Genomic DNA, 288,358 nt, shown 5'->3' with positions numbered 1-288,358 from the left:
CATTCCAAGTCTTGGTATCAATTAAAAGACTTTCAACACCACCTTTGAGAACAAAGATCTGTAAGAGGAATCTGAAAAATGTCGGCGCCAACCTACTAGCATCCTCTAATCCAAACATATGAAGTACCCCGGAAGACCTAGTTGATGTTCAAGGTCTGACCAACCACTACTTCCACTCCATGAACAGCCTACTAGACAAAATAGCCCCTCTACAATGGAAAAGAACCCCCTTAAAAGTCTCAAAACCCTGGTACGATGGTAGACTAAATGAAGACAGACGCTCACTTAGAGTAATTGAACAACGTTGGAGATCTGCACCCTCAGTTGACCACTTCAAGCTATTAAGAACTACCAGAAACTCCTACTTCCGAAAGATCAGAAGATCTAAAACCAACTTCTTCAGGAATCAACTAGACCAAGCCAAGAACCGTCCCAAAAAACTATTCGATCTGATCAAAGCCCAAACCAAGAGTGCACCCAACCACTCCAAGACTATACCTGACAATCTACCCAATTGTGAGGTTTTTGCCTTCTTTTTCACTACAATATCAGAATCCATCAAGACTGACTTGCACAATGACCTTTTGTCCCTTACGGACATGCAGAATAATGCCACACTGCCCATGACAGGTATCCCATATAAATGTTCCACAAAATTCAACCTTAAAAACAAGGCAGCCTGGTCATACTTCAGCATTTACAGTGAAGATACTGTACTAAAAATGCTAACCACCCTGAACCCCTCCAGCCACTTCACAGACCCGCTCCCTGCTAATTACTTAAAAGACTTCATTCCACTGATACTACCTCTCTGGACGAAGATTATAAATAGCTCCCTCCTTTAAGGAACCATCCCAGAAATCTTGAAAACAGGGCAGGTGTCCCCGATCCTAAAGAAACCTACAGTTGACCCAGCGGCTTAAACAACTATCCCCCGATATCCAACATCCCCACTCTAGCCAAGCTCTTAGAAAAATGTGTTCACACCTTGCTTAGCAACCACATAGATCAATTCAACCTGCTTAACCAATACCAATCAGGCTTCCGTGCTGGTCACAGTACTGAATCAGCTATGCCACACATAATTGATGATGCTCTAAAATTCCTAGACCAAAACGAAGCCTGTTTATTAATCTTACTTGATCTGTCAGCATTTGACACCGTTAAACACGACAACTTGCTAGAACTGCTGAAACACAGAATGGGAATATCTGGATCTGTGCTTACCTGGTTTACCTCTTTCCTCCAAAATAGATCTCAAAGATTCAAGGTCAATCAATCTCTATCCAAGCCCGAACCAGTCACATTAGGAGTACCGCAAGGCTCTTCTCTTTCGCCCACTATTTTCAACCTTTGCATGGAACCACTCACCGAACTTCTCAGTCTCTCCGGGATACACTTCCATATGTATGCTGACGACACTCAACTCTACATCAAGATCCATTCACTTGAGGACATCAAGTCTCTCAACACAACGCTACAAAAAACTCAAACATGGCTGGCTGAAAACCATTTGAAACTAAATGCCCTCAAAATGGAGTTCCTCCTAATCGCCCCCCCCCCCCAATAAATCATCCACCATCCTTGATTGGATCAAGCACCTAACTGCACTCAAAGGGCAACCTCTCATTGTGGAATCAGCAAAATCATTAGGTGTAACACTGGACAGAATCCTAAAGATGCAGAAGCATATCAGCGCCTCCACAAAAGGAGCACATTTCGACATGAACACTCTGCGAAAACTGAAACCCTTCCTGCCAGCTAATGACTTCAAACAAGCAGTTCAAGCCCTAGTAATCCCAAGAGTGGAATATGGGCGGTAGTCCTAGTCGACCTCCCCAGGGCGACAACTGCTCCGCTGAGAGCAGCAATCTACTCAACTGCGAGACACATCACTGGTTCAAAAAGAAGATCGCACATCTCTCCTGACCTTAGAGCACTCAACTGGCTCCCGTTTGAAGCTAGAATTCAGCTGAAGATTGCATGTATGACCACAAGGCACTACACTACAATTCCCCAAGCTATCTAGCTCAGACATTGGTACTGTCTGCTGGTAATAGAGCCTCCAGAAGTTCCAAGAATCTTCTACTGAAACCACAACGTTTTGCCAAGAAAAAAATAAACAACCGGTCCTTCTCTGGAACGGCTCCCAGGATCTGGAATGCTTTGCCTACAGAAACAAGACTGAACCCTTCCACTGCTTCCTTCAAAAAAGAAGTGAAAGCGATTCTCATGGCGAAATGCATGTGAATTTTTTACCTACAACTGGACGTTAATCACTAGTAGATATTAGTGAGCACTGTATTTAATTACTAGTTTGTATTATGGAGCACCCTATTTCTGAATCACCTACAATTGTATTTTTTCAATGCTTATACTTGTTGTCCAACATATGACATGTAAAGCGCTCTGATACCCACAAGGGTCTTGTTCGCGCTACATAAAACCTACAAATAAATAAATAAATAAATAAACAAATGCATTCCACACATGATGCAAACTTAAAAAGTGGTGATGTATTTCTCTGAGGCACAGAACTACCTGCGAACTACTACATTGCCCGGAGGCACTGAATTACCTGTGTGCTACTACATTGCCCGACTGATTCGCTTGTGACTTACTTGCAGGTGAACGTGTCCTCTTCTACTCTACCGTTCGACACGGTCAATCACTCCCAACTTCTAGACCGCCTAACAGCCCTGGGTCTTCAAGGTTCGGCCCATCAGTGGCTGAGTTCCTTCCTCACTGGAAGATCCCAAAAGATTCAGCTGTGGGAACACGTATCGAATAGGGGAGCCCTTACCTGTGGTGTCCCACAGGGATCCGCCCTATCCCCACTTCTGTTTAATATCTACCTACAACTCCTGGTAACAGCCCTGGCCCACATGGACTGCCTTGTCTTCAACTATGCTGATGACACCCAGCTCATTCTTCGGATTGACAACACCGCCCGCACCCAAGAAACGGCGCAAAACATTCTCAGATTCACCATAAACTGGATGACCAAAAATTCCCTGAAAATCAACCCGGAGAAAACTGAAGTCCTTGTGATTCCCACAAAAAACAATCTATGGAATGACTGCTTTTGGCCCCAGGAGTTGGGCACCACTCCCTCCCCCGCCGCTGCCGTAAAAAGCCTAGGCATTAAACTAGACCAAGAGCTTTCCATGACCAACCAAATAACCACTGTGGTAGGAACCTGCACAGGACTCCTAAGACAACTACGAAAACTGGCCCCCCTGCTCTCCTCTTCCTCCCTACAAATGATGTCCAAGCCACAATTCTTTCCAGGCTGGACTACGGAAAAGCGCTATACCTGGGCCTGGCTCAAAAACTCATTAACAAATTTCAGGTGGTGCAAAATGATGCAGTCAGGCTGATCTTTAGGCTGCCCAGACGAGCACATGCCTCCCCTCTGCTCAACAAACTTCACTGGCTTCCTATCAGGCAAAGAGTAAAGTTTAAAGGCCTTTGCATTGCCCACAAAGCGATCTACGGCAAAGCCCCAGCATACATAAAGGAACACCTTAAGACTTACGTACCAGGGCGCTCGCTTCGGTCAGCTAAGGCATGCAACCTGGCGACCCACAGATGCACCCTGGCATCAAAAGGGGGGAGAACATTCTCTGTCATACTCCCTAAACTCTGGAATCAGCTGCCAGACCACCTACGCAAATAACCTGTGCTCATCATATTCAGGAAACCACTAAAACACTGCTGTTCAGGGAAGCACTGACCACCGTCTAAAACTCATATCTTGTTTAGACTCCCTGATCTGTCCACTTCGTTTTAACCCTCGCCTCCAAAAGAGCTTAGAGACCTGTTAGTGATTAGCGCTACACAAATGTGTGTGTTAGTGGCTTGCATATGTTGGTGGTTCAATACACTGGGGTTGTCAAAAAATAAATTTTAAGTAAATTATTTGATCCATAGAGATTTTTTTCTCCTTGTAAAAATATAAAATGTATAACATTTTTGTAAATGAAAATACAACCAAGGAATGAAAACTTTTAATATAATGTATGTTTTTAACCTTTTTTGATAAAGAAATGAAATGATCAAATGAAAAATAAAAAATTAAAATAATGGTCTAATAAAAAAATATTATAATGCTGTTAATTTTGTCTTTCATGTAAATGGCCAAATTGAGCTGATTTAGCATTAGCCAAAGTAATATAGGTCAAGTGGGAGGTGTTGAGCTTACAAAGAAGTGGACTTCGGATTATAAGGCTGACCGCTTTTAAAGCTACAAGAAAACAACAACCTCCAAGAGGCCTTTTTCTTCAACTGACCAACTCACCAGTGTCAAATGGATGTGGACTGGACCCTGCTGTTTGCCTTCTGCCTGCCACCTTGAGGTCCAGGGAGCTTGAGAAATCCTGTTGTGGATTGGTACGTAAATAACTAAAAACAGAAGGTAACATCTTTGACCTGTATGAACCTGGTTAGTGTATCCGACCCGTGCTCCATGGTGGTTGGTGTCAAACTGCATCTAGGTTCTGGCCCACCGTGACCATTGACTGTCATTTGCACTTTATGCTTCTTGGCGCTATTCTTATTAAACTCTAAAAAATCATATCCCCGGTTCCCCTTATTGTATTTTTGTCATTTTGGTGGCATTTTGTTTATTATTTTTTACTCTATGTCAAATTTGTTTTGTAATTTTTTTTGTTTTGCATTTCAACTTTATTACATATTACATAAAATCTTTCACATTGACCTAAGTTAATCTTGTCTGCTCTGTGCCATAGTTACTAGGGGATTGAGCTCCGGCTTATTTAGTACTTGTGGTGGTTAGTCACCCACCAAAAACAGTAATCCAATTTCCTACAATGTGTATTTGACAAATGTGATTTGTTGAACACGGTACTAAGTTAGCTATTTAGAAATAACTAAATATAAAGTATTGTTAATTTGAGTAAAATTGGAGAGAAGAGGAGAAATATCCAGTTGGATGAATTGCATGCAGAATGTGGACATAGAAGCTGGGCTCACATTCTAGATTCACCTCTTGATCAAACTGTGTGATCCTTGGCAAATTACATTGCTTGGCTTTGCCTTATTTTCCTTGACTACTACATCTCTGAGCTCCTAGACGTAATCCACTCGAGAGGGTGAACTACACAAAAACCTAATGCTCGCTGCTATATGGTCTAAAATAATGTGCCTCCTTATTTGATAATTGCCCTTCATAGTGTTCATCACAACTAATTCCTTCTTGGCTCACTCGTGGGATGCCACTAGGGAAATCGGCTGGGGGAGGGAGCCGGAGATCTCCCTTCATGCCAGTTTTCACTGGAAATCTTGCACTTAACACGTCAGTCACCATTTAATTTTATAATCTAGTGTAGTAACATGAACTAATTGTAAACCAACAATTATGTTATTTACAAGTCTGTTTTTTTTATCAGCTCCTTGCTCATAATTCGTTATTAACGCGAAGCCAGACTTTGCTTTGGGCTGTGAATTTGTTGGCTTGTCCATCTCTAAAACACATTTGCGTATGGTCAACCAGCAAATTTCACCAGGGCAGCAGGCTCGCCTCAATCTATTGATCGCTCTGTCTTTTCTATTTTCTCTGCTATTTTCTTCCTCATTTTCCTTCGCTGCCTGCACTCTCTCTGGCCTCCTTGCTGTCCACTTCTGTCCTACTCCCTGCTCTGTGGCTATCTGGGTGTGTCTGGTCTCTCGCCCTCGCTGTCTGTCTCGTTCTCAGAAAGCAGCAGGCTCTGTTGTGGGTGGGGCATCCTTTGGGGACGCTGCGGTGCTGCTGGGTTTAGACAAATGTGAATCTAATTCATTCCACTCCTCTTGGACACGCCATTACATCAGAAGTACTGGGTAATTGACTTACCAGCAGCTTTAAGGCACTTAGCAGGGATGAGAGAGCGTCAGTCCTATATATTGCAGCGGCAGGTCTCCCCCCCCACCCTTCACACCTCCCCCTGGATGGCCAAAGAGGTCTACACTACACCAGGCCTCTTAGATGACACCACAGAAAGCACATCTGCTTAGCCACAACTACACTCCCAGGGCATCAATTTTGAAACATAGGGTGTGGATATTGTATGTGTATTGTTGCCTTCTTATCCACGCCCACTACACCTCACTGTTGAGTGTGGTGAGTGCACTGACAGAGAGATTTGACTTCCTTACAGTGTCTTTCTGGGGTCTTAATAAAGTAAAGGAGAAACCGCAACCTGGAAATTGCACTGTAGTTGGTGAGGGAATGTTATTGTCTGTTTTGCTTGTGTGCAGCTTTCAACGCCCCAAGGCTTCACAGCGCTTTTAACAGACCATTAGTAAGCCTCTGAATAGGAAAAGTAAACCCGGAGCCAGCCTGGGGGGCTCCTAGACATTAGAGAAATGCCGTCTGCTGAGTGCTCAGAGGGAATCCCTCCCTACCGACGATGAGTTTCAATATGTGTAGCTCGCCTGATCGCTAGGGCTAGAGAGCTGCCTGGCCAACTGAGTCCACCCAGTTGATCACCATTCTTGACTCAGCCGCCCATCAGTAGTTACCCGAGTGGTTAGTACGGGTACACCCATGGCTTTAAGTGGGCCGGGTCACACCGGGTCTGAGCACCGGCAGTTTTTTTAAAGGGGGACTCGAAACAGGTCTCTATCGGACTCTGTTTTGTGCCCTGGCACAGGCGGTCCGCTGTTTTCCGGACTGCAGTGACAGCAGGCACATCGATGTGCTCTGCTCACACTGCTCACTTCTCACTAGTGGCGAAGTTACCGCATGAGGTCAAGCCAGGTGAGCGTTGTGGGGGAAGGCAAATCCTTAAAATAAAGTCATTTTATGTCTGGATTTCCCTTCTCTTTTTAAAACTAAGGAGCAGCAACATTGTCCTGGTGTCACCAGGGATGTAAGTGGAATCTTTTTCAATATTATATTCAAGCCATAGTTGCTGTTTGCTTATTTTTTATCTTATGCAACTAAAAACCATTGACAAAACCAATAGTCCTGACTTGTTGCAGGTATGATGTTACTTCTTGTATCATATATCTGGATGCAATGACAGAAACAGCAAAATACAAGTCAGGCCGCACACTATGCTAAGCACAGATTTTTAGCTTACCTGTTTTAAGCCACACCATTTTTTTCATCACATTTAAAGCCCTGGGTACACCTTACCGTGTGTGCTGATCCCTGTTTCAGAAGCTGTGCTTAGGCTACTGTGTAGCTGTAGCACAACTTCCGGGGTCATCTTATTGACAGTGATGCAGCGAGGGCACCATGGGCCGTAGTGCAAACTGGGAAAAGCACCTCCTTCCCCCCCAAGTGCTGGTTGGGTAGCAACATGCATTTTCTAACTAGGATTCTATGGGCCCTAAAGCCACTATGCCGGCTGCACCAATGATAGCTACGCTCCTGTTCTTCCTGGCCTTCTCTCTCATTTCTTTTCTCTTGTCAATCCCACTCCCTCCTCTGCCCCGTAAATATTTACTTCCCCACTTTTCTCCTTTCTTCTGATATGTCTGCATCCATCCTCCAGTCTCAATTCTTCTGACTTCCTGTTTATCACTACTTTCCACCTTTCATCCTTCCTCAGCTCCACCCTGTACCTCCCCCTCTTCTTTCCCTCCGGCTCCTAGTACTCTTTCCTCTGTCTTTGTATTCTGTTCTTTATCTCCATTCTTATCTATGCATTTTACCCAACACTTTTCTACTCTGCCACTGCTTTCTCCCCCTTTCTATCTCTCCCCTGTACTTTTATATTCTTCCTTTATCTCTCTACCCTATATTTTCCTTACTCCGTATACATCTTCATCCTTCTATTTGGTTTCCCCTGTATGTGACCAAACACTGCTCCCCTCCCCCTGTCTATGCTCCACTATATCTCTTTGTCTCCGGTATCTCTCCGCTTTCTTTTATTCTCTCCCCACTCTCCAATGTATTTCTGCATTCTGCCCTGTATCCCTCTTTTCTGTGTCTCTATATTTTCACCAATCTACCTCATATATCTCTTTTTGTTACACCTGCACCCGGCTTCTCCTTCATTATCTGTCAACTGCCCAGTATGTCACCGTTCACTCCATTATCTCAAGAAAGGCAGAGGACAAAGAGAGAAAGAGAAGTGAGTACAGAGAGAAGAACACTCATGGAGGAACTCCGCAGAGGCGCCGATTCCAACATTAGCCAAGCCTTGATTCTCCTGGATCTGTCGGCGGCCTTTGACACGGTCGACCATACCATCTTGGTCGACCGTGTCAAAGAGGCGGGCATCAGTGGGACGGCCCTTAACTGGGTCCGCTCCTTCCTGAAGGACCGCCACCAATCTGTCCGACTCTCCCAGTTTTCGGCTGACAGGATGAAGATCACCTGCGGCGTCCCGCAGGGTTCGTCCTTGTCACCACTCCTTTTTAACCTGTACCTCACCCCCCTGATTCGCTCCCTCCGGGGAAGGAATGTCACTGCATTTAACTATGCAGATGACATTCAGCTTGTCTTCAATCTCGACTCCTCGGATGAAGCGGCCCAAGACTTTCAGTCCACTCTTTGCCATATCAGTAATTGGATGGGCGCTCACCATTTCAAACTTAATCCCGACAAGACGGAGTTTGTTCTTGTCGGAGGCCCATCCAACCCCTGGAATTCCACCTTTTGGCCCCTTTCCCTCGGCCCCTCTCCTCGCCCTGCCGACAAAGTGAAAAGCCTGGGGGTTTACATCTCCCATGACCTCTCAATGAAGCACCAGGTCAGTGCTACCGTGTCCTCCTGCTTTTTCCAGCTTAGGAAGATCCGCAAAATAGCCCATTTCCTGACCACTGAAGCCCTCACCTTGGCACTGCTGGCATTAGTCATCTCTCGGATCGACTATGCCAACGCCCTGTATGCAGGCATCCCACAATACCAAATCAAAAGATTACAGTTGATACAGAATCAGGCAGCTCGCCTGATCTACCATCAACCTAAACATCACCACGTCCGCCCTCTGCTCAAAGCCCTTCATTGGCTTCCTGTATCGGAGCGTTGCAAATTCAAACTAGGCTGCTTGACCCACAAATCTTTGGCCGGCATCGGTCCCTCCTTCATCTCCTCCCTTCTGCACCCTTACGCTCCCTCCAGGCACCTCCGATCTTCTCACCATGCGCTCCTCCAGACGCCTTGTCAGGTGCAAAAAACACGGAGGTCTCAGATTCTCTTTCCTGGCCCCCTCATTCTGGAACTCCCTCCCGCTGGAACTTAGACTCTCTCCTTCCTACCTCACTTTAGGCCTCTCCTCAAAACTCACCTCTTCCGCAGCATCTACACATAAGCTTTTCTCACCTCCCCCTTATGCCTCTTACCGAATAAGTGAACAGCGCCAAGAAACCGTCCGGTGTATGCCGCGCTTTATAAGTAATTTTTACATTACATTACATTACATTACAACAGAGCTACGAAGAGGGTCAGAAACAGAGGGAGAGAAAAAGAGAACTGGGGAATAATAGAGAGAGTGGTAGAGAAGGGCAAAAATAGTGACAGAGGTCCTGAGAGAGGTGGCAAGAGATACCGAGACAGATAGGTAGATTGATAGCTGTTATCTTGCTTGTGGCGTGTGCCGGTGACCAACTTATCACCGTCAGTGCTTGATAGTGGCATGTCCGCCTTCATGCCTCATTTATCATCATCATGTCAACAGAGACTTAGGGGTTCATTGGGATCTCGGGCGGATCGTCACCGCCCGCATAGCGGTGGGGATCGCCCGAGATCCGTCCCGCCCGACATCCATTTCCCTCCTCCATATTACTATGGCTGGGGGGGCGGTCTTTCCGTCCGCCGCTTCTCCGCCCGGTCAACAAGTTGACCGGGTGGAAAAGAGTTTAATATGGTGGCGGTGTCTGTCAGACACCGCCAGCCATATTATCATGGGGGTGGAAACATGCCTTTCCGTGGCAGCATTGCCGCCACGGAAAGGCATGCGGTAAATGATCAGGGACTCTGGGGGGTGGGCGGTGCACATGGTCATGTAATCAGAATGACCAGCCTTAGATTCACTTTCACTATGTGATAGTACATTGAGATGGGGGCAGGGTCTTTTAGAGGGTGGGGGCCCATGAATGATGGTGCTTTGGACCCCCTTGCACTGCCTGAACATGTGCACTTGGCCACAGCTATAGCAAGAACAAAACAAGCATTTGCAATGCAATAGGTCTCGCATTTACGCAAGTTTAAGCTATTGGCATTGTAAATGACAATGCCTTTTAGCTAAGTTTTAAAAACAAAAAAAAAATGCATTGCTATTTGTAATGTGAATAGCTCAAACTTGCGTAAATGCGAGACCTATTGCATTGCAAATTCTTGTTAATACATATAGGTCGCCCCCATGGTAGGCCCTAAACCGCCCAAAGGACAGGGTGCATTGTATTTAAAAAGTAGGACATGTGTTTTTATATTTTATGTGTTTTAGGCCTACCCCTGCCATAGGATAACATTGTCCTAACCCTTGATTGGAAAATATAAAAATTTAATTGTTGGTCTCAACGTAATTGAAATTTAAAAACCACTTGAATGGTAAAGTTGGATTTTAAGTCACAATTCGGAAAATGCCACTTTTAGAAAGTTGAAAAACAAAATATCAGCTGGGTTGCACTCCAAGTCAACAAAATTGTATAATGTAGTATAAACCAGAGAAACAGAATAGTATTCTGAAGTGTGCACCCTGTGGGGAGGCTCTGCCCGGCCACCAAATTCAAAGTTAAAGAAAAAAACAGTACTATTAATCACTAAAATAGTGTAAACCATTTACATTCAATACCTGAACCAACTTAAATGCTGTATTTGCAGAAAAGTAGAATCCAAAGGTAACATTCACAATGTGCAATAGTCCATCATCAAATCATCACTGGAACGCAGAATGTTGCTTATTCAATTTTTATTGTGCAAACACAGGTACAGCGCAGGGAAAGGTTGTTCCACATGTGTTAGATGGTGATAAAACAGTTCCCACATAGATTAAACAAGTCCCAATGCATTTCGGGTATATATAGTTGCCCTTCAGCAGGGGAATCTACAAACAAATAATTTTCACAATTTTACAGTTGACTTTTTGTTCCCATACCGCGCGGTTTGGAGGTATCGGTCATGTTTGCGTTCAGGGTTTTTGCACGACACGTTTTGTTGCATGTTGGTCTAGGCATGATCGCAGTTTGGAGGTGCCTTGGTCTCACATTTTAAGTCCTTTTATGCACACGCTTTAATCTGGTGATGGTTCTTTTCTATTTTTTTCTTTTGTGTGTTCTCTTAGAGGGCTGATATGCTGGTAATTTCCTATATTTTCTGCAGAGAGTTATTTGCCTTTATCTAATTCTTTGATGTTTGTCTCATGTAATTCATTGGCCGTTTTTTTAAGCTCTTGTTTTGTCGAGTTTAGTATCATGAATTGTCATTGTGAAAATTATTTGTTTGTTGATTCCTGTTCGCTACCCCACTTACATTTCAAAGGGCTGCCTCCAGCACACTCACAAAGGAACTAGACTCCAGCCTTTTGTTCCCCTAGACCACTTGGAGACTGGGCAGGGTAAGAGAGGAAATTTCCAGAGCCAGATGGGAGGGATAGCCTAGACGATTCTCCCACTTCAAAGGATGGCAGCAGGTATACATATTGGGCCCTCAGACCAACTCTACAATACACTCCTGGGCCTGTGGAGGACCCCCAAAAGGATTGCCCTGTACTTCAGAGGTCTTCTCTGCTACTTGAGGCCTGATTTGTACCTCCAAGAACTGACCTACCACTACCTTGCTGCTTGAAGCTTGCCTTGTACCCACAGAGGACTGCCTTGCTGATTTCTCTCAAAACTACCACAGTGACTCTGACTCCAATGGTTAGTTGGCTGGCCTCTTCTGTGATCTACATGCTCATAACAGCCCCACAAACTTTGAACTATCAACCCAACTGTTAACATCATCCCAACGTGGTTACCTTCCAATGACCACGCCACACATGGAGCTTGGTAATACACGTATTTATTCATCTGTGTGTAACTGAGAACTCAACATTCTAAATCAGCCTTTGTAGCATTTCTCTCTAACACTTACATCACAGCTCTACAGAGTCCATCAGGAGCCAAAAGGGTTCTGTCATTGCTAACTTGCAAGACACTACATTTCCCTCTCTGTTAAATGAAAATTAAAAATGTTCACTAATATATCTATACATGCATATACAGGTTCACTGGACATTGCACCTGTTTTCGGTACTCCTGGGCACTGTTGTATTATGGAAGGGGCCATCAATTCTTGTGAGGCACGTTTGGTAATACTAAAAGCACCGGCGCACATCTAGCACTGGTACTATTTTAAGAGGGTGTTCTGTCAAATGCGTCATATGAACAAAATATGAAGAAAATATTAAAGATCGAAAGGGTATAGAATTCAGAAGGAACAAACTTGATTATCAAAGACGACAGGTCATTACGTTTTCAAAACAGTTTGATAATATACGCGGTCAAAAGTTATCATGCAAAAGAGTAATGCTGCCCAGAGGCATGCTGAAACGACCTCAGAGATTGACACGGATAATGAGGACAATCGTCAGTTGACAACAATACCGTCTGTGGAGGATGCGCTACGTTTTTGCGTTGGGACCGAAACACAAACCTCAGACTATTGGGAGGTCAGGACAGAAATTTCCAGGGAGGCGGTAGAGGCAGAGGAAGAGCAGGCGCTTTGGGAGAAAGATGCGAAACCAAATCTGCTCAGAAAAAGAAATACAAGATGGAAAATATAGTGAATTTATCAGATTCTGGTCTGAATTAAGAGAACAATACGATTCTGTCCCTTGGACTTTCATACTGTGCCCCAAAAATTATTGACTACGTCCAGACCAGAATTGATTGTTTTAAATTTGTGAGAAATTTAGGATTGACCAAATTCTTTGATAATAAGAATGTAGTTGGACAGAAATAGCCCCATGATCTGGAAGAAATAGGCAATCTAGATGTAAGTCTCCTTACGGATCTGGACAGTCTCTCTAGAGGGGATTCTCATCATGCAACTGACGATAGTCTAATTTACAATCAGGAACTGAATATGTTTGATAGACTAGTGACACCTTTCAAACCTAAATCAATACAGACGTTTAGTGACCAGGCTATGCTCAAGATCAGATATAGCAGTGAGACAAGCCGATGCAGAGGTAATATTGTCCTTTGGCCTATTGATATGTATCATGAAGAGGCTATGAATCAAATGAGTGACAGCGACGGCTATTTAACAATAGATAAGAGATGTCAGATGTAACCACTGGGTACCATTCAGATTTGTCCAAATGGAGATCTTTGGGGCTTATTACACACACTGAATTTTTGTTCCTTAAAATAGATCTACCAATCACACCCATTCTGTACCTAATACTGAAAATAGATACAAATGTGAGTAATCATTTCAGCTATAGGTAGTCTGTTTGAAAATACATCTAAATATTTAGTCTACTTTCTTCAGGACCTAGTTAGGAATTTGTCTTTTTATATTCAGGACACTGGGAACTTTTTAAATAAAGTTTACGACATAAATTGGGAGGAAGATTGGATCATGATGATGTTGGATGTATCTTCTCTCTAAACAAGCATCACTCACTCTTATGGAATCAGAGCGATAGAGTATTTTTTGAGCTCGAGACCATTAACATACAGAGCTGCTTTTGAGTATGTTGCATTGGTGTCTGTACAATAATATCTTTCTTTATGGCCCAGACTTGTATTGTCAACTGAGAGGGACAGCCATTGGCACCTGCTTTGTTCCCAGTTATGTGAATCTGCATATGGGTTGGTGGGAGGAGCAGGTGCTGGCTTATGACTATGCTGTAGAAATTATGAAGAATGTGGTATTATGGTCATGCTATATAGATGATCTATTTATCATATGGCGAGGTACTATGATTTCAGCTGAAAACTTTGTAGACAGACTCAATAAATTAAATTTGCACTTTACATCACACATTAGTGATGTAATTAGATTTAGACCTAACGGTGTATGTAGAGAATGGACGCTTACCTACTAAGACGTGCCATAAAAGTACAGTGGGAAACAAAGTGTTGCATGCCCGTAGTTTCCACCTAAATAAACTTAAACAGCAATCCTTTTTTTTTATTGACAAATTGATGAGGAAAACATACCAAACAGTACAAAAAAACAAAATTTTACAAAATAAAATTCTATGATTTCCATAACAAATTTTTTCCATATTCCACTTAGTACACAGGTAAAGAAAAAGATTATTCAAGTAAAAGTAAAAACAAAACAGACCATCAGGTATGTTGTGAGTTATTGTTATTAATCGGTGACCCATTGCGAAAATAAAGTTCATTGAATAAAGTTACCCCAAATGTTTCTAAATTTTCTTACTGACCGAACCCCTCTGAGTTTAGCTAGAGCGAACTCCATGGAGTGAATTTCGTTTACTAATGACCACCAGTCTCCGATGTTAGGGGGCTTAGGCGAAATCCAGGCTCTAGCTAAAGTTAGTTTTGCACAGGAAAGGAGAATCGTGACTAGTGCAGGTCAGGACACAAAAACAGGATGTATATCCAGTAATGCTGTTAAAGCAGTAATAGATGGTAAGGAAATCGCCTTAATTTCTAAAACTTTCTGTATTTCCACCCAAAATTCCTTTAGAGCAGGGCAAGAGAACAACATGTGAACCAGATCTGCTGCAACAGCTTGGCATTTAGGGCATTTAATACGTTCACAAGAGATGTTGCTAAGGGACCATTTGGAGATTCTTTCTGGTGTATAGTACAACATAAAGGTAGTTCTAAACTGTTGTAGCCTTAAATTTGAAGATCGGACAACGTTATTAATCTTGGAGAAAGAATTGGCTATCTGACTAGATGTTATATTTAAACCCAATTTATTACTCCATTTCTCTGCTAGTTTTAAACAGTCGTCCGTTTTGAAGGTGCAAAGACATCTGTAAGCTTCACTTATAGTCGACTTGTTGTTAGATGCATATAAACAGTTTCAAATATCACAGTCAGAAATTTTAAAGATTTTGTTTTTACGTATCAGAAAATCATATAGTTGTAGATACTTGAATTTCATTGTTTCTGGCAAGTCGTACAGTACTTTTAATGTGTGGAAATCCAAGAACCCTAATGCACCGTATAGATCCCCCAACACATTGATGCCCTTAGCAGACCATCTACGGGCCATATCGTCATTAAAGATCCCAGGTAGACCCGGATTTCCCCAAAGTTGTAATTTCGGGTGGTAAAAAGTGGTCTTACAGAATGCTAATATATTGAAGCCTGTTTTGATTGTGTCTCTGGCAGTCTTGAATTTCACCCTCTTGAAATAATTGGGGTCAGTAGCTCATAGGAAAAACATATTTGAATCAGATTTTAACATAAATAAAGGGAAAAAAATGGGTCATCGCTATTAAGTAGAGACCGGAGGCGTTTAACAAACGAGGCCCAGAAATATAATTTATCGTCTGGGAATTTAAGGCCGCCCTTGTCCAAGTTATTTTTTAATAGTGCAAGAGATCTGTGGGCTTTTCGAAATCCCCATATAAAACTGTTAAAGATTCCATCTAAATGCTTGAAAAAAGAATTGTTCAGGGCTAAAGGAATTGAGCGAAACAGGTAGAGAAATTTGGGCATAACCTTCATTTTAATTAGATTAATTCTGCCAATTAGATTCAGGGGGAGTCTATGCCATTTTTTTAAGAACAAAGTAGTGATTTAATTAGCCATTTATAGTTGATATGATTAATTTCTCGTATTTTAGAAGTAATGTTTACCCCAGGATAGGTGGCGGTTTTGCAGATCTCTGGAACTGCCATTGTAGGTACATAATTGGCTACAATTTGCGTTTTATTTATATTAAGTTTGTAGCCAGAAACTTTTCCGAACTTACAAGCCTCCTGAGTAATCCCTTGTAGTGCCTCTATAACATCAGAAGAAAAAATGACAATATCATCGGCATACGCTGTAATTTTTAGTGCCTGTGAGCCGGATCTAAAAGGTGCAATTCGGGGTTGTACCTTCCGAGCCTGTAAAAATGGTTCCAGAGAAAGGGCAAATAATAAAGGCGATAAGGGGCAACCTTGGCGAGTGCCGCGTGAGATGTTAAAATCTGAGGAGGTCAACCCCCCATAGCTAATACAAGCAGATGGGTTATCATAAAGCGCACGTATCCCCTTTACAAATTAACCCCGAATCCCCATCTTTGTCATGACGCACCAGAGATAGTCCCACCCCACTCGGTCAAAAGCCTTCTCGGCATCAAGCAAAATCATACTGAGTGGGGTGGTTTCCGTCTCAGCCACGTCAAATACCGTTATGGCCATATTAACGTGAGTGGTAGTGTCCCTCTCAATCACGAACCCGTGTTGTTGCGGATTAACTATTTTAGGCATAAGAGGGGCCAATCTGGTTGCTAAGATTTTCGCAAATATTTTTGCGTCGGTGTTAATCAGAGAGATGGGTCTATATGACCCCCTATCCTCCTTTGGTTTGCCCTTTTTAAGAAAAAAAAATATTTTAGCCCTGTTCCATGAATTGGGAGCTTTTCCAGTTACCCCAATTGATTGCATAACTTGTAGTAATAGAGGTGATAGTTCCTCTGAACAAGTTTTATAGACCTCAACAGGGATAGTATCTTCCCTGCGGCCTTCCCAGCAGGTAGAGAAGCAATGGCTTGGCTAAGCTCTAATCCAGTAATGTCTTCCGAAAGTCGATCCATTTCAGATAGGTTACAAATATTTATCTCATTCTCATCCAAATAATCGCGTATTGAGTCGGTACTTGGAGAAGACTCCGCATTCTACAGAGAACTGTAAAAGTCCACAAATTGTTCTAATATTAATACATCCTTCGGCTGGTCATATAGTATATTATCGGACCCTCGGATATTAGCAATCAGTGTACTTGCCCTGTCCTCCGCAACCTTATAGGCGAGGATTTTGCCGATTTTATCCCCTCCCTCATATTGCGCTAATCTAAATTTATGTAAGTTAGCACAATTTTTTTGAAAAAGTTTGGCCTTCGTTTGTACTCTCATTTGTCCTAGTTTTAGGCTTATATCAGTTACTGTCGGTAAGTTTTGCCGTAAAGCTGTAGCAAGCAATATTTCTTGTGCAGCAATATGGGAGATTAGCAATTCATTCAGTTTTACGGCGCTCTATATGTTGTCTAAAGACATATCCTTGCGTAAAGCCCCAAATACTTGGGGCCTTATTTATGAAGGTCTTGCGCCACTTTTGCGTCACTTTTAAAATGGGAAAAAGTGACGCACCGGTGGCGCAAGGCCTTCATAAATGAGGCCCCTGCTTTTCAGGCATCCCAAACCATATTACATGTGGTGGAATTCTGGTTAAGTTCAATAAAATCTATTAAATGGATTTTGAGTTTAGCTATAAAGTCGGGATCTGTTATTAAATATCTAGGAAAGGAAAATGACCTGAGGCAGGGTCGAGTAGATGGGCTGGAAAATGTTAGCATTATAGGATTATGGTCCGAGGAGATACGTGGACATACCTCCATAGAGCTGGAGTTCAATAAATTATCATTAGCTAAAGCCATATCCAAGCGAGAACAAGATTTATGGGGTGCAGAATAATATGTATACCCAGGAGTGTTCGAGTGAATAGAATGCCATGCATCTTTAATATTATGAATGCGGCACATATCTAGGATGGAAGCCCTGGTTTTACGCATCCTCTGAAAGTTCCCGGGTCTGGTAGTATCAATATACACTGTCAACTGGGGGGTGGGGTCTGCACCAGACGCATCACTCCAGGTGCTGCCTCTATATCGGCAGCAGACGTTGAAGGGGGGTCTCTCCCCCTGCTGGGTGGGAGACAGGGGGGTGGGGGTGGGGGGTTTTCAGTTCTCCGCAGGGCGTTTGGGGGATAAAACCTTAAGAAAATACATTTTCAATATGATGGGGAAACATGCAATAAAAGGGAACGATAATACAAACAAATCCATACATCTTTATGCTGTTCAGGAGCTGATATATTCCACTTGGTTAATTACGTTCTTTCTGTCTTGTTTTTTGAATGTATAAAATAAAATGCTTGGCTTGGAATGTTGCGTGGTTAAACAGTAAGAGTAAGAGACGCTTAGTGACGGAAGAACTAAGATTGCACAACCCGCATATCGCTTTATTGTCTGAAACACATATTGCTCACAAGGATAAAAAACTGTTAATACAATTAGGATATGATATTATAATCTGCTCAGCCTTTGGGGCATCTATTAGAGGTGTTGCCATCCTTAAAGATAAACGGTTCAGGGCGGAAACTCTGAAAACTGCTTTCGATAAGGATGGCAGATGGGCTATTGCCCAGTTAAGTATTGAAAATCATAAATATGTTTTTTGTGTGGTTTACGGTTCAAATAGGGATGAACCCAAGATTTTCGATCATATGAATGTAGAACTTTTGAACTGGGAGGGGGAGCTCATCATAATGGGCGATTTTAATTGCACTATGGATCAACATCAAGAACAGCATTCTTGAAAATTTACACATGCAGAGAAATTGTAGCAATGGAGATCAGCTCCACAAAGCACAAGAAGAACTTACCGATAGATTTATGGCACGTGGCTACGGCCAACAAGTCTTGGAAGATGCAAAGATTAGACCTAAGAAAAACCTAGAGAACAGTTGTTATTCTTAGACAAGGCAAAAAATTCAGAGTCACAGCTTGAGTAGAGATCCCGCTTTATTACATGCTGCAATACTCAGCAACAAAAAATAAGAGCAATTTTTCAAAAACATTGACATCTATTGCTAAGTGATCCAGTGATTGGTTCAAAAATACTAAGTAGACCAGTCATTGCATTTTGAAAAAGCAAGGTCAATGAGGCAGGATCTTGTAATTAATAGTCCAGAAATACAACAACAAGGGATTTGGCTGAGTGAAAGTGGCGGGTTCAGGAAATGCCATAAATGCAAAACCTGCAACTATGGAATAAATATCACTGAAATGTCTTTAACATTTTCTGACAAAATTTGGAAAATCAAGAAACCACTCAACTGTAGGGGTGACTTTGCCATTTATGCTTTGAGGTGCACCTATATGAAGCTATATATTGGCAGAACTATTTTGAGAGTGCATCAATACATTTTACAGAATATTAGAGCCATAAAGAATGAAGATCAAACGTATCCAGTGGCTAGGCACTATGAAGCAATCCGTGCAAACCGATTGGAGGATATTGACTACTTTGTAATAGATCAGGGGCCAAAGAGATTGTGGGGCGGAAACAGGGAGAAATGTTTGAGACAACTTGAATCTAGATATATCTTGAGGTTAAATTCTAAGATGCCTAATGGCCCAAACACAGAAGAAGATCTTCATGTCCATCTGTGATTTATGCCATTTATTGTTTATATAACAACATGAATTCAGCCAGCCAGTTTATGTACTATAGATTTTTTATTATTGGGGTGTTTTAGTCACTAATATTAAGGTAGTACTTTAAAGTTGAGAAGCAACTATTAAATTAGTATTTACAGGAGTACATTAAGCAAGATTGTGCAAGTAGATATTCATATATTGACGTTTATATAGATTGTTTTTTTGGATTAGCAAGATATGATGGACATTAAGGATAATCATCAGTTAGTAGAGCACTTGCCCATAATTCTTAAGTAGTACATCTCTGTTTGTTGTTTCTGAACATACAAGATAACAATTCATTGCAATTCACTGAAGATAGGGAAAATATCAAGAATGTATATAATTTTATATTCAATATTTTTTATTTAGGAGTGTTCTAACCTCTTCAAATGAAATAATATTTTTTCTTTATAAGATTTTATGTCTAAATTTGCACATCTATGCCTATGAAGTGGAAAAGAGAAAGAATAGACAGTACGGCACTTTCTTGCACTATTCACTTTATGATTGGGTATTGTTACCTAATTTTAAACTGATAATAAAAATGGGTAGTTTATACTGTGATAGCAATCATGCTACTTAAAAGTTTATGTTAGGTGGGAAATAAGGCACCATGTCACTTTAAATTTTTTTTGAAACACTGTCACTGTAATGTTTTTCGTAAAGCCTCTCTGTTGGTATAAAAAGAAAGCAATATGGCAACTTACTTGGTTTTGAGAAAGACCACGGAGGTAGTTAAAAAGCGTCACCAGTAGCCACAATAAATCCTTTTGATAAGTGAGCCCGAGCATGCTGGAGCCGTTTTTTATCGACAGACAGGCAAGCTGAATAATATATATATATATATATATATATATATATATATATATATATATATATATATTACCTACTGGCTATCGCCAGTAGGTATATATAGTTAGGATTAATTCCCTATGGGATTTCTGAAAATTCTATGTCTAATAACTTTGGCGTTTGTGGACGGAATCGGCTGAAATTTTCAGGAAAATGGCACATTTTGTTTCTGAGCAGCCCCTGAAAATTTAGTGGGGTTTCGTCAAGGGGGGGCCGAGAAAAAAGGGGGGTCCCAAAACGCGTTTTTCCCATTCATTTTTCCATAGGGCCTTTGGCCTCACTTTTAGCTCGAACGGCTGAATGGATTTGCACGAAACTTGGCAAAATTGTAGGGACTGTTAGCCCGATGTGCCTTTGCTAGGTCTCAATATATGTGCTTCAGTGGATTTTGAGAAATTAACGTTTAAATCAAGATATATATCTGTAACAGCGCTCCGGGCAGCGATCCGGTCCGCTTACTTTTCGCTTATCGGAACTTTGCGCGCAGAAAGCTGATTGGCTCTCCGGTGTCTGTCAACATTCTAAACAGTCCGGAGCGGCCGCCATCTTGTCTCTCGGTAGGATCGAGAGAGAAGAAGAGGTGAAAAACGAAAGGGGAATTTAATGAAAGGGGGCAAGGTATCCCCCTCTTGACCCCCTAGGAATGTTGTTGGGGTTATTAAAGGGTCCCGTGGGGAAAATAAAAAAAAAATGATTTTTCACGGTAGAAGCGCTTCACGGGCCGCGAACTGGTAGCGAAACGGGAATTCGCCATTTTGTGCTTCGTTAATTAAATTACTAGGTATAAGTGGGTGCGGGAGACGTATCCTAATCCCCTATGTTTCCTGAGGGTGGCTGAGGAGGCTGATATATGTTGATACATCTCTTCCAGCGGCTGTGCGTGAGCTTTTTTTTTTTTTTGCTGCGTGACAGTCCGGAGCGGCCGCCATCTTGTCTCTCGGTAGGATCGAGAGAGAAGAAAAGGTGAAAAACTAAGGGGGAATTTAATGAAAGGGGGCAAGGTATCCCCCTCTTGACCCCCTAGGAATGTTGTTGGGGTTATTAAAGGGTCCCGTGGGGAAAATAAAAAAAAAATGATTTTTCACGGTAGAAGCGCTTCACGGGCCGCGAACTGGGCCGCAAACTGGTAGCGAAACGGGAATTCGCCATTTTGTGCTTCGTTAATTAAAGTACTAGGTATAAGGGGGTGCGGGAGACGTATCCTAATCCCCTATGTTTCCTGAGGGTAGCTGAGGAGGCTGATATATGTTGATACATCTCTTCCAGCGGCTGCGCCATCTTGCCTTTTTTCGAATGCCACAATTTTGTCGTGCACGGCAGCCATTTTAGATGCCAGGCTGGTCCCAGGCTATCACCTAACCCTGCGGATGTAGTTTATGGCCCCAGCTGTAGAGAATTCAGACATGCCAATCCTCCTGATTCAGGCGTGTGACTACTGTTTCAGTGCTAGTCTCCCGCCTCCCGATTTCTGCAAGCAAAAACCCGGGGGCATATTACGAACAACTAGCGATAATTTTTGTCTCTAACTTGTTTAGAGACAAAAATTATCGCCGCACATCGGCGATTTTTATCGCAGATAAACCTTGCTATTATCGCAGAAAAGTCAGCGATATTCATGTATTATCGACCTAATGCTCTTAGCCATGTTATCCACCTCCCATTGGATAACATGGCTAAGAACTGCTCAGGGCAGGTGTTAGATTTTGGAGATATTCGCGCTTAGCGCGAATATCTCCAAAAGTTGGTAATAGAAGGTAGCGATGTTAGGGACAGTTTCTAGTCGCTAACATCTTGGCACGCCACTTTGCATGTCATTAGTGATAAGTATCACTGACATGCAAAGCGGGGCCCAAGATGGTCGCAATCTCCTTTTAGCTGTCACTAACTGGTGTTAGCGACAGCTTGGTAATAGGGAGATAATTTTCTTGTCTCTCGGTAGGATCGAGAGAGAAGAAAAGGTGAAAAACTAAGGGGGAATTTAATGAAAGGGGGCAAGGTATCCCCCTCTTGACCCCCTAGGAATGTTGTTGGGGTTATTAAAGGGTCCCGTGGGGAAAATAAAAAAAAAATGATTTTTCACGGTAGAAGCGCTTCACGGGCCGCGAACTGGGCCGCAAACTGGTAGCGAAACGGGAATTCGCCATTTTGTGCTTCGTTAATTAAAGTACTAGGTATAAGGGGGTGCGGGAGACGTATCCTAATCCCCTATGTTTCCTGAGGGTGGCTGAGGAGGCTGATATATGTTGATACATCTCTTCCAGCGGCTGCGCCATCTTGCCTTTTTTCGAATGCCACAATTTTGTCGTGCACGGCAGCCATTTTAGATGCCAGGCTGGTCCCAGGCTATCACCTAACCCTGCGGATGTAGTTTATGGCCCCAGCTGTAGAGAATTCAGACATGCCAATCCTCCTGATTCAGGCGTGTGACTACTGTTTCAGTGCTAGTCTCCCGCCTCCCGATTTCTGCAAGCAAAAACCCGGGGGCATATTACGAACAACTAGCGATAATTTTTGTCTCTAACTTGTTTAGAGACAAAAATTATCGCCGCACATCGGCGATTTTTATCGCAGATAAACCTTGCTATTATCGCAGAAAAGTCAGCGATATTCATGTATTATCGACCTAATGCTCTTAGCCATGTTATCCACCTCCCATTGGATAACATGGCTAAGAACTGCTCAGGGCAGGTGTTAGATTTTGGAGATATTCGCGCTTAGCGCGAATATCTCCAAAAGTTGGTAATAGAAGGTAGCGATGTTAGGGACTGTTTCTAGTCGCTAACATCTTGGCACGCCACTTTGCATGTCATTAGTGATAAGTATCACTGACATGCAAAGCGGGGCCCAAGATGGTCGCAATCTCCTTTTAGCTGTCACTAACTGGTGTTAGCGACAGCTTGGTAATAGGGAGATAATTTTATCTCCGCTTTCAAGGCTTTTAAAGCCAAAAAAGCGGAGATAAACCCCCTTGATAATATGCCCCACGATTCCTTGGGGGTTTCAGCTGACAGGGCTTGGTATTGGGTTACATGGTAATTTTTCCAGGAAACGTCAGAGGGTCGATGTAGGGGTTCTAGAAGAGGTGATAAACCATTTAAGCCTCATGAACAAGCGCATGGTCTTTTAAAGATTTGTGAAGTACTCGGAGCGGCGGTGTGTGTGTGTGCCCTCTTTGAGGAGCGGGCGGGGGGGCACTGCCAGCAACTTGCCAGGTCAGGTAGTGTTCAACACGTGCATCACCCTTTCTCTGCTTGCTATTGCGCTCCATGCTTCGGAAAGGTAAGAAAAAGAACGTGCATTTGAGTTTGAAATGTCCGATCCTGCAGCAGCACACTTCCAAAGCCCACACATGACAATAACCCGATTCAAGGCCCCATTCACCCGTTTTTAAAAAAATAGATAACACTCCAACAAAGTAAGGTTATAAAACTTTATTAACTACTAACTTTAACGAACGGAACAAAAACTAAAAACATTTAAACATTTCTCAACACAAAAAGCAACAATGGTTAGAAGCTGTCTTTTGTGCGAATAGTCCCAAGGCAGCACAACGTGCAGAGTTCTGGACGGCACCCAGGTGATGTCGCCTGGGTGCCGCACTGGTTTAGGGATCCTACAATGCAGCACAGAAAAACAGCGTGGGGCGTCCCGGGTGGTGCGGGGGGAGGCCTCGTCAGTAGCGGTCTGTGTCCAGTGTCACATGGCTGACACAACATGTACGACAGGCACCCAGGTGATGTCCAGTAAACTGCCGCACTGGTTTTGGTATCCTACAATGCTGCTCCGAAAATTGGCGTGCGGCGGCCCGGGGGGGGGGGCGTGGGGGAGCCGGCGTGAACGGGCCTCCCCAGGTGGCGGCCATCTAGCTGAGTTGCGCCCGCTCTTGCGGCTACAGCGTCTCGCTCACCATGTTGTTGAGTTGCTCCCACTCTTGCAGTGCAGCGATAGGCGGCTGCCACATGGCTCTTAAAATGGCGGACGGCTCCTCGGTTTTAGGCCTGGTCCACTGAAATGGCCCTGGGACACTTTGGAACTCGGACGCTTGCCTGCTAGGGCTTGGGCTCCATTCTCGAAAAGCGTTCCCTCAGCCGTGAAGATTGTATAAAAGTCTTGGGGGCCCCCGACTCCCGCAGGCTTCCGGTGGGGAGCGGCTGCCATGATTGTTCGCGGAATGACCACGACGGAGCCACGAGATGGTGGTGCTCTCATGCTGACGCCAGCTTCAGTCTGAATGATCCAGAAACAAGGTGGGGCTTTCATCGTTTGGGAAAAAAAAATGTTCTAAACCAATGAAAAGTGTTATTTTTAGGTCATATGACCAAGCCTTCCATCTTTAGGAAACCAAAAGTAAAATGAACCAATGAAAAGTTTTATAAACAAGTCACATGACCTGTTATGCGGCATAGGGCTACAAAAAGCGTAGAAAATCCGTTGGCACGTGAGGCGGCGTCAGTAGCGGACCGATGTGCGAATAGGCCGAAGGCAGCACAACGGGCCGAGATCCGGATGGTACCGAGGTGGTGTCCAGCAAATTGCCGCACTGGTGTGGCCATCCTACAATGCTGCGCCGAAAGACGGCGTGTCCAGCTGAGTTGCGGTCACTGTTGCGGTACAGTGACTCGAACGCGCCGAGATCCGGATGGCACCGAGGTGGTGTCCAGCAAATTGCCGCACTGGTGTGGCCATCCTACAATGCTGCGCCGAAAGACGGCGTGTCCAGCTGAATTGCGGTCACTGTTGCGGTACAGTGACTCGAACGCGCCGAGATCCGGATGGCACCGAGGTGGTGTCCAGGAAATTGCCGCACTGGTGTGGCCATCCTACAATGCTGCGCCGAAAGACGGCGTGTCCAGCTGAGTTGCGGTCACTGTTGCGGTACAGTGAGTCGAACGCGCCGAGATCTGGATGGCCCCGATGTTGTGTCCAGCAAGTTGCCGCACTGGTGTGGCCATCCTACAATGCTGCGCCGAAAGTCGGCGTGGGGTGCCCCGTTGGCTTATGAGGTGATGTCAGTAGTGGACCGATGTGTGAATAGGTCGGAACCAGCACAAGGCACCAAGATCCGAATGGCAAGTCCTGGATGTTGAGTGCCTCAGTTGAGAGTTCTGAGCAGTGCTTGTAAGACTGTCTGAAGCTTATTTGCACCTGCTGCAGCTTCACTAGGTCCGGCGGAACTTTTTGCCTTTTCCTTTCTGCTTCTTTTCCTACAATGCGTTTCATCTGAAGACACGACCAGGTCCCTGAATGTGTGCAGGGGGACGCTATTGATTGAATGAAAATGGCGGCTTGACACAAAGTTGACTCAAGCGTTACTGTTGGTGCTATACAGAAAAAAATTGGTTTTCAGTTTGTGCATTCTTCAGGTTTTTTTTTTCCATCCAAGTCTGATTGAGAGTTTGTAGAAAAATGGCTTCAGATTTTCCACATACTACTCTTCAACATTCTTCCTAAATGTAACAATGTGAAACTCACTAGGAGAACGGCTGTTTCTGTTTCCTTTCAAAATGCTGCCAACAATATTTTCTGAATGGAAGACACCATCTTGTAGCATAAAGGGCCGAAAGGGGTTCTGGTCTGGCCGATGGTTGGTGGAGACATTTTGACTATATCTTGGACCTGCCCGGCCTCGCCCAAAATGGCGCCGGTATAAATGGGACTCGTAACTCCTTGCCCGCAAATGTATATCTAGAAAATGTTATTGTAAGTGGCCCTGTTCTATTTTAATTACAAAATGTATGTCCACCGATTCCGCAACTGTTAGACACCTTAGTTCTTGCAACCTAATGGCCCGCTCGTTACGTTCCTCTACAGTGTAAATGTCTCCTCATCATATACGATTTCAGTTTGCTCCGTGGCCGGCCCACGTGGTTATAGGCCCGTATTTGTATACTGACATTTTCACAATAAAGGTTTTTAAAACAAAACACGGTAGTAGTATTTACATTGGTAAAGTTTTTACTTTTAGTGACTGTTTTCGAATCAGTAAAAGGCAAGTGAAATAAAGCAGTCCAATTACATGACGGATAAAAGGTATAATATGTAGGAACGCAGTAAAGATAAATGGTCAAGGGCAGTTGTGTTTTTCATGTCTGCAACATAAAGTGATCGATAAGAATCTGATAATCAGGCGTATCGGCGACTAAGACAGCAGGCCGAATCTCTTTTACTCAACGGCTCCGTCATGGAAGGAAGAAACGCCCTTTTTCTCGAAAAAGGAATATATTTTACTTGCAAGACAGTTGTAAATTTTCCGGGAAAGTACATTAGCCTGGAATATTATAACATATGTTTGAAAAAAAAATATTGTTCGAAAATAATAAAAAGCGTAATTTTTAGGTCATATGACCAAGCTTTTCATCATTAAATTAACAAAAGTAAAATGAACCAATGAAAAGTTTTATTAACAAGTCACATGACCTGTTATGCTTACGTTACGCGCTGCGCGCCGCGCCTCGGATCACTTCCGGGTGCGCTAACGCGGCGTGTCATAAAACGCATTACGCGACAACGTAGGTCAAGAATATAGTCTAAATGTCTCCACCAACCAGCGTTCAGAACACAACCCCTTTCAGCAGTCCAAAAAGTTCTGTTAAATGACAACAGAGGGGACAGGCAACAAGAACCATCAGTCAAAGAGGGGAGGGCAAGTTCTTCTCTTCCGGGTCATGTTGGGGCGCTACCGGAACTGATCGAATTGGTAGTCTATAGTGTTTCTGGATGTTTCAGACTAAAGCTGGCGTCAGCATGAGACCACTACCATCTCGTAGCTCCGTCGTGGCCATTCCACGAGCAATCATGGCAGCCGCTCCCCACCAGAAGCCTGCGGGAGTCGGAGGCCCCCAAGACTTTTGTAGAATCTTCACGGCTGAGGGGACGCTTTTCGAGAATGGGACCCAAGCCCTAGCAGACAAGCGTCCGAGTTCCAAGGTGTCCCAGGGCCATTTTAGTGGACCAGGCCCAAAACCGAAGAGCCGGCCGCCATTTTGAGAGTCCTGTGGCAGCCGCCTATCGCTGCACCGCAAGAGCGGGCGCATCTCAACTACATGGTGAGCGAGACGCTGTAGTCGCAAGAGCGGGCGGTAAACAGCTGAATGGCGGAAGAGGCACAGTGTAGCAAAAGCGGGCGGAATGGCAACTAAAACGATAAAGGGGCGCCCCACTACAGCTTGTCTTCAGGTCAAACGGATTGTGGGACAAGGTCCAGAATTGAAGAGTCATCAAAAGGCAAAAAGTTCCGCCGGCCGCCTATGTCGGGGGCGATCTCAGGCTACACCAGTGCTATAAGACTTGGGGAGGGTGTCGGAGCCAAGCGTCTTCTCCGAGTCCATGGCCATCACACCGCCCCTCAGGGGCCTCCGTCAAGCTGTTTAGGAAGGTAACATATCACATTGTTTTCTAATGCAGTCAGGTCCACAAACGACACTCACTTACTTTGAGAATAGTGAAGCTGCAGTAGGTGGAAATAAGCTTCAGACAGTGTTACAAGCACTGCTCAGAACTCTTAACTATGGCACCCAATATCCAGAACTTATGCTATTTGAGAATGGCAGTGACATCGAAGCATCTCAGGGACCAAAACCATTAACGTACTTTCACGTATGAAAATCTTACTTGGGGAGGGGGCAGGAGCGAAGCGCCCCCTCCCAGTCAGCGCCACCACACCGTATGTTGAAAATCTGAAGCCATCGTTCTACAAAGTCAACCAAACTTGGATTGAAAAATCTAGAAAAATGTACAAACTGAAAACCAGTTTTGGTCTGCATAGCATCAGTAGCAACGCTTGAGTCAGCTTTGTGTCAAGCCGCCATTTTGATTCAACAAAGCACAGGCATTGAAAAAGGCTGAAATTCAGAACTCTAAACTATGGCACCCAACATCCAGGAGCTTGCCATCCGGATCTTGGAGCCTTGTGCTGTTTTCGATCTATTCACACATCGGTCCACTACTGACATCATCTTATAAACCAACATTATGTAAATAGTTTTTTAATAAAATGTTTTACCCTGTTTCTTTGCTGGTGTGTTGTCTATATTTTTAATATTTGCATAGGGTTTGTCGTTATTTTGTGCGGGATGGGTGATGGAGCCGAGCTGTCTTGCAGCCCTCATGGTGTGGAGCTCAGTTCATCTCACTATTTTCGTATTTCTCATGAAGGGTTGTTCCTAATATTTCTATTTTAGCGAGGTCAAAAAGAGATCCAATTAGTGGCCTACTGATTTTGCTCGATTACTTTTATTTTTTTACACGATTTTTCACTATCTGCAAAGACTAAACAGAGTATTGCGACTTTGTGCTTGTTTGTAAATAGAGAATGATCCAAAGAGAACCAATTCTAAAACAGTAAATGCTTGGACAACAATCAATCAAATGGAGAGACAAGGAGGCACGACGGATTACAACGGGGGTAAAGGCCTGCGTTAACTACCCTTCAGTATCTGCAAAGAGAGAGTACTACTAAGACAAAAGAGGGGAGGGGGGGGGGGTGCAGCGTTCAAAGGACATCAGCGTGCATAAATACGAAAATGTTTTTATCTATCACGTACTTGACATTTTAAAGCTTTTCATATTTGCTATTAAAAAACCAATGAAATTCACAGAAAAAAACATAGGTTATAGTGGATATATAGTTAGGAATTTGCATTTACAAAACCTTGAAAATTCAATGAAAAAACCATTGGTTTTAGGCCATATATAGTTAGGAATTAGCATTTACAAAACCTTATTTTACTCGCATAAAACCATTGAAATTCCATATATAGTTAGAAGCGCTAACTATATATCGCGCACCCGCAATCCACTGCTGATGATGTCACATATTACATCATTCATGACATGGTCAGTGACATCACTGATGACATCACTGATGACATCTCAAATGACATCACTGATGACATCACTGATCACAACATCCAGTGATTGTATGTGTCTGTAAAGTTTAAATATGTTTTACATATTGAAGAATGAGTGGATGTATAAGTGTCTGGATGAAGAATTTAGTAGGTGCATCACTGACTGTATGAAAGAGTGATTAAATGTGTCTCACTGAGTGCATGGGTTAGTGACTAAACTGTCTTAATTTGTGCATCAGTATGTTTGTTGTTGTGTAAGCTGCTGCATGTGTTGATCATTGAATTTTCAAGGTTTTGTAAATGCAAATTCCTAACTATATATCCACTATAACCTATGGTTTTTTCTGTGAATATATATATATATATATATATATATATATATATATATATATATATATATATATATATATGCGCAACTTCAAAAGGGAACCTCCATCTGTTCACCAACGCTGTGCACGCTGTAACGAACATCAAAGGAACCACGAACCACCATATATATATATATATATATATTGTTGTATATATATATCCTTGAAGAATGGAGCGCAGACCACAATTAAGGTGCTGCAATGTTTTTCATTCAATCTATCAGCAAGTCGGCCGTTACGCGTTTCGGCTCCATGAAGCCTTGATCACATGACCATATATAGATATATATATGTACGGCTTCAGGGGTTCCCTTGATTCCGCACTTGCGAGCAGGTGCGTGGTCTGTGTAGGAACAGCGTGGTATGACATTTTGCAGCTTCTTAAAATTCCATCACTCACGAGGCGTAGAGGGCAAAACGTTATTGCCCCTGCAGTACGCTCAGACGTGTTATGGCACTAACTGCCTTTATATATATATATATATTTACACATATACAGGTTCACTGGGCATTGAACCTGTTTTCTGTAATCCTGGGCACTGTTTTATTACGGAAGGGGGCACCTATGCTTGTGAGATATGTTCAGTAAGTAATACTAATAGCACCGGTGCACATCTAGCACTGGTACTATCTTGAAAGGCTGTTCCCTCATTTGCATGGGGGCCTCGTCCCATGAAAATGAAAGAAACACTTTGCCTCTGTGCATGTGTCGTTTTATGGAACCAAGTGCAGAAACAAAGAGGCCATCAGGAGGTGCAGTGATTGTGCACCACAAAAAGTTCAAATTCAGTGCAACCCTAGAAGGCAGCTTTATGTGGGGGAGAAAGAAGGTCTCAAAGGTGGGGGCGTGGCCAAGATGGCGGGCTGAGAGGACGCACTTGCCGAGAGCTCCCGAGCCCCTGGAAACCCTGCACCGCTCACCGCCGCTGATCTCCCCCAGATCGAGCGGCTAACGCACCCGATGATCCCCGTGGTGGTGTAGAACAGTCGGTGAGCCCCAGTTGTCCTGCCGCGGCGGCGGTTCTGCTCAAGTACCGGCCGAAGCGGTGACCGCCGAGAGACCTGCGGGAGGCCCGAGAGCCGCAAGACTTCAAGGCTTGGTGTTCTGGCGTGGTGTTCCTGTGACTGCAGGCGGGCTGCCGGCGTGCCCGCGAACCGGCGCCTAGGTGGGTGCCGAAACAGCTTTCGACGGCGGAGCGGAGCTGAGTAGACGGTGGCCGCGGAGAGACGTAGCCGACCTACGGCAACTACGCAAGTCCGGGGATCGAGAAGGCCTGCTCCACGTGGCCGCCCTGGTCCCCTCCTGGCCGCATCGGAGTGAAGCCGTGCTTCCAGCGTATTTGCATGTCTAGGCGGACTGGCCCCGGTTGCCTCGCTTTCTACGAGCCTACCCCTTGACTGTACGCCCTGCATGTGGACCCGCGAAGGGGGTCAGCCTCGATTCCCAGGCGTTGGCTCCATAGCCTGAAACGGGCGGCCATTTTGAAGAACGCGGAGCAGCCGCCCGGCCTCGAGCGGGGCCTCTAGCCTGCAGTGCTCCCTTTCCAGTGAGTGTGGGGCCGGCCAGCTTCTGCTGCTCTACTGCCCTGACCTGTGGCGCCCACTCGCCGAAGCTGTGGACATCGGCTATTCCCACCTCTCCGAGATGTCGAATGCCAGGGGGCAGAGGAGAGGCGATCGGACTTTGCCGGACATGTTGGGACGCGGCGCCCCGAGACAGGATAGGACCCAACCCGCCCGAGCCCCCCGGCCAGCTCAAGGGGCGCCGACGGCGGAGAGCCCCCAGTGACCCGATCGTTCCTGGAGTCCCTGTTTAGCTCCTTGAGGGAGGATTTTCAGACTTTGAAGCAGTAGGTGGCTGGAGAGGTTCGGGAAGTCCGAAGAGAAGTGGACTCCCTGGGGGAGCGAGTTAACACCGTGGAGGCGGCTGGTCACTCCAGGGACGAGGAGATCACCCACTTGCAACAAGAGGTCCTGCGGCTGCGGGAACAACAGATCGAGTTACAGGCCCACGCCGAGGACCTTGAAAACCGGTTCAGGCGGAACAACATCAGGGTCCGGGGTGTTCCGTCCAACGAAGAGGGCGAGGACGTGGCCGCCTACTTGGGTGCCCTGTTCCGCGAAATTCTGGGAGAGTCCGAGGACTTCCAAATACGAATCGACAGGGCGCACAGGGTTGGCCGACCTCGCAGGGCCTCAGCGCCCCCCCGGACATATTGGCCTTCTTGCCGGACTTCCCCTTGAAGGAACGGATTCTCCGCGAGGCGCGGCGGCAGCAGCCTTTCCGCTTCAGAGATCACCCGGTGGCTCTTTATCAGGACTTATCCACGATCACGTTACAGAAGAGGAAAACCTTCAAGATCGCCACGGACTTCCCAAGGGAGCACGAAACGCAGTATTCATGGGGGCACCCCTTCCGTTTGATTTTCCGATGGAATGGAACATTGCATCAGCTCCGGTCCCTCCAGGATGTCTGCGGAGTATTGGGGATCACAGCCTCGGACACGGACACCCCGGCGCCTCGCCGCAGGCGAAACACTCGAGATGGCTGGCAACAGGTCGGGGAGAGGCGATCCCCGCCGCCTGCGAGGCCTGACTCGCCCACAATTCGAGCAGACATGTCGAGCGCCATCCAGGAGGCCTCCAGGGCGACGACGAACGGCGATGTGGCCTTGACGGCCTGAACTTACTCCGGGGGGAGTCTACATTAGCCCTTCATCATTGCAGGTGCGGGGGTTCTAGGGGTAGAGGGAGGCGGGAGTGCTGGTGGCTGGACATCCACTTGATCGACTTTCCACGTCCTTGTCCGCTAAGGACCGGACTGGGACAATGACACTTTTTGAATGGTTTGGGGCGCGGGGGTGGGAAGGGGAGTTGGCGGGGGAAGTTCCGGGTTTGGGGGTTTGCTGGAGGGGGGGGGGGGTTGGGGGGAGTGTGGAGCTGGGAGTGCGGGGTCCTGGGGGGGGGCTCACACGGTTGGGGAGTTTTGGGGTTCGGGGACTGTACTGTGCCATTGGGGGGTTTGCTTTCTCTGTGCGATGGTGCCGCTTGCTGTGGCCTTTGAGTTTTACCCAGTGGGCCTTGCCCGCCTTCATGTGCGTTCCTGGTGTTCCCCTCCATGATGGCCCTTAAAGTTGTTACTCTGAATGTGAAGGGGCTGAATAATCCGGTCAAACGGCGGGCTGTCCTGTCCCTGTTAGAGAACTCCCAGGCCGACATCTGCCTACTGCAGGAGACCCACCTGCTGGCCAGGGACTGTCCCAGGATGCGCACCCCTAAGTTCCCCACGCAACTCTTTTCTTCCAGTGCCTCTAAAACAGCGGGGGTGGCGCTTCTGTTATCAAGAAGGTTCAGAGGGGAGGTTTTACAGAAAGTAGCGGAACAGAAGGGGAGACTCCTGGCATATAGGATCAAGGTGGGGGGATTGGTGTTTACTGTAGGCTCCATATACAGCCCCAATGACCATCAGGACCAGTTTCTGCACAGGGCACTGGAAGATGTGGCATCCACTCCTGACAGGCACATTATACTTGGGGGGGACTTGAATGTGGTCTTTGATGCATCTCTGGACAGGTCGGTGCAGCGGCGCCACCAGTCGGGGGAGCTTTCGGGCTCGGTTCGTACCCGACTGGAGGAGCTTGATATGCACGACATGTGGCCCCGCCTCCACCCCGCGACTCGCGCATACTCCTATTTCTCCCACGCCCACAAGTCCTACGCGAGGCTGGATCATCTTCTAGTGACGGGCCCGATGTTCGAACTGGCCTCGAGCGCCGATATGGGGGTCCTCTCTCTCTCCGACCACGCACCGGTAGAGGGCACCTTCCTTCTACCTCCAGTGGCTCGTTCGAGGGGGGTCTGGCATCTCAGGGACACGTTGCTGCACAGGCAATCGACGGTGAAACAGATCCGTGCGTCCATAGCGGATTTTCAGCGCGTAAACGACAACGACGACACCACACGCGCGACGCAATGGGCTGCCCTGAAAGCTGTGCTCCGTGGCGAATTTATCGCTATCTCCTCTGCGGAGAACAAAGATCGCCAGCTCAAAAGGGACGAGCTTACCCTACAGGTGCGGGAGCTGGAACAGGTGCATCACAGGACAGGTGCCCCCCGGGTCTGGAGGCAATTGAAGGCCGCCAGGAAACTCCTGTCCGCTCTTGACACAGACAGAGCGGAGTACGCAGTGCTTCGCCTGAAGCACAAGTATTACACCGGCGGGGACAGGTGCGGCCGGCTCCTGGCGCACAAGCTCAGGGTGCAGCATCAACAGCACTGGGTGAAGGAGTTAGTTGCCCCCGCTGGGGGGTTGGTCACTGAGGGCGGGCAGATCGCGGAGGTTTTCCGCAACTACTACGCCGACCTCTACACTGGCGTGGCCCCCTCCGCACGAGCTGAAACAGACTATTTAGACTCGGTGTCGCTCCCGTCGCTGACGCCGGATCAGGCCCAATATCTGGAGCTGGAGATCCGGATTGAGGAGGTGGTTACGGCGATCTCCCGGCTTAAGAACGGTAAGGCCCCGGGACCCGATGGTTTTATCCCTCTCTTCTACAAGACCTTCTGCCAGGAGCTCGCGCCTCTTTTGACGCGTCTTTTCAATACGTTCTCGGAGCCGGGTGCTATCCCCCCTGAATTCCTTCAGGCTACGGTCTCTGTGATTCCGAAACCGGGCAAGGACCGGACTGCTTGCGGGTCCTACCGCCCAATCTCACTTTTAAACACAGACCTGAAGATTTTCACTAGTATTCTGGCGGCACGTCTGGCGCTCCATCTCCCGGGCATGGTCGACTCGGATCAGGCCGGATTTGTACCAGGCAGGCAGACTGTAGACAATACAAAGAGGGTGACCCATATCCTGGAGAAGGCCTCGAGGATTCCCGGGGAACGCATGCTCCTCTCCATTGACGCGGAAAAGGCGTTTGACAGGGTGCACTGGCCTTATTTGGAGAAGGTCCTGGGCAAGTTTGGGGTCGGCGAGAAGTTCAGGCACCTGGTTTTCAATTGCTACCGTTTCCCATCTGCGGTAGTCCGGGTGAACGGGTGCAGCTCTCGGCACTTCCCAATAGAGCGTGGTACCAGACAAGGGTGCCCACTGTCCCCTCTGCTTTTCGCTCTTTATATGGAGCCATTCGCGCAGAGAGTTCGCCAGAACCCCGACGTCATAGGAATCCGGATGGGAGAGTTCCATCATGCTCTCAGTCTCTATGCGGACGATGTAATCCTGACACTCGACGACCCGCGGAGGTCCCTGCCTGCATGTATCGCAGAACTGGACCTCTTTGCGACGGTGGCGGGCTTCAAGGTGAACCTTGGAAAGTCTGCGGCCCTTGACATCTCGCTGACTAGCGCCACCAGAACTGACCTTCAGAGGCTATTCCCCTTGAGCTGGTCTGGGGACCGGATTCCGTACTTGGGGATTCTTTTGGCACCCTCTCTCCCCGCGATGGTCACGGCCAACTACTCTGCTTTAAGTGCAAAGATCAAGGAGGAATTGGCCCGTTGGGATAGGGGCACGTTGTCGCTGCTGGGCAGGGTGGCCGCAGTGAAGATGACCCTCCTGCCACAGGTCCTGTACCTGTTCAGGGCGCTCCCGCTACAGCCCCCCCAAAGGATGGCTTGCGGAGACTCAGTCGGCCATCACACGTTTTGTGTGGCAGGGCCGTAGGCCTAGGATCAAACGGACCATTGCCACACTGGCGCCGGAGTCTGGTGGACTTGGGATACCGGACCTACAGAAGTACTTTCAGGCCGCTCAATCGCGTTACTTGGTGGAGTGGAGCCGGTGGGAATCGGACAAACACTGGCTGTTTCAGGACCAGGCGGTAGCGGGCAGAACGCTACAAGAGGTGCCTTTCCTGAAGAGGGCCCACCGGCCCCCTAACCTTTATGCCTCCTTCGTGACGCGGGTCCCGCTTCGTGTGTGGGACTCTGTGGCCACCAAGCACGACCTCACTACTTTTCCCTCTCCCTTCAAGCCTCTAATTGGTAACCCGGACTTCGGCCCGGGTATGGAGCCTGGAGCCTATGACCACTGGCGGGCGGCCCAATGCTTCACTTTATTTCATCTATATGGCCCGGAGGGTGTCGTTCCCTTCCAGGACCTGCGTCGGGATTATGGCCTCCCCGAAACAGAACGCATGCGGTATATGCAGGCACGTCACTGGGCGCTACAGCCTCAGGTGCGCGCGACTGCAGACCGGACGATCACGGCGTATGAGCGCTGGCTTGTGACTCGCTCGTCAGACGCCAAGCTCATCTCTGACTTGTATAGGATGTTGCAACCCCCCCCCCCTTTCACATCTACAACCCGGGTAGGGAGCGGTGGGAACGGGAGCTTTGTCGAGTGCTGAGCCATACTGAATGGGACCACATCTCCTACCGAGCGCGTCATTCCGCCTATCACACCGGACTCACAGAGACCTTCACCAAAATCACAACTTACTGGTATCGCACTCCTGAGAAATTACACGACATGGACCGCTCGATACCTGGGACATGCTGGCGCAACTGCTGTCAGACTGGCACACTCACTCATATATTGTGGGACTGTCCCCTTCTGGCTCCTTACTGGGAAGAGGTCCTTAATGAGGTTGATAAGTGCTTTGGGATAGAACTACCCCGCCTCCCGGCCTATATCCTACTGGGCTTGCCGAATGGATTAATGTACCCTCTAAGGTCCAAGAGGGGTAGACAGACAGCGATAGCTTTGGGGTCAGCAGTACAGAACATACTCATACACTGGCGCACTACCACGCTTCCCACTGTTGTCGGCTGGCTACACAGACTGTGGCATGTCCTGGGCATGGAGAAGCTGTCTCTGGTGGTGGCGGGGGACGTGGACACTTTTGAGGAGCTGTGGGCACCCTTCCATAATTTGTTAAGTTCAGAATTCAAAGAAATCACTTGCCCTAGGTATCTTAGACTGCTGCGGCTGACACCGCCGCCAGATCCGCCTGACTAACCGGCCCAAGCCGGCAACTGGTGGCGGGGGGAGACAATAGGCTGCCACAGGGAAAGAGCGAGTGGTTGACGGCACAGTACAGGGGGTGGGGGAGGAGATTTGGGGGTTGGGGAGGTAGTTGGCTGGGAGGGGGGTGGGGAAGGGTTGTTCCCCCCTTTTTTCCTTTTTCCCCTTTCGTTTTCACCCACAGGTGCACTGGCTGTGAGATCCTGGCACGACTGTGCCCGCCGTACTGAAAGGACTGCCTTTATGCATCTATTGTACCATACGCACTGACTCTGAGGGGCACCTGTGGTTGTATGTTTGTTTTGTTGTTTCCTTCCTTACCCTGCTTCAATAAAATACTTTAAACCTGGGTAGAAAAGGTGACATTCACCCCTGGATGTGGTCACCTCAGGGGCCGATTAGCTGCAGGGGCTAGTAGCCCAGTTGCACTGGCGTAACAAAAGGTGAGGGGGCCTCCCTGCACGGTACTTAGGGGGGCCCCCTCTGGGCTCATTCAGGAGCTCTCCTGGCCAGAGTTCAGTGCCGAGGGGGCCCCTTGGAGCTAGGGGCCCCCCGCACCGCATGGGCTGCGGGGGCCTGTGTTACGCCCCTGCCCAGTTGTGACTTGCACCCACACCCCTAATGCCTCTAAATCTATGATTTAAGGGCTACCCCTGACACCAGAGCCTCTTTTTGTTCTGATTTGCAACAAAGGGCATAGAAGAGGCCAGAGTCTGCTACAACTGGGACTGCACAAACCAAAGGTTTATGCTCTGCACCTGTGGCAACCTTCCTGGAACTGCAAGACTGTGACTCATCCTGGACCAAAGACTGGCTCACCCAGACACAGTGACCCCTTTGAGAGCCGAAGACGCCTCCAGACTCCCCTGTACTAGTAGCTCTAGTCCCCTGCACACCACGGGTGAAAACAGCATACTGGAACAAAAGAATCACTGTTCATCTGGCTCTATAAGGCATTGTCCAAAAGTAGATATTCCAGTGCATTGTGGGAAATGTAGTCCTTACCTCCAGCAAGTTTTAAGCAGCTGCCGTTTTCCCCCAGACATCAAAATAACTTTCTGCTGATCTAACCACTGCCAACACTTGTTGGTGGCAGTCCGGCAAACACCACCTTTATTTAACGCTGCACCTTGAAGAAACACTGCAAAACCTTCATCCAAAATCAGCAGTGGCTTTGTTGTCGACTTTTTGCACCTGTTTACTCACCAGCACTGTTTACGCGAAAATAAAAAACAGCTCCCCCACTGCTACCGCTTCAGCACCAAGGACAGCTAGGACAACTCTGCATCAGGGCTTCTCGAGCCAGGTAAAATCGAACTAACTGTTGTTTCTTGGCACTGGACCTAGATCACCATTTCCCTCCTTGGGTTCCATGCAACTCGACCTGCAAGTGATGGATTGTCACTAGTGCTTTTCCCATTGACTGCAATTATAACTTTTGCATTATCTTTTCGCAGTGATTTAGTTTTGCTTCCAAAATCCATAACTCCGGTTATACTTATCCGATTGCCTTTGTTTTGGTGTCTGCATTTATATAAAAATCTGCTTTATTTTTATAAATTGGTGTCTGATTTCCTTTGAGACGTAAATTACTTATCATCCATGTTGGTATTTTGAAATGCTTAACACATGTTCATCTCGTAAAGCCTGACTGCTCTTTGCCACACTACCAGGACTGAGCTAAGGATTTATTATTGTGAATCCAAGGACCATCTTTGGGGTATTGTGAGAGTATAGCATAGAGAAGCCTAACCAGCATCACTGCACAATACTCCACCTTCCTACACCAGTTTTCTACCAGCACCACTTGTAGTTTAATGTACCAACTGGTTCAAAAATAGGCAATATCACTCAAAGCTGGTATTTTTAGCCCTTTTCTGCACATACATCAAACAGCAAATATAAACAGAAAGCACTTTTAAGTGCTCTAATAATCCTGGGATAATTAATAATTAAAGTAAACTAAGGTAGAAAAGCCATACTACAAATTAATATATGCAATTTTATTTAAAGTCTTATTTAGTATCAAGACCAGGACTTTGCTGATTCTTAAAACAACAACACATGGTTGGTATTTTTTTCTTGGAAAGATGGCAACCGTACTGTGTAAAGGGGTACTCCCACAACAGGAAGCGCTCTAATGCACTGGGCCCGGAACTGCTATCAGAAAGGCCTGCGTACGAGGGGAACTATCGCAAGAGGGAGCTCTCTAATGCACTGGGCCAGGAACCACTCTCGGACGGGCCTATATACAGCGGTCAGTCTTACAGGATGGATGCGCCGGGTCCAAAACTCTGACCCGCCCATTAGCCTCGCTGCAGTCATTTCAATGATAACTCGTTTATGTGAAGCCCTTCCTGGTAGCCTCGTTTATGAGCTGCTTGCGGTTTGTGTGGGCCTGTGGGACAGGAGGTCAAAGCTCTGCAGGAGCTCCTAATGTTTCATCTCAACAATAAACACACATGAGGCTCTGAAGTGAGTAGGAGCCACAAGCTGGGCATTTCAAACCACAACATCACATTTAGAGTAATTGTTTCCAGTATAGAGCGTGCAACTCGTGGGATATGCAATGATTTGCTGAGAAAGGCAGTGAGTTGACACGACTCCTAAAATAATCTCAAGACTGTGGGAATGAGCCTCCTCTTCTTTCTAAAGGACCATCAGGTCTCTCTGGCAATTGCATGAAAGAGTACCGCGCATGGTATTACCAATACTCAGGGTATTTGTAACGCCGCTTGAAGTATGACAGCTAACCTCCTCTAGAAATTCATTTTCAATCGTTTATTCAGTTTATACACACTAACGAACATGTTGCATAAACCAAACACTTGTATCCACTTTATATAGTTTTTGTTTTATTCTCTAAAACAGTGTGGCAACGTGTATACGTTACCCTACACATTTTACCTTCAGTACATAGTAACAATTAAAGCATTTCATCATGTTTAGAGTTCAATGATCCGTTAATCAGCTCTAAAACAAATTCAGTCTTATCTTCCTTGATCTTCGTACATCGAAAAAATACAATCCACCGGTTTTCTCCTCTTACATAACCTAGTCAGAAGTAACAGACTTCTTTATTATGGGGTTCAAAGGAGTGACCTGGATTGAGCAATTTAATTTATCCCACAAGCCCAATGTTTTGGTCTAGTTTATTGCAGTATCTCATGACACAATTTTAGGTAAAACTCTCCCAAGATGTAACATATTATTTGGTGCAGGGATTTTGTAATCGCATATAGGCAGTTGCTCGTAACCCTTTTACTTTGTCGGACCCCAGAGAATCACAACTGGAAGCCAGGTAGCCCCAAGCCGTTTGTATGATTTTTACCTCCACATTAATTCACACACATAAGTAGACACTGTATGATAAACTCAGCACTTACTTTCTTCTGCAACTGCATATTTAAATATGAGCGTGACTACGCACCGATATAAACCAGGCCGTATTAAAAAATCAATAGATAAACATGAAATCAGAGCGCTCAGCAGAAGTGATGGGACCAAGGTAGTAACTGACACTGGCCCCTGATAGACACAGGGCAGCAATCGAGCTTGGTACAGACAGAGCTTGAGACCGTGCCTGCTCTTTGTTTCTGAAGTTGACAAAGAAAGTGGACGCATCAAATCTACAGGCTCAAATTGGTGTGCTGGTCACAAACTAAGAAATGTGCCTTATTACATAATGCAATGCCCCTGGGAAAGACTCGAACTAGCGGCTGCCTTGGAGCCAGTGCATTACTGAAATACGAAGCAGCTGACTGACGCAGCCACTTCGTCTTTCAATGTGCAGGTGGCACGTGCCTACACTTCAAAGGGGGGATAGAAATCCCCCTGCAGGCAGGTGCAATGACCGACTGCAGCTGCTTGCGGAGGTAGGGGTCCATGGAACCTCCTTTCTCCCCTCCAGAGGGTTGCCCTTAGGGGGCGTACTGACTGTGCACTACCTTTTTGTGACACACAATCTGTATGCCTCTTAAAAGCCTCTTCGCCTCTGCACCCGTGTCCATAATATGGCGCACGGGGAAAATGTTTCCCTTATTTGCAAGGGACGACAACCCCATGCAAATAAGGGAACATCTTTTTAAGATAGGGCCAGCAGTGTATATGGACTAGTAGTCTTTACAACATGAGCATTACCACACATTACACTTACTGCGCAACAGTTAACATGCAGGCAAGTACCATTCCTTTTTTTGGCACTGTACAGCATGGGACTTTGCCATGCATTTAAGTGATTTTAATCCATTTTAATTACAGAGGGAAGGAAATTAGGGGGTGTAAGGGTTTTTTGTGGTCAAAGGAAGAGTAAGGGTACAAGAATGTAAAGAGTTTTAGGGTTGACGGATGGGTAAGAAGAAATATATTTATTTGTATATATATATATATATATATCAAACACCAATCCCGCCTTTGCTTGAAAAACGGGTCCGACACATGCTTGGAATTTCTTCAGGAAAATTTATTTTGCCACCATCCAGAGGAAAGAAAGACACCTGGCAGACGCGTTTCGGCGTGTGCCTTAATCATTGCCAGCTTCGTGTTCAGTCTTTGGGGTTTTGCACGGGGCTTTGAAGTGCTGCTAGTTGTGTTCCCATTGGAGATTGAAATGTCCAATCAGAGGCGCGATGTTGGGCCTCTGTGTGCAGCTCACGCTTGGAATGCTGGTAGTTGTGGTCCCCAATTGCGTTTGCAGTCTGGAAAAGTTCACTCTTACAGGGCATGTAGGTGGTTTCACGTTGCGAACTTCAGTACAGTGACCAGTTCGTGCATTATGTAATGCCCTGACCAAATCAGCTTGTGAGTCCGCCCACTCCTTGTTGAATGTGCTTCTGGCAGCAATCGTCTCCCGAAGTCGTTCCAATCAGCAGTAATCTGCTGCTCTCTCCCCGATACCAAACACTGTATTGGGCGGGGGGGCGCCGCTGTGTGCATTCAGCACGGTACACCAGAAGAGTTTGTCGGTTTTCAGCGGAGCACCAGACCGAGAGGCGCATCGGATAGGCAGCACCGACTGCCACCTTAACATCAAACACCAATCCCGCCTTTGCTTGAAAAACGGGTCCGACACATGCTTGGAATTTCTTCAGGAAAATTTATTTTGCCACCATCCAGAGGAAAGAAAGACACCTGGCAGACGCGTTTCGGCGTGTGCCTTAATCATTGCCAGCTTCGTGTTCAGTCTTTGGGGTTTTGCACGGGGCTTTGAAGTGCTGCTAGTTGTGTTCCCATTGGAGATTGAAATGTCCAATCAGAGGCGCGATGTTGGGCCTCTGTGTGCAGCTCACGCTTGGAATGCTGGTAGTTGTGGTCCCCAATTGCGTTTGCAGTCTGGAAAAGTTCACTCTTACAGGGCATGTAGGTGGTTTCACGTTGCGAACTTCAGTACAGTGACCAGTTCGTGCATTATGTAATGCCCTGACCAAATCAGCTTGTGAGTCCGCCCACTCCTTGTTGAATGTGCTTCTGGCTGCAATCGTCTCCCGAAGTCGTTCCAATCAGCAGTAATCTGCTGCTCTCTCCCCGATACCAAACACTGTATTGGGCGGGGGGGCGCCGCTGTGTGCATTCAGCACGGTACACCAGAAGAGTTTGTCGGTTTTCAGCGGAGCACCAGACCGAGAGGCGCATCGGATAGGCAGCACCGACTGCCACCTTAACATCAAACACCAATCCCGCCTTTGCTTGAAAAACGGGTCCGACACATGCTTGGAATTTCTTCAGGAAAATTTATTTTGCCACCATCCAGAGGAAAGAAAGACACCTGGCAGACGCGTTTCGGCGTGTGCCTTAATCATTGCCAGCTTCGTGTTCAGTCTTTGGGGTTTTGCACGGGGCTTTGAAGTGCTGCTAGTTGTGTTCCCATTGGAGATTGAAATGTCCAATCAGAGGCGCGATGTTGGGCCTCTGTGTGCAGCTCACGCTTGGAATGCTGGTAGTTGTGGTCCCCAATTGCGTTTGCAGTCTGGAAAAGTTCACTCTTACAGGGCATGTAGGTGGTTTCACGTTGCGAACTTCAGTACAGTGACCAGTTCGTGCATTATGTAATGCCCTGACCAAATCAGCTTGTGAGTCCGCCCACTCCTTGTTGAATGTGCTTCTGGCAGCAATCGTGTCCCGAAGTCGTTCCAATCAGCAGTAATCTGCTGCTCTCTCCCCGATACCAAACACTGTATTGGGCGGGGGGGCGCCGCTGTGTGCATTCAGCACGGTACACCAGAAGAGTTTGTCGGTTTTCAGCGGAGCACCAGACCGAGAGGCGCATCGGATAGGCAGCACCGACTGCCACCTTAACATCAAACACCAATCCCGCCTTTGCTTGAAAAACGGGTCCGACACATGCTTGGAATTTCTTCAGGAAAATTTATTTTGCCACCATCCAGAGGAAAGAAAGACACCTGGCAGACGCGTTTCGGCGTGTGCCTTAATCATTGCCAGCTTCGTGTTCAGTCTTTGGGGTTTTGCACGGGGCTTTGAAGTGCTGCTAGTTGTGTTCCCATTGGAGATTGAAATGTCCAATCAGAGGCGCGATGTTGGGCCTCTGTGTGCAGCTCACGCTTGGAATGCTGGTAGTTGTGGTCCCCAATTGCGTTTGCAGTCTGGAAAAGTTCACTCTTACAGGGCATGTAGGTGGTTTCACGTTGCGAACTTCAGTACAGTGACCAGTTCGTGCATTATGTAATGCCCTGACCAAATCAGCTTGTGAGTCCGCCCACTCCTTGTTGAATGTGCTTCTGGCAGCAATCGCTATATATATATATTCACTTAAAAAACCATAGGTTTCAGGCCTTATATAGTTACGAATTAGCATTTAAAAAACCATTGAAATTGCTCCTATATAGTTCGTTGTACTAACTATATTTTGCGCACCCGCAATCCACTGCTGATGATGTCACATAATACATCATTCATGACATGGTCAGTGACATCACTGATGACATCACTGATGACATCTCAAATGACCTTACTGATGACATCACTGATGACATCTCATTTGACATCACTGATGACATCACTGATGACATCATCCAGTGACTGTGTGTTTCTGTAAAGTTTAAATATGTTTTACATATTCAAGAATGAGTGGATGTATAAGTGTCTGGATGAAGGATTTAGTAGGTGCGTGACTGACTGTATGAGTGAGTGATTAAATGTGTCTTACTAAATGCATGGGTTAGTGACTAAACTGTCTGAATGAGTGCATCAGTATGTCTGTTGTTGTGTAAGCTGCTGCATATGTTGATCAGTAGCTATATGAGTGGCTATATGGGTTATTGATTGGTTGCCCAAGTATTTGAATGGGAGACTGAGTGTGTGTGTGGTTGGCTGGGAGGTGACTGACTCTGTGCATAGATGTGTGAGCAGTTGATTCACTAGGTGTATGAGTTCAAGAGTGCATGTGGAAACAGCTATATGGGCGGTTGACTGTGTGCATGGGTGTGTTGGTGAGTGAATGGATATCTCAGTGCTACATGTCCAAGTAAGTACATATGTAAAACACAGTGCATGTGAGAGTTGGCATATATAAATGACTATACATGATAGCCAGTGAATGTGCGAGTGGCTGTATGGATCATTGTGTACTTGTATCAGTGATTGTATAAGAGAGTAAGTATGTGTTAGTATATGTTTGAATAAGTAAGGTGTTGTGTGTATAACTGTATAGTTGAGGAAATGGAAGTGTGATTGATTGTTTGCATGACTGACTAGGTGTGTGAGTAACTCCATAGATGAGTGGCAGTGTGTGAGTGTCTGTATAGGTGTATGAGTGCATATGATAGTGTTGGATTGATGAGTGACTGTATGTATGAGTGATTCTATGGGTGAATGAGTGAATGTGTGTGTAGACCTAGGAATCAGTGAGTGCGTATGTAGTAACTGGTATTGGTGTGTCAATGGTTTCAAGAATGGTAGTCTGTATTTAACACTGGGTGTATCAAAGGTTATATTAGAGTGTGAGGAGGTGCATCGTATTATCACATGAATGATATCATCAATGATGTGATCAGTGATGTCAAATGAGATGTCATCAGTGATGTCATTTGAGATGTCATCAGTGATGTCACTGACCATGTCATGCATGATGTAATATGTGACATCATCAGCAGTGGATTGCGGGTGCGGGAAATATTGTTAGTACAACTAACTGTATAGGAGCAATTTCAATGGTTTTTTAAATGCTAATTCCTAACTATATAAGGACTGAAACCTATGGTTTTTTAAGTGAATTTGCAAGGTTTTTAAAATGCTAATTCCTAACTATATAAGGCCTGAAACCTATGGTTTTTAAGTGAATTTGCAAGGTTTTTTAAATGCTAATTCCTAACAATAATACTATATAAGGCCTGAAACCTATGGTTTTTTAAGTGAATTTGCAAGGTTTTTTAAATGCTAATTCCTAACTATATAAGGCCTGAAACCTATGATTTTTCAGTGAATTTGCAAGGTTTTTTACATGCTAATTCCTAACTATATCAGGTATGAAACCTATCTTTTTTTTCAATACATTTCAAAGGTTTTGTAAATGCTAAGTCTATTAGCGGATAATGTTTATATATGTTATTATCCTTCTGGGACCACCTGAGCAGCCATCTTGTTTCTCAGGAGAAGTGAGGCACAAGAGAGCACAAAACAAGAGTGGAAAACGCGAAAAGGGGGCAGGGTAGAGACCCCCTGGCCCCCTAGCCCTTCTCAGGGGGTCCCAGAAGGACCACCAAGTGCAAAAAAATATATATTTTTTTTAAATCACGGGTTACGCGCACGGTACACGTACCGTACGCGTACGGTGTGCGTACCCCTCGATTTTTTCGATTTTTTTTTTTTTTTTTGCCCTTGGGGGTCCTTCTGGGACCCCCTGAGAAGGGCTAGAGGGTTGGGGGGGGTCTCTACCCTGCTCCCTTTTCCTGTTTTCCACTCTTGTTTTGGGCTCTCTTGTGCCTCAGTTCTCCTGAAAAACAAGATGGTGGCCAACACTTCCTGGTTTGGACAGTTTGGAATGTTGACAGTCGTCTGCCAGCCAATCAGAAACTCGCTTGCGTACGTAAGGGTACGCGCACGTACACGTACACGTACGGTACGCGTACCGTATTCATACGGTGCGCGTACGGTGAGCGCATATAGATATATAATTTGCTCAAATTCAATTTTCTCAACAACTACTGGAGGGGTTTTCACCAAATGTAGAAAAGGCACTACTGCATACCTGTCCCTACCATTTTGCCAAGTTTGGTGTAATTCCATTCAGCCGTTTGGGCTGTAGCCGCGTCTAAAGGTCCCATAGAAAATGCCATTTGAAAAATGTCAAATTCAATTTTATCAAGAACTACTGGAGGTATTTTCACCAAACATAGCAAAGGCACATGTGCATACCAGGCCCTACCATTTTACCAAGTTTGGTGTAATTCCATTCAGCCGTTCGGGCTGTAGCCGTGTCTAAAGGTCCCTATGGAAATTAACATGGGAAAAACACGATTTGGGACCCCCTTTTCGGCCTTCACTTGACGAATCCCCCCGAAACTTTCAGGGAAGGAGCAGAGCGGAGCTGGCCAAAATTCTGGAAAATTACACGCAGATTCCTCAATTGGCGCCAAAGTTATTCCCAATAGAATGTTGAGCGCATATAGATATATATAAGTTGCTCAAATTCAATTTTCTCAACAACTACTGGAGGGATTTTCACCAAATAAAGAAAAGGCACTACTGTATACCTGTCCCTACCATTTTGCCAAGTTTGCTTTAATTCCATTCAGCCGTTCGGGCTGTAGCCGTGTCTAAAGGTCCCATAGAAAATGCCATTTGAAAAATGTCAAATTCAATTTTCTCAAGAACTACTGGAGGGATGTTTACCAAACATAGCAAAGGCACATCTGCATACCAGGCCCTACCATTTTGCCAAGTTTGGTGTAATTCCATTCAGCCGTTCGGGCTGTAGCCGTGTCTAAAGGTCCCTATGGAAATTAACATGGGGAAAACACGTTTTGGGACCCCCCTTTTCTCTCGGCCCCCGCTTGATGAATCCCCCCGAAACTTTCAGGGAAGGAGCGGAGCATAGATGAGCAAATATGAGGAACATTACACGCAGATTCCTCAATCGGCGCCAAAGTTATTCCCAATAGAATGTTGGGGATTTCCTATGGTAACTAGGTCCTAACTATATATACCTACTGGCGACCACCAGTAGGTAATATATATATATATATATATATATATATATATATATATATATATATATATATATATATACTGAAGACTCGTTGACACAAACGGGCACGGACTCCAATATGTTGCGGCGCAGTATTATTCTTTTATTGAATTGTAAGTGCTGCCCATGACGTGTTTCGGCCATGCCCAGTGGCATTGATCACATGATCGCGCTACATGAAATGCTTGTTTATATATGCATCATCACCATGTGACATATTGCTCTGTGGTAGACACTGACAAAAGTCATATATATAATCTTACAATGCCGAGCCAGTTTACAGGTGCAGTCCCCGCAAAGTATCCAATTTATATGTCGCTCCAGTCAGCACACAAAACCCTGCACTGCAGGATTCAGCGTTTTATTTCAAGTGGTGATGAGTTTCGGTGTTAGCCTTTGTCAAACAGAGAGGCATGAGCAAGGACAGAATACACCTTTGTTGAAAATGGCCCTTTCTGTTGGGTCACTCCCAAACATTTTTCCTTCCTCCTCCCCTTTTTGCTGAATTTGTTTTTGTTGGCTTTAGGACTGTGCACTTTATTGCTCTTAACCAGTGCAAGTGCTTGTGCACTTTCCCTAAAAATTAGTAACATTGGTTTATCCACAATTGGCATATTTAATTTACTTGTAAGTCCCTAGTAATGTGCACTACCTGTGCCCAGGGGAAGCATATTAAATGCTCATAGTCGGCCCACAGCACTGATTGTGCCAGCCTCTTAAGTCAAGCCTGCCATTGCAGAGCCTGTTTTTTCAGTTTTAAACTGCCATGTCGACTTGGCAAGATGAACCTCTTGCCAGGCCCAAAACTTCCTTTTTAATTCATATAATTCACCCCTAGGCTAGGCCCTGGACAGCCAAGAGGGCAGAGTGCAATGTACTTAAAAAGCACAGCACAGACCTATATCTCGTATAGGCTAATATTGAGATTACCTTATCAATCAAGGATTTATAAAGCCCAGCAAATCCCCTGCTTCCTGGTGATCTGTTTATTCGAATAGCCAGTTCTTAAGTCCATTCCTGAAAATGCCGGAGTAATGAGTCGGTCCTGAGGTGCAGGGGAAGGTCGTTCCAAGCTTTGGCCGCCAGGCGTGAGAAAGAGCGCAAGGAGGTGCCTGGTCGGTTGGTGGAAGGTCATGCTTTTGTTAATGTATGCTGGTCCTTCATTGTGCTGGGCTTTGTAAGTGTGGGTCAGCATCTTCTTGAACTGGCATCTCTGGATTGGGAGTCAGTGTATCTTCTTGAGGTGGGGTGTGATGTGGATCCGTCTATGGAGGTCGATGATGAGTCATACTGCTGAGTTTTGTGTTGTCTGTAGTTTCTTCAGGAGGTGTTCGGTGATTCCTACGTAGAGTGTGTTTCCGCAGTCCAGCCTGCTGGTGACAAGGGACTGTGTTACGGTGTTTCTGGTGTTGACTGGGAGGCACCTGAAGATCTTGCAGAGCATGCGTAGAGTGTGGAAGCTGGCAGATGAGACTGCGTTTACCTGTTTCTTAATAGATAGCTTGCTGTCCAAGATGATGCGGAGGTTGCAGGCATGGTCTGTCAGGGTAGGGGATGGGCCGAGTTCAGTAGGCTGCTATGCCTACTAGAAAGTGAGCTTTTTCTTACCATAGCCATGTGATGTCTTCAGCCTATCCCTGATCACACGTCTCAGGTGGGTGGCAGCTTGGCTTTGTGTATTCCACTTAAACAGCCATGAACAATGGGAGCCTTGGTGTGAACTGATGGGCAGTTCTGACAGCATGGGAGGGAGGAGCTGGACACAGCCCCACTTACAAAAGAATAGCCTGTGCCCTGTCCACACACAAAGGGATGCATACCCTCCTGTAGTGAGTCTAGAGCAGGGCAGGAGAAGAGGGTATCTGTGCACTTCAAAGGCATTTCTTTGACGTCCCCCCACTTATAATGCACCACTGTGTATAAGAACTTGACTTCAGACATCACCACTTGAGTACACTTCTGGAGCTGTGAATACAGTGCCAGGAAGAAGGTCTGCTGTGGTGCTGCCACTTTGTTGAACTGGTACTCTGCTGGACTTCTACTTTACTGTGCTGACCAGCTGCCCTCTTTCCTGGGTGAGAAGGATTGGGCCTGCATCACCTAAACTCAGAACCCACAGTGATTCCAAGGGCTAGTTAGCTGACCTCCTGATCTGAAGCCCCAGGGACATAACAGGCTTTCAACAACCTTGCATCTGCACCTGGACTCTGTCATCTGTGAGTCTACCCTGCCAAGTGATGCCCTCCCAATGCTGAACCCTTGAAAGTGGGCCTAAGAACTGATGCATCTCTGCTGACCAGCACATCCTCTAGCTGAACCGACGTATTTCCTCGGCTGAGCATTGCATCCTTGAGCAGAACCGATGCATCACTTCTGTTGTGTGGATTGGGCCAGGCGCAGAAGGTCCGCATCTTCCTCGCATCTTCTGAACCTCTGCATGACCGCCAGCATGGTGCATCTCTGACCCGAGTCCTTATATTCCTCAACAACGGCAGCTTGATGAGGTCGACAACCTCTGCATCGCAGCCTTGTAGCCCTTCGGAACTGATGCATTGCCTCAGCTGTGCACTGCACCCTGATTCCCGGACTTTACATCTCAAAGCCCCATCAACGAGATCCTTCATGATGATACAAAGGACCTAGCCCTGCAGCTCTGCCGCATCTCAGAACTGACACATCGCTTCGACTGTTTAATGCTACTTGCCTCGGATCCACGCAATGCTCCGCAATCAGGATTTATATTACTTTGGTTAGGCAGGTCCAACTGCGTCCCTGTAGCTGGCCCATGCTCCATCGCAGTTGACCTGAATTTTTGATTTTGTCCCAGTCTGGCGCAAACACATCTCCCAAAAAGCACATTTTGCTCTTAGGCGCTATTCTTAACAAAAAGAAACATTGAAATACAATATCTCCAGTTCTACTTATTGGATTTTTGTCATTTTGGTCTTGTTTTATCAATTAAACAATACTCTAATTTCCTAAACCTGGTGGGGAATCTTTTTGTGTGGTGTTTTCATTGTTTTTACATTTAAAAGTGTTGCACAAATATTTTACGCATTGCCTTCAAGTTAAGCCTGACTGCTCTGTGCCAAGCTACCAAAGGGTGAACAAAGGTTAATTTCAGGTTTGCTTGTGCCTTACCCTGACTAGGATTGTGGTTGCTGTTGACCAATGCTCACACCCCGGTCTACCAAAAACCCAGTTTCTAACAACCTTCAATAGAGCTTTGAAAAGATGGATGAGTAGAGCAGAGTATATCTCCAACAGCGCCTAGTAAGAGCCAAGATTGTACCCTAAACAGACTTTTCATAAGACATTTGGGTAGGACAGAGTAAATGTCTGGAAGAATGCTAGCAGTTCGCATGGGCAGAACAGAGTACATCTCTAACAGAGCTTTAACAAGACATATGAGTAGGAAGGAGCAAACCTCAAACTGAGGTTAATATTACCAAGGGCTAGTATCGCTGCTTTCTCGGCGAATTGTGCCGAGAAAGCGGCGATATTGCTAGAGCCCTGTCAACAAGGGCACTTTAAAGCCTGGCCCAAGCCCACTTTGCAGGTCGGCGATAAACATCGCTAATGACATGCAAAGTGGGCGTTCCCACGTCCAACCACATGAAAATGTGGTTGGAGGTGGGAACACCCTATTACCAAGGAAGGCGATGGGAAGAAAAGACCTGCGATAAACTCATTTATCGCAGGTCTCCCAACGCCTGCTCTGACCAGGCGTTAGGCATTGTTAACATGGGGGTGTGGATCATAAAGTTGAATCCACCCCCCCATATTATCAAAGCCCACATTAGCGCATGAAAACAACGTTTGTTTTCATGCGCTAATGTGCCTTATCGCCGACTATCGCCGGATTTCTATTCGCCTGCCTGATGCGCATTGATGATTGCGCGCTAAAAGGGCGATGAAAGCCGGCGATAGCCGGCGATACGGCAATGTGCGTTGTGCGTTTTCCAACGCACGCCTCGGTAATATGCCCCTGAGTTTTAAAAAGACAGTGGAGTATAACAGAGTAAAACCTCAGAACAATGTTAACAATATGCATGGGCGGAAGAGAGTACACCTCGTACAGAGTTTTCACAAGACAAATGATTAACCCCTTCGAAGCTAATGACGAGCTGGGCTCGTCATGGCGCTTACCTGCCGTGCGCGGATGACAAGGCCAGCTCGTCATGAAACACTGGCATCCTGCATATCTCAGCACAGGACGGGAAAACGCCTAGCAGCCATGTGGTTAAGGAAGAGTACACTCAAACATAAGTTATATGAGTATGACTGAGTAAAACCTCAGAAGAATGTTAACCGTACTCATAGGTTGAACAGAGTCTACCGCCAACTGAGTTTTACCCAGACTTAGGAGTAGGAAAGAGTACATCTCATCACACAACATAAAAGGGAAAGAGGTATCACTCCTAAACCTTCCTTCAAACCAAACATCGGATTACAGAAAAGGGTGCAGGAGGTTAGAGAAGTCCGCTGCAAAAGGTGAATGTGGTGCAGACGCTGTTTGTTAAAAAATGACCTCAACCACAAATAGTGGCATGCTTCATCATTGGGCTTCCTAACGACATCCCTGCGCAGACCAATGCCTGAGATGGAGCATAAGTGTGGGGAAGACAATACAAACAAATAACATCAGGGATCAAAACAAATATGCAGAAATCTAATTTAAAATTGGCTCAGTAATATCCTCTTTAAATTTTATTCCTTGATTTCCTGGTTCAGGATTAAAATTCATGATATATAGGATAGTGGAGTTGGGCGAATTATTAGCCCTACACCCCTCCTATCTGCATTATTCAGTACACCTCAAACAGAGTTTGACATATGAGTAGGACAGAATAAACCTTGGGAAGGAATTACACAGAGAAACAGAGTACGCCTTGAAAAGCTCTTTGAGAAGACTTACAAGTAGGGAAGAAAGAGCACACCTCAAACAGTTTTAACAAGAGATACGAGTGGGATGGATTAAACTTTGGAAGAATGTTAACAATGCACACGGTTGGAAGAGAGTACACCTCCAAAAGAGCTTTAAAAAGACTAATGCGTAAGAAAGAATACAACTGAAACAGTTTCAACGAACCAAAAGACAAGGACTAATTTGGCAGAAAGCACCCTGGTGGAAGAGATTACACCTCTAACAGTTCTCTAACTAGACACATGAGGAGGAATGAGTTCACTTCCGACAGAGTGATTATAAGAAATATGAGTGCATATTCCAAGATCTAACAAGATACCTACAAAAGAATACTAGCAATACATAAGTAGGACTGAGTTCACCTCTAACAGAGCGTTAACAAGACGTGAGAAGGACAGAGTAAGCCACCCTCAGAGCTGCAGCAAGGCACATGAGTAGGGCAGTGTGCACCTTCAACAAACCCTTTTCCACCAGGGCCTATGAGCAGGACACAGCATACGTCCAATAGAGCCTTTTGTATAACATATGGCTAAAACAAAGCAACTGTTCATCAGAATTTTACCAGGACATTTGAGTAGGACAGAGGACATCTCTAAGAGCGTTGACTAGACATAAGTAGGCAAGAGTATATCTCAAACACAGTGTTAACCAGGCAGATGTGAAGCACACAGAACACCTCCAACAGAACAGCGTCCAGACGTGAGTAAGACACAGTACACTGCACCAGAGCATTAATGAGATAAACAAGCAGACTGAAGTGCCCCGAACTCAGCTGTAAAAACACATAAATAGAACCGAGAAGGAAAACTCTTGAAAAGAAAAGTGTTTTTATGCCACAAATATATGTATTCCTCGGACAGCGCTTCCTCTGGATGTGTTTGGATCTGAGGGTATGTGTGTGACAGAAGCTACACTGACTTGGTGAATCCATCCTATAATGTCACATGAATAATGTTCAGTGGTTGATTCTGTGTGAGTGGAATATATGGTACTTGGAAAGTGCCTGATGGAACAGGAGACGGGGGTGGGGGTTGCCGAGCGCTGTTCCTGTATCTTGAGGAGGCCCTCACCAGTATGAAGACTCTAAGCCTGGGTTTGTTTAAAGCCATGCTTACATACTGTCCATTATGCAGCCTCTGCATCTTGGCCAACACTTGGTTATAGTCCCCCTTTCTAGGTCCGGTGTTAACCAAGACCTTTTGATTGTATAATATACTTACCTAAAGGGGCTTTCAGCTACCTCTATTCATCCATTGGTCTGTGTTTATGTCATTCACATTTTGCTTCCGCCCACTACAGCCTATAGCATGGAGCAGTGTGGCAGTCTATTTAATCCACTGGTTAATTTCAATTTGAGTGACTGCATTTTGCTCTCTCACGAGGAACACATCCACACACAAGCTAGTTCCCTTCAATGCTAGTTTTTTTGTTTTTTGTTTATAATTGATTTAGTGTTGCCTTTGTGTTTAGAGCCTGATATGATAGCAGGATGCTTCTGATGCACATTCCATCTTTAGCAGATTCCATCGCCTGCCAATGCTGTTGTAAATTCCATTGAAGTGTTTTGCTTTTCTGACTGCTACTATTTCACAGCAGAGCAGATCGGATTTTGTCCATTTGAAACTATTTTTCATCAAGTTTCACTCTTTTATACTTTTTCTTGCGCTCCTCCTTCCCTAATTTTTCTCTCCTAACCTAATTCATTCCTTACTTCATCCCTCCCTCCCTCCCTCCCTTCTGCCTCCCCTCCCTCCTTTCCTCCCTCCCTCCCTTTAAGATTAAGAGCTGAGATCAATCCCTTTGCTTGTTAGAATCGGACTGTACTCCTGGCTCTGCCCTATATGTTGAGTCCCTCGCAACTTTTGTTTCTTGCTTTTGGATTGGACTATTTAATGCCAGGACACCCTAGTGTAGCAGTGCACTTTATAAATCCCATAACATACCTGACCCCCCTTCTCTTCATGCATTTTATGAGCATGGCTCAAGCCCCCACATTTGTGCCCCCAAGTAGTGCATTGTGGTTTTCTTACTTAAGAGAGACTGGATAAGAGGTAAACTCAAGCACAAAACCTTCTGGAAACCTTTAGGCGGTAGCGTGAAATTGATGTTATATGTTCAGATAAGATTAGACAGGTAGGAACTAAAATGCACGGAGTAAATGAAGTATATGTATAGGCCCATGGGAAAGCAGAGTCCCCGTGCAGGTCTCACACATTCACAAATGTCATAGTCGAAGATGTAAATTTAAGCTCAGGTAAGACCAAACACATATACTTTTCAAGATTCATAAGGGTTTCACTATAGATACACCAACATTCGTTCAGTAAATCTCTGTCCCCTGCTTGGAGCGTGTGACAGTAGAAACACACATATTTGTTGAGTCACCTCCTAAAAGGAGTGTTCACATTTTTTCTTCCTGGAGTAAGAGCCTGCAGTATGTCACTGAGGCAAAAAGTTTACTCTTACAAAGTTGAAATTGTGGTTCATAAGGATATATCATTCACTCGGTGATCTCTGGTACCTCAAAGACGTGATCCGGCAAAATTATTACTTTTGCATCTTCACTCTAAAAATCAAAACCTTAGTGACACGGAGACAATCCACAGCAAGGAACAATTTGCAGGAGATTTGATCTCCATCCCACAGTAAACTCAGAAGATATTAAATCTGTGAAACCATCTTCTTACCGCACCTCATCCTGGTTGGCGTCTCGCAGCTTCAGAGCCATCTGTTAGGTGAAACAGGCCATGATTGGAAGGCAGTGATATCATGTGGCTCACTGCGCTCTGCATCATCGGCACAATGAGATTCATTACACCATGTTAATTATTCTGCACTTCGACATTTGATGGATACAAGAGCATTTCAGCACACCTCAAGGACTCCGTGTCATATTCCTTAATGCTTGTGATTGAATATACACAACTTTTTCAGGAGAAAAAAATGAGAGTGAAACGATTTTGAATCTGTGTAGAACTACATTTCCTTAGGAACAATAAGGAACAAAGGCAATGTTGGTAAAAAAAACATTTATTAAGTTGGAGGGGATATCATCACTTGTGAAATAAAGATGATTGATTCCATATACATTCTGAGGTGACTGAGTGATGATTCAAAACTACTTCTTGGCCCACATTTTGGAACTCATCCCTGACTCTGTCCAAAGAGACAAGTACTTAGAAGGAGTTTTTTGAGAAGCTAGTAGTAAAGAGAAAACATCTTAGATGGCAGTGACAAGCTCTTGAGAGAAGAGGATACGTTGGCGACCTGTGAAAATTGGAATAATCACTGTCCCAGCATTAGTCTCTAAAGGTGCATTAAGTGCAAGTGAGATTTCAGTAAACTGATGGAACACTGGGTATTTGAAAGTTTGTTTCTAGCAGGCAGGACCATTGCAGCGATAATAAGGGTCTCTGGAAAATAACTGGCAATTGAGAAGAAATCCTCTCTATGCATGGCAGTGACACTGTAGGGTCAGAGAATCAGAGATGGCTAATATAGAGAGTGGAGGCAAAGAGTAGGGAAGTCTGGGAGGGTCTATACAGAAGGAAGAAACTGAGCCATTGACTTAAGAGAGGTGAAACACAGGTGGAAGGTGTAGAAGAAAATGCAAGTTAAGGAAAAGTTAGGATAATTGGGGAACTAAGAGTCATAGGAGCTTATTATGAGTTTCTACGGTCCTGGTGTGGGTGGCATGCAGCCGCCCAGCTTTGGACTGCTGATACTCATCATCTCCTGCCTGCCAGATTACAAGTAATTTTGTGGTCTGGTAGGCGGGCGGCGTGGTGGTTCCATGGCAGTGCTGTTTAAAGGCTCAATGTCGTGCATTCCTTCCCGTGCAGGACCTGGGGGTGCATAACAACACTGGGGCACAGCAGGTGTCCCCCTGCATGCACCCCTGTGCACAGAGGCACAAGGGAGCCTTGCCTCACCGCCACTCTTTTCATGGCGGTGCGACTGCCATGAAAAGGGTGGTGGTGAGGCAACTCAAAGTATGCTCGGCAGAGCTGATGTGGCACCGCCGAGCATATTTTGGCCTCGAACCGCTGCCAGACCACCTCAGGTTCCTTGATCCACGGCAGTAGCAGCGGTTTAGTAGCGGTCCGACTGCCACACTTATAATACTGCAGGCAGTCCCACATTGTGGCGGTGGTCGGACCGCCACCATGACTACGGCAGTCCATGGGACCGCCGTAGTCTTTATAAGGGCCATAGAAAGCTGAAAGAGTTTATTGATTGTGTTTTGGCAGGAGAGAAGGTGTACGAGAGAGGGAATTATGAGGGCCCCAAGAAAGCAAATGCAGTGAGGCATTATTATGGACCATTGCAAAAGGCTGAACAACAAGGAATTTAAAGGTTGCTGTCTGAGGAGGGATGCTAAGAATCTTTATGATGTATGGGTATAGAGATGAGCCTGTAGGAGTCAGGGTACTGAGGCTACTCCAGAGGGTAGAACTGAGGGGACAGTTGGTTCATTTGGAGCAAACTAGGCCCTCATCTCCAGGAACTCTTTATTCAGACTGCCCGTGAGTGGAAACATGGTGTTCTGACGACATGGAGTGAGTTTCCAACCATAGGGCACAGAAGATGTCTGGTTGTAGGTGCCTACAGGAGGCATTTGTTTCCTTGATTTGCACAGAGAGCTGCTGGGATAGGAAAGTTACTGACAATTTCTTGCTGTGATGCATAAGGAGACAGAAGAAGCCCACGGGTGAGACATACCAGCGTGGGCACAGCAAGGATGTCTGGAGATGGAGAGCATCAATGTAGGAGTCTACAGGGAGGAGTAAATGGAAGAGGCACTAATGAGACATGCAACATTCGCACTCCCGGACATTCCCATCACATCCAGCTGGGGTTGCCACATTATATTTGCAAAACTACATTGACCTTTTTAGGCACCACAGTTTATGCCCTCATGGAACAGCCGAAGTATCCAGACCCAAACACAATAAGAGCCGGTATAGGGAAGATTTATCTCCATCTCAAACTGATCAACCCAAACTGTTTTAGTCAAACCCTAAAAAAGTGGCAGCACTACTTTTGGCATTGTTGATTGAACCAAGTGACATGTTGATAAATTCGGGTTATACAGGGGTGAGGGAGGAGTTGGGATCACGTGGCCCAAATTTTGAGTTACAAAAAATATCGAACTCACAGTATTGACTACAGCATCAAGATAAAGGGCCCGATTCACAGAACTAACTTGACAAAATCCTAAACTTACTACTTTTGGTATTCACAGAAGTTTGGATTTTGTCTTAAGTTTGTCTTAAGACAGACTTAAGACAGACTTAAGTTAGGATTTTGTCTTAAGTCTGTCTTAAGACAAAATCCTAACTTCTGTGAATACCAAAAGTAGTAAGTTTAGGATTTTGTCTTAAGTTAGTTCTGTGAATCAGCCCCAAAGAGAAGTGGGGTTACGAACAGAAAATCTGTATTTCCCTTTGGATTGACAATATAGCCGTAGTCAAAATTGTGGCTGCAATAATTTTCCTTTTTTTTGTAAGTCTTAATTTCTTTTTTCCTGATTAACACATTTGTGTACATTTCTGAACAATATAGTGATATACTTCTTGTACAGAACACCACTTTGTACTCAGCTAAATGAGTGACGTTGTTAGAAAGCATTGGGATCCTATTATTTGAGAAACAGGTTGCTGTGGTGGCTGCTTTATCCCTTGCAGTGAAGTTGCATTGTAGGATGTATCAGTAGCTCCCAGTTGGTTTGCATCACATGGTGTGCAGATCTAACCGACTGTGCGTCCCATCCCAGTGATACTCTGTTCCCCATCTCAGTGAAAGTCTCAGCCCACTACCACCATTAACCTAATGCCAAGGTCTGTGCAAGTCTGGCCACAGTACCTGTGAGTTTGATTCAAGCACCACAGTCCCACTGGGGGTCTAATCCTTGGAACTAATGTATCAGTGAGTGTCTGATGCCAGTACCACACTACCAACTTGAGCAACCCCCCCCCCCCCCCAAAAGTTAGGTTCTGATCACAGTACCAGTGAGAGTCTGAGCTCAAAGATAGGATGCCAGTGGTACCCATCTGTGGGGGTGGATGTCATCTCAAAAGCTGTTTGCGTATTGTGCCAGTCTATGGGTGAGTCTAGTTTGAATCTGTATGAGAGTCTGGGTTACTGTCCTAGTTCTTCTCTAGACCTGTACCCATGTGAGTCCGGTCTAGGCTTCTGTAGGTCCTTGCATGTATCTAGTCTTAGAACCTTTGTGAGTCTCGTCCTGGCCTCCGAGACGTCTGGCCCCATTCCCAGTGTCTGTGTGGCCCCTGTTTCTATATGTGTCCGGCTCCAGTGTCAGTATGTCCCAGTGTGTGTCTGGCCCCGGTCCCAGGGTCAGTGTGATCCCTATGTGTATCTGGCACCCGTCTCAGAGTCTCTGTGGGTATCTGGTCCCAATCCCAATGTTAGCGTTGCCCCTGTTCCTGTGTGTGTCTGGCTCCAGTGTCAATGTGTTCCAGTGTATGTCTGGTCCAGTGTGGCCTCTGTTCCTGTGTGTCTCTGGTCTCAGTCACTCTTAGTCTGTTTCCCACCCTGTTGTGAGTGTTGTCCCTGTTCTTGTGTAAGTCCGGCCACGGTCACTGACTTGGAATTGTCCCAGCCTCTGTGAAAGTTTTTCCTTTACTAGTCTGGTCCTGGTCCCAGTCCCGGTGTCAGTGTGGTCCCTGTGTGTGTCTGGCCCCAGTCCTTGCGTCACTGAGGTCTGTGTGTATCTGGTCCCACTCCCAGTGTCAGCGTGGCCCCTGTTCCTGTGTGTTTCTGGCTCCAGTGTCAGTGTGTTCCAGTGTGTGTCTGGCCTTGGCCCCAGTCCCAGTGTCAGCATGGCCCATGTTGCTGTGTGTCTCTGGCCCCAGTCCCTCTAGGTCTGGATCCCACCCTGGTGTGAGTGCTGTCTGTGTCCTTGTGTAAGTCCGGCCACAGTCACTGTCTTGGAATTGTCCCAGTCTCTGTGAAAGTATTTCCCTTACTAGTCGAGCCCAGGTCCCAGACGAGTGTGGTCACTGTTCCTGGACATGTCTAGCCCCGATTCCTGTACGAGTCTGATCCCAGCCCCAGGTTAATCTGGCAGCAGTGAACACCCAGGGCTTTATTCTCCTTATTTTTCACCCTATTCACAATGGTCTATGGTTTGGGTTATCTGGCGCTTCCATCAGATCCCACCCCATTATCCAGTCCATTTTTGGTTTGTGAACCAGAGTTAGGGGATATTATCTGGCCTTGAAAAGCACTCCTGGATAGATGTTAAATTCCCTTTCTCCGTCCTTCCTGTTGCTGACATTGCAGTGGAAGGTGGTTGTCAGGGCTGGAGGCTGCGTTTGATTTCCACTGGAGGAGATTCCATCATGGAGATATCATTGCAGCTTGTGACAGTAGTCTCCGGCTCCTCTAAAGTTTTCCAGATCTACAGAAGAGAGAAGATACAAAAGCAAATGAATGTTCACATGGAGCTCCAGGTGCAAGGTAAATATTCAAAGTACTTTTTTTGCCCTTGGAACTCTTACCCAAATAAACGTGGCACTTCTTTCAAGGATCCAAAATCTATTTAATCAAAGAATTTGCCTTCACAAAATTCATCACCTAAATCAATCAAGAAATTGGGTTATTGATTGAGGGGTATGAAAACCCTACTCAAGCAACTGCCTCAATCCCTGTCAGGGTGAACCACAAAAGTCACTAAATTAACCTGTGCTTATCCCTCTGCTAGCTTGGCACAAAAGGAGTCATGCTTAACTTAGAGACACTGTGTTAAGTACTTATGAGACACACAAATAGTAATAAAGTGAAAATGCAACACAAGAAAAACTCCAAACCATTTAAGAAAATAAAGTACATTTTAATAAATAACGCAACACGACAATAAATTAAATCCAGTTAGTAGAACCGGAGTTATGAAATTTTAAGGTTTTCAGTGAAACCTAGCACCTAACCGATCAAATCACCAACCGCGGTATCTGGTCACGCAAGACCGTGGCAAAGTCAAAAGTTAAGGTCGACGGTGATGGAGCGCGGTTCGGATACACAAAGTGGATTGGGCCCAATCTCAGCTTACCTTGGGACTTAGAAGAAATGTTGAAGAAAAGTCCAGGAGAATGTAAACTTGAGCAGGGCATGGCAGCAGGCTGTGTCCGCGGAGGTGTCGTTGTCATCAGGGAGTGCTGAGTAATTTCCCAGTGAAGCTGTCGATGATGGTAGGAAAAAGCTCAGAGCGGGCAAAACCGAATTTCCAGGCTGAGGAAATCTGTGGGGAGCCTGTCGTCGAATTCAGTAAAGATGTTTACCTTTGCACTAAGACAACGTTTTGGAAGTTAAAAACCTCCTGCAGGACAAAGCTGCACATCGTAGATGAAGAAGGCTCTATGAGGCCGGATATCATCCCTCGGAGGTCCTGCTGAACAGGATTTGCTGCTACAGAGTAGAACATGGTGGGAACTATTGCAAAGTCAGGCCCTCTGGCGTTGTATCTCGGGCCGAACGGCTGGCAGGTTGGTTCTTCTGGCTCTTTTTGGTGACAATTTTTCCAAGATCCAAGTTTTAGAGTTAGACAGAATTTTGTAGGGTCCAGAACCTAGGGGGCACCACTTGGACTGTTAGGACTTGCTCCAGCAGAGACCAAGTGTAGGGTTCAAGGTCTCTGGACCTTGCCATGTCCCTGTAGCTAACACAGGAGGCCAGCAAACTAGCCCTTGAAGTCACTCTGGTAGTCCTTGGATCAAGGAGATGGTCCACCTCTCTTTCAAAGCAGCAAGGCAGGCCTCAAGCAGCACATCAGTCCTCTGGGGAGCAAGGCATGCCTCAAGGAGCAGGGCAGTCCTCTGGGGTACAAGACAGTCCTTCTGAAGTCTTACAGAGGTCCAGGAGTGTGTTGAAGAATAAGATGTGTTCTAGGCGTCCTTTGAAGAGGGGGAATTTCCTATGCTACACCCCATATTTGGTTCTGGAAAGTTCTTCTTTTCCCCTGCCAAGACTCCAAGAGGTCTGGAGTAACAAACGACTGGTGTCAGGCTCCCCTGTGTTTGTTTTTGGAGGCAGCTCTTTGAAGTGTAAGTGGGTCAGGGAACAGCTCCGCCCCTAGCTATCCTGGCAGAATGGCTTATCCTACCAACAGCTAGTAGCCTTTGTCTCACTGGGGGGAGTACACAAAGAACAATAGCTAAGCTGTTCACAGTCATGTGATCTAGGACACTGGCGGCAGGCACCAAACAGTTAGGACAAGAGCATGCCAACTTCCTAAAAGTGGCATTTTCAGAATTGTGATTTAAAATATGAGTTTACCATAAAAGAGGATTTTAAATTATAATTTGTTTGAGTCCAAATTTGATATCTCTATATGCCCCAATCAAAGGTTAGCACTTCTTAAATATAATAAAGTAACCCAATGTTAACCTATTGGAGAGGTAGGCCTCACAATAGTGAAACATACATTTAGGAATTTTTCACTACCCGGACATGTAAACCTCACAAACGCATGTCCTACTTTTTACGTACAGTGTACACTGCCCTATGGGCTTCTTTGGCCTACCCTAGGGGTTATTTATATGTATTGAAAAGAAAGGTTTAGGTTACGAAAAGGTGTATTTTGCCAGATCGAAATAGAAGTTTAAAACTGCACCACAGAATGTAAATGCAGGCCTGAGCCAGGCTTTAAAGGGCTACTTTAGTGGGTTGCACAATGAGGTCTGCAGGCCAACTAGTTGCATTTAATTTGAAGGCCCTGGGTCCATGTGGTACAACATTCTAGGGAATTGCACATAAACTAAATCTGCCAATCAGTTGTAGTCCAATTTTACCATGTTTTAGGGAGATAGCACAAGCACTTTAGTACTGGTTAGCAGTGGTTAAAGGGCACAGAATGCTAATGCCAACAAAAAGGAATTCAAGAACTCAGAAAGGGCCAAGCCAAAGCATTTGGGGGAAAACCAAACCAAGAATATCAGGTCTAACAATTTATAAATAATTTAAATCTCTATGATTTTTGGGATATACACTTATTGCTTCATCAGATGTACTCATGTATCAAATATATTACAATTTAAATACTGAAACTCATATTTTACATCTTACTTTTTTCCAAATCAATGTTAAAGAAAACACGTTCATAACTCATTTAGCAACGCGCCCCATAAAATTTAACATTGGGTTATGAGAATTGCCATTCGTATTTTACTTTCAACAATGCCCCATAATGCAGCATTAACTGACCATTTTCCCAATGGCGGTCACCATTAGTATCTTGGTCTCTGCATGTTTTCCTTTAGCTGTAGCTGCTCTTAAGCCTTATCTTTCCTAAAAGACTCCCCCACTTTCATTCCTTTTCTAATATATTCCCAGAGTATAGTCTAAGGAAAATCATCTAATCTTTAATTTAATTCATGCTATTGGACAGACTCTAGTAAAAGTCTTCAAACATTCTCCCTGTAAAGTATTATGCATATGTCCCCACTCCTTCCCGAGACATTGAGCATCTGAAAAATATGAAACCTCATTTGAGCACTATTATGCAAACTCTCCAAAATGCCTCGCTAGTGTTGACATCATATCCTTATTCCAAATGTTAGATTTCATGCATCTTGACATTTGTCCTACATTTGCATTCCACGTGGGTGTTTCCATATATAAGTTATATATGTTATATCACACATAGCATTTAATGTCCTTGCTACTTTTAGATGTTTAAAAATTGGTCTTTAATCACCCTTCAATAATTTGAACATCTCTTTTTTTCCTACTGCCTGTCTCCATATTACAAATATGTAATACCTGGTTGTGCCTGTTCTTGACTCTGAAAGGCTACACATTATACACTTATAGCCCGCCATAGGGGGCTATACCGAACCGAAAGCGAGGGCCTTTAACAAGGTAGCAGGACTTTAATAGCCGGTATAGCCCAGCTACGAAGGGCTATAAGGCTATTAGAACATTCTGCCACTAGCGGTAAGAATGTTCTAACAAACAAAACAAAGGCCTCTCGAAGCCCGAGGGAGTTTAAATCACCTCTGGCTCTGTGAGGCCTTTGTGAAAACAATATTGGAATTTTGCTCTTCGGGCCTTTACCGGTCCGTAGAAGCATAGAGCACTCCGTTGTATTCAATGGAGTGCTCCACATTCTAGTGTTCTAATATAGCCTTATAGCCCGCCATGGAGGGCTATACCGGCTATTAAAGGCCCTCTCCAGCGTTAAAGGCCTGAGCCGAAGGGGAGGGCCTTTAACAAGGGAGAGGGACTTTAATAGCGGTATAGCCCATCTACGAAGGGCTATAAGGCTATTAGAATATTCTGTCACTGAGGACAGAATGTTCTAACAAAAACAACAAAGCCTTTTGGGAGCGTGAGGGGATTGGAATCCCCTCAGGTTCCCTGAAACCTTTGTTTACAGCCAGAGCTGTAAACAAAGAAACATTGGAATGTTGGAGCTCCAGGCTTATACCAGCCATTATAAGCCCAGAGCACTCCATTGCTTTCAATGGAGCTCCCAACATTCCAATGTTCTAATACCAATTACAGCATGCAAGAAATATTTTGAACCTTTCGACTATGTGGTTTTCAGCATACTCCTCTCGCTAAACAGAGAAGGGTGGGATGCTTTCTTCCCACCAGACCCCCTGTAAAATTCCAAACCAGTTACAGCCCTTCCAAAGAGAACCATGGAAAACCCCTCTTTGTACAAACTACATCTCTACCAGTGGGAGGATCATGTGGTGTACTTTCCCATGTGTAATCAACAGCTCTGTCCTCAAGCTGAGTCCATGATACATTCCGACTTCATAGCAACAGCATGCTCTGTGGTAGGGAAAGAGTCTGCTTCATTCAGCCTGCAACATTCTGTTAGCCACATGGTGGTCATTTAGGTGCAGATGCAGAACATTTGCCAAAAATGGTAGGTGGCCCATCTGCCAACCTTGCGCTCCCCTGGCCCCATTTAGGGGTTGAGGAACTATTAGATATTTTACTTGCGGTGCCTCAGCCTACTTCATTAACAGAAATCATTGATTAGCACATTAGTTGCATCACATTAGTTCAGAGTTCAAAACAGATGATGTACAACTGGTTTGCAACCTTAGCTGCCCAGTGCCATCTATGAATCTCTTCATAGTGCTGATACCCTTCCATCTGCCAGGAAAGGATGGCTGCGTTGACCCACTTCTACCAGTCTCTCCTTAGTTTGCCTACCACACTTCTATGAGTCTCTCTCTGGAGTTAAAGGCCTCTCTGACACCTTTCTCCTAATTTCTCCTTGGTGCTGGACAATTACTCTATCCCACCAGGCTCTCTTTTTATTGCTGGAATGCTTCTGTGTGGCATTTATGCCTTGACTGTTTTATGACCGAATATTATGTCAAGAAAGATTGTCTGACATAAACACTGTGTCCTTAATAATGTTTACAAAAATATTGTTCAATTGGGTGTAGACTTTTTAGTATTACCCCTAACAGGGTGATATTTTGCAGGAGATATTTGGGACACAATATTTATGTCAGACAATATTCTAACACTGATATTCTGATACCACACCGCCTTGACACACTTCAGCTCTCGCTTTATACAGCCTTAAAGGACTTCTCTGCTGCCTTCCTAGCACTCTACATTCGTGCTGAAAGGTTTGTCTAGTGCTGTTCTATTGTGCTCTCGTTAGTGCTGGAAGGCTTTTCTGAATTGATGTATGTATGTATGTATGTATGTATGTATTTATGCAGAGCCATTTGCAGACTGCAAACACACCTGGGAAGCAACAGAGTACTAAACCATGCATGAGAGTTCAAGAGTCCAATTCAGTATCATTTACACAGAGGCAGGTACCAAATAAGGGGGGGAGTTGAGGTGAGGGTTGTAATTCTACTTGAAGAAAATCTGTCTTCAAGTTCTTTATGAATTGCAGGAGTGTCAGACCTCTTTTGATGTCGACTCAGACATTGGTACAGATCCTGAGTGTGTAAACGGAAAAGGCCTGTCGTCTCCATTTTTAATCCTTGACGTTCTTCATCTCTAGTCTGGTATGTAAGTATGTATGTATGCATGCACGTGTGTGGTATTTCTAAAGCATGAATCTAAAAGGCAGTGGAGTGTTGTTTATGGTCAAAGTTTAGCATACATTCGATGAGTGTTAGGACAGGTTGCTGGGTGGCTGATTGCTAAAGTATTTTCATATAGTGTTCTGCCTTCAACGCTTTCTTAAACTGAAGTGGCATTGGGGCGGTCCTAAGGGATTTGGGGGTATTGTTCCAGAACCTGGGCGCACAGATGGAAAAGACCTGCTGCCATGTTTTTCTTTATTACATTTCTTAGACTGCAGTCATATGGTGTCCTGCCTGTGGGTGTGCAAAGAACCACCCGAGATGGAGAGCTAGTCTGAAAGATTAATGGGGGTGGTGTTCATAACGGTTTTGTAATTGATGTAGCTTTGTTTGAAGATAGTGAGCCACCAAGGGGAGACAGTGGAGCTCTATCAGGATGGTGGTGATGTGATCCTATTTCTTCAGGCCCTAGATGAGACTTTCTGTGGAAGGTATGATGCCCTTACTGGGTGCCAGTGTGTAGTAGTGTGTTACCAACCCAGATGCAAGAATAGAGGGGCTTGAACAGCAATTTCTTTTTGGAAGAAACAGCTTCACTTTCTTCAGAAGAGAGCAGGGACATCTTAAGGATTTTGTTGTCCCTGTGCCAAATGTATTTTTTTTTGGGGGGGGGAAGGTGGGGGGATCTGTGTTCAGATCAGCTTTGAATTTATGATCTAGTTTTAGCTCTTTCTTGCTGTCTTTGGCCAGGTCAAATTTGGCAGGCTCAAATTCTATAAGTGTTTACATCTAATATTCAGTGATAGTGATGTGTGTTTTCCATATTGTAACACAGCAGCAGGTCACTAATATTACTGCAAATAATCTCTGTCACACCCTCCCATTTCTCATATGTAAAATCCTGCTTGGATCACACTTTTTTTATGGATTTTGCATTTAACATAACATAACAATTGTCTGCACAATGTCTTTAATAGACTCTCCCATATCACCCACATTAAACATAAATTAAAGGAAAACCTTATTTGCAACAATCTGTTTCAGAATTATTCAAGGACATCAGGGCAAATACTCTCTGCGGAACAGAGCTGAGTCTGTCGGGGGGCCCCCTGAGAGGCTGGGGCCCTGGGCCAGAGCCCACTTTGTCCATGTCTAAAACGTCTCTGGAAGAGAGAGCTAGTACCAGGCCATCTTTACTTTTTATCCAAGGGTTCCTTGGGGTGAGGTTGGTGTCCAGAGTAAATCCATGTGACTTGGCATTGAGTGGTGATATCTTGTCTTTGTGTGTGTAGCTGACCACACGAAGTGGTAAGATTTTGGGCCAGGTATGCTGAGGTACCATGTCTGATGACCTTGTGGGTGATGCAGCAGGACTTTAAAATAACAAACACAGGCCTAGAGGGGAGGCCACTCTAGCTCCATCAGCAAGAGCATGTTCGGACTTCTAATCTTTGAAAAGCCATGCTGCTGCTGCATGTAGAATATCCCTGAAGAGTTCCAAAGTGGAGTTAGGGAAACTGTTGTGCAGAGTGTTGCCTCCATTCAGGTGTAAGAGAACCATTTCGTGCACTGTTGTTGGTTTCTGAAAGAAAGTGTTTCACTATATTCAGGAGGGAGAGTTTGTACCATGCTGCCTTTGTTTTCTTTCCAATGTATTCTTAATGTGACGTCTATGGCTATGGCTAGGGTGAATCCACGTGATTTTTCAGGCTGAATCTGGGTTTGGTTGAAGCTCGTGGTGAACAAGAGAGTTCAGTCTTCATTGTGTTGAGCTTATTTAGATGCTAGACATCCTCGATTAGCTTAAGGTATGTTTTGAGTCACTGAATGTTATTCATTGAGAAAATGTTGAGGTTGAGTTGAATATAACTGGTGTACTACTGGATCTTGATGCTGTTGGCGGGTAGTATGGATCTGAGTGGTTCCATGTGGAAGATGAAGACAAAAGGGAAGAGTATAGAGCCCCGAGGTACCCTGCAGGAGGGTAGTTGTGTAAGTGATCTTGTGGTTTTGTACGAGCTGGTATTGAATGGTGACTTAGGAGGTAAATTAGTGCAGGACTTTGTCAGGTAAGGCCAAATGTGTTTCCAGGGTGTGGATCGGTGTTTGATGGTTGATTGAATTGTAGGATGTAGAGTGGTCCAGCAGCAGCATCAGATGGGATAATTTTTCTCATTGATGAGGAGTGTGCTGTAGACTACTTGGAGTAGTTGTCTCCAGCCTGCAGGGTGGTCTGAAGCCGGGTTGATAGTTCCATTGAAGATTGTTCTTGCTGATCTGCTTCTGTAACTAGATGGGGATTGCTTTTTTAATGATATTTCCTATAGAGAGTAAGTGGGTGATGGAACAACACTTATAGATAAACCTAGTTACTAGTTATAGACACTGAAGACACACTTTCTTACCTCCAGCACATTTTCAGCATATACCTCAGCTTTACATATTTTACACTTTTCTAAAGTAGAAACACTTAGATGTGCCTTACATTGCAACAACTGTGGAGACGCATTATGCACACAATTATATCAGAGCATTGTCTTAAATTATTACTAGACGGTATGCTATGCAATCGACCGGTGACCATGTAGGCAGCAATTATTGCAATTAGTTTAAAGGGTTCTGAAAAGAGTCTTTGAGGGGGATAAGAACAGGTGAGGGGGATCGGTATTAAGGCTAGCCATTGAAGCAGCGCTTTACAACCTTCTCCTCTTCCCTCCTTACCTCCTCCTCCCTCCTCCTTCCTCCTCCGTCTTTGTTCTTCTTTTTTCTACTTCTTCTTCTTCCTCCTCTTCTTCCTCCTCCTCTTCCTCCTCCTCTTCCTCTTCCTCTAATTAGTCTTACCGGGCACATCATCCCTCAACACCATCTCTTTAGTGCGGGGAGCCTACCTGCTTATGTTTCTCTACTCTCTCCTTTTTGCTGGGAGGGTTTTTGCTGCATCACTACGCATCTACAACTCAGTTCTGGATAGCGGGACTCTGCGTCCCTTGTTTCCTCAGTCACTGTGCCAATGAGGATCTCCCAATCGCATTCTTCCACATTCTCCATGGAGAGCAGGCCAACAAGAAAGGACAGAGACACTCACCTGGTCAAATTTACGCCCGCTGTACATCTCGTCTTTGTTCATGAAGGTGAGTAGGATCCAGTCACAAAGGAACGAGCCCTAGAAGGGGGAGCAAAGACAGTGCATTCACTCCTGTTTGTCTTGAGCGAACATGATGCATCTCTTCAGACAATCAGTGACACTACACATCTTTACACTACTTTACTCCTAAGAAAATAGGTGTCAGATTCTGGCCACCTACTGCCACTATGCTGGCCCCACTGGAACACAAGCATTTTGGCAGTAGAGGGGGCACAGTGAGGACGAGAAAAACAGACAAGTGGTTTTTAGAAACTGTCAGCAGGTTTCAGCACATAAAGCACTTAAGAATTGTTCTATTTCACAACACACAATTTCCAAACTACTCATTATTGTTTTGAACTCAAATCAAATTGTTATACATTAAATATACAGCCATAACAGCCTCTACTTACTGCATTTAGAGTTTGTCAGAAGCTCTTTACCATTTGAAAGGGATTATCAACTAACTGACAGTGTGGACAGTTCAGTGGATGTTATTCAGCACTACAGTTTTTCTCTTCCTTGTAGTGTTGTAGCATTTGCATTTTTTTTTAACAAGTGGCTTTTGTTCTGCCATTGTGAATGAAATGACGTGAAGGAAGAACTACCTGGTTTGACAGCAGTGGAAGCTACTGTATGACCACTGCTTGGGGAAAGAAACACCAACTCCCCACAGACCCACGCCCAGCTTCAGAGGCTTCCCCCACACTGCCTTCCAACTGTGTAGAACATAGATGCATGTTCATGTTTAATGTATCCCATCCATTATGAAAGCAGCACCCTTATTTCTAAGAGACTTCCAGTTTGTGCAGAAAAGAGAAATGAGATACAAGGGACTACTGTGCTAAGCCCAGAATCGCATTCTGAGACAAAGTGGTGAAGCTGGGACCAGTGTTCAGGAACTCTGGCAGTTCTAGATTAATCTCTGTGTTTTAAATAGGTTTTCTCCTATAAAAATGCATTTTATTAATCAATTAATGCATTCATGTAATAGTATAGACCTGATCTAGTTCAGTAACAGAATATTTTAAAAACCAGCAAATTCTCGGTTTACACCTACTCTGATATGCCTACTTGCCGCAGGAGGAGACTTCTCCACTCTGGCAAGGTCCTGAATTATCTTTGCAAGAATATGGTGGAGTATCCGCTCTTCAATCTAGGATGGCGGATCAACTATCATGTTGTTTTGAGTTATCCCAGCGGAGGACCGTCCTGGAAACGGTGGTGGACTTTCATGCATGCTACGAGGCCAATCCATCCAGCATGTTAGGTGGCCACAGTTGTTTCGGGAAATTCTGCCAGCAGTGGAGGGCCTTGGTGGATTTTCCATCAGAAGCTTTTATTACACAAAGTGACTCTTCCCATGCCAGATGCAGCCTTTTTGGTCAGGAAATCTCTACCGATCTGGTGTGTGGTAAATTTAAATTACCTATACTTAATTTATGCGGTAAAGTTCAATAAGAATAACTCAGTTAGAAATAAGAGGCAGAATCCGTGGTATTTGAGGTTTTAAAAGGGGTTTTATTCCTTAAAAAGGAATTGGGTATATGGTTCGAACCATGGCAAATCGCATTCCGTCACCACGAAGGTTCGGGAAGGGACAGACAATACTTTATTGACAGGTTATCATATATATAGTCAATGCATTACAGTAAAGACAGATGCAGGAGGCGTAACAGCTGAGAGGAGAGATAAGAATACACATACGTAATGAAAGAGGCGTTACAATAGGCGTGCATGAGGGCATGTACTAGAAACGTCATTATGAGATGTCACAGGTGGGTGTATCCACAAGAGAATCCTGCAGTGTCAGCAGAAATATATGGCAGAGATGCGCGCGCAGCAGTATGACGTGTAATTGACGTGTAACTGGAGGGTGAAGGGGACTTGACATTTAGCCTTACATGAGGAGACAGAAGTCTGGAGTGTCAGAACAACCTAATCCTAAATCGTATCTAATATCTTGTGTTTAAGGAACTGTATTATCTAGAAGGAAAGGTCTCTCGGGCAAAAGGCTATTCTATACTGACTGCTAGTGCGTGCATATGCGTCTACGTGTCTACATGAGGTGCGAGGGGTTATGGGCCTACCATGGTAACAGGAGCTATGAATTACTTGCATGGAGACAGTGAGGCCGGGCCCTTTGCTCTGCAGCTGGAAGGATGTTTTCCTAAACTACTAGACAGGAATGTATTTTCGAGGAGCAGAGCAGATAATTTGAAGGCAAAATACCGTTTTGGCAGGCAACAGGCTGAGCCAGGCACCGTTAGCCGCGCAGGGAGTAAGACAAAGGTCATGGATACAGATGCTCATCCAAGCTGGAGCATTCAGAGGCAGAAAGCAGGAAAGGACTCGATGACAGAAATCAGGGCCTAACTCGCCTGAGCCAGGGAAAACGTGAAAAGTGTACCATGAAAAGACGTTGGCAAGGCACACTTAGGAACGGAATATCCGACCCATTCATGGCGGATCTGAAAGAGGACATGTTAACGTTGGACGCAAATGTATTTGCGTCTTCATAGCTGGCACAGAAGGGAAGCTACATGCACTTTAAGCTCGTACATGGAGACGGTGGGGTACACGTTAGGGAACATTTCTGACCATAAAAATTTATATTTCCTCAGGTGGAGAACTCAAAATTAGGCAGATATTTACCAACACTAAAGTAGAGGAAGGATATAGTTCCGTCCGGTCAATATGATTTAATCTGTTCTTAAAAAAATATAATAGAATGGCAGATCTTTGCAAAAATGTGAAGAAAAACACAATCAAGAATGTGTCTGACTCAGTGGCCACAGGTTCAAATCCCAGCAGCTTCACCCACCCGGATAGCCTTCAGAGGTAATAAAACTAGTACCCTTGAGTTGGATACCAAAAGAAATCTCTTAAATGTCACCCTACGGGAAACCGTACACTTTATAAATGATCATGTGAGCTGCACTGCATTAATGTGCCATTTTGGAGCAAAGATTCTACTAGCCATTCAGAGGATTTTTTTTTTTAGAGTTTTATATAGCGCGAACTAGACCCAAAACATCAAGTATCAGAGCCCTTTACATGAGCACCAGTTTCATTATAGCGGGGTGCCGCTCAGTTACTGACTTTGCCTGTTACAGAGGATTGTTCGTGGACGTCTCGCTCCCTGTGTGCTCCCTTCGGATGTGTCAGCTGGTGTGAGCGGTTCCGCAGTCGGCGGAAATCCAACTCGCTCCCAGCCTGATATCGCCCAGGTAGAGGACTTTTGCGTACACACAGCGCAAGGAGCCTACCGGGGGACTGCGAGACCCAGCATTCTTCATTCCTTACAGCTGGTGCCTCTTCCCCCGGCGGCCACGCCCCTTGACTCCAGCCGTTATCACCTTTCGCGACACCCGCTTCGCGGGTGCCGCTCAGTTACTGACTTTGCCTGTTACAGAGGATTGTTCATGGACGTCTCGCTCCCTGTGTGCTCCCTGCGGACGTGTCAGCTGATGTGAGCGGTTCCGCAGTCGGCGGAAATCCAACTCGCTCCCAGCCTGATATCGCCCAGGTAGAGGAGTTTTGCGTACACACAGCACAAGGAGCCTACCGGGGGACTGCGAGGCCCAGAATTCTTCATTCCTTACAGCTGGTGCCTCTTCCCCCGGCGGCCACGCCCCTTGACTCCAGCCGTTATCACCTTTCGCGACACCCGCTTCGCGGGTGCTGCTCAGTTACTGACTTTGCCTGTTATTGAGGATTGTTCGTGGAAGTCTCGCTCCCTGTGTGCTCCCTGCGGACGTGTCAGCTGGTGTGAGCGGTTCCGCAGTCGGCGGAAATCCAACTCGCTCCCAGCCTGATATCGCCCAGGTAGAGGACTTTTGCGTACACACAGCGCAAGGAGCCTACCGGGGGACTGCGAGGCCCAGCATTCTTCATTCCTTACAGCTGGTGCCTCTTCCCCCGGCGGCCACGCCCCCTGACCCCACGTACTTAATTGGTATAAACACCACCGTGTCGCGGGACGCAGCTCGGGGCGAAGACCGGGCAAAGAGCGGGCCGTTTGAGGCCGTTTGAGACCGTGAGATACCGGACCGGCCCACTACCCTAAGCCCTGCTCATATGGACTAGAACTGTATGTACTCACTTTATTCACTGACACTGAAACTGTTTTGTTACTGACTTCCTACAAAGTCCCCGCAAACCAAATCTATTAAAAATGAATACGAGGGGTAGCAAACAAAAAAAATTTAAAAAACTAGGGGTTGGCGAGCAGCTGTTAGGGCCCATGGACGACTTTATCACTAAGGCAAACTCGTTCATAGATCAAAGTATCAGTTAGATTGAGGATAGAGTATCTATCGACCTTGCCATTGCAAGGCGATCATCTATGGGGCCATTGGCTGTAGCAAGAACCTCGAGACAGGTGGCAATTTAACGCAACAATCACAAAGTAATAACAGACTTAGCCTTTCAAATGTTGTAGATCTTTCAGCCTCCCAACTCTCCTTATTGACCTCAGATTCAGACTTAGAAAAAACACCTGAAATCTTACCCGACTATACCCCAGAGGAAGTAAGACAAGCAAGAGGGAGGAGGGAGGGGGCAATTAAGAAAAGAAAGGAAAAGGAAAAGGGGGAAAAAATAATAGTCAAGGACACTGTTGAACTAATTAAAAGTTCAAACACGGCAGGGCCAACTCTGCAAACAGTTGACGATACCGACCGCCACGTGTTGGTACACCATTCTCCACACAATATACCAGACATTACCACCTTAGATTCCCCTGTTCTTCCATCCCCCAGTAAAGAACTCAATACCTCAGAGCTGGTAAACAAAATAGCTGCCTTACTAAACTCGTTTTTTCTTCCCCTAGAAAGTAGATTATTAAATATTGAGAACCAACTATCTAAGCTCACAAATTCTCCAAAATTAAAGCCGATGGAAGGGCCGCAAAAAATGGGGATTAATAAGTTGGCCGCTCCCACTTTACAAAAGAAAACTACAACTTTAGTGTTCCCATCCTCTAAACAACAAACAGTGGCCAAGGCCCCCACAGTGGAGAAACCTCCTCCGAAAGTCACAACGCCTATACCTCAGAAAATTGTGGTCCCAAAAACACCAGCCCTAAAACCACCAGCCCCAAAAAAAACCAGCTCCAAAAACATCTGCCCCAAAAACATCAAATCAACCAGTAAAAAAAGGAGGAACCAGAGGAACACACAAGGGTAGATCCCCCGTTAACATGCCACCCGAGGCATGTCCATTCGTGATTGTGATGACTGGTGTACCAGAATTGGCAGGGCAGGGCGTAGAACCTAATTGGTCCTTAAAAAATAAGGCGCAACACTGGTTAACTACAAACCGTCCAATTCCTCCTAACTGGTCAAGTAGGATACTAACGGTATGTAGGACCCCATGGGTAGGCCACGGCAAAAAAATAATACAGGGAGATTGCATTGTGATAACCTTTGAGGACCCCAGAGTAGTTGATTACATTTGCTCTTGGGAACATCACAGCTCAGGCGGCGGGATAGATACAAAGCGTCTTTCCTTTTTCTATCCCTCAAGACACCATAACAGCTACCTCCAGGAATTTGATAGCTCCTGGCGTAAAGCAGTCCCCCAGCCTTGGGAATTTGACATCCCCAGACCTAAAATGGCCCCGCGCTATAATAATCATGATAGTTCCTGGCGGGCAGTGGACCCAAACCATCAAAACTATGAGGGCCCATGGCAGATTGCGGGATCACGGCACAGGGGCAGAGAATGGGAGCAGTGGGGCGGGCCTCCACAGCGACCATACAGACCCATCTATAGGGAAACACCATATTGGGACAATTGGGCGGGTATACCGACCATGAACCGGTTCAGTGGCCTAGAAATGGTCGACTGACCATTAGTAGAAAATCCAAACACCGAGCAAACCATCTTATCCTCTGACCCCATAGGGACGATGAATTTAGAGCCAGAGAATAGAATACAATTCCTGCCGGTTATTTTCTGGAACATTGCAGGCCTCCGACCCAAAATCGAGGATGGCTCTGCTGCTCACTTCCTAGAGGAAGAAAAAATTATTTGCCTACAAGAGACATGGGCCATGAAGGTGTTACATCGCCTGGGCTACAAAACATATTTCTCCCCAGCCCTTCCAAGTAATGCGGGTAGGCCTAAGGGGGGTCTGGTTACCTATGTAGCAAACACCATAAAAAACCTGAAGGTATTAAAAACAGAATCTGCCCCGAATTTCCAATTACTTTGTCTTTCGGTAGGGAAAAAAGTAACTATTATTCTAATAAACTTTTATAATAATTTAGAGGATGACCACTTCTGTATCACTCTTTTAACAATTCAGGAAAAAGTTGCCCAGTTTAGACAACTGTATGAAAAAAAAGGGACAGTACATTTACTATGGGGAGGGGACTTTAATCTACACCCCTGCCCGCGTTCGGGCAAACGGAGCTGTGGGATAGTGGACGAGTATGACAATCCTCTCATGCACTTCCCCCACGTAAGAACGGGGACAGCTATGAATAACCTCCTTTTAGACTTAGAACTGTCAATAGCAAATAAAACAGGCTCTATTCGGAATCTCCTTGACCCAACATACTTAGGGAGGGGGCATGAGACCACCGTCGATTACATTCTTTTGACGGATGGACTAAGACACCTAACCAGGGATTTTACACTTATGAAAAACATCCTAAGTGATCACTCCGCCCTTAGGTTGGATGTTTACCTGAATGATCTAAAAACTCAAACAGCAACCATAGCAAACACCCTATCCCAAAACAAGATAGAACTGGGCAAGAAAAACGGATATACTCTGAAATGGGAAAAGATTGAACCCATTCAATTAACTGATAAATTGATAAAGACAACATACCCTAACATAATAAAATGCTTAGATCTCTCAGTAGATGATGGGGTGGTTCTTGAAAACTTAAAAATAATATTAGAAAAAATAAAAGGATTGCTGACTAGAAATTTTAAACCAACTAATTCAACTCTAACAGGATGGTTTAACCACGACTGCACTGTGGCGCTAACCAAGTTAAAAATGGCCCTTAAACAACCACATAGAGTCCAGCAACAGATACAGCATCTCAGGCTCCAATATAATAAGGCAAGGAAGCTGAGAAAGCAAGAGCTAAAACAAGCACTATGGGACGATCTTCATAAAAGTGCAGTTATGAAAAACAGTGAGTCCTTTTGGCGGATAGTTAAGACCCCCTTTCTATCTGATTCTAACAGCCCCAAGATCGAAGTGGCCATAGAAGAGAAAATCTGGGTAAACCACTTCTCAAAAATATTTAAACTAACATCTCTGACCGAAGGGCTAGACCACTCTTTTCCCCCAGTTGAATTTCCAATTCCTTTGCAATTCAACATATTCGATGTAATACAGGCATTAAAATCAAGCAAAGGTGGTAAAGCACCTGGACCTGATGGGGTGCCAGTAGATCTTTTCAAACACCTCCCGGACCTCTGGGCCCCTATACTCACAAGAGTATGTACTGCAGCAGCGAAACTGGGATTGATGGAGTCCTGGTCCAACTCCATCATGGTGCCAATTTTTAAAAAGGGGGACCGCCAGGACGTCACATGTTACCGTCCCATTTCATTGTTGGACTCCCTGGGCAAAGTAGTTGGCAGAGTAGTACTCGAGCAGCTCCAGCAATGGGCAGATGATAGGAATATTTTATCTGACCTACAATTTGGATTTAGGGAAGGTTTCGGAACTGTAGAACAGGCCCTTAATCTAAGCATGATTGTGTCCAAATACATCCACGCAAAGCAGGGGACAATGTACATGGTATACGTTGACTTGTCCGCTGCGTTTGATTGCGTATCTCATGCGAAGCTATGGTCTCTCTTGAGAATCATGGGGGTGGACCCCCCCCCTCCTGGATTTCTTGAGAGAATTATATTCTGAGGCTTCTGCAAGAGTGCGCTATGGCACAAAAGGGGAGCTCACCGCGTCTTTCAGAGTGGAGCGGGGAGTCAGGCAGGGGTGTGTTCTGGCCCCCTTCCTCTTCTCGCTGTATACAACCGGATTGGAGGAGGAGATGCTGAGAGGGGGGGCAGGACCTCCCCAGATTAAACAAACGCTTGATCACCGCTCTACTCTATGCGGATGACGCGGTCATCCTGGCCCGCACACCAACTGAACTCCAGAAGTCCCTGACTAAGTACGCTGATTTCATGAGCGCTTTAGATCTACATGTAAACGTCAAAAAAAACCTTTGTTATGGTGGCTGGTGGAGGACGAAAACGAACAAAGAACATTTACTTAAACGAACAAAAACTTGAGAGGACTCCCCAGTACCCCTATCTGGGTATAATGATTGATGAAAGACTAAACTGGAAGGCAGCCATTGAGGCTAGGAGACATCTTTTTAAGAGAGCAATTGTAGCACTGATGAACTTCTCCCAACGAATTGGAAGGAGACCACCAGTCGAACTGTTAAGAATCTATGCTGCGAAATGCCAAGCAATTGCACTGTATGGGGCCGGGGTATGGGGACATGCAGATGTTGGCTCTCTTCAGATAGCAGAGAACTCTTTTATGAGATTTCTCCTGTCTGTTCCAAAATGCTCCTCTATCTCCGCTTGCCATCTGGAATTAGGAATCCCATATATAGAAGACCTGATAAAGGTTAAACCATTGTTACTTTGGAGGGGCATTTGGGTCTCGGACAAAAATGTGCTGACCAAACATATCTTAGCGGATTCCATGGCGCTGGACTGTGCGCACAAAATAGCATGGCTCACTTATGTCAGGCACTTTTTCTTAGACTTGGGTCTAGAAAAGTACTACTTTACACCTGACAAACTAACTGAAATAACCAAGAAAGAGTTGAAGCAAATAGCCCTGAACCATTTAGAGACCCTTAGGATCACTCTGGTATCAACCAAACAATCTGTATTATGTGCAAATATGGTACAGCTTACCCCACAAATCCAGCCTTATCTTACATTAGAGATCAGTACTTATGATAAGATGCTTCTGACAAGGTTTAGACTTAATCTTTTTCACAGACTCGTAGCCTTCCCAGTAAAGAATACATGGGAATTAACTTTGGCTCATTGCCCATGTGATGACATGTCGCCACAGTCCTGTATACATACAGTATTATTCTGTAAATATTTTCATACCCACAGAAAAATTTGGCTACTTCCCCTGCTAAAGCGCTGGGTCTTTAGACAATGCCGTCCCGCCATGCTATCCTTACAGATGCTAGATTCTGAATGCACTTGCTACCATGTACTAATTTTTTTTTCATGTATTACCAGGCACAGGAACAACCTTTAAAAGCTGGAACTATTTCAATGAATTTATTCTCTTAACATTCTAGAATCTTGTTAAAATATTTTTTTATGACAGATTTGACATTATTAAATAGGTAAATGTGTAACTTATGTTGTTGCTTTTATGGTTTTGCCATGTCTAAAACCGAATAAAGAACGATTTATTATTATTATAGATGGACAGATTAATTTTTGTTAGGCATAGGGAGATTAAGTGATTTGCCCATAATCACCGGATGTTGAGTGTCATTGTCGAGACTCATACCCGGCTACCTAGCTTCGAGGTTGAACGTGCAAGCCGTAAAGCTACATCCTCTCCTTGTGGCCCAGATTTACTATTGTTACTGTAATGGGGCACAGCGTGAACACTTTCAGCACTATGATGTGAGAATGAAGACATATTGTGGAGTGCCAAATCTACAAGGAGTTGTGTGCCAATGATGTAATCGTCAGTGCTCGCTCACAAATACCAGTTCAGCGCATATCTAAGGACTCCGTTACAGCGCAATGATCATGGCCGGACTGGTCGTAGCGGGCATTGGGCATTATCCACGGGAAGTTGGAAGGATGGGGGCCGATTTTGCAGCAGAGGGGGCCATTTTTGTTCCTAGGGATTGGCTTTGCAGCAGGGCTACTATATCAGCCCTCATTTAAAAAAAAGTAGCAGGGGGGCTGGTCTGGGAAATTTGCCAGGGCTGCTTCGGGTGCCCAGTCTGGCCCTGGCAATGGTAAGGCAATAGCTTCTGGCATAGAGTCTCTATGCGATGATTTTTAAAAAAAATATATTTTTATTGCAGAGTTATAAACAAAACATCGGGATAGGACAACCGTTATATCCATAACGTTTCAAGGCACTTTGCGTTAATAAAGTTGTACACAGCCATTCAGCCCACATCCCGGAGGCCGGGCGGCACACCAACAGGTTTCAATAACAGGTCGCCAGGTGCACCTCAGATGGATATCAGGTCAACAACACAATGTAGTATCTGCTTTTTACACCCACCAAACTCCCCCCTCCCCTCTCAGTCACCACCAGATACAAGCATCCACCCCGTGTGGGCGACGTCAGAGCCATCAGTGCCCGCATTATTAGGTCTATGCTAGTGGACTCCCATGTCGCCGTCTATTAGTGCTTTGCATCATCCACACAGCGGGAACCCATGTGTGCCGCCCAGTACCTTCTCCCGTGAGTACCGGCCATAGATCATTATGAAGGGCACTCCTTCTGTCACTACCGCGGTACCCTGAGAACGCCCCTTCAACCCTCCCTCCCCCCAACTGCTGCATATGTGGGTTATAATTGCGGGTTCTGACAGATGAGCTCGCCGTCAATCGACGTCATGCATTCGTTCTTCCAAGCCTCATGGAACCTCAGCCTCCTAATGTCCCTCCTCCTCGTCCTCTATCAAGTAGTCGCTCAAAGCCTGCACAATCATCTCCCAAGTCCTTGCCGTCTCCAAGCTCTTCTCATTACCCGTTCTGGTAGCCTGTCGCATTCTAATCACACTCTCACACCTGGACCATTTCAATAACTCATTCGTCCATCTCTTAACTGACGGGCCCTCCTTGGATTTCCAATGCCAAGTAATTTCCCTCTGGGCTAGCATAAGGCTCGTGATTTTTGTCTTTGCCGTGTGTGGGAACCAAAGCAGTAGGCATGCCGCCATGTCGAACTCCACCTCCCTATCAGTAACTGCGTTCAGAAGCTCGCCCACCTCAGGCCAATATGTCCCCAACCTCGGGCAGCCCCACAGCAGATGATCCAGCTCAGCCTCGAGTGCTAAGCATCTTGGGCATGCCGCATCCTGTACCCGAAAGTGTCGTCGAAGTTTCCCCGGGGTCAGATAGGCTCTATGCAGAATGAAGAAATGCACCTGTTGGAAACGGGCGTTCCTGCTACCCTTCCACGTTCGTTTCAAAATATGGCCCCAAACCGTGTCTGGAATGGGTTTACCTATGCTTTCCTCCCATCTCTCCTTCAGCGCAGTTAGCGGCTCTAGCCCCTCATTCAACATTCTTGAGTGGAGGCAAGTCACTGCTTTGAACGTGCCCGCAGCCATCACTACATACTGACAAGCCATAGTCGTGTCCGGTTCCACCAGTCCTCCCTTCCAGTGTTTTTGTATCGCCGCTATTACCGCAGCATGCAAGAGGTAGCTCCCATCCGGGAGGCCAAACTGGTCCTGTAGCACCCTAAAGGTGGCCAACTTCCCATCAATGTATAAATCCCCCACCATCTGCAAACCCAACTCCTCCCACTCCGACAGCGGAGACCAATCGCCTCCATGTGGCAGCGCCGTCAACATCCCAAGAGGGATCTCCGGCGCATACGGTTGTGTGGTCCTTGCCCTCTTCAAGCACCTGTGCCAGCACAACCGAAGGGTTTTCTCTTCAATGGTGAGGTCTCTCAATTCCAATTTCTGTTGCATAACTATATAGGATAAGACGTGCCTCTGAATACCTCCCCCTTGCTCCTGGTCTGGGCCTCTAAAGTCTCTCGCAATGCTTTGTGTTAAAACCTGTAATTGAGCCGCTAAGTAATACAATTCAAAATCAGGAACCGCCATCCCTCCTTCAAGTTTGGGTGTGAGCAGAGTGCGCAACGCTACTCTACGTCTTCCGTGTCCCCAGAGGAAGGAAATAATCATCGATCTGAAGTCTTTAAAGATCTGTTGAGGGATCCATATTGGTAGGGTACGGAAATAATAGAGCAACCTTGGTAGAGCCACGATCTTCAGCAATGCAACTCGGCCCTGCACCGATAGAGGAAGGGAGGCCCAGAAGGATATGCATCCCCGCAGCGCCCTCACACAGCGACCTATATTGCCTTCCAGCAGATTGGCTGCACCGTGGTAAACACGGACTCCTAGATAGGTGAAGCATGTGTCTTCCCAAACCACATCCACCGTAAGAGGGGGATAGGGCTCGCCAGACCGCAGCGGAAAAACACAAGTTTTATTCCAGTTTACTTTAAGGCCCGACAACCTACCAAAGCTCGATAGCATCTCCACAGCCCCCCTAAGAGCCCCTTCCGTATCCTCCAGGTATAGCAACAGGTCATCCGCATATAGTGAGATATGATGTGTTACCTCACCACGTCTAACCCCATTATATAATTCTCCTGTTCTCGCCTGTGCCGCCAGTGGTTCCATCGCTAGCGCGGACAGGAGAGGGGATAGCGAGCAACCCTGCCTCGTCCCTCTGCGTACCGGATAATAGGATGATATAACAGGCCCCAATCGCACTCTGGCAGTAGCGGAAGAGTAGAGAACCCTCGTCCATCACCCGAAGCCGCCTCCCAGGCCGTACCTCTCGAGCACCCCATCCAGGTACTGCCACTCCAGGCTATCGAAGGCCTTCTCAATGTCCACCAATAGTACTGCTGATTTGCGATCTGACTCAGAGGCGCTATCTAGTATACGGATCAGACGGCGGATGTTACTGGATGTGTTCCTAGTAGGAATGAACCCTGCCTGGTCCCCATGTATCAGCGTAGTCATATGTGGTAGTAGTCTAGTAGCCAGAATACGACTCCAGATTTTATAGTCCACCGTCAGCACAGACAAGGGTCTATACGACGTCACATCCAAGGCCTCCTTACCCAGTTTCAGCAGCGGCACTACTAGCGCTTCCCTCATCGACTGTGGCAGGTGCCCTAAGGTCATGGCTTCTGAGTACACCCCTAAGAGCCTTGGTGCCAAAACATCTATATATTTCACATAAAATTCAATCGGCAGGCCATCCACCCCTGGCGTCTTGTTTCTAGCCATCTGCTTAATGGCCACCCGAATCTCCGATAGCGTTATGGGGTCGCCCTGTTCCTTCGCAGTCTCATCATCTAGCACCGGGAGACAAACAGTGTCCAGGTATTCGCCTATCACAGAAAATTCCACTTCCAACTGACTCTCATATAGACTCGTATAATATGACTGGAAGCGCGTCAACACCGCTGTCTGTGAGTAAACCACCTCCCCTGATCCCGTTCTAATGCTCATAATCGGGCAACCTCTAGGCTCCGGGTCAGCGAGTTTAGCAAGTAGTGTGCCCACCTTATCCCTTTCCGCATGCACCTTGGTGAGATATAGCTTATAATCATAACACCGCAGCCTCTCTGTCGCTGTTGCCACTAATTCCTTCGCCTCTAGTAGCCGGTCCTGTAGGTCCGGTCTCTCAGGCCTACGTTGCTCCAGATCCCTCAGCACACATTCTGCCCTCCCCAGATCAGCCAAAACCGTTGTCCTTGCATTCGAGAAACTGCCCATACAGATACCTCTCACCACCACTTTCATCGCATCCCATTCGATCGACCTCGTGGCGGCTGAACCCTCGTTCTCATCAGAGTAATGCTCAATGCCCTGTTGGACCGTGTCACTGAACACCAGGTCCTCCAACGTATCAGGGCTCAGCCTCCAAGTTGGGACCGCAGACCTCGTCCGCTGCCATTGCACTGTCATCAGTAAGGGATTGTGGTCCGAGATGGTTCTGGCAAGGTACTCCGTGTGCGTGACCATGGCAGCCAGGGGGGCGCTACACAGGATGGAATCTATCCTAACATGTAATGCATGTAATGCCAAGAAGAAAGAATAGTCCTTAACATCAGGATGTTGCTCCCTCCATACATCTATAAGGCCCCACCTCTCTTGCCAATCTTTCCTGTGCGTGGCTAGCCTACGCACTGGGGAGTCGGCCAACGGCGGATGTGATCTATCCAGTGACACGTCAGTAATCGAATTATAGTCCCCGCCCAAGATGATGGGGCCCGCCAGGAAGTGTGCCAGTGAACCTGTGAGAGTATCAAAAAAATGGGCTTGGTCAGCATTGGGGGCATATATACTACACAGGACCACCTCACGGCCATACAACCTCCCCCCCACCGCCACAAACCTACCCTCAGGGTCCACTAGCTGGTTCGTGGCCTGGAATGGGATCCCGGCTCTCACCCATATCAACACCCCCCTGGCAAACGCTGAATACATGGTACCAAACACCTGGCCATGCCATCTCTTCTGCAATGCAGTGCATTCCTGCTTGGTCAGATGGGTTTCTTGCAACAGTGCAATCTGTACACCTCGTCGCACCAGATATGCGTGCACCTTGTAGCGCCTTGACATAGTTCGCAGGCCACGGACATTCCATGTGAGGCATTTCAAATTAGGTAACGTCCCCATTGCAGCCATCACCCCACCATTTCAACAGCGTCACTTGGACACCCACATCAGTGCAGTAAACCCCCCATTCACAACATCCCAAACAACTCCCTCAACCCCACTCCCCAGAACAGGACCTAATAACACAACATCAGCCCCCATCCAAACCTGTAACACAACACACATTCCACTACTCTGTGGTCGTCACCACAGAAAGCCTTAAGGGCAACGAGGGGGTAAGTCAGGGCCGACCCGGGGCAAGCCAAGCCCTCGCCCCAAGCCCATGATCCCATATGGTAGTTGCAACAGAGTACCTGCTTGTACGCCAAACACCAGGGGCAGGCTGCCCCAACAGGAGCCGCAAGTATGTCTCTGACTCCAAGTCTCATCCATTAAATAGGCCATCCGCTGTCTGTGGGGTGACCATCGGCCCCGCAGAGCTATCTGCTTCCGAAAGTTCTTCTCCAGACTTCCTTCCCTCTCCTTCAGAGTCCGAGTCCATCGATAACTTCTCTTGCTGTGAACCTGTAATGATCGCCGTTGCAGCCAATGCTCCCTTTCTTTCCGCCGCCATCTGGTCGACCCGCATCGCTCTCTTGAGTTTGTTTTGCTTGCGGATGCGTTGTGACTTTCGGACCTGGAACGGTTTTTGTCTCTCTTTTTCACCTTTACCCTGGCGATCCGTACCAGCCCGGTACAACTCGAGCCACGACCACACCTCGTCAGGGGTCTGAAAGAATTGGGTCGTTCCATCCAGGATCACTCGTAATTTGGCTGGAAAGAGTAGGGAGTACTGTATACCTTCATCCCTCAGTTCTTTTTTTACGGCCAGAGAAGATGTTCTGCTCTTTTGGACTTCCTGCGTGTAGTCAGGGAAAACCGTGACCGAGCTATTGTCCACCTGGAAGGGGCCCACCGAGCGTGCCCTTTGGATTAGTAGGTCCCAGTCTTTGAAATGCAAGAGCCTGACCACCATTGGCCTGGGAGGGCAGCCCTGCATGGGTGGGCGGGCCGGGACCCTGTGCGCTCTCTCCAGGGAGAAGAATGGAGATAGACCCTCTGGAGCCACAACCGTTTTAAACCAGTTCTCCATGTAGGCCACAGCATCCTCCCCCTCAACTTTTTCCGGCAGGCCTACCGCCCTTACGTTGTTTCTCCGATTGCGGCTTTCGGAATCCTCTGCACGTTTCTCCAGCGTCGCCAATCGGCCGAGGATATCAGATAGTTTGTGTTCTGTGGTGACCATCGCCGGTTTTAGCTCCTGGAGCAGCACTTCGTTTTCCTTCACTCTGTCGGACAGCTTGGCGTGATCTGCCCTCAAGAGGCCCAGTCCCGTGGCCACCTGGGCTATATCCTGGTGTAAGGACTCCTTGGTCGCAGTGATCGCCTCCAGTATGCCATCCAGCCGTGCATTCAGTCTTTGTTCTTGTGCCGATGCATCTGGGACCACGTGGGGACCACCAACCATGTCCGGCATGTTCGTCTGGTCGTGCTCCTGCTTCACACTCAAGGCAGTGCCAGTAGCGGCCATCTTGGTCACCGCGTGTGCTGTGGTAGGATTGACTCCAGGAGACGGTCCCGCCCCAACTTCCATCAACCGAGTGGTAATGCCTGCGTTCCCTCTCACCACTCAGTGGCCTCAGCGACCTCTCCTAACAATGACCTCCTCCTCCAGGGACCGTGTCCTCCACCATTCAGGTATCTCACTTTCACGCCAAAAATGGCCGTTCACTGTTCAACCCCACTGACAGCGCCCCAACAAGCTCTTGGCGGCCTAGAGGCCCCTCCTTCTGTAGTCACTTGCTGTCCCCTGCCTGGATACCCCACTCCTCCCCGGCCGATTCAAGCGCTGCCCAGTTCCAGAGAATGCCCAGTGCACAGACGAGGGGGAGCTAAGTGTTTGTCCCCGATCAAGCAGGCAGGCAGTGGCCAGAGCTGGATGGGTGATCTGCGTGGGGGTGCCTCTTTCTATCAGGCCGGTGCAGCATCCTCCTGTGCCTCCCGGATCCCGCACCTCCACCTCCTATCTGGTCCGAGGTCAGCTGCGTGCAGCCAGTAGGCACCGATCACTGTCCGCCCCAGCATGCCCACGGGGCCCGGCCTGGTATGCTCCTCTCTGCCTCTACCTCTCCATACAGGAAACCAGGTCACCGGCTCCGGGCGGCTGCCCAATCCAGAATCCAGGCACCGGGTCCGCCAGTCGGCTCACCCACTCCCTCCGCAGCAGCCGCCTCTGCCCCGCCTGTCGGTGTTACGGCGCTGTTAGGCTCTCAATCGCCGCGGGGTTCCCCAGCGCAGCCGAGGGACAACACCCTCCGTAGATGGTGGCCAGGTCCGGCGGTGGGGGATGGGCGCCCCGACCACGGGCCTCCAAAGCGGCAGTAAACGCTCCGCACCGCTCCTGCAGCTATCGTTCCCCGCTCGGCAAGGGCTTCAATCCTCCAAGCTCTCCAGGCAGTAGTCTCCGCTATTCCCCAGCCTCGGTCCGCCGCGCCCCGCAGGTCAGCCTCCGCAGTTCGGGGCGGCTGCCATCTTGATTTTGCATATGCGGCACTTCCAAGTTCCGATATCGGGTCTCAGCACAGCTGCTGACTACCCGTTGGCCCTCAATCGTAGTCGAATGTCTCTCTGGTGCATCAGGCAGGATTTCCGAGCCTCAGTCGGCTCGGGAGCGAGGTTTCGCAGGAGAATTGCGGGATCTGGCACGGAGCTGCAGGCTCACGCCGCCATCCCGATCGGCGTCCAAACCACGCCCTGGAGTCTCTATGCGATGATAACCCGCAAAAGGGTAAGACCGGTAAAATGTTTAAATTTGCTTAAAATACATGTTGAGCCAGTGAGCACTATGCCATACTCTGCTTGCACGTTGCTTGAACGTGGTTTCATTTGTTATTAGGATTTCATGCAATGCCAGGTCATGCTCTTTTAGTTGATTGGATTTGCATCAAATCCCAGGACTATTTGCATGAGCTGCATCTCGTTATCCCCCTTTCCATACATTAGTGGGGGGTTGGCCATGTGCAACTCAGTGTTTATTCGCACTAGAGCTACGTCTACGTTTGGCACAGTATAGCTTTTTTAAAACAGAATCCATTGAAACTGCAATTTGTACTGCTTTTCTTTGAGCGCCTTCGTTTAGCTTTGCACGAGCACCACCCAGCACACAAATGTTAGTCTGCATTTAGTGAAGAGAGTACTTTTGTCAATGGGAGTCTAGATATAGTACATGCAATGACCCTATGGTAGAGAAAGAACATGCAGGAGACCTGGAGGACACAAACAGTAAAGACATGACAACCTGGCCTTGGTGAAACAAACATGGAGGAGTCCTGGAGAACATATACAGGCAAGACATGGACTAGGGACAGCGCCAGGATGGGGGGCCCCAAAGAAGGGTGCGGGCTGGATTGGACCGGCTGAGGGCTGTGGCCAACGGTGGCCGCCATGTGTTTGAATTTTTGCAGGCATACCCCAACGCAAGTCATTTGGCTGGCAGCAGGGTGATGGGAACACCTGGGTGGGTGGCGGGAGCAACCAGGTGGGTTAAAAGGAGAAGCACCTTCAAACTCTTCACTACCTGGTTTTGGCCTGGCTACCTCTGATGACCGCCAACGCTCCTGCACCTGGAACCCCTTGTTATCTTCCTTCGCACGATCAAGAAGACTTTTTTGCGAGAATATTCTTTTGTTGGAAACTTTGACCAGCATTGACTATGGCTGTTGTCTCTGTGCAAACCGCCTATACCTTGTTTTTGATCCTCCAACCTCTCTCTGAGCTTCTGGCAGTGGTGGTTGAGAGAAGCCTCAAGTAGCCCTCGGGAGGAGGTTTGTTGACCTCATGCCGGCCCTGCTGACTGCTGCCATTCGGGACCTTGGACTAGAGTTCTTTTTATTTTACAAGGTAAGGTGGGGTAGTGTTCTGCCAAGGAAGAGTGTGTTTTCTGTGACAGGGTGAGTTAGGACCAAAACCTGGGCCCCCTTTTATCTTCCTTAGGACCAGCAAGAAGACTCTTTTTCCCATCTCCCCCATCTCTGTAGATAAACTCTTGTTGGGAGGGGATTTCTGGCAGGAAAGGAGTCATGTTTGGACACAACGCAGGTGGACAATCTTGGCATCAGGAATAGAAGTACAGGTGAATTCAGGATGGAATTGAAAGCCTTTGGATCAAACCGGGGCTGGGGTTCTGCAGTATATAGAGAACAGCTCGGGATTCCTACTACAGCAATTGTCCAAAGCCTCCCACTGTACTCCTTTGTATTGCCATGGGGATGTCAGGAGATGGTGACTGCGCTGGGGGACCAAGTTATGGCCCAAGCTCATCTCCCATTGGGTGCCAAGGGGAATCCCTTCTTTGGGTTGGCTATGCAAGGTTGTTTTTGGGGTGCAGATTTCATGCTGGACCACACTGCCTTTATCTTGTAGGAGCAGGTGAGTTTGCCTTGTGATGTGCAACCTGTTGGGGGGAGCACGGCCCCTGAGACCATTAGAATAGTCAATGCTATTGGTGCCTGGGGGAGATTCCATGTATTAGTTATTCCCAATTAAGTGATGTATATATTGGGCCATATGCATCAACACATTTTCCCATAGACACAGAATGAGCAAAACCCTTTGATGCAACTGGCCCATTGTAAATAATATGCAAGAATGCTGAAAAATGTTTTTCATGTCGTGTTTATGGATGGTAATAAATATGGCCAGAGAACTGTTATGCTTTCTAACACAAGAGGGTTGTTAGCTTGTCTCTGTCATTTCGGAGATTTTCACTTCACATGGGGCGGTGGAGTGAGGTCTTGATACAGTCTCCCACCTGTGCCCTTGTTTTAGAGAAACGAAAATGCAGCAGACCCGCAGGTCACACACAGAAAACACATTGCAGAGACAGTCTCACACACAGCTGACTTCACAAGAATGCACAATACTTACAATCCCAACGGATGTGAGAGCTGTGGCCAGGTTTATGATTGTGGGAATCAGACTGAACTTCCCAGCCTGGGGAGAAGAGACAGAAGTAGATCACTGAGTGCTTGTGGCGGGAGGGGGGGGGCTGTAACATACAAGAGAAGAGGAGATGATGAAAGGAGGACAGTGGAGGAAGAGGGAAGTATCGCAAATACAAGAGAAGGGCAGAAGTAAGGCCATATTAACAGATGCACATTAAAGACAGAGTGACCCCAGGGGCAGGACACATCACAAAACGTGAAGGGAGAAGTAGAGACATCTGAGACAGTCCTATATCAAGAAAGACCCAGGTGGTCTGTATCCGTCCCATCAGCAGGTATGAACATGGTGGTAAGAGATGAGGAGCGTGTGTGTGCAGAGAAGCTGTAGTGTTTGGAGGAGTGACGGTGACTGTGCGTCTATTTCAGAGATAGTGCCAGTATTTTCATGTAAAAAAGGGTTCTAGTGTGCACACATCAGTGCCTTCATCTGTGCATGGGAAGGAGTACAAAAATTTAAGAGAAGTCAGAAGAGATATGACCAGTTCTCTTAATAAACTCCTACCCCAAGCATCAGGGTCACATAAGCAAATTGTAAACATTAAACCTAGAAATTGCGGGTGCGACAGATAAAGTGACAAAGGCTGTTTTCATTGAGAGGTGCCTATACAAGAGGTATGTCTAGAGACATTTGGCAGGCCTGTGCAATGAATAAAGTGCAATATGCTTAACTAGATTAAGAAAAAGCTTACGCTGTTAACACTAATCAAATAAAGTGCAATGTGCTTAAAATAAAATGGTCTGAAAGTTTAAGCTATTATCACTAAAACAAGAATAAGTGCAGGGTCTAGACATATGGGGCTGAGCCAAGCTGTACCTACACGCACCTGATAAAATATTAGGTGCAAGGCTTTAAGAAAGCGATCCAAGTGATAAGCATTAAGGCTACCAGGGCCAAAACGATTATTGTCTAATCATGCCCCTTCCCTTCAGATGCTGGAGCCATGGCATCCAATGTTTTTTCCAAAACGATGAAAAAAGTTCACCAGTGTACGATGTAGTCCAATGTCTGATGACTCAAAGCAGGACAACACTACCGTAATGCACGGTAATGGTGGGGTCGGTGAGTGCATGGTGGTGTCATTGTGTTCATGGTAGTTGTGGTTTCCGTGTGTGCATGACAGTGATGGTGTCAGTGTGCATAGGCCACAGATGGGGTCAGTGTGTACATCCAAGGGTCTGTCCTAGTGTGCATAAGTCTATGAAATGATTCGTGTTTGCACTGCTATCAGTGCAAGCATGTCAGTAACAGGGCCAGAGTGTGCAAGGCTGGAATGGTGTCAGCATGGACAAGAGAGCAAATACCAATGTGTGTGGTGATGGTGTGTGTATGTGGCTTTTTAAAACGTGAACCCAGCTAACAAGCAATGGGTGGGGTACGGAAGAGGGGGTCCGTAGAGAGGAGCCTGGGTGAACAGGGGAAGGTATTAATAGGGACGGGGACGGGGGTGTAATACCTCACGACGGTAGGGGACATAGAGGGGTTCGATGGAGCACACTCTTGTAATAATCCCGGTATTCTCACTTTCCACCACAATGAGATTCTGCGTGAAGAGCAGGGGCCTTATTTATGAAGGCCTTGCGCCGCCGGTGCGTCACTTTTAACATGGGAAAAAGTGACGCACCGGTGGCGCAAGGCCTTCATAAATAAGGCCCCAGGTATTCAGCCCTTTGCTGCAGCGGTGGTGGGTGGCGGTTTGGACCCTGGGGCCCCGTTACATTTTGGGGGTGTAAATGGAGTGTGGCTGTAGCCCTATCTTCTCGTTACCGCACTCCCTGCTCTCTTGCCGTCCGCTGCTGTGTGTTTAGCATGATGGAGTTGGTATTTTCACTGTAGTGATGGGATGGATGTGTTAATGAGTGTTAGTGCAGGTGCGCGCTTCTGCGTGATGGCTTTAGTGGGTGCTCGTGAGTGTGCGCACGGAAGTGGTTGTGTGAGCCTGCAGAGGTGCGATAGTGCCCATGTGTGAGCAGGCTTCCCGGTGCTTGCTGCACCACGTGCACTTTAGTGCTAATGTGTGCGTACATAGGAGCGATGAGTGAACTAAATATACAACGTCGGCGGTGTGAGCTTGCCCACTGGAGCGATGGGGAGAGTGAAGCACGGGTGCGCGTGTGCCTGTGCTTATGAGGGATATGACGTGTGAGTGTATACATGAGGGCAGATTTACAAGCCCCTTGTTGCACCACTTTTGCGTCAATTTTCCCATTAAAAGTGACGCAAAAGTGGCGCAAGGGGCTTGTAAATCTGCCCCAGGGTGTGAAGAGTGCGTAGCAGATCATTAAGATGACGGAACCGCTTAGGTGTATTCACTGAACCGCTGAGATAAGTGCTGTATGTCAGCGCGTGCTTGTGTCTGGTGATGAGGCAAATGCCGGCTGTTCTAGCGCCAACTCTGTGAATGGTGGAACGAGATAGGCTGAGTGCTAGTGAGGTGAAGAGTGCAACCGAGCCATTACAGTAAGTAACCCATGTGCCCCAGGGGGTTGCGGTCTACGCAGCAGCTACGAGCGGGGGGAGGGGCGTGCACCGCACCCCCTGCCCTGCACAGAGATCGGAAGGGATGAGGGAAGAACCTGTCCGTGCACGATCACGTCAATCCGGATGCCGTAAACCTTGATCAGCGTCCGAGACTCCGACTCATTGCGCCCGTAGTACTTGGCGAACCTGCAAGACAAACCACAAGCAACAGGCATGAAAAGAGAGAAAACCATGTCCTAACCAAAACCGTGGCGCGGGCACAATTTTCAGAGTGAGGGCGCAGCAGTGCTTAATTTGTAAAATATTAAGTGCAGGTGCTCAATTTTTTGGGGGAGGCCACACCCACTTTACCAGCTCCACCCACGCCTACCACAGGCTCCACCCACTTACTCTTTTGGCTCTACCCACATCCTCAACTGGCACTTCTGAAAGACAGATATAATACCCCGTGATTCCATGATATATATAGTGGGTCATGTCCATCAAATATCCAGGTGCATTAGGCTTGCACAGTCATAATATGCACTGTAACGTCTTCAAATTCACCACCCACGCACTGCCCCTAGTGTCCAAGCATAGCCCAAATGTCGACAAACAACCACCATGTATAATCCAATTGCAGCCACATGAGCTCTGACACTATCTTAAATTTCCAACACAGCTCTATAAAGCACAAGCCTGCGCAAAAATCCATTTTGCAACCCTAGGTAGTGTACAGTGGTAGGAGGTGTTCCCCTCAGAGCTGAAGGTGAGATAGTGGTGCGTGTGCGCCACTGCTTTTATAATAGGGTTTCTCTTAAGTGGTTGTGATAGGCACCCTCAAGGGATAGAGGGACTCCTGCTTTGACTGAGGCGCAGTGTGCTGTGAGGGAGGGAGGGCTGACTGAGTGGATTTCAGGGCTGAAAAGGCAGACCCTTCCTGAAAGCAACCTCCCAGCCACCATTGGAACGGGTTAACTAACCCCTTCCAATCTACCGGCTCAGCCCCTCGAAGATTCTTATTCTGCAAAGAGCATACAGTTAGTCGATTCAATCAAAGCAAATAGATTTTTTTTGTACAGCAGGATGCTGAACTCACAAATTTGAATGTGCTCTCGTATGTGATAAATAAGAAAACAGTGGATTTGAATAATGTAATATTTCCATAGGATGACGTAATGAGACCAGTTTATGGGTCATGTATATAACATTTAGGTCAAATGGATTCTTCAAGTTACCATACCTGGTACCTGGAAGTTATGATTTTTTTTTAGGTCTGCAGAGGTATTAATATGTGGATGGAGCCTAAATCCCTGTTTCAGTAGGACTCTGAAAGCTCTTTGATGTTGATGACATAAGGTTCAAGCACCCTTTAAACTGTGAAGGCAGACAAAAAGTCCATGTGGACTAGTGTATCCATGGACTCATTAACTTAAGACTTCAGAGTGCAGTTTTGTGTTTAAGATTGCCTCCCTCCCAACTGTGGTGCTGCCAGAGTAAAAAATAAAAACCTGTATATTATCATGTATCTAAGACCAGCTCAATGTAGAAACACAATGATCAGAGCTGCTTGGAGGGCAAGCATTCTTTGTGAATATACTTACACAAATTCTGCAGAGTCAAAACATGTATGCCGGCTACCAACATATGGGCTGAGCCAAATCCCCTCACCTGGTACTGACACTTAAAGCCATTTTCTTAACTGATCACATTATGTCTGGTGAAAGTTCTGCTGTCAAGCCAGGCCTAAAAATGGGTTAAGTTGTCTGAGACTACAGCAGGAACAGTGCAATCTTAAAAAGTGCTCAGTTGTAATAACCTGATGCTATCTCCGATGTATGGGCAAAATGTGTGAGTGCTTCAAATAGGATGCAGTGAGTCATTGTCTTCACCTCAATCATAGATAACATGTTTTACTATGACCCCCTCACCACCGATGGAAATTGCTCATTTAGTACATTTCCTCAACATGTAACCTCAAACACTGCATGTGTGCTACAGGTGCCAATTTGCACTTTCAGCTGCTGGTTGCTCTTACTTCCTGTTCTGCGAACAATGCCAGCCTCTGCAGAACGTTGCTGGCGGGCTCCGGCTGGCAGGTGGCACTCTCATTTACCGGGAGCTGGTAAAGCTGTTGTAGCCAGTGTAATGAGTAGGTGCATATGCTGTGGCCCCGGTACATGCAATTGAAGAGGTGGCAGCTCAGGGCGTGAGCTTGCTGGTGTTTTGACGCGATGGACAGCTCCAGTACTGCCACACAGCAACGTGGCTCTTCAAAGCAAGCCCCCATCAACTGATTGCAGGTCAACACACTGTCTGGGGCGGCCAGAAACATGGCTCCAACAGCTAGCAAGTTTTTGGGATATGGTCCTGTAGGGTGGTAAAGAGACCCTCAGAGCCATCGTCACGCAGCTGCTGTTGTCCCTTCCCCTGGATATGTTACATACAGATGGTGCAGGCACCGCAGGCCCTGCTTGGCCAAAGGCATTTTCAGGTTGTTTTTAGTAGCCATGGTGGACCCACCCCTCTGTTGTGCATTGACTGGCCTATGTGCTTCCCCTTGCACAAGATGGACTGACCTTGCCTGATCATTGGGGTCTGTGACTCATACTGCATGTGGTGCACCTGCACCCCTTGTGCCTCGCCTATCCCCAAAGGTTTTTCCTGCAGGTGGTGCAAATCCGGAGCCTCCTCCAGGCTCCTCATTTCTCCTCCACACCGGACACCTGCGCCTGGACCTCAAAGATCATATACAAAAGCAGCACGGGCCAGTAACAGGCCAGGCTGGCTGCTGGCCCCTGCTTGCTGCATTCTTCGCTGTCAGACAAACCTGCTATTATGAGCCCATACCCAAAAAACGGAACACTGTCTAGCTGTCTAGCTGTGCCACACATGGTCCTTCTAGTATTCGTGACCCGTTTATTTCTCTCTGCTTTTCATTTCCATCCTCAGGCAGAGAAACCGTTCACAGCCTTGGCTGCATCTCTCTCTCTCTTTACTGTCAGATCCCCGACGATCAGTAAGCACTCTGGACACAATGGGGTAGGTATACAGATTCTTCTTTATTGCAATTGCTTCTTAGTCTGCCATCACACATCTGCCCTCGTCCTCATCCTGCAGCATAATGCCCCTATCCTGTCCACCCACAGGAAGTGGTGTCCGGTGACCTGGTCACAGCCCTGTGACCCACAGGGTCCTAATGTCCGGCATCTCTGCCCTGGTCATCACATCTCCCCCTTTGTTACAACAAATGCTTTTCCCCATGTACAAATCCTTACCCACACTGCAACTGACTGTGCTGCGGTTAGGGAGAGATATAGATATAGCGGGAGAAAGAGAGAAAGAGAGAAAGAGAGAGAGAGAGAGAGAGAGAGAGAGAGAGAGAGAGAGAGAGAGAGAGAGAGAGCGAGAGAGATAGAGATAGAGATAGAGATAGATAGAGAGACTCTCTACATTTCTTCTAATAGTCTCTTTGTCTTTTTGCATTCTCTTCTTGGTCTTTGTTCTCCGCTCTGCTCTGGTCCTCCACCTTCTTCTTTGTGTGTTGTCACTTCTCCGTTTGTTCCTTGTTCTCTTTCCTCCACTTCCGCCGTTGTTATTGCTCTTTCTTCTTTTTCCATTTTTAGCTCCTTGAAATGCGAGCTGTTTCTTGTTACAATCCGATTGTCTGATGCTGCGGTCACCATTGACCCTTTTACTCCAGTTATTACCAGCGGCTCTTTTGAAAAAGGGCTGTCTGATTTTCTGTGCTGGGTTTGTTTCACTATTACTATGTCCCCTTCTTTTAGTTGGTTTTCCGCTGCATGTTTCTTTTTGTCAGCGTATTCTTTCATTTTTTTCTTCTCTTTGCTGTCTCTTTCTGCGATTTCTTGTCTGTTGGTGTCTGCTGTTGTTTCTCTCTGTGGTAGCCTCGTCTTGCTTGTTCTTCCTAGCACCAGTTCTGCTGGGCATTTGCCCGTGGTGCTGTGGGGGGTGTTCCTATAGTCTCGTAGCACCTGACACAGCGCTTGTCCAATGGAGATCTGTGTCACTTTTGCTCTTTGGATGGCCCTTTTGATGGTCCCCATGAATCTTTCTGCCATTCCGTTGGCTTGGGGCCACAGTGGCGTTATTTTCCTGTGTTTGATCCCCAGGTATTCCATGAACCTGCGGAATTCTTCTCCTGAAAATGGAGGGCCATTGTCTGTTTTCAGTGTTTGTGGTGAGCCCCAGGCAGCGAATATGTCGTCCAGCACTGGTAAGGTGGCATTTGCTGATGTCGATGCCACTTCCCTTACTACTGGGAATCTTGAAAACTCGTCAATGACTACCAGCAGGTATCTTCCAGTCTCTAGTGGCCCATAGAAGTCTGCCGCTAATTCAGTCCATACTGCCAATGGTAATTCCGACATCCTCAGCGGTGTAGGCTTGCTGGATTGTCCCGTTATTTGACAGGTGTAGCACTGTGCCACTTCTTCCTCTACCATGCTGTCTAGTCCTGGGAACCACACTCTTTCTCTCAGCATCTTCTTTGTCGCTACTATTCCTCTGTGTGACTCGTGTGCTATTTTGACTGTTCTTTTTCTTAGGCGAGGTGGTATTACAACCCTTGAACCTCTCATCAGAACTCCTTTTTCTGTCTCCGACAATTCTTCGCCTATCTTTTTGAACGCCAATAGTTCTTCTTTGTCAACTCCTTCTTCTGTGATAGTGTTGTTATTAATGTGTCTCCATCTTTGTAGCCTCACTATTGTTCCTATTGTCTTCATTGTCGGATCTCTTTTTGTCTCCAGTTCCAGTTCTTCACTTGTTATTGGTGCTGGGGTGCTTTGTTTCACTATGAAGTTGAGGTATTCTTCTGCCATTGTGGTGCTATTACTCCGGTGCGGGAGCGGGTGTCGCGACATATAGTCTGCTGGATTTTGATCTTTGCCTGGCTTGTGTATTATCTTAAAGTTGTAGTCCATCAACCTTATTCCCCACCTTTCTATTCTCGGCGGTATTTTCGCTTTCGGGTTGCCATAGATGGTCACTAGCGCTTGGTGGTCTGTCACTATTGTGAACGGTTTTCCATATATGAACATGTGGTAGTGCTCACATGCCCATACCACCGCCAGGCTCTCTTTCTCTGGTTGAGAGTAGGCTCTCTCAACATCTGACAAGCTTTTGCTTCCGTATGCTACTACTTGTCGAGGTGAGTCTTTTCCTGGTTTGTGTTGTGCTAGTATTGCACCCAAACCTACTGGGCTGGCGTCTACTGTTAGTTCTGTGCATAAGTTCGGGTCAAATATGCTAAGTGGTCAACTGCTGTCACTGACGCCCTTATCTCTTCAAACGCTTTTGTGCACTCTGTGGTCCATTCAAATGGCTGCCCTTGTTTTGTCAGTTCTCTCAAGGGTGCGCTCACCGTCGCAAAGTCCTTTATGTACCTCGCGCAGTAGCTGGCAAGGCCAAGGAACGAGCGCACGTCAGCAACATCTTTAGGCTCACTCGCTTTTTCGAGCGTGTCTATTTTACTCTTGTCAGGTCTCATTCCTTTTTGTGAGAATATGTGTCCAAAGAACACCAGTTCTTCTCTCCCCAGCTCGCATTTCTTCTCGTTTACTGTCAGGCCCACCTCTACCAGCCGTGAACATACTGCCCTCAGTGCCGTGTCATGCTCCCCGTCCGACTTCCCAAAAACCAGGATGTCGTCGCTGTAATTTAGACTGTTCGTTATCGGTCTTATTATCTGCCTGATCGTTTCTTGGAATATTTCTGCTGCTGACGATATTCCAAAACTCAGTCTTTTGTAACGAAACAGTCCAAGGTGCGTTGAGAAGGTCGTTATGTATCTTGATTGCTCGTCTAGTTCCAGTTGGTGGTATCCCTTGCACAGGTCTAGTTTTGAAAATTTTCTCATCCCTGTCAGGCAGCTTATCATGTCATCCAGATGTGGCCCTGGGTGCCTTTCTCTCTCGATGGCTGTATTCGGTATTCTCATGTCCACACAGATCCTTATCTGTGTAGTGTCTTTCTTTGGTACAGCCACTATTGGGGACACCCATGGCGTTGGTCCTTCTGCCGGCTCGATGATGTCTTGGGCCAGTAGCGCCTTTATTTCCTCCTCTACTTGGGGTTGTAAATGTATTGGCACCCTTCGGTGGTGCTGTGCAACTGGCCTGACAGCCTCGTTTATGTGTAGTGTTATTTGCTTTCCTTCAAGTTTCCCTAGGCCGTCTGTCAGCTTCGGGAACTCCTGTAGTATGCTCTCTTTTTCCGACATGTGATACATCATTTTCAGTAGTCCCATTATTTTTGCTGTTACGTTGCTTAGTAGGCATGGTGCTGGAATGTCTCCTCGTAACACGTGTATTTCTTCTACGACAGTTTTGCCGTTGTGTGTCATGGTGTCCGTGAACTTTCCCATGTTGGTTACAGGATGTTGTGCGCCCCATGTGAATACTCTTACACTTGATGGTTGTAGCGGCGGCTTCTTCTTCATCTTGTCATATTCAGAGGCACACATGATGTTGCATGTAGCTCCGCTGTCTAGTACAAACTTTGTTTGGTGTGGCCCTACATCAATTGTTACCCAATCTGTCTTCTTTATTGACTTCCTGTCTATTAGCCTGATATGTTCTTCTCCATGCCCTTCATCCGTGGTCATGAGATATAGGCGTTCTACTTTGCTTGTTATCTCTTCCTCCTCTTCTTCTGATCCCCCCGACGAGCTCCTCTCCGTCGCATCCATGTGTCTTACATGTTTTGTTGTTGATTGTCTTGTTTTTCCTGGCCTGCCACGTTCACTTTTGAATTGGCCACCTTGGCACATGGTGGCAAAGTGGTTGCTTCTGTTACATTTTCTGCATGTTTGACCAAATGCTGGGCATGGTCCTCGGTGGGGAAATTCCAGGCCGCATCTATAGCATTGGGAACTTTGTTTCTTCGGCGCCTGTTCCTTGTGTCCTCCTTTCCAGTTCCCTTTTCTGCCTGTGTCTGTAATTCGATGTATCTGTTCGCCCTTTCGATCCATCTGTTTCGCTTGTACAATCGCTCTTGCTTCTGCCCTCGCTAGGTCAAGTATTTTCTCCAAGGTGATCGGTTCTTTCAGTAATCTTGTGCGAAATTCCGTGTCTCTGCAGCCTTCTATCATTTTGAGACGAAGTGCCTGTTCATTGTCATACTTTTCAAATTCGCAATATGCTACCAGCTTTCTTAGCCTCGTTGCGAAATCATCCATTGACTCTTCTGGCTGCTGGTATGCCATGTGGAACGAATATCTCTCGAAATCAACATTTCTTTGTGGGTCAAACTTAGCCGTTAGACACTTTTTCAACTTGTCATAAGTTTCTAATTCACTTTGTGGGAGTGTTATGAGGAGGTCTTCCACCTCATCCCCCACTAAGTTTAGCAGTAGATCCAGCTTCTTCTCAGGTACAACATCAGTCGCCTTCAGGTATCGTTCAAATTTTGTGATCCACTTTTCCCACCGGATGCCCACCTGTGGCTCCGATACAACGAAAGGCACTGGTCTGCGGAATTGTGCACTCTGACTCTGCGATTTCGTGTCTGGCATTTTGACTCTTTTGACACTTATTTATTTGCTTGATATCTTGTATGTTCCTTCTTTGTTATTCTTATTCTTCTTTGTGGGGTGATACTTTGTCCCCCTTGTTATTTTTTCCTTTTCTTAATTACTTTCTATTTCAGACAGTCTTTCTTTCTTTTTTTCACTTTATTTCTGTTTGTTCCCTTTATTATTGCCTTTGTCTGTGTTTATTCCTTCTTTTCTTTGTATTCGGCGCCTCTCCTTCTGTTTTTCGATTTTGCCTGCCTTTAAAATGGCCGCCCAAACTTTCCTGCTTTCTTATTGGCTCTCGCGCCTGACTTTAAGATGGCCGCCGAGACTCTCGCGAGACTTCTAGGCCAATCCGGGCGCCGCCTGACTTCAAAATGGCCGCCGCTCTGAGTCTTCGTTTGATTGGCTCCTGCGCCTGGCCCCAATATGGCCGCCGAGACTCTCGCGAGAGCTAGCGCTGGCTCTGAGCTCTTTAAACTTCGCGCGCTCTTCGCGCTAGCGCTTAGCGCTTACCAGCTTTCTTGCTCGTTTCTTTCGCGGCGGTTGGGGTGGGCTCCCACATCGCCGCTGAATGCTGGACGGCGCTTCACTCTTCCCTCTTCTTCTCGGCTGCAACGCGATCCAGGGTGGGCTCCTGGCTTTAAAATCGCGACTTCTGTGTTTCTGCACGCAGGGACCGGATCCGCCTCGTCGCCAGTTGTCAGATCCCCGACGATCAGTAAGCACTCTGGACACAATGGGGTAGGTATACAGATTCTTCTTTATTGCAATTGCTTCTTAGTCTGCCATCACACATCTGCCCTCGTCCTCATCCTGCAGCATAATGCCCCTATCCTGTCCACCCACAGGAAGTGGTGTCCGGTGACCTGGTCACAGCCCTGTGACCCACAGGGTCCTAATGTCCGGCATCTCTGCCCTGGTCATCACATTTACTATGGGTGGTTCTGCCATTCATGACCTGGAAACATAGCTGCCAAGGTTTCAGATAGCTATGTGTGACATTTATATAATTAAAGAGCAATTATGAGTCACATTTCAACGACTATGAGTGACACTTTCTTGCAAACAAAATCAAGCAATGCTGATGAGGGAAACATATAAATATCAGAAAATATACACGCATTTGAGCAACAAGAAACTCCATGAAGATTTTAAAACTGCTGCAAAGCACCAGAAATGGTGTCTCTAGCCCAAAAGGAAGTTTATGCGATGGGCCAGCATGAACAAGTTACACATGGAGGCATCTGAGCTGTCTAAGAGTCACACAGGCTCAGCTAACAAGCACAAGACACGCTGTCAAACACCATTTTGCAATACCTCACAGGCTGAGGCCGGCGCACAGGCGCAGTCATCTCTCATACAATTTAGCAGACAGTTTACGATTGGCAGAAACATGTGCGAGGTGCGTGGAACGGAGAATCAATAGGGGTTGAAGGAGGAAGACATGGATTAGCAAAAGTAAAACTCGGATAAGATTGAAGCTAAGGAGCAAGACAGGGTGCGGCAAGCGCTAATCAATGAAAGCATATTTATACTCAGAGTAAGAGAGAGTTCATATTCCAGGCTGCACTTACATTGCCCTTGCCGTGGCCTCAAAGGCTCCGACTTCTGATGTTGAGAAGCTGCGTGGACACACTGGTGCGCCTTATGTGGTGAACAACCCCAGAACAAAGCCTGCCCCGGGCTGTTCACTCAACCACCTGCACCCCGGTGCGGTGGGTCGACTCCCTCCGGTGCTGGAGCAACATTTGTATTAATTTCAATTAACTGCAGTGCAAGCCTGCCATGCCCGTAAATCTAACTCCGGCTGTGTAACATTATATATTAAGGACATGCAGCCAGTGGTTGATGAAGTAATCTTGTTTATTATTCACAAGAATGTATTTATCCGAGGAGCGCCGGCCGGCGCTCTGCTCTCTGCGGTGATCGGCGCGCTAAAGCCTGCGCGCGCACCCGGCGCCAACATGGCCGCCGTACGTCACGTCGGCGTGACGTAAATAAACAAGAACGCTACATATCTCCCCCTTTTACCAACAACAAGTACAGTCACTTACAGTTCGTTGTCTAGTTCAAAGTCTCGAAATCTGGAGGGCCTTATGACTTGCCTTCCACTCCTGGTAACCTTACCAGTGTTCTCTCGAGTCTCTTGACACTGCGCTCCCGTGTCTTCCATTCCTTCGCTCACCGCTCCATCACTGTTCATATTTCCTCCCGACATGTCCATCTCCGCTCCTGGAGTCTCGCTCCCTTCTTCACCTTCTCGCGCCTCCACTGCACTTGCTCCATCCCCTTGCTCACTTCCGCTTGGCCTACTTTCCACATTCAAGTCATCCATGTCTTCACCTTCCGAGTTCCTTCGTCCCCATCTCAATATCTTGTTGCACCCGGCCATGTGGTCCTGCGACCACACATTACCATCGCTCAGCAGAGCCGCTCGATCGTATACTTCCTTGACTTGCATCGGCTTGCTATACTTGCTGTCTCCTTTCCTTTGTAGAGTGGCTAGCTTTACTCTCACCCACTCTCCCCTTTCCAAGTGAGTCTCTTTCACGTTCCTCCGTTTGTTGTAGTGATTGGTGTAGATTGTTTGTGCTCTTTTCAGGTTGGCCCTTACCACAGCAGGAGACCACTCGCTGGTTATCACCTTCTCCTTCCAGATCCTGTTGTCGTGCGTGAAGGGTTCACGTCCTCTCAATATTTGAAACGGGCTGTACCCCGTGCTTGTGGGAGTTATTCTGTAGGCCCACACCATGTTCTCCAGCGCTTTCTTCCAGTCTCTATTGCTGGAGATGGCCGCTTGTATGGCTCCCATCACTACTCTGTTATATCGTTCTACCAGGCCATTTCCAGCTGGGTGGTAAATTGCTGTGTGTCTGATGGTGATGCCATTTCTCTCCATGAATTGTTTCCATCTTTCCGACGTGAATTGTGGCCCGTTGTCGCTTAAGATGGACTTGGGAATTCCTTCCCTAGTGAACGTTTCGGATAAAAACTCCAAGATGTTCTCAGTGTCCATGGATTCGCTCACCTTTAGCTCTGGCCACTTGGAGTAACGGTCTATGAGGACACACACATACCTCTGCGTGCTTCGGTCATCAAGCACAGGTCCTAAAATGTCTATGGACAACTCTTCCCACGGGTTGGCGGGATTGTCGAACTTTCCAAGAGCTGGACGTAGTGGTCTCAATGTTTTGTCAGCTCCTTGACATTGTGGACACTCCCTGACATGCCTCTCTGCTCTTATGTCCATACCTGGCCACCAGTAATTTTGTTTCGATCTGGCCTTGAGTTTTCCTATGCCCAGATGGCCTTCGTGTAGTAAGTCCAATAACTTGTTGATGAGACTCCTTGGGGGAATCACCTTGTCTCCTCTGTAGATGAATATATCCTTGTCTCCTACTGACAGTTCCTCCTTCACTTCATAATATGGCTTAAGGTTCGTCTTCACCTTTCTCTTGTCTGGCCATCCTTGTATGATGTGCGCCTTCACTTCCTTGATGTCGGTATCTTCTTCATATGCTTCAGTCCATTCTTGTTGGCTGATTAGCTTCTCTTGGTCTTCTATGAGAGCTACCATCTCTCCTCTGTCTGCCGGGTCTTCCTCTCCAGGCTCCATGGCCGCTGCTCTACTCAAGTAGTCCGCTACTCGGTTCTTGTTTCCGGGGATGTATTCTACATCGTATCTGAATTCTAACAACTTTAAGGACATTTTGGATATCCTGGGTGTGGCGCTGGCATGTCCGCACGATGTTAATACCTTCACCAACTGCTTGTGATCTGTCTTGAGCAGGAATCGAGTACCCCACAAGAATTGCCGGAACCTCGTCATGGCCCACACCACCGCCAGCATCTCCTTCTCGATGACGCTGTATTTGCTTTCGGTATCCGTCAATGCCCTGGATGCGAAGCTGATTGTCTCCATGTCCCCTCTTCCTCGGTCTTGCATAAGTACAGCGCCCAGCCCCTTGTCGCTGGCGTCGGTGATGAGCACCGTGGTGCCTTGTGGGTCGTACCCTTTGAGCGGTATTGCTCCCGAGACCTCCTTTTTGATGAGTTCAAACTCTGCTTGGGCTTCCGGTGTCCACTGAAACGCCGTGCTCTCTCTGGTCAGCAACCTCATGTTGTAGGTCTTTGAAGCAAAGTGTACCACAAATTTACTATAGTACTCCGCCATTCCCAAGAACGACCTGACTTCTTCCTTGTTCTTGGGGGCGGTGCCTCAGCGATGGCCTTCACATTTTCTGCCTTTGGTGTGACCCCTTGTTGTCCGATCTCATGGCCTAGGTATGTCACTGATTGCAGGCCCAACCGACATTTTGACCATTCTGCCGTGAGGCCTTTGACTTCTAGTGTTTGTAGCACTTTATCTAGTTTTCGGTCATGATCCATCCTATCACACCCCATCACTAGAATGTCGTCCTGGAAATACTGGACGCCCTCGCAGTCTCTGAATAGTTGGTGCATCATTTTCTGAAAGACTGCTGCCGCCGAGGCCAGTCCGAACGGCATGCGACAGAATCGGTAGCACCCGAACGGGGTGATGAAAGATGTTAGGCTTTTGCTGTCCGGATGCAGTGCTATTTGGTGGTAGGCTGATGTTAGGTCAATGGTGGAGTACCACCTTACTCCTCTGGTCTTGGCTAGCATCTCCTCAATTCTGGGAAGGGGAAATTTCTCCACCACAATGTTTTTATTAAGTTCTCTCAGGTCCACACAGAGCCTGACCTTCCCGTTGGGCTTCATTACGACTACCAAGGGCGCCAGCCATTCGGCGCATGTGATTGGTTCTATGATGCCCTTCCTCTCCAGTTCTTGGAGTTCCGTCTGGACTGCTTCTCTCACTGCGATTGGTACATTTCTCACCTTGTGTGCTACTGGAATGGCTCCTTCCTTAAGCACAATCTTGTGTTGGAAGTTCTAAATTTTTCCTACTGTGCCTCCAAACACCTTCGGGTAGTTCTCCTTCCATTTATTCATGTCCGGCCATTCCTCCTGTTCTGTAAGTAGAATCTGTTCCTTCCCTCCTGGGTCGAGTTTCATTCCCAGGTCGCCCTGGTCTAACCATCCTAGGACGGAGGGTCCTTTTTCTGCAACGTATAGTTTGCACCACGCTGATCGGCCTCTAAACTCAAACAACAGGTGTCGGAATCCTAACATGGGAATGCGATCCCCATTGTAGGTGACTGGCCATATGTCTAGTTTCTCCAGTTCTGGGCCCAACTTGGGTTGGAACTTTACTTCCCACACTGCCCTTTGCACGATGGTAAATGGAGATCCGGTGTCTGCCACTACTGTGATGGTGATGCCGCCCATGGACATGTCTAGGACGGGTTTGGTTGATCTCTTCCCGTCCACGCTCAACACTTGGTCGTATATGCATAGGACGGTGACCACTTCTTCCTCTGTGACGTCCTCTAGGTCTTCTTCGCTTTGGTCAACATATTTCACCATTCCCTTTTGCTGTTTCTTCCGACACACCTTCTCGTAGTGGCCTACGATGCCGCAGTGCAGGCATTTGGCCCGGAATGCCGGACATCTTCTGTCGTGTGCTTCATGGGACCAACTTCCGCACCTATAGCACGTTTTCTTACTCTCACTGCTCGCCTGTTTCCCTTGCCATCTGCTGGTTCCTTTGGTCCCTGGTTGCTTGTTCCTTTGGTCTTTGCGGTGTTCTTCTTCCTGTATTCTGTTCACCATGGTCGGGGTGGCCACTTCCTTCTTAGTTGCATTTGCGCACCTCCGTGCGAGTTCCGCCCTCTTGACAATGACCAACACATCTTTGAGTGTGGTGTCGCCACGCGCCCACAGCTTGTCTTGTACATTTGCACTCGTGGTGTGCATGACAACCTGATCTTTAATGAATTCATCTTCCCACAGTGCTTATTTGCACGTGGCTGCCAGTTTTCTCAAGGCCGCTACATACTCTTCGATGGTTTCTCCCGCCTTTTGTTTCCTTTGCTGGAAATTATATCTGTCCACTGAAACGCAGATGGTGGGGCGGTAACGTTCATCTAGGTCTTCCACTGCATGCGCATACACGTCGTCGTCGGTGTCCTCTCTTTTTCGGTACTAGACTCTTGTAGATTCTGAGTCCCTCTGGACCTAGATTCAGCAACAAGATACGTTTCTTTCTCTGAGGAGTGAACTTTTCTTCATTTTCATCCTCTAGGACCCCTATGAAATTGTCTATATATTCTTTCCAGTCCTCCCACTTCATCAGGGGGTCTCCGGGCTTCGGCAGGAATTGCACAGGCGCAATCGCATACCCCGCCGGGGTACTCATCTTCACTTCCTTGGTGCCTGTTACGTCGGTGGTTTTGCCTGGGGGGCTGCCTGGGGTGCTGTTCTTGTTCCCTGTGTGCGTGTTCCTCTGGGGACTCTTCTTGTTAGTCCCCACCTCCTCCTCTTTGGTAGCCAGCGCTACACCCCCTAGGCGTGGGTTGGCAGGAAAGTGGCGCGTGTGTCCTTGACTATGCTGTGGTCGCGCTGCCTCTCCGGCCTATATGCCGCTTCTGTGATAGGCTGTGGCACTGCCACGCTCCTCGGGTTCACTGTACCTCAGTGCGTCCTGTCGTGTCTGGCTGTGTCGTCTCATCGACTGTGTTGCATCAGGTAGACCTTTCTGGTGTCTGGGTGGGCCAGATGACCGTGTGTGTGAATCCTTCTGTGCCTCGTGGCTGCCACGTGGAGTGCAACTTCCCTTCTGTGCTCCTCGTGTCTGTCTGGTCGCTTATCCCACCCTCGTCGCCACTGTAACGTTATATATTAAGGACACGCAGCCAGTGGTTGATGAAGTAATCTTGTTTATTATTCACAAGAATGTATTTATCCGAGGAGCGCCGGCCGGCGCTCTGCTCTCTGCGGTGATCGGCGCGCTAAAGCCTGCGCGCGCACCCGGCGCCAACATGGCCGCCGTACGTCACGTCGGCGTGACGTAAATAAACTAGAACGCTACAGGCTGCTGGCGGCAGCAGGACGTGTCTGCTACAAAACTTGTCTTGACCTCCTGACTCTGAGTCACGGAAGTTATGAATGTAGCAAATATGCCCTGCCGCTGCCGGTGGTGAATCCTAGCATAAATGTTAGATCAACATTTAGCAGCCACAGCTGAAGCCTCCGAGACTGCTCCGGGAGCAGAGTGCAGGGCGCACCGCCTCTCCTAAAATAGAATCATGCTAAAAGTCAAATGAAATACTGTCGTGGAAAACCTCAGTTTAGCAATACATGCACACCTTTCAATGAGATTGAATCCACAAGGATGCATGGCATTGCTGGAACAGTAACTTAAAATAGGGTAAAAAAAATAAATAAGACCAAACACATGGCAGCCTGTCAGTAGCGCCGGTGCTAGCAATTAAGTGCCGGTGCTGAGCACCGGAAAGCACCGGCTCAAATTAAGCACTGGGGCGCAGCCGTCAGTGAAGGCAGATCACTAAGGCATGGTGTGTTAGTGCACTCTGTCATTTACACAGACAGCCCATTTCCACTCAAATGACCACTGAATATATACACACATGTAGTTGTACTGATCACACTATACAGTGAACAAATGATGTGTGGAAATCGGGGTTCAGTCATTATTTATTATTTGCACATCACCAAGTAGTGTCTCCATTTGTTTTAATCCTATTAAAATGTTTCCCTTACACTTCATAATTACAAACGAAAGTGCTTCCTTTGACCTTTCTTAACTCCTGATACATTTAAAGAATTTGTACAGCTCAAGTTTGGTTACATTAGAAAACAAGCATTTCCAATGCAATTGGTCTCGCCTTCGGGACCTCATAGGTATTTACCCATGCAGCACATTTTCCTGAGTGCAACATCTACTGTTCTTCTATTAAAATGTATCCCTAAAAGCCTCTAACCTTTCAGTGAAAAAAGTTTTACTTCTTTGTGTGTGAGGCAAGGGTGTTCCTCAGCACATCTTGTAAGATGCCTCTTCTGGCAGACAATTCACTAATTAACAATTGCTCGAGCACGAGGGAGGCAAATTGTTATGTTATGTTATATTTCATTTATACCGCGCACAGCTACTCGAGAGTGTCCCAGCGCTAACTACCAGAGAGGGCCAAACAAGCACAAAACCACAACTAGAAGAGCAAAGTTTTCAGTTTTTTCTGAAAAAGCAATGGATCCTGGATGCCCCGATAAGCCAAGGGCAGCGAGTTCCAAGCCAAACTGGCTTTCCGCACAAACGAGTTACCACCCAGTCTTTGGCGATTGAACCTGGGGGTCTGTAGCAGCCGCTGGGCGGATGAGCGCAGCTGTCTTCCTGGTGTGTAGAAAACGAACCTCTTCTGCAGCTAGATAGGACCATGCCCATAAAGGGCCCTATGTGCAATAGTCAGCATCTTAAATTTCAGATGCAAAACAATTGGAAGCCAGTGCAAGGAAGGCAAATGAAGGCGCACACTGTGCCTTGATGTCAGTCCAAAGAGAAGTCTGGCTGCCGAGTTTTGAACAATCTTCAATTTCTTAATAAGGAAACCGGGCTGCCAACCAATAAGGCATTGGCATAGTCCAAAAGGGACAAGATAAGAGCCGGATCACAGTTTCTCTGGCCCTGCCACGCAAATAGGGAAGAAACTTCCTCAAGATTTTCAAGGTGCCAAAGCAGGTGCCCGCAAGCTTCTTTACTTGTGTAGAGAAATTCAGATTGTCATCAAACTGGACGCCCAGATTTTTTGCAGCACTTTTGTCTGCCATAGGGCGGGAAAAGCCGGAAGGCCAAAGCCTGTCTTTAAAATCTGAAGTAAACAGGCCATAGAGAAGGACTTCCGATTTTCCCTCGTTACATTTCAGCTGAGCATTAGCCAACCACTGAAAAACCAAGGACAACCAATGTTGGGCCGCCACTACCAAGTCATCCTTCTTGCCTCATGAGAACAAGAGCTGGGTGTCGTCAGCGTATGCCATCACAATTATTAGAATTGTTTCTCATGGATATTAGGAGGGTGTAGCTGTTTGATTAGCTGCCTATCGGCCTATTACTTGCCATTTCCAGTACTAACTTTTTAGCAAACAAGTTGAATTCTGGGATTTGTAGTCTTGCCAACTATTGGCCTACAAATGACTGTGGGATAAAAAGCCAGGGCTAGATACTGGTGCCGCTCAAGACATGGGACCAGCCTACAACTATTCATTTATTAAGTTCTTTGTAAGGTTTATACAGTTAGTTGATGGAAAATATTGCAAACTGGAGGACAATGGGTGGCACTCATGGAGAGGGCGTGGTGAGTGATGATTGAGACGGACGTCAGGGTTTTACATTATTTTTCACATTTCCGGAGCCCAAAATCACAATTTTAAGAGCATTAAAATTTTATTGACTTTTTGGTCTCTATCACTCCCTATTTTCCTCATCTTATTAAAATGTATCCATATCTTTTTTTAACTGGTGAAAATTGTAAACTAACAAGTATGTTCCCACTCGTTTAGCTAATAAATGCACACTCCAGTTTATGTAGTTTTAGTGCGCTAAGTGGCCATATACAATGCACCCACCTAAAAACAACAGCATTGTAGCCAGGCCCAGCTCCAGGAATTTGTATTTGGGTGAGCTACGGGTGCATTTGGGTGGGCCACTGCAGGCCCAATTTGTCACTTATATGTCTATCAAGGCCTGCTTAAGGGCTCTCCTTATCCATCCTAGTTTTACAAGGGACAGTAAAACGCATTCTTTTCTTTCCAAATCTCTTTCTGAATGTAATTACTCTCAAGAAGTGTTCTTTTCTCATGTAATGTTCCTTGTGAAGAGGATGTTTCTGAGGTGGGAGTATAACGCAAGTGACACTTTTCGGGCTCTCCCTCATGACCTCCTCCTCTGATTCCCTCACTATCACCCTCCACCAGTGCCCCTCATCTCTGTGAAGAGGATGTTTCTGAGGTGGGAGTATAACGCAAGTGACACTTTTCGGGCTCTCCCTCATGACCTCCTCCTCTGATTCCCTCACTATCACCCTCCACCAGTGCCCCTCATCTCTTCGTAGCTCCTCCTCATCATGCCCTGCCCGCCTCCTCGGATTCCCTCACTGCCACCCTCCGCCACTGCCCCTCATCTCTCTGTAGCCCCTCCACCAATGGCTTCCTTCTCGGATTCCCTCACTGCCACCCTCCGCCAGTGCCCCTCATCTCTCTGTAGCCCCTCCACCAATGGCCTCCTTCTCGGATTCCCTCTCTGCTACTCTCCCCCAGTGCCCCTCATCTCTCCATAGCCCCTCCACATCATGCCCAACTCCTCGAATTTTCTCACTGCTACCATCCGCCAGTGCCCCTCATCTCTCTGTAGCCCCTCCACCAATGGCCTCCTTCTCGGATTCCCTCACTGCCATCCTCCGCCAGTGCCCCTCATCTCTCTATAGCTCCTCCACCAATGGCCTCCTTCTCGGATTCCTTCACTGCCACCCTCCGACAGTGCCCCTCATCTCTCTGTAGCCCCTCCACCAATGGCCTCCTTCTCGGATTCCTTCACTGCCACCCTCCGACAGTGCCCCTCATCTCTCTGTAGCCCCTCCACATCATGCCCGTCTCCTCGGATTCCCTCACTGTTACCCTCCTCCAGTGCCCCTCATCTATCTGTAGCCCCTGCCCCTCATGACCTCCCTCTCGGATTCCCTCACTCTACCCTCCACCAGTGCCCCTCATCGCTCCAAAGCCTCTCCCCCCATAACCTCCTCCTCGTATTCCTTTATTGCCACTTTGCAACAGTGCCCTTCATCTCCCCATAGCTGCTCTCTCATATGCATTTCATTTGTTGTATAGCGCAACTTGTAGTGTAGGGTGTCACAGTACTTTACATCACGCACACATTATACAGAGACAATGAATCAAACAAGTACGTAAATCAGTCTACAGGGAATGTCACATAAATTAATGAGGATTACAAGGTGTAGGAATCACATGGCATCCATACCAGTGGGCAGTATATTTTAAGGGGATTTGGTCTGGGAAACACAAACTCAGTATTTAAAGATTACTCCAGTGCCTGGGGGGTTGGCTTTAGTAATAAAAATGTATATCTCGCCAAACAAACACTTTTTAGAAACATTAGAATAATGAAAGACCTGGGAAGTTCCAAGTATATCACAACACAAAAAAAGCTACGTTCTAACAATACCATTCAAGTTTGCATGCAGCTCTTTGATGACAGTTCATAGGTCACTGTCCTATGATAGGACTGTAACTTCTGAACTGCAAGTAACACAAGAATCTCTGTGACAAAGGCAGTAACCCACTGAGCTAGCCACATAAAACGCAGTTTATCTGCATTTCAAAACTGCCGACTGACATTGGATTGCTCGCCAGCAGGATTATTATTCACCAGAGTTATCTGGACATTATTCATGAAGTATGTGTCTTGCTGGGCCTTCCCTGATTTTAAAAAGAAGAACAAATAGCCACACATTCTCTTACCTGCTGGTTCGTTGTCACAGCCGTTCTGATAAGCAGCTGCGGGGCCAGGAAAGGCGAATCATGATACACAAACTTTTTTTATCCAGTGTGGAATAGAAAAGGAATATCCAGACAGTTAAGGTTGCGGGTGCCAAAGAAAGGATTTGTCCCCTTCCTGTGACCCAATTGTACCTGCACGAGTGGTGATGACCCATCCCAACTTTCTAAAGTGCGATGCGTGATTAGGGGTGCTTGTGAGAGAGCCCAGGCCCAATCACGCAACTCCTAGGAAGAAAAAAAAAATTCGGAAAAACTTTTAAATGAAAGTGGCAATTTACTACTGGCCTTCGAGACGTCACTGTCAGAGCCAGGCTCATGTTTGGGTAGCTCTAACATGTGACGACTGCGCTATTATTAATGTTCATTGAGAAACTGTACCTCTTTTTTTTAACCCCCATGCACTGTCAAAAGGATCATCAATTTTCCTGGCGGTCATGACTGACAGCAGCAATAGACACCCTACAAAAGACCTGGGGCCTCATTTATGAGGCTGTGCAGCACTTTTACGCCGCTGATGCGTCACTTTTTGTGACGCACCAGTGGCGTAAAAAATTCGCCTTGTTGCGCCATATTTACAAAGTGATGCATCTAGGTAGATGCATCACTTTGTAAACCCCTGCGCCACATTATACCTGCGCCAGGTATAATGTATGCAAGGGCGGCGTATTGACGCAAGGAAAGGTCGTAGAAGTGACGCAGTGAAATCTATGAGATTTCACTGCGTCACTTTTAGGACGCCGTTGCGTCAAAATCTTGCGCCTGCCTCACAGCAGGCGTAAGACTGTCGCAGGCCCTTTCACATGGGGCTTGCCCCATGTGAAAGGACGCATTGCTGGAGTTGCGTCACTTTTGTGACACACTCCAGCAATGCGTCACTTTTGCGCTTACAGATACGTCAGAAATACTGACGTATCGGTAACTCCTTGCGACATGATGTGTCATACATTAAATATGACGCATCAGGAATGTTGCAAGGAGTGCGCAGTGAGAAGTGACGCACCGCTGCTTTCACACAGCGATGCGTCACTTCTCATAAATGAGGCCCCTGATTTCTATATACTCCTGTTTCTGTTCTGTTTCTGTGCGCTTTATCGACCGCTTTGGTCTTCAGTCACCACGCGCGAGGGTCCCGAAAGCAGGGGCTTTAAATGAGGCCTCTGTTTAGGTGGAAAGGTGTTTCTGCAGAGGGGTTGAAAGGCTCGAGCAGCTAGAGGGACCCGGACCAGCATGGAGTTGGGTGGGATGGGGTGGGGTATAGTTGGATGATGGTTAAGATCAAAGAACTTTTGAGAGAGACTCGGGGAGCACAGAGGCTGCATTTTGTCGTCCTGCCTGGGAAGGATGAAAAGGGGAGCGGAGTCACGCGAGAACCGAACGCTTGCACACACATTTCAGCAGAGCAGCAGGCTCCCAAACGACTGGTCTATCTAACCAGCTTGTGAAGAGACTTCAGTGTTTCTTTCACAGTCTGTCCTATTTTCCAAATGAGGCATGTTTTTCGTGTAAGAAAGGGGTCTGACTCCTGGACTTTGTGATTGTCATCAGAAACATCATCTGTCCTTCATCTGGAGCGGGCAGACAGCTGGACATCCACTCACCGGCACCAACAAGTGTAGTCGGGGTCATGGCTGACCACTGCAGGAGGGGCTCGGATGGAGGGAGAAGGGGAAGGGTCTCTGAGGGCACATGTGGGAGTCCAGAGGGCTGGCGATTCTTAGAAGGGGAGGAGAGTATGTGCGGCAGCAGTGGGAGTACACAACATCATTTAGGTGCAAGCGTTACGGGCTGAGAACGTGTGAGTAGAGCGAGGGTGCATGTGCTCGCACAAGTAACCACATAGATACGCCTATCGAGTCACTACCAAATGAAACTAGCCAAGGAATGAAAACAAGGAGCAGGGGCCATCACAAGCTGTACAGTGGGATGGCCAAACAAAACGTTCTCTAAGTGAAATCGCCAGGGACATGTACACAAATGCACCAATAACAAACCAGCATTTCTGAATGCCACAGAATGCCACAGATAGGAGCCAATGACAATCAGTGGGGTTGCCAAACCCCACTGAAGCGATATAACAGGACAATTGAAGCTCGACCTAAAAAGTGACTTTCTACAGCCTTTCTGTTCACACTCAGCAATAGTGTGACATACTTCACTTGACTAAATCCTCTCACTTTGCATTCTGTGAAAGAAAAGTAAACACCAATTTGGATGTTAGCAGAATAAGCATAAGTTAGAAAACAGAGTTTGACATTTGATCAGTGTAACAAGAGAGAAATAAAATGCCTCTATGTTCTTCATTCACCTTCAGAACTCCAGTATATTTTTTTGTGGGGTGCTGCAGCTCAACCCCCTTCCTCCCCCACCCTTTAAGTGCCTATGAAAAAGAGCTGATGAAGGATGCATGAGCCAGACCACTGACTCCACTGCATGGAGACTGGAGGTTCATACACAAGAGAGAATTTGCACGGACAGCAGACACTGTATATGCGGCTGCCCGAGGCCACGCAGTGGCCATCAGGAGGGCGGCCCCCTAGACACAGAGGGCTTCCCCCGCCTCTTTCTAGCACCCTCTCCTCCCCGGGCAGGAGGAGTCCAGAGGGGAGCGAGGAGGAGCTGTGTGGGCACATCCGGTGCGGCAGGCAGGGGAAGGGGTACTTAAGCCCCCCTCGCCATCTTCTCTGCCTCGTCGTGATGACCTCGCTAGCGGGGACACACATTTTCCCCTCACCCTGATGCCGTTTGGTGTGCCCTCTGGAGGTCGTCCAGAGGCCTGGTCTAGCGTCGGGTGCTGGGCTTTCCACCGGCTTGTTTTCCTTGCAGTGTGTCGGGTTATTAGGGGGTGTCTCGGCGCTTTCATGCAAAGGGGCAGCGGGGGTGCATATGCCTCTGCGCGGGTCGTGTGCGCAAGCCACTGCCCCGCACCCACAGGAGGCTCTCCGTGATACAGCCTCGGTATTTGCGAGGGCTTGTGGGTACGCGTGTGTTTTACCCGAGTTTCTTTGTCTTTGGGCATTGGTGCGGGGTACCTTGAGAGGTCCTTGTGTGTGAGTTGGTGCTTGCCACTAATTTTGAAAGAGAGTTTGCACGTCCTTGAGATGCCTGGGGGCATGTGGGGTAGCATATTTGGGCCCGCTGATGTGGGTCCACCGGTAGCAATGCTTTTAGGTCAGCCCGCGCCGCCAGGGCAGGCAAGGAGGCTTTGGAGGCCCATACTTTACGGGCAGAGGGCAGCGGTCACGCAGGCGTTCGTGACACTGGTGCTTTACAGGTAACCTTATCATTGCATAGGTAGCACACAGCGGTTACAAGAGAATAGTAATAGGTGCATGTTACTACAAGATCTTAACGCTGGTAGAAGATTATTACTGCAAGTTGACAGAGTCTCTTACAACAAGAACTCACTGGGAAGACTCTTCCACACTCAAGGCAAGTAGAATTTCTAGAATGTAAGGTCTGCCATCAGATATTGGAGAGGGCATGTAGTATCATTGGAAGTGTCTCTTTAGGGGGAGATCTTTTAGGTCAGTTTGAAGGCCCACGCCTTTACTTTACTTCTGCATCAGGCGCTGGAGGCACGCAAGCATTTGCCCACTTATCTCCTTTCGGGAGGGTAAGGTGGACGTACTAGTACTTGTAACTGACAATCAGGCTTGGCCTGGGCAGCGTGGGGGCATCTACGGCCCCCTTCTCATTGCTGTGATACAGATTAGTATATGAGGGGGGGGGGGGGGGCAGGGCTTCTAATGGATGTTTTTCTCTCCAATACAGGAATAAAGTTGGAGAACTGCCCTACCCTTGGGGGGGCCAACGGAACTACCATCCGGTATAAGGGTTAGCTCATTGGGGGCAGTCTGCTAGGGTCTGGGTCTCCCTTTGGTTCCCCCAGGTGTCGTTATGCCATGTTGTAGGGTAAACAGGTTACACCCCTCGGAAGTATTACAGTAGCAGTCATCTGGGGCCTCGGAGCTTAGCAGGTAGCTCCTGTACTGTAATCGAATGTTTGCTCTTTAGAACATTGTATGAGTCTGGGCTTTGTTGCTTTACTGGGCAATATTTGGGTGTGTTGTCGGTAAGCAGCGGCAGTCTGGGGCCAATCATGCAGACTCGGGCGGCCTCATATTAGTAACGGAGTGAGAGGCGTCCTTGCCCTCGAGCATACTAGAGTACCAGCCTGGACCTGTAAAATCCTTTGTGGGAGGTGCAAGGGGGGAACTCATGAGTTAGTTGCCCGGCCTATCAGCACGTAAGCGGGGTACCCGGATCTATAACACCTTCGGGGGTTGGCAGCAGCCCTGGACAGGGTTGGACGACAGTCCCTGCAGTCCTGTGTTTGCGGTCAGCTATGCTAGCGGGGTGCGGTACCCATGCCTATACCCGGTGAGTTACGCACTCCCATCAGTGTGCCCGGACCCGGTGTCTATCCCTAGGTACGCCACACATTTTCCTCCTAGGTGTACACAAGAGGTTCATTGTTTTTGCTGGATACTCCCACCGCCGGTGAGTGCCGAACTGCCGGCATCTCACTCTCCTTGCATGCCGTCCCTTGTTTCACCTTGCTATTGTACTCCCGTCAACACAGCTGGTGCCTTTCAGACAGATGGAGGTTTCGGTAATTAGGAAGCTCGCGGGACGAACAGCTTACACCAATTTTAGAGGAGTGGCCGGCCGCCGCCAGCCTCACCCTGAAGCAGTTGTGACTTGGCCTTGGCCGGTAATAATGTTTTTGTAACTGGAATCAAGCAAGCGTTGCTAGGCAGTTGTATGTGTAACTAGGCACAAGTGCAGCAGGATTACATGATGCCACCGGCTCTCAGTGGATTAACAAATGTCTTGAGCTTTCAAAATGCTGATTGCCCAGAAATAGGTAATAGATGACAGTGCAGGCATTAACGTTAAAAATGTAGGTTATTGCCGCTTACACACAGAATTGTTAGAGATGACAGGGCGGGCAATAAAGCTGTTAAAACGAGGGTCAGAGTATGACCTATGAGAGACTCAGCTGCATAACTTCATAGCGCAGAAGGAAAGCATAAACCCTACCGTCTTGGTGTAAATAAAGTGTTCAAAATGTAGGATCTGTAAAGTCCTTCTATGATCAGCTTGATTGGCCTTGACCGGCAATAATGTTTATGTAACAGCTTAGGCCTCCTTGTGGGGATCGGTTTTCACCCCTTGCTGCGGGGGGGACCTTTCTTCTAGACCGGCAGGAAGCATTCCAGTTATAAGGATGCAGGTAGGAAGGAAGCTAGGTAGTGGGGGGCCCGGACGGCGACGGTTGCCGCCGGCCGGGCTGTGGCGGAGTTACAGGGCGATCCGGAAGCAGAGAGGTGCAGCACTGTACCTCAGCGGGCACATAGGGGTGCCAGAGCCTAAGAGCTGGCGCCTCATGGGAGGTTCCGGGAACACGTGTCGGCGCCCCATTAGTCCTTCGGGCGGTTGTGGGCCTGTGCAACCGGGGGTTTGTCTAGCTACGCCCCGCAAGGGGCATGAGTATAATCTTTACCATAAGGGGCAGCACATGGTGGTTCGCCACGGTGCTGCCTGGCTCATCAGGCGGGCAGGTGGCGAGAATACGGCCTGCCCTTGGATCGCCCATAAGATAACCCACTATGTTTACATAACCTTGTATGTAATAAACCTGCAGCAGTTTCTTCCCAATCTAACACTGGTGTCTAGTGTGTTATTTGCGGGATGCATGCTTATGTTGTAGGGTGGGGGGTCCTGTTGCCATGATGTGACTATGCGGCTGCCCGAGGCCACGCAGTGGCCATCAGGAGGGCGGCCCCCTAGACACAGAGGGCTTCCCCTGCCTCTTTCTAGCACCCTCTCCTCCCCGGGCAGGAGGAGTCCCGAGGGGAGCGAGGAGTAGCTTTGTGGGCACGTCCGGTGCGGCAGGCAGGACGAGGGGTACTTAAGCCCCCCTCGCCATCTTCTCTGCCTCTTTGCCGCACCGGACGCGTCGTGTTGACCTCGCTAGCAGGGACACACATTTTCCCTCCCGACCTCTCACCCTGTGTGTCAGATTGAGGGGGACAGTTTGAACGTTTTAATGTTTTATTTTCCATTGCAGGCGGAGTTACAGGGTGTTCCGGAAGCAGAGAGGTGCAGCACTGTACCTTAGCGGGCAGATAGGGGTGCCAGAGCCTAAGACCCGGGGCCTCATGGGAGGTTCCGGGAACACGTGTCGGCGCCCCATTAGTCCTTCGGGCGGTTGTGGGCCTGTGCAACCGGGGGTTTGCCTAGCTACGCCCCGCAAGGGGCGTGAGTATAATCTTTACCATAAGGGGCAGCACATGGTCGTTCGCCACGGTGCTGCCTGGCTCATCAGGCAGGCAGGTGGCGAGAATGCGGCCTGCCCTTGGATCGCCCATAAGATAACCCACTATGTTTACTTAACATTGTATGTAATAAACCTGCAGCAATTTCTTCCCAATCTAATACTGTGTCTAGTGTGTTATTTGCGGGATGTATGCTTATGTTGTGGGGTGGGGGGTCCTGTTGCCATGATGTGACGATGAAAGAGGCAGGCAAGAACAGCTGAGACTTAATGTTAAAGAATTATGACGAGGATAACGGAGAGTACATGTGTAAGAGAAACAAGTTGAACAGCAGAGTCTGCAAGTAAAAGAGGCACGGCAAGAACAGCAGAGACACCCTGTGTAACAGGCACAGCATTGAAAGCAGAGACTGCATGTAAAAAAGGCATGGCATGGACAGCTGAGACTGCACATAAAAGAGGCACAGCATGGACAAGAGAGATTGCACGCAAAAGAGGCACAACATGGACAGCAGTGACTGAATGTAAAAGAGGCAAAGCATGGACAGCAGAGACTGCCTGTGAACAGAAGAGTCTGCATGTGAAAGAGGCACAGCATGAACAGCAGAAACTATGAAAGAGGTACGGCATGGACAGCAGAGACTGCACGTGAAAGTGGCATGGCTTGGACTGCAGAATCTGCATGTGAAAGAGGCACATAATTTACAGCAGAGATTGCATGTAAATAAGGCATGGCATGGACTGCTGAGAATGCATGTGAAAAGAGGCAGGGCATGGACATCAGAGACTGCATGTGAACAGCAGAGTCTGCATGTGAAAGATGCTCGGAATGGACAGCAGAGACTACATGGTAAAGAGGCACGGCATGGGAAGTAGAGACTGCATGTGAAGGAGGCCCGGCATGGACAGCAGAGACTGCATGAGAACAGGAGAGTCGGCATATGAAAGATGCATGGTATGGACAGCAGAGACTGCATGTGAAAGAGACACGCATGGACAGCAGAGTCTGCCTGTGAAATAGGCATGGCATGGACATGGACAGCAGAGACTGCATGTTTAGGAATAATGACTTAGATAACGTAGACTACATGTGTAGTAGAAACAAGTTGAACATCAGAGTCTGCATGTGAAAGAGGCACGGCATGGACAGCAGACACTGCACATGAAAGTGGCACGGGATGACAGCAGAGTAGGAGCGTGAAAGAGGCATGAGATGGAAAGTAGAGACTGCACATGAAAGAGGCATGGCATGGACAGCAGAGATTGCTTGTGAAAGAGGCCCGGCATGGACAGCAGAGACTGCATGTGAACAGAAGAGTCTGCATGTGTAGTAGGCATGGCATGGACAGCAGAGACGGCACGTAAACAGCCGCTGCATACCACACCCTTACCACTTTCACGCTGAAAGAGGGGGCACATTTGCTACACTACTTTATTGTGTGACACTTCCCTATGACTTCAGTGATAAACACGCATTTCAATTGCAACGGTCTTGCCTTTGCAAAAGTTAGAGCTATTGGCATTGTAAATGAGAACATTTTTATGTATGTGTTGGTCAGATAAATAGATGGCATTGTCATTTACAATGCCAGTAGCTTAATCTCTTGCAAATGCGAGACCTATTGCATTTGCACACACACACACACAGAGCCCCATACACACACACACAGACACACACACACACACACACACACACACACACACACACACACACACACAGAGCCACACACACACAGAGCCACACAAACACAGAGCCACACACACACACACAGAGCCACACACACACAGAGCCACACACACACACACACAGAGCCACACACAGAGCCACACACACAGAGCCACACACACACAGAGCCACACACACACAGAGCCACACACACACAGAGCCACACACACAGAGCCACACACACACACAGAGCCACACACACACACCGTTCTACAGCCGTGCGCTCTATGCCTAGCACGGGGGACACCTCTGCGCCCCAGCCCCCTTCAAGGCACCTCACCAAACGGAGGAGGCTGTGACCGGCCCTGGCTGTGCAACAATGTCCGGGATCAATGGTGACCAATAACCAAGACAAAACAGGGGTCGTGACACCTCTCTGCACGAACACGGGGTCAGAGGCAGAGGTCAGAGTTGATGAACACATCCTTCCACAGATTCAGGAACCATTGAGTGCGAGGCGACACCTTTCACTCAGAGCACACAGAGAAACATGACATGAACCGGGATTCCAGGAGGCAGAAGCGCAAGCGAGTGTCTATAGCATTCAGGTGCAAACCCCAACACAGATGCCCCCAGAAAACACACGACCCTTGCAACAAACCAGACCTATGGCATCTTCTTCAACACATTTGCCAATGTTATACTCAAGCGCCTTAAAGCACCCGTTGCTGGCCAAGGTTACTGCTCAGATTAATAGGCATGCATTTTTCTTTGCATTGTGATTTTCTTACCTGCTTATCTTAGCACATTAGAGAAGTTGAGTACAACTTGCATGTCTGCGTGTTCCGTGTGCTGGCGTCAGTACACCTGTGACTTGGTCTCCGCTCTCTGGGTGTTCGCCGGTGTAGAGTGCACCTTGGTGTGGGGGGCTTGTGCCGCCTGGAGCCTTGGTCTTCCTCGAGTGCCAGGTTCCAGGGGTGGCTTTCCCTGTGTAACCCTCACTCCGAGCAGCCTCCTCCCTCCAGATCCGATCTTCCGGCGCTATCCTTCGTGCACGGGTCACCCCCAATCTGCCTCTGTGTGTGTGCTGGTCCCTGCTACTGCGGGTCTCTCTCGGAATCGGATGAGAGCTGGTCGTCTCTCAGTGGGGTTAGTGTCTGCTGCAGGTCTCCCTCAGTTGAGAGATGCCTGTCTCTAAGGAGTGAGGTTCCCTTCCTGTCTCTCGGAGGGTGAGTGTACCAGGAGCTGCAAGTTCCCCAGAGGAGTTCTCGGCAGGTGAGGATGCCCGCCTGTCTCTCTGTGGGTGCGATATCTGCTGCCGTCTCTCAGGGATGAGGGTCCCTCGGTGGGTGCTGGTACCGGACGCTGCAGGTATCTCGGCAGGTGAGGGTCCCTGCCTGTCTCTCTGTGGATGAGGGTACCGGATGCAGGAGGATGCTCAGAGGAGGGCTGCCCGTCTCTTAGCCAGAGAGGGTCCCGCCTCTGCTGCCTGTGCTTAGGACACAGAGAGACAAATGGTGCATCTGAGGGTGAGGGAAAGTGGGATGGGCAGTCAGTCAGAAGGCTTGCCCTCTCCCCTCCTGCGCCCTCCTCCCTGCCAGCCATTGGCCGGATACCAGCTCATTCCTGTGCCCCAGGAGCACGTGTCAGACTTCCCTGCCCGGTACCTGCTGGAGAAAGCACAGCTGGATGCGAGCACCCGTCCAGCCCCCTTCAGGGTTTTGCACACTCACTTTCACTAAACACAAACCCACAGCAGCACACACTAATAGAAACGAAAACAGCCGCTGTGCACCCTAACAGGCGCTGAACCTCACTGTGTGCCTGGGGCCTGGTGTTCTACTTCAAGGGGTCCTAAGAAAGCGAGCTCTCTTGTTACCAACCAGCAGGCACACAGAGCTCAGCTTGCAACAAAGTACAACGCATTGAGGCAGCCTCTCACTACTGGGTGTGCTCTGCAGGTCCGAATCTTCACAGCGCCTGGCAGCAGTGCCAATGAATGAGTGTCGGATTTGAATGGAGAATCATGGTGTGTAGGGGAATAAGGCAACATGACTAAAATAGTGAATTTATGGAAAGCGGACTTTTGGACTTCGTGTGTTAGCAGCATTTCACCCCTAATGACGCAATGAGGTCTGGACCGTGGCATAAGCGAGCTCTCTTTTTACCAACCAGTAGGCACGCTGAGCTCGTAACAAAGTACAGTGCACTGAAGCAGCCTCTCACCGCTGGGTGTGCTCTGCAGGTCCGAATCTTCACCGCACCTGGCAGCAGTGCCAATGAATGAGTGTCGGGTTTGAATGGAGAATCACAGTGTGTAGGGGAATCAGGCAACTTGAATAAAATAGTGAATTTATGGAAAGCGGACTTTTGGACTTCGAGTGTTAGCAGCATTTCACCCCTGATGACGCGATGAGGTCAGGAGCGGGGCATAACACAGAATTTCTCTTTTAGCCCCGTCCTTTTAGCCCCGGCATGACTTACTGCTGCGGTAAAAGGTTCCTTATCTTCTTTATGGGGCCATCTGGACCCATAAAGAAGATAAGAAACCTTTTATGCCAGCGAAAGTCAAGGAACCCAATCTGAAAAGGACGGGGCTAAAATAGAAAGAAGAACGTCACCAGGACATCTTCTCCAATGGCTGTCCACCGTTTTGCATGAACGGTGACACCAGCCAATGGAAAAGAGGGGTGGGGCTTAACCTCGCTAGTGAAACTCTCCCTACATCATTAAATCTCGCCAGTTCAACTGCGCATGTGCGCAGTCTTTTGCAGGCCGAGACCTAAAAATTAATGGCAGCACACCCACTCTGAAAATTGTCACAACGCCACTAGGTAGTTTGGTGTCTTGCTTTCAAACTCATACAAAACTAGTCATCTTCATTTAAGAACTCTCTAAGTTCCCAAGGAAGATTTATCTGCCCTTTGTTTTTTTTCCCTCCGAATGGGACCTTCTTAAGGAGGCATGAGACATCTTTCACCTGTATGTTAAGTGCATGAGGGCACCGCAGCTACTTGTTAGATTCACTCTTTCTTTTCTTAATAACAAAACGAACAAAGGAGAGCTTCACTCCAAGTTCTTGATACTACCAAACATCCATGACACTTACTGCCTACAACTGTCCAAGTTCTCTTTTTTTTAACAGTTTTTTTTAATTTTTAAGCAGTCATGCACAAAATAATGATGCAGGGGTATTTAGGATGGTACAGACCAATCAGAGGCATGGAGAACAAAGAAAAATGTCCAAGTTCTGAGTAACCTAAACAGCTGGCCATTAGTGAGATTTAGGCTCACTTTAAATAAGCCTCACTCTGTCCTTCCTCGGAGCAGAGGGTGGAAACCATAAGATTGCATCCAGAAGGTGCCTGGCCAGATCCCCCTAATTCCCTTAGGAGAACGTGAATACAAGGCATTCTAAACAGACAGATAGGCTATTAATGCCTAGTAGGTAATATGCATGGGTCTTCCTCTGCTTTCTTCGGAAACACTTAGCAGTGTGTTCATGAATTAACAAAATACAAAGGGTCTATAGAGGATCCTTGTGAGAGCATGTCCTGGGACATCAGTTGCTTCAGAGAGGACTGCTATCGCCTGCCATTTCTTTCATCTTTTTCAGAACTACTGACTGCAGCATTGAAGCATTGTGATTCTTGCCTGGTAGCCCTCTCTGCTTTTGGCAAACACTTTGCTTATATGACTTTGTTTTATACTTAACTCAGGTGTCACTTTTAACCTGTTAATAGTTTTGCACTTTGCACATTTTACAGCTGTAGTCCAGTTTATTATTCCCACACTAAGCACTTTATGACTTGAGTGTTGTTTTACTTATGTAGTCTGTGGTATTTTATTTTGATTTCTCTGTGCTGGCGACATGCACAGAGTTGCCACTCAGTCATCTAGTCACGATCTGAACATGCATGGGAACCTGGATGTCTTGAGAAGGAGATTGGCGGTGTGTCTCAGCAGCGGCCACCAGGCAGCGCTTTGAAGATATGCCAAAGGCGATCCCATTTGCACCCGTGCGTACCTGGGTGTGGCACCCATGCTGCCTGTTTAATGTATGGCCAGGCCTTCTTCAGTTCAAGTACGTTTAATGTATCTTTGTTTTCAGCAGTGAACTCACTTAATTCAGTTACTCATAGTATATTATCCAAACAGGACCTACATCCTAGCGCCCCTCTCAGCGTCTCGCTTTAGGCCGTTTAATCATCATAATATGACCAAGCCTAAGCTCTTTGACTGCCTTGTAATTTGAGTTTGTCAACAAAATACAGAACAGCTATTATTAATCTTATTACCGATAATGACCTACATTTACTCTTCCTCACAGAGACATGGCTCTCTGAGGATCATAAATCATTTGCTACGATTGCATTGGTAGACTGGGTGGCGGTGAAGTTATTTTACATAAAGGTTGCATGAATATCTGTGTCCATTGCTGTTCTTGGGGCTGAGACTCTCTACACCATACCACTTAAATATTTCTTGCTTTTAAAAGAGTTAATTCTACACGTCCTCAGAAGACATACCCAGGTCCGTATTCTGGGAGATTTTAGTTTTTGGGGAAGAAATCACTAGTTATTCCACTGTGAATTATATTTTCCAACTAGTCCCTAGCTTGGATCTACGCCAACATGTTCAGGAACCTACTCACAAAAAATTTCACTCCCAAATTGAGTTTATGTATTTATATTATTGATACATGTGGGTCAGGTCACCACTTAATTGTCTTTCTTTTCAAATTGTAATTGTTTCAGCTTCTTCGTTGGGACAAATTTGCATGATATTTGTATATAAAAGAAACCGATTGGATAATAATGTGCCTAAGCTGGCACACTGTTTACAACTTTTTGACTTCCTTTTCCAGTGTATGGGACAAAACCAATCCTGCAATAATTGAACAAGTCTATCAGCACTTGGACTTGGAGTTCAGATATATGCTGTACTTCACTGCATAAATGGTCAGCTCGGCTCTTGCTTCATGTAAATAGCTCACACTCACTCTCAGACAGGAAAAGTCAATTCTAAGCCATTTGAAAAGAAACTGGAGAAAATTCTATAATCCCAAGGATACAACTTTATAGTACTGCCAGCTGTGGAAATATTGCTTCTTGATTAGATCAGCTAAAATATCTATTACTCTTCAAATGTCTTGGCTGTTAAAAATAGGACTAAAGAATTGATTTCAAACTATAAATATCTTACACACCTTATGGCTATGAATAAATCTATTGCGCTTTGTCAATACTTCGCTAACAATTTGGCTCAGGTTTTCTCAGGAAACATTAACGCTATTAGGGATGAACTGGCTTTCATGTCTTGTTCCTCATCTTCTGTAGCCTCAATCTTTGTCCCACCATCCAAATCATTGCCCTCGTTTGAAGATTCTAGATCTATAGTGAGTCTCATTAGCAGCTCCTTGGTTTTGAAACATCAGCAAGGCAACAACGTTTTCTTAAGCTTACCTCGATTGATGAATGGTCAAAGGTAATTATCACCAGTAGGGCTTCCAGCTCTACTAATCCCCTGCCGGGCATTCTTTGGTGAATTATTATGAATCAATTAGCTCCCTACCTGCATTTTATGAATAATTCCTCTCATTATTCAGGTATTTTTCCAGATAATTGTAAACATGTTGTTGTCTACCCCCTCCTTAAAAAACCCCACCAGACCCAGATGACTTAACCTCATGCGCGCTAGCGTTATTTTGCCCGCATGCTGGGATTTTGGGAATCACACTATACAAGACGAGCTGGGCTCGTCATCAGCGTGCGAGGAGGCTACGCCATGACGAGCCCAGCTCGTCATGAGTGTGGAAGGGGTTAAAAACCCTTTCTCATATGGGAAACATCCTTAACAACGAAGTTTAAATTACGACTTACATGAACAACAAAGTCGAACAACGAAAAATCTTAACATATTGCTTTATATTTCAAAATGTATTGAGAAAACTGTCACACGGCAGCAGCAAGAATTTACAAAAGAGAATCAATTGTCATATGATTTACACGTCAGCTTTTGACCATGCTAATGTATACATTTATTACACCAGTCATCAACGATCTGTGCATGATGATGCATGTAGACAATGAGGGAGTCCTGATTTTACTTGACGTCTCGGCTGCCTTTGATACCAACAGTATTACACTGCTCCTGCACCAGACAGATTTGCTTAGTATGAAGGGCACAGCCCTTGCCTTGTTCACTTCCTACCATCCTAACAGGGTTCAAAGTATATATCTCATCTGCTTTTTACCCATATCAAATCTCTTTCTTGGTGGTGTGCAACAAAAGGGCCATCTTATCCACTCTCTTATTTAATTTAATTTATATCTCAATCCACTGGTTCACATTCTACATAACTTTCAGAAAAAGCTATATTGTTATGCAGATCATACCCAGTTGGTTTGTAGTTTGATTAACTCTGTTGATTTGCTGTCATTACTTGAAATCACCCGTGTATGGATTAAGACAAATTTCTTGAAATTAAATTGAATGAAGACCAGGAATCTTCCTGTCTTCAACAAGATTAATTGGCAGTTGCCAAGAAACGGTCTAATTTGCCTGTAATCTGGCCTTTATTTTGGACTCTAAACTGTCAATTGAATCACGGATTTCAGCAGTCACAAATCAGTGTTTATTCTAGATCAAACAGCTTAGTAGGACTTTTTCCATTTCTCTCTTTCCAATATAGAGTGATTGTCACTGATGCCTTCCTACAATTTAAATGAGACTATGGGAATTTGGCCTTACTTAACCTACACAAAAAATCCTTGAATAGGCTTCAGAGACTGCAGAATGTGTCAGTCAGATTGGTGTGCAATCTGAAAACAATTGACCAGGTAACTGAGTAGTGCAACCAACGGTCAACTACATTGGCTGCCAATTAATAAACACATTAATTCGAAAGTTGATTGCCTCATGCCTGGGGGGGCCTTTTTAATGCCCAGATGTGCCTATTGTCTTTTAACAGGGTATGTGGTTTTAACAATGAGAATGGTGATGGTTGCTTACATTTTGCCCATAGTGCTTATGGGGAATCACTGAATTTAGTTTTAGCAAAATATGATTTAGTTGCTCTACAAGCTGCAAAGGACTGTGAGGGTAATATTGTTCCGACATTCACCGGGAGGAATCCTGCAACAGTTATAGATCATGTGTTGATCTCGGGCAATATTAGCGGGTCTTGTGATAGTCCTGTTGTCATGGACTTTGTGATGAGTGACCATAACTGTGTCACCATGGTATTAACTATATAGGGCAGTAAAGTACTGGCTGCTAAATATGTGGTTACTGATATTGTCCCAATTAGACCTAATGGCCTCAGGATCAAATGGAGAGGAGATAACTCTGAAAACCTCCTGACTAAGATTGTGGTAGCCTGTTTACCAAACCTCAGCAGCTGTCTAGACATTAATACTGACTCAAGGGGCCTTTTGTTAAGTTTTAGTCAGATCAATGCCCCAATTGTTAATATTATGACTATAACTAAGTCTAGCAATAAGAAACAGAGGACTGGATGGTTTGATACTGCCAGTTCAGAGTCATTACGAAAGTTAAAGAAGGCATTAGCTATTAGGCCCAGAGATAGGCTGATTATTAAAAATTTGAGAGTTGCTTATAAGGGGCAGATAAAGCGTAGGAAGCATGAATTGCAGGAGGAAGCGTGGGATAAGCTGACTAGGGCCGTTGAACTCCCAGACAGTAAACTTTTCTGGGACACTGTTAACTGCCCCTTCCTCAAGAGCGATAATATGCCATGCCTCACTGCTTTAGTTAGTGAGGAGTGTTGGTTCTCACATTTTACAAGTATTTTTGACCCGGAAGAATTGGGGAATTTACTGACCACGGAGACAGATCAGTGGCCCAATATTTCACTATGCATCACTGTCCCAGAGGTTGAGCTTGCTATTAGACGCAGTAAGGGCGGGAAACCCCCAGGCCCGGACGGGGTGCCCATCGACCTTTACAAGGCCCATACCAAATTATGGGGCCCCGTCCTGACCAAGGTGTTCAATGCGGCAGTTAATGAAAGTACTCCACCCACTTGGGGTGAATCTATAATCATCCCTAGACATAAAAAGGGAGATAGGTCGGATGCAAAGAACTACCGACCTATATCCCTTTTAGACTCGTCACTTAAAATGATGAGTCGAGTATTGCTGGCCAGGCTGGAGGAGTGGGCAGAAGACGGTGGTATCCTCGCTAAGTCCCAGTTTGGGTTCCAGAAAGGTCTGGGAACTATAGAACAGTGTATTAACCTAGACCTTCTAATAGGAAAGTACACGCGCGCTAAGCAGGGGTCGCTGTTCCTCTGCTTCGCGGACCTTAGCAGCGCGTTTGACCTCATTGACCATGCATTGTTATGGTCGACACTATTAGAGCAAGGTGCCCCGCCTGGGATTGTTTATTTTTTGGCCAGATTGTACTCAAAAGTATCTGCCAACATAAGATATGGTCAAGGGGGAGAATGTACGAACAGCATCCACGTTAATTTGGGCATCCGACAAGGGTGCGTTCTCGCGCCCCTCCTTTTTTTCCTCTTTATAAATGCGATTGATACGGAACTCAAGCAGGTCAACTCAGATGCTCCACAAGTGGACGGTTTGCCCATCCCGGTCCTGCTTTATGCCGATGATTCGGTGCTTTTATCTAGAACCCCATGTGGCTTGCAGAGGCTAATGGACAAGTTTGCAGGGTTTATCAAGGGCAGGAAGCTAAAAATTAACAATACCAAAACATTCATCATGCAGTGTGGGAAGAAAATGAGAAAGTCGAAATCATTTTATATGGAGGATAAAAAAATAGAAATTGTAACAAAATTCTGTTACTTGGGGATTACGTTTCGTAGTAATGGTATGTGGTCCCAAGAGATAATTAATGTGAAGGCCAAAATGTACAAAAGTGCCAATGGAATTTTCAAATTCGCGACTAAGCTTGGGGACCGTCGTATCCATGACATGCTGCACATCTATCGCTGTAGATGTGTGTCAATTGCATTATATGGATCCGGCGTTTTGGGACACAGTAGGCATATGGAGCTACAGGTCGAGGAAAATGCTTTTATCAAAAGATTGTTATGTTTACCAAAATCAGCCTCGAATGAGATCTCACACCGGGAACTGGGTTTGGATTTTTTGTCTGACCTAATTAGTTTAAGGCCCCTAATGATGTGGAGAGCAGTCTGGATGAAGGAAGAAACTGGTTTCACCAGGAGTATTATTAGTGATTGCCTTCTTCTAGACAAGTGCTCACTGATCCCATGGATACATTATGTTGTGGTAACAGCTAATGATATGTTTAATCTAGATGTCAAGGCTGACCCTGATTGTCGTTATATGAGCAAGAAAACTTACCTTCGGAGAGATGTAAATATGATGTTAACAATGTCACAATTCTATTTCCCCAATGTGATGTCACTTGGCTTCCAAAATTATCTGAGGATTGTTACCAGACCATCCCATCGGTTTGTCCTCACTAGATTATGACTAGGAATAGTCCACCATCTGGTGGCATTCCCTCGCATGAAAAATCATTCATCCTCCCCCTGATCTTGTGATAAGGTTACTAAGCAGAGCACTGTGCACTTTTTACTTATCTGCGAACTTTACTTGCACTTTCGAATTATGTACTTGAAACCATTATTAAAAAAAAGGCTGTAACAACGACAAAATCAGCAATGAGCTTGTTGTTCTCCCTAGAGGATCCAGACGTATGTTTTTTCACAGCCGTATTCATTTTAAAAACAACGGCCATTAGAAAAAGTATGGTTTTTTAACTCTTCTTAAGTCTTATCTTTAAGTGCTGTACTATGTCTACATCTCTGTTATATCACTGTATTTCTGTATTTGTACTTTTAAGTGATATTAATAATAGAGTGTATTTTGAGGAATGTATATTGCACATATTGTGTATGCTTTTATGATTGTTTTATGAAATAATCGAATAAAGCCTTTGAAACGATTGCCTCATGCATAGAATTTTAACCCAATCATTCACCAATGTTTAATTTCAAGACGTTTACAAAATGTCCTCCTTTCTTTTCATCCTCCATGTTCCTTTTTTCTACTCCAATGTTTAGGCTGTAAACTGGGGCAAAAGATTTCTCTGGCTACTAGGCCCTTAACTTTTGATTTCCCTCTATTTTGCTATTTGCTCACAATCAGTGGTCTATCCTTTTTGTAAACTGCTGAAAATATGGCTTTATGCTCAGTAATTGAATGGAGTACCAAAAGTCTTAGCAGCTATCTGGTCTAATCGTATGTTACTGTGTAAGTAAAAAGGAAATCAATCCCGTTAAGCATCATTGCCTGCACCAGCAGACAATAATGGCTGTCAACTACGCGCTATAAACTTATGGTCCCAAGTCAAAAATGTGGGCCCTTAAAGGGGAGAGGGTGATTAACAGCTGTTACTGCTAAGGTGTGGGCAACAAGGCTATTAGTACCTCTACCACAGGCCATGACAAAAGGTGTAGAGCCAGATCAGCTTGGGGAGGAGAAATGGCTTTATTTTCTATGCATCCTTTGTTAAGTTTGAGCTGAGCTGGAGAAATCTTTTGTTTTTAACATAATCCTAAAAGGGGCTTACATTCTGCCCCCTCCATCCTGGCTTTTCATTGCTTCCTATGCTTTCCACATACTTTTTGTCCATTTCTATTGGCTGTAGCATATTTTTCTGCATTTACCAATGCTTGTTCCTCGTATGCTTCTCTTATCAGTTTCCCGCAGCCAAAATACTGTAAACATTCACTTTGCTGGAACTATTTTTTCATAACATTTTGCATCTATCTGCTTTTTTGTCTTACAGTACATTTTTATAGCACAATTTATCACCCAGAGAGATTAAGTAATTTGCCCAGAATCACAAGATGTTGTGCTGCCCAAACTTGAAAAGGGATCCCTTGACCTCGAGTCAGCAGCTCTAGTTGCTGCACCACATCCTTTCCACTCCTATGGTCCTTCTCAAAGAGCTCTTTCCTTCGTCCTGGACGGTGATCGATAAAAACAGCTGCTTATCAGAGGTGAAACCGATGCATTACCAATGCTTGTTTTTCTTCAGATGGTGGTGCTGAAATAAAATCCTGTCTCCCTTTCCTGGTGTGGGCTCCACGCCTTTCCTCCTTAATGCAAGCCAGATCAATCGCATAAGCACAAAAAGTACCTGTGTACTTTTGTCTACTATTCTGCTTATGAGCGGAACAAAAGTAGACTTTCATCGACAGTCTGTACATTTGGCATGCAGGGCACTCACCTGTAATTGTACCCTGAGGAGGCTTTGTTGTTTCGAGGGTCAATCCGTCGGAAGGAGTAATGAGGTATACACTCGGAGGCATCCAAGTCCAGGTTGCAGTTCCAGTTTATGATAGCCCCAATAACCCCTCCCTGAAGAAATAAAACGTGCACAGAAGATTATAGACCGAAATAAAAGGTAGGAATGTTGGAGAGAAAACGAGAGAATGGAATGTGAGGGTGAAAGAAATGGGAGATGAAGACTAGACTAGATGATGGAGAGGAAGTACAAACACTGGTCACGTGGTTAAGATGAAGAATTTGAGGAAAGTACTGATAGCAAGCAAGGGCTGCAGGGCTACACATTGTCTGAATAAAGCATCTTTGGAGGCTGCAGAGAAAGGAGAGTGGGAAAGAGATAATAAAAATAGAGGTGCCAAGAAACAAGAACATGAGCTGATGAAGGAGTGACGCTATGAGTTTGTTGTCAGGGGTGATATATCAGGAAGAAGAGAGGTATTGAAAAGGGAGGTTGTATTTCTAAATATCGTGCCCAAGAATATCAAAATACAAGAATATCATGGACAGAATATCGAGAAACGATATACTGAAAGGTACGGGCATGTAGGGAAGAACAGATTTACGGTTTCTAATTCCAAGACTTTGTACCTTGAGATATATGTATATATATATATATATACATATATGCAACACAAAGTGCCAGAGAACTTGTTTTAGGGATCATAACAGCTTGCCTGCCATCCTGCTCTCTTGCACATAACTCGCTTCTGCTCCAGATTCACGAACTGGCCGACGCGTTTCGAGGACATCTCCTCTTCTTCTAGGGCTCTCAAACATGAAATGCAACACGCTCTCGTTGTGGTAGTGATAATTGATTGCTTTTATTTACTCGTTCACCACATGACTGTTTAACCCCTTCGATGCTCATGACGAGCTCAGCTCGTCATGAGGTACACCTCTCGTACGCTCATGACGAGCTGAGCTCGTCATGATTGCATTGTTTTCTGAGTTCTTCAGCACAGCAGGGGAATTGCTGCAGCAATGATGGGATTTGTAGTCCAGAAAACGATCACTTCACCCTGAGTGGGTGTGTTGCACTGCATATCTGTTAAAATTAATACCTTTGAGTAAGGTCTGGATGCATAAGGTGAGTTCAATTAAGTGTGGGCACGCTGCGCTGCTTCTGTGTCCGATCAGTTCTGACACCAGCCTCTCTCTTCAATTGCCGAGATGGTGCTCCCCAGCGCGGTCGGGCGCCGCACAATTTATGCAACACAAAGTGCACGGGGAGCAGGAAAAGCCAAACCAGATGGTGTTCCTTTGGCAGAGTGACCCTCCGAAACAGCTTTCGGGCATTTGGTGATCAACATATAAAACGGCGGCCCATGTCGTGGGGGGAGCACCTTCTCTTAGAACCAAAGTGATCGTTCGTGTGATGGTCAACTGAGAAGCGGCACCACGAGACTAACTCATGGAAGGCAGCGCCGAAGGACCGAAGTACTGTGTCTCTCCACCTCGGGACTGATCCTACTAAGGAATTTTAAAGCGGACAATTACACAATTTCAGAAGGTACCCACTGAGGGAAAATACCAAGGCAATCTTCCAGGAACTACTACTCGCAGCATGCAATGCGGGGGGGGGGCTGAACTACTCCAGCGAGTTTCCAAATGGAAATAAAAGAGCCACTTCCTCTGCATTGTGGCAGCAAGCCTCTGATGAGATGCGATGTGCATCGAAACGCGTAAGGCAGAAAGAAATTTCAAGAACGCGGTGGGGAGCAGGAAAAGCCAAACCAGATGGTGTTCCTTTGGCAGAGTGACCCTCCGAAACAGCTTTTGGGCATTTGGTGTTCAACATATAAAACGGCGGCCCACGTCGTGGGGGGAGCACCTTCTCTTAGAACCAAAGTGATCGTCCGTGTGATGGTCTACTGAGAAGCGGCACCACAAGACTAACTCATGGAAGGCAGCGCCAAAGGACCGAAGTACTGTGTCTCTCCACCTCGGGACTGATCCTACTAAGGAAATTTAAAGCGGACAATTACACATTTTCAGAAGGTACCCACTGAGGGAAAATAACAAGGCAATCTTCCAGGAACTACTACTCCCCCCAGCATGCCATGCGGGGGGGGGGGCTGAACTAATCAAGCGAGTTTCCAAATAGAAATAAAAGAGAGCCACTTCCTCTGAATTGTGACAGCAAGCCTCTGATGAGATGCGATGTGCATCGAAACGCGTAAGGCAGAAAGAAATTTCAAGAACGCGGTGGGGAGCTGCAAAAGCCAAACCAGATATATATATCACCAAGATACATATATGTTGAGTTAGGTATAGAACATCTATACCTATAAACATTTCTATATTGTGGATTAGATATTTTGTTCTTGATGTTTGCATGTCTCGATATTCTGTATTCGATATTCAGGGTGCAGACTAAAAGGGAGAAGATGAGAGGGTGACAAAAATTTTAAAGGAGGGGAAAGAAGAAAAACAGAGGGAAATAAGAAGTGAAAAGGGAGTGGAAAAGAAATTGCTGACAGAACGAAAGATGGGAAAAGATCAGACATTCAAATTAAGGAGAGAATATAGGGTTATTCTCCCTAAATATAATTAAAAAAATATTGTGCTAACATAATATTATGAGATACAAAATGTGGGATCACGTACAAGGTAAGAATACGTACAAGGGACATGGTAAGAATACGTAGGTAAGTAAATGTCTGCTTTACTTAACTTCCTATCCACTTACCTTGATTATATATCTGTTGGTAAGGAAGATAGGTGTGGAGTTAAGAGGTAACTCGATACTTACCATTATACATTTATCTTTTTGATAATTTGGTCCTCAATATTTTGCCCACAACAATATGGTAGCACGAATATAGGTGAAAGAATAGAAAGTGGAAATGAAGAGAGGATAACAGATTGAGAAGGAAGTATGGGTCATAACCAGATCAACGGTAGAGGTGACGGGTGAAAAAAGAATTGGGAGAGTGAACGCTTGTAACAGAACTGACGTGGGCTGAGATAGGTGGCATTTGACGTGATGGATGAAAATGAGTTAAGGGGAAATGCTAATAAAGGCCTGGGGAAGGGATTCCAGATGCTTGTCCTATAATACTCATCCCCTTACTTTGAGTATGTTTTTGGAGGGCCTTACGAGTGCATTAAACGTTTGTCCCCAGAATGGGACTTTTTTAATACTTAGAAACATTGGAAGAAGGGGTACTGTCCCCTCACTGCATTGTGAAGTAGCAGGTCTGCCTCGGGCTGTGTCTGTTAAAAGCCCAGCATGATGAGTAGTTTGGATACCCTCATTCCAGATACTCTTCCATTCACTAAATGTTTTATAATGTTTTAAAGCATTTTACTCCTTACCGAATGGAGTAAATATCAAAGAACAGTACAAACATAATTTCATAATAAACACAAAATATGTAAACAAATTATAGAAGGGAAATTATAAGTAAGGTAAATCAAAAAGTTGTGGCTAAGTCAGGAAATGTTTGATCTTTCCCAGGCACTTCTATTATGACAAGTATGTAATAATTTGGTTTGTTTGGGTTGTCTTCCTGATATCTTTCAGAGGTGTAGAGTCAGTGTGTCATGTGTATGGAGCTAATTTGTATCTGCTTTCCACAATTTATGAATGCTGAATGGGCCCTTCTTGCGTTTGCCCTCCCTGTATCTCAATGTTTGGACCAGGTTAATTTCCCCAATCTGAGATTTCATCACAGTTCCCCAGCTGATAACTCATCGCTGGAATCTTTGACTATGGCTCTACTCCAATATGCTTTATGTAGTTTCAGCACTTAACTAGTTTTGCTCTTCCGGATTATCAATGTTATTTGAATTTTAGATTTTTTAAAGTTTACTTTCATAGTCTGTGAATGTTTGTGGTCTTAGTATTTATTTGAGTTTACTTTTCTAGTATGCTGTCAAAAAATGGCTTTAAGTTCCTTAGATATGCTTTCCGAATCCTTCGATATGAATTGGTTATACAGTTTCATTTGTACTCTTCCAGACTATTAAGTCTATTAATGTCAATTGGCTTTAACGTTTCCTGGTTTTGCTTTTCAAGTGTATGTTGTTAAGTTATTTTCTCTAGTGGTTTGCTATAACTGTCTGTTATGTGGTTTTGAGGTTCCCTGGTTTTGCTTAACCAGTCTTAAAATCCATGATATCAATTGTGTTTAAGTGGTTTTGTGTTCCCTTGGTTTTGCCCTCCCAGTCTACCATTTTAAGTTATTTTCATTCAATTCTCTCTATTAAACTATCACATTATGTTGCTTTTTTATGTTCCATGCAGTTTATTCATGCATGTTTCTTCTCCCAGTGTACAAGCTTTACATTATTTTAGGTTTCTTGGGTTTGCTCTTCCAATATGTTGTTGTTAATTGATTTAAGGGTTTCTGCTAGGTAAACCCCATAGTGTTTGACTATTCAGTACTTTTAAGCTTTCCTTAGGTTGTGAAGAAGTGTGGCTCAATGGTTAGAGTGGCAGACCTTGATGCAGAGCTCTAGCCTGGGACCAGGGTTCGATCCCCACCTCGGTGGGTCTCGGGCTCAAAAATTCCTTGGACCTGATATTCTCGCCTCAGTGCCTATTCCAATCATGGGTCCCACGCTGCAACTCTGGGCAATAGCTTGCTTAATCTCCACAACGGCCCCAACAGTGCTAGGATGCCTGGCTTCACCCTGGGGGTGCCCAGGAGTGGACACTTCACAGGGAAAGCCAGGAAGGGTTCCACAGCGGTATGAGTAATAGCGCCACGAAACCGCTTGGTAGCAGTGCGCTCTACAAATACTTTACATTTACGTTTGCAGCCTTGTAAAATTAATTTATTATATTATTATTATTATTATTATTGAATTTTGTACCGCGCACGGTTACCCAGGGGCATCCCAGCGCTTATAGAAACCAAGAGCAGGCTACTAATAGAGGGCAGAGGAGCTACAATTATTCTGGAAAAAGATACGTTTTCAGATGTTTCCGGAATCTGAGAAGGTTTGGTTCGGAGCGCAGTGAGAGTGGGAGGGAGTTCCAGGCGCGCGCTGTATGGATAGAAAAACTCCTGCCCCTGAACGGGCTCTCCTAATTCTCTTTGTCGGAAGGAGGTGTTTGTTGTCAGAGCGTAAAGCTCTTGTGGGCTTATAGGGCCGAATCATGTCCTTCAGAATAGCTGGTCCTTTCCCCTGTATGCTCTTGTGGGCGATGCAGAGGGCCTTAAAGGTAACTCTCTCTCTGACAGGGAGCCAATGGAGTGCTCTTAAAGCAGGCCTGGCTGACTGCCTGGCCGGAACGTTCCGCAGCAAGGCTGCTGCGTTCTGCACTTGTTGCAGGATCTTAAACGTTGACTCTGGCGCTCCGAGAAAGAGCGCATTACTGTAGTCCAGGCGTGAGATGATTAAGCCTTGGACTCACAGCTTCCGGGAGAGTTCTGGCAGCAGGGGGAGAACCTTACGGGCCGACCGGAGCATTCCATAACACACGCCAGCGGTCTTCTTGGCGTGTGTCCTAAAGGACAAATCCGGCTCCAGCCAGACCCCCAGGCTCTTAATCTCCTTCTTTGGGTCGGGCGGGGTGCCCATGCAGTTGGGCCAGCTGCTCGGCGAGAGGGCAAAACTTGACTGGCCCAAGATCATCAGCTCAGTTTTTGATCCGTTCAATTTGAGCGATGACCTGGACATCCAATCAAACACCTCTCTCAAGCATGAATGGAGAGTCTCAGGCTGTTTCTCCAGCTGTGTCAGACTCACCACAAGCTGGGTGTCATCCGCATAGCTTATGGTCTTAAAGCCAAACGGAGACACCACACCCTCCAGGGGTGCCATCTACACGTTAAATAACGCGGGGCTCAGGGATGAGCCCTGGGGCACCCCGCAGTGAAGTGGGAGGGGAGGGGATTTTGCGTTTCCTTCCCAAACCTCGAAGGTACGCCCCTCCAGAAAGGAGGCCAACCATTCCAGGGCCATTCCAGGGCCACTCCTGTGACACCGGACTCAGCTAGACGTTGTATCAGCACCCCATGGTTGACGGTATCGAAGGCCGCACTGAGGTCCAGGAGGATCACTGCCACTGACCCCCCTGCGTCCAAAGTGCTTCTGGCCTCCTCTACCACTGCTAGCAGAGCCGTGTCAGTTCCATGACCCGGTCGAAATCCCGTCTGGGAGTCCCTCAACCGGCCATTCTCCTCAAGGAAGTTGGATAACCGATGGTTCGCCAACCTCTCGGCGATCTTACTAACTCCTGGTAACAAGGAGATGGGCCTGAAATTGGCCCATCCATTATGGGGTGTTATATGGGTTACTTGGGTAATCTCTGTCCTAAATCATTTTATGTTTAGCCTAATCTCTTACAGGATAAATGTTGAGTGTTTTCAGAATTTCCTTGGTACTGTTCTTAAAGACAATGTTGTCTAGTAGTTAAATGATTATAGAGATTTAATTTATCATGAAAAGTGGTTTTAGAGTTAATCATGTTTACTCTCTTTGCCCACCATAATTAATAGGTCTTAATTTCCTGGGGTTTGCAATTTGACCCTGCTAATGATAATTGGCTTTTGGGTCACCTTGAGATTGTTCTCCTGATTTACAATTGTGTATTGGTTTTAAGATACAGTTGGTGTACTGCCAAAGCCTAGTAATGTTAAGTGACTTTAGGGGTACCTGGTTTAGATTATGTAGTAGCACAATATCTGTAGTATTTGACATAGTTTATACATTTCTTTGGGAACTCTACAAGTATGCTTTTAGTTTTTTGATAGGTTTGCTTTCCTGCTGTGTGAACATTTAGCAGTATAAAAACAAATGATTTTGAATATTTAGCAGTTTTAAGTTCCCCAAACTTGCTGTGAGTCTGCGAATGTTTTTTGGTTTCCTGGTTTGGTTTCTAAGTCTACCAAAGGTTATTTGTTTAAGTTATGAGGTATTTCTGGTGGTATTACATATACATTTACCTTGTAGGCAAGCTCTGTGAAGTTCTCGCCTGCCTGCTCCACAATGAAGCCCAACCTGAAGATTGGGCAGTAGAGGTCGGTGACGGGATGGAAGATGCAGTTTTTAAGGTGGTGGCCATTGTGATCCTGAATATTACCCCTGAAAACGCACACAATGCTGCTGCAACGTTAAGCATGTAGATACATATACACAACTCATGGACATGCAGTTAAGGGTGAAAACAAACGCAAAGACTCATACCATCTTAACATGCACTTGCTGCTCAGTGTGGCAAGACACACAAATTTGCATTGTTAATCCCATTGATGCGTAGGCACAATGAAAAAATAGATTCAACAAGCATGCAATTATTCCTCAACTATATGCATACGTCCTCATTATGAGCAGCCACATAATTCAGATGGGGCCACTGACTGCTGTTACCAGCCCCATTGGAAATATAAGATTCGTTCAATACCAAGGATTGCTTACCTTCCACCTAGAGATTTCAGCTGCTAAAAGCATAGCCTGGTCCAAAATGAGGAATTGCCAGGGGAATTGGAACAAAGTAATTAATGATTCTGCAGTAAATCCTCATTTCTTAGTGGACCTTCAGGGTCCAACTGGTAACAACCCAGATTTTCCCCACCCTTGGAGTTACCAATACCCTCTGCATATGTGCCTCAGAGGGCACATACATTCCAGACCATTTACCAGTCCATCTATTTTGAGGCCCATACTAGTGAAGCATTCATGGCGACAGGAGAGGTTCCTAATTTGACAAAGGGACGGAGGATGAGGTTATTGAATTCTTGGTCATCAATGGAATTCCTTCTGAAAGGAAAAGTGATCAACAGTGATTGGAGTGTAGTCGTGGTTTGTGGCAGTGTAAACTGGTTGTCCCAGCCCACTTGTTCATGGGGCTATAAGCTTCAAAGAAGCCCTTTACCTCAATTAGCATTGGTTTGCACACTCTTGGCCAATTCAGCAGCCAAATCAGGGATTGAGAAAGCCTTGTGACTGAATAACATTCTCTCCATGCACTGCAAGAAGAAAGACAGACAGCCTAGGGTTTCCAATCGTTTGCATTTGCACCTCTTACTAGGAGTATTTACTTCACAAATACATCTCATATGGTTAAATATTGTAATGTTTAACATATTTACAGGCCTACCCTTAACATAATAGCACAGTCACCATTGTCCTTCTCGTTCACCCACATAGCACACATGCTGTCACATTGACATACATGCCCTAACTTTAACACACATTCTCACCAACCCCTTGTCCATCCAAAATACAGATTTAATACATACATGATGAAGAAACACAAAAATAAAAAATGCATAACAATCTGAAAACACAATACACAGGAAAGCACAGAGGATGAACATTGCAATCACATGAACACAGAGTAGTCACTAAGAACACGAACAAAGAAGAAACCACAAAAGTAAAAACATGAGTCTCACTTTAACCACATTAGTTGATCATGGGCAAAATGATAATTAACCTATACTTAAAATAAATTATCTGTACTGTTTGGAAACACTTATTAATGGACTAACCCCATTAGTAAGCATTATATCAAAAAACGACATTTGCATTACTGCGCAAAATAAGCATAAGTCAAATAAAATGTATAAATCATTGATAGAACTGTGTATAAAATACAATCTAATCATAATATGCAATACAATTCTCTCCACACAAAATGATGTGGTTGATTCCCACAAGGTGCTGTTTTCTCTTTGTGAGAGTCAACTCATTCTGGCTACAGACCACCAGAGTGAGTAGGTACAGGGATAAAAATACTTGTCAGAGATTACACTAGTCACAGATTAGAAAGTGACCAAAGGAGTTGATCGAGGTTTCTATATCAACACCTGCTGGTGTGGGGCTGAGGATACCTGGCCGCAGAGATCCTTTCCCCTCCTTTTTTGAAAAAGATGGTGATGTTTTGCTTCAGCTATTGATGGAGAATCTGCTGAGTGAATCATTCCGGACCATTGATTAAAAAAAAACAGTCAGAACTGGCATGTCTGAGTAGTTATTAGAGCAAACTAGATTTTAATTTTTTAAATAAAAAAGCACCCAATGCCAAAAGCAGGACACTACAAGGAAGACACTTTGCCAACACACATCGGGGTCCTGAGATCTCTTGGTCATAGACCAGAGAGGATATTCTTATAGACAGAGCTCTTTATCTTCGGGTGTAATACTGAGGATTAGGGTTGTGAAACGTTTGTTTTGACTGCCCCAAGTTAAATGTGTTCGGAACTTGCATTGACAGCATTTTCCTGGAGTATTCGTGTCCCAAAGTGGGCTTCACTGAATAAGCAATGACTGGGATGAGGACGAGTAGGACTAAGAGTAATGGAAATTACTAATCAGTAAGCAGGACATTCTGCACCATGAGGATGGAATGTCTTAATTAATTTCTTAAGAGACACTGGGATTACAAGTCCCAGAGACTCTTGGAAGCTTCTCCCTGTGTTCCCAGCACCTGTCTCTCTTGGAGCTGTTAGCATTCCAGTGTTTTAGGCAAGCATTATAGCTGTTCTATCTCAGGCTATACCAGTCATTAAAGGCCCTCTCTCGAGGTATAGCGCCAAGCTGCAGACAAGGCACTATAATGAGGGAGAGGGGCTTTAGTTAATGGTATAAGCCAAGGCAGAAGCTCTATTATGCTGAACAAAAATTCCACCCATAGAGAATAGAATGTTCTAAAATGTATCAGGAAAGGCAGAAAGATAAACACTGAATTCTGAATTTTTGAAACTTAACATGAACCTTGATTTTTCCTCTCATTTGTCTCAAAGGGAGATCCCAGGTTGTATGTTCTAATCAATTTTATGCTGTGGCTAATCCCACTAGCCTTTGACTTTGGAGCTGAGCCATCAATTCTCTCACTTGAAGCCTACTGTTAACACAACTATCCGGTCTTCCACCAAGCTAATAAGCAATATGTACTTACTTAGCGAATCCAAACTGCGGGAAGTGGATATTGTTCTTGATTAAAACTGTAAAATTTGGTGCAAACTTCTGAAGCGACTCGCTGCAAAAAAGAAAAAAAACGAAAGTCAGACGTACAGCTCAGAAATACCCATGGGATAGAAAACACATAGCAGTAAGAGAGGGGAATGAAACAGTAAGGTCACTAAATAATCCTTAAATTGAGACAGAACATCATAATATTTTTATTTATTTATTTGTATTTATTTATCTCATTTATAAAGCACTCTATCACCTAACAGGCATCCTAGCGCTGACATCAAAGTGCACGTTAAGAGTAATGCTACACGGGAAACTGGTAACAGGTTATGCATTGGGGAAGAGCCAAGTTTTTAGTCTCTTCCTGAAAGGGAGAAGATCCCTCAGTTGTCTCAACTCTAGTGGGAGTTTATTCCATAATTGAGCTGCCGAGACACTGAAGGCTCTGCCATCAGATTTCGTTTTGTTGAATCTTGGTAGTTTAACCAATCTAGCCAAGGGGGAGCGAAGGCTTCTCTCAGTACATACCAAGCAAACTTCCTCTGCATAGGTACTGGTCCAAACCCATGCACGGCCTTGAAGACTATGCAGAGGGATTTGAACATAATTCTTTACATTATCGGGAGCCAGTGCAGCTCTGCCAAAGCCGACGAAGTGGAGTGACGTCTGGACCTCCCCAAGGCTAGCTTGGCTGCTGTTGACTAAATCCTCTGGAGCCTATCTATTAGATATCTCGGGGACTCCAACAACAGTGCATTACAATAATCCAATCTGCTTAATATAGTACTTTGTACTACCAGCACTCATGCATGATTAGGCAGCAGAGGAAAAATCTTCCGCAAAACTTTAATAATAGAGAAACAGCTTCCCACAGTTTTGTTAACCTGTGACTCCAACGTCAGTTTGTTATTGAACATGATGCCCAGATTTCGTACCTTCTCAGCAGGCCTCAGTGCAGTGGATGTAGCTAGAGGCCAAACATTTACGGGCAGTGCTAGTGGAACCTTCTCCACTGAGCAGTAGAGAACCTCGGTTTTATCCGCATTAAATTGCAATGAGTTCTCCCTCAGCCACTGAGCTGTGGCTCGCAGGCAATAATGAAACACTTCCAGAGATGTAGACTGTTCTTCCTCTAGGAAGAGAATCAGTTGAGTGTCATCAGCATAATTTCCGATCTTAATGTTATGCACCCTTATGACAGCAATCAGAGGTTTCATGTAGATATTAAATAAAATCTGGCTAATTGCAGAGCCCTGAGGCACGCCATGCGTGAAGTTAATAAAGTCAGACTGGTAGGGGGAGGGCCACCGCTTGTCTCCTCTCTGAGAGGAAGGATTGAAACCAGCTCAAGGCCATACCTGCTATTCCCACCTCCCTGAGCCTCCTCAACAGGATAGCATGGTTGACTGTGTTAAATGCGGCAGACAGGTCAAGCAGAATAAGAACTGCTGCTTGACCTCTGTTTGCACGCATCCACAGCTCATCCATCAGGGTCACCAAGGCAGTCTCAGTGCCATGAACAGGACGAAATCCAAATTGCACATCCTCTAAGATTTTATTGGTTTCCAAATATTTTGCGAGAGATCTGCTAATCACACTTTCTACGATCTTTGCAGGGTAAGGCAACAGGGAGATCGGCCTATAATTTTTAGGGCAGGCTGGGTCCAATGTAGACTTCTTTAAAAGAGGTGTCACCAATGCCTGTTTCCAACAGGTCGGTACCACTCAGCTAATAAGGGACTGATTGCAAATACGCCGGAGTGTAGGGAACAGCTCAGCTCCAAACTCCTTCCAAATTTTTCTGTGGCAGAGGGTCCAAAGGTGATTCGGAAGAGTACCTCAGACTGCTTTATCAAAATCATCCACTGACAGTATCTCAAAATCATTTAAGGTATTATTAAGCTGGGTCTCTTTTCCTCTAGTTATTTTATTTATTCCAATCGAATCACTGCTACTAAAACCACTGACCTCTAGGTCTTCTAACTCAACTTGCAGGAAATCCCCACAGAGGTCGTCAATGATAGTTTTAATTTTGTCACTGAAAAACCTCACAAGACTATCACAGGGGTCTTTTTGGGGGGGAATCTGATCCTTGGCACAGTCAGGACTGATCAAATGATTCATTATTTTAAAAATGCTTCTGGTTTTATTACGAGCATTCAGAATATCGTTGGAAAAGTAATCTGCAAGAAATGCGGTGAACTGCTACGGTGGAGTTCCACGCCTCCACGTAGCACCTGGGCTTCCTGTTCCTTGCTCCTCCCCCTCCCTCTGCTCCTCGAGGGTGATGGCGCTGGAGGTGGATTCATGGCGTTTCTGCGGTGCCTGCGGCGTTTGATCTGATTGCGGTGCAGCGAGGATATACGCTGTATTTGTGGCACGCTGTGAGCGCTGGGGCGCTGTTTGATGCAGGAGCTTCGGATGTAGTGAAAACCACGAAGGAAGGAAGCGCTTCTCCCAAGGTATATTCTCCCAAAAGAATGCAGTTTGGTGGAAAGTGCATGCCGGGTGTATGCCGTGTTTTCATCGGAGAGTGACATTTTTTCTAAATTAAGACACTGGAAGTTTCAGAAGCGCTCGAAGGCGCCGACATCTACTTGCATCAGTTGGCCTGCGGGGCATTCCTTTTCATTGTAGATTTTTGGAAGCAAACGCGATAGTCAGTGGCATCTTTGACAACAAATGTTGAACTTGTTATTAGTCACGCACTGAGTACGGCAATTAATCTTTATTGGGAGCTGTTTGCTATTTCTGTGTAAACGCTTTACAGCGCTGCAGTGACTTAAACTTTTTCTGAGGCTCGGTTTGGAAAAATCACAATTTCGGAGTGGAGTAAAAAGTATCTAGGAGCACTTGATACATCAACATACTCGTTTTTGGGACGCTATACATTTTTCTGTTTACTAAACCGGCTGCAAGCATTCTGAGAGGAGCTTACAGCTGCATCTGTGAAAAACGCGGTAGGAGCAGAGGAGACACGCTGTGCACTGTGTCAGCAACTAGAAGCTGGCTGCTCTCGTTTAAACACTTTCGCTTTGGTAAAGTAATTGCGATTTGATGATGGTTTTTTCCTTTTTTTTCTTACAAATGCCCTGACTCGAGCTGCGGAGCAGGGCTGAATTAGGCTGAGATCATTATGCCGCCTCTTTGAGGAAGTGAATGGTGGCTCCTACTGAAAACTCTTAGCATTTTTGAGAGGAATACATACGAAGATTGTCTAAAACTGTTAAAGATTGTGAAATACGAAAGGAGCAGAGAAGGCACACTTTGTTTTGTTTTGTGTCAGCAGTCAGCAGTGGCAGTGGCTGGACTTTCCTAAAAATACTTAAAGGAGCTATCGTTTGGAAAAGAACACTGAATATCGAAAGTTTGTAGAAAATTAAAAGGAACAGAAAAGCAGAGGAGTAGGATTAACCAGGTGGATATAGGTGTACACAAGCTGTGTGCACAAGAGCTTGTAAGTCTACTTAAAAACATTTATACTGTTGCTTGAAGGGAAACAGAAGTCAAAGGGGTTTTTTGTAAGTCTCTGCAATCTCTGCAATATCTTTAACCCGTGAAGAATCGAGCTACTGAGCTACTGCTGGTATGGGGAAGATTTTAAATGCGCGCAAAGCAAAGCAACGCCGACAGCAGGCAAAAGAGGCTGAGGCTTTGGCTAAATTAACAGATGGAGGCATTATAAAGGCGGTGGATTCAGTGCATTCATCGGACTGCTCAGAGACAGAGGATGTATTAACAGAAGATCTATTGCAGCTGAGTATGGGGGACAAAGTTGCCGATTTCCAGAATGGTGATAAATCCGATACTCTTGCTTCTCCTCAGCCTCTCGCACAACCACCCCCTCCGCCCAAACAATTTCCCCTGTTTGTTAAAAAAACTCCTTCGCTTGTGCCCAACAATATGACCTCGGAAACTGTTGCAAATGTGGCAATAACCCAGAATCATACAGTTTGTACAAGGGATTCAAGTCTGGCAGTTAGCTCCTCTATAATTTCAGCTTCGTCTGCACAACTTGGCTCAGCAGTATTCACTTCAACTGTTGATTCACTGAACTCTGGTGCTTTAGGAAAAGAGGATTTAATGAGTACAGTATCCCAATCTTCATCTGTATCTGATAGAAATCTAGTTGCAGAGGTGGCAGGCTCCTCGGCCCCTGTACTAGAGATGGATACGGAAACAGAAGGAGAGATGAAGATGTCCGTAAAAGACATGCTAAACTTAATATTGGATGAACTAAGAGAGATCAAGAGATCACAAAAAGTGGAGCTGTCTGCAATCCATCAGAGGTTGGATAAAATGGATAAAATTGAAGAGCTAGTGTCCACTTTTCCAGCTCGTCTAACGGAAGCAGAGGAAAGGATTTCCTCTCTTGAGGATCAAATGGTTGCAGTAAAGAAAGAAACTGTAGACGTATCCAAAACTTCTAGGGCTCTGGAGAATAAGCTGGATGATTTGGAGAATTACAATAGGAGATCCAACCTACGCATAGTGGGGGTCCCCGAAGGAATTGAGGGGTCAGATATGCTTCAATGGGTTTCTACATTTCTCCAACAGGGGGTGATTCCGGAACACAAAGGAGATTTAATGATCACCAGAGCCCACCGAGTTCCTGCACACCTCCCCTCAAACTCCACGCTACCTCGGACTATCCTCCTTAACTTTGCCGATGTTAGGGTTAAGGAGCAAATTCTATCCAGAGCAATTCGACAGAGACAGTTTCCGGTGAATGCCACAGTAAAATGCCGGATTTTCTCAGATATGTCTGCAGCAGCAGCAAGACGAAGGAAAGAATTCGTTAAAATTCTTCATCTTTTCAAAGCCCATGGGGCACAAGCAATGATAGCTCAGCAGTCAAAACTTAGAGTGCTCTTTAAAGGTAAATTCTATATGCTATCAGATGTAGAGGCAGCACAGGAGCTATTACATGGAATTCAAAATGGCTAAATTCGGACAGAAGATAGAATACTTGCATGAGATATTCGGGTTTTCTTTTCAATCGTTTTTTCTCTCCACTGGATGATGTATTTCATACACTATGTTGGGGTGGGGGTAGGACAGGGCAGGAAGGTTGAAAAGGTGTATCAACACGACACCTCAAATGGAAGGGAGAGGTTCCTGTGGCGTGCGTGGGAGGAGGGAGGTAGAGCGAGGAGGGTGCCACAGATGGAGAAAGAGGGAGGGGGGTGAAAATAGTAAAAAAATACAGTTCTTGGCACAATTTGTTTTGGTTTTTTTTGTTTACTTTTTGGTCTGCTTGCTGAAGATACAAGTAGTTTTTTTGATGTTCTCAGAACCGAGTGTACTTTGTTTAAAAAAAAAGGGTATGATATGCAAAGAAGGAGTAATCTTTTTAGAAAACTTTAGTAAACACTATTAGAATGGTTAAAAATGGTATAAAAATTGTTTCGTTCAACGTGAACGGTCTCAATAATAAAAAAAAAATGCGGGCAATAGAGAAATGGGTCTTAACTGAAAATCCTGCAGTTATTCTCTTTCAAGAAACACACATCCCTCTTTCAAAAGTTGACCATTTTTCTATGTTTAAAGGGTGGGCCTCGTATCGGGGGTTCTCCTTTTTTTCTGAGTCACAAAGGGGAGTCGCACTATTCATTAATAAGAATATGGAGTTAGAGATTTTGCAATCCAAGGCAGGGAGCCGGGGTCGATGGTGTTGGGCAACATGTAAATTCAAGAATAGGCCTTCCCCTATCACATTTGTAAGCTTTTATGCTCCAATTAACGATAAGTCGGAAATCTATGAGGAAATGTTTCAGTCTCTTTTGTTGGTTGGAGGAGATATTGTGATTGGGGGGGACTTTAATATACTTATGGACCTGAACTTAGATTCTAGCACGGGTGGTAAAAAACAATTGAAACCTAAAGCATTTAAGTCCATTTCGAATAACGTAAGGACTTTAGATCTTGTTGATCCGTGGCGATCTATAAATCCCCATAAAAGAGAGTATACGTGTTGGTCGGGAAGACATAGGTCATTTTCTCGTATCGATTTTTTCCTGACCTCCTCAAAATTTAAGAATAGCTATCAAAGAATTCTACATAACGGCTTCTCCGACCATGCATTGTTAGCATTAGAATTGATATTTGAGGAGAGCACAAATGCGGTAAAACGCTGGGTGTTTAATAAATCATACCTGGCTGATGTAACATGGGTGACCCTATTGAAAAATGAGATTAATGACTTTATTGAACGAAATATGGGAACTGCTCCTATTCATGTGGTATGGGACTCACTTAAGGCGTTTATCAGGGGGATTGCTATTGGAAGGGATGCGCGGGAATCAGCTGCTTTTAGGGATACAAAGAATTTACTACAGAAGAATATCCAGGATGTGGTAGAACAAATGTATCATAATCCATCTGCCAGGCTAAACAATGAATTAAATGCTGCAAAACGTGAACTGAGCTCACATTATTTTGAGAGAAGTGAGGAAATTTTCTGTAGGCAAGCCCAAAAAACATACGAACACAGCAATTTTACGGGTAAATTTCTGGCATGGCAGGTCAGAGAACAAGCGGCAGCTAATCTAATTCATTCTCTTAAATCTCCAATTAATGATACTGATACCTCAGATGCAGCAGAGATAGGACAGATTATGTTGTCTCACTACGAGAAAATTTATACTTCGTACCATATTACGGATCAAAACAGATTAAACAATTTTTTAGACAAGCATAATCTTCCCACTCTCTCTCAGATGGACCAAGCAGCAATGGCATCTTCATTTTCGGAGGATGAACTAAAAGCTGTAGTTAAATCTCTGCCACATGGTAAGGCATGTGGACCAGACGGTTTCCCTGCAGAATTCTTTGTTATATTTTTCACCTCCCTATCTAAACTATTACTTTTATTATCCAATTCCATGTTGGAAGGTGGCTCAATCCCACCATCATTCTATGATGGGACTGTGGTTAGTTTTTTGAAAAAAGGGAAGGAAGCAAATGATCCTAACTCATATAGACCCGTTACTTTGTTAAATTCGGACTATAAAATCATTACTAAATTACTCTCATTACGTTTTAATCATATTTCTTCGCAACTGATTCATTCAGACCAAAATGGTTTTATCTCAGGTCGACAACTCATCACTAATACTCACTATTTGGTTGAGGCCTTAGATTATTTTGAAACATGTAAGGTGCCGGCTTTAGTTTTTCTTTTAGATGCAGAAAAGGCTTTTGATTTGGTGGTCTGGGATACACTTTTTCTTATTTTACAATTTTTTGGAATCCCCTCACAAATTATAACCTTAGTCAAAAATCTGTATCACGGTGCAAAAGCCCATGTGCTTATTAACAAATCCATGGTGGGTTCAATTTCAGTGCAAAGAGGGACAAGGCAGGGTTGTCCATTGTCCCCTGTTCTCTTTGCCTTCTTCATAGAACCACTGGCGGCGGCAATCCGGAATTCTATAGATATCCTTCCACCTATGGCCTCTATGGATAAAATCAAATTATATGCAGATGACATAATGCTTCTTCTTAAACCGGAGATGCATTCGCAAGCACAGGCTCTTTCTGTTTTTGCTGAATTTGAAGCACTTGGAGGGTGTCGAATCAATAGGAGGAAAACCGAGATCTTAATTTGTGGTAGTATAACCCCCAAACTATACCCGGATTTTCAAAACTGTATTAATAATAGACCCAAAAGATACTTGGGTGTCTATTTTATGCCATCTGTAAGTGAATTGTACTTTTTGAATTTTGAACCCTTAATAAAAAAAGTTCGCGATCTGTTTTCACGATGGAATACCCTACCTTTGTCCATTCTAGGCCGGGTGGCATTAATTAAGATGTCGGTTCTCCCCCTATTTAATTTTTTGTTTTCCACTATCCCATGTTCATTACCGGGCTTTTTCTTTTCGAAAATCGAATCGATGTTCTCAGCTTTTGTCTGGGCTAAAAAGACACCTCGAATTGCCATAAATACTCTATACGAAGAAAAAGAACAAGGAGGTCTCGGTCTCCCAAACCTTAGAGATTACTACTTTGCTTATTTTGCACAGTATCTCTCAAGATTCAAACATCCAATGTCAAGTCAAGTACTGTTTATAAATTTCTTTTTTGAAACAATATGCAAAGAAGCCAAAATCTCTTCTCCATCACCCATACCTAAATCTCCTAAACTAGTCCGATACAAGGTTTTAAATTGGTTTTTTAAAAAACGAGATGCCATGTTGAAGAGATACTCACTTCCTCTCTTTAGTTTAAAAACTCCATTTAGTGATGCTATTTTAGGTTTTGGTATTAAAATGGGGCCAGAAATTGTACAAAACTGGGTCAGACTGGGGTTTACATCACTACTGAATTTCGTGGAAAATGAAGCTTGGCTAACTCCTACCGAGATGCTTTCTCTAACTGGGGGAAATTTTCTTCTTATGGGTTCTTATAATCTACTATATAAAGTTTTTGTTCAAACTGATTTAGTACAGATCAGTCAAGCCTCAGATTTATCCAATGATCTCTTTTGGTCTTCACTATTTATGAAACCAGGAAAATGGAGAAGAGTCCTAGCACAGAGTAGAGAGGAGGATCTGAGTACTAAAGCAACTAAAAAATGGCAGAAACATGAAAGTCTCTACTTAACAGTCAATATGTGGAAAACATTAAATAAGTTTAATTTCTCGGTATTGAGAGGCGCTAACTGGAGGCGAATGCTGTTTTTTAGTAAATGGCTGCTATATTATACACCTGCAGTCATTGCCAGAATGTTTAGTAATTCATCTCCCAACTGTTTTAGATGTTCTCGACCAGATTTGGCTAATTGGTCTCATATAGTAGCCTTATGCCCCCGAATTGGGGCCTTCTGGGAGGGCATTTTTTCTTTGCTTTCACTTCATATGCAATGTACGATTATTAATTATGAAAGACTGATTATATTTGGTATTGATCCAGAACTTAATCTGGTTGAGTCACTAGTAAAACTGGTATATATTATTGTAGCGGTGGCCAGATCACTGATTCTTAAGTATTGGAAAACAGATGTAGTACCCTCTTTGGATGAATGGTATGAGAAAATGAGGAGAGTAAGGAAAAGTGAACTTAAATATGCACAAAGGATTGGGGGACTCCGTAAATTTGAAAAAATATGGGGGACGTATTTTGATTAAATCTCTATGTATGTTTTTTGCTATGAAATTTCTTCTTTCAGGCTTTATTCTTTCTTGAGAGGATGCTATATTGTTGTAATTTTTTTTTTTTTTTTTTTTGTTCAGCTTATCATTCTGTTTTTTTGATTTTCTGTAATGATTGTTATGAATGAACTGCCAAGAACTGAATAAAAACATTTAAAAAAAAAAAAGGAAAAGTAATCTGCTTTAGCATTATTTATTTATTTTTTGTAGCCAATAATCGCACTTTTCCATGATATTTATCCTTGTCATCATACGCCCTTCTCCACTTCCTCTCCGCCTGCTTACAGTCTAGTTTCAGTTTTTTAAATTTATCGTTGAACCAAGGGGCCGAAGGTCTGCCCGCTCTCTTATGATTTTTTAGTGGGGCATTTAAATACAGTGTACAAGTGATCTGTGAGTGTAGGGTCACATCATTTTCCTCCACCTGCTTATCTGTCGAGAAACAGCCCTCAAGATCAAGCACCGGGGAGATACCTCTTTTACTTAAGAGGGCCTTCCAGTCTCTACAGGCATAGTTACTTAAAATACTAGCTACTTGATTACTACAATTAGGATTCTCACATTCAGTTATCAAAGTTTGCAATATTTGGAGAAAGTGAACGGTGAATGACATTGGTATTTGCATATGGTTTTCAAGGGCCATATGTATCATCCTCACCATTTGCGATGTCTAAATAGCGAATTTTAAGGAATCGCTATTTAGAAATCGCAAAACTGTATGTATGTAGGAAATCGCTTCTTCTTGGCGATTCCTTAACATTCCTAAATTGCGATTAGCAAATTGCTAATCGCAAATTTCCCATTCATTTTCTATGGACCAGGAGGCCCATAGGAATGAAGGGGAAATTTGCGATTAGCAATTTGCTAATCACAATTTAGGAATATTTTCAAGGGTGCAGGGGTGTCACAAGAACACCCTGCTGCACCCCTGAAAATGACATGTGTGGGCATATGGCGCACATACATGCCCTAAGGGCATGTATGAGCATCATATGCCACCTTTGGATTTTAAATAAATTGCTTTTTCAAAAGAATTCGCAACTTACCGCCAACTAGAAGTTGGCGGTAATTTGCGAATCCTTATGGGCATTTTTGCATTAATTTTTATTTGATACATTGCATTTAAGGAATCGCTAAATTTGCGATTCCTTAAGTGCAATCGCAAAATAAGGAATGGCAAATTTTGCGATTCCTTATTTTGCTGCGAAAATGTTTAATACACTCCATTTAGCAAATTAGCATTCGCAAAGGTCGAAATTTGCTTGATACATATGGCCCCAAGAGAGCAAAGTATGGGCTACAGAGGTTCTGCAAATGAGACAATCATTTTTCCATCAAAATGTTGCACCCAATCCCTTAGTGTAGTGTTTCTTAACCTGTCATTCAGGGATGCATAGGGAGTGTGAGACATCTATTCAGTAGCTCTGCGATTGTTTACAAACTTAAATAATAACAGAAGATTAATTGTATATGTACCCATAAAAGTAAAATGAAAATTTTAAAACACTCACGGCCACATGCATCAATCTAGGATTTTGCATTTCCTAAATAGCGAAAATGAAGGAATCGCTATTTAGGAATTGCAAAATCCTATGCATCAAGAAATCCTAATTTTTTTTAGGATTTTTTAAATTTCGGAATTTGCGATTCCTTAATTGCGAATCGCAATTAAGGAATGGCATTACATTGACTCCTATGGGCCTAGAGGCCCATAGGACTCAATGCCGTTTTGCATTTCTTTTTTTAGGAAATCGCAATTTGTTGATGCATTGCAATGGTGCAGAGGGGGGTCCAAAGGACCCCCCCCCCTGCACCCCTGAAATGTATTTTAAAGTGCATGTTTCACACACACATGTCCTAAGGACATGTGTGTCTGTAACATGACACTTTTCAAAATGCATTTTTGTGCTTTTTGAAACAATTTCGCAAATTAACACGAGGGTCAACCTCGTGTTAATTTGCACTTCCTATTTCAAAATTCGCATTTTTTAAAAAAATGATGCATTGCATTTAAGGAATCGCACAAATGCGATTCCTTAAATGCATTCTCATTTTTAGGAAATGCAAAAAAAAAACGATTTTTGAAAAAATGTTTCATGCATCCCAAAAACGTATTTAGGAAGCGCAAACGGCCGAATTTACCGATTCGCACCGTTTGTACTTCCTAAATAGGTTGATGCATGTGGGGGTCAGTGAATGTCAGGAATTTGAAAATGAAGGCTAAAAATTAAGTTGGCATCTTTAGATTGATACGTTGGAGCAACACAAGTACAGCAAGCAGAATATAGTACGACAATTGGTCGTCTCAATGAAGCTCTTGAATGTGCCAACAAGAAGAGAGCATGAACTGGAAGCAACAAAGACAACGTTCTATTCTAAAGTCCAGCATTTCACTTTGAGATTTAGCAATAAAATCAAACTTTGAAAAGCTCCAACCTTCCCATCAAAACACATTTTTTCGATTGATGTACTTTTTTTATAATCTATTCAATAACGTATTTGATTATTTGTACTTGTTTGATGTATTCTTGATTCTGCATTTGTGTGCACTGTTTTAAGGTTCAAATTACTTAGTTCCAAGCTCCCAAATTGGGGTCCACCAAAGTCAAAAGGTTAAGAACCGTTGCCATAGTGACAAAGGGCCTATCCTGTTTGAGTGACTAGCTTCCTACTCTTATTAAAAGTTATCTTGTCTTCTCATAGTAGCAGTCTGTATAAGTGCTTCGGTTTATATGTGGACATTCACCTTGAACCCAAGCACTTTCGAACATCTAAGATGAATCAAATCACCTCTGTACATCTAGCATACCCCTAATTGCGACTGGACATCAGGAATAAACCTCCCACTGCTGTCTAAACACCCAACGTGAGCACGGCCATCTGTGTTAAATCTGAAATCTGTCACTTTTACATATTCAGCCTTACCGCAATCAATTCTGAACATTATTCCTGAAACGAAAAATATCTATTTATTCAGTCAAAACTTCCTGTCATCACTTCCCTTTCTGTCAGTGTGAACTACATCACATCCGAGTTCACACGACACATTAAATCACTTCTGTACATCCTACATGAACTCCGTGGCTCCAAAACAATCAATTCTAACCTTTTACATCTGTACACAACTTTAACATAAGCACCGCTATTTCAAGTTTCAAGTTTCAAGTTTTATTTTATTTGTTTTGGTACTCTACTGAGGACCACAAATTTTGTACGGTAAAATTCAGTTACAAATACTTTTAGAATTTCATATTAATACAAAGCTAAAAAAGGTATTAAAAATTTATAAAAGTTATAACAAACTAATTCATTAGGGGGAAATTTACATACTGTGATCAAGTCCTTTACGGTGGTGATACGGCAGTTAATGTATATAGGATACAGATGTTTTGTCCTAGCTGCCACTATTTTTGGGTTAGGGCATGTGAATAAAAGATGTTCTACATCCTGCTCCCCTCCGTAGCAGAGGTTACATAATGAAGATCCATTTGGGTGCCATCTTGATGTTATGGTTAGCACTGGTAAAATGCCAAGCCGTAACAGGATGATTGTTCTCCTAGCGCTGTGCGAAAGATTAAAGTCTATGTATTGTTGCACTTGCTTAGGTGCAATTGTTTCCGCGAAGCTTTTAGACAGAGTCAATTTGGCGCAGTGTGAAAAATCGAGATCATAACTGAGTCTGGGGGTAAAACATTTTAAAAAGAGTTTCAGTTGTGATGGATTCCACGTGAGCAACAGGTTAACATTGATCTCGGCTAGTTTAAATGCAGTGGACATGTTGCTGAAGAATACTTGTTTCGAAGCATCACAGTCGAAGGTCTCGGTTTTAAGTAGTGAACGGAGAGTTCCATCCTTTTGCGAGCAGCATGTTATATGCCCACCTGATGACGTTTGCGATAGCTCTTGAATTGGAACTTGTGATAGAGAATTCGAGGCGAAGAGCTTGCACCGGGGTGGATTGTGATACCTTCAGCATTTTCCTCAGTATCTTCCCTTCTTTTGGGTCCAGGAATGACCACTGTTTTATTGGAATATATTGCAAAGCAAATGATAAAACTGGAGGTATCTTTGTACTATATACTTTGAGGAGGGATGAAAAATGTCTGTTACCTGAAGCCGCGTATAGTCTTTGAAGGGCTCCAGCATGCACCTCGGATTTCCTAGTCAGGTTATTAACCTGTAAATTGTTTTTTAATGTCTTAGTGAAAATCCTGCCCAGGTAAGTGTATTCCTCAGTCTCTTCTATTGTTCCAGCGCCGAGTCTCCAACAGAATTTGGTACTTCTTTTTCTTCCTGAGAAGGAAACTATTTTTGTCTTAGTGAGATTCGGGATTAAGAAGTTTTACTGAGTGTATTTGTTCAAAGTGTCTAGAAGTCTTTGCAGGCCAAAGGGCGTGAGATCTAACACTACGATATCGTCTGCGTATAGGAGGGCGTGAACGTTTTGGGCTGCGATCTTTGGAGGCAGACTTGGCACTTGTTGCAGTTGGTGAGGCAAATCACTAAGATATAGTGAGAATAACAAAGGGGCTAGGAGACACCCCATTTGCACTTGACACCACGTGTGCGAATGCAGTGTAATTATGATTTGTAATAATTGTTCAGGGATTCTTAGCTTCCTCAGTTTTTTCCAGAGAGATGGTCTGTCTACTCGATCAAATGCGGTAGAAAAATCGATGAATGCTGCGTATACCGGTTGGGATTTTCCTACAACATATTTGTCGAGGATTGTTTGTAACATCGCAATGTTATCAATAACCGAGTGCTTTGGCCTGAAGCCGGCCTCATATAAGGGGATTAGATCCTGAGAAAATGCCCAATTTTTAAGTTGGTCCAACACTTCAGCGGCGAAGATTTTCCCCGTGGCATCGAGTAATGCTATTTGGTGATAGTTACCAGCCTGATGTCTTGATCCTTTTTTGAAAATCGGTATTATGATACTCCCCTTCCAGGATTTTGGCACTGATCCTGTTTTGAAGATGAAGTTAAAAAGAGGAGAGAGCATCTTACTCCAACCCTTAGGGTCTGCCTGTAGGACCTTGATTGGTATTTGGTCTGGGCCGGAGACTCCTGTGGAGCTCGCCTTTCGGATGTGCATTTCTATTGAGAACGGGGAGGCGGTTCCGATCGGAACGTTGTTTCCTTCGCTATTATTCCCAGTGTTTTCAGCCTCTTCATTACTCGTGTTTGCTCTGTACAAAGCTGTCAGGTAGATTTCCCATTCTTGAGGCGGGACTGGGATGGAGTGCAGGGCCTTTTTTGTTCCGGTTTCCTTTGCGATTAGTGACCAGTATGATCGTTGGTTGCGCTGTTTTGCCGCAATTTGTAGGTCGACCCAGTTTTTGTCCTGCGTTATTCTTTTTAGATGACGCTTTTCTCGCTTGAGTTGATTTTTCAGTTTGTTAATTTCTGCTTGTCTTGAGATTGAACGGTCCACATATTGTGCTCTAATAAGTTTGTTTAGTCTTTTTGCAGTTGCTGAATTTGAGGTTTTATATTTGTTTTTATTCATTACTGGTGCGACTTGTTGCAATTTGTTTTGGAAGACTTGCCTTAGATTCTCGGTAATGGATTCAAAATTTGTTATTAGGTCAGCGGAGTATTCTATGGATAGAAGATGATTTGTGTCGATTGAGGTAGTTATTTTATCTAACATAGTTGAGTTCCAATAGATCCGCCTTTGGTTTGTTTTTGCCTCTACTGTGCTACGTTTATACATGATTTGACTAGGTGAGCTGGTGCTTATTTTCCATTGCGTATATAATAGCAGGATTGCGTGGTCACTCTCTTCAGTGAAGTAGGTGCGAAGATGTGAAACGGACTCAAACGACTCCATGCTGCAGATCATATAATCTAGGATTGAAAGGGTACTATTTCCCCGTCTAGTGTGGGATGCAGGGATGTCACCTTCAACGTTCCCGTTCAATATAATTCCATTTAGTATTGGAAGGGACGCTAATAACATTTTCCCCCTTTTATTAGCCCTATTTCTAGTCGGGAATGTCGGCACCAGGATTTCTAGAGCTTCATCTTTGTACCAGTTCGCCCAGTTGGAGATTTCGGTGTTTGATATTTTACCGTTGAAATCACCCATGATCAGGTATGGCGGATAAGATTGTGCTTTGATTATTTGCTGAATGGCGTCAAAGGTTTCCTCAAATTGGACATCGTTCTTTGGTCCGGGACGGACATATACATTGAAGAGTAATAGACCTTTTTGGGGGTCTGAGGAGTGAGTCTCCAACCTGATCTTTATACACTGGAATTGCTTAGAATTGGTGTCGACAATCTCTTGAGCCCAGCGATACTCTTCCCTTAATAGGATAGCTATCCCTCCCTTAGCGTGTCCCCGTTTAGCTTCCTGCGCGGGGGTATCATAAACAAAATATCCGTCCTGGTTAAAAGTTTTTATTGACCAGGTTTCCTGTAATGCCAATATGTCCGGTCGATTTTTTGTGGCTTCCGTCATTTTATCTGTGGTTTTCCCTGCCATGTTCCAAGATGTTATCGAAAGGCCGTTGCTAAACGGATTGAGTCGGATACTTCGCATTTTTCCTACCGTTCAGTGATTCTGAAATCCATGACCATGACTGGAGCGTTTTTGCTGCTTCCTTTGCTTCTGCGTCATGGCTCAAAACTTCTCTTTCTCCGTTCTTTACTGAGATCCTTAGATTTTGATTTGAATTTGAATTTGTTACTGAGTCTTCTGTGCTGTAGGTAGTTTTGTTTTGAATTTGGAGGTTTTCCCATAAGGGTCCTTTGAACAATTTATTCGGATGGTTGACTGTGGTTTCCTGTGTTGGGACCAAATCGTAGCCACATTTATGTAAGGTCTCCTGTTCTCTTAGGATGATCCCTGGTAACACCGGTGACCGAAATACTACCACCGCTATTTTGGTATTTTCTTTATCTGGGAATATTACTAAATCGATCTCTTTTCTTGTTAAGGTTTATAACGGAATTATGCGTTGGAGAAGGTTGACTATTCTACCTCGATTTAGTGGAACACTATCTGTGGGGAAAAAGCTCTGTTATTTGTAAGTGTTTTGACGATGTTTCATCCCCGGGTGGGGCTTTTTTGCCGTGGTCTTCTGGCCCTTTGAAGCGCTCCCTTGACCCTGTAGCTGTTGGATTAAGGTGAAATTCTTCGGCTCTTGGGTTTAAAGTGGTGTTTTGTCAAGAGATTTTATTGTCTGCGTTTACTGCCACGTTTCGATATATTCCCTTTGTGGGAGTCAGTGTTTTCGTACTTTCTTCATGCTCGTGCTGGGATGCAGAGGGGATTATTGCTTTCTGGAATTTGAGCCTACGCGCTTTCTTCTTTTTGATTCTTCGTTGCGGCTTTCCTCTTTTTTTCCCAGCTCCTTCTTGGTTCTTCTTGATTTTTTGTGTGTCCCTCGCTTGTTCGCCGTCGAGGATGATGGTAGCCTTCTTTCCTTGATCAGTCACCGAATTGGACGTTGTTGATTTATTTTTGGTGATTGTAAAAATAGGATATTGGTTGTGGCCGTTAATTGAATCTTCTCTGAAGAGTTTCTTTAGAGAATATATAGTTGGTTCCTGGTGGTTATTCTGAGTTCCCTTATTTGATCTTCCTTTCGTTTGAGTACCGATGTCGCTTTTTCCCTGGACTTGCAGCGTGTTGATAATGTTGTTATTACTTGTTGCCTCTTGAGAGTTTACTGGCGTTTCTTGTATTTTTGTTGACTCGGTGTGGTCTTTTTTTCTTTTTTCTTCTACTAGGAATTTTAATATTCCTATTTGGACATCAAGAGTTTGGTCTGAGTACTCCAGAATATGGCCTAAGAATGAGAGGACAGACTCTAAAATTTCTTGCAAGGTAAGAAGTGATTTGGACACAGGAGTGTTGTGATTAGTTAAGCTGTAAGATTTAAACATGTAAAGGTCTGGTGAGTGTTCGAGATCGACTTCTCGATCCGGGGAATTTTGTAGTGTACTAGTAAGTATCTCCTCTGGCCTTATTTGCGGTTCGAGCTTCTTATCGTCCTCCTTGTCAATTGTTTCGGGACATAAGTTGTTACAATCAGTACTGCGTTGGATGTTTAATAGACTCGGGGTAATTAGACCGGATAAGTCTGATTCCAGGGGGGATTCCTCTATAACTGATGGACTGGTATTTTGTTCAGGGTCAAATTCAGGGTTTGTTAGGTTTTGTTCACCTGATTGGTCCTATAAAACTCCCGATATATCTTTTCCACCCTCCTTCAACTCGGGTTTTATTCCTTCGTTTTGCGGTTGACTTTCAATTTGGTCTTTGGTGGTAAGTGTGGAAAAGTAATTAGTTATTGCAGGAGTCCTTGTTATCCGTCCACTTTTCACCGCTTTATTGGAGGACTTCCTGATTGCCTCTTCAGTTCCCATTCGTTTCATAAAAATGGTTCGCGACCTCAGTTGCTTGAAAGCCATATCCTTATCCTGGGGCGGTAGATTGTTCAGCCTTCCCGGGGTGGTAGATATTTTGGGCTACCCCACGTGTTACCTGGCGAAATGTGGGCTGTGAGGAGGCGCCAAAGTCCCTCTAGGCGCAAGACAAATGGCTGAGTGGACTCTCTTTCGGAGGCGCAGGGCGCTTTGGGGGGGTCACTGGGGCGGGGAATGGCAGCACTGACCGCTCAAATCACCACCACCCCCTTCCCCAAAACCCAGGCGCCCCTCTCACCGTCCCACTGCCAGAGGCCTCCACTCAAGCTGGCCGTCTCCTTCCTCAGAGTCCTCCAGTACCCGGGGCTCCTCACCGACACCTCAAGCCACTCCAGTGCTGGTGCTTCGCTGGCGTCTCTGGTCCTCTCCTCCCACTCCGGTCCGCCTCAGTCTGTTCCCTGATCTCCTCCGCTCCGCCGGTCGACGGCAGGCCTTTAGGTCAGGCCGTATTCTCCGCCGCTGCCCTTGAGGTCGGTCCCTCCACCTCGGGGGTGGCGGACAGACGCAAGTCCGTCCGCCATCCTAATCGACCACTGTGTGCCTAACAGTTTTCGTGTGCATGATTTTTTACAATGGATAACCGGGAACAAAAACATTGGCTAATAGCATACATTTTAGATTTGTGCACCTCAGAATAGGGAAAAAGAGACACTTTTAGGACATTATCCATCATCCAGAGGTCTAAAAATCGGAATGGTCAATTTGCACCTGACTCATAATGAGGGCCTTTGTGTTTCAGGATGGTTATTCAGAAGTGATTGGTTTGAAACGTTGTATTATTAGTAGTAATTGGGTTCAAGTTGGAAGTTCAGAAATGATTGAATGCAAGATGGATGATCGGCAGACACTGTTATGGTTGGATGTAGGGAGATGATGGGGTTCAGACCTTTCTGAGCTGCACTGTGTAAAAGAGGGAGGGCAGGAATGTGTCATATTTATCAAGATATGACACATTCCTGTTCTCTGCCTGCACTGGCACACAATTAGCAACCTATAGCCAATGCATGGGTCATGGTGCAAGTGTGCCTGCATTGCAGGTAGGTTTGTTTTTGTGCAGGAAGGTATACCCCAGATGCACTTTCCTCTTTATATGTGTGCTGCAAAATGCAGCACTCGGAGAGTTAAAAACAAGGAGAAATCAAGATATTTCTCCTTGTTACACCTTACCTGGGAATGCGTAGCTTTTTGATGCAGTCCTATGTCTACCATGAATGGTAAATCTGGGAATGAACCATAATCCATGGATGGATGCGTCGGAACACCGACTCTCCACCCATGGAACGCCTCCCGGAGCAGAGTAACGCAACTCAACGCAGCGATTTGCACGGCATTACTGTAGATGTATCAAGCCATGCAGGGCCACGCAAGGGGGTCTTGAGGGGCTTGATAAGTCTAATTTAGTAGTTGCCCTACCCTTGCATCACCTAGCGTCTCATTGTCTGGCACAAGGGCGACACAACTCTTAAATAAATGTGCCCCTGGATGTCAAAAGAACTCATCGGTTTGAGGATGATTGTCAAAATGTGTTAGTTTTAGGTTTTATCCTTATAAGTGATTGAGGGTGAATTGAGTCATCAGAATTTAATGGTGGATGTGGGGAAGGGTGTTTTCACCTTGGATACTTAGAAGTGAGAGTGTGGAGACTCAGAGCTCAGATATTGTTACTGTGGTCCACAGAATGGATCATGAGTGCATGCCCGAAGTTTAGAAGTGTTAGTTTTGCAGAGTGAGAAACTGGAAGTGATAGACAAAAATTGCCATAAGACACCATGTTCTGTTGCAATATAGAAGAAGAAGATTGAACAGATATATGTACATTTGTTTTCTTCCAACTTCCACAGACAAATACCTAGAACCAAAATTAAATAAATTACACTTGTATACCTAACAACAGTTTCATCCTCCACTGGACACCAGGCAAAGATCTCGCATGTTCTTCCGCCATCTCCTTTTCTCCGAACACATCGTCCAGTTTTCTGGCCTGCAAGATGCAATGGACAGAGAGACAGATGATCCTTCACTGCTATACATGTTCTCCTACGAGAAGTACATACAAGGACACCTGAGCTCAAACATGGCCACAAAAGCTGCAATGTGAGTTAGAGTGACTGTTTAAGAGGGGGATCGGGTTCTAATAGCCCTATGTAACAAAGCCTATAGCATATTCATGATCGATTGGGGAGGGGGGTTGATGAGAAAAGATAGATTCTCTTTTTTATCCGGACAACAGAAGGAGTGACAGACAAAGGACTGGCATTTTTGTCAACAAGTGATAAGAGGAGAGAAATGTGGAATACATGGTATCGTATCACTCAATCTCTTCCTAGGGAAAATATATTACAAGGAATGCTGTGGAGTAATTCAGATCCCTTGGGATTATAAAGTGAATATAAACAAGGGTGAGACAATGGGGATATCTAGAGGATGCTTAGCATCCTCGATTCCAATGTTCAATTCCTTGAAGATTAAACTGTGCACAATGACACATTTACAGTCTATGTAAACATGTAAGGTATCCTTGAATACATGAAATTACTACAGGAAAGATGGAAAGAACACTACCTGTCAGTATGGAAGGAAATAGTGTTTATTAAACAGTATTATTTTACCAAAGTCACTGAATTTAATTAATCACTGCCACTAACAGTTTCAGTTTTCATGTTTTCAATTGCTGGATACACCATCTCTATCTTTCTATAAGGGTAAGAAGTTTAATAGGAGTAGCAAGAAAAACTAACTTCAATATTAATTTAAATCAGCAGTAGTGGGCTGACTACCATTGGGTTTCGAACAGGAAGCATGCAAAATCCAAGTTGGGTGACAGAGTAGGCTGCAGTCACCAGCCCCTCATATTGTTCGTCCCTGCTAAGCACAGGAAGGAAGAGACTCTGCCAACCAAATCAGTGGGTAGACATTCTAGAATCAATCACAAAATCAATTCCTTTAACCTTGATGAGAGCAATCAAAGGAGAAATGTTTGTAAATGAGTACAGTCTTTGGATCAAACATGTTTCTAAATGTAGAGGCATGTATACAGAGAAATCCAGAAAGAAATGAATAGGGCATTGGCAGTTTAAGTGAAGTACTTTGTGCATCAAATGAATCTGGAAGAAGTTAATGGTATCTTTAGAGAAGACAAGAGAAATATAGACTGCCAGAAATAAAATGGTCTATAGTGCTCTACTTAGAAAAAAGAAACAGGTCAATACAGTACTCTCAAAGTCGATTATTTTCAGTCTATTAGTATATGAGCTGGAAATTTTTATATGTCTATGAAAATAAAGAATTGGAAGTACAAAATCAGGTCTGGATCCATAATTTGGAGTTTGCTGCTAATAAATTGAACTCTTTATATCAATGAGTAGGAACTAATCCAGAATACATGTTTTGGTTTCTTTGGTTGATAGTTCCACGACATTAGTTCAGGACGTTCTATACTAATAGACTCAACATAATAGACTTTGAGAGTGCAGTATTGACCTGTTTCTTTTTTCTTGGATTTTGGCACTCTGTGCTGTTTGACACCCCAGGTGATGGGTGTATATCAGGCCATACTAGCACCTCGTTTGATGACTCTGATATAACTGTGTATATTATACTTCACGTACAACATTCTTTGTTGAGATATGTACTAACATTATGTGCGGACGTTTTCTCTTTCATTAGAGAAACACTACCACCAATCTTTCCTATAAAATATAGTGCTCTACTTATCAGCTCTTAAGATTTTAGAGTGAGGAAATCAACTGTTTCCTCAGCATTTGGAGGAATGTCAAACACCTTGTTTTGAAGATATTGAGCCTAATTCACAAAGGTGAACTGAGACAAAAATCTAAATTTACGCCTTTTGGTATTCACATAGGGCATTTATGAGTAGTAAAGTTAGACTTTTGTCTCAGTTAAACTTAAGTTTTGGGCTTAAGTTGAACTTTTTGGTCTCAGTTATGCTTAAGACCGAAACTTAAGTTTAACAGAGACAAAAGTCTAACTTTACTACTCGTAAATGCCCTTTGTGAATACTAAAAGTGGTAAAGTTAGACTTTTGTCTCAGTTTACCTTTGTGAATCTGGCCCTTTGTCTTCAAAACGTAATCAAATGTATTGATAAGAATCACTGATTCCTGGAAGAGAATACTTTGCATACAATCAAAGGTGAATGGAACAATGGCCTGCTATTTGATGATGCAAAAGATCGGTGGACTTCTTCAACATTACAATTCAAATAGCTATGCCTGATTAAAAGGACTGTGCTGAGGTTTATATGTACTCCTGATGTTTAAGCCAAGCATCGTATAACCCAATTTTTGTTAGAATTGTAATAGATAGGTTGGAAATGCATCATGAGGTAGAGGCGTTGAGTTTTTGATAGACTGAGTTATTAGACTGTAAAAGGTTTGATTGATTTTATGCAAATAATCCCTAATTCATGTGACCTTTAATCATTGTTAACATGTCCATTTCAAATCAATGTTCAGTCCGTGAAAAGTTGTTTTTCTTAAAGTGTGGTATTTGAACATAACATAGCTCTTTGCTACTACAGAAATCTATATTCTTTGACCATTACACTACCCTATTGATGTATGTACTCACCATAAAAAGGTCTACACAATACGCTTATCCTGTGCATACATGTGTGATGGGCTTGGGGCACAAATGTCAAGGAAAGTGCCCTTCCAATGTTCCTACAAAGTCTGAGCAAAAGTGGAAAAAGTGTCTGGCACAGGAGTGCATAGACACCTTGGGAGTTAATGTGTTACACATTGACATCTGGTTAATGGACCTGAGTAGAGAGGCTGCAACAAAGCAAATATTGTTTTATAAAGAGAGATCGATTAATTATTTTTACAAGTATTTGGTTATTCTTCTTGGAATTCCATAACTAAAATGGTTCAGTAACAACTGAAGGAACCCCCCTGTACTGCCAAGCCAAGGACAGAGATGAACTAGGAACATGAGAAGCTGACACCTTCTGCATCTACAGAAAGTGTTCTGAAAACATAATGGACTACTTAAGAATGTCAAAGGGCTGACAAGTCGGGGTCAATACCCTTAGCTTTTCCATAGGACAAAGGGAGGCCTGAGAACATGGATTCATGACTCCCTTTATATCTCCAGAGATCAAAGAAAAGGAGAACACTGGAGACCGACACCTTGAAAATTTCCATAGGCCAAATATTGGCTTGAGAAAAGTAAGGACTGTATCTTCACTGACAACATGAGGTCTATCGTCCTCAGTCTCTAAAAGAAGGACTGGAGTACCAACACTGGAGACTGACACCGGCAGCATCTGAGTAGGACAGAACAGAAGCTAACCCAAACATATTAGGGACTGGTTAGGACATGCACAAAGCTTAGAACATGAGCCAGCAACCTATCACTAGGACATAGAAAGAGCTCAGAACCTACAATACTATTATCCTCTGTATCTCCTGCGAACAAAGATTAAAAAAGAACAACTCTGGGGATTTACCCTATCTATATTAGGGAAAAAGAAGGACTGAAAACACTAGATACTCAGACCTCCTCTATCTGTGTAGGATAGTAAGGGACAAAGGAAATTGGGTTCTTACGGCCTCAATAGCTTCTTAGACATAGAAGAGGGCTAAAGCACTTAACTCTCACTCCAACTATAGCTTCCTAGGATGGAAAGGTTGATGTGGCTACTTGGTTCTGACACCTTCTACAGGTCCAAATAACAAACTACTGGCACCGTCTGGACACACCTAAAACCAGGAAAGGAGGGATACAGGCACCCTTTTCTTTCCTTGGACAGTGATAGAGGTTTGACTGGGAATACAGAGGACAGATACACTTGCTGTACGCACAGAACAATAACAGGATGGACTTGGAACACTTTAATTCCAGGCCAGTGAAGGGTCTTGCTCTGTAGATCATAGAACAATTCAAGATCATTACTAATACAGCAGGGGAAGGGAAGTTAAGTTGCCCACCCTTCAGTACTATCTGTGAGAAATAGCCCAAGACAGATCTGCAGAGAGTACACCATACATGTAATCACTAATCACAGGTGACATTATCTTCTCTTTCCTTTCTGCTTCCCAAGGGGATTGTGGGAAACACTGTAATCGAATTGCCATAAGGACTGAAAAATACACAAATGTGTCTCTAGCTCATTCCAAAGATTCATAGTTGAGTAATAATTTTAAGTTGATAAGTGTATCACACACATACACAAAATAACATAGCAATATTAAATTGTGTAGTGAACAGAAAGATTAACAAGCATTTGCATGCAATAGGTCTCGCATTTGCAAGAGATTAATCTATTAGCATTGTAAATGACAATGCTTTTTATTTGTGTGCTGGTTTTTAAAACAGATAAATAAAAGACACTGTCACTTACAATGCCAATAGCTCAAACTCTGGCAAATGCAAGACCTATTGAGGTTCTGTGACAATTGTAAGTGGTGTTTTCGACTCGCCCGAATATGGTTGAGTCTGGTATCTATGAACCGCAAATGACGAGTTTAGTGGGTGTAGACGTTTTCGCTGTGCTAGCCTAAACCGTTCGTTTGTTTCGTGGGTTTCTTCATCTGAGCCCACGGGTTCCATCTTAGATACGACATCCATTTTGTTTCTTGCCCTCAAGTAGCCAGCGAACGGACACTGTCCGCTTCGTGACCCTGGGATTCGTGCAATCTTGTTTTCTGATACCACCCTTTTACACCCTTTTCGATCTGTTCGCTATCCTCGTCTTCCTCTGCACCTGTTTCTGCCTCTTCCTTGATTCGTTTACAGCCGAACGGAATGTATTAATAGTGGGAAGATGTACTTTTACAGTTGGGAACTGCCAAATGCTACTGTAATTATGTTCCGGGCCCTGAATACATGAAAGCGACCCCCTATGACATTTACTTGGGGAACCGGGTTGTAATCTTTTGTTCATCATGTTATCCTATGACGAAAAAACTGTATAAGAAGAGCGATCCACAGATACAATTCGAAGCAGTCTCCTCGAACCTACACGTGGTGTACTTCTTGTGATTTCTGTGTTCCCTGCAGTAATAAACCTCGAATCTTTGACGCCGAAGGAAGTGTTCCGTGTCTCTGTCATTTGTACGCCGGAACAGGTTACCCACGAAGGTTTTAGGTGTTATCCCTGGCACCGCTGGGTCTTAGAAAAACCCAGTCCTTCAGTTGGCGCCCAACATCGGGCTGCATCAGCGGTACCGGTCTAAAGCCCGACGATCGTGAGGAACTTCGTGTGAAATCTCCGAGGGAAGGTGCACCCCGCTTCATCGATCCTGTTGTCGAAATTAGTGGCCCGACGACATTTCCCGCGAAGATCCCCGCCTCCTGACGGCTGCGACGGACTGCTGCCCTGACTGTAGACCTGTTTTGGTGCCTGGCGTAGACCTTGGTACAGCGAGACGATTGACGGGCCTTCCTGGTGACGCCACTGATCTTTGAGTTAAGTATTTGTGGGTCGCTCCCAGAGTCCTTTGTTGTTGCGGGTGTTTAGTTGGTGCATGGTTCCATTGCATTTGTGGTTCTTGGTATCTTGTTCTTTGTTGTGCTATTTGACGTCTGCAGTCGCCAAAAACCGAGGGTTTTTGCTCTTTTGCAGGGATATTGTAATCCTATAACCCTTGACGTTTGTGAAACTCGGTTAGTGTGCACGATGCCTGGCCGTAGCACTTTGTTCAGTTGCTTTAGAAGTTGTGGTGCGGATTCCCAGCTGGAGGACTCGTGTCCGATACCTCCGGTTGGAACTCCAACTTACGAATTATATAGTCGACATGGTTTGGGTCCAATCGCATTTAATGAGTGTTGGGTTCGCTATACTAAAAAAGACGGTGTCCTCAGTTGGCCACCTCACGGTAGTTTTGAGGCCCCGATTCTAGATAATCTTGAAGTTAAATTGTTTCAAAGAAAAGCAAGGTCGGCCATGTTTGATTCCTTTTGGTTGTGGCGTAAAGAAGCCAAGCAGAAAGAAATCAAGCAGCTTAAACGTAATAAGAGAGAAGGGATCGTTACGACGGTGAGAAATGCAGAGCAGTTTCAGCGAGATAAGGAGGAGAAGGAAAAGGAAGTTTTTGATAGATTGCAGCGTATGACTGTGGATAAGTGTTACCCCGCTTTACCGACGGGTACGGATAAGAAGGGAGAGGAAGTAGTAGAGGACCCTTTGTTGTCCTATCTATTGAAGTCACCACCTCCGTATGCACAGGATACCGCAGTTCCTGTGGTTTCTCCTGTTCCTCAACCTGTCCCTGTTCCCCAACCTGTTCCTGTTCCTCAACCTGCTCCGGTTCCTCTACCTGCTCCTGTTCCTACTGCTCCTCCGTCTCTACCTCCTCATACTCCTGTTCCCGCTACTTCTACTGTTTTGGTTACTCCTGCTGTCCCTTCTGTTTCTGACACTTCTCTTGTTACCCCTTTGCTTTACTCTTCTACCCCGTCTACTCGACGTCGCGTTCCTTCTGTTGCTGCTAACTTCTTCACTTCTCTTGGACCAATTCTTGGGTCTGCTGGTTCTGGTGCTCCCCAAAGACGAAGCCAGCTTCCTGATGGTAGGGAACGCGATACGCTATATAACATGGCGACAAATTGGATCAGATACCCCCTTAGGAATCCTCCACGTGTGGTGGTTGATACGTTTTCTCAATTCAATGAGCCGACACAAAGATTCGTGTTTGAAGAAATGTGTAAGCTTTTACGTGATCAGATATCAGTTGATGCGGGTGATGATGTACTGGCTGCTCTAACTAGCCTTCAGCTTCAGTTTGCGAGCGGAATAATGGTGGGTAGCAATGTTCGACGTGCGGTCGAGCAGTTGCTATCTTTTCGTCCTGCTATAATGCCTCGAGCATTGTTTTCAGAAGACACTGAGGAAACGACAGCAGCGCCTGGTCAGTATCCCATGCGCGAGGTTCCACCAGTGTACATGCCAGGTAACCCTGGTGCTAACCCTCCGATCTTACCATTCTTCCAGAGGGTGTGGACACACCTTCCATGGAAGCGATCGGAAGTTTTGCAGGTGAAGCAATCTTTGCCTGACCCTCGAAAGAATCCTGCCGGGTACTATAAAGAGTTGTCTCAGCTAGTGGATGCGACGGTGATGAATCTTGCCGACATCGATATGCTGTTCGGCAATGTCGTACCGCAACCGGTATGGGCAAAGATTCGTCAGCAAGACCATGCAGCAGAATTAGGTGGTGACTGGGCTGCACTTAGAGCTGCAGATGACTTACAAGTAGGTGGGGCTAAGCCTGACCAGCTCATTACCGATCTTCCTCAGAGAATAATCACCCTTATAAAAACGCTTATGTCAGCTATGAAGGTTAATTGGGACAAATTGTCCGCTTGCAAGCAAAAGAAGGATGAGAGTGTCTCTGATTTCTTTACGAGATTTGAGGAGGCATTTATCGATCATAGTGGTCAAGATATGGGCACTGAGGGAGGTCAGAGGCTGTTTGTGGATAAATTTGTGTCGAATTTGTTGCCGGACCTAAGCAACAAATTGAAGAATTCGGAAAGTGTGTGGGCTGTTTCCACTTCTGCTCAGATATTGGCTACGGCCCAATATTATGAGAATAGAGAGAAAGAGGAAAGTGATCGTGTGGACAAAAAGACGAAAGAGCTTAAAACGAAAGTGTTGTTGCAACAAGCGTATCCTCCGCGTTCGAATCAAAATGATTCGCAGCAGCGGAATCGATCGCAGTCTCAGTCAAACAGATCACAATCACGAAATGACTCCTCTTCGCAGAGATCTATTCTGGGGTACAATCAGTGTGCCTATTGTAGAGGCGAGGGTCATTTGAAATTCGATTGTCCAGTTTTGCGTGATCGAAATAATGGTAATTCATCTAGAGGAGGTCGTAGCGGTCCTCAACAGGCCTCACGAGGTAGAGGTCGTGGTGTTCAAAATGATCGTTCTAATAATTCTTCTGATTCTAATAATTGTTTCGATCAGCGTGGATCATCGCAAGGCAGATCGGCGCAGTACAATGTGGATGATTATTACGTCGATCAGGGTACTGACGACGGTAATTACTAGGACAGCCATAGACAAGGGGAGGGAGTAGTATCAGTTCCGGTTGATCAGAGAGGGCCTTACGTCGCAGTTGCTACCTCGGGCGTAGTTGAGCCTTTTCTGTTGGACACTGGTGCAGCGAAAAGTTCCATCATGCATTCGAAACTCCCTGGCGCACCTTTGTCTGGCTTAACAAATGTTTCCGTTGGATTCTCTGGCGCCCCTGTTAGCAATCCGGTTTCACGCCCTTTGCCCCTTACAATTGGGCCTCGTGAGCTGAAAGCTCCTTTGATTTTGACTACTGGTTGTGGTGAAAATCTTTTGGGTCTGGATTTGCTGAAACGTTTGTATGCGACCCTGTATTGTTCTCCTGCGGGAGTAAAGCTTACATTGGGTGAGAGAGTTATCTCTCCCATGTATTTGTCCATTGATAAGCTTCCACCGGAATTGAGTTCTCTTCCTGCATCTTTGTGGGCAACAGGTCCCAATGACGTGGGCCTGCTTGACATCTCCCCTTATGTTGTTCACTTGAAAGCTAATGTGTGTTTACCACGTATTCCCCAGTATCGTATCTCTCTTGATGGTGAGCGGGCGCTGTTAGCGATCATCTACGATTTGATCGAAAAAGATGTTATCGAGGAGACTCGGGGAAACGTGTGTAATAGCCCTGTGCTGCCCATTCTGAAACGCACTGATCCATCTAAGCCTCCTGTTTATCGTTTTGTCATCGACTTACGGGAGGTGAATAAAATTGTGATTCCTCAGTTCCCTGTGGTGCCCGACATTACGGCTTTACTGACTCTGATTCCAGCATCTGCATCCTTGTTCTCGGTGATCGATCTGAAGAATGCTTTCTTTAGCATTCCGATCGCTGAGGAGAGTAGGGACCTTTTTGGTTTCTCTCTAGGTGGCCGCAGCTTTAGGTTTAAACGCGCTCCTCAGGGCTACTGTGAGAGCCCATCCATATACAGTCAAGCCTTGAAGAGCCAACTTGCCGCGTTTGTGTTGCCGGCCGGTGCGGCCTTGATCCAATATGTTGACGACTTATTGGTGGCTGCGGATACTCAGGACATTTGCAAAATTGCTACGGTGTCCTTGTTGCAGCATCTCTGTGACTTACATCACAAGGTGTCACCTTCTAAACTGCAATATTGTTGTCAAGAAGTAACCTATCTAGGTCACTTATTGTCAAAGGAGGGAAGAAGGTTGACCCCAGAGAGAATTGCAGCGATTGCTCGAATGACTGTGCCAACAACTCAGAGAGATGTGCGTGCCTTTTTAGGTAGAACGTCGTACTGCAGGCAATGGATTCCAAATTTTTCATTGCTAGCGAAACCATTGGTGGCTCTTACGTGTAAGGATGTTCCAACTCCTTTACCATGGACGGAAGAATGTCAGAAAAGTTTTTCTGAATTGCGTGATGCGTTGTGTTCGGCCCCTGTGTTAGGTACTCCTGACTACAGTAAGCCGTTTACACTATACGTTCACGAGAGGGAAGGTTGTGCGTTGAGTGTCTTGACGCAACAATTTGGTGGTAAGCAGCGTCCATGTGCATATTTTTCCTCGACCCTGGACCCGGTAGCTAGAGCATTGCCGAGTTGTTTGAGAGCAACAGCGGCAGCTGCGGTGTCCATCCGACAATCTGCAGGATTGGTCATGGATAATATGCTTACGGTGATGGTTCCGCACGCAGTTGACACTCTCTTGAATCGTACGAAAACCCAACACTTGACGAGTGCAAGGTTGTCTGGTTATGAGTTGACGCTTTTGGCAAGTCACATCCAAATAAAGCGCTGCAATGTTCTAAAGCCGGCGACTTTGTTGCCAATCAATATGGAATCAGATGAGGTAGCACCCCATGACTGTTACCTACGAACTGAGGAGGAAACAAAAGGTTGTGTGGACCTAAAAAACACTCCTTTGGAAGACCCTGATGGTACCTTGTATGTGGATGGTTCGTATTTTAAGTTGCCGAATGGTGATGTGACGACTGCATATGCTGTGGTGACGTTGAGTACGGTTGTGGAGACTGCGAGATTAAATCAGAATTATGCACAGGCGGCAGAGCTGATTGCCTTGACTAGAGCGTGTGTTTTGTCGAAAGGGAAACAGGTGAATGTGTTTACGGACAGCCAGTATGCGTTTGGTGTTGCTCACAGTTTTGGACGTTTGTGGAGAGAGAGAGAGGTTTTATGACATCGCATGGTACAAAGATTCAGCATGGACAACTTGTGAATGATCTTTTAGATGCACTTACATTGCCCAAGCAGGTGGCGATTATTAAATGTAGTGCACACCGTAAGGTGACGGATGATGTTGGTCGTGGCAATGCGTTCGCTGATGAGACTGCTACGGAGACTGCAAGGAATCTTACAACTAGAATGTATGTGACAAGTTCGGTAAGGTGGCCTTCAGAAACTGGTATGTGTGAGGACACTATCGAGAGTGTGAAAGCGATTCAGAATGAGGCCACCGAGACTGAAAAGACCAAGTGGAAAGAGAGTACGGGAAAGCTGGATGCGAATGGCTGTTGGATTGATTTGTCGGAGAATAAGAGGTGGATGTTGCCGGATGCGTATGTGCTAGCTGTCGTGACGATGGCACACGGCTTGTCACATATTAGTGCGAAAGGTATTTGTAAGCTGTTGTCCCCTGTATGGAAGAATGATGGTATCGCTAAGTGTGCTGAGAGATTGGTTAAGAATTGCATGATATGTATGATGTATAATCCTGGTAAAGGAACTCCTACACCCCCTGGCCATTTTGCTCCTCCTTCATGTCCCTTTGAGGTGATCCAGTTAGACTTCATCCATATGGAGCGATGCAATAACCTAAAATACATTTTAGTTGTGGTTTGCGCATTCTCCCGATGGATCGAGGCCTACCCTCTTAAGGACAATACTGCCCTGTCCACAGCGAAAGTCCTACTGAAGGAATACTTTCCTCGGTATGGAATGCCACGGATTGTATGGTCTGATAACGGAAGTGAGTTTGTGGGGAGAGTGATGAAGAGTGTGTGTAAGGGCCTTGGAATTACACAGAAATTCCACAGTGCCAATCATCCCCAGTCAGCAGGTTTGGTTGAGGGATATAATGGAACTCTCAAATTGAAACTCGCGAAGATTCAGGCTACGACTGGTCTCTCGTGGCCTGACGCTTTGCCCTTAGCTCTTCTGTCAACCAGGGCGACTGTACACTCTCGAGTAGGGCTTAGCCCCTATGAGATTGTGTTTGGCCGTCCTGCCAATGTTTGGGGGGTCCCTAGGCCCAGTGTGTTTTCTGACCTTGAGTACCCAATGTTGATCGATTATCTTCATGATCTGACTGCTAAACTGAGGTTAATTCACCAACAGGTCTTTGAAGCACTGCCGACGCAGACGGAGGGTCCAGGCCACCACTCCAGCCCGGAGACTGGGTGGTGACGAGGAATTTTGGCCGCAAACGAAATCTTGAGCCAAGATTCATTGGACCCTACCAGGTGCTCCTTGCCACGAGGACTGCTGTTCGTTTGGAGGGACGCAAGCACTGGGTGCATGCTACCCACACCAAGAAGGTACCTATACCTTTGCCAGCGGACTCGTGGGTGAGGAAGGGCATCGCTTCATCTGAGGCTGAGGTTGTACCGAACTTTGTCCCTTTCAGCGACGCTCAGCTTGTTGGAGATACCTCAGTGCAGCCGGACGATATTGTTGATCATTCGTCATCACAGAACTCAAGATCTGAACAATTGTCTGGTCGACAGGATTCTGTTTTATCATCGGACCAACTGTTTGAAGATCAGACTCGTCCCGGGAGAAGCAGATATTTTCTTCGTTCCAACACCAGAGACAAATAAAAAATATTTTTGCTTTCTCCCCTGACATCCACGTTACCCCATTATCACTCTTCACTCTGAACACTTTTGAATAACTGTGATTTTGTAAATTTTGAGTCTTTTTCCTGCATATGTGTATTTGTTTTCACAGCTAGGAGATTTTTGTATATACTGTCTGATTGAAGTACCTTACATCCGGGTAGACCGTAGGGCCGCGCGGGTACTTCCTTCTGGTTAGTAGGTCCTGACACTAGGTCGGAGACCGTCGATTCCTAGGAACTCCTGGGAATTGATTATTGCTACACAGAACGAAGTGCGTCAAGAACGTTGCGGACGGTTTTAGAGGATGGCTTTCTCGAAGCTGTCGGAATTGGAAAAGGCTCAAGCTCGAAGATTCGAACTGCGTAGAATTGCACGTACAAAATGCTTCATGTTTCAGGTGTTCCTTCTATTCCTAACTGTTTCTTCGTTATTGGTGGGTGGGGTGTATTACATGATACAGTCATTGTTGCCTTCTGCCTCACCTACCTCTTCTCCTGAGCCTAAGCCTACCTCCACTGTCTCTCCTCATTCCTTCCACATCCTCCCTCAACACGAGCAGGTTAGACGTGCGGAATTCATGAACAATTCCTTCGTTCAGCTCCTTCATCAGCATCAGTTGGTGATGAACACTACCAACTGTTGGGTGTGTGGGTTAATGCCACATACCACCGATAAGGGAATTCCGTACTTGGTCCTTCCTTACAGTTCCCAGGGTTCAGCTTGAGCATTCCAAACGATGTTTCGCAGCGCACTAGATTCCTACCCCAATCGAGAGCCACGCTCTCCACACTTTGGTCCCGGCCCGTACCATAAATCTTTGGCAATAGCGATTGCTGATTTAGATAGGGATATCTATGATTCATCGCTTATCCCACAGGAAGAGGTGCGAGCCTATAGGGATCTGAGTGAGGCTGAGTATAGTGTGCTAGTGGGTGATAGACAGCTCAGAAGTTCATCTCCAATATGGATCATACCCCACCTTGGTAATTTCTGTTTGAAAGGCCGTGGCCGTAGCCCAAGAGCTCACCTTGGGGAGAGTGCTTGCACTGAAACGTATGTTTTACCAATGCTCTCTTCCCCTGTTCTTCTGACCACCAAGGGTACGTACTTTGTCTGTTACGACCGTGCATATACATGGTTGCCCCTTGACTTCGCGGGCACCTGTTATATTGCAAATCTGTTGCCACCGACCTTTACGGTTGCTTCAGACTACCACAAGACCAGAGTTGTGAGAGGCGTGATTAGCAAAGAGGACACTGCCGGTCAAGAAGCAGGAGACTTTTTCAAGGGTTTCTTGCCGTTTTGGGGTCCTATGATCAATAGTAGGAACCTGAGACAGTTGACTCGAGTGGTGGAATCAACCGCTAATATCACTGCAAGTGCCCTTGGCAACATCACAGCAGAGCTTCAGGCTGACAGGCTTATGACGTTAAAAAATCGTATGGTTTTAGACGTCGTCTTAGCAGATAGAGGTGGAGTATGTAAGGTGATCCATTCGAGTTGTTGTATTTTTATTCCAGACAACGCTCCGACTGTCTATCAAGCCATCTCGAAGTTGCATAAGATCTCCAAGTCCATACATGTGGACGTAGGGGATTGGACGCTACTAGGGTGGTTTTGGGGTCTAATGTCGACTTGGGGTTGGAAGATTCTGATGATCATTGGGGTTGTTGTAGCATTTCTGTTCACGTGTTGTCTTTGTGTGCAGTGTGGTCCTGCCTTATGTGGCCTCTGTGCTACGACGTGTATAAGGCGGCCGCCTGTTACCAAGGAAGCGCTGATGTATAGAATAATGTTGCAGCAACATCTACATGGTCTGATGAATATCGAAATCGATTCTGATTCCGACTAGTGCTTGCCTACATGAGGGCAAAAGGAGCGTCTGAGGTTCTGTGACAATTGTAAGTGGTGTTTTCGACTCGCCCGAATATGGTCGAGTCTGGTATCTATGAACCGCAAATGACGAGTTTAGTGGGTGTACACGTTTTCGCTGTGCTAGCCTAAACCGTTTGTTTGTTTCGTGGGTTTCTTCATCTGAACCCACGGGTTCCATCTTAGATACGACATCCATTTTGTTTCTTGCCCTCAAGTAGCCAGCGAACGGACACTGTCCGCTTCGTGACCCTGGGATTCCCAAACTCTTGTGGAAGACACGTGTTTCTTTGAGGGTGTCTTTATGATGAGGGGGATGATACTGTAAGGCAGATTGCCCCGCTCGAGGCTCATCTTGCCGTGCCGATCTATTGTTTGAGTTGTGCATTCATTAGGCACGTCTCCTTTGATCCCTGCAATCGTGTTTTCTGATACCACCCTTTTACACCCTTTTCGATCTGTTCGCTATCCTCGTCTTCCTCTGCACCTGTTTCTGCCTCTTCCTTGATTCGTTTACAGCCGAACGGAATGTACTAATGGTGGGAAGATGTACTTTTACAGTTGGGAACTGCCAAATGCTACTGTAATTATGTTCCGGGCCCTGAATACATGAAAGCGACCCCCTATGACATTTACTGTGGGAACCGGGTTGTAATCTTTTGTTCATCATGTTATCCTATGACGAAAAAACTGTATAAGAAGAGCGATCCACAGATACAATTCAAAGCAGTCTCCTCGAACCTACACGTGGTGTACTTCTTGTGATTTCTGTGTTCCCTGCAGTAATAAACCTCGAATCTTTGACGCCGAAGGAAGTGTCCCGTGTCTCTGTCATTTGTACGCCGGAACAGGTTACCCACGAAGGTTTTAGGTGTTATCCCTGGCACCGCTGGGTCTTAGAAAAACCCAGTCCTTCACTATTGCATTGCAAATGCTTGTCTTTTAGAGTGTGGCTGAGCAGTTTTTGTCTTGGCTAGAACAAGTGAGGCAGAGTAAGAAGTACTCTTCTATACATTGCAAGTGATATCAGCCCAGATTACAGTAAGGTGGTGATCTGACAACACCCTGAAGCACATCATCAAGGAAGGACACACCTCCAACTAAGTTATCATCTCATTTTTACACATGTGCATGTGGGAATGTTTTTCTGAGTGATGGTCATTCCTCTCTGCCTTTCAGTTGTGATTTTATATTTTCATTCATTAAAATAATTTAAACTCTTTTGCAATGCAATAAGTCTTGCATTTGCAAGAGTTTAAGCTATTGGCATTGTAAATAACAATGCCTTTAATGTATCTGCTTTAATAACAACACATCAATAAAAGGCATTGTCATTTACAATGCCAATAGCTCAAACTTTCGTAAATGCGAGAACTATTGCATTGCAAATGCTTGTTTTTTGTTTTATGGCACAAGGAGATTAAGTGATTTGTCCAGAATCGCACAATGTCGAGCCCAAGCCGAGTCTGGAACCCTGTTCACCAGTTCCACAGTCAGCAGCTCTGGTTGTTACACCACATGGTGAGAAATGTCTATGCCCCTCACCCCAATTTTTAGGAAAATAATACACTTTTAGGGGAAAAACATGTACTGCCGAGCAGCATTGATAGGTGTGAGACAAGGACAATCCGAATCATAGATAGCTAGAAAGCACTTAGAAGTGTACTTAATGACATCGCTTCCTGCAGTTTCATTGGGCAAAGGCCCTGTGACATCGTTTCGTGAGATGCCTTCAAATACGATACTGGCACTCCTACACAAAAATCTAAAAAACGTAAGATCTGTGTAGATTACAAATGTAAACTGAGGTAAAGCACGCGCTCGACAGTCTCTCATTCACGCAGTGTTTCTTCAGCGAACAACGCCATATCAGAGAAAATGTTAATCTGCTCATGCTCCGATTAGCAGTATTCTTGCTTCCTAGCATGCTCAGTTTGACTCAGCCAGATGCTGAGCATGCTCAAAAAGTCAAATCCTGTTTTGGTGAGTGGTTTAAGGAAGGAGCTTTGCGTCTTTTACCTGACAAAAGTAATCGTTGAGGAAGTAGTACTTCTGCTTTACAAATCTGACTCCTTACAAATCAGACACCGAGGTATCCCCCTGCAAAAGTTTAATCAGGAGACAAACAGAGAGCAAGACACAGAAGCGTGAGAGATGCACAGCGAAAGTTCTTACCTACTGAGGACATCCCGAGCTGAGCGTGCATGCACATTAACAAAGCGAAACTGCTTAAGGCTTGCGACGATAACAGGCAATCTTGCCTGGGGCATGGGCGCGACATGGAGCGTGCGGCCGGAAGTGTCCGGGGCTCCCATGAGCTGAGGGAGCCCGCGTATTGGAGAAGCGAGGTGGGAGCTCACCCTCCAGAGGGAAGTCCGGTGGGAGCCTACCCCGCCTTCGTGAATGCTGCATGGTGTGGCTGGATCAGGATTTAAGGCGGGGCTCCTTTGAGCAAGACGGAGCCCCACATGTGGCTGCGCCAGTGACAGTGTGAAGAGGCGAGTCCCCTCTGCCATTGAGGAGAACAGCCTGGGAGCAGCGCAGAGTCCCCACAAGAGCCGGTGAGTGGGGTTGAGCAAGAGGCATGCTGGGTGCCGTGCTTGGACAGAGCGCATGCGTATGGTGGAGCAGGAGTTGTGATAAAGCCGCGAGCTGTACGCGTGCACATCTCCTGTCTGTTAAGCTTCAGCACAGACAGTCGATGTGCACGTGTACAGCTGGCAGCGTTATTAGAACTCCTGCTCGCACCATACACGTGCACATCTCCTGTCCAGGACTTGCCGTACGCGAGCACATGTCCTGTCCTGTCCCCCTTCGCAATGCAACAATAGATCTCACCTAGGCGAGCAACGCATGGCGCTACATCGCTAGGCGAGACCTAAAAACTTAATTTCACCACGGATATAGAAATCCTTAAATGAATCTAGATTCACAGAATGGAAGCAATATAACTCATTCTTGTCTGAGAATAGTTTTATTTTTTCATCAACGGTCATTTAGGGGTATGCACACAGTTTACGATTATCGACAAAAGAAAAATGTTAAATCAATATTTCAGATTTGTATTCAATGGCATTTTAACTCTCAAAATCTCTTGCTCTCACCTACTCTTCTAGGTAAATCACACCAATTTGTGAGCAGGGTACTTCATCGAACATTAAAATGCAAATATTGATGGAATGTTAAATATTTAACAATATTTTTGTGATGTTTCCTTATTTGGTTTACAACAGTTGTAGGGAACAAAGGCATGATGTACCGTGGGATTTTGCAGTTGAAAGCATATGGTCCGCAAAATCACGACATTTGTGACCACAAACCCCTTTTTATTTAGATGAGACATTCTTTCTGAGTCTCAAAACTGCTTTTCCAACCTATTATGAATTACACATAGGAATGAGCATAAAAAGAGAGTCTCCCTTCTATTCAAGAGTTGCAGTTGCAAACCATTATAAGGGCCCACAAAATGTACTGCAAGACACATGCACACCAGACTGCCTAGCACCCTGGCATTTGTCCAGATGACGCCTTCCACGGAATTATCCTAATTTCAATATCAGATAAATGTCCTTGGCGTTATACTATTTCCTAATACTCTGCAATACATAGAACCACTGTTTTTGCTTCATTTACTGGTGATACATCCTAGCTGGGATGGCAGTCCAAACTACTTTCATCTGTGAAACAGGGCTTCATGGCTACTCTCCGTTAACATAAAAGGTTGTATGATCCCCCCTCTCTTCCAGATTTCGGATAGACTGTGTCCCTATTATTTAGGTTTTTTTTGCATTTTGCCTCCGGTGAAAGGATGTGATGAATAACCTTATTATACCTTCATCACTCATTATGTGTTCCAATAATGAGGCCCTTTTAAAATTAAAAATAACCCTCATTCTCATCCCAACATAAATTACAATGTATTTCTTCCAGTGGCAACACAAGACAGGGAAGCCCTCCTATTCTTGCCAGGTCTTACTTCCATGCCCCGGATTACACCAAGTGAGAAGAGCAACCAATCCCACTTTTTTACCCTCTAAAGGGGCTTTGGGGCTTGTTTCAATATCAGCTCAGCGGTTTTCAATGCCTACAATAATGGTGCCCTCGACACACAGTTTGTAGTTTCTGTAAATGCAACACTTTGGTCTATAAATTTCAGGTTGCTATTCTCGTCAGTTCTATTGTTTATTTTTGCCTCACATGGAGAGGTAAAGCCTCCTTCCCTGAGATGCTTTTAAGGATCTACTATAGACACGTGGTGGAATGCCCACACACCACCTGGAAGCCCAACAATCAAATAGAGATACAGGACAAGTAAGAAGACTTGGCAGCAGGCACATGTTTTAAACTGCTGGTAGAGCTGAGGCAGAAGCAGTCAGTGCCAGGCTCTGCGCCAACAAAAGGCGCCCCCAGGCTTGCCCCATGCTGGGCAAGAAACATAAAGGTGAAAACATGCAGCGTGAAACCGACCAGACTGACACAGAATGCAAAAACCAAGCAATGTGGACAGTGACCTCCAGTTATACATTCTGAGTACAACTCAACTCTTAAAATACATTTATATATTTTGGAAGCATTTATTTCAATTCATTTATTTCAATTAGCTAGAGTTTTTATATTAACGTTAACGTTCTTGATGAAAAACGTACATCTAATCAACAAAATGTCTTGCAGAGAATTTTAACTTCTTTTAAATTACTTCAGCAGAAAATGTGTCGTGGGTAACTGGCCTACAGATCAATCGGCGGAGAATGCATGTAAAAAAAACATGAAAGGCCAGTATTGCTGTGGCCACTGATTTTATATTCAGTGAGCTTTTCTGGAATTCAGGGGGCATATTATCATGGGGGTTTATCTCTGCTTTTTTGGCTTTAAAAGCCGAGAAAGCGGAGATAAAATTATCTCCCTATTACCTAGCTGTCGCTAACACCAGTTAGCGACAGCTAGTAGGAGATAGCGACCATCTTGGGCCCCACTTTGCATTTTAGTGATATTTATCACTAATGACATGTAAAGTGGGCGTGCCAAGATGTTAGCGACTGGAAACAGTCGCTAACATCGCTATCTCCTATTACCAACTTTTGGAGATATTCGCGCTAAGCGCGAATATCTCCAAAAGCTAACACCTGCCCTGAGCAGTTCTTAGCCATGTTATCCAATGGGAGCTGGATAAAATGGCTAAGAGCATTAGCTCGGTAATGCATGAATATCGCTGACTTTTCAGCGATATTCATGCATTGCGGCCGATTTTTATTGCATTTGCGATAAACCTTGGTAATACCAAGGTTTATCTGCGATAAAAATCGCCGCAGCTCAGCAGTACATTTTTGTCTGTAACCAAGCAATAGCGATAATTATCACTATTGCTTGGTAATATGCCCCCAGTCTTTGAGTCAGTCGCCTTGTGAGCCCAGGCTGTAAACGCTCACAGCAGTGTAGTGCACTTCTAGACTGACAAAAAACTGAACACACATGACCAGAGGTCCACCGAACTATATCAAAGATGGAAGGATGACATCTCTGAAATGCCAAAAAGCTGAACACTCATGTGACAGACTATGACTGCCCCAGCCTTGGATCTATGACAGAATTTCGACAGACAGAATTTCGACCTACACAAATATCGGCGTTATTATATCGATAGCAAAAATATCGACGCCCTATGTACAACATGGTAAGTACCAAAATATCGAAAAAAAAATATTGATGTTAAAAATATCGTTGTAAAATATATCGATTTTTTTTGGATTTAAAATAACATAAAAAATACTGTAAATAATACTTATTAATTACTTAAGCATATTTAAATATATGTAATAATGGTAAAAAAAATAATATTACATATTTAATTAAAAAAATAATAATTACAAATCATATATAATATATAATTACTTAACAATAATTACTATTCCCACTCCAGTGGGTGCAACAGTAGAGAAAACTGACCCTGAACACTAAAAATACCCCTTTACACAAAAACCTAAAACTGACCCTGAACCCTAAAAATACCCCTTTACCCAAAAACTGAAAACTGACCCTGTACCCTAAAAATACCCCTTTACCCAAGAACTGAAAACTGACACTGAACCCAAAAAATACCCCTTTACCCAAAAACTGAACACTGACCCTGAACCCTAAAAATACCCCTTTACCCAAAAACTGAAAACTGACCCTGAACCCTAAAAATACCCCTTTACCCAAAAACTGAAAACTGACCCTGAACCCCAAAAATACCCCTTTACCCAAAAACTGAAAACTGACCCTGAACCCTAAAAATACCCCTTTACCCAAAAACTGAAAACTGACCCTGAACCCTAAAAATACCCCTTTACCCAAAAACTGAAAACTGACCCTGTACCCTAAAAATACCCCTTTACCCAAAAACTGAAAACTGACCCTGAATCCTAAAAATACACCTTTACCCCAAAAACCAAAACTGACCCAGAACACTAAAAATACCCCTTTACCCAAAAACCCCAAACTGACCCTGAACCCTAAAAATACTCCTTTACCCAAAATTAATTAATATTTCAATTAAATTACTTCCCACCCTATTCCCCTATAAACCCACAACCCGCTCCAGTAGTAAAACATATAATTTAGTTAAAAATATACATAAATTATCAATTAATTATTCTATTAATCAATTAAAATAATTCATTGCCAATTAATATTTAATAGCAAAATAAATTAATCATTAAAAAATAATTAATTCATTACAAATAAATTACTTCCCACCCTATTCCCCTATAAACCCACAACCCGCTACAGTAGTAAAACATATAATTTACTTAAAAAAATACATAAATTATCAATTAATTAATCAATTAATCAATTAAAATAATTCTTTGCCAATTAATATTGAATTGCAAAATAAATTAATTAAAAAATAATTATTTAATTACAAATAAATTACTTCCCACCCTATTCCCCTATAAACCCACAACCCGCTCCAGTAGTAAAACATATAATTTACTTAAAAATATACATAAATTATCAATTAATTAATCAATTAATCAATTAAAATAATTCATTGCCAATTAATATTTAATAGCAAAATAAATTAATCATTAAAAAATAATAATTATTTATAAATAAATTACTTCCCACCCTATTCCCCTATAAACCCACAACCCGCTCCAGTAGTAAAACATATAATTTAGTTAAAAATATACATAAATTATCAAATAATTATTCTATTAATCAATTAAAATAATTCATTGCCAATTAATATTTAATAGCAAAATAAATTAATCATTAAAAAATAATTAATTCATTACAAATAAATTACTTCCCACCCTATTCCCCTATAAACCCACAACCCGCTCCAGTAGTAAAACATATAATTTACTTAAAAAAATACATAAATTATCAATTAATTAATCAATTAATCAATTAAAATAATTCTTTGCCAATTAATATTGAATTGCAAAATAAATTAATTAAAAAATAAAGATATTCTGTCCCATCGATATTAGCAACTCGATATAAGTGTAAGTCGAAATTAAAAAATCGATATTTTGACTGTTTACCCCCAGCCTTACAGGCCTTTTAGAGGGACTGCCTGACTAGAAAACAGCCGTTTCCCTGTAGACCACAGCACATCCGATGACAGGCTGTTCATGTTCGAACTGAAGAGAAATGTACTTCAAAGCAAAATGAAATCCAACAAAGTGACATAGTGGGTAGATGAGGGCATACCAAAACTTTGCACTTAAAAATGTAAGCCAAAACAGTGACTAGTTTTATGAAGCTAGCAGCACTACTAATGCTCTCTGCTCCAATTAACATGGTAAATCAAGTGTCCGTTTATCTTTCAAATTATTTTAACCTGCAGTTATCAATAACTACTTTATTAACCGCCAGCCTTGGGTTCCTGAGCAGCATGCTGTTCAGCGTAAAGTACTTTAATGACTCATCGGGGGTAGTAAGAGCTGTATAAATGCAGTTGCTGTACAACACAAACAGTTCGGCTGTGTGCAGATGGGTTGGGGCGGTGTGTAACGGGATTTAAAATTCCTAGACCTTTCTTGTGATATAGAAAAAAAGAAATACCACGGCAAATGATGTCTTACAGCAAGGCTCTTTATTAATGTTGATTTACGCAAACTTAACACACTCATTCTATATTTATTTCTGTTTCCAAAGATACCCGCACTGGCTCCTCCCCCAACACCGGTTACCATCAGACGCAGTTACGGTTAGTAAATGGGGCTTATTTCTCACCACAAAACATCAAAACATTTTGGGGCATATGTTCAAGAACTTAACGCCGCTGTAGCAAACGTTTTTTGACATTATGGTGGCTTTTTTATCGCCGTATTTACAAGTTGCCGCTAACTGCACTTTTCTGGTGTAAACGTACATTTTTTAGTTCGCCACTTCTGGAGTGTGTGCGAGGCAGGGTCCCTGGTGCTGGGCGTGGTACAGGAAAAACAGGAAGGGACACTAGAGCGGTGGGGACGCAGGGATCGCAGGGCAACAAGGGAGAGGATAGAGAAAGAGGAACTGCAAATAAACACAGGAAAACAAAGCCGAACAAAGCAACGATAAAGAAAGATAAAGAAAGATAAAAGTAGAAAAGCAACGGTGAAGTGCAGAAAGATGAACAGGAACAGCACAAAAGAGGGACAGGAAGGCAGTCAAGCTGCAGAGCAGTGACGCTATACCACTGGACCACCAGAGATGAGGCGCAGGTCGGAGGCTGCGGGTGGAGGAGGGGCTCGAACACCTGACCTCTGGGTCAGAGGAACCAGCAGCAGCAGAGGGGGACAGCAGCAGCACAACCAGATGGCGCAGCACTGTGGGAAGAGGAAGTCCACTAAGTATTACTCCCGATACACCCAAAAGCAAACTAACAGGGGCAAGGAAAGGCAAGACCACCTGGTTGCCTCTTCCGATCTATCAATGGCAACCAGATTCTCTGTTCCCCAGTGAGTAACAGTAGCTCAAGCTGCATACCCAAGGGCCTTGGCCAGAACTGGCCCATACCCCTGGCACCCACTGCCTCCAAAGGCCGATTGCAGCGACTTGAGCCAGTTAGTGGAGTGCCCCACCAGTCCTGTGCGGTGCCCTCATGATGTAGGTCAGCTTCAGTGCAAGGATTGCTCAGGGTGCGGTGTGCGTCACCCACAGGTGCTGGGCCTGCGCCCGACTTGCCCCCAGGGCTCAATGCGCTGCACTCTCTCCTAATCTGTGACTCAGCCAGCAAGAGCCTCAGCCAGGTGGGATTTTACAAGCCCGGGTACAGCAGTCACTGCCAAGTCTCGGGGAACCTCTTGATGAAGGTGACGCAACAGGGCCCCCTTAGGTGTGAAGTTGCAGCGCTCCCGCCACACACGTTTGGTGCAGCTCAGGGGCCTCACCCTCCACAGCATCCGGCCAGCGCAACATCCTCCGGCCTGTGATGCAGAGAGGCGCTGCTCACCATTGGTAATCTCCTCTGTGCTCCCCTGTGTAGTGGTGGCACCTGGTATGGGATGCAGACCTCCCTACGTTGGTGCGCGGGAGCGCCTCTACTGTTCACAGCTCCATGATGCGCCAGGCGGTCTTCTCACACAGGTTAGCAATGTGTCTCCATGCGACCTGCCAGACTTCACCACCAGGTAAGGGCAATCGCCGACACCTCAATGTCTACCTCCACGGCCCAGCAACTCGACAGCACCTCTGCCTCCCACTCTGGATCACAGACACAGGCACAGTGAGGCCTCCGGGCCCCGGAGAGTGTACCCCCTTTCAAGGTTTTGGCTGCCATGGTGTTACAAGAAGGACGCTATGAAAGGTGATGCATCACTGGTTTTTCCCTGCGATGCAGTTCGTTTCCTAACTGTAGCCCTGAATCTGCATTTCCTCTTCCCCATGGACTCTGACTGGTCCTCCTGGCTGTTGGGGGAGCTTGAGGGAGTTGTTGATTTGTGCTGCACTTGGCCCTGGCTGCGCCATTCTGCATTCTATTGGTTTTATTTCCTATTTTTCATTGGAGGTGGACTTATAGGCTATTTTACCTTTAGAGGCAAAAAAGTCACGTTGGGCTGACTAACTTGAGTTTTTTGCAGCTAATGGGCCTTTCTTCACTTTTCTCTTGCTAACATCAAGATTTGTTTCGCCTTGACGCTAGTGTTAACGGCAGTTTTCACCGCCGCTAGCTGTTACTATCGCCATGTAGCGGCGTATTGTAAATACATCGCTAATAGGGTGATAGTTTTGGTGATAGGCCCTGTTAAGAAAACTGCCGCTAACTAACGCTAATGCTAGTTAGCAGCAGTTCTTGTACATATACCCCTTTGTTTTTCTTGATGCCCAGTTGATGGCTTGATCTACCATCCTCGCTTACATCATCCAGGGCAGGGCGCCTGGTATTGGCTCTGGCCTTCTGCAGGCTTCTCGCACAGGTTCACGTTTAAGCAAGGGACCAGTTACAGACAAATCCTCACAGAGTCCTCCCATCCAAATGAAGTATCATCACTTACCGTTCCCCAGCATGTACATCTCCCCTCGCTTGCAGTCAGCATCCGAGCTGCAGTTGGCATTCTCCACTCTGCTGCTCTGAAAGAGACAGAGGGCAAGGGCGTGGGACAGGGGGAGCCATGGGGAGATGGGAGAGGGCGAGAGTTGAGGGAAAGTGGTCAAGAAGAAAGCAGTAAATGAGGGTTGTATTAAAGATGGACTTAGAATAAGAGCATAAGAATGGGGAACAAAGAGGAATATTGAAAAGAAGAGGGAGGTATTATGTGGGAAGTAGAAAGACAGGCCGGGAGGAAATGCGGTATGTGAGATAATGGGACAGACAGCAGGGAAAGAACAGACGTGGGGTGCAGTGTGGAGACAAACAACCATGTAGAGTGAAGGGGAGAAGAAGGAAAATAGAAAGGCACAAAGAATGAGAGCAGAGGTATAGAAAGAGAGATGAAAGGGAAATAAAGTAATTCAGGGGGCAGAGGTGTAGTGGAAGCACAGAGTAAGCAGTAGAGAGACACAAATATAAAGGTGGATAGACGTAAAAAAAGATGAGTAACACAAAGTAGAATATAGGATTAGAGAAGAAAAGAAGTCCAAGTAGGAAGGGGTTGGGAAGAGGGTTGGTAGAAGGGTGAGAAGGATAGGGTGTATAAGTGAGTTGGTGAGGACATGGTTTTCGGTTCTAACATCTATTCCCAACCACTGTAGTTACTTGGGAGAATTAATTTCAAAGATCAGAGCAGACATTCTCACAGCATTGCAAACAAAGGCTCTTGCAACCAGTGCAGGCTCTCTCAGGCCACCCCTAAAAGCCAGTAATAAAGACACTCAGCCCAAACTTGAACTGCAAAGACTTTGCACCAGTAAAAGTGAGTTTTTGCTTGTGTTATTAGAAAACCTACCTTTGCAGATTTTGTTCTTGAAATTTAAAGGTCGTAAACTTCATAAAGCTTAGGGAAGAAAATCTTCAGAACTTTGCACACTTCTAATTATTATAAGCACCCGGGGATACTGTGGAAGCACCCTACTATAATTGTTAACACTGCGGATTATTTGAGCAATATTCAGTTATAAGGGAAGTACTTTGGCCTGTGGATGCTGCACTAGTATACAACAGCATCGGGTCCGAAGCCGCTGTATTATCCGGCATAGACTTACTGGTGGACCATTAACAGGAACAGTGATTGCATTTTATCATAATATTGTATTTAAAACAAGAATTATTTCTCCGGGAAAGGGATTTTCCACTGGCATTTTTTCCAAGAGGCACTTATTTGAATGTGAAAAAGCTACACTAGGTTTTTACACATTTATTTAATTCAAATTGGTAGAAGGTTTGTTAGAAAGCTGCTCTGTGGGGCATGTAAGCAAACCCTGATAAAGTAGTGCTTCTGGTGACCTTAATTTCAACATTCAGATCATTCCACTACATCCTCCTGAAATAATAAATGAATGTGGAATATGTATGTTAACTTTAAAATGTCCAGAAACATAATGGATTCTATCCTTAAAGCCTTTGAGTAAGATTCAGGTATCACTCAGCCACCAATCTTGCCTCCCAGTCGCCCATTCCTTAGGCCAATCCTGTCCCACCCAGTGTTTCCATCCCTGCTCCCTCCTACCTCAGGGCACCTCCCCAGGGTCTGCAGGGCCGTGCTCTCCGTCCTCGTGATGATGGTGAAGATGCTGCCACCCTGCAAGGAACAGACAGAGATGTCAAGAGACACCGTAGGGAAGAGGTGGCAGATGATACAGAGATAGGGAAGGTCTGGATACACTCTGGACCAGATGGACAAGTAGCAAAGAAGAGCCATTGCAAGAAATACGACAAATGAGAGGGACACTTAAGGGCATGGACCAAAAGCAAGACTTGACAAATGCAAAAGAACCAAGAGCATGATTCACCCACAAAAGAAGCTAGAAGTAAGAAAGAGGTTTCCAAAAAGACAAAGAGTCCGAAAGAGAGAAAACAAGGAAGTGTTTGACTGAAGCCACAACAAAAAGTTAGAAAGGGGAGTACAGGGCCAGAAAGCATGAAGAAGAATGACTTCAAGAAAAATGTGAAACAGAGAGATCGGGAGCAGAGAAAAGAGTGAAATCAACAGCCAGCTAGAAAGACAAATAGTGAAACTGAAAGCCAACTAGAAGAACAAATAGTGAAACAGCCAGCAAGCTAAGAACACAGTGTGAAATAGACAGAGATACCAAACAGCAAATAGTTAAACACGCCTCAAGAGGAGCAAATAGTATGGCAGAGAGAAAGAGGCAGAAGAAAAAACATAATAAAAGACAGACAACCACAGGAACAAAGTGTGAAGCAGGCAGATTGATAAAAGAACAAAGAGTGCAATAGACAGAGAATCGGAAGAACAAAAAAACAAATTATAAAAAAAACAAAGGTATAAAATGAACCAGAAAGAACCACACGGTCTAAGATTGAAACATGCATGGATCCAGGAGACAGAGTGAAAATGATCTAGAGACTACAGAACAAAAAGTGAAACAGGCAGCTAGCCATAAAGACAAAGAATGAAATTGAGAACCAGAATAAAATGTTAATTCTGGCTATCAGTTGTTCTCCACTCCCTCTCCATCTTGCGTTCCTTTTTAGATTAGTGACTTCAAGAAGATGGAAAAGTGAGTCCTTTTGAAGCAGATACATGATGCCCACCCAATGCATCGATGAGCCCCAAGTCTCACAGCTGAAGACTTTGCGCATTGCTTACTGAAAAGAATGACGAGCTAAAACCTCAGCGTGGTTTGCATTACCAATGTTCTCCTGAATTCACTTCAAGCCTCACCGTAGAGAATATCAGTTACTGTTATAAATAATTCCCAATTCCCTGGCATCACTGCCCAGGGTTACAGATATATTGATCTAATTCAATTCTGAGGCGCAGGCCTCCCCACAGAGGGTTTCAGTCAATATTCAAGTATTCCACCCCTTGATCCCACGTCTCAAAAGACTTTTCTCACTATTCAGGTATATAATCGATTATTCCAGGCCTCACAAGCCTGCGCTTTGCAATATATTGTCCCATCAAACACTGTGGAGCTAAAGGCCTCAGTGCAAAGGTCTTTGCTTATGGTTATGGTTAGGGTACAAAACTGGCAATTCCTGCCCTCCTGACATTGAGGTCCACATGCTGTCCCCTAAATCAACACAGAGCTAGTGACCTTAAATTAATACAGCATTAGTGATCTTACCTCTGGGGGCTTCACATACTCCGCCACGTCCCACACCTTCTCTCCAATGCCAGCTACTTCTGAATGGGAGAGGCCCTTCACCTTGGTTATGATGGAGCTCTCAGGCCCAGTCTCCCGTGCTTGGTACCCTTTCTGGATGATAAACACATACCTGGAAGAAGAGGAACAGAAGAGGAAGCTGATAAGAACTGTTTTACAAAGTGAGGTAGAGGGAATACCACCATGTTCCCACAGTCACATGATTTGATTTGTGGTCACATGACAAAACCAAAATTAGAATATAGTACTGCAGTTCCAGGATCAAACCGTGCACATTTAAATATAGTTACAGCAAAAGCTGTTTGTTGAATTTGAAGGTGGGTAATAGGAGACTGAAAAATGTCATACTAAAGCACAATTATAAGGGGTTACCCCATTTTATGCCCCTTCCTATTTCCCCTTTCCTACCATTTCGGCAGTCGAAAAGGCTTTTATGACTGGCAAAATGAGTTTAATACATTCCTAAAATCCACTTTACAGTTGCAAACCTTGTGAATTTGCAAATAGCAGTATCGTCCAAAAGACCACAGCCAACTCTCAAACAAACAAAAAAAAACTTTTCTTTTTAAACACAATTCAAGCATTGAAAACGTGGCTCTTTGCAGAGGCCTATCTGTAGTCTTGCTCTAGAAGAACTACAAGCTTTACGATCTTTAGGCGCCTTGATGCCCTTGGGCTAAGTTGCGTGGTAGAAGACGATACTCATTCATTCATTTCTTTAAAAGGAAAACAGGCTGCATTAAAAAAAGGTTAATTTATAAAAAGCAATCATAAGAGAAGTTCTGCTGACACCAGCAGGCCACCATCACTGTGATGTCCTCCAATCAGAGCCATTTGCAATTTGCGACCTACCTTATGAATAATAATGAGGTTGGTCAGATTGTGACACACACAGAATCTGAATTTTGTCAACTGACCAATTTGTGCATAAGTCAGTTCAGAAAATTATTCACTAGTCAACAAAATACTGATTGTAAATTAGGACCAGTATTTTGAGCAGCACACAGTATGTTTCACATTTAGCCCTAAATGACTTCCCAACAAGCTCTACTCTGATGAAATTGCTGAAGTTGCATTTGCCTTTCACAGAACATTTTGACAATGATGGAAAGGAGCTAGAAGTTGGGTGATTCAGTGGGATGCATTGAACAAAGTATTCACTCGAGAAACACATCTGCGCATTGTCTTTCTAAATATGTTTCAAGTCTTGTCAGTCTCTTCAAGGTGCAGTGGTGCTAGCAGATAACAACTAGATTTATAATATTTGAAGCTATTATCACAATTGTTTTCTGTAATCTAATACAATGTAATCAGAGTAATGTTCTGTAATCCGTACATCTGCGCGCCTAAGGCAAGCCCGTCTGCGCCCGTTCGCTCCTGGACTGCACCTAGCACCAGAACCCCTGGCCCCCGCGAACCCCACAACGCCTGTCTCCACTACGATGCCAGCACTCTCCTTGCACTCAACACCGGACGATCACACACCTGCTTCCTGGCCACCCCAAAGCGCACCCAATGTCCTTTCACCTGCCGGAACTGCAGCTTCACCAGCATCCGCCCGCCAAGCCACCCACCAGGAAAGAAACCAACCACCTTAGATGCATCCTTCTCAACACCCGTTCTTCCCACAAACACACCGTTGAACTCTGGGACCTACTCGACTCAACCTCCCCAGACGTCGCCTTCCTGATGGAGACTTGGCTGAACTCCTCCTCGGCATAGCCATCCCGGAAGGCTAGAAGATCACCCGCAGGGACCGCACCAATGGAGTAGGAGGAGGAATCACCATCATCCACAGGAACACTCACAGAGTCTCGACCAACACCGACAACACCCTCAGCACTGCCGAACACCTGCACTTCCACACCGACCCCTACACCGACCCCTACACCACCCTCCGAGGAAACCTCGCCTACAGACCCCCCAGACCCCGACCACAGTTCAGTGACTCCATCGCCGACTTCTTCAGCACACACGCACTCACCTACACGGACTACATCCTCCTCGGGGACCTGAACTTCCACCTCGAGAACAACAACAACACCAACTCCACCACCCTGATCGACAACCTCAACAACAGCTCGTCACAACACCCATCCACTCTGCCTGCCACAAGCTTGACCCCATCTTCTCAGCAAGCACCCAAGTCTCCTTCAACCACACCACCGAACTCCACTGGACCGACCATCGCTGCATCAATTTCACCTTCCGGAAAACCACCACGTACTACCGCACCCAACAGATGCCTCGCCGATGCTGGAGCAAAGTCACCGAAGACCAGCTAACCATCACCCTCGCCCAGATCCCACCCGCCAACTCCACTGACCACGACACCGCCGCAAGTAACCTCAGACAGTGGATCGACGATTGCGCCAACACCCTCGCCCCCGTTCAAGAAACCCTCCAACAGTCACACCAGCAAGAAAGCCAGATGGTTCACGGATGACCTCTGGGCCTCCAGGCAAACCTGCCGAAAGCTAGAGAAGACCTGGCTGCGTAAACGAACACCGGCCAGCTACGCAGCCCACAAGAACGCCATCCGCAGACACCATACCCTCATTAGATCCGCCAAAAGGGCCTCCTTCAAAGGCCGCCTAGAAAACAACGCACACCACAGCAAAGAGCTCTTCAACATCATGAAGGTACTCTCCAACCCAAGCTCCAACACCAACAACATCCCACCTTCGCAAGACCGTGCAACTCGCTGGCCACCTTCTTCCATCGCAAGATCGCAGACATCCACGACAGCTTCAACGCCACGACCGCTGCGACAACCACTGAGACCTCCACCCCCACGACCACCATCTGCACCAACTGCCTGCTCTCCTGGACCAACATCAACGACGACGACACCATAAAGATCATGAACACCATTCACTCCGCATCTCTGTCAGACCCATGCCCACACCATATTTTCAACAAAGCCAGCACCGCCATCGCACCCCATCTCCGGAAAACCATCAAGATTTCCTTTGAGACAGCAACCTTCCCGGAGAGCTGAAAGCATGCCGAGATCAACGCCTAACTCAAGAAACCCAAGGAGGACCCCAAGGACCTCAAGAACTTCCGGCCCATCTCCCTGCTCCCGTTCCCGGCGAAGGTCATCGAGAAGACTGTCAACAAACAACTGACCCGCTACCTCAAGGAAAACTGCATCCTGGACCCATCCCAGTCTGGGTTCCGCAGCAACCCCTGATACTCAGCCCAGCGTTCGATACCATCTCCCACAACATTCTGTTAAACTCACTCTCCACCATGGGCATTAGGGGCAATGCATTGGATTGGATTGCATCTTTCCTGACACTCAGGATATTTCAAATCACCTCCAGTACCTCGGCCTCAAATGTCCACACATCCCCATATGGAGTGCCTCAGGGCTCGGTGCTGAGCCCCTTGCTTTTTAACTTATACGTAACCCTGCTCGCCCGGATCGCCGAAGCAGCAGGTCTAAACATGTTTACCTGCGCCGACGACTCACAGATCGTATTTTCACTCTCCAATGGAGACCATGACTCCTCCTCCCTCCTGCAGTCAGGACTTAGGAACATCGCTACTTGGATGAGCGACAATATGCTCAAACTCAATGGTACCAAAACGGAGGTCTTAATACTGGGTCCAAACCAAAATCTCTGGAACCCAAGACACTGGCCATCCGAAATGGGCCCCCTACCCATCCCGTCGCAACAAGTACGAAATTTGGCCATTACCATTGACAATGGCCTAACTATGGAGCCCTAGGTTTCCAACCTTACATCCACCTGTTTCACAATTTTGAGGTGGCTCAGGAAAATCATTTGGATGTTACCTGACGACACACAAAAGACTGTGGTCAACGCATTAATCACTTCCCGTTTAGACTACGGAAACGTCCTCTACCCAGGGTCATCACAGGCAGTCATGCGACGCCTGCAACTGGTGCAGAACGCCGCAGCAAGACTGCTCTGCAAATGCCACAGAAGGGAACGTATGTCCGGTCACCTTAAGGCACTTCACTGGCTACGAATCGAAAACAGGGTCAAATTCAAAACACTTAGCCTTATGCACAGAATAAAATGGGGCAATGCCCCTAGATACCTACAAGCTCTTGTGCAAACCTACACGCCGGCTCGGTGCCTGAGATCTTCAACTCAAGGCCTTTTCTGCGTGCCCAAAAAACGCCGAGCGAGGATGGGGGGAAGATCCTTCTCCCTACTGGGCCCCAAGCTCTGGAACTCCCTCCCTCAGCCCGATACAACCACTTCCGGAAAGCCATTAAGACTTGGCTTTTTAACCAGTAACCTGCCCCTGCCTTTCCCCTGAGTTATTCGCTCTGCCCAAGATGTTTAGCATCTCCTAGCACCGGGAAACCCTTTTTGGGTAGCTGTTGCGCTTTAAAAGCCCAATAAATAAATAAACCACAGCACCGAAACTGCCCTCATCGCTGCCACAGATGACATCAGGACCCTACTGGACAACAGAGAAACCACGGCCCTCATCCTCCTGGACACTGTCTGCCACCGCACACTACGAACACGCCTCCACGATGCCGGGATCTAAGAGAAGACCCTGGACTGGACCACCTCCTTCCTCTCCAGTAGAACACAGAGCGTCCGCCTTCCGCCCTCCCGCTCCGAAGCCACCAAGATCATCTGCAGCGTACCCCAGCGCTCATCCCTCAGCCCAACGCTGTTTAACATCTACATGGCACCGCTCGCCCATGACGCCTGACAGCACGACCTCAACATCATCTTTTACGCCGATGACACCCAGCTGATCCTCTCCCTCACCAAGGACCCCCACACCGCCAAAACCAACCTCCACAAAGGAATGAAGGCCGTTGCCGAATGGATGAGGAACTGCCGACTGAAGCTGAACTCGGACAAGATGGAGGTCCTCATCCTCGGATCTACCCCTTTGGCCTGGGACGACTCCTGGTGGCCGACCGCATTGGAAACAGCTCCAACACCCACCAACCACACATGCAACCTAGGGGTCATCCTCGACTCCACCCTCTCCATGACCAAGCAGGTCAATGCCGTTTCTTCCTCCTGCTACAACACCCTCCGCAAGATCTACAAATGGATCCCCACCGAAACGAGAAGAACCGTCACCCAGGCCCTCATCAGCAGCAGGTTGGACTACTGAAACGCCCTCTATGCAGGAGGCTCAACGCATCCAGAACGCATATGCTAGCCTGATCCTCGACATCCCTCACCGCAGCCACATCACACACCACCTGAGAGACCTGCACTGGCTCTCCCGTCAACAAGAGGATAACCTTTAAGCTCCTCACCCACGCACACAAGGCACTCCACAACACCGGACCAGTGTACCTCAACAGACGACTCAGCTTCTACACCCCCACCAGCCAGCTCCGCTCCGCCGACCTCGCCACAGTCCCCCGCATCCAAAGAGCGACCTCCGGTGGCAGATCGTTCTCCCACCTTGCCGCCAAGACCTGGAACACCCTCCCCATCCACCTACGGCAGACCCAAGACCTGCTAACCTTCAGAATACGCCTCAAGACCTGGCTTTTCGAGGAGTAGCAGCATTCCCCACCCCCCAGCGCCTTGAGACCCTTAGGGGTAAGTAGTGTGCTTTACAAATGTGATGATTGATTGATTGATTGATAGGAGGATGGATACAAGATAACATAGGAATCCATTTTAATGCAAGCATATCAGTATTGGGCACCCTTACAGTGTACCTAGAATTTCTGTGAAGTTGTGGTACTATCAGTTTTGGAGGCTTTCCTACTGTGACAGACAGCCTTTCAAAAGGAAGAGAAAGAAGCAGAATACCAACATAAAAATTCAAAGACCCCGACCCTAAATCACATTTGGAGTCTGAAAATGGACTATAAGAATGGGATGCTGAGACCCCATAAATTGTCACTAGTCAAGCAGCTATAAAGGCTGTGTGAGGAGTGAAAACTGCAAGACTCCTGCCTGTGACCAGGACTGGTGGCAAAGGCCTGCTAGTTTCTCTGTTAGGTGAGGGGACATCACCCAGGGAAAACAAGACCATCTGCTCTGGAGCCTGGAGCATCTGCCCCTGCCTGCTTGCCGAGACCAGTGGCCCCTGTGAGGGCGAGGAGAGCATTAGTGGGAGCGAGATCCAGGGGAGAGACCTATAGATAGGACTCCGGGTGCGAGGTGTGAGGAGATGGCTGTTCCACTGAATGGATCATTGCCCAATTCAGAATCAGTTTGGTGTCTGCTGTGAAGGGAGCGGTGGGCAAAGTGATGTGCAGGGAGCATGAAGCACGTACCCTTACTTTGCGGCAGCCTTGTATGCCTGGAGGGGAAACAGTGGAAGTGAGCACTGTTAACAAGTGCCAAAACAGTTGACGGGCCTGGCGGTGACCCTATAAACCAAGAGGGGCTGCCGTGATGCGGACTGCCATGCAGGAAGTGCCAACATCTTGTGTGAGGTTCCACGCCAACCCCATTTGATAGGCAGAACTAATTTATTTTTGGAGTTTGGGCTGCTACTTGTGAACTGAAGTGCGACCCGTAGCTCGAGATCAAACATTGAGGAACATGCTCCCAAACTACCACGTGTACAGAATAGGATACTGTGAGTGCATTGACCTCACTGGGACCAGATTGAGAGCGCCAGGATCAACTCCTCTTTCCCACCATACCCCAGAGGGGAGCGCTAAACTTACCTCTTATCATTGCTGGAGCCAGCCCCATAAGCTCTCGGAGAGCCTGTGCTGCCGGGTACTGCTGTCTCCCGTGCGCAGCCCAACTTGACTGAGCAGGCCTGGAGTAGTGCGGACGCCTGTGTTTGGAATACCCGCTGAGACACTGAACACTTCCTTGGTGCTGGAGTGGCTAAAACTTGATACAGACATATAGGGAACAGACGGACTCGCTGCTGTAGAGGCTGTGGCACCACAGACACTTTTGACTACTTTCTAAGAGTCAAAGGGGACTCTTGAGTAAGGTCTAGTAGTGCCCATTTCCTGGATGTGGCCACCAGTGAATAGGTAATAACTTTGAACATGTTACGAAGAGCTGGTGGAAGGGGACATTCCAGGAAAATAGTAGAGCCCTGACCTCTAGGGACTGTGTTATTGCTTATGAATGTCGTATTACTATTTTAATTGTGTGGTTAGAAATAAATTACTTATTTTTAATATAAAAGTAAGTATCTGACTGGATATCGATTTTTTGTCATCATCATCATCATATTCCTTTATTTCAGCTCATACATGGCCATAAAAGGTAACAATGATACATTTAAATAAAAACAATATGGACATTCAAATTACAAAGATGATATTAAAAGAGGGTTTTCACAATTAAAAGGCTAAAAAGTTAAAAAGCAAGATTCAAATTCTGAACATCGGTATGATAAAATCTGTGAGCCGATCACAAAGCAGCAATCATCAACTCTGAGCAAGAGCTTTTGACCTGACAGACCATATTGCTGAAAAAAACGACAATTGAGAACACAACAGGGCAACTAGCATTAGTTTTTTTTTGTTTAGAATGCTTTATTGAGATGAAATACGAAGTAGAACATCAGTATACATTGTACAAGCAGAGGTCAAAAAGTAACATTACTAGAAAAAGGAGTAACAGAATTGGGACTATAATAGGAAATATGCAATTTGGACCTTCAGAACCTATACTTAGACAAGTGCGATTTAGTATACTAGTATTTGTTTTACATACCATCAAAGCCAAATGACGATCCCTATAGCCCTTGAGTTTAAAGAGGGGTTTAATCCAGAGAGATCAATGTCTTTTCTATGTCATCCAGAAAAATAAAACATGCTCAGTGGTCTCCACTGCTTCGCATTCCATCGGGCAGGAGTTAGACATATCATTCTTGTTGTTCCATGAGCAGGTAAAGGCTGCTAATGGTAAATCCCCAATCTAAATTTTGCACAAAGTTTTGGACACCTTATCTAGATAAAAATCAAAATCAAATGAACATTTAAATGATAAGAAAGAATCAGTCAAGCTGCCAGAGACAACCCTTGAAGTTTTCCGACCCAAAACAAAGTTCCAATAAGATGATTTATTGTCATTACAGTGCGCTTTTTGAGTTGAGCCATGTTCACTAAACTGTATCCACACTTCCCCCGAGGGAACCTTGGACTGCTTGACCACAGCTACCACTAAGAGTCAAGTGCAGAAGTGGTCCTTGGCCCTGTTGCTCAGGATCTATTGTAAGTAGGGGGGCCCGGACATCAAGACTAAAATGCCTCAACCACCACGGTTGGGCCCAGTAACACCTGCATGCCCCATGGCCCTCCGAAAGGGGTTCTGACAAGAATATAGTGGAACTGCATCAATATTTGTGCAACACTACTTTTAATCAATTTTTAAAACTTAGTCGGATAATCTGTTATCAGAAAGTCTATATCTAAATTATATTTTTATGTAAGACTTTTCTCTAGGAAGTATGGAGCCTGGGCCAACCAAGTTGAGGGTATTTAGTAATTTTTATAAATGATTGTTGGAAAGGGGAGTCTCTGGTTGGCGCAGTGCAGCACTGGCGACAAGCAGGGACCCTCTTTTCCACGTCAGGGCTAAGGGTTACCTTCAAGACAACCTCTGCTTCCCCTCTAGGTAGTGTGGCGTAAGCAGTCTAGGCTAATCTCTGGGGCACATGGGGTTAAACATTTGCATTACACCACCACCACCAACCCACCACACAATGACACCAAACTGTATTTGTAAAAATATATCTTCTTTATATACTTTCAAAGCAGGCTTGTAAATACAGTCTTTAAACTTTAAATAGCGGTTCCAGTTTACTTGGGTTTAAGTTGCCACAGTTCTTTTTAGCAATAAGCAATCTTTGTTTAGCGTTGCAAATAACAGTTCTAGTTCTTATTCAGCTTATTTCGTTATTTCCTCAAAAAGGGGGTTCCAGGCTCTTCACTGTACTTTTCTTTGTCCTGCTAATCAACCAGGATTCCCCCGGCTGTCCGCGGGCCTCTCTGCGCCCCTCGGCTCCTCCGCGATGGAAAACGGGCCCGGTCTGCCCACTCTCACGCTTCTGGCGGGAGCGGTGGCCGGGGAGTCAGCGCCTGCCTCTCCGTGCGAGCTGCACGGTTGTGCGCGGCTGACAGGGGGAGAGAGCGGGGGCCCTGGGAGCGCTCCACACGCAGCTCCGAGGGCTGGGCGAGGCAGAGGGTATGAAACAGTACCTTTCTAGTGAAGTAGCTGGGCGCAGGTCAGCGCGGTAGTCCGCGTCGCGTTGTCTTCCTTCCGATGTTGGAGCGAGCGGCGGCTCGGCTCTAGCTCGGGGGTTGGCGTTGCGGCGCGGGCCGGGTTGTACTGGGAAAGCGCCTCGAGATTTCCTGACACAGGAGGGCGCACGCAGAGGGCAGCGATCCTCGGCGCAGGCCTCTATCAATCCAGGCGACGTTCAGGCACCCCACGCAACAGCTGTTTCTCGGACAGCGGCGGCGCGTTCAGGGGCACAAGACACGAAGGGGTGCAAGCAGGCACCGGGCGCCACCTTTCTTCACGTTGCGAGCTGCGGCTCGGGGCCAGTCACGGTGCTCGGATCAGCTGGGCTGGTCTTCACGATGCTTCTGGGCCAGGCAGGCGGCAGTCACTTTGTTCAGAGGGAGGGCAGCTCCCAGAGCGTTGCTGAAGAGCGCGATGGTCACAGCGCGCTCCGCTTTTCCTGGAGAGGCTTGCAGAAGGAAAACAGCGTCTTCCAGTGGTTCCTTTGTCAGGGGGTAGCGCCCACTGTTCCTGGGGCGCTGGTCAGGGGGCAAGTTCACAGGCAAGCCCTTGGAGATCTTTCAGCAGAGTTTGGCACAAAGTTCAATAAAAGCAAAAGTCTCTTGTAGTCTCTTCTTTTCCTCTCCTTCTGCAGCAAGGCACCAGACACAGGCCAGAGACAGCACTCCTCCTTGTCCTTCCAGGTCCTTCTCTTCGGGCAGAGTTTCTTCTGTAGCGCAAACAGGATCTAATTTACAAGGAGCAGGGCTCCTACTTTTATACCCCATTTCCTTTGTCTTCTCAGGCCAGGGGGGCCTCTGCATAATTCCTTTCAGTCTCTGAGCACTTGATGGGTGTACTCTGGCTGTTGCCTCAGTGTGAGGGCAGGCACATCAGACGCTCCCCAGGGGGGCGGAGCCAGCATTGTGAAGACAGGGGCAGCCTGAGCACTTTGTTGACAAGCTTCGGTCCTTCCTGGGCCAGGTGCAGGCTGAGTCATCAGTCGCTCCCCAGGAGGGCGGAGCCAGCATTGTGGAGGCAGAGCACAGCCTGATGCATCATTCAGGGAAACTCCCACCTCCCACTAAGGTGTCATCCTGCTATTCACCACCTGTCAACTCCCAGCCCTGTCACTCACACAACTCAGACAGTCAGATACACACAAAAGCAGAGGCGGGCTGAAATGGTTAGACAAGCAAATGCTAGCTTTCTAAAAGTAGCATTTGCAAACCCAGGATATTAAAATAAACTTTACTAAAAGAAGTATTTTATTATTCTGAGTTCAGGCATACTAAACATTAATTTCTACCATGTTCCCTGAGCCTGCTAGGATTATAGAGTGTAATAATTCCAGCAGCCCATTCTGGCCTAAAGAGAGCAGGTAGCCTTACAATAGTGAAAAACGAATTTGGCGGTAATTCACTATTAGAACATGCCACACACATCAGGGCATGTTCTACCTTATACTTACAATGCACCCTGCCCTAGGGCCTACCATAGGGGTGACTGATATGAAGTTAAGGGAAGGTTTAGAAGCTGGCAAGTGGGTGCACTTGCCCAGCCAGCATGACAGTACCAGACTGCACGCAGGTTCTGCAATGGCAGACCCTAGACACTTTTTAAGGCTGCTTCTGTGGGTGGCGCAACCAGCGCTGCAGGCCCACTAGCAGTATTGGAATTTACAAGCCCTGGCACTCCTGGTGCACTTTACTAGGGACTAACAGTAAATCCAATGAACCAATCATGGACATCAATCACATGTACACTTTTCAGTAGGGAGAGCATATGCACTTTAGCACTGGTCAGCAGTGGTAAAGTGCCCAGAGTCATTAAACCAAACAAAATAGGTCAGAGAGAGTATTGGAGGAAGGCAAAAAGTTTAGGGATGACCCTGCCAAGAGGCCCAGGTCCAACAATGATGAACTTACAAATTCTGCTTGTAGTATCCACTATCTTTCTAACTTATGGGGTGGCTGTTCATTTCTGCCTGCAGTTAACTTTATTAGTGGAAATAGTTGGAGAACCCATTGTTAGGGATCACATTTAATGATGTATTTTGGAGGAGCAGGATTTAACTGAAATAGTTCAGGAAACTTAAACTAATGTCAATCTCGAATGGTTTATATTTAAATAAATAGTCACATTAACAGGAAATAATTTAGATTATAGGTAACCAAATTAAAGCGAACTTGGATTATTGTATATAGCTTAAAGCAAAATGTGCTGAATGTTTCTTGGAAAAACCACAGCTGTGAAAATTATTGATAAGACTGGTAAAATGAAACTTTAAAAAAAATATAAATATATTTTATTGATTTTCAATTTAACACACAATACCAAAATAAAACTTTAAGGTCCCGATAACTGGAAATAACTCTTCCAGGCCGCTTTTCCTGCACATAAATCTGGCTCTCATTAGTTTTTGTAAATGGAAAGAGGACTAACATGTCAATCCAGATTTACCAGGTCCAAATCTGTATGTGGTGCTTCCATTCCAGAGAAACATATGCTTCAATGTACCAACTGATGTCAGCAGGGGGTAAATGGAAGCAAAGGGCGGCTAGGGTGGCAGGAGGTGTGGGTTGGTGAGGGCGTCACAGCACAGCCGTGACTGTAAGCTGGACGGGGATAGTGGCAATTTGCATTGTACAATAAAAATAATAGTTTCTTCTGTCAATGTCAGAGAGACCCAAGGATAAGAGTCCCCACACGAAGAAGTTGCAACACATATGTACAGGTGTCAAAAGAATGGTCTAATTATATAAACAAACACTGCAACAACAGGCCACCAGCTAGCACAGTTTGTTAGGCATGGGAGATGCAGAGGATCAAGAAGTACTCCATAGTCTAAACCGAAGCTCTTCCACCAATGCTAGGCACATGGTTATGTCCATTAATGCAGGTTTTATACTAGAAAAAAACTATTTGATTGTGCGTAGCACATGGTTTGATTCAGGTGTCATCAGAAGGGACTTTAATTATTATTTTGCACACAAAAAGGCAGTTTAATGATTCTTCCTTTTATTGACTGTTTATTACATAATCCAAGTGATCCTTGAAAATCTTTACAAAATGTGTATTACAATATTTAGAACAATGGGCTAATTATAGTAATATGAGTGAGGTAACCAAGTAGTGCAATCTCATATCTTGCTGCAGTAATAAATCATATATTATTGCACTACTACGTAAGAAACAGTAGCATATATGGAGCCAAATCACAAGATTTATGAATATATTAAGTGCTCCTTTCTATACTCTTACATAGCTTTGAGACCCCTTCTTAAAAAGTGAGAAATACACTACTAATAAAACTGCAAAGAGGGCATATTTCATTATATTTATTCTCATTGTATGTGTACATTTCCTGAAAACTCCCACTTTATTGCCATGTTAGCTAATTTGGGGTCAATTCACAAAAGCATGTGAATAGGTAAAGGAGTACTACTTTGTATACTCTTATATACTCCGAAATGCCTGGCCCCTATATGTCTGTGTTGTAGCTCTCTCATTTGCCTTAGAAGAAGTAAACAGATAAAGGTTACATGAGAAGCTGCACTGCACAAAATGTCACACATTTCTGCAAATCACTAACTGAACTGCATTCATATACATGGGTTGATTTAGAGGGAAAGCAGAACATATCTACCCAATAGGTAAATCAGTTCAAGGCTGTGCTTTAGCCCCATTTTATGTAATTTACAATTTCCGACTTCTCAAACTTTTATGGCTACAATAAATTCTATATTTGCAGTACTCTTGGTATTGCTTATCCAGAAATCTTATATGTTGATGTCATTGTACCCCTTCCCAAATAAACTTAGGGTAGAAATTGATTATTACTGGGAAAATTGATTATGTCTGGATTACTGTTTGTATAATTATTATTGAAAAAACTATGCATAATTAATTTGGCAAAAATCTTCCAAATCTAATTGGTTATTAAATGAGAACAGACTAAAAGGAGACTTCTTTTTTTGGGTTTCCTTTTAACAGGAAAGGTATAACGGTGACCGAATATAAGGTGTCAGTGCTTTGGGTTGGTATGTGGTGCATATCCGTTGACAAAGGGCTCTCATATTTATGGGTCTGTTGTGTTTCAACCTCTTTTAAGATTGTAAAATGGAAAAGTATTGACAGAAGCACTGAGTGCTGCCAGAGTCAGAGGAGTGGGGATACAGTTTATTTGGCTTGGTTGCGAAATAAACAACCTCAAAGGCAGGTTCTGGCACAAGCTTTCAGTGTAAGGCATATGACCCTTTGTGTAGGTGTGCGGTTAGAGCTGAACCTATGAAGGTGTGAAAAGTAGAGCAATGTGTTTAGCCTTCACTGTACGGATAAAAATCGTTTTTAAATGAACAATCACCTCTCTATGTGGTGTTTTTATAAAAACATGGTAAGCAGCAGAATATCTTCTCATATTGTGAAGCTTAGCAATTTAGACCTTGATTACAAGTGCTCCAATAGAGCAGGTGCAATTTCTTACACTAGTTATAAAGCATTACCACGAGGTTCGGGATTTAAAGAGTGTAAACAATAATAACACAACTTACTAGTTTAGGCATAAAATGGAGCATAACATGCAGAGTTTAGTGCTTATTTGCACCAAAACCGCAAGTTCTGATATTCAAAGGGACTTTTTACCCTGGTACGTTTTGACAGGTTGACCTGCTGAAATGTTCTGGATTTTAAAATCACAAGAATGTTAAAAAAAAAATGTTCTTTAAGCCTAGCATGGTGACCAGGTGGCTTGAGGTTCCACAAGACCTTGGGTCAGATGTGCGACCTTTGCAATTTGCGAGACGCAAATTGCGTCATTTTGTGACTGGCAAAATGTAATTTACAACAGTGTCTCAGACACTGTTTGCGATTTCTAATGAGGTTGGAAATTGCATGCCTTATTAATATTCATGAGGCATGTGCAGTTTGCGACCCCATTGGGAATAGTTAGCCCTCCCAATGATGGTGGCCTGCTGGGGTCAGCATACCACCATGTCTGTGACTGCTTTTTAAATAAATAAATAATTAAAGCAGGTTTTTTTTTTTAATGCATCCCGTTTTCCTTAAAAGAAAACTGGATGCCTTAAAAAATTTGAAATAAAACGTTTCCGTTTCATTTTTTAAGAGTAGGCAGTAGTCTGCAGGACCAATGCCTGATCTTCAAAAATATTTTAACATCCATTCACAAAGTGGAAGGGGTCCGCTGGGGACCCCTTCCAGTTTGTGAGTGGCTTACCCCACTACTTGAAGTAGGTGGTAAACTCCGAGCGTTTTGCGACCACAATTGTGGTTCGCAAAACAAGTGTTCATTGAAGTGCAACTCTGTACTAGGAAGCAATGCTCTTGGCACGTCCCTTCCTAATAGCGAATAGCAAACCCTATTTTGTGAGTCAGTAATAGGTTACCAACTCATGTACATGGGGCAGACCTATTTTGCAGTCGCAAATGGGCCAATCACCTGTTTGCGGTCGCCAAAAACGTTCATACATTTGGCCCCAAGTGAGTTACTAGGTTCCTCTTGGCTTGCTTGATAATTACCTATCTGTCTCATGACTGGACTTCCAGAGACTAGAAAACCTTCCAGCTCATTTGTATTGTTCTTTCTTGAACTAAAAGCATCTACGGAATGATCAAAAGACAAACTCACTTTGACCCTGCTACATGATTCCAGGATCCTGGTCATCACCAATCTGCCTACACAAGCAAGAAGTGGGACACCAATTGCTCTCTGGAATAGATGCTTAGCTTCCTTAACCCTTTCGATGCTCATGACGAGCTCAGCTCGTCATGAGGCACGGTTGAGCTATGCTGATGACGAGCTGAGCTCGTCATGAAACCATAGTATTCATAAAAGGACAGCACAGGAGGGGAAAAGCCACAGCAGCCAAGGTGTTAAAGAGAGGATTGGAGACCGACTTTTGTGGTCCCAGGATTTCAAGTTTGTGATTGGGTTTTACATTACTGAGTGGGACTTCACTACAGACTTTATCGGAATAGGGTGTACGCACTGTAACCTTAAACCTTTCCTGAGAAGAATCCATAGGTTTGAGCACTACAATTCTATGTTGTTGCAACTGTGATATGCAATATCACAATCGATATTAGGACATGGCCATTTAATAGTTGAACCTGCAACTGTTGTTTTGATGAACAAACTTGAGGACTTTTTCACTTGCAAAGTCTCATCCAGTGTTGAATGTTTTACCTTCATGCCTTTCTTCTTCGCTCAAGATTTCATAACTTTATGTCACCCCAGAGTACCTCTTATATTTTTTCCCTTATCCAATTGCTTGCTTTTCATGCTCTGTTGTCCTCTGTACGCAAAGGCAGGTGGCTGAATGCTTAATAATTGGCTTTGGAGTGGTTAAGTCACATAGGACCAGATGTACGACCATGGAAATAGCGCCTCGCAAATTGCGAGTTTTTTGCGACTCGCAATTTGTGAGGCACTATTTTCAATGTACAACAGTGTATGTCACACTGTTAGCGATTCCCAATGGGGTCGCAAATTGAGAGGCTCATAACTATTAATAAGCCTCTCAAAATTTGCGACCCCAATGTGAATGGCAGGCCCTCCCACGTATGGTGGCCTGCTGCGCTCAGCTGACCACCAAGTCTGGGACTGTTTTTAAATAAAGCAGTTTTTTTTTGGGAATGCAGCCCTTTTTCCTTAAAGGAAAACGGGATGCCAATAAAAAACAAAATTGAAACGTTTTCGTTTCCTTTTTTTAAGGGCAGGCAGTGATCCCTGGGACCACTGCCTGCCCTTAAAAAATATTTTTCACAGCATTCTGTGAGTGCATTAATTTGCAAGTGTTTTGCGCCCGCAACTGCGGATGCAAAACATACTTACACTGGGTTGCGCTCGCTATTAGGAAGGGCACGTCCCTTCCTAATAGCGAGTCGCAAAACCCTTTTTTGCGAGTCGCAAAAAAGTGTGACTCGCAAAATAGGGTTTGTACATTCCCCATGCTGTTTTTGCATGCCCAAACGGGTTCGCAAACCCGTTTGCGCATGCAAAAATAGTCGTACATCTGGCCCATAGTTTTGGTGACGAAAGAGGAGTACACTCCAGATGGGTGCCTATCTGCAGGACTTGAACCAAAAAAATAGATATATCATTATCCACTTCCTAATATATCAGAACTTTTGGAAGTGCTGGGGATGGCAAATGTGTTTCATTTTATGGGCTTATCAACTGTAGTAAAAGTTGTCAGAAGGATATAAACATTTCACATCTTTATCACAAAATAGGGGGCATTTGCAGTATAGCAGACTGATATGATCTGCCCGCAGGGGTAGGATTTCTAACCACCCTGGCGCAAGGATGTAGCCAATGCACCAATACGAATCTGAAGCCCATTGGATTGCACACAATGCATCAATGAATAACACACTCACAAAAGCAATAAGAAACAGGAGAAGTACTTTATTTTATTTTTTTAAGTCCTAGTCTAGTGCATAAAATGTGAACGCTAACCACACTGAATGCAAAAAAGAATGCATATCATTGTCAGTGAAAAGAGCAGCAACATTTCGAACATGATAAGCAAGTTCTTAAAATCCTATCACCTCAAAGCTACTTCTAGGTAATAAGCTAGGTACGAAGAAAATAGCAAGCTTGTTGTTTGAGTTTTTAACCCCTTTGCCGCGGCTGCGATTTCGCGGCAGTGCGGCACTTCCGCAAAATGGGCGGGGCCGCGTCGGTTGTTGGCTGATGGCAGCACTAGCGAGGTAGTGCTCCCGTCGGCCGATGGCCGACAGGAGCACGCAACGGGTTAAAGATGGATTGCACACCATGCATGTTTTCGTTAAAAGAATGGCATCTTAGCTATTCTCTATTACAGCGTTGCACTTGGGAGAGAATGTAGCCTTATGGCTAGAGCGGTCAATGTCAAAGCTGGGGAACCGGGTTCGAGACTCAGCAACGACGCTCAACATCCTGTGATTCTGGACAAATCACTTAATCTCCCATTGCCTGACAAAAATGAATTTGTAACAAGACTAGTGCTATGTAAAGTGCTTTGATACCCATATCTTTGGGTCTAGTTTGCGCTATATACATTTAAAAAAAAAAAGCATTGGCATAGCCAATAGGTCTCGCCTTTGGGACCTTATAAGTATTTAGTTACGCAGCAGGTCCCAAAGCGAGACCTATTGTCTATGTCAATGCTTGTTTAGTATTTGTTGGTCACTGGTAACAGACTTTTTTTTACATTCCATCATCCACACTCTGTTCGTTGCTCAAACTTCGCTACCACCACCTCACTTCCGTTGCTGCATGACCCTTCGCCGTTCCTTTCTGGCCGAACCCACCTGCCCAGCTCCAAAGTCAGCAGCTCTCGACATGATGCCACAGCCTCTCCATGCTCAGTGTTCCAGCTAGTTACACTTTGACATGCTGGTAACTGCAATGGCTATTTCTTCAATAGTATATACCGCTTATTAAGTATAGGGAAAACCACAATTTTAACTTGTTTGAATGTGCATAGCTTTAAGTTAAAACAAGTGCTATGATGCAGTCTGGCCACATCATATGGTTTTTCTGTTTGTTTTTTACTTTAACCTAAGAAGCACAGCATCTCGCACCACTGTGAAATATCTTAAAGAAACATTGACAAATCCAATAGAACATGCATAGGTGAAACCTATTGGCTTTGCTAATGCTTGTTTTTAATGCTGTAAGAATAAATGCCATATCATGGAACTCCAAATATACAGCATGTGCCCCAGAACCGCTATCTTTTAGAAAGGCCTAGAGCTGCTTTTTGTTCTGCTTCATGCATAATGTGTGGCTACTGGACAGACAGGGTTTGGCATACAACTGGCACACGGGCATGTGCCCAAGATCACACTAGGCTGTCTAGAGGCCAAAACCTCAGAGTCATTGGACTGGCATGTGGTATGAGACCGATTGCATTGTTAGACTATTAACTCCACAGTTTAAATTTAAAAAAGTTCTCAAAACATTTGCAATAAAATATCTTTAAAGCAAAATAATCGTATGCACAAAAGGTCAGCGCAGGTTTTGTACTTACAAGGTCTGATGAGAGATGCGGTTATGCTCGCCTTCCACACTTATTTGCAATTGCCAACGCTAATGTTAGCACTATGCAGAAACGTAACGTAACATAGGCAGCATAACACAATCAAATTTGTAAAAGGTCTGTGCACACCATGAGGCATAGTGACACTAAACGGCAGATGTTTACTGTTATGTGTTATCTAACTCAATGATACTCATTTTATCGACCTCGTCAGGATGAAAGGCGGAGGAGACCTCATAAGTCACGCCGGGGTTAAATGTATTAAATTCTGCTAAAAGGGCAGGAGGAAAAGGCACACGTTGGTACTTGGACCCTTCTGGGGTCAGAGATGCCCAGTAATACAGTGCAGCTCAGCGTCTGATAACAGCACAGGTGTGTGTGAGAAACAGACCACGGGTTGGGGCTTATTCGCGCTCCTGGGGTGCAGGAGATTCAAGATTCCAGAGCCCTATCCCCACTCTCCGGGGAACTCCCATTCCAGCCTCACCCCAAGGCTACTGGGGGTTCTGGACTGAAAACTAGAGAGAGTTCCCACGCTGGCCCCTGCCCATACCTGTCCACGTAACTCCCTGGTGGTCGTTTCTCATGGACGGGGCGCGGTGTTTAGGGGCCTGCGTCACCACTTATGTGTTTGAAGAAGCGGTACCTGTTGTTTTACACCCTTTGTGTACTGTACAGATTTGAGAAATCCTGCTACACCGCATATGTTATTATCAATCACATGCATTGCATTGTTAGTCTGTTCTATTTTGAAAATCAGCAGCTCCTTTTAAACTCACACTTTTAAAGAGCATTGTTCTTTCGTGTGGTTTCTTTAGCACATTGGTTAGCATTGCTGTCGGAATGCCTGCCATCATTCAAGATTCAAACAACTCACAACAACCGCGCCTGCCTCGAGCTCAAAGTAAAATAAAAAATAAAAAGTTTCACGAGAGGCAGCAGGGGGAGGGGAAAGAGGAGGGGGCCTGCGCCTGTTTCCCTTCTGGGAGAGAGCAGGAACCATCTGTTATTTACAAACAGATGGTTGAAAGCTCGCTCCTGTAAGGGAATCGCCAAACGTGCACGCGTTGCGATTCAAAGCAATACAATGTGTACACGTTTTTGACTGCCAAACTAAATCGATTTCAAAAGGTCTTTTTCATATGCAGCGCATGCGCGCTGCCTAGGCTAGACCTAAAAAGAAAAAAAGTGCTAGGCTTAAGGCCATTTCTCTGCACTGCTCACAGTGTCGCCTCTGACAAAGCAGGTTGGCAGTGCAAACTGGTGTGAGCTCTGACTTGGATAGTCCTAGTGAAAGGTCTCTCCGCAATATGGTTAGATACCTGAGTTAGTATAGTATCTGATCACTGATCCTATTTTATGTTTATGTAATGAAAGAGCAGTTGCAGTCGCTGATTATCAACAATACTAAATTAATATGGCAATGAATTTGCCATCTCGATTCACATAGTGATAATGTGCTCCTTTTAACTAAAAGCAATAAAAACAATAAAAATATGTCAACTTACATAGTGAGAGTCCATGATGTTATCCATCCATAATTGAAAACAATAAATGTCAGTCTACATAGCATACAGACATGATGCGAATATTTCTGTGCATCTAAAAAACATTCACACTTTCTAAAAAGAGATAAAATATTCTGAAAGCAATCTCAAAATGAAAAGAGGCTTAAAATTGGAAGTGTCCCAGGGATCACACTAAGATGCCACCTGTGCACCCAGGATTCTGCAGGAAAACGTGATGAACCTAACACAACATATTACTGTAGTGGATTACACATCATGCAAATCCCAAAAACTACTCTGCATATGGCACTATGACATATACTGTCCCTCACTTTTTTATTCCTGCGGGCACATCTTGTATGTATCACTACTTAGCCAGTGTTTCTGCATATAGATTGCCTAACACATGGAAATGATGGTGCATGCTTATTAAAGTACATTGAAATGATCTAATATTTCATAAGAAGTTAGTACCATGACACACAGTGGGCATGTACCTTGTATAAAGGAAAGAGAAGCATGACTCAGTTCTAAACACCAATGTAATATAATGTAACATCACATGCACGTGGGTTAGACAATTACTATCATTTGCATGCCACTTCTGTGGACTCATGTCGAGATCTACAACATAAGAAAAACAAACACGCTTTGGCTATATGTGCCTGTTTTAAGGTTTGATGGACTAGTTATTCCATCACTAGCTTGGCGGATATCCCACCTATGTTATATCAACTGCCTTAGGATATAATGTACTTGTAATAAAGAGGGCGGGAGGCACGACACATTTGTGAGCGAGTGAGTAACCCATCCGACCAACTCTACTAGGACCTTTGTGCTGTTAAAAAAAAATCATTAAAAATGAAGGAAATTCAACAAAATCTTTTTGAAGAGTAAGTTATGTTTATCTTTCTAGTTTTAGAGTTTATTCTGCATCGATAACTACCCAAAATAACCTGGTTAAACTTTAACAATGGTACTGTAACCATGCAAAATTTCAGAACCCAGATGCAGCCCTTCTGTATGGGAGCTCTACAACTGTGTTCTTACATGTAACATGTAGGTAAAATGAGAATGGCATTAAATATGACCTCATCAATGACAACAAACCTTGGTAGCACCATCTCATGTGGGGGTACAATGGTCCTAACATTCCATGCTACTCCTTCCAAGTTACCAAGTGCCCTACATCCAGAGATGCAATATTATCATAAAATTAATGAGAAATTACATAGACAAGACATAGATGAAGCTTAAAATAAAGAATTTCACTCTCTGGAGCAATGGGCGTAGATTACAGGCTTTTGCTTTTTTCAGGTCTGGGTTTTGACAGCTGACAAACCTTTTGAAAACAATATACATAGATTGAGCTTTGGACCCTCCTCTTACAACAATTAGTTTTTCTTTGACCAGCCAATTCCATCCACTGTCTTGAGGCTTTGTCAAACATGTTTTGGCTCAAGCCAGTGGAGTGTTTGTCACTCACCTAAAGTTATTGGCTGGTTTGGTGTAACACACAGACCCCACACAAGGGCTTCTAGTGATCTGCATGAGGCAGTATTTTACAACCATAACCCTTCTCTGTCTGCTTCTTCTGGAACCCTCCATGCGTCTCAGTCTAATGGGGGTGATGCTGTATGTAGCACATTATACCCAGACCTATGGACTTTGCCAGTTCTTGATCCCGTTATTTCCACGTTTAGTCTGTGAAAGATATAACCATTGCAAGTGTTTTGTGAAAACCTGAAATGGTGCTTGGACAAAACTGGAAAATGTGTGTGTTTGAGAGGTACGTTTTTGATGAGCTGTAGGCGTCTCAACTTTTTGTTTTAATTCTTTGACTCTATTTTTTCGTAAATATTTCTTCCAATGTAATGAGAAGGTCTGAAAAATACCTTGATTAAAATGAAACTATGATGCAACTGGTAGCTCTTAACAATCAAGAACCGTCTATGTGGTGTGACCTAAAAGAGTTTGCAAACAAGAGCCATGATCTATTTTATGCCTACTTACAAGACTATATGCAAAACTGCATGTAAGACATTTGTGAAAGGTGTTTTACTCCTCTATTGTGTAGTCCGGCATGAAAACTTTACATAAAGTTTTTATTTTTTTATTTTTTGAAACCTAGAATGAAGCGCAACTGCAGTGAGTAGCTGAGATAGAAATAATAAACCCTGAGCAACATGTTGCCCTTCGAGAATATTTTGTAGTCCTAGTGCTTAAGCCAATCTCATTATATTTTAAAAGTCCATGTTTTATCTGTAGCTAGTGTTACTTTGTGGGTACCTGTACCTGATTTCAATTAATGTTTTATATCAAATAAACATTGCTTTTTAAAATATTCAATTAGTCTTCATTGTGAGTGAAAAGTCATGTATTCATTTAGGGTGAGGAGGTGGGTGATCAAAGGTCCAGTGATATCACTTTGGTTACCTCTGCAGTATTAGTAAAATGATTCCACTGATTGCCACAAAAGTGTGATATCAAACTTGAGGGACCCCTTCCATCTGCTGGCAGCCTTTGACTCCATGAACCACTAATCCGGATCAATAGCACTCTCCACCTCTGTTAAACCAGCTGGTTCGGCTACTAAATTTGGTAATGGAAATACTTGTGTTAATGAACTTGCTGTTGATAGTGGGAGCAGTGGTGTAGCAAGGGGGGAGAGATCCGCCCCGGGAGGCATGAGTTTTGGGAGCAGCGGCCTTCCCTGCTCTTACCTTTGGCTGTCGCGTTCGAGGCCGCAGGAATGGACAGCATCCCCCTAAATGCAAGCGCCACCACGGGTGACAAAAGGCCTGGCTACGCCACTGAGTGGGAGGATCCTCCAACTCTTAGGTCTGTATATGCAACCACCACAGATTAAACTCAAAAGCACAGCTATTATTTCTTGCACCACTTGCTGTTGTATTTGAGAAACCTGGGTCTTATAGACCAATAAACAACTTTTGAAGCCTGCTTTTCTAAGACAGAGGGCCCGATTTAGATCTTGGCGAGCATGTTATTCTGTCACAACGGTCACTGATATCCCGTCCGCCGAAAATAAATCCCATTAGAACATTGGAATGTTGGTAGCCCCATTGAAAAGAATGGAGTGCTCCAGGCATGTAATGGCTGATATAAGCCCGCAGCTCCAACATTCCAATGTTTCTTTGTTCAGAGCTCTGGCTGTAAACAAAGGCTTAAGGGACCCTGAGAGGATTTCAATTCCCTCGTGCTCCCTGAAGGCTTTGATTTATTTCTTAGAACATTGACCCCACCAGGTAGGTCGCTCCCCCTCCGCCCAGCACCGCCCTGCCCCAGCTGCTGCTGCTGAGGAAGTTCGAGGCCCTCCACCACCTGCAGGCTACCACCTGTGCCTCATCCCTGGTGGCCATTGGTAGGCTTTAGGTTTGTTTGCCATTTGTCATTCCATTGTATTGCACTCTCTTGGTGTCCGTGAATGCTGTTGTCTGTTTCCCCTTCATTGCCCCCGTGATTCTGTACCTTTTTTCTCCTTTCCCCTTCGCTGCCACCGTGATTCTGTGCCTTTTTTCTCCTTCTGTCCCCTTCGCTGCCCCCGTGATTTTGTGCCTTTTTTCTCCTTCTTTCCCTTTGGCTGCCCTCTTGATTCTGTGCCTTTTTTCTCCCTCTGTCCCTTTTGCTGCCCCGTGATTCTGTGCCTTTTTTCTCCTTCTGTCCCCTTCGCTGCCCCCGTGATTCTATGCTTTTTTTCTCCTTCTGTCCCCTTCGCTGCCCCTGTGATTCTGTGCCTTTGTCTCCTTCTGTCCCCTCCGTTGCCCCCGGGATTCTGTGCCCTTGCTTCTGTCCCACTGCTGCATCCCCCGTGGCCCCACCCCCCTGACTGCCCATTTGTTGCCCCCGCCTCCCACCTCCAAGCTGCTCCTCCCTCCTACCTACACATATATAGCGGCTGATGCGTGTCCGCGCCGAAGGCGTGCCTAAGGCAAGCCCGTCTGCGCCCATCCGTGCCTGGACCGCCCCCAGCGCTAGAACCCCAGGCCCCTGTGCCTGCCACGACAACCGCAGCCGCTACGATGCCAGCACACTGCACGCCCTCAACCCCGGACGGTACCCCACCTCCATCAAGGCCTCACCGAAACGCACACATGGTCCCTTCACTTGCCGGAACTGCAGCTACACAAGCCTCATAGCCGCCAAACCGACCACCAAGAAAATCCTCAACCACCTTCGATGCATCCTACTGAACACTCGCTCCGCACGCAAGCACACCATTGAGCTCTGGGACGTGCTCGACACATCATCCCTGGACGTTGCCTTCCGGACAGAGACCTGGATGAATGACTCCTCTGCACCCGACATCGCCATAGCCATCCCAGACAGCTACAAGATCACCTGCAGAGACCGCACCAACGGAGTCGGAGGAGGAATCGCCATCATCCACAAGAACAGCGTCAGGGTCTCGACCGACACCAACAACACTCTCAGCACCGCCAAACACATGCACTTCCAGATCCACACAGACCCCAACACCACCCTCAGAGGTACCCTCATCTACAGACCCACCGGACCCCGACCCCAATTCAGCAACACAATTGCCGACTTCATCAGCATGCATGCCCTGACCTCCACCAACTTCATCCTCCTCGAAGACCTGAACTTTCACTTTGGGAACAACAACGACAGCAACTACACCACCCTGATCGACAACCTCGCCAACCTCGGACTGAGGTAGCTCGTCACAATACCTACCCATTCCGTCGGCCACACGCTCAACCTCGTCTTCTCCTCAAGCTCCCACGTCTCCTTCAGCCACACCACCAAACTCCTCTGGACCGACCACCGTTGCATCCACTTCACCTTCCAGAAACCCACCTCACACCAACGCACCCAACAGATCCCCGCCGCTGCTGAAGCAAAATCACGGAAGACCAACTTCACGCAAACCTCGCTCTCAGCCCACCCACCGACACCTCCAACATCGACGGCGACGCCTGCAACTTCAGAAGCTGGATCACTGACTGCGCCAACACCCTCGCCCCGCTGAAGAAACCCACCCACATAGACACCAGCAAGGGAGCTAGCTGGTTCACCCCAGACCTCCTAGCCGCCAAGTGAACCTGCTGGAAACTAGAGAAGAAACAGCACAATGGAAAGACACCGGACAGCCTTGCAACCCCCAAAGAAGCCATCCGCAAACACCATCACCTCATCAGGTCTGTCAAGAGGACCTCCTTCAAAGACCGCCTCGACAACAATGCACACAACAGCAAGGAGCTCTTCAACATCGTAAAGGAACTCTCCAAACCCAGCTCCAACACCAACGACATACCGCTGTCGCAAGTCCTGTGCGACTCCCTCGCCACCTTCCTCCACTGCAAGATTGCTGACATCCACGACAGCTTCAACGCCAAGACAGCCCCAATAGACATCGACACTCCAGACACCCCGCACACCATCAACTATGACCCCTTGCTAGCCTGGGCCAACGTGAACATAGATGACACCATCAAGACCATGAGCACAATCCACTCCGGCTCCTCGTCAGACCCACTCCCGCACCACACCTTCACCAAAGCCAGCAGCTCCATCATACCCCACCTGCGCAACGTCATCAATCTCTCCTTCGAGACCGCAACCTTCCCAGAGAACTGGAAACATGCCGAGATCAACGCCCTTCTCAAAAAACTGAAGGCGGACCCGAGAGACCTCAAGAACTTCTGGCCCATCTCTCTGCGTTCCCAGCCAAGGTCATCGAGATGATCGTCAACAGACACCTAACCCGATACCTTGAAGAAAACAGCATCCTGTACCCATCCCAGTCAGGGTTCTGCAGCAATCACAGCACCGAGACTGCCCTCATCGCCGCCACCGATGACATCAGAACGCTGCTGGGCAATGGTGAGACTGTGGCCCTCATCCTCCTGGACCTTCAACACCATCTGCCACTGCACACTACGCACACGCCTCGACGACACAGGGATCAGAGACAAGGTCCTGGAATGGACCACCTCCTTTCTCTCCAGCAGAACCCATAGTGTCCGCCCCCCTATTCCGATCCGAAGCTTCCAAGATCATCTGCGACGTACCCCAGGGATCATCCCTCAGCCCGACACTGTTCAACATCTACATGGCCCCGCTCGCACAAGTCGCCCGACAGCACGACCTCAACGTAATCTCATACGCCGACAACACTCAACTGATCCTCTCCCTCACTAAGGACCCCCTCACCGCCAAATCCAACCTCCACGAAGGAATGAAGGCCGTCGCCGACTGGATGAAGATCAGCCAACTGAAGCTGAACACGGACAAGATGGAGGTCCTCATCCTCGGCTCCAACCCTTCAGCCTGGGACGACTCCTGGTGTCCTACGGCACTGGGAGCAGCCCAGACACCCACCGACCATGCACGCAACCTGGGAGTTATCTTCGACTCAACACTCTCCTTGACCAAGCAAGTCAACGCAGTCTCCTCCTCCTGCTTCAACACCCTCCGCATGCTCCGCAAGATCTACAGGTGGATCCAGACAGATACAAGAAGAACAGTCACCCAGGCCCTCGTCAGTAGCAGACTCGACTATGGAAACGTCCTCTACGCGGGAGCCCCGGCCAAGCTCATCAAACGACTGCAATGCCTGATCCTCGACGTACCACACCACAGCCACATTCCCCCCACCTGAGGAACCTGCACTGGCTCCCCGTCAACAAGAGGATTTCCTTCAAGCTCCTCATCCACGCAAACAAGGCACTCCACAAGACCGGCCCAGCCTACCTCAACAGACGACTCTTCTTCTATATCCCGAACCGCCAGCTCTGTTCCGCCGACCTCACCCTCGCCACCGTCCCTCGCATCCAAAGAACAACCACCTGCGGCAGATCCTTCTCCTACCTCGCCGCCAAGACCTGGAACACCCTCCCACTGAGCCTACGACAGACCTAAGACCTGATGACCCTCTGGAGGCCACTCAAGACCTGGCTGTTAGACCAGTAGCGCCTTTTTTTCCCCCCCAGCGCCTTGAGACCCTCACGGGTAAGTAGTGTGCTCTACAAATTCCTGATTGATTTATTGATTGAACATTCTGCCCTCTAGTGGCAGTATGTTCTAATAGCCTTATAGCCCTTCGTAGCAGGGCTATAACGGTAATTAATGTCCAGCTGCTTGGTTAATGTCCATCGCCTTCGGCTCGGGCCTTTAACGCTGCAGCGGGCCTTTAATAGCCAGTATAGCACGCTACGGGGGCTATAAGGCAATATTATATCTCATGGGATTTATATCTTGGGATATCTGTCACCGTTGTGACGGATTAACATATCCACCAAGATCTAAATCAGGCCCAGAGGCTTAGAAAAAAACATAACAAAGAAACTGATATCATGCCCTATCATGCCTGCTAATCAGCACCGTCAGCAGAGAGTTTATGGATCTGTCTCAAATCTCTCACATGGGTCAGGGTTGTCAGCATTCATTAATTTCCAAATGTACACACTTCCCTGCATTCAAGACGATAAAGTTGAATTTGAGTTTAAATTATGCAAGTCACGGAATACACTTCTAGAAAGTAGCAGAAGACCCACATGCGTTTGGTCTCAGACAGTGTTTAATTAGTGCCAGATGTAATGAGCTAGTCGGCACCTTGAGATGACTGGCAACCCCGCAATGATATAACACTCAACCCTACAGCTGGGCGCAGCTGTAGGGTCTAAATAAAGGGTACTGGGCAGTTCTTAATTTGAGCGTGTGGCTTCCCGTGCTCGTCACCGCCACTTAATTGGTTTCCGGTGCTCAGCACCAGTAGTTAATTGTCAGCACCGCACTTATGACAGTCTGCCACATGGTGGTACTGCTAATCTAATATAGAGATGAGCAGAACAACGGTTGTTTATGAATACAATAGACATTAAAAATGACTAATACTTGTCTCCCCAGTCATTTCTTTAGCTTTGGAGACCTGGAATAATCAGAACTGTCGTACCTGCAGGTGAGAGTGATGCTTAATAGTTGTTTTGGTACCACCATTGGCAGCGATGACAGGGGCAATGGGTGGTGCAAGTTGCAATGGACTCCTCGCTAGGGCCCTGGCACTTATTATTTTACAAATTAAGCACTTGGAATAGGACCATTTGTGACTTGTCCAAGACAGCCAAGCATAGTGTCTGTGCAGTCTGTTTACCCTGCTGCTTCGCTGACTGACACTGACCCGAGCCTGCCAGTCTACCAGGCTGAGTGCAGCACACAACACTGGCAATGAAGGGGGTTTCCATCCTGCTCCCTGGCTTCACCATTAGCAGCTTCAGGGGTCGCAAGATAACGTCCATGACCACACCATGCCACTCCTGCTCCCTTGATACAGATGCAGTCTGGAGCGCCGCAGGGAGGGAGAGAAGAGGTACACCATGTGACATACCAGCTTACCATCTACTGGAGGCCAATTCCTAAAGCCCTATGGCAAGCCTCTGTCACAGGCCAGTTGACACCTTGCCTGCACAACCAACCCACTGTGAACTTTTGTAGGCGGTGCCTTACCCAGCATCGAACCCCTGCAGTTAGCGCCCCGCCAAGGGCAGTGAGGGATGTGAGAGAGAAAAAAAACAAAAAGGAAAACCACAAAGGGAAAGTAGACCAGCTAGAGGTAAAGCCCGGCCTAGGGCCCCACCTCCCCTAACGCATGCATTTAGCTCCCCCAAGGCCAAGTCGAGGGCCCATCCTGCACGTCCAACTTGACAGCAACTGCCATTCATCCATTAGGGCCACCACGGGCCAGACCCCACATCTGCTGCCACTGCACCAGGTGAACCGCTCAACACCTACCCATAGCAGATAACGTCAACGCCGCAAAATATAGTGGCAACGTCCTGGTGGCAGGCCCTGTGCCTGCAGGAGTAGCATGAGCGCACATTTCTTGCATAGCGCTGCAGTCCTTTAGCGAACTGGCAGCTCCATCGACACCTGCCCCATGCTGGAAGACGTGGATTGGCCACCTAAATATCTATTTCAGGGTGACACAAAACACCAACAGCCCAATTAAGTCTCCCCGCCCTCCACTTCGCTGGGGAGGAAATACAAGCTCTTCGAATACCTTCCAGGCACAGGTTCTGAGGATGATTATGATGCAGTGGCCAGGGCACTTAATGCTCATCACAACCCCTACCTCAACCCTGACTATTAGTGTTGAAATTCCAGCAAGCACAACAGTGAGAAGGGGCGTCCACCGATGCTTTTTTACACAAGTGTGGGTGAACTGGCGAGAACATTCAGCGGAGATAATCAGTCTACAGAAGTTTGAGCCCAACTCATCCAAGGATGCTGATCTGTAACACTGGGAGGTCTCATCCTGTGGCAACCAGGTAAAAGCCTTGAAAATTATCCTTATCTTGGCACACTGACATAACTTGTTCACCTCCTAAGCAGCAGAGATGGGAACTGCCCTCTCTGCTAGCCAGTAAACCATCCACCATCAAGACAGAGGTGCTCAATTGCAATACAGACCTGGCCCATGACAAGGCGCACCTGTGCCCAGTGCAGAAACTGTAGGAGAGAAGAACATCTGCTGGATAGCTGCCCCACACAGGGCAAAATGTGCTCTAGTTGTACGAAACCTAGCGCCTTAGCGCAGGCCCGCCACGGTGGAGCGAAGGGTCATGGCCAGAGAGGAGGAATGCAACAAATGCCAAACAGAACCTGTTTGAGCCCAGGGATGCACTGTTCACTAATCCTATAAGGTATATATGCGATTTCACACGCCTATACAATAAACAATAATCAATTAAGTAAATCAATTGTTCTCAACACAACAAATTTGTCAAAATGTCCTCAATATTTTAACAATATGTATTGATAGTAGAGAAATCCATACGAATCACAACAAAACATTTAAATCCAAACTAATCAATTAACAACAACGTAAACAACAATATGAACAGATCCAAACACTGTTTCCAGATTTATTCTCTTTTCAGACTTTCATTTCTTGTTGCGCCACAAAAATGGTAATTCACAATGCAATTCGGTGCGAGCACCTTCGTCAGGGGAATACTGCAAAAACATACATACAAAGCATATATTTATAATATTCTGGTATTTTCACTTGTACAAATAAATACGAATTGAAAAATGGACATGAATATTTCAAATCACAGGCAATATACAACCCAAAGCCACTAGTCAAGTGCATATGAGACTTTGAAATAGTGAAAGAATGTGCTCATGGGAATGCTATGTACGTTGTGTCAAACTCATAATGTACACAAGTGTTCAAAACACGCAAAGATAAGCGGTGTGGCATCACCCTGTGCGACACAAAAACAACTCCAAAAGAAATTGCATGCCCAGAAACTCTGAATAAACACTGCACTGGCTCACCTATAGAAACATTGAGCATCGAGTGAAAATGTCAGCTGAGGTGTACCCAAATGGCGAGTACACGCTTCTACAAAGGAAATAAATAATAAACTGCCGTGAGCATTACATTGCCCCTCGCAAAAAGGCGATCCTTGCCCAGACCAACAATCAACCATTGCCTCATACCTCTAAATTCTGAGCGATGAGAGGAGGAATGCCACCATTGAGAGCATTTCGAAACCTCACACTAGAAGACACAGGCCAGAACATTCACCGGGGCTTCTTTGCGTGGGCACCTGCTGTCGGTGAGTTAGACCTGTCGGAGGAAGAGGATGTGTTCCTGGTCTCGTACATGTCAACTACAAAACAGGGGCGGATACCACAGCCAATATGCAAGGAAATTATAACCGGGACAAAGATCTAAGCTGATTGACAAGGGAGCATCTGTGAATGTCATGAGCCACACACAGGACAACAGGTTAAAGGCATGACCAATGCTATTCCAGGACAGGACACATATATACATCTACAGAAACCACAAATCACTCACGCTGAGAGGTGCGATAGACGTGGTGGTGGATTGGAACAGAGAAAGAATCACCATTCACATTCTATATCACCAAAGAAGGGTCCGAAACACTCCTAGGGGTGTCACATGGCTAAGAACCTTTGGCTGGTGTTGCTTGCGCAACACATCCGGGCCACACCCATAGAACACATTTTGGGACAATTCCTGACTTTATTTCAAGGACTACGATGCCTCAAAGGACCACCAGTGGAACTTCATATAGATAAGTTAGTGGAATCCAGGGCCATCAAGCACAGCAGAATGCCCTTCCACCTGCTCCCACTGGTGAAACAAGAACTCGAAAATATTGAAAAGATTCACGTCATTAAAAGGGTGTTAAAGCCCACCCCCTGGGTATCCACGATGGTTACTGCAGAAAAGTCCAAACAGCCAGTGTTAGAAATGGGGGTCTCTCGCTGGCAGAGCTTTGTCCAAATAGGGACCCTTGCTTCTAGTCAGGGTAAGGGGTATACACTTCTAAAATAACCCCACTTACCCCGTTGGTAGCTTGGCATGAGCAGGCAGGCTTATCTCAGAGGCAGTATACAAAGCATTTGTGAACACACACAGTAATACAGTGAAAACACTACAAACGGACACCACACTAGTTTAGAAAAATAAGTAATCTTATCTAAACCAAACAAGACCCAAAACGACAAAAATCAACAATACAGTACAAAGATATGACTTTCAAATGGTAGAAGTAGTTCAGTTCAAATCAAATTGCAGATGCAACACTTTTCACACAAAGTACCTTGGATGCATCACCCACACAAAAATAAATGTCCGCAGGGAAGGTGATGCGTCGGTTCCTTACACTCAGGGAAGGTGATGCATCGGTTCCTTGCTCCGGGAAAGGTGATGTGTTGGTTCCTTACTGCTGCACAGGGGAGGTGATGCGTTGGTTTCTTACCGGAGAGGAGGTGATGCGTCAGTTTGCGTGGGGCGGTGATGTGTCGGTTTCTTACTGCGTCCCCCAGCGATGCGACAGACTTGGCGCCTCGATGCAATGCGACGATCTGGGACAACGCGTAGATTCTTGCAGCCGCACAGCTGGGTTTGTGTTGGAATTGGTGCGGTGATCTCGGACTTCAGAGATCGTTGCACTTGATGCAGCAATTTCTTGAGTCGTGGCAGGCGCTGCGATAGTTTTCTTTGGCGATGCATCAGAAACCGGTACGGATGTGTCAGACTTCTCGGTGTTGCGTTGATTTTCCAGCTCCCAGCAGAAAACAGTCTTTAGAGGTCCAAAACAACAGCAGGCACCTCTTTGCAGGTCAGAACTCCCAGCAAGGAAGTTCAGGGGAGCTGGTGGTGAAATCTTTGTGTCCCTGAGACTTCAGAACAGAAGGCAAGCTCAGTTTCAAGCTTTTGAAGATCTTCCTCAAGCAGGGGACACAGCAAACAGCAAAGTCCTTTCTCCTTTCCTTGGCAGCAAGTAGCCACTGCAGGACAACCCCAGACAGCAAACAGCACAGGGGCAGTATTCCTCCTCAGCTTCTCCTGCTCTTCTGAAGGACTGGGTTCTTTAGAACCCAGCGGTGCCAGGGCACAACACCTGAAACCTTCGTGGGTAACCTGCTCCGGCGTACGAATGACAGAGACACGGGACACTTCCTTCGGCGTCAAAGATTCAAGGTTTATTTACTGCAGGGAACCCAGAAGTCACGACAAGCAACACACGTGCAACTTGGGGAGACTGCTTCAAATTGGTTCTGTGGATCGCTCCTTTTATACACAATTTCCCCATTGAGTTACATTGAACACAAAAGTTTATGACCCGGTTCCCACAATAATCCCCCAGAGGGGTAGTTTTGGTCACTTTGAAACACACAAGGTCCGGAACATAAGTGCGGAAACATTTGGCGGTTCCCAACTGTAAAAACCCATCTTCCCAACATTAGTGCATTCCAATCGGTAATAAACAGATCGAAATAGGAACAAGAACAGGTGTAGAGGAAGACGGAGACAGTGGGGAGATCGGAAAGGGTGTAAAAGGGGAGGTATCAAGAAACACGAGATACAGGCATCAAAGGGACGTGCCTAATGAGATGCACGGCTGAGACAATAAGTCCGTGCGGCAAGATGAGCTTCGAGCGGCGCCATCTGCTTTACAGTAGCATCCCCCTCATCATAAAGACACTTACAAAGGACATGTGTCTTTCGCAAATATCTTGGGAATCCCAGGGTCGCGAAGCGGACAACGTCCGTTCGCTGGCTACTTGAGGGCAAGAGACAAAATGGATGCCGTATCTAAGATGGAACCCGTGGGTACAGATAGAAATACCCACGTAACAGACGAACGGTTTAGGTTAGCACAACGAAACTGCGTACACCCACTAAACTCGTCATTTGCGGTTCATAGATACCAGACTCGACCATATTCGTGCGAGTCGAAAGCACCACTTATAATTGTCACGGAACCTCAGACGCTCCTTTTGCCCTCATGTAGGCAAGCACTAGTCGGAATCATACTCGATATTCATCAGACCATCTAGATGCTGTTGTAGCATAGCTCTGTCCAACCGAGTCCCATTGGTGACAGGCGGCTGTCTTATACACGTTGTAGCACAGAGGCCACATAAGGCAGGACCGCACTGCACACAAAGGCAACACGTGAACAGGAACGTCACAACAACTCCGATAATCATCAGAATCTTCCAACCCCAAGTCGACATCAGGCCCCAAAACCACCCAAGCAGCGTTCAATCCCCTACATCCACGTGTATGGATTCAGAGATTTTATGCAACTTAGAGATGGCTTGATAAACAGTCGGAGCATTATCTGGAATGAAAATGCAGCAGCTCGAATGGATCACCTTACATACCCCACCTCGATCTGCTAAGATGACATCTAAAACCATACGGTTTTGTAATGTCATAAGTCTATCCGCCTGAAGTTCTGTGGTGATATTACCAAGGGCACTGGCAGTAATATTAGCTGTTGATTCTACCACTCGAGTCAACTGTCTCAGGTTCCTACTATTAACCATAGGTCCCCAAAACGGGAGGAAACCCTTGAAAAAGTCTCCTGCCTCTTGACCGGCAGTATCCTCTTGGCTAATTACGCCTCTCACAACTCTAGTCTTATGATAATCGGCATCTACAGTGAACGTCGGAGGCAACAAATTTGCAATGAAGCATGAGCCCATGAAGTCAGCGGGCAACCATGCGTATGCACGATCATGGCAGATAAAGTATGTACCCTTGGCAGCCAGAAACACAGGGGACGAGACCATCGGCAGCATATAATTTTCAGTGCAAGCACTCTCTCCGAGTCGGGCTTTCGATCTTCGGCCACGACCCATCAGACAAAAATTACCAATGTGGGGTACGACCCATATCGGAGGTGAGCTTTTAAGCTGCTTTTCACTCGTGAACACACTATACTCGCCTCTACTCAGGACCCTATATGCTTGTACCTCTTCTTCAGGAATAAGCGAGGGATCATAGATATCGCTGTCTAAGTCCTCTATTGCTATCGACAAAGGTTTTTGATACGAGGTAGGACCAGAGTAGGGGGAACGTGGTTCTCGAATGGGGTGGAACCCCAGTGCGCTTCGAAACATTGTTTGAAATGCTCGAGCAGACCCTTGGGAACTATACGGTAACACCAGATATGGAATTCCCTTATCCGTAGTATGTGGCATCAACCCACATACCCAACAATTAGTAGTGTTAACCACTAACTGATGCTGGTGAAGGAGCTGAATAAAGGAATTGTTGCGGAATTCTGCACGTCTAGCCTGCTCGTGTTCGGGTAGGACATGAAAGGAATGGGGGGAAGCAACAGTTGTAAGTTTAGGATCAGGTGTAGGAGTAGGTAACACAGGAGACAGAAAACCAGATGTCATATAATACACCCCACCCGCCAAGAATGCAGAAACAGTCAAGAATAACATAAACACTTGAAATATAAAACATTTCGTACGGCTAAGTTGCTGCAGCTTGAATCTTCGAGCTTGAGCTTCTTCTAAGTCCATCAGCTTCGAAAATGCCATTCCCTACGACCGTCCGCAACGTTTCTTGACGCACTTCGTTCTGTGTAGCAATAGTCAATCCCTAGGAGTTCCCAGGAACCGACGGTCTTTAACCTAGCGTCGAGACCTACTATCCAGAAGGAAGTACGCGCGCGGCCCTACGGCCTTTAAATGCACAATATATATATATGCAAAAAACAATGTCTCTCGGCTGTGGAAGCAAAAAGGTATAAGGAATGAAGCTCAATGTATATACACAGGGATAATTGCAATAATATGAACGTTCAAAACTGATCAAGGAAAACGGGATAATACAGTTGTCAATACAGCAAAGCAGGATCGTTTATTAGTCTTTAGTACGAGATCGGAAAAAGTATCGAGTTTTCCCAGGACGTGTCTGCTCGTCAAACAAAGGATCCGTTGAAGAGACAGCGTCCTGCTGATCAGTTGAGTGTTCTGGTCTTGAGTCTTTTGATGACAATTGTTCATCAGAGTCTTTCTGCTGCGCTGAGGATTCTCCAACAGGCTGTGCGTCGCTGAAAGGTACAAACGCCGGCAATCCTTCTGTTTCAGTTGATGCAATGCCTCTCCTCACCCACGGGTCTGCCGGCAAAGGGATAGGGACCTTTTTGGTATGGGTGGCATGCACCCAATTCTTACGTCCCTCGAGACGAACAGCAGTCCTCGTGGCAAGGAGAACCTGGTAGGGTCCAGTAAACCTCGGATCCAAGTTTTTCTTGCGCGAAAAGTTCCGCGTCACCACCCAATCTCCGGGCTGGAGCTGGTGGCCTGGACCCTCCGTCTGCGTCGGCAGCGCGTCGTGAACCTGTTGGTGAATTAACCTCAGTTTAGCAGTCAAGTCATGAAGGTAATCGATCAACATTGGATACTCAAGATCACAGAACATTCCTGGCCTAGGAACCCCCCACACATTCGCAGGACGGCCGAACACTATTTCATAGGGACTGAGCCCTACTCGGGAGTGTACAGTCGCCCTAGTTGACAGTAATGCTAAAGGTAAAGCGTCAGGCCACGAAAGACCAGTCGTAGCCTGAATCTTTGCTAATTTCAGTTTAAGGGTACCGTTATACCCTTCAACCAATCCAGCTGACTGGGGATGATTGGCGCTGTGGAATTTCTGATTAATTCCAAGGCCCTTACACACACTCTTCATCACACTTCCCACAAATTCACTTCCGTTATCCGACCACACGACTCTAGGCATTCCATACCGAGGAAAATATTCCTTCAGTAGGATTTTCGCAGTAGACAAAGCAGTATTGTCTTTGAGAGGATAGGCCTCGATCCATCGGGAGAATGCGCAAACCACAACTAAAACGTACTTCAGGTTATTGCATCGCTCCATATGGATGAAGTCCAATTGGATCACCTCAAAGGGACATGAAGGGGGAGCAAAACTGCCAGGAGGAGTTGGGGTTCCTTTGCCAGGATTGTACATCATGCACACCATACAATTCTTCACCAGACGTTCAGCGCATTTCGTAATACCATCATTCTTCCACACAGGGGACAACAATTTACAGATACCTTTCGTGCTAATATGTGCTAACCCATGCGCCATTGTCACAACGGCCAGCACATACGCATCGGGCAACAACCATCTTTTTTGATCCGACAAATCAATCCAACAACCATTCACATCCAACTTTCCCGCGCTTTCTTTCCACTTCACCTTTTCAGTCTCGGTGGCCTCATTCTGAATTTCTTTCACACTTTCAATAGTGTCTTCACATATGCTCGATTCTGTAGGCCACCTAACCGAACTCGTCACATACATTCGAGTGCTAAGGTTCCGGGCAGTCTCCTTAGCAATCTCGTCCGCAAACGCATTACCACGACCAACATCATCCGTCACCTTACGATGCGCACTACATTTAACAATCGCTACCTGCTTAGGCAACGTCAGCGCATCCAAAAGATCATTCACAAGTTGGCCATGCTGAATCTTCGTACCGTGCGACGTCAAGAAACCTCTCTCTCTCCACAATCGTCCAAAACTATGTGCGACGCCAAATGCATATTGGCTGTCGGTAAACACATTCACACGTTTCCCTTTTGCTAACACACACGCTCTAGTGAGAGCGATCAACTCTGCAGCCTGAGCAGAATTCTGATTCAACCTTGCAGTCTCAACAACAATATTCAACGTTACAACGGCATAGGCAGTAGTCACATCGCCATTCGGCAACTTAAAACATGACCCATCCACATACAATGTACCATCTGGATCTTCTAATGGAGTGTTTTTAAGGTCCACTCGGCCTTTTGTTTCTTCTTCTGTCCTCAAGTAACAATCATGTTCTACTACTTCATCTGACTCTGCGCTAATTGGTAACAAAGTTGCCGGGTTCAGAACATTGCAACGTTTTATTTGGATATGACTTGCCAGCAACGTCAGCTCGTACCCAGACAATCTCGCACTTGTCAAGTGCTGGGTTTTCGTACGATTCAAAAGAGTATCGACTGCATGCGGAACCATCACCGTAAGCATATTATCCATGACCAGTCCTGCTGATTGTCGGATAGAGACCGCAGCTGCCGCTGTTGCTCTCAAGCAACTCGGCAATGCTCTAGCTACTGGGTCCAAGGTCGAGGAAAAATATGCACATGGACGCTGTTTACCACCAAAAGGTTGCGTTAAGACACTCAAAGCACAACCTTCCCGCTCGTGAACATATAATGTAAACGGCTTGCTATAATCGGGAGTACCCAACACAGGAGCCGAACACAATGAATCACGCAGTTCAGAAAAACTTTTCTGACATTCTTCCGTCCATGGTAAAGGAGTTGAAACATCCTTGCAAGTAAGAGCCACCAATGGTTTCGCTAGCAATGAAAAATTAGGAATCCATTGCCTGCAGTACGACGTGATACCTAGAAAGGCACGCACATCTCTTTGGGTTCTTGGCACAGCCATTCGCGCAATCGCTGCAATTCTCTCTGGGGTCAACCTCCTTCCCTCCTTTGACAATAAGTGACCTAGATAGGTCACTTCTTGACAACAATATTGGAGTTTAGAAGGGGACACCTTATGATTCAACTCACAGAGATGTTGCAGCAACGACACCGTAGCAATTTTGCAAATGTCCTGAGTATCAGCAGCCACCAATAAGTCATCGACGTATTGGATTAAGGCCGCACCGACCGGCAACCTAAACGCATCCAGTTGACCCTTCAAGGCTTGACTGTAAATCGATGGACTTTCACAGTAGCCCTGAGGAGCGCGCTTAAACCGGAAGCTGCGTCCACCGAGAGAGAAACCGAAAAAGTCTCTGCTCTCCTCGGCAATCGGGATGCTGAAAAACGCATTTTTCAAATCAATCACCGAAAACCACGATGCAGAAGCTGGAATCAGAGTCAGTAACGCCGTGATGTCAGGCACAACAGGAAATTGAGGAACCACAATTTTATTCACCTCCCGTAAATCAATAACAAAACGATAAACGGGCGGTTTTGAAGGATCAGTACGTTTAAGGATGGGCTGTACAGGGCTGTTGCACACGTTTCCCCGAGTCTCTTCAATAACATCTTTCTCGATCAGATCATAAATGATCGCTAACAATGCTCGTTCACCATCAAGAGAGATACGATACTGGGGAATACGTGGCAATCGCACATTAGATTTCAACTGAACAACATAAGGGGAGATGTCAAGCAGGCCCACATCATTGGGACCTGTTGCCCACAAAGACGCAGGAAGAGAATTCAATTCCGGTGGAAGCTTATCGAGAGACAAATACATAGGAGAGACAACCCTCTCTCCTAACGTAAGCTTCACACCCGCAGGAGAACAATACAAAGTTGCATATAAACGTTTAAGCAAATCCAGGCCCAAAAGATTTTCACCACAACCAGTAGTCAAAATCAACGGAGCTTGAAGCTCACGTGGCCCAATTGTAAGGGGCAAAGGGCGCGAAACTGGATTGCTAACGGGGGCGCCAGAGAATCCAACAGAAACATTTGTTAAGCCAGACAAAGGTGCGCCAGGGAGTTTCGGATGCATAATAGAACTTTTCGCTGCACCAGTGTCCAACAGAAAAGGCTCAACGACGCCCAATGTAGCAACTGCGACGTAAGGCCCTCTCTGATCAACCGGAACTGATACCACTCCCTCTCCTTGTCTTTGGCTGTCCTAGTAATTACTGTCGTCAGTTCCCTGATCGACGTAATAATCATCTACATTGTACTGCGCAGATCGTCCTTGCGATGATCCACGTTGATCGAAACAGTTATTAGAATTAGAAGGGTTATCGGAACGATCATTCTGAGCACCACGACCCCTACCGCGTGATACCTGATGCGAACCACCACGACCTCCTTTAGATGAATTACCACTATTGCGATCATTCAGAACAGGGCAATTGAATTTAATGTGTCCCTCCTGTCTACAATAGGCACATTGATTGTACCCTAACGATGATCTTTGGGAGGAGGAATCATTACGCGGCTGCGATCGATTCGATTGCGACTGCGATCTATTCTGTTGGGATGCATTCTGATTTGAACGCGGAGGATATGCTTGTTGAAGCAACACTTTAGTCTTAAGCTCTTTCGTCTTTTTATCAGCGCGGTCGTTCTCTTCTTTCTCTCTGTTCTCATAATATTGTGCTGTGGCCAATATCTGAGCTGAAGTAGAAACGGCCCACGCACTCTCTGAATTCTTTAATTTATTGCTCAAATCGGGCAATAAGTTAGAGACAAATTTGTCCACGAATAACCTTTGACCACCCTCAGTGCCCATATCCTGACCACTATGGTCAATGAATGCTTCCTCGAACCTCGTAAAGAAGTCGGAGACACTCTCATCCTTCTTTTGCTTACAAGCTGATAATTTGTCCCAATTCACCCTCATAGCTGGCATAAGAGTTTTCATTAACGTTATTATTCTTTGAGGAAGATCAACAATCAGCTGGTCGGGTTTAGCAGCAGCCGTTTGTCCGGCATCTGCCGCTACAATGGCAGCCCAAGCACCACCTAATTCATTCGGGTGGTTCTCGTGGTGAATCTTAGCCCATACCGGTTGCGGTACAACATTGCCGAACAACATATCGATGTCGGCAAGATTCATTACCGTAGCATCTACGAGCTGCGATAATTCTTTGTAATATCCTGTAGGATTTTTGCGAGGGTCAGGCAAGACTGCTTCACCTGTAACACTTCCGAGCGTTTCCATGGGAGATGTATCCATACTCTCTGGAAATGCGCCAATGTCGGAGGTTGAGCAGCAGGATTAGCTGGTATCCAAACCGGTGGCACTTCTCGCATAGGAAATTGACCAGACTCATCTGGCAGTCTTTCAACATCCTCAACAAACAAGGCTTGAGGTATAGGAGCGGGACGGAAAGATAGCAACCGCTCAACAGCACGTCGAATGTTGGTATCCACTATCAGTCCGTTAGAGAACTGAAGCTGAAGATCAGACAAAGCGGTCAGCACCTCGTCAGGTGCATCGGCCGATATCTGATCGCGAAGGAACTTACACATTTCATCAAACACGTATCTTTGGGTTGGTATATTGAATTGACAAAACGTGTCGAGTACAACACGTGGCGGATTTCTAAGAGGGTTTACCATCCAACCCATCGCCATATTATATAGCGCAACACGTTCTCTGTTACCAGGAAGCTGACTACGTCTCTGAGGACCATCGGAACCAGCGGACCCATGAACAGGTCCGAGCGAATGAAAGAAACTGGCCGCAAGAGGAGAATTACGAGAACGAGTAGAGGGAGAAGTATAGGACACAGGACTAACAAGCGAAGGAGTAGAAACAGTAGCAACAGCAGGAGTTAACAAAACAGGAGCAGTAGCGGGAGCAGGAGTATGTGGAAGCGGAGGAGCAGTAGGGATAGCAGTAGGCAAAGGAGCAGTAACAGTCGGAAGAGCGGGTGCAGGTTGAGGAACAGGCACAGGAAGAATAGGCGGAGGAATAGGTGCAGCAGGAACCACGGGAGCTGCGGTACCCTGTACATACGGAGGTGGCGACTTCATAAGATAAGACATTAAAGGATCCTCAACTGACTTTTCCTTCTTTTCCGACTCCGTAGGCAAAGCGGGATAACATTTATCCATGGTCATACGCTGTAATCTATCAAACACTTCCTTATCCTTAACCTCCTTGTCACGCTGAAATTGCTCTGCTTTCTTCACTATAGTAGCAACATTATCTCGCTGATTTCGTTTAGTTTGTCTGATTTCTTTCTGTCGGGCTTCTTTACGCCACAACCGAAAGGCATCAAACATGACTTCCTTTCGAACAATTTAATCTCTAGATTATCTAAGATCGGGGCCTCGAAGCTACCATGAGGTGGCCAACGAAGGTCACCGTCCTTCTTCGTATATTTGATCCAATAATCATTAAAAGTAATCGGGCCTAGCCCATGTTTACTGTACAGTTCATAAGTGGGAGTTCCAACCGGAGGTATCGGGCACGAGTCCCAAAGCGGGATAACATTTATCCATGGTCATACGCTGTAATCTATCAAACACTTCCTTATCCTTAACCTCCTTGTCACGCTGAAATTGCTCTGCTTTCTTCACTATAGTAGCAACATTATCTCGCTGATTTCGTTTAGTTTGTCTGATTTCTTTCTGTCGGGCTTCTTTACGCCACAACCGAAAGGCATCAAACTTGACTTCCTTTCGAACAATTTAATCTCTAGATTATCTAAGATCGGGGCCTCGAAGCTACCATGAGGTGGCCAACGAAGGTCACCGTCCTTCTTCGTATATTTGATCCAATAATCATTAAAAGTAATCGGGCCTAGCCCATGTTTACTGTACAGTTCATAAGTGGGAGTTCCAACCGGAGGTATCGGGCACGAGTCCTCCAGTCGGGAATCCGTACCACAAGGTCTGAAGCAACTAAACAAAGTACTGCGACCAGGCATCTTGCACACTAGCCGAGTTTCACAAACTTCAAGGGTTACGGGATTTACCAAGTCCCAGCAAAGAACAAAACCCTCGGTTTTTGGCGGCTGCAGTCGTCAAACAACACAACAACAACAAAAACGCTAGAAAAGTGTCATCGACAAAAACACTCTCACAGCGTCAACAACAAAAACACTCGCTAAAGTGTCAACAACCAAGGACTCTGGGAGCGACCCACAAATACTTAACTCAAAGATCAATGGCGTCACCAGGAAGGCCCGTCAATCGTCTCGCTCTACCAAGATCTACGCCAGGCGCCAAAACAGGTCTACAGTCAGGGCAACAGTCCGTCGCAGCCGTCAGGAGGCGGGAATCTTCGCGGGAAAAGTCTTCGGGCCACTTATTTCGACAACAGGATCGATGAAGCGGGGTGCACCTTCCCTCGGAGATTTCACACGAAGTTCCTCACGATCGTCGGGCTTGGACCGGTACCACTGATGCAGCCCCACGTTGGGCGCCAACTGAAGGACTGGGTTCTTTAGAACGCAGCGGTGCCAGGGCACAACACCTGAAACCTTCGTGGGTAACCTGCTCCGGCGTACGAATGACAGAGACACGGGACACTTCCTTCGGCGTCAAAGATTCAAGGTTTATTTACTGCAGGGAACACAGAAGTCACGACAAGCAACACACGTGCAACTTGGGGAGACTGCTTCAAATTGGTTCTGTGGATCGCTCCTTTTATACACAATTTCCCCATTGAGTTACATTGAACACAAAAGTTTATGACCCGGTTCCCACAATAATCCCCCAGAGGGGTAGTTTTGGTCACTTTGAAACACACAAGGTCCGGAACATAAGTGCGGAAACATTTGGCGGTTCCCAACTGTAAAAACCCATCTTCCCAACATTAGTGCATTCCAATCGGTAATAAACAGATCGAAATAGGAACAAGAACAGGTGTAGAGGAAGACGGAGACAGTGGGGAGATCGGAAAGGGTGTAAAAGGGGAGGTATCAAGAAACACGAGATACAGGCATCAAAGGGACGTGCCTAATGAGATGCACGGCTGAGACAATAAGTCTGTGCGGCAAGATGAGCTTCGAGCGGCGCCATCTGCTTTACAGTAGCATCCCCCTCATCATAAAGACACTTACAAAGGACATGTGTCTTTCGCAAATATCTTGGGAATCCCAGGGTCGCGAAGCGGACAACGTCCGTTCGCTGGCTACTTGAGGGCAAGAGACAAAATGGATGCCGTATCTAAGATGGAACCCGTGGGTACAGATAGAAATACCCACGTAACAGACGAGCGGTTTAGGTTAGCACAACGAAACTGCGTACACCCACTAAACTCGTCATTTGCGGTTCATAGATACCAGACTCGACCATATTCGTGCGAGTCGAAAGCACCACTTATAATTGTCACGGAACCTCACTTCTCCTTGGCTAAGTTTCCTCTTGATTCCCAGAAGTGATCTAAAAGTCTGGGGTCTGGGCCCCTCTTTTTGTACAGTAAAATAATTTGTTCTCTGGTGGCAGAGAGTGTTGTGCCCAGCAAAAAGGTCTGTCCTCACCTGTGCAGCTTCCTGGCTGGAGGAGGTGGAGACAGCATTGTAGAAGGCAGACCAGGCCCATTCAGGTGAAAGGAAATCTCCCTCCCCTGCTCTAAATACAGCCCAGGACTATTCAGCCCAGCCCTGACTCATCAGACTCTCTGGAGCCACTGCTGCTCCCTAGCCCCTGTCATCCATAGCCAGACATGCAATACACAAACCTAGCAGAGGCACCCTGGATAGCTAAGCAAGAAAATACCTACTTTCTAAAAGTGGTATTTTCAAACACAGAATGTAAAAATCACCCTCACTAAAAGATGCATTTTAACATTCTGAGTTACGGCATACTAAATTTTATTTTCCTACCTTGTTTCCAGGGGTAGTTATGTTTACAAGAAGTTATAAGCAAACTCCCCATTCTATCCTATAGGAACAGGTAGCAATGCAATAGTGAAAAACGAAATTGGCAGTATTTCACTATCAGTACATGCCACACACACCAGGGCATGTCCTACCTTTTACTTAAATAACAAAAGAGAGAGTTAGGGAATTTACACAAATCTATGTGAGTTGGGAACTCCTGGTCCCCGGGATAAATTACAAAAACAATGGAGGAGTTACCCCTCAAAAAATGGAGAAAAGAGATTCTCTCACAGTGGGTTACCGTGCTCAATTTAGCACAGTCTGTCCCAACCTGTCAGTGGATAATGCATATCCTTGTAGAAGACCCCTCACTCACCAACCTAGTTGGTGACATGCTTCATCATCGGGGTCCCACCCCATAGGCCGAGTGCCTATAGGGTGTGCTGCGACACCTGATTACAGTGGAGCGGGTTATTTTCTTTTATGTGTTCAAGGCGATCAAATAGATGAATTTAAAAAGGGCCAACACTACTCACTGCAAGTTTTTATTCTTGAGTGCTTGAACCCTAATAAAAATGTGTAACACCTATGCCTAATTAGGTAGACTTCGGTGTAAAAAAAGAAGTGTCATTAAAAATAGCTAAGTGTGCTATGTGAAGTGTGATTGGTGCTATTGATTAAAAAGGTCTACATGTTTCAACCATTGTATTTATTCATTGGTTTTCGTCAGGACCGTGATATTGAACTGGGTGGTCCGCACACGCTAAGGTGCGTCCTGCCCTAGTCCAAGTTGGAGTACACAAATTGTGAACTCGTGTAAAATTGGTGCATTTTCTTTTAATCAAGTCTTGCCGTCTTGGAAGCGCTGGTGCCCATGAAGCGGTAATTCCGCAAGGAAGTGTAAGCAATCAGCCATATACCAGTCGCAATTCTTAAGCGCCTTCACGAGTGCTCACAACTCTGTGCATCCGTTCACCCCGTAGCACCAGTATGATCACTGGCCCATAGTACGTCGCTCCCCTTTTTTCACTAGTCATTTTCAGATGCCAAACACAGATCGTCACCACTCCTTTGGCACTGATTCATGGCTCATTAGTCACAGTTCGGTAAAAGCACTGAAGTACTGTCGCATAGCAGACGGTTCCTACTGTCCGACTGAATTATGGGCATTATCCCATGTATTGACTCATGGAAAATACTGGCTATATATGTTAAATGTATTACACGTGTGTAGTCAACCCCTGTATGTGATCCCTTCCTGTCTTTTTGTCTTTTTCCCTGTTTCCTTACAGGTTTTTTCTTTGATTAAAAGAAAATGCACCAATTTTACACGAGTTCACAATTTGTGTACTCCAACTTGGACTAGGGCAGGACGCACCTTAGCGTGTGCGGACCACCCAGTTCAATATCACGGTCCTGACGAAAACCAATGAATAAATACAATGGTTGAAACATGTAGACCTTTTTAATCAATAGCACCAATCACACTTCACATAGCACACTTAGCTATTTTTAATGACACTTCTTTTTTTACACCGAAGTCTACCTAATTAGGCATAGGTGTTACACATTTTTATTAGGGTTCAAGCACTCAAGAATAAAAACTTGCAGTGAGTAGTGTTGGCCCTTTTTAAATTCATCTATTTGATCGCCTTGAACACATAAAAGAAAATAACCCGCTCCACTGTAATCAGGTGTCGCAGTACACCCTATAGGCACTCGGCCTATGGGGTGGGACCCCGATGATGAAGCATGTCACCAACTAGGTTGGTGAGTGAGGGGTCTTCTACAAGGATATGCATTATCCACTGACAGGTTGGGACAGACTGTGCTAAATTGAGCACGGTAACCCACTGTGAGAGAATCTCTTTTCTCCATTTTTTGAGGGGTAACTCCTCCATTGTTTTTGTAACATGTCCTACCTTTCACATACACTGCACCCTGCCCACAGGGGTACCTTGAGCCTACCTTACGGATGACTAACATGTAAGAAAAGGGAAGGGAAGGGTAGGGCCTGGCAAGTGGGTGCACTTGCCAAGTCGACATGGCAGTACCAGACTGCACACAGGCTCTGCAATGGCAGTCCTGAGTTAAATTTACAGGCTGCTTATGTGGGGGGCACAATCAGTGGTTCAGCCCACTAGCAGCATTTGATTTACAGTTCCTGGGCGTGCAAAGCACACTGTACTAGGGACTGACTAGTAAATCAAATCAGCCAATCATGGAAACACCATTCCATAACAACAATTTACAAAGGGAGCACTTGCACTTTGGCACTGAACAGAATGGGTAAAGTGCCCAAAGTATCTACACCAGCAAAACGGAATGCAACGCACAGCAAAACCACAGGAGGCAAAGGCAAAAAATACAGGGGAAACCTATGCCAATGATGCTAGGTCTAACAGCCAGGAACAATTTGGCTGAACATCAACACATCACCCCTATCATGGATGACAGACCCACTGACTTAAATGACGGAAGTTGTTTCTCCAAATTAGATCTTAATGCAGGTTATCAACTACTGTTACTAGACACATTATAACCTTTTCCATGCACCTCAGCCTGAGATTCTACAAGCGGCTAATCTTTGAAACATCATCAGCGGCCTAAGTGTTTCAGAATACCATCCGTGAACCACTATCTGGCCGGCAAGGCGCTATGAATATCATCATTGCCATCCTTGTATACTCAGCAGCCCTCAAAGAGTGCCATCAAAGTGTGCATGCGCCGCTGCAGCATCTCATCGACTACCGCCTGACACTCCAGCATGAAAAAGACTCTTTCTTAGAATCGTGGATTCAATTCTTCAGCTACATCTTCCCAAATGATGGGCTTATGGTGAAACCCAGAAAGTTGCAAGCCATCCATCAAACACCTGCCCCTCACAATGCCACGGAAATTCCCAGCTTCATACTGTGTCTGGCTCATCCCTAACCTGGCTACACTAGCTGTGCCACTGAGATCGCTGATAAGGACTAATGTGAAGTGAAGCTGAGGGCCTTAGGAAGCCAAAGTGTTTGAGAGCATAAAGCATACTTTGCTTGATGGCACCACAATGGCCTATTTTGACACTGGAAAACCCATGGAACTCATCATCCATGCTAGCACGATGTGCCTTGTGCAGTCTGAACCTAGGAAAGAGAACGAAGCCAGTGGGCGCCCATCGCCTTTGCCAGTCATACACTCACAGCCACAGAGACCTGCTACATGCACATTTAAGGGGAGGCCCAAGCAATCAAGTCGGACTGTCAGCACTTTAATCTTTAGCTGTGCAGCCATGCCTTCAAAGTTGTCACTGATCATCAGCTCCTGGTCTCTATTTTGGGTGGAACCACCCTTCATCCTCCCTCCTTGCATTGAATGGTGGGCAGTGCAACTGCTGAAATATCGGTTTACAGTAGTGTAGTGACTGGGCACAAAGAACTCAGCTGACTTTCTATCTGGGCACCCAACCACCCCGGTAGACGACTTAGGTGAGGTTGGATCGACAACTGGATATTTCATAGGGCTAGTGGTGAGGCTGCATGCCCGAAGGCTCTGACCATCTCAAACATCAGTCAAGCCACCCTCAAAGACAATGCACTACAGAAGATTATCACCACCCTCCAGGAAGGGAAATGGAAGACATTGTTGAAAAATGCCAACTGGTGGACAGACCCAGACCACAAAACACTCTCTCAGCTATGGAGTGTTAGAGGCGAACTCAGTGTAGCGCCAGATAGGGTATTGCTACAAGGACACTGCATTGTGTGCCCTTGATGCTGCGCAAGAGAGTAACCTAGCTAGCCCACACTGGTCATCAGGGAGCAGTGAAGACGAAAGCCTGCTTATGAAGTAAAGTGTGGTTTTAGGGCTAAAAGTGGCAGTTGACAACTTGGTAAGAGCCTGCACGGCATGCCAACTAACTAGCGGAGCCGAGGGTCCGGTGCCTGTAGCCATAGAGGAATACTGCAACATGCCATTGTAAAGACTCAACTTAAACAATGTCGACAGGCCCACTATGTGTATGTAATTACTTTAGTCACTCTTTGTGGCATGAGCTTCGGCCCATTAGGTGTTGTTAAAAGACCCCTCGTACACCAACCTAGTTGGCGTCATGCTTCATCATGCCAGGGCTTTGGTCGGCCTCCCTCGCCACTCTTCAGTTTCAGGAACCTTAAGAAAACTCCATTGGCTTCCGGTGGGAAAAAGGATCCAGTTCAAGGCTCTATGTTTAGCCTTCAAGATCCTTAAAACCGCCTCTCCCCCACTGCTGAGTCCCCTCTTGTCTGAGTACACACCCAGCCGATCTCTCCGCTCAGAGGGACAACATCTAGTGATCATTCCCCGCACTAGACTTGCCAGAGTTGGTGGACGTTCTTTTAGCCTCCTTGCTGCCAAGCTATGGAACAGCTTGCCTGTAACCATACGGGGGATGCATGATCTCTTAGCCTTTAGAAAGGCCATCAAAACCCATCTCTTCCAATAATCTGTTCTCTATGCACCTTCATTCCGCACTCTGGTTAGCTCGCAGCGCCGGGACGCCCCTTGGCTGGGGCAGCCGCGCGCTATACAAATCCCCTTAACATTAACATTAACATCATTGGGGTCCCAACCGGGCGGCCGAGTGCCCCCGGTTGTGCTACGACGCCTGATTACAGCAGAGCTGGTGTTGGTGCGTAAGTGTGATGTGATGTGATTTTCTACAGTTAAAAATACCTCTGAGAATCCTTCCCTTTATTTTTTATGTTGGCGGCTCAGGATATAGTTAAAATATGTGTGGTGCAACTGTTAAGGAGTGATTACCTATAAGTTGGCTTATGTGGCAGTCTACGTGTTTCAGCCCCCGCTGTGTGATTAACAGGGCTTTCTTCAGGACTAGAAAGGGGATAAGTGAGTGGCGAAAGGTGAATGTGGCCATGTAAAAAACCAATGTGGTACCAACACAAGCGCTATGGTGTGTGGTAAAAAAATGTCGGCGTACTTACAGACACTTTAAAATAGCAAAAAATGTCTGCGGGAAATAAGATGACAAGACAAAACATATAGGGTTTCCATATAGGGTTTTGCAACATAAGATGCAATCCTAATGGTTATGTCATAGTTATGCAGCTGTCCTTGTGGAAGGCCACTACAGTGACTAGTAAATATGCTCATGCAGATCGCGGCATGCATACATACTGTGGGGCATGCTGCATTAGTTAAAAACACACAGAGCAACGTGGTTCAAGCTGCGCTCCTGTGATTAGGTAGACAATGACTGCATCGGTAAAGACACTGGGCGCTACGTGCAGATTCTATATAATGGTGCATGTGGCACTGGATCATGCGTGTGGGCCACTGGGGTGAGTGCCTAATGGTCCCAGGCGCACAGTGTGCATTATTGTGGGTATGTCATGCACTGAAGCGGTACATTGCACCTGTGTGTTTTGTGAACAGCCGGGAGGCACTCGGCTGCCCGGTTGGGACCCCAATGATGAAGCATGACACCAACTAGGTTATTGTGTGAGGGGTCTTTCAACAACACCTAAAGGTTCCAAGCTATTGCCACAAACAGTGACTAAAGTAATTACATGCACATAGTGGGCACGTCCACATTGTTTAAGTTTAGTACGCTTCTCGGGATCAGGACGCACCCTCAAAAACCCTTGCTCTCCCATTGATTTCTCTATTGTTAAGACTCAGCCATGATTTTGGCAGCTTCCCGGATCGGAGCTTCACAATGGTGATGATTGACGAGTACTCTAAATACCCAGTGGTAGAGTTCATAGAGTCCAAAGCATTCTCCAAGAATAATCCTTTGCTGGAGAAGGTATTTGCCCTGTTTGGCATCCTAGAAGAAATATCAACTGACAATTGCCTGCCATGCCATGGAGCACAATTGAAAGAGTTTCTGGAACACCTCGGAGTTCGGCACAGGAAAAACACACTGCAATGGCCCCAACGCCAACGGTGAAGTTGAATGCTTTATGTGCACCTTCAATAAGGCATTGCCTGTTGCAGTGAATGAAGGGGCAAACTTAGAAGCGAGGCTGCATCAGTTTCTAAAAGCCCATAGGAGCACGCCACAGTGCATGATAAGATGTTCCCCGTGGAAGATTCTATTGAAAGGTGGGTGATGAGATGCGATACCCACCTGTCTTGGATGGAAGGCACCAGTGCATAACCCAAAAGAAACACAAGACTTCCGGAGGAAGATTAATGAAGCAGCGAATCGGCACCAGAAAGTTAAGATTCCATATCTAGTGCCAGGTGACCGAGTTTTGATTCATGATTGGCATCTAGAGTGGAAGTTATGCAGGCCATTTGAGAGAGGGGTGTGGACAGTAGAAGGGGTAAAGAGTACTTTGATATCGCCTAACAAGGTACGGAGACAGGAATGTCTCTTGGTTCAAAAAAGTGAGAGCAGTAAAGGTTTGGAGTCCCTGACTATTAAGGAAGCAGATTGGAAATGACTGACTTAATGTTTGTGGATGTGGTCTAGCTTAAGGGGGATAATTCTCTATACCATCATACAAAGAGCAAGAATACACACTAGGCAGAGTGAGCCGCTGAACCACAACTTAATAAACTTAAATTAAAAACACAATTGAATATAACGGGCAGACGATTTTTGTGAAGTTAAAAATGATCATGGAATTTATTATTTGCCTCCCAACTGGGTTACAATCTAAAACGTTATCTCAAATTGAATAAAAAAAACACCTAACGTGGTAATACAATGAAATATCTCAAACAAGTCAAAGTTAAAAACAGTTGACAAAGCGTTTCGGTGCTTTTTTTCTCTTGACACCTTCTTCAGGACTTTAAAACATTTGACTCCATTATCTCTAAAAATAAATAAAAGCCTTTTAGTGTTTATTATTTATTATATAGGTTCATCTCACTTGCCTAATTTTTACACTACCTATTGCTTATACATATTTAATCATGCTAGACCACCTCTCTGGAAAACCAGAGCTTTTATGTAGATAAAGTCCAAAAAGGAGCTCGTATGGAGATCCCACATGAGGTTCTCAATATATGTGAGAAAATATCCCTCTAGTATCTTAATTTATCTGAGTGCATCACTTTTTGAATTTAGATGCAACTTGTCAATCGTACCTGTGTTTTAAAATTGATGCGTTTCGAATGGTTTCCACAAGTACTACGAGCTGCTCAGGTATTTCAATTTCCTTGAGCTATACAATTGATAAACACAAAAACTCATGTGGGATCTCCATACGAGCTCCTTTTTGGACTTTATCTACATAAAAGCTCTGGTTTTCCAGAGAGGTGGTCTAGCATGATTAAATATGTATAAGCAATAGGTGGTGTAAAATCTAGGCAAGTGAGATGAACCTATATAATAAATAATAAACACTAAAATGCTTTTATTTATTTTTAGAGATAATGGAGTCAAATGTTTTAAAGTCCTGAAGAAGGTGTCAAGAGAAAAAAAGCACCGAAACGCTGCGTCGACTGTTTTTAACTTTGACTTGTTTGAGATATTTCATTGTATTACCACGTTAGGTGTTTTTTTTATTCAATTTGAGATAACGTTTTAGATTGTAACCCAGTTGGGAGGCAAATAATAAATTCCATGATCATTTTTAACTTCACAAAAATCGTCTGCCCGTTATATTCAATTGTGTTTTTAATTTAAGTTTATTAAGTTGTGGTTCAGCGGCTCACTCTGCCTAGTGTGTATTCTTGCTCTTTGTATGATGGTATAGAGAATTATCCCCCTTAAGCTAGACCACATCCACAAACATTAAGTCAGTCATTTCCAATCTGCTTCCTTAATAGTCAGGGACTCCAAACCTTTACTGCTGTCACGATCCCCCTCCCTGCTATAAATAACAGGGGAACCTCCTATTTGTTTTGAACATTCAAAAAAGTGAGGACATGCCCAAGGGATGAGAATGTTGATGCTAGAGTAAGCACTGACTGTTATGCCTGTGAATCCTTTGGTGATGACCAGGGCAGAAATACAACATAGGGCCTGGCTTTTTAAGAGGGTAGACAGATATTTTCAGAGGAAAGGCTTATGTCGTGAGGATATCTACCTCCAACTAATCTCTTGCAAAATGTCCGGTATAGGCCAATCCTAGAACCCTCGACCATTTAAATTTCCTAAAAATTGCTGCAGTCAATCCACCGCCACAAACCCTTAACCCCAGCGTGTGAGTAAAGGACCCTTATAAAAATACGTGAAAGAGTGAGTAGGCACCTCACATTCGCAACAGCAGGGAGACTACCGGCAGGTTCTCACCAGCATGCCCACGTTTGTCATCATTGGTTGTCTAGTCACTGAAAAAAACAGAATCGTTTCCAGCAACAAGATAGAAAGAGTAGAAAAGAGAATTTTAACTAACTCCAAAACAGAAACCATGAGATGTGTAAAGGACAATGTGCTCCTTCAATTAAAATTGAGGTATGACTCACAGTTAGATTTGCCCTCTTTATTCATAGTCGTGAGTTTACTCAGATTAAAGGCACTGCATGTTGCAAACCTTGTCCAAGTAGGCCAACATGTTTCATTGCCATTGCTAAGTCGTGGCAAATTTGTCAGGGCGCGAGGTTTGTTATTCGCCTTACAGGACAGTAAACCTTGTGATGCGGATTGGCTGATAAAAACACAAACAGAACAGCAGTTCTCTATTAAAAACTGACCAAGCAGACAAAGTATCCATCAATAAATTTCATGTGTAACTCACAGCCTTGATCAAATTCAATCTGTAATTACCATGTGGGAGCCAAGGACATTTGTGCCAGCTGCCAACATACCACAAGGGGTTGTCTTTATCGAAGTTTCCCCTATTTTAAAGCACTTCTTTTGCTTTTTGTTGTGCCTGTGGAGACATATATTGTGATTACATGTAGGATTGCTACAAATTCTCAATATTAAAATGAGTCCCATGCCTCATAAAACGTTTTGGTGCTAGTAGGTGTGAGAAGTTGGCCTGATATTCAGTGTTCACTATTCTAGTGATCACTATGTATCAGTCCAAACAACCCTTATGGTGATTGGTTGTAAGTCAACTGATAGACCAGCTATCCTGGTAGCATGGACAAGAGCAGTCTTCGGGCTAAACTCTAGAGGGCGTGTTAAGCCAGCTGTTATACCATCACATATACCCCTTGAACACCAAGTGAAAGGACTCCACACAAGTGTTATGAAAATAAACAGTGTATTTATTTAGATCACAACAGCCCTGTATTCTTTATGAGGACAGGGTACTAAGCACACAACAAAACTCTTACGAAAATACTTTAAGTTGCACAATTTACACAAATGCCCGAGGGGCACGGAAAACCATATACTATGGAAGTGGAATGCGAAATTACTAGCAGGTAAGTACTGGACTAATAGGCTTTGGAATCGCTAGGACTACGTTACTGAACCTTCAGATTACTAGTAGGAGGCCTAGGGGACTCGGGTGCAGAGTGTGCACTCTCACGCGGGATGCGGGACAAAGTCTATGGGAGCTAGTAAAAGCAAAGTTAGTGTTCTCGGGCGAACCCGATAAGGTAGGTCGAAAACGACAGTGGATCTGGACCCTTGGATAGTGAGGCTATGCTGGGGCACCAAAATGCCGAAGTTACCTAGCACAGGGGCTGCGGCTGCATAGGTCTCAAAAGACGTCGGGAATCCTCGTTGACGAACCAGGAGCCTGAAGAAAGAGTTGCTGGCAGGCGACCAGTGAAGATTGTTCGAAGTGATCCAAGCCTGGATCGAAGATGGATGACACCTGAAAGCAGAGGGGACCAAGTTCTTAATCACTAGTCAGTGATCAGATGGGCACCAGTATGGCACCGGATGGAATCACCTCGACCAGGTGAGTGGGCGACGCTGGGCTCTGCAGTCTCATGGACCAGGAGGCGTTGTCGGCGACCAGGATGGAGGTGCGAGCTGTCCCACGATGGTTGATGCTGTCGACGTCGCTGGACCCAGGATTGGGGTAACAAGTCTTGGCAAATTCAAGCCCACGCGGTGGACCTAAAATGGCGTCTGGAGTGGACCAGGAGGGTCCGGGGTGCTCTTCTTTTGGAAGGGAGCAAGGGCCAGTCTGGAGCAACCAGACCAGCAGTGGTGATGTCGTCGGGCGTCGTCGGGAAGGCCACAAGCCAGCGGGCTAGTAGCCAGACAACGCGGTGAGCAGCCAAAAAGCAGAAGGGCCCCACGCAGATCTCGTGGATGCTGGGGGGCTGGTCTTCGGTGCTGGAGCTGCTCAGGGTCGGGGCTTCTCGGACCCCAAAGCACTCACCAGAGGATCCCTCGGTGGTTGTGCTGGAAAGAAGTCGTGCAGTTCTGATGATGGCCGGTCCCTCGAGGTCTCATCGCACCTACGGTTCTCAGCTTAGCTGTAGAGGTAGGTAGAGGTCAGAGGTGCCAGGGAAGCCGGGTCTCGTCGAGCTGGTCAGTCGGATTCCGGAGGAAGGACGTGCAGCAAACGGCAGAGTTCTTGATGGTGCCTGCGGGTGCAGGGTGACTACTCCTTAGCCACAAGGGAGAAATCTTGAGAAGAAGTCGAGAGTTCCTTTCGTAGAAAGTAGTTTCTTGATTCAAAGATTATCTAATTTGGAAGGGTCCCCGCTCCTGCCTTTATCCTAAAGAAAGGGGTGGGTACGCGACTAGGTCCTGCCCTAGGGGTGGGACCAGGAAGGGGGGTGGTTACACCCCTCTCCCATGCCGGACTTTCCCCAGGCCAGGGGCTGGTGTGCCCCTGGAACTGGTTCTAGCCGGCAGATGCGTAGTGAGCACCGGGGTGCCACTTGCAGTCACCTTCCTGTAAAGCCCTGCCTACCCAGGATACACAAAACCCTGTCTGGGATGGTGCTAGCACCGCCCCTGACAGGAAACCCTTTGTCCAAGCTCCCCTCGCTGGAAGGACTCCCAGCTGCAGGGGGTCAGACTCGTGTCTGTGGTGGCAGCATCCATTTTGTGATGCTGAGGCTTGAGTTAACTTTAACCGGGGTTCACAGTTACATACATGTCGTGTCCCTCTAGAAGGGTGGAATGCTAACCCCGTCCCCAGAATTGGCGAGGGGTTAGTATTCCAATTCGTATGACACCTTACTCGACATGTTTTGATAAAGCGATACCAAAGATAGCATTTAACCGCGAGGATTATAATGCACTTAAGAGTATATGGTATGCGTTATCATGGAACAGCTATTAGGACTTGGTTCCGCAAGCTGCAAACGGGCTCAGCTCATGCCAGAGCACCATCTCACACGATTCCAAGCACTCTGCCTTCAGGATTGTCAAGGCCTGCCATAGGAGTGACTGATAGGAATCTGTGTGTCCATTTTTAGGGTTAGATATAGGTGTACTATATCTAAAGCAAAGGGTGACTACACCACCTTGCCGCAGCTGTCGTGCAGCCAGTTGTGTCAGATTGAGATGGCCATCCAGGGGTGGCATAATACATGCTTCAGCCCCTGGTAGGCCCTGGGCACACCTATGCCCTGAGTTACAGGGTCTGATAAGCCCAGGCCCAGTACCAATTGGAAATGCACCTAAGGTACATGGAATCCATTTTAGAGAGAGAGCAGTAGGCCTGGGGTCCTGATTAGCAGGGCCCCAGGTCAACTAAGTCGGAAAACCAGCAAAACACCAGGCAAAAAGTTGGGGGCAACCATAGTCAGGTATCCACCTTCCTACAGGAGGTATATTACACTCCTCATTCATACCTCTGGTTGTGCCATCATATATTCATTCACAGTTAGGGTACCATAGCCCCCGTTTCCTGTTTAAATCTCATACAGGCAGTTTTAATCCCTTCGCTTGGATAAAGCATAGATTAGATTGTCTTGAATAGTTGTATGACATTAGAACGCATGCTTTTACTACGCATGCCTTTACATCGCAAGTTTTACAACGCATGCTGTTACAACGCATAGTGTTGAGGGGTGCTGGATAGTGAAGAGTTTAATTTATTTTCCAACTCCAGTCCCCGTGGATAGTAGGGAAGGTGTTGGATATTAAATTAAATCTATTCCCTATCCTAGATCGCCCCCCAGCGCAATGCGTTGTAATGACATGCGTTGTAAAACTTGCGATGTAAAGGCATGCGTCGTAAAAGTTGCGTTGAAAAGGATGTTCCACGACTTGAATCATTCAAGTACCCCTTATTGTAATACCAGGTAATCTACGGGATACTACATGAGGTATCACATTACCGTTACAACTTAGACAAGGTGAGGCATGTCGTGCAGTGCTTCATTTTCCCAAAAGTGCACCATATAACAGTTAAGAGCAAAATTACACGACAATACGTCAGGTATCTAACTGCCATTTCAAAATCCCGTCACCATAAAACAGTCTGGGTCCACCCTTACTGGGTAACTGAGCTTCGAACAGGTCACCCCAAGATCCCTGGCAGCTGACATAGGCAGCAGGACAAGGGATCAGGGGCAAAGAATCCACCACCTCGGACGGTGATGTCCACCGAGGGGACACCCAAACAGGAAACACACAGCAATCTATGGCCTAACCCAACACTCAGCCAGAAGCTTTAACATTTTGTGTGTCTGGCTCAAATGAGTCAGAAGAGAGTGACACACTGGACGGATGTTAGAGGGAATGTAGCGAGCCACCCGCCACCTTGAGAAGACCCCCGGGCCATCAATGAAGACACGCGCAGCCCCATGGCCAAGCAGCACCGTAGGGTATAAATAAAGAGGACTAAGACTGCTCGTGGCGTGTCTCGGACAGCCAAGTATAGTGCCTGTGTAGTATGTGTATCCTGCTGCCTCGCTGCCTCTGACCACGGCCTGCGAGTCTGCTGGCCAAATGAAGCACACAAGACCAGTTTGTTGGTGCTCAGCCAACTCTGGGACAAATTATTCTTAACACTAGCACATGTTTATGAGAGATCAGTGCTTAATGTATCCAAAAATATGAATGCTGGTGCCCAAAGCTCTATTCCAGCTGTGCTACTAAAAACTGGCATGCCGAATACCAAGGCTGCATAGTGTTGAATTCACTTCGGGCCTCTTTAATCTACCACCAGACACCCTTTAGCTCACTTTTTCAGGTCTGTGCTTTCTCCCTGCTTGCCGTTTTCGGTCTTTCTCTTCCTTCTTCTTCCTCATTGAGTATGTTTCTCTCTCTTGCTAATGGCATGCATATTTGGGTATCTATCAATAAAGGACTAGCTTTGTTGTGTTATTGGGAGACTCAGTACGTATGATGGCAAACCATTTGGTTTGGTTGTTAAGCCCTCACCCACCGACCTAGTCGGTGGCATGCTTCATCATCGGGCCCACCACAGTGACACCGAATGTGTCCCGGGTGTGCTTCGACTCCAGATTACTGAGGAGCTGGTATACTTCTCTGAGTGTGCTGTGAGAGGGTGTGTAAGAAGGTGAATTTAAAAGCTATGCAGTAGGTCCCAGTGCCCGAGGGTATATAGAAAACTTTAATAGCTGGGCCCACGCTAGCGAATAAAAAGGCAAGCGGACGCGGTGTAGCGAATTATGAACTCCCGCGTCCTATGTGGTCGACATGTTTCAGCCAGGCCTTTTATTTTTACAACTGGCTTTCCTCAGGACCAATGAGAGTGTGAGTGAAACTATAAATTATATTAAGTGAAATGGGTTTAAAAAGTGTCGCACACGCTAAGGTGCTATACGTGTGTGGAGGGGATTCCCTCCGCTTTAACTTGCTATTAGCTGTCAAAGCCTCATGGGTCACCAGGCAGGGGAGAGCGGACCGAGATGAATATAATTTATAGTTTCACCCACACTCTCATTGGTCCTGAGGAAAGCCAGTTGTAAACATAAAAGGCCTGGCTGAAACATGTCGACCACATAGGACGCGGGAGTTCATAATTCGCTCCAGCGCGTCCGCTTGCCTTTTTATTCGCTAGTGTGGGCCCAGCTATTAAAGTTTTCTATATACCCTCGGGCACTGGGACCTACTGCATAGCTTTTAAATTCACCTTCTTACACACCCCCTCACAGCACACTCAGAGAAGTATACCAGCTCCTCAGTAATCTGGAGTCGAAGCACACCCGGGACACATTCGGTGTCACTGTGGTGGGCCCGATGATGAAGCATGCCACCGACTAGGTCGGTGGGTGAAGGCTTAACAACCAAACCAAATGGTTTGCCATCATACGTACTGAGTCTCCCAATAACACAACAAAGCTAGTCCTTTATTGATAGATACATATTAACTTGGGGATCTGGACTGGCATACCTAGTCCTCTCTCTCCGTTTTGATTTGCTGATGCATATTTGGGTAACAGCACTTTTTCTTCCAAATCGGACTTTGACCAAGAGCATGAGAGTGAAAAACACAATAAGGGGGTAGAAGGAGGATGAAAAAGAGGGAAATAATGTGACAAAGAGAGAAAACAGCAGCAACCTGTAGGATTGAGATAAAGGGGCAAGGACTGTCTGGTGGTGAATGAAAGAAGCATGAGGTGAAAACAAGACTATGCAGCCTTGGTATTTGGCACCCCTGACGTTCAATAGCACCAGTGGCAGGATTTTGAACAAAACTTTGGACACGGGCGCTTATTATTACTTTTTGTTTTACAAATTAAGCACAGAAAACTGCATCAGAAATGTATGACAGGTGTATCAATACATTCCAAGTTGGATTATGCCAATGCCTGATAACTGAATTTCCAAAGGCTGAAATACCCAAACTGCAATATGCAAAAGGTACAGCTACAGTCTGACTCTAAAGCTGGGGAAATTTGACGATATTTCAGTTGAGCTAAGATCGATACTGAGCAGCAGGAAAATTACACACAGAAATGCTTGTTTGGTATTCATGTCCTTTCAAGTAAATGCTCCGTTCTATCTACAGGAATAAAGGAGCAAGTGCGAGTCAGATGGCAATATTGATCAGTGGCGGCTGGAGACATTTGAAAATGGTGGGAAGAAAAGTTGTGTATGTGTGTTGTGTCGCAAGCGTGCAAAGCGCACAAGCCCGACGAACAGAAAGGGTATCTGAGGGGGTTCTTCACCAGAGAAGATTTTGTAAAAAATAGTGGCAAATTGTACATGTAAATGTAAATTTGAGGAAGGGAGAAGGTTTATAAAGCAATTGCAATCGATTAGTGTTGAAATCTTTCAACACATCATAAACATAAGTACGCTGAAACTATGGAAATGTCACAGGTAGGCAATCTGAAGACTTGACAGCTATAAATAAACATGTAGACTGTCAGATCACCACCATAGCGCAAAGCCTGCCATTGGGAGCAGATGTGCCCCTGCAAAGAATGATTGACAATTAGTTATGACCATCGTCATAGATGTGGAGTTGGAATGTAATCCTGCTGGCGTGTGTAGAGAGAAAGCAAACATGCACAATGATGCACAGCCCTGAAAATGAAAATCTGGTCTTGGATATTAGATGGTGACATTCACATTTGAAACAATGGAATTTGCCTTCTGTATGTTTATAATTGTCAATTAACAATTAAGTTGCTTCGAATGTGAATGTTCCCATCTAAAATTCAGACCACTTCCTCTATTTCCACTCTACACAATCCAGCAGGCAGCTGTCACCAGGGAGGAACACAATCCAGCTCACAATTGACAAAGACACATCGCTTTTCCTGTACTCACACGTGCACCTCTCTGTCAGACAAAAACGGCATACACCAGAACTCAGCAGTCAACAAAGAAATAACCTAAAATCAAGCATCTCAAAAAATCTGCACTCAAATCGAATCCACCTCGAGCTGCACTAATAATGGTGAGAAACGGGTATAGAAAGGGTGCAGCAGTTTCTTTAAAACAACTGAAGACATTCATTGCTTCTGTGACTAGAGCCCTGTTGTATACAGTGCATGCGCTCAGTAGATTGCTCCCTGTCATGAGCTCTATAGGCGCTACAATGTTTGAATTGTTCAGAAAGTTATGGTGGAGACATTGTACTTGAAAGTAATTTTTGTGACTAGTAACTCTTGAAAAAGTGAAGGGACACTTTAACGGCACTTCTGCAAACACTTGTTCAGTGAGCGAGCCATCCTCCCCCATGGTAACAACATCCCCTGCTAACCCATGATACAAATTCATATCAGTCAGTTTTACTTTCATGTTACTTAAACTAAGGTGATAGCAGCGCCCTTGCCTTATGACAGGATCAGAAATAAAAAAAATACAGATCAAAAAAGAATATTTTGCATACACGCTGCAAGACATTTAAACGAGTGACTTAGCTATTCTGTGGTTTTTTTTCGTCTTGGGTCTGTGGAACAGGCGACGTGGGGAGTGAGGCGTGGTTCAGAGACCCTCTGCCATGTGACAAACAACTAAAACACTCTAAGCTTGCCAGAATCAATCATCCACATTTAGGAGGGACAGATTAGATCTCGAAGAAAACACAAGGGTTAATATATAGTATTAAAAGTGGCCTCGAATGGAGCAAGGCTAATTCCCATGCAGGCCCTACCCTACCAGGAAAATAAACGAGCAGTAGGCAGGCACTAGGCACTGGGCTGGGCTGCTGAGCAGTAGGAGGACACCAGCACGCCACAGGTCTCTCTGGCGCAGTGATGTCTGCTGCAAAGTCACACGAGCGAGGCACGTCACAAACAAAATGGCCAATCACTGTCCGCTTGGCTTCACATAAGCCACAGTGATTGGCCATAACAGTTTTTAACCAACTGTGGCAGTGACACCACCCACACGCGGAACCGCCACCCAATACTTTTTATGCCTGCCTTCAGGTTCAAGGCTGCGCTGTGTTTCAGCCAATCCAGGCACTGCATTAGCAGTGCCAGGATTGGCTAGAGCAGGTGTGCTCTCTGCCCCCTCCCCCCCACCCCCGGGCTGCTGGTCGAGTCCCTGGCCCAGTGGCTCCCCTAAGGGGTGCAGAAGTGGCTGACTGTGCGCATGTTTGAGCTAGGAATAAAAAGGATTAGCCCTAACTCGAGCATGCGCACTACTGCTGCTGCCTGCTCTTAGTGCTGCGCTGGGCTGTCAGTGACATAATCGGTCACTCAAACCCTCTGCTGGCGTGGCCCCACCCCCTTCAGCTCCGATTGCCTCGGGCGTGTCCCGGTGCAATTTAGCGTGAGCTGACGAACGTTTACAGTTGCAGGAATTTGCGTGTCGCCGCGTGAATGGGGGCATGTGGCATTAGTGTGGCAACGCCCCAGCGCCCCCAATGGATGCACCGCCACTGAATTATTCGATCAAGTCGTTCTGTTGTCTTATTCATACCAAGAACTAAACACATGAGGACAGGTGATGAGAGGTTTGCTGTCATAGAGCATAGAAAGCAACACGTGCAATCCAGAGGCGGCTCCTCCACTAAGGCGGAGGAGCGTCTTCCCAAAGCTCTGGAAAATAAAAAATATAATACCAATAACAAGAAGTTATTTTTTTTTTTCTTTTGCGACTCCGGGCAGAGTGGGGCTGGCTCACCGCCGAGGGAGCAGGAGTGGTTTACTCCCTCCGTACATGCACATGACGCCTTGACCGGCCATTTAAGGCCTGCCAAACAGTCATGGGTAGATGGCATGTACTCCAGTGGGCTGTGTTGCACAGCCCCATTGAGAACATGCCCAGCCTTCCAGGCACTGTCTGAGTGGACAAACAAGCAGCTCAGACCAATCACAATGCTGCTCCTGCAGCGTCTTGATTGGTTGGCAGAGTACAGAAGTCTGGGTGCTTCCGGTGCAGGCTGCAAGCAACAGCCGGGAAGAAGACAAGAAGACGGAGGAGAGGCGTGCCAGGTAGGTGGCGGCAAAACAGGTACTTTTTTGTTTGTTCATCTTTTCACCCCACCGCCTCACCACCCCCATTCTTAGGCAGCCGCCAATGGTGCAATCAAGGAATTGATCTCTTTGCTGGCTTAAAAAAAGTCTAAAAATATGTAATAAGTAATGATATTCTGTGAGACTTGCAATGGTTTTGCCTTTCTCCTCTGGCTTTACAGTTTTTTTTCTTCAAATTTTAGGACTTTTGTGTGGTATTTTATGAATGACAGTGCCTAGAGACAATTTAATTTGTCCCGCGAGCCTAACAAATAATACAAATAAGTTTCAGAATAGCCTATTGTATTAAAGAAAGGCATACACTTCTTGTGTGGTATGGCTAGCCTCTCATCATTGATTATCCGATGGGCCTTTTATATGTCACCTGAGAGGTGAAGGGAGTTAACAACAATTAAAATTCTAATTCACAGTGTAATTCATTTGGTTACACAGTAAGGACCAGGAACTGGTGAATACAACTAAAAGATGTATTACAAGTTATCAGTCAGATTCAGGTAATAAGTCTCAGCACCATGCTGTAAGGATACAGAATAACAACGGGCTAGTATTACTTCCTAAAGAAGTTCTGGCTCATCAGCATAAGGCAAACAGAAAGTTCAGTCACAGCAATACAGAAGATTAATAATAACATTTGGTGCTCAGAGAGGAGTTTCTGATCCTCTCTCCTGTACATTAGTTAAGTCTAAAATCTTCTAATCTAGAGTCCAAATTAATTAGGCGATTAAGTCTAAAAGGATCTCAAAACGTTGGGCAAAGGTGGAAAAGGAGAAAAATATAGGAATGTGTTAGCATTTCAGAAGCTTGGTCAAGATTCTTTTAGGCATACGGAAATAAGTGTTAGTCTAATCCACACTTAGCAAAGAGTTGAAAGAGGAAAAGCATAGAGGTGTGTACCTCTCAAATTCCAAATTGATGGTGGCCAACAACGACCTGTGACAACACCAGTTATTTCCAAACAACTCTCCAGGGTAACACTAACAGGGGCTCCATTGTCCTTTTCAGTCTCAGAGCTGCAAGATTCGTGGATTCTCTCAGACCAAACCTGGGAACTATATCGTCCTTGGTACCTGTAATTCAGGGGCAGCTCCTCCGCTGTGGCGGAGAAGTGTCACCTCACTGGTGAAATGCTGCAGAGAGAAGAAAAATAAAATGACAATAAAACTATTTTATTTTCACTTTATTTTTCACTTCCAGCCCGTGAGTCTGGCACGGGCCATGTCTCAGCGTCAGCAGCGGGGGAAGGAATGGTGGTAGGTACTGAAAGTGCGCCAATTGGTTTGGCTGGCTGTTTTAGGATAGCCAAACCGACGTGCACTTTCATACTTCCAGGCTATTCCACAACGATATCAGCAGTGCTCAGGGGCATAGGCTCTCAGTCCCTGCTGGAGTGTGAAACCACCCGCTCCGCCCAATCCCAGAGGGTCTCTCATTCTGGGAGTAATTGCATGAGATAAGTGCTCGGATTGTGTGCAGAGTCTGGGAGCTTGTACTCCTGGGGATTGTAGTACCGGGAGCAGAGGAGCAGCGAGGGAGCAGAAGATTGCAGTGACCAGCTGTGAAAGGTGTGTGTGTATTTTTTATTCCACCCGCCACCCCAAGTTGGATTGGCAGGAGCCGCCACTGCTGTAACTCCTTGCAACATGACTGAATACAGGCATGCTCAAGTCAGTTTAAACATTTTAACTCAATGGTGCACATTTAATATGCATGTACACATAAAACTACAAACAAAATAGGAATGTCAGTACATTCGATTCAAAACTAGATTCACGTTACAGTCTAAATAATTGTAATGTAACATAAATGGTTTATTAAATCTCTAAAGACTTTTTAGTAAAAATTAAGGTACACAATATATATAAATTGCTAATTCTACAGTGAATGCACTTCATTACTGAGTTGAAGTGCAAATCTTAACATTAATAATGTTAGGACACTCTGAATATGTAGCGCTAAGTGCACATATATATTGCATATTTGTGACGTGTAAGGACGGAGTCAAAATCACGCTGCTCCACAGTGCCTAGAAACAATTTCATTTGTCTCACAAGCTCTACAAATGATACAAATAAATGTTAGAACAGCCTATTGTATTCAAGAAAGACATACACTTCTTGTGTGTTGTCTGGAGTGAATACACATGTGAAGGGAGGCGTACCATTTCGAATCAGACATGCAAGATCACTCACCACATACCTACTCAGTAATTAGTTGCCCATATGGCAACTAAAAGTGCACACACTGGCCAACATAAAGACTCTCCCACAAATTTCAGTTCCAGCGGCACACAGTGAGCCAGTTGGGAGTGCAGCTGTATTTTTACCAATGCAAATAGCCAATGTGCTTGAAAGTTCATCATTTGGTACTGTTTTCCCAAACATTGAGAGGAAAATCCCCAAACCATGAATAATATATATAGAATACCATGCATAGCATAAGTGACATCACACACACTTCAACCTCAACATCATCACAGGAAGTGACATCATGTGACCTTTGACTTGACCCCCACCCAATTCTCCCAGGAAGTGATGCCTCATGACCATGACCCTGACGACATCAGAAGAACTGTAATTGATTAATTTAGCAACTCTATAATAAGTGCACAATTAATATAACAACACAAGTCCCACCTACGTTTCAACAAGAGTGCTGATATGATATGCCATGGGTGTAGGAAGGTGGATATCTGACTATGGTTACCCCCAAACTTTTTGCCTGGTGTTTAGCTGGTTTTTGACTTAGTTGGCCTGGGATCCTGCTATTCAGGGCCCCAGGCTACTTGCTCTCTCCTTAAAATGGACTCCATGTACCCTAGGTGCATACACAATTGGGACTGGTTCACCTTATAGGCCTCTGTAACAGTGTACCATAGGTACCCAGGGCATGGGTGTAGCCAAGGCCTACCAGGGGCTGCAGCATGTATTGTGCCACCCCTGGCCTGGCCTCCATATTTGACACAACTGGCTGATCACTCAGCTGGGGTAAGTCGGTGTAATCACCTCTTACTTAGATATAGTATACCTATATCTAACCTAACTGGACACATGGTAACCTATAAGTCACTCCTATGGCAGGCCTTAACAATCCTGGAGGCAGAGTGCTTGGTTTTATGTGAGATGGTGCTCTAGCATGAGCTGAGCCTTTCTGCAGCTGTCGGGGACAACTCCCTTAGCTGTTCCGGGATATTGCCATACCATATACTCTTAAGTGCATTATAATCCTTGTGGTTATATGCTAACTTTGGTTTGGCTTTATCAAAACATGTCGAGTAAGGTGTCATATGATTTGGAATACTACCCCCTTGACAGTTCTGTCGACGGGGATAGCATTCCACCCTTCTAGAGGGACACAACATGTACATAACCCGAACCCCGGTTAAAGTTAACCCGAGCCTCAGCATCACAAAATGGATGCTGCCACCACAGACACAAGTCTGACCTCCTGCTGCTGGGAGTCCTTCCAGCGAGGGAGGCTTGGACAAAGGGTTTCCTGCCTTGGGAGGTGCGAGCACCACCCCAGACAGGATTTTGTGTATTGGGTAGGACAGGGCTGAATAGAATTAGACATGCCTGGGGCACACAAGGTGTCCTCGTGCATAAGCCAGTCCAAACCGGTGCTGGGGCTTTCCAGCCCCAGTCCTGGCATGGAGCTGGACAAAGGAAAGGGGGTGTAACCGCCCCCCTTCCTGGTCCCACTCAGAGGAGGGACCTAGCAGGTGATCCACCCCTCAGATTGGGAATAAGAGTGGGAGCAGTGCCATAGCACCTCAGATCATCCTGTATCAACTTGAAACAAAGAAGAAGACTGTACTTCGACATTCTGCTGCACAGAAGACTGAAGAGCATCTCCCTTGTGGCCTAGGAGTGGCCACCCTGTGAACACAGGCACCATCCAGCAACTCAACGTCTGCTTTGCCGCTGCCTCCTGCCAGAGCCCGAGCCCAAAGCCCAACGAGACCCAGACTTCTCACAGCCCGATCCACAGTCCCTGCAAAGAAGGGAACCATGGAGGCACCGAGAGACATGGGACCGGACATCTTGAAGAAACCCTGAGAAGCTGACTGCGCAGCATCCGAGGCACTCTCGAGCTGTGCTTTGGGGTTTGAGAAGCCCCACAGCCGAGCAGCACTTGCACCGAAGATCAGTCTCCCCAGCATCTCCACGATCTGCGTGGGGCCCTTTTGCACTTTGCCACTCGACGCGCCATCTGGGCCACTTGCCGCGTGGCTCGCGGCCATCTTGGTGACGAAACCTACAATCAACACTACGGGTCTGGTTGCTCCAAACTTGCCCTCACTCCTGTAAAAAGGAGCACCTGCTCTGACCTTGCTGGTCCGAGTGATAAGCTTTCTTCCCTTCCTGCGTGGCTTGCATTAGCCAAAGCCTGTTTGCTCCAATCAAGTTGCCGACACCGCCATCAGCTAGAGCCTTTGTAGGACAGCTCGTGATCGACTCCTGGACGTCCTTGACCTCTTTGTGTCCACGTGGCTGCGGAGACAAGCTGCACCTCATCGCCTGTTTGCACCCGACATCGCCTGGTTCCATCCTGGTTCCACGGTAGTCGCTGGCTAGTGACTTTGAACATTGTCTCCTCTGCTTTCAGGTCTTCACCACCTCATATCCACCTTTGGATCCACCGGAACTCTCCTCGACGACCCGCCTGCAGCTTCTTCATCTTCAGGCACCATCGACCTGCGTGACGAAACCCGACACTACTTCACACCTGTGCACCCGCTTCCTGTGGGTGAGGTAACTCAGCAACGCCGGTGTTCCTACACTGGTACACACCTCTAGTGTCTAGGTCTAAAGTTTTGTCCTTCTAGGTCACTCGGAAGGTTCCTTAAACACTAACTTTGTAACTTTTACGCACCATTGACATTGCATTGGTGTATGCGTGCACTTTAAGCGCTGCACCCGAGTCCCGCGGGCCTTTCCCGACTTAGTCACTGCTAGTCCCGATCAGCTCCAGCGATTCCCAAGGCCCTAGGCCTACTTCCTTTTCAATTGGTGGTTCTTATACCACTATTTTAGTATATGGTTTAGGTGGCCCCTAGGGCTCATCCATATTGTGCAACTTTTGTATATTTAAACTGTGTTTTGTTTTAACGCAATTGCTTCTGTGCTCATAAAGAGTATAGGGGATATTTGTAGTAAATAAATATATATATATTTTCAATATATATCTGTGTGGTGTCCTTTCATTTGGTATTCAAGGGGATTGTGTATGGTAAAACAGCTTGCTTCACATGCCTTTACAGAGTTTAGCCTAAGACTGCTTTGTCCACGCTACTAGGATAGCTGGTCTCTAAGGTTGACTTACAACCAATCATCATAAGGGTTGCTTGGCATGGTACAAGGTGATCACTAGAACTAGTGAGCATCATATACCAGGCCAACTTCTCACATTGGTGAGCAGCGGATTGGGATTTGAGCTTGCTGTTGTTTTACCATTACAATGTTTGAGAGTATTATATGAAAGATCATACAGGTACCTGCTAGGTACATATAAAACAAGACTAGTATACTTAAGTTCTACTGAACTTAGTTGTTGTAGAGAAGAGGGAGTAGCACACCCTGACTACAACTACTAGATAGGTTTAGTAGGTAAAAACCAGTGTAGGTAGATTTCAACATATCCACCCACACTACAGCAATGTCTGGAGCAGAGGGGTCTACTGGACTTACTCCTGTTGAGAGTGACTCTCCAAGGGCACCATCCACATTTTTCTATGCTTAACTTTAAGGAATTAAGGGAGCTTTGTGTCTTAAGAGGTCTCAAGACGGGCCCAACCCCTACTACAGACCACCTTAGAGAGCTTTTAGACCAGTCTGAAGCTCTAAAGACCTCTAAAGCAGACCCCACAGGGAATGCTGATGGAGGCTCTCCCACTGAAGATGACAATACTGACACCCCTGTAGTCCAGATAGATGAGGATGACCAAGTCACTGGAGATACTCAGCCTGATGAGGAAGAGGAAGAAGAGGAGACAGAAGGAGGGAGCAGTGATTCTGATGATGGTAGACTTAGTCAGGTGCCAGCCAGCAGGCTCAGCCAGGCTAACTTAAGTGTATTTGGGACTGAGCTAAGGATGAACTTAACCAGACCCCCAAGTGGACTTAACCAGGAGCCCAGGAGGAGGAGGAATCACTCAGGTGAATCCAATACCTCCCAAGCTTCTAGAGGCTCTCATGGTCACTCCAGAAGGGGGATGACTAGCGCTCAGAGAAGGGAACATGAGGCCAACATGAGAGAGGCTGAGCTTAGGATCCAGAAGAGGGAACTAGAGGTTGCCCTGGCCCAAGAGAAACTTGCTAGAGCAAGACAGCCTAGAGCAGGGGTCTCCAAACCGATCCTGGAGGGCCGGATCCATTCCAGATTTTTTGGATATCCCCATTGAGATACATGTAGTAATTTTAAAAATCTGGCATGGATCCGGCCCTCCAGGACCGGTTTGGAGACCCCTGGCCTAGAGCATGGGTACTCACAAACTTTCTCTCGGGGGCCAAATTTACAGTGTGGTTTGTGGCCGAGGGCCGCACCGGTGGGGGCGGGGTCAGTGGGGGAGGGGGCCGGGCTAGAGAAAAAAACTGTGACCATGAGGTTGAACACAGGTCCCTGCAGCAGACGCCTTCGTCCACTGAGCTACCAGACCCGGCATACACACCTCTCTCTCTCTCCCTCGCTCTGTCTCCCTCCCTCTATCTCTCTCTCTCTACCTCCCTCCCTCCATCCCTCTATCTCCCTCTCTCCCTCCCTGGTCTCCATAGTTCAAGTTCAAGTTCCAACATTTGTATAGCGCACTACTCACCCAGAGGGTCTCAAGGCGCTTGAGGGAGGGAGGTGTTTTACTTATCGAATATCCAAGTTTTTAGTTGCTTTCTGAAGGAAACGTGGTTCTGTGTAAGGCAGAGGTGGGTGGGGAGAGAGTTCCAGGTCTTGGCCGCTAAGTAGGAGAAGGATCTTCCACCCATGGTGGATCTGTGGATGCGCGGAATTGCGGCAATAGTTTGATTGGACGATCGTAGTTGTCGGGAGGGGGTGTAGAAGGATAGACGTGTGTTGAGGGATTCGGGTCCTAGGTCGTAGAGGGCTTTGTGTGCGTGGGTGAGGAGATAGAACGTTATTCTCTTGTTGACAGGGAGCCAATGGAGGTCTTTCAGGTGGCTGGAAATGTGAGCTTGCCGAGGGATGTCCAGTATGAGTCTGGCTGAGGCGTTTTGGATGCGTTGGAGTTTTTTCTGTAGTTTGGCAGTGGTTCCGGCATAAAGGGTGTTTCCGTAGTCCAGTCGGCTTGTGACCAGTGCGTGGGTGACCGTCTTTCTTGTTTCGGTGGGGATCCAACGGAAGATTTTTTTGAGCATTCGTAGGATGTTGAAGCAGGATGATGAGACGGCGTACACTTGTCTGGTCGTCGAGAGGGAGGAGTCTAGGATGAAGCCCAGTTACGTGAGTGGGCCGTAGGTATGGGTGCGGTTCCGAGGGCCGGTGGCCACCATGAGTCGTCCCAGGCAGAGGGGGATGGCCCTAAGATGAGGACTTCTGTTTTGTCCGAGTTTAGTTTTAGACGGCTGTTCTTCATCCACTCGGCTACTTCTTTCATTCCTTTGTGTAAGTTGGTTTTGGCGGTGTTTGGGTCTTTGGTGAGGGAGAGGATCAGCTGGGTGTCGTCTGAGTAGGAGATGATGTTGAGGTTGTGTTGGCGTACGATGGAAGCGAGGGGACTCATGTATACATTGAAGAGGGTGGGACTGAGTGATGATCCTTGTGGTACTCCGCAGATGACTTCGGTGACCTCAGATTTGAAAGGGGGGAGGCGGACTCTCTGGGTTCTTCCGGTGAGGAACGAGATGATCCAGTCCAATGCTTTTCCTTGTATTCTGACGTTGCTGAGGCGTTGTATGAGGTTGCTATGACAGACTGTGTCGAAGGCTGCGGAGAGGTCAAGTAAGATGAGAGCAACTGTTTCTCCGTTGTCCAGTAGTGTTCGGATGTTGACTGTTGCTGCGATGAGGGCGGTTTCGGTGCTGTGTTTGGCTCGGAAGCCGGACTGTGAAGGGTCGAGGGATTTGTTGGATTCAAGGTAGGCGGCGAGCTGACTGTTGACGGCTTTCTCAATGACTTTGGCAGGGAATGGGAGGAGCGAGATCGGGCGGTAGTTCTTAAGTTCAGTGGGGTCTGCTGTGGGTTTCTTCAGGAGGGCGCTGAGTTCGGCATGTTTCCAGTTTTCCGGGAAGGTAGCGGAGTTGAGGGAACAGTTAATGACATCACGGAGATGGGGTGCGATGATGGAGTCTGCTTTGTTGAAAATATGGTGGGGACATGGGTCGGTTGGCGATCCTGAGCGGATGGAGTTCATCAGGCGGATGGTGTCTTCGGTGGTGATTGGGTTCCAGGCGCAAAGGTTGTTAGAGTGCGGTTTTGGTTCGGAGGTGGGTGGAGTGGACTGGTCTTCGGACTGGTTTTTAAAGCTGTTATGTATTTCGGCGATTTTGTTGTGGAAGAAGATAGAGAGTCGCAGAGGTCTTGGGAGGGGGTGATGTCGTTAGTGCCGGCGGAGGGGTTAGTGAATTCTTTGACAATGTTGAATAGTTCCTTGCTGTTTTGGGCATTGTTGTCAAGTCGATCCTTGAAAGCTGATTTCTTGGTGGATCGGATCAGTTGGTGGTGTTTGCGGGTGGCGTTCTTGAAGGTGGCTAGGTTGTCAGTGGTTGGGTTTTTTCTCCAGGTTTTCTCGAGAGTACGACAGAGCTTCTTGGATTTCTTAAGGTCATCGTTGAACCAGGTGATTAGATGGTTTTTCAAGGGTGCTAGTTCATCGGCGTTGTGGGTCATCCATTGTGTGAGGTTGGTAGCTGCTTGGTTAGGGTCCGATGAATTGGCAGGGGGGTTTTGGTGAAGCGACGTGAAGAGCTGGTCGGTGGTGATTTTGTTCCAATTTCTTTGGGGAATAGGTTGTGGGGGGTTGTGGGTCGTGGACCTTTTGTAGTTGAAGTGAACGCAGCTGTGGTCCGTCCAATGGAGAGCTGTGGTGTGATCGAAGGAGATGTGTTTGCTGGAGGTGAAGATAGGGTCGAGCGTGTGTCCGGCAGAGTGAGTGGAGGTGTCAACGAGTTGTTTGAGTCCGAGATTGGCCAGGTTGTCCAGAAGGGTGGTGGTGTTGTTGTCGTTTTTCTTTTCCAGGTGGAAGTTGAGGTCTCCCAGTAGAATGTAGTTCTCGGATGGGAGGGCATGTGGGTTGATGAAGTCAGCGATGTCTTCGCTGAATTGTGTGCGGGGTCCTGGGGGTCTGTAGATGAGGGTGCCTCTGAGCGTGGTTTTGGGGTCGGTGTGAATCTGGAAGTGAAGGTGTTCGGCGGTAGCGAGGTTATCGTCAGAACTGGTCGTGATGCGGATGGTGTTCTTATGGACGATGGCGATGCCTCCTCCTGTTTGGTTGGTGCGATCTTTTCGGATGATCTTGTAGGTGTCCGGGATGGCTATGGCGATGTCGGGGGCTGATGAGGCGTTCTTCCATGCTTCTGTAAGGAAGGCGACGTCCGGCGATGTAGTGTCGAGTAGGTTCCAGAGTTCTATGGAGTGTCTGTGGACTGAGCGGGTATTGAGCAGGAAGCACTTTAGGTGGTTAGTGTCCTGGCTCTGTTTGGAGTTTGTGCATTTGGTGTGGGTCCTGATGCAGTCGAACTTGCAGGAGTGGCAGGTGAAGGGTCCATGGGTGTGTCCTGGTTTGGTAGCAGTTTGGGAGTCGGCCGGGGTTAAGAGCTGAGAGGGTTGCGGCGTCGTATGTGATGCGGGAGGAATGGGATTTGCGGGGGCCAGGGGGTCTGGCGCTGGGCGCAGTCCAGGCGCGGACGGGCGTAGACGGGCTTACCTTTGGCGCACCTTCGGCGCGCATGGGGCGCGACCGCTGCGCGTGAACGCTGCACGCTGATGCATCTGTCATATGCGGATAGTGGAGGGGGAGGGGCGAGGGAGGAGCAGCTGGGAGGCGGGAGCGGGGTGGAGATCCGGGCAGGGAGGCACAACAACAACAACAAAATGGCAGCAAGCCAAATGCGAAACAGGATTGGGGCACAAACAGAGTTAACGCGATGCAAATGGCAGTGGCACCGGCACAATCAGGCACAGATGAAATCAACAGGCAGCACAGCACAATTGAAAATATCGTAAAAGCGCACTTCGGCAATCTAGCGCTACGATATGATTAAGATAAGCAATTAATTAATAGACAATCAGGCAATTTAGCGCTACGATATAAATTGTATTAATCAATCTGGCAAAAGCAGTTGTGGGAGCAAGGCGAGGTAGCGGATAGCAGTCTGGCGGTATAGCGCTACGATACCAGGCGGCAGGCAGAGCAGGGAGCAGCGTGAGGAGCGACCGTTTCTGAAGGGATCAGGACGGTCTGTCTCACTCACTCTGACTGTCTCACTCCCTCTCACTCCCTCTCTCTCCCTATCTCTCCCTCATTCTGACTGCCTCACTCCCTCTCCCTCTCTCCTTCCCTCCCTCTCCCTCTCTTTCCCTCTCTCTCCTTCCTTCTCCCTCCCTCTTCCTCCCTCTTCCACTTCCTCCCTCTCCCTTCTCTCTCCTTTCCCCTCCTTCCCTCCTTCACCCTCACTCCCCTTCCCCTCACTCTCCTTTCCCCTATTCCCCCTCTCCCTCCCTCACTCCCCTTCCCTCACCCTCACTCCCTCCCCTTCCCTCTCTCCCTCCCTCACTCCCCTTCCCTCTCTTCCTCCCTTACTCCCCTTCCCTCTCTCCCTCCCTCACTCCCCTTCCCTCCCTCCCTCCCTCATTACCCTTCCCTCACTCCCCTTCCCTCACTCCCTCCCTCACTCCCTTCCCTCACTCACTCCCTCCCTTCCCTGACTCCCCTTCCCTCACTCCCTCACTCCCCATCCCTGACTCCCCTTCCCTCACTCCCCCCTCACTCCCCTTCCCTCACTCCCTCACTCCCTTCCCTCACCCCCTCACTCCCTTCCCTTCCCTTCCCTTCCCTTCCCTCACTCCCTCCCTCACTGCCCTTCCCTCGCTCCCCTTCCCTCACTCCCTCCCTCACCCCCTTCCCTCACTCCCCTTCCCTCACTCCCCTTCCCTCACTTCCTCCCTCACTCCCCTTCCCTCACACCCCTTCCCTCCCTCCCTCCCTCCCTCCCTCCGCTTCCCTCACCCCCTCCCTCACTCCCTCACTCCCTCACTCCCCTTCCCTCACCCCCTCCCTCACTCCCTTCCCTTCCCTCGCTCCCTTCCCTCACTCCCCTTCCCTTACTCCCCTTCCCTCACTACCCTTCCCTCACTCCCTCCCTTTCCCTCACTCCCTTCCCTCACTCCCCTTACCTCACTCCCCTCCCCTCTCTCCTTCCCCCTATTCCCCCTCTCCCTCCCTCACTCCCCTTTCCTCACCCCCTCCCCTTCCCTCACTCCACTTCCCTCCCTCCCTCACTCCTTCACTCCCCTTCCCTCACTCCCCTTCCCTCATTCCCCTTCCCTCATTCCCCTTCCCTCACTCCCTTCCCTCACTCCCTCTTTCACGCCCCTGTCTCCCTCCCTCCCCTTACCTCCCTCCCCTTACCTCTCTCCTCTTCCCTCACTCCCCTTCCCTCCCTCCCCTTCCCTCCCTCCCCTTCCCTCACCCCCTTCCTCACTCCTTCCCCTCACTCCCTTCCCTCACTCCCCTTCTCTCACTCCCTCCCTCACTCCCCTTCCCTCACTCCCCTTCCCTCACTCCCTCCCTCCCCTTCCCTCACCCCCTCCCTCGTTCCCTCACTCCCTACCCTCACTCCCCTTCCCTCACTCCCCTTCCCTCACTCCCTCACTCCCCTTACTCACTCCCCTCCCCTCACTCTCCTCCCCCCTATTCCCCCTCTCCCTCCCTCACTCCCCTTACCTCACCCTCACTCCCTCCCCTTCCCTCACTCCCTCCCTCACTGCCCTTCCCTCACTCCCTCCCTCACTCCCCTTCCCTCACCCCTCACTTACTCCCTCCCTCACTCCCTCCCCTTCCCTCACTCCCCTTCCCTCACTCCCCTTCCCTCACTCCCTCCCTCATTCCCCTTCCCTGACTCCCTCCCTCACCCCCTCCCTCACTCACTTCCCTCACTCCCTCACTCCCCTTCCCTCACTCCCTCCCTCACCCCCTCCCTCACTCCCTTCCCTCACTCCCTTCACTCCGTCTCCTTCACTCCATCTCTCTCCCTCTGTCTCCCTCTGTTGCCCTCCTCCCTCTGTTGCCCTCCTCCCTCTGTCTCCCTTTCTCTGTCTCAATTTCTCGGTCTCCCATTGTCTCTGTCTTCCCTCCCTTTCCCTCACTCCCTCTGTCTCTGTCCCTCTACCTCCCTCTGTCACCCTCTGTCATCTCACCCTGCCTGTGTGTCACCGGGCTGAGACAGCTTCCCCAGCCAGCTTCCCCAGCACGCACAGACACACAGCCCCCACCCTGAGCACTTCACAGGTCTTTAAAAAGACCATTTGCGTGTGAATTGGGCTTTGATGTATTTCACCTCCTCTTAGCGCCCGAGCAGCTCCACTCTGGCCTTGCTGGAATGAATCGCCCGGCACCCACAGAGCAGCAGAGTGTTTGCAGACACTCTTTGAAAACACGGTTACAATGTCTCATGGTCCACGGGCCGCCACGGAAGGCTTACCGAGCCGCTGCCGGCCCGCGGGCCGTACTATGAGTACCCGTGGCCTAGAGAGAGTGGGTTAGTACCCACTGGTGGCAGCATTATCCCTAAGGATAAAGACAGGTCCTATGATAGTAGAAACCTGAGTAAGATTGTGCCCCCCTACAAAGCTGGGGATGATATCCACAAATGGATGACTGCACTTGAGAGAGCCTGCAGAGTACAGCAGATCCCTCAGGAGCAGTGGGCAGCAATCTTGTGGCTCTCCTTTGAAGGTAGAGGCCGAGACAGATTCCTCACAGTTAGTGATGGGTTATTCTAGAAACTACCTGGTCCTGAAGAGTGCTCTGATTGATGGGTTAGGCTTAACCACTGAACAGTACAGGTTAATGTTCAGAGAGACCCAGAAGACATAGACTCAGGACTGGTCTGAATTTGTTGAAAGTGCCACTAAGGCTCTGGAGGGATGGTTGCTGGGAAGTAAGGTTACAGACTATACAGGATTGTATAATTTAATTATGAGAGAGCAAATCTTAAGTAATTGTCAAAATCAGCTTCTACATCAGCACCTGGTGGACTCTGATCTGACCTCTCCACAAGAATTGGGTAAGAGGGCAGACAAATGGGTCAGAACCAGGATCAGGCCTAAGAACCAGGGTGGTGACCAAACGAAAGAGACTACCAAGCCTCAAGAGAAAGGTGGGGATAAAACCAAAGAGAAGACTTCCCCAGGGCCCCAAAACTCCAATGGAAAGGGTGGGCCCCACAACACTTCCTCTACAGAGAAAAAACCTTACTGCCATACCTGTAAAAATGTTGGACATTGGAAAACAGACAGCTGTTGTCCAAAGAATGGTAATAAGGAAAATATACCTCCAAGTAAGGCTCCAACACCTCCTGTCACTGTTAGCAGTGGTCCCCCAGGTGGTGGGAGCACCCCCAAGAATTTGGGTGGGTTTACTTATGGAGCACAGGTGGGTTCTGGCATAACCAGGTCCCCTACCTCAGATACTCTTGTCTATGAGACTGGCATGGGGTTTGCCAACTTCACTGCTTGCCCAAACACTTTGAGCAAGTAAAGACAGGAGCCCCTCATCAATGGCTTGAAAGTTGAGGCCTTTAGAGACACAGGGGCTAGCATCACCATGGTGGCTGAATGTCTAGTCCCCTCAAGGCAACTTTTACCTGATGCCACATATCAGGTGACAAACATTGATGGAATAGAAACCAAACATCCCATGGCAGTAGTCAATCTTAGCTGGGGAGGTGTCACTGGCCCAAAGAGAGTGGCAGTGTCAGCAAACTTGCCTGTGGATTGCCTACTTGGTAATGATTTGGAAATCTCAGCCTGGGCTGAGGTTGAACAGCAAACCCATTCTAGAATGGTAAATCTCCATGGAAAGGTCAGTGGGGCTGTGATGGCTACAGCCCCAATCCAAGATGTCCTTCCTGAAAAGGTTGGTAGGGCTGAGCAAACCTCAGCCCCATCTTTAGCTAACTTCCCTCCTGAAAAGATTAGCAGGGCTGTGGTGGTAACAGTCCATACCCAAACTGAGTCCCTTCCTGAAAAGGTTGGTGGGGCTGTGATGGCCACAGCCCAAACTCAAACTGATTCATGTGTTGTGAAGCCTGAAATGATGGATCACTCCACACAAACAGAGAGCATCGAGGAGGAAGAGAAATCTCCCTCCCACCAGACTTTAGGAAAGGATCAGCCTCCTCAGGGAACTGATCTTACCCCTGATGAAGGAACTGTCCTAGAGGTTGTTAGGCCTAGCCTGACAGAGCCCCTGATGGCAGTGGACCCTTCTCAGGTGGGACCCAGTCTTGAGCAGGTAACCTGCCCCTCTCTACCTTGCCTTAGTCAGCCCAGGGCTGCAGAGGGTAAGAAGGACAGTGAGCCCCAAAGGCCCCCCCGTCAAATAAAGCACCCCCATCAGCAGATTAGGGGCACCAAAACTAGTAGCCCTAGTGAGGTGAAAACTTTGAAAACTCCTGAGGGAGCCCCCTTAAAAGTAGTTAGGGACCTCCCACAGATGGATTCTGTTGGGCACAGCCAAACCTGGGACCCAAAGGGCCCAAACCTGAACTGCCCCTCCAGTAAGCCAACCAAAGGGACCCAGCCTCCAGCTTTAGGTAGCCAGAGGTTGACCCTGAGAGCACAGTGCAACTTAGTCAAAGAAAGAAAGGCACACATGGTGGAGAGTGATTGGAGGAAGCCGAGTCCTACAGAGGACTCTCACTTCAGTACTCCATCTCAACATCAGCCTTTAACTTTGCCAAGACACACCACAGGTAGAGATTCCCTATGGTGGAGACCCTCAGATACCCTTAGGGTGAGGGATTGCTTAGTGGACCATGAGACAGGGGGTAACCAAGCCAGAGCTGGTACTTCCTTATATGGCCACTTAGGCAATATAGGCTTACCTGGTCAAGGATAGCCTAATCTCCTTTCGTTTGGGGGGGTTGTGTAGGAAGGTGGATATCTGAATATGGTTACCCCCAAACTTTTTGCCTGGTGTTTAGCTGGTTTTTGACTTAGTTGGCCTGGGATCCTGCTATTCAGGGCCCCAGGCTAATTGCTCTCTCCTTAAAATGGACTCCATGTACCCTAGGTGCATACACAATTGGAACTGGTTCACCTTATAGGCCCCTGTAACAGTGTACCATAGGTACCCAGGGCATAGGTGTAGCCAAGGTCTACCAGGGGCTGCAGCATGTATTGTGCCACTCTGGCCTGGCCTCCATATTTGACACAACTGGCTGATCACTCAGCTGGAGTAAGTCGGTGTAATCACCTCTTACTTAGATATAGTATAGCTATATCTAACCTAACTGGACACATGGTAACCTATAAGTCACTCCTATGGCAGGCCTTAACAATCCTGGAGGCAGAGTGCTTGGTTTTATGTGAGATGGTGCTCTAGCAAGAGCTGAGCCTGTCTGCAGCTATCGGGAACAACTCCCTTAGCTGTTCCGGGATATTGCCATACCATATACTCTTAAGTGCATTATAATCCTCGCGGTTATATGCTAACTTTGGTTTGGCTTTATCAAAACATGTCGAGTAAGGTGTCATACGATTTGGAATACTATCCCCTCGACAGTTCTGTCGACGGGGATAGCATTCCACCCTTCTAGAGGGACACGACATGTACATAACCTGAATCCCGGTTAAAGTTAACCCGAGCCTCAGCATCACAAAATGGATGCTGCCACCACAGACACAAGTCTGACCTCCTGCTGCTGGGAGTCCTTCCAGCGAGGAAGGCTTGGACAAAGGGTTTCCTGCCTTGGGAAGTGTGAGCACCACCCCAGACAGGATTTTGTGTATTGGGTAGGACAGGGCTGAATAGAATCAGACATGCCTGGGGCAGACAAGGTGCCCTCGTGCATAAGCCAGTCCAAACCGGTGCTGGGGCTTTCCAGCCCCAGTCCTGGCTCGGAGCTGGACAAAGGAAAGGGGGTGTAACCGCCCCCCTTCCTGGTCCCACCCAGAGGAGGGACCTAGCAGGTGATCCACCCCTCAGATTGGGAATAAGAGTGGGAGCAGTGCCATAGCACCTCAGATCATCCTGAAATCAACTTGAAACAAAGAAGAAGACTGGACTTTGACATTCTGCTGCACAGAAGACTGAAGAGCATCTCCCTTGTGGCCTAGGAGTGGCCACCCTGTGAACACAGGCACCATCCAGCAACTCGATATCTGCTTTGCCGCCACCTCCTGCTGGAGCCCAAGCCCAGAGCCCAACAAGACCCAGACTCCCAGACTTCTCACAGCTCGATCCACAGTCCCTGCAAAGAAGGGACCCGTGGACACACCGAGAGGCGTAGGACCGGACATCTTGAAAGACCCCTGAGAAGCTGACTGCGCAGCTTCCAAGGCACCCTGGATGCTGTGTTTTGGGGTTTGAGAAGCCCCACAACCGAGCAGCATTTGCACCGAAGATCAGCCCCCCAGCATCTCCACGATCTGCGTGGGGCCCTTTTGCACTTTGCCACTCAACGCGCCATCCCGGCCACTTGCCACGTGGCTCGCGGCCATCTTGGCGACGAAACCTACAATCAACACTGCGGGTCTGGTTGCTCCAGACTTGCCCTCGCTCCTGTAAAAAGGAGCACCCGCTCTGACCTTGCTGGTCCGAGTGATAAGCTTTCTTCCCTTCCTGCATGGATTGCATTAGCCAAGGCCTGTTTGCTCCAATCAAGTTGCTGACACTGCCATCAGCTAGAGCCTTTGTGGGACAGCTCGTGATCGACTCCTGGACGTCCTCGACCTCTTCGTGTCCACGTGGCTGCGGAGACAAGCTGCTTCTCATCGCCTGTTTGCACCCGACATCGCCTGGTTCCATCCTGGTTCCACGGAAGTCACTGGCTAGTGAATTTGAACATTGTCCCCTCTGCTTTCAGGTCTTCACCACCTCAGATCCACCTTTAGATCCACCGGAACTCTCCTCGACGACCCGCTTGCAGCATCTTCATCTTCAGGCACCATCGACCTGCGTGACGAAACCCGAGACTACTTCGCACCTGTGCACCCGCTTCCTGTGGGTGAGGTAACTCAGCAACGCCGGTGTTCCTACACTGGTACACACATCTAGTGTCTAGGTCTAAAGTTTTGTCCTTCTAGGTCACTCGGAAGGTTCCTTAAACACTAACTTTGTAACTTTTACGCACCATTGACATTGCATTGGTGTATGCGTGAACTTTAAGCGCTGCACCCGAGTCCCGCAGGCATTTCCCGACTTAGTCACTTCTAGTCCCGATCAGCTCCAGCGATTCCCAAGGCCCTAGGCCTACTTACTTTTCAATTGGTGGTTCTTATACCACTATTTTAGTATATGATTTAGGTGGCCCCTAGGGCTCATCCATATTGTGCAACTTTTGTATATTTAAACTGTGTTTTGTTTTAACGCAATTGCTTCTGTGCTCATAAAGAGTATAGGGGATATTTGTAGTAAATAAATATATATATATTTTCAATATATATCTGTGTGGTGTCCTTTCATTTGGTATTCAAGGGGATTGCGTATGGTAAAACAGCTTGCTTCACATGCCTTTACAGAGTTTAGCCTAAGACTGCTTTGTCCACTCTACTAGGATAGCTGGTCTATAAGGTTGACTTACAACCAATCATCATAAGGGTTGCTTAGCATGGTACAAGGTGATCACTAGAACTAGTGAGCGTTATATACCAGGCCAACTTCTCACAATGGGTACTTACTTTTTAATTGTCTGATTCACATGCACTTCATTACACTTTTATCATCCTGGTCCTGAAGAAGCGCCAACGACCTTTCTGGCAACATAGGCGCGAACCATGTTGACCTACTATACCTGGGCACAGTGTGCCTACTGGGAATACACCATATTCGTGGTTTTCTATTCTGCCAAGGGTTTTGCTACATCTAACATCTCTTTTTGATATTTCCCTGTCAGTTTTAACCACCTATGCACGCACCTTTTTTAATTTCCACACAGGATCCACACCCCACACATCCGCATGCACCATCCGGTGATATTAAAAGATCTCAGATAAAGTGACCCTTTCGGGAACCCTTAGGGCATTGCAGCGCCGGCCCCACGAGGAGCAAAAACGCCAGATGATGAAGCGTGACACCTTTCAGGGTGTATGAGGGCAACAGGAGATAAGACTTGTTTTTTTTCCCCTTACCAGTGAGTTCGTTCAACCTAGGTTTCTGTCTCTCTCTTTCTCCTTTTCTTGTTAAAGGCGCACCTGTGACTTTTTGCACCCCGCCTCAGGAACAGTGTTCTCTTTTTGGTTTAAAAATATGTCATCAAACATACACTAAAAATACAGTCTTCAATATGTAGAAATATAGAACATATACAGTACAGTATCATTCCAATATTTGTGGATCTTCAGAGTATTTTGAATCATCATGATTACTGTACGGGAAGGGGGACTTGCATTCTTTCCATTGCTTTGTTCATTTCTGTTGTAAATAGGATTAGGTAGGCAGCAAGACACGTCTTCAGGTAAGTAAGATATATTTATTAAGTTAGACAGCAGAGCAGTAAAACCCCACAACTGACCAGAGCAACTGCCAAGGTTGGAATCCACAAACACTAGATAGAACACACTTAGGTACTGTGGGAGATAGAGAAGGTAGGAACACTAAGAAAGGACTACAGACACCATGTAGTCATATTGAACCAAGTAAGAATATACAACACATCTTCTCCCCTTACAGACAAAACACAAATGAAAGACTCAAACAAATAGTAAGAGTTAAAGCATGGAGAAACACGAAGAAGGAAACATATAACACTTAGGTCAGGAACCTCATGAACTTCCAGAACGCAAAGGAAGAAAAATCAAGATCAAGATGAGAATGAAGATGAAGATCACCATGACCACCTTCTCCCCTTCGATTGACAAAGGATTACAGACACCAAGTAGTCATATTGAACCAAGTAGGAATATACAACAATGTCCTTATTCTTGCCCCTCTTTTTAACTCACTGTTTTCTTTCTCTCCTCCCTGCACATCCTCACTCTACTGCTTTCCCTTCTCTCTTTTTATCCTCTCTTTTGTACATCTCATTATCTTCTTCCATGTAAGCCTTTTACTCGTCTTTCTTTTTTCATATCCTCCTCTCCTATCAATTATTTTCCTTCTCCAACCATCCCTCACTCTTCCCACCCATTTTACTTGACGCTCCTCTCTCCTCGCCTCTTCTCCTCTTTCTCAGGTTTGTAGTTGTGTCTGGGGACATGAAATTATATGTGGTAAGTTTTGAAGGACTAGCCTCATGGGCTCGGATCCTCCTCTCCCCTTTCCTTACCTCACCTCATCTTCTCTCTCCTTACCTTACCTCACCTCCCATCCTTTGTCCTACGCTCTTGTGTTCCTCATGAACATTAAAAGGGCTATTATTGTCCCCACCTGTCCCCATACACACACTAGGCTGGGATAAAACAAAGGGAAATATTAACCCGCATTAACATCATTCTGATGGTAGGGGAAACGGCAACTGCCCTCTGCTCTGCAGCTCTTCAGAGTTTTTGGGGAGTGGGGAAAAATGCATATCTTTATAATACATTTATAATTTTAGATGGGGAAGCAAGACCAGTTTTACAAGCCTCCACATATTTGTTCATACTTCCCTGCTGCCACAGTTTAACCAGCCAGAAGCACGCTTTGCCAATGGCAGGAGAGCAGCAGGAAAAGTGGTATAGGACATACTGCCTCCGACTCGAGGAGCAACGTCTAGTATTACAGTACTCTGAAGTGCTCATTGCGACCATAGAATCGCCAGACGTGTCTTCTAATCACCCTTTTAGAACCCTAAAGTATCAGAGGTACATGTGTGAAATGCTCTAACCATTTTTTTTCCATTGCATTTTGTGCCATCTGGAACTTAGAGTCTTGAATCATAATTACCAGAATGTGAAGTAAAAATCTGACTGGGAGACAGTGCTTGAAATTGAAAAATAGAAGTGCAGGTACTCTGTACCAGGGTACCTGCTTGTTGCAGAGAAGTGCTGGTACTCTCCAATTTAAAGTATAGCATTTCTCTTGAGAAGTGCGGGTACTCTTGCTCTCAAAATAAAAAAGTGCTGGTACTCCGTACCGGAAAGTACTGGCCCATTAAAGCACTGCTGAAAGCGACTAAAGTAGCGACTAAAGTATTAAACAGGGAAACATTACAGTCGCATGGTATGGGCACATCATCCAAACTCAGTGCTAAATTTGAGCTAGTGGGGGCCACCGGCACTTATTTTTAGGGTAAGAAAGAAATAATTCCCTTGTGAAAAATACAGTAAAAGCTAAAACATAGCCTCAAGGTACACTCTACAGTCAAAACTAGTGCAATCACGAAAGTATAAAATACAACAAATTTATTGTGAATTTAAGAATAAAAACAACTAATTTAATACCTATACATATCATGTTTGTCTAAACAAATGGTTAAAAAAGACATACAATTAATAACACAATCTATTGTGGCCTGCACAATTGAAAAGACAGACAAAAAGTGTAAAACACAAAACTTGTAAAATACAATTGATACATTTAAAGCTGTCAAATATTCACTCCTATGTATCACCACAATTAATTTCAATGTAAACATAGGAGGAAGAGGCTTAAATTGTACAAAGAATTGGCGTTGGCGCGTTTCGGTGGTTCAGGACGAAAATGGAGTCCACCTTTGTCAAGACATTTCTTGGTTGTCTGTCGTACTTAAGGGTCTGTACAGATACCCTATGCAGATGTTTCCTAGAAGTTTGCGATTCTCGAAGTTAGCAGTTCTCAGCTGTGTAGATAATGGCACTCTAATTGTTGGACTGTTGTTATAACAGGGATTTTGAAATATGTTCCTGCTATAAAAAGGATTTGTCGGACGTCTCACTGGTTAGTATGAGAAGAAGGGGAACTGCCCTTTTTGTTCTTATGGATAAAAGTCCTGGCAAAATCTGCTGTTGCAGGTGCTCGCTGTCAGTCTCACCGAGTGTAGGTAGAGGAAAACTGGAAAGCTGCTATTCTTTATTATAAAGAAGCTGTAAGGACTGGCGGGACCTGGGTTTGACAGGGTTCCGTAATGACCTCTATAGAAGCGCTACCGTTTGGAGAATTGGCCGCCAGAGTAGTAGGGACGCATAGGCCTCCTAGGAAGAATCGCTCCTGCTGCTAATGGGGGTTCTGTTTCGAGTTCCATTTCGAGGTAGCAGTCCTTACAGCTTCTTTATAAAAAAAGAATAGCAGCTTTCCAGTTTTCCTCTACCTACACTCGGTGAGACTGACAGTGAGCACCTGCAACAGCAGATTTTGCCAGAACTTTTATCCATAAGAACAAAAAGGGCAGTTCCCCTTCTTCTCATACTAACCAGTGAGACGTCCGACAAATCCTTTTTATAGCAGGAACATATTTCAAAATCCCTGTTATAACGACAGTCCAACAATTAGAGTGCCATTATCTACACAGCTGAGAACTGCTACCTTCGAGAATCGCAAACTTATAGGAAACATCTGCATAGGGTATCTGTACAGACCCTTAAGTACGACAGACAACCAAGAAATGTCTTGACAAAGGTGGACTCCATTTTCGTCCTGAACCACCGAAACGCGTCGACGCCAATTCTTTGTACAATTTAAGCCTCTTCCTCCTATGTTTACATTGAAATTAATTGTGGTGCTACATAGGAGTGAATATTTGACAGCTTTAAATGTACCAATTGTATTTTACAAGGTTTGTGTTTTACACTTTTTGTCTGTCTTTTCAATTGTGCAGGCCACAATAGATTGTGTTATTAATTGCATGTCTTTTTTAACCATTTGTTTAGACAAACATGATATGTATAGGTATGAAATGAGTTGTTTTTATTCATAAATTCACAATAAATTTGTTGTATTTTATACTTTCGTGATTGCACTAGTTTTGACTCTAGAGTGTAACTTGAGGCTATTTTTTAGCTTTTACTGTATTTTTCACAAGGGAATTATTTCTTTCTTGGGTTAGATAACCCCATTTCCCTTGACTGTTCTAAGGGGTTCCTCTCTCTTTTTCAAACACTTATTTTTAGGGACCAACGCTTATTACTCCGCCTCAGATATTTTGCAAGAGCAAGAGAGGGAAATACACAAAAAGGGGAAGGAAGGGAAAGACTGAAGAAAGCAGGGGCCTGCAGGAGTGAGATAAAGTGCTGGGACTGTCAGGTATTGGATCGAAGAGGCCTGAGGTGGATTGAAGACTGGCCGACATTCAATAGCACTGATGTGGGCTTCTCATCAGAACTTTAGGGCACCACACTCAGGGCTTTAAGTAGGGCAGGTCCTGCCGTTGCTCAGCGCTGGCAGTTCTAAAAACAAGGTGATTCGACTGGTCCCTTTTGGGCTCTCCATTTTTTCCCTCACAATAAAAAAAAATCTTAACTGCAGGCATTTCCATTCATCACCATCTTTCCAAGAGACTCTTTTGCTTATTGTTTGATAGTGAGCTTAAATCCACTGGGGGCAGAATGGGTGGAGGGCAGAGCTCAGGCTCTAGATGTAACACCTAAACAGTCATTTCCTGGTCCACAGTCATGCTGACCAATGGGTACAGGTACAGTTCAAGGGCACTCGTGAGTGGAGAGAAAGGGGGGCAGTGTGGCTCTGAGAAGCAGAGAGATATGCTTATTGCTCCCTTCCAGGTGTGGTCTTACGTAGGATGGAAAGGGTAACTTAGTGGTTTGAGCCGCCACTTAACACGTAGATCATTGATTGGAACCCCACCATGGGCTGTCTTAACCTTTCATCATTTCTAGGTGGATACCCTTGGAAACAACACAGTATTCTGATGCAGTCCAAGCAGGTGGTTTGTGCATTGGTGATTACTTGAGCCTTTCCTGTACTCCAGGCAGTACTGGAAAACTGTGTCTGCCCCCAGGTGACTATGAACACACCAGCAGCCCATCCCTGAACCTTGTGCGCTGCCAAACACCTAGTCTTTGTTTACTGTCTCACAAAAGGGTTTTAATGCCATTGCATACATTTGTGAGTGTGTTTTTTTTTTATTTCAAACAAGTTTGATTCCCACATTTATCCCTCTTCATCTACTGCTATTGTACTGTGAAATTCGTTTTTTTTTCCTGATGGGTATTTATTTATTTATTTATTTGTAGGGGTCCTCTCGTATGGTCCCTGAAATAAAGTCCCAGGCTGTTCATCCCAACTCCCAAGAAACAAACCTCTTCCATCAGTGGCGTAGCGAAACTTAAGGGGCCTTTCTGCAAAATATGTTGATTTGGCCTGCCACATATCGCCCCACCCATAAATACAGTAAATATATATATTTGTGGGATGAATTATAGTCTAGATATGAGATTGCTAACAGTGAAACCAGAAGACCCAACTTCTATTTATTATATTTGTATTTTGTTATCAAGTACACAAAAAAGAAAAGAAAATATTTTACCGAAAAATGATTTTAAAAAGTGTAATTTAAAACACATTATATCTTTAACAGCAACATACCACTTGAATTCTATACTTAAAATTGAACCTGAAAATCAAACATTTTGGATTCTCAATCATTTCATTTCACAACGTCATTGGGTTTGCAACACGAAATGGCTTAGTAATAGCACTAAACCCATTTTGCAATTCAGTAAAGCCTTTCTGACTCCCCATTCAGCAATAATTCCCTTACATCCGCCTGGCATTATCATCATCTGCTCAATAAAATCATGTGCTTGGTCCTCTTCCTCACAGGCCCACAGACACTGCTTTGGTATCACAGACTCGCTTGTAATGCATGAGAGAAGGATTTTAGTTTGGACACCAAAGTTGCCATGCTGCTGAACATTCCTGGTATTCCAGTATGAAAACACAAATGTACTTTGTGGAAACAATGAAGGAAAAGGCTTTTATGCTGTATACGTGGACATGAAATCATCCATTAGACCCTACACAGTGGCCTCACATTTTTCCATTTCAGGTGTGAGTAGTTGATGCATTGCACTCTAGTACCTGTAGTCCTGCCAATTACGGGAAAAAGCAAAATAACAAAAACCAGGTTGCAAAAAAATATATATTTTAAAAGAGGGTGGTTTAGATCTATGTTTTACAATACAGCAACTTAAAATGGCTATTCAAATATTGAATTCACTGAAACTTTTTATGTAACACAAAGGCAATCTGCTTTGTACACTACTACTATGGTTAACATAAATACTCAAAGCGCAAGTACATTTTTCAGTAAAGTTGGTCACTTTTGTTTTCAATGGTGTGCTTTTATTGGTATATATTTGTCAATTAATTTTAAACCATACATATTGCATGTTGCTTTTAACTTATGCCTTATTCAAAGCATGCCCTAGGGAAACAAGAAAACTGAAGTTCTATCCAGAACCTTTAAATGAAACATTGAGAAAACACTTACAATGACTAGCATTAAATGTCCTGGCTTGTATTTTTTCCCTCATCAATACTTACCTTTAACAGTTGATCTAGGAAGACAACTCTTTAAAATGTGTTTTCAGCTGCCCTAATGGCCCTTGTAAGCATGAGCGAATTTTGCGGATCTCGCGTTCGCGAATTTTGCGGATTCGCAATCCGCAAAATCCGCGAATTCCCGCGAATTTGCGGATTTTTTTTTTTGTGTTCGCCCGTGTTTCTGCCAGTTCGCGAGGGTTTTTACAATTTCGCAATTTGCGAACTTACCTGTCGGGTCGCAAGTTTTGCGAACTTGTTGTTTCTACGTGTCCAGCCTGTTTGGGACACTCTTCTTCATCACTGCCACTCTCTGTCACCACTGCCACTCTCTGACTACTCATGCCACCCTCTGGCCCACCCATGCCACCCTCTGTTTCATCACCACACCCTCTGGTTGTCCAGTGTACATTATTTTCGGCAAAGCAAAGCACACCTTCCCTGCCTCAAGTGACCTGAATTAATTTGGGGCTGATTAATGTGTCACAGAATATTTTTTTAGCTGGCACCTGCTTCCTTAGTGCGCCCTGATTAGTGATCTTTTGCACTTGCTAAGTGCTTTCATTGTTGCAAAATTAGTTACAACACCTGCCCTGCCCCAACTGACAATAATGAATTAGGGGCTGATTAATGGATTTTAACTTCCAGCCTGGCTCCTGCTTGTCTCCCTTAGCTGTAATTCAGGACCTTTGTGGCATATGTGTAACTATTCTGAGGTTCAGAGCAGGGTCACATAATAGTTTCAACTGGCAACTGAACTCTGGAGGGGCCCCTCAGGAAGCACTACAGGAAATGGCTACTAATGATGTGCCTGAACTTTTGAACCTGGTAAGTAGTTACTTTCAGTTTTGCTAAGATCGTATTTCTGCAATTTTGCACTTATTCGCGGGGCGCGAACTCACGCGAACAGTGCGAGCAGTGCGAGCAAAATCCGCTGCTCGCGGATTTGCGGATTTTGCGGGAAATTCGCAAATCTCGCGGATTGCGGATTTCCCGAAAATCCGCAAAATCCGCGAGCGGAACGGATTTTCCGCCCATGCCTAGGCCCTTGACTGATAACTCAAGTAAACAAAGACACAAAGGCAATGTTAAAATAAATATAGAATGTTTCATGTAAATTTCTACTTAAGAATCGTGTACAGGCCTTTGCAGAATCTTAAAACATGAAGAGAGAGAACTGGTACTTTTGTGTGGGAAAGGTGGCAACCCTTCCTCTGCTCTAATCATTTCTGTGCTGCCTCTTCCCCTCTAAGAGGAGGGCAGTGCTCTGTCGAGGATGCTCTCCTTCAGGGGGCCGCACCCATTCATGTGAGGTGCCTGTCGAGGATGCTCTCCTTCAGCGGGCCGCACGGGACTCATGAAAGGTGCCTGTGTAGGATGCTCTCCTTCAGGGGGCCGCACCCACGCATGTGAGGTGCCTGGAGAGGATGCTCTCCTGCAGGGGGCCGCACCCACAGCCGCGGTCGGTAGTGCAGGGTGGTGATGTGGGGAGGGGGAGGGGCAGGGTGGGGGGGAGTAATGTATGGATTACGGAGTTTTACAGGTAAGTAAACATATAAATAAATAAAACACATTTTGGTACGTGCACTGCATCACCAAATGCGATGCAGTGCGCGCAACAAAATTAGTTTTATTTATTTATTTATATGTTTACTTCATAATCCATACATTACTAACCCCCACCCTGCCCCTCCCCCTCCCCACGTCACCACCCTGCAGGTCATCCCACTACCGACCGCGGCTGCGCACCCACTCATGTGAGGTGCCTGTCGAGGATGCTTTCCTTCATGGGGCCGCACCCACTCATGTGAGGTGCCTGCTGAGGATCCTCTCCTTCGGGTAGGTCGCACCCACTCATGTGAGGTGCCTGTTGAGGATGATCTACTTTAAGGGGCCCCACCCACTCATGTGAGGTGCCTGTCGAGGATGATCTACTTTAGGGGGTCGCACCCACTCTTGTGAGGTGCCTGTCGAGGATGCTTTCCTTCATGGGGCCGCTCCCACTCATGTGAGGTGCCTGCCGAGGATCCTCTCCTTCAGGTGGGCCGCACCCACTCATGTGAGGTGCCTGTCGAGGATGAACTACTTTAAGGGGCCGCACCCACTCATGTGAGGTGCCTGTCGAGGATGCTTTCCTTCATGGGGCCGCACCCACTCATGTGAGGTGCCTGCCGAGGATCCTCTCCTCCAGGTGGGCCGCACCCACTCATGTGAGGTGCCTGTCGAGGATGATCTACTTTAGGGGTCCGCACCCACCCATGTGAGGTGCCTGTCGAGGATGCTTTCCTTCAGGGGACCGCACCCACTCATGTGAGGTGCCTGTCGAGGATGCTCTCCTTCAGGAGGCCGCACCTACTCATGTAAGGTGTCTGTCGAGGATGCTCTCCTTCAGGGGGCCGCACCCACTCATGTAAGGTGCCTGTCGAGGTTGCTCTCCTTCAGGGGGCCGCACCCACTCATGTAAGGTGCCTGTCGAGGATGCTCTCCTTCAGGGGGCCGCATCCACTCATGTAAGGTGCCTGTCGAGGTTGCTGTCATTCAGGGGGCCGCACCCACTCATTTGAGGTGCCTGTCGAGGATCCTCTCCTTCAGGGGGGCGCACCCACTCATGTAAGGTGCCTGTCGAGGTTGCTCTCCTTCAGGGGGCCGCACCCACTCATGTAAGGTGCCTGTCGAGGATGCTCTCCTTCAGGGGGCCGCACCGACTCATGTAAGGTGCCTGTCGAGGATGCTCTCCTTCAGGGGGCCGCACCCACTCATGTAAGGTGCCTGTCGAGGTTGCTGTCCTTCAGGGGGACGCACCCACTCATGTAAGGTGCCTGTCGAGGTTGCTCTCCTTCAGGGGGCCGCACCCACTCATGTAAGGTGCCTGTCGAGGATGCTCTCCTTCAGGGGGCCGCACCGACTCATGTAAGGTGCCTGTCGAGGATGCTCTCCTTCAGGGGGCCGCACCCACTCATGTAAGGTGCCTGTCGAGGTTGCTGTCCTTCAGGGGGACGCACCCACTCATTTGAGGTGCCTGTCGAGGATGCTCTCCTTCAGGGGGCCGCACCCACTCATGTAAGGTGCCTGTTGAGGATGCTCTCCTTCAGGGGGCCGCACCCACTCATGTAAGGTGCCTGTCGAGGATGCTCTCCTTCAGGGGGCCGCACCCACTCATGTAAGGTGCCTGTCGAGGATGCTCTCCTTTAGGGGGCTGCACCCACTCATGTAAGGTGCCTGTCGAGGATGCTCTCCTTCAGGGGGCCGCACCCACTCATGTAAGGTGCCTGTCGAGGTTGCTCTCCTTCAGGGGGCCGCACCCACTCATGTAAGGTGCCTGTCGAGGTTGCTGTCCTTCAGGGGGACGCACCCACTCATGTAAGGTGCCTGTCGAGGTTGCTCTCCTTCAGGGGGCCGCACCCACTCATGTAAGGTGCCTGTCGAGGATGCTCTCCTTCAGGGGGCCGCACCGACTCATGTAAGGTGCCTGTCGAGGATGCTCTCCTTCAGGGGGCCGCACCCACTCATGTAAGGTGCCTGTCGAGGTTGCTGTCCTTCAGGGGGACGCACCCACTCATTTGAGGTGCCTGTCGAGGATGCTCTCCTTCAGGGGGCCGCACCCACTCATGTAAGGTGCCTGTTGAGGATGCTCTCCTTCAGGGGGCCGCACCCACTCATGTAAGGTGCCTGTCGAGGATGCTCTCCTTCAGGGGGCCGCACCCACTCATGTAAGGTGCCTGTCGAGGATGCTCTCCTTTAGGGGGCTGCACCCACTCATGTAAGGTGCCTGTCGAGGATGCTCTCCTTCAGGGGGCCGCACCCACTCATGTAAGGTGCCTGTCGAGGTTGCTCTCCTTCAGGGGGCCGCACCCACTCATGTAAGGTGCCTGTCGAGGTTGCTGTCCTTCAGGGGGACGCACCCACTCATGTAAGGTGCCTGTCGAGGTTGCTCTCCTTCAGGGGGCCGCACCCACTCATGTAAGGTGCCTGTCGAGGATGCTCTCCTTCAGGGGGCCGCACCGACTCATGTAAGGTGCCTGTCGAGGATGCTCTCCTTCAGGGGGCCGCACCCACTCATGTAAGGTGCCTGTCGAGGTTGCTGTCCTTCAGGGGGACGCACCCACTCATTTGAGGTGCCTGTCGAGGATGCTCTCCTTCAGGGGGCCGCACCCACTCATGTAAGGTGCCTGTTGAGGATGCTCTCCTTCAGGGGGCCGCACCCACTCATGTAAGGTGCCTGTCGAGGATGCTCTCCTTCAGGGGGCCGCACCCACTCATGTAAGGTGCCTGTCGAGGATGCTCTCCTTTAGGGGGCTGCACCCACTCATGTACGGTGCCTGGCGGATTCGACTTAAGAGAAACAAATAAGTTGTATTGTTCTTTTGAGTCCTGGGCCTGCTCGGTCGGCTCATACGCTGTACAGACATGCTGAGGGGGCCACCTTCCTGTAGAGAAAACTGCCCCCCCCCCCCGCACCGCGGGGGTGTCTGTTACGCCCCTGCCCTCCTTTGCCCCAAGCACGACCTATCCAACAAGGGCTTTGGCCCTTAATCAGTAAGGCTAGGCCAATATAAAATCCAAAAAAATTACAGAATTGCCAATACTGATATCATTCAATGAGTTATTTTAACAATCACACGTGACACTCATAGTGATTGGAACATAATTGATTAGAAATTATTATTATTTTTTTGCAGTTCAATTTAACATTTTTTTCTTTTTTCGGAAAGATATAATTAATTCTTACAATAATATCCTGACCAAACATTTAGTGGAACAAATGAATACAATACATACAATTTGACGAAATATTATATCACAGTAAAAATTCGCTATGTACATCTATTTTCAACGTGCTCAAGTTCCCTCAACAAAGAAAAAGAAAAGATTGGAAACAAACCAAAAGAAAGTTAAAATAAAGTCACAAGATTCTGAAAGAATGGCCACTATCCCAGGGAATGTTGGCCACACAGTACGGTATTCAGGGTTACAGAACACATATTGATCAATAATACAATATTTATAAGCCTGACACCACTTTTCTATTAATACTTATTTGGACACAACAAGGTCTGCGCGTGTCAAACCCAAAGGTGTTTTTAAGGGTTATTCTCAGGACCAGGAAACAAGAGCTCAGTCAAACTGTGTGGTGTCACCCGTGGTGCTTCACATCTGGTTCTATTCGAAAGACAACCACTTCATCAAGTTTGTAAGGGCCATTAAGGATTCCTCAATGCGAACGAAATGGCAACGGACGACACGCCAGATTTTTTTAGGGCTGCACTGAATGCCTTTGTATGTAAGCGCTATCGGGTGGATGAGTCCAGCTCAGGTCGATTATAACTTTAAATTCTTCGCTTAGCTCTGTCGCGTACCGTCGCCGTCTGCCAGGCTTTAAATGGCTTGGTTTTGAGAAAAAGGCACTTTTTGTTTATTATTGTTTACAACAGAGCCACGTGCATAATTTGACCCTAGCAAAGGCGACGAGTAAAGTGTAGAAGAGACCATTAAAAATTAACAGTTGTACAATATCAGTAGAGCTGGAACAGGCGGCGGGATGAGAGTGTTTTACAGAGACATAAAGCGGGCCCTTTGAACCCCGCAGGTACCCTGGGATTTCACAAAGGCTCGTGCATTTTTGCTCCTGAGGGCCAGGGGTCCTTCTGTCTGCTGGCAGGTGGGCTGCAGTATAGCCGGAACCCAGGCACACAGGAACGCTTCAAGACATGCCAGCGCTTTGGGAGAGTATTAGGGCTTGGGTAGAGCAAGTCACGTGTCAGGCAGCTGTCTATGGGCTTTATGGGTTGGGACAGAGTCAGTCACGCGTCAGGCTGATGTCTCAATGGGGCCTCATGGACTGTGGCGAAGGGAGTCACGTGACTGACCGCTTTTGTGCTTCTTGGGCTGGAGCAGAGTCAGGCACGGTTCAGGTGGGTGTCCCTATGGGGCTTAATGGGTTGGGGCAGAGCCAGTCACATGCCTTGATTCTGTGGAATTAAGTATGCTGCCCGACGTAAAGTGCTACAATACCCCCTCAAAGGTAGTAAGCGCTATATAAATGTTGAAATACAATAAAATACAGTGGAGTGTTTATTATTTCACAGTCTCGTATTTTCAAAATTGGGGCATTTTCAATATTATTTACAACAACATCATTGTTGTTTCTCAGGTATCTTATGCAGCTAACAACCGCTGACCGAGCCAATAGTACTGACTTGTTGTAGGTGTTGTATTATATATCTGGATGCAATAACAGAAAGAGGCAGTAAAATGGTAAGCACAGATTTGAACTTACATGTTTAAGCCACGCCTTGAATTACATCGGGCCACGCCCCATTGAGAAATCCCCCACCCCAGTTTTTTCATCCCACTTCAAGCCCTGACCACAACCATTATTTCACAAACCAAGCACTGCCCAAACTCGTATGATTAAGGTTTATCTCTTGTGCTTCAAAATGTAAGAATGCATAATGAAATAAACAGGTAACTTGGAGCTAACCACCCCACCTGCATTAAAGCTGCCAAGAAAGTGGTTTACTTTTTAAAACATGCCCCCCACCACTGACATCTCAATTCCCAATCGGCCTCCAACCATCTTTCCTCCTCCTAACGCCCTCTCGCCCATCGACTGAGCAGACTCACTCCCGCCATTTGCTACATGTTTTAATGGGGTGCACCGTGTTAAATGTCAGGATATTTGAGACCCAGGCCCCCAACTCTCCATGACTGATGGACTGCCCTGGTGTCCACCTCCCTCGCCTGTTTTTTTAGCTTGATTGTCTTTCTCTTGTCTTCTCTCAGCTCACCTGCTCTCCTCTAGCCCGCCTCTCTTTCTAATAAGCTTTCGATCGTTTCTTTCTTTCTTTCTTTTCTTTCTTGCTTTTATTCGTTCCCTTTTTTCCCCATTCTTCCCCCCCCACTCTTCTCTTACTTCCTCTTCTTTTCTCTTTCCCCCTCTCATTTACTCCCTTTCTTATTTTGCTTTGTTAGCCTGTCTCTTCCTCGTCTCTTTCTTACGAACCGGTCTCTCTATGCTCCTGCTTCAGCTGTTTATCCTCTTTCTTATTAGCCTATCCCATCGCCTCTTCTTGCCCTCGCTTCTCTTCCACACGTTACTCTTTATTCCTCTCATTTTCCCTCTTCTCCCTCATATCCTCTTTTTTCTTTGCTTCTTATCTTGTCTTTCTTGATATATTCATTTCATTTCTGTATTTTTCCACTCTCTTTTTAGTCTGCCTTTCTGTCTCGCGTGCCCTCTGCTCTCTTCATATCCCTTTCCCTTGCCTCTCTTCCGAACTCTCCTGTCTTTTTCCCCCTTCTCTTTCTCTTTCTCTCCCCTCTCCCTCTTTTCTTCTCTCTTGGTTTGCCTTTTCTACCTCCCCGCCTGCATTCGTTTGCCCCTTGCTGTAGCCCGCCGGGCGCCACGCGCACCCCCAGTGCCCGGACCTACCAGACAAAGTAGAGGAGGATGAGGAGCTGCACGAGCCGGTAGATGGTCCCCAGATTCCGGTTCTTCACCACAATCATCTTCGGGGTTTCATAGTCCCAGAACTCCCAGAAACATTCCAGACAACGGAAGCGCAAGGCTGACAACTGCGGGCCCATTGTTGATAGCCCTGGCTGACGCTCCTGAAGCGCCTCACTGCCCCACCACAGCTTCAGTAGCCGCTTCACGCCCTGCGTCTCCAGGCTGACCCGCCCCGGAGCTGAGCTGAGCATCATCTGCTCTCCGTCCCTCCGCGCCGCTGATGGGCTCATCACACCTTCCCGGACTGTCCTCACTTTCAAAGAGCTCCCAGCCTGGCGGGGAAAGCGGCAGCTCACAGCTGGTGCTAGGGAGACTCCTAGAGGTTACTGGTGGAAGTACACCCAGGGCTCATGAAAACATTCTGAGAAGAAAGGGATTACTGAATTAACCAGGGTGGTGAAACAACAACAGGTATTGGCTGGGCTGGGCCTGCATCGATTGCATACATTCTGAGACTGGCATAATGTGTAGAAAAGCATGGGAATTTCACTGTGCGAGAATTCTTCTCTTCTGCCTAAGTGTGCTTTTTTGCGTGTTTCGAGTATATAAATAAGGCGGGACTGGGTTGACCCAAATTTTCAATAGCTACCTCCAGCTTTCACTTACTAAATAAATAAACAAAATAAGTGCAGGAGCCCAAAGTGTTTTGTTAGGAGCTCGCCGTCAGTGTTGCCAAATGCCAGGGTTTTTGAATACCAAATCTGCTTGGTCTTGATTTCACCTCATTTCACTTTCCTCCACCACTTTACACTTCCTCTCTTCATCTCACTTTTGCATGGTCTTATTCACCCTGTTTCTGTTTTCCTAACCTTTCCTTTCTCCTTCTTTGTCCCTTTCCTCATTTTCTTTCTTTTACTCTTGGCCAAAGTATGATGATAAGAAATACATCCGAATCAACAAAAAGATATGCTGGTAACCAACACATGCAACCACTGGGACAAATTAAGCACCGGATGCTGAGGGGAGAAGCTGAAGGGCTGAACACCAGAAGACAGCATAAAGCCGCGGGGAAACTGTAGGGCCCGATTCACAGAACTAATTTAAGACAAAATCCTAAACGTACTACCATTTTGGTATTCACAGAAGGCACTTACTGATTTTGGTATTCACAGAAGGCTCTTACTAATTTTGGTAATTCACAGAAGTTAGGAGACCTAACTTTAGGACTCCTAAAAGCCTTCTGTGAATACCGAAAGTCTTAAAATTAGGATTTTTCTCAGTTTAGTAGTTGTAAAGTTTGGACTTCTAACTTTAGGACTCCTAAACAGAGAAAAATCCAAATTTTAAGACTTTTGGTATTCACAGAAGGCATTTAGGAGTCCTAAAGTTAGGTCTCCTAACTTTACTACTCCTAAACTGAAAATAATCCTAATTTTAAGACTTTCGGTATTCACAGAAGGCATTTAGGAGTCCTAAAGTTATGATTTCTAACTTTACTACTTCTAAACTGAAAAAAATCCTAATTTTAAGACTTTCGGTATTCACAGAAGACATTTAGGAGTCCTAAAGTTAGGACTCCTAACTTCTGTGAATACCGAAATGAGTAAGTGCCTTCTGTGAATACCAAAATGAGTAAGTGCCTTCTGTGAATACCAAAATGGTAGTAAGTTTAGGATTTTGTCTTAAGTTAGTCCTGTGAATCTGGCCCTATGAACGGTTTGGAATAAGGAACGCTTTGTTGACTAATACAGCTTTTCAGGTTGAATGGCTGAAACTTAAGTTTCCTCACTCTCCGAACCATCCGCACTGTTTCCCGTTTTTTTTCCCCCCAGGCACTCAAGTTGATTATGGCCACACTGGTGATATCACGGCTGGACTACGCCAATGCCCTTTACAACGGCATCCCAGCATACAGCCTGCGGAGGCTCCAGATAGTCCAGAACCAGGCGGCCCGGTTGGTCTATGGTCTCCCACGTTATCATCACTCCACACCTCTCCTCAGGGAGCTTCACTGGCTTCCTGTTAAGGAACGTTCCCTTTTCAAGACCGGCTGCATGGTCTTTCAGGCCCGGCAAGGCACTGCCCCCGCCTTCATCTCCTCGCTAATAAATGAATACGCCCCCACTAGAGAGCTTCGCTCTTCTTCCAAATCTCTCCTTCAAACCCCACGTTTCAAACGTAAAAAGTGGGGTGGCACCAACTTTTCTACCTTAGCCCCGACGTTTGGGAACTCCCTCCCCGATCACCTTCGTTCTGCCACTCATTATCTTTCCTTTCGTAAAGACCTAAAAACGTTCCTTTTTAAACAGGCCTTCTCCGGGTAATTTCCCTTCTTTTCTACGACAGGTTTTATTTTGCCTCTGTTGCTGAATTCTCCACTAGCGCCAAGAAACCGCACGGTGCACGCTGCGCTTTATAAATGTTTTAAATCAAAATTAGAAATACATTGGGTAGAGTATTGACAAACAGAACAAGGACGTATTATGAAATATGATTGTGGCTTTCTTAATCTTCACCCTAATTTACATATTACCTGCTATTTTTTAAAATAATGATAGTGATCATATTGGTACTCTGATTATGTAGACAAATATTGCTCGATAAATAATAATGAATGACCATGTAATTATGAAGTACCATTTGAGGGGTGTGCTTGTTGGTTGGGGTACCAGGGCACGACTCCATGTCATCATCCCTTGCAAACAAAAAATTCCCTGGCAGGTTTTCTGACTCCTAGCACTGCTTATGTAACCGAGCATTATTCACTCCAGAGGGACCTGCCAGTTTTCTCTGAAAAGCATATATTTCATTTTGCAGCTAAGGGGATCGGCCAAATGTGACCCCAATAATATTGGGAGATGGAGATAATATGACTAACAGGAACACATACACATAGGTCCACAAGCTTACTCTAGGTTGCACAGAGTAGCAGCTGCAAAGTGCTTCAACGCATTGACAGGCATAGCAAGCACTATGTAAATACTACATTACCATACAATACAATGTGAAAGGATTTCTTACAAGATGTGCTCTTTAACACCATATTGAGGTTGTCTCCTCTCAAGTGATACAATACTAGAGGGCACTGTGACTCCATTTTCACAGATAGTCACTAAATGGTTTTCAATGTCAACACTCCAGTTTCCAGTCCTTGAGTTTCCCTTTTCAAGGCCATTGTTATTTGATTTTTTAGCACAATTGGTTGACATGATGTTACCCAAGACGAGAATGTCCAGACTGCATCAGATTGTTAACCAAAATCCCAAAACTCGAAAATGGGTTATCCTGTAGCATGACACCATTAGACAAAACTAACAAGACAAGCCACTTCTATAGCAAGTAACCCAGAAATGTAAGGCAATGTACTTCAGTAGCACTAAGTTCATAATACACCACAAACCTTGAAACTATTCGATGCTGTTCCCCTCCCTGACACTGCACGCCGAAAATTCTCCTCACTAACTACCCTGACACCTCGCACCCTACATTGACAGCTCAGACACTATCAGTCTGACACTGACTTTCTGGCACTACAGGCTGGTGATGCTACATGCCAACACTACAAACCCTGACACCTCACACCCAGACACTGTTCACCCTGACAGCACAAGCACTGCTCACTCTGACACTGCCCACAGTGACTCTCCCCATATTTGGTATGTAGTAGTTGTAAGATTGTGTGGGAGCACTTAGCCTACATGTTCCCATCTGCTGAACCGCCATTGATTGATGCAACACCTTAGTGACATCTAGGAGTGGCCAAATGTTATTGGACCTGAAATGACTAGATCTGTCCCTGGTAAAACTGCAGGAGAAAAGTGACAGGGGCTGAGGGCATAGGTGCAGCCAGGTTCCCGCGTGCCCACTCCTGCGCAACAGGGAGAGCAGACAAGCATCTCCAACAAGGCCGCACCCTCGCCTCAGCCCAGATGTCCTACTGCCTCTGCTCAAAACCTGCAACCCACACTTTCCCTGACTGATGATATTCACCACCAGTTTATACCAAACTGTACAAACCAGTGAAACAGACCCTGGCATTGCAGAAAACATGCCGTTTTTCACCTGATATTTCTGGGTCTGCATAGTTCTTTCCCATTCCAGGGGATAAAACCTGTACAGTCGCGATTTAGGTGCAGGGATATTGTTCAGAATAGGAGATTCTGGGACTCAAATGTTCCTCCACTTACATATTGAGCCCAGTAGTCACTGGGCTATTGGCCATTGCTCAGTGGGGGATGGGTGGGGGGAAGAGAATGGCATGTCCAGTCCATAACTTTTTCTGGCCTCCTAAAAATCTCACACCTCCTGATTATTATTACATATAGTTGAAACTTTAACTCCCTCCACAGTTGGCTCAGTCTGCTAGGAGTCTCTCCACTAAAATAAACTTCTGGTGTCTGCTTCAGTAGTCTGAGAATGGTGTTCAGAGAGAATGGGTCTTTTTCAGCACCCTGAGGGCGCTCTCAATTACAGACCCTGACTAAGAGCCCTCCAGCCTGGGGTAGGACAGAACCCTGGGATTATTCAGAAGAGAAATAGGTTGGTAGACATTAGGCCAACATTGAGCACCTCCTATCGCCTGAGCCCACATCATGTAAATTCCCTTGGCTTGGATCAAGGTGGCAACCCGAGGCAACAGATGCCAGAAGTGAAGAGTGAGCTGTTACCAGTTGAAGCTATTGATCCTGTGGATGGGTCAGGGCACCTTGGGAGTCCTATGTTATCACCTCTGTTGAGTGCTTTCCCATTAAATCCTCGCAGAGGGCTGGTCAAGGACCCACATGCCCTCAGTGGAGCTCTGTAGCCCAGTCGCATAGTTTCTGGTGGATACTTCTAATGGTAAATTACTCACCTACAGACTATTACCCAGGTACCATACCGGATCCGGAAACTTTCTATAGCAGTGCTCCTGCGTGCACTAAGGGGAGCAATGCGGCTTGGAATAGGCTTTGTTCCACCCCAACAGTGATAGCTATAAGCTCCATCGGTGCGCGCCAATCAGTTTCTTTCTTTCCGTACCTTGAACTGCAGATCCAGAGCTCCGCTCCTACTTTTGGCCCACTTTCAATGACAGCGAAATCAAGTTTGCAAGGGAACATTGTCCCCTTCTAATACTACAGGCTTCAAACCATGGCAGAACTGCAGAAAGCAGATGTAGGTCATGGACCCGCACAAGGGATATCTTTGGTTTTTGGGCTCAGCGTACGATTCCAATTCGGGTGATGAGTGCGCCCCATGCACCCAAAGCCGATCCATGACAAAGAAGCAAAGCTCTACACCGCCAAACGCAGAAAGAAGTCACAGGCCTCACATAAGGTTATTTTCATTCAAAGTTGAAGGCACAAACCCACTCGAGAGGTCGCTCCCACTATAAGTCTTCTTTGTAGTGAAAGTCAACGTTGATGGGGAAACATAAGAAAGCGAATTGGGACTCAACCCATGCCACCACTCTCTTTCAAAAGAGTTGTAGAGTTGTGAAGGCATAAAGGTGACAATCCATTTTACACCTGATCGCCGACCGAGGAGGTTATCTTGCAGTTGATCCCAATGTGCCTGAGTTCCCCCGGCCAATGGCAATGGTGTAGCAGGTTGAGGCCTTTGACCTAGTCATATAGCATATGGTTGGGATTCTTCCGGCTCCCTCAGGAGAGCCTCTGGGCCTCAAGGATCCGCAGGGGCCCTCAGTAGGATTATCTCCTGCAGAGCAATCCTTGGTGCCTTCTGAACCCCTTGGACCTGTTACGGTTCAGTACTGACTCCAGTGAAGGCTTCCTCCCATCTCCTATACCTTTGTTTGTCCCTACTTCATCAACACTGCTGGAATCCGTAGTGACGCAGATGTCTTACTCAAACTGGCGTCAGCTCAACCCCAACTGAGGCCATGCTCTGAATCTGCTACAGCACACCTGGTCCACATACAACTTGAATCTGATCCTAATATTCCACTATCGCAGAGGCACCCTGAGCGGTTCCATTTTCTTTTTTTGACTCCAGCTCTGACCAGAGCCTTCCACCACCTAAAGATGATGATGGTGGGGATGATTAATCCCCCACCTACTCAACTATGATTACAACAGTTTATGCATGGAATTACAGAAGGCCAACAGGATTGATACTTGCTCGATAGAGGGCTGGTTTTTCCTCCTTGGCCCATAGTGGATGAGATTGCTTTCTTTGTGGTGGTAATTCAAAGAGCGACCGAGGTCCTGGACCTCAAACTGCCTACCGTCAAGTCAAGACAAATGTCCTTACAGAAGTTTTGCAACTGGGCTCAGCCTCATCTGAGACCATGCTTCCATTCAATGAAGCCCTTGCAGAAACTTTAATGGGGACTCAGGCCAAGCCCTGTTCTTGCCTACCGCTGAGAAGGCCGGTGGTCACGTGCCATAGACTGCCACCTGATGACCCTGATTTCCTTCCACAGCATCCTCCGCCAGAGTACTGGTGGTCCAGAGTTTCACCAGCAAGGTGTTCCCAAGTTCATTTCCCAGTTTCCTCACCAATTCAGGAAATTCTGAGGCTATCCCAGGATATTGGCGTACAGCAAAACCAGTCTACCCAAGTTCATCTTTAGACACCCAAGTCCGTTCATAGCTGAGGAGTTGGATCTGTAGGGCTGCGTGCAGGCCACCATGGTCATTAGTCCTCCCAGTACCCCTCCCCAGCGTCAACAACCTTAACCCCTCCCATGCTCATGATGAGCTGAGCTCGTCATGAGCCATGGCGCTCCGGTGCTCATGACGAGCTCAGCTCGTCATGGCCCGTGGAACGCTCAGGTGCTGGGAGAATTCCCCTCCTGTGCTGAACGTTCCACGGGAGCCAATGCACCTGTGACGAGCTCAGCTCGTCATGAGCACAGGAGCGCTGTGCTTCATGATGAGCTGAGCTCATCATGAGCATGCGGGCGCTGTGCGCGCCCCCCTCCCCCCCAGCACAGCGGGGGAATAACCCCCGCAGCGAAGGGGTTAAAGCCAATTTAACTTCCCATTAGTTGTGCAGAACCACCCTGTGGGAAGCAGGAGCCAGTACTGTCTTCCAGGGTGGTGATCAGTCACATCTGACAGATGGGTTGTTGGACAGGCCACGTGTAAGGCTTGCTCCCCCCCGCACGACCAGGCCCGAGCCCGGCTCTTCAGGTGTTACACGCAACAACCACCCGTTTCCCGGTTCATATGGGACCCCTGCCCCTGAACATCTCCACACCATGGGCCCGATTCCCTACCGGCCCTCTCGCCCGGCCTGGGCGCCATCTTGGACACAGCACCACGAGGCCGCGTGGCCTCCGATCGACCCTAACCCTGGGCCTGGCCAGGCCCCGACATCCCGGCACCACCATCCACCCAGGAGGTGAGCGGACTACTTGGCAGGTCAATGGGAGAAAGAGGTGTCGATGGCTCTCCCCCGCCAGGTGCCGATCGCCCCCAGCTCCCCCAGGCGCTGGCTCCACCCCCCTGCTGGGTGTCTGGACTCCCTCATCCCGGACCTCCCGACCTCCAAGTGCGAGGGTCCGGACATCAAAGGGCGCCAGACCTATAACTGGGGCAGCTCCAGAGCAGGAAGGCAGTTGTATCCTGGAGTCGAGAGACGCAGTGAAGAACTCATCCTTGACGGACTACTGGCGCTGCCGTAGCCCTGCCTTGTGAACTATCGACCTGCCTGCTGGCGCTGCCGCAACCTTCTGAAACCTTCATCGTCGTCGGGACCTGCTGGCGTGGCCGCGGACCGTTTGTAACCACCACCTTCATCGGGACCTGCTGGCTCCGCCGCGGCCCGATCATCTAGAACGCCGAGCTCGAGGATTGTGAGCTATTTCATCTACCACCATATCCACCAGATTGGTAACGAGACTGTCCCGCTACCCCCTTACCCAACCAAGAGACTAGAATAGAGGGGACCCCTGAGTCCAGACCTCCTTGTACCATTTCACCGTACTTAAAGAATTGCTTATAAAGTAACGTTGAACCTTATTTATTTATTTATTTATTTAAAGATTTCTAAAGCGCGTAGTCACCCAGAGGGTATCCCAGCGCTGAACCTATTACCACCAGTGGGAGATAGTCGGGAGTGGGAGGGATGGCTCAGGGGAAAAGTAGGGTTTTGAGGGCCTTCCTAAACCTTAGAAGGTTTGGTTCTGTTCTGAGGCTCAGGGGGAGTGTGTTCCATTTTTTCCCCGTATTGACCGAAAAGCGACGGCCACCGAACCGGGCCTTCCTCACCTTGGGGATCGTGATGAAGTTCCCATGTTCGGAACGGAGCGCTCTTGTGGGTCTGTAAGGTGTGATCCAGTTCCCAAGGATAGGAGGGCCAGCATTGTGCAGTACCTTGTGGGCCAGACAGAGGGTCTTGAAGGTTACTCTTTCCCTAATAGGGAGCCAATGCAGCGTCCTCAGTGCAGGCTTGGCAGAAGTTCTTGCCGGGGTGTTTGTCAGGAGTCGGGCTGCGGCATTTTGGGCTTTTTGAAGAGTTTGGAGCGTGGCTTCTGGAGATCCTAGGTATATGGCGTTACAGTAATCCAGCCTCGATAAAATTAGGCCTTGGATCAGCAGGAGACGCGATTGGAAAGGCAGTAGGGGAAGTACCTTCCTGCACGATTTCAGTAGTCCGTAGCAGGTGCCGGCAGTCTTTCTTGCCTGTGTCCTAAAGTTGAGATCCGTCTCTAGCCATACTCCGAGACTCTTGACTTCGGTCTTGGGGGTGGGGGGTTCACCCATGCAGGCGGGCCAGATGTTCGGGGGGAGGCTCGTGGTGTTATGCCCTAAGAGCAGGATCTCTGTTTTGGAGCCGTTTAGTTTCAAGGCAGAGTCACCCATCCACTGATGTACACTGGTTAGACAGTCGTGGAGATTGGAGGGCTCTAGCTTGGGGTGGGAGAGCGTTACCACCAGCTGTGTGTCGTCGGCATAGCTAACTATAGATATTCCAAAGGGTGACACCAGTGCCTCCAGTGGGGCCATATACACGTTGAACAGCGTGGGGCTCAGGGATGAGCCCTGAGGCACGCCACACTGGAGGGGAATGGAGGGGGAGCGGCTTTCACCTTCCCATACTTGGAAGGAGCGTCGGGAGAGAAAGGATGAGAGCCATTTTAGTGCCCTGTCTTTCACCCCGATATTATCGAGACGGTGAATCAGGACCTGGTGACTGACCGTGTCAAAGGCCGCACTCAGGTCCAGGAGGACCACTGCCACTGATCCTCCTGTATCGATAATTTCCCTGGCCTTTTCTACTGCTGCCAGGAGGGCGGTGTCCGTACCCTGACCTGGTCTAAAGCCCGTCTGGGAGTCATTGAGGAGATGGTTTGACTCCAGGAAGTGTGATAGTTTTTTATTTGCTAATTTTTCCGCCACCTTGCCTATCCAGGGGAGGAGTGAGATCGGTCTATAGTTGGATAGGTCGGCGGGATCTAGCGATGGTTTTTTGAGGAGTCCTTTGACGATAGCCTCTTTCCAGTTCGAGGGGACTTCTCCTAGTGCCAGTGAGGAGTTAATGAGGGCTGTCAGTTGAGGGACTATGGCCTGAGGGATGGTTTTGACGAACCGTACGGGCACTGGGTCACTAGGGGCTCCGCTCTTAGTTGAAATGAGTGCGGCCATCACTTCCTCTTCTGTGACTGGGCCGAGCGCCGCTAGATGTGGCTTATTGGGTGGCGACGATGACTCCTTGGATCTTGTTGCGATGTCAGGATTAGTGGCAGGAAGGGAGATGATGATTCTTTTGATTTTTTCGTCAAAGAAGAAGGCCAGATTGACGCATTTTTCCTCCGCTGCTTTGGGGTCCATGGGTTTCTGTGGAGGGTCGGGGACATGGAGGAGCTCTTTAAGGATGGAGAAGGTCTCCTTAGCTGAGCAAGAGGAACCTTTTATTTTTTCCTCGTAAAAGGCACTCTTTGCGTCGCGAAGGGCTCGTTTGTATGCTTTCATGGATGATTGATACGCACTTTTCTCCAGTGTCGCCTTGTTTCTCCTCCAAGAACGTTCAGACTTTTTGCACTCCTTCTTGAGGGCGTTGAGAGCGGGTGTGTACCAGGGAGCGGGAGTGGTCCGTTTGACGTGTCTTAGGGTACTGGTGAGAGGAACGAGACTGTCTAGGGGAAGGGCTAGCCAGTCGTTAAATTCTCTGTCAGCGGAGTTGGGGTCCGTGGGCAGGGGACTCATGGTTTCCCGTAGTATAGATTCCCATTCCTCTGGTACTAGCTTATACCATCGTCTGGTGCGTATCCTTGTTTTCTGTTTAGGGGCAGTAGTGGGATTAAGTGACCAGTGCATGGGGATCAGCATATGGTCTGTCCAAGGCAGAGGGGTTGGGTCCAGGGTCTTTATGTTCTTAATGTTGGTGAGAATAGGATCCAGGAGATGGCCTTTCTCGTGGGTGGCTTTAGTATTTTGGAGGTGGAGATCGGCCGTGTGGTGTACATCTGTGGGGGGGAAGTTACTTGTCTGTACGATCGCTGGAGACGGCTCTCCCCGGAGACCTCTCCCCTTGTCCTCGGCCGACCCTCCCGGTCCGTCTAACATGGGTCCTTCAAATTGTTCAGCAAGGCATTGCCCTA

The 288,358-nt window shown here is 46.2% G+C and overlaps 1 protein-coding gene across 1 annotated transcript; it reads right to left on the bottom strand.

Annotated features, from left to right (window-relative positions):
• Positions 1–54,520: 54,520 nt before the first annotated feature.
• P2RX2 (purinergic receptor P2X 2) lies at positions 54,521–278,143 on the bottom strand. Its single transcript, XM_086943186.1, has 12 exons — positions 277,792–278,143; positions 184,650–184,800; positions 183,065–183,136; positions 181,454–181,529; positions 157,148–157,244; positions 137,650–137,730; positions 134,693–134,831; positions 127,735–127,865; positions 89,658–89,748; positions 87,007–87,072; positions 67,625–67,702; positions 54,521–58,931 (listed from the first exon to the last, which is right to left on the bottom strand). Exons 1-12 carry the CDS (start codon positions 278,097–278,099, stop codon positions 58,827–58,829), a joined length of 1,395 nt encoding a protein of 464 aa, XP_086799312.1. The 5' UTR covers positions 278,100–278,143; the 3' UTR covers positions 54,521–58,826.
• Positions 278,144–288,358: the final 10,215 nt, after the last annotated feature.

Source organism: Lissotriton vulgaris, chromosome 11 (assembly GCF_964263255.1).
Source record: "Lissotriton vulgaris chromosome 11, aLisVul1.2, whole genome shotgun sequence".
NCBI classification, from domain to species: Eukaryota; Metazoa; Chordata; class Amphibia; order Caudata; family Salamandridae; genus Lissotriton; species Lissotriton vulgaris.
This window is presented reverse-complemented; position numbering and strand designations above follow the sequence as displayed.

Bases quoted from the DNA above. Each gene is read 5' to 3' on its own strand.
- P2RX2 (XM_086943186.1), bottom strand. From the start codon at position 278,099: ATGAGCCCATCAGCGGCGCGGAGGGACGGAGAGCAGATGATGCTCAGC. The intron at 134,832-137,649 runs GTAAGTACATAT...GTGCGTTTTCAG, and splicing joins CCGCAGTTTGGATTCGCTAA to GGGTAATATTCAGGATCACA. The intron at 67,703-87,006 runs GTAAGTATTGTG...TCCCCCTTCTAG, and splicing joins CTCTCACATCCGTTGGGATT to GGCTCGTTCCTTTGTGACTG.